Source organism: Oncorhynchus mykiss, chromosome 5 (assembly GCF_057628025.1).
Source record: "Oncorhynchus mykiss isolate SJ-2025 chromosome 5, ASM5762802v1, whole genome shotgun sequence".
Lineage (NCBI taxonomy): Eukaryota > Metazoa > Chordata > Actinopteri > Salmoniformes > Salmonidae > Oncorhynchus > Oncorhynchus mykiss.
In genome coordinates, this window is record NC_143026.1 from 43,102,970 (window position 1) to 43,391,327 (window position 288,358).

General features: G+C 43.2%; 11 protein-coding genes across 24 annotated transcripts; 8 read left to right on the forward strand and 3 right to left on the reverse strand.

The window, feature by feature from the left end:
• Positions 1 to 18,024: 18,024 nt before the first annotated feature.
• ntrk2b (neurotrophic tyrosine kinase, receptor, type 2b) lies at positions 18,025 to 41,426 on the reverse strand. The gene is made up of 18 exons (XM_021602993.3): positions 40,318 to 41,426; positions 38,826 to 38,900; positions 38,645 to 38,716; positions 36,843 to 36,911; positions 36,524 to 36,684; positions 36,134 to 36,270; positions 35,047 to 35,179; positions 34,325 to 34,636; positions 33,899 to 33,919; positions 31,219 to 31,227; positions 27,754 to 27,788; positions 27,546 to 27,645; positions 27,128 to 27,316; positions 26,528 to 26,658; positions 26,033 to 26,205; positions 23,413 to 23,653; positions 19,819 to 19,977; positions 18,025 to 19,157 (listed from the first exon to the last, which is right to left on the reverse strand). The coding sequence occupies exons 1-18, from the start codon at positions 40,521 to 40,523 to the stop codon at positions 18,972 to 18,974; spliced, it is 2,409 nt and encodes an 802-aa protein (XP_021458668.1). The 5' UTR covers positions 40,524 to 41,426; the 3' UTR covers positions 18,025 to 18,971.
• Positions 41,427 to 48,252: 6,826 nt separating this feature from the next.
• hnrpkl (heterogeneous nuclear ribonucleoprotein K, like) lies at positions 48,253 to 59,044 on the forward strand. 14 transcript variants are annotated; one of them, XM_021602995.3, is made up of 16 exons: positions 48,253 to 48,291; positions 50,123 to 50,232; positions 50,539 to 50,636; positions 50,760 to 50,816; positions 53,483 to 53,526; positions 54,608 to 54,680; positions 54,802 to 54,915; positions 55,195 to 55,323; positions 55,577 to 55,887; positions 56,164 to 56,217; positions 56,678 to 56,720; positions 57,247 to 57,262; positions 57,463 to 57,495; positions 57,628 to 57,695; positions 57,923 to 58,169; positions 58,292 to 59,044. In XM_021602995.3, the coding sequence occupies exons 2-15, from the start codon at positions 50,172 to 50,174 to the stop codon at positions 58,124 to 58,126; spliced, it is 1,305 nt and encodes a 434-aa protein (XP_021458670.1). In that variant the 5' UTR covers positions 48,253 to 48,291; positions 50,123 to 50,171; the 3' UTR covers positions 58,127 to 58,169; positions 58,292 to 59,044. The 14 variants fall into 14 exon arrangements, with proteins under 14 accessions (XP_021458670.1, XP_021458671.1, XP_021458672.1 ...); XM_021602996.3 differs by having other exon boundaries at positions 57,923 to 58,092; XM_021602997.3 differs by having other exon boundaries at positions 56,681 to 56,720.
• A 1,435-nt stretch (positions 59,045 to 60,479) lies between these two features.
• Positions 60,480 to 67,693, forward strand: LOC149983288 (guanine nucleotide-binding protein G(q) subunit alpha-like). The gene is made up of 8 exons (XM_090234931.1): positions 60,480 to 60,759; positions 61,127 to 61,243; positions 62,026 to 62,210; positions 63,422 to 63,573; positions 63,913 to 64,041; positions 64,312 to 64,441; positions 65,291 to 65,444; positions 65,984 to 67,693. Exons 3-8 carry the CDS (start codon positions 62,064 to 62,066, stop codon positions 66,172 to 66,174), a joined length of 903 nt encoding a protein of 300 aa, XP_090091057.1. The 5' UTR covers positions 60,480 to 60,759; positions 61,127 to 61,243; positions 62,026 to 62,063; the 3' UTR covers positions 66,175 to 67,693.
• gna11 (guanine nucleotide binding protein (G protein), alpha 11 (Gq class)) lies at positions 60,911 to 61,993 on the forward strand. The gene is given in 2 exon segments (NM_001160579.1): positions 60,911 to 61,245; positions 61,247 to 61,993. Coding segments are annotated over 2 exon segments (144 nt in total). The 5' UTR covers positions 60,911 to 61,107; the 3' UTR covers positions 61,253 to 61,993.
• A 213-nt stretch (positions 67,694 to 67,906) lies between the features above and the next one.
• Positions 67,907 to 82,500, forward strand: LOC110523886 (guanine nucleotide-binding protein subunit alpha-14). The gene is made up of 7 exons (XM_021603002.3): positions 67,907 to 68,725; positions 74,570 to 74,754; positions 74,897 to 75,051; positions 76,164 to 76,292; positions 76,554 to 76,683; positions 76,838 to 76,991; positions 81,766 to 82,500. Exons 1-7 carry the CDS (start codon positions 68,605 to 68,607, stop codon positions 81,954 to 81,956), a joined length of 1,065 nt encoding a protein of 354 aa, XP_021458677.1. The 5' UTR covers positions 67,907 to 68,604; the 3' UTR covers positions 81,957 to 82,500.
• A 4,456-nt stretch (positions 82,501 to 86,956) lies between these two features.
• Positions 86,957 to 97,468, forward strand: LOC110523887 (protein prune homolog 2). The gene is made up of 11 exons (XM_036977599.2): positions 86,957 to 87,202; positions 88,332 to 88,388; positions 88,801 to 89,010; positions 89,594 to 89,758; positions 90,102 to 90,204; positions 93,006 to 93,137; positions 93,358 to 93,444; positions 94,941 to 95,039; positions 95,216 to 95,254; positions 95,740 to 95,791; positions 96,034 to 97,468. Exons 2-10 carry the CDS (start codon positions 88,334 to 88,336, stop codon positions 95,789 to 95,791), a joined length of 942 nt encoding a protein of 313 aa, XP_036833494.1. The 5' UTR covers positions 86,957 to 87,202; positions 88,332 to 88,333; the 3' UTR covers positions 96,034 to 97,468.
• A 423-nt stretch (positions 97,469 to 97,891) lies between these two features.
• On the reverse strand, positions 97,892 to 132,229 carry pcsk5a (proprotein convertase subtilisin/kexin type 5a). Its single transcript, XM_036977596.2, has 37 exons — positions 131,865 to 132,229; positions 130,392 to 130,496; positions 129,904 to 130,077; positions 129,371 to 129,514; positions 128,517 to 128,593; positions 128,107 to 128,195; positions 127,064 to 127,236; positions 126,312 to 126,530; positions 125,843 to 125,943; positions 125,460 to 125,563; positions 124,991 to 125,108; positions 124,534 to 124,722; positions 122,451 to 122,587; positions 122,106 to 122,231; positions 121,696 to 121,798; positions 121,205 to 121,395; positions 119,441 to 119,525; positions 119,054 to 119,157; positions 117,375 to 117,516; positions 116,758 to 116,873; positions 115,142 to 115,244; positions 113,659 to 113,795; positions 113,248 to 113,448; positions 112,960 to 113,028; positions 112,801 to 112,843; positions 112,489 to 112,631; positions 112,074 to 112,274; positions 111,683 to 111,766; positions 111,268 to 111,466; positions 108,901 to 109,115; positions 106,211 to 106,453; positions 105,732 to 105,959; positions 104,871 to 105,048; positions 102,168 to 102,385; positions 99,924 to 100,024; positions 99,122 to 99,320; positions 97,892 to 98,812 (listed from the first exon to the last, which is right to left on the reverse strand). Exons 1-37 carry the CDS (start codon positions 132,045 to 132,047, stop codon positions 98,370 to 98,372), a joined length of 5,685 nt encoding a protein of 1,894 aa, XP_036833491.2. The 5' UTR covers positions 132,048 to 132,229; the 3' UTR covers positions 97,892 to 98,369.
• An 8,180-nt stretch (positions 132,230 to 140,409) lies between these two features.
• Positions 140,410 to 189,380, reverse strand: LOC110523888 (uncharacterized). Its single transcript, XM_021603003.3, has 4 exons — positions 188,463 to 189,380; positions 177,571 to 181,684; positions 171,143 to 171,217; positions 140,410 to 141,478 (listed from the first exon to the last, which is right to left on the reverse strand). Exons 2-4 carry the CDS (start codon positions 180,585 to 180,587, stop codon positions 141,277 to 141,279), a joined length of 3,294 nt encoding a protein of 1,097 aa, XP_021458678.3. The 5' UTR covers positions 180,588 to 181,684; positions 188,463 to 189,380; the 3' UTR covers positions 140,410 to 141,276.
• A 2,537-nt stretch (positions 189,381 to 191,917) lies between these two features.
• Positions 191,918 to 203,387, forward strand: LOC110523889 (BCL2/adenovirus E1B 19 kDa protein-interacting protein 3). The gene is made up of 6 exons (XM_036977600.2): positions 191,918 to 192,790; positions 198,605 to 198,758; positions 198,940 to 199,027; positions 201,345 to 201,424; positions 202,099 to 202,248; positions 202,541 to 203,387. Exons 1-6 carry the CDS (start codon positions 192,754 to 192,756, stop codon positions 202,587 to 202,589), a joined length of 558 nt encoding a protein of 185 aa, XP_036833495.1. The 5' UTR covers positions 191,918 to 192,753; the 3' UTR covers positions 202,590 to 203,387.
• Positions 203,388 to 249,575: 46,188 nt separating this feature from the next.
• Positions 249,576 to 272,367, forward strand: LOC110523890 (thrombospondin-4-B). The gene is made up of 22 exons (XM_036977597.2): positions 249,576 to 249,924; positions 259,543 to 259,740; positions 260,224 to 260,471; positions 261,195 to 261,294; positions 264,625 to 264,707; positions 265,054 to 265,105; positions 265,363 to 265,514; positions 265,795 to 265,932; positions 266,222 to 266,299; positions 266,583 to 266,735; positions 266,943 to 267,047; positions 267,287 to 267,394; positions 267,486 to 267,645; positions 268,331 to 268,449; positions 268,592 to 268,644; positions 269,054 to 269,247; positions 269,769 to 269,947; positions 270,046 to 270,094; positions 270,192 to 270,388; positions 270,497 to 270,669; positions 270,831 to 270,970; positions 271,162 to 272,367. Exons 1-22 carry the CDS (start codon positions 249,849 to 249,851, stop codon positions 271,218 to 271,220), a joined length of 2,814 nt encoding a protein of 937 aa, XP_036833492.1. The 5' UTR covers positions 249,576 to 249,848; the 3' UTR covers positions 271,221 to 272,367.
• A 6,451-nt stretch (positions 272,368 to 278,818) lies between these two features.
• On the forward strand, positions 278,819 to 284,046 carry LOC100136618 (fructose-1,6-bisphosphatase 1). The gene is made up of 7 exons (XM_021603006.3): positions 278,819 to 279,371; positions 280,396 to 280,558; positions 280,669 to 280,761; positions 280,990 to 281,130; positions 281,453 to 281,590; positions 281,880 to 281,999; positions 282,238 to 284,046. The coding sequence occupies exons 1-7, from the start codon at positions 279,202 to 279,204 to the stop codon at positions 282,424 to 282,426; spliced, it is 1,014 nt and encodes a 337-aa protein (XP_021458681.2). The 5' UTR covers positions 278,819 to 279,201; the 3' UTR covers positions 282,427 to 284,046.
• Positions 284,047 to 288,358: the final 4,312 nt, after the last annotated feature.

Below are 288,358 nucleotides of genomic sequence, written 5' to 3' on the forward strand. Positions count from 1 at the left end.
CAAATACATTTATGCTCAGTTTTTCACAATTCCTGACTTTTAATCCTAGTAAAAATTCCCTGTCTTAGGTCAGTTAGGATCACCACTTTATTTAAAAAATGGGAAATGTCAGAATAATAGTGGAGGGGGTTATTTATTTCTGCTTTTATTTCTTTCATCACATTCCCAGTGGGTCAGAAGTTTACATACACTCAATTAGTATTTGGTAGCATTGCCTTTAAATTGTTTAACTTGGGTCAAACGTATCGGGTGGCCTTCCACAAGCTTCCCACAATAAGATGGGTGAATTTTGGCCCTGACAGAGCTGGTGTAACTGAGTCAGGTTTGCAGGCCTCCTTGCTACACACACTTTTTCAGTTCTGCCCACACATTTTCTATAAGAGTGAGGTCAGGGCTTTGTAATGGCCATTCCAATACCTTGACTTTGTTGTCCTTATGCCATTTTGCCACAACTTTGGAAGTATGCTTTGGGTCATTGCCCATTTGTAAGACCCATTTGCGAACAAGCTTTAACTTCCTGACTGATGTTGCTTCAAAACATCTACATAATTTTCCTCCCTCATGAGGCCATCTATTCTGTAAAGTGCTCCAGTCCCTCCTGCAGCAAAACACCCCCACAACATGATGCTGCCACCCCCATGCTTCACGGATGGGATGAAGTTCTTTGGCTTGCAAGCCTCCCACTCTTTCCTCCAAACATAATGATGGTCATTATGGCCAAACAGTTCTATTCAGACAGGAGGACATTTCTCCAAAAAGTACGATCTTTGTCCCCATGTGCAGTGTCAAACCGTAGTCTGGCTTTTTTATGGAGGTGTTGGAGCAGTGGCTTCTTTCTTGCTGAGCGGACTTTCAGGTTATGTCGATAAAGGACTCGTTTTACTGTGGATATAGATACGTTTGTACTTGTTTCCTCCAGCAACTTCACAAGGTCCTTTGCTGTTGTTCTGGGATTGATTTGTGGAGGTCTACAATTTTTTTTCTGGGGTCTAGGCTGATTTATTTTGATTATCCCATGATGTCAGGCAAAGAGGCACAGAGTTTGAAAGTCGGCCTTGAAATACATCCACAGGTACACCTCCAATTGACTCAAATTATGTCAATTAGCCTATCAGAAGCTTCTAAAGCCATGACATCATTTTCTGTAATTTTCCAAGCTGTTTAAAGGCACAGTCAACTTAGTGTATGTAAACTTCTGACCCACTGGAATTGTGATTATAATGAATTTTAAGTGAAATAATCTGTCTGTAAACAGTTGTAAGACAAAGTAGATGTCCTAACCGACTTGCCAAAACTATAGTTTGTTAACAAGAAATTTGTGGAGTGGTTAAAAAACTAGTTTTAATGACTCCAACCTAATTGTATGCAAACTTCCGACTTCAACTGTATGTGTCGCAATGTTCAAGGCTATAATAAGATATTTTATCTAACTGGGTGTATACAAGGCTCAATAAAATACTCTAGTGCAGCACCAACTTCCCTGGACCTAAAGACCACTGGACCCCGGACGCCACTGAACCCTGTGCACTTTTAAGGGATACTTTGGGATTTTGACAACGAGGCCCTTAATATTTTTGTTCAGTGTAGATAAATGCAACAATGTCAGATTTTGAGTTACAGTGAATTGAAATAAATTAGCTACTAATATATGGATATCACGACTGGGAATACAGATATGCATCTGTTGGTCAGAGATAAGGTTGGGGTATGGATCAGAAAACCAGTCTGTGTGACCACCATTTGCCTCATGCAGCGTGACACCTCTCCTTTGCATAGAGTTGATCATGCTGGCCTGTGGAACATTGTCCCACTCCTCTTCAATGGCTGTGCAAAGTTGGAACACGCTGTCGTACACGTTGATCCAGAGCATCCCAAACATGCTCAATGGATGACGTGTCTGAGTACGCAGGCCATGGAAGAACTGGGACATTTTCAGCTTCCAGGAATTGTATACAGACCCTTGTGACATGGGGCTGTGCGTTATCATGCTGAAACATGAGGTGATGGTGGTATGGAACATTTGATCTTTTATTTCAGCTCATGAAACATGGGACCAACACTTTTTACATGTTGTGTTTATATTCTTGTTCAGTGTACCCCCCCCCCCCCCCCCCCCCCCAAAAGACCGATTGCCTTGTGGATACTATTTTTATGTCTCTGTCCAGTATGAAGGAAGTTAGTTTATTTTGCAAGTCTGCACTAGTGTTAGCGTAATGACTGCAGATACCCATAGACTTCCAGTTGTTGCACTAACTAGTTAGCAACTGCGCTAGCGCTAATTTCCTTCAAACCGGACACAGACACGAAAATGGAATCCACGAGTTCATCTGACTCTGGGGAAGTAGATAAAGGGCCTCATTGCCAAACTCTCAAAGTATCCCTTTAAGCTCTCACCTCTATCTATGCACTGCAATGGCTTCCCTTTTTCTACTACCAGTATGACAGCAGTGGGCAACACTGTACTTATTCTATAGCTGGAGGACAGCTGATAACTCCAGGAGTGATAAGTATAATTTTTGTATATCTGTTGTCTAGTACTTTCTTTTTGCGAGCTAGGGCCACCTATTTTATTAAGTGTTGCCTGTCTTCCCAACATTTTGGTGTGTGAACAGCTGACTGCTCATAACTTGCAGATGATTGTTGACACATCAACCAGGTTTGGTAATCAGTGGCTGTACTGGAGGGGGAGTTGTAACCTGCCTAAATGACTACCGACCTGTAGCACTCATGTCTTTAGCTATGAAATGCTTTGAAACTCACATCAACACCATCATCCCAGAAACCCTAGACCCACTCCAATTCGCATACCGCCCCAACAGATCCACAGATGATGTAATCGTTATTGCACTCCACACTGCCCTTTCCCACACGTTCAACACCATAGTGCCCTTCAAGTTCATCTAAGGACCCTGGGACTAAACACCTCCCTCTGCAACTGGATCCTGGATTTCCTGATGGTGGTAAGGGTAGGCAACAACACATCTGCCATGCTGATCCTCAACACGGGGGCCCCTCAGGGTTGCGTGCTTAGTCCCCTCATGTGTTCCCTGTTCGCCCACGACTGCACGGCCAAGCACGACTCCAACACCATTAAGTTTGCCAACAACACAACAGTGGTAGAACTGATCACCGACAACAATGAGGCCACCTATAGCAGAGGTGGGCGATTCCAGACCTCGAGGACCTGATTGATGTCACAGTTTTGCCCCAGCCCCAGTTAACACACCTGACTCCAATAATCACCTAATCATGATCTTCAGTTTAGAATGCAATTAGATTAATTAGCTGTGTTTGCTAGGGATAGTGTGTCACTTTTTCTCCAATCAGGCCCTCAAGGACTGGTGTTTCCCACCCTGGCCATTGGGGAGGAGTTCAGAGACCTGACCATGTGGTGCAAGGACAAAAACCTCTCCCTCAACGTGATCAAGACGAAGGAGATGATTGTGGACTTACAGGAAAAGGAGGACAGAGTACGCCCCCATTCTCATCGACGGGGCCATAGTGGAGCAGGTTGAGAGCTTCAAGTTCCTTGGTGTCCATACCACCAACAAACTAACATGGTCCAAGCACACCAAGACAGTTGTGAAGAGGGCATGACAAAACCTATTCCCTCTCAGGAGACTGAAAAGATTTGGCATGGATCCTCAAAATGTTCTACAGCTGCACCATCGTGCAGTAAGATGTAAGAACTGGTCCTGTATCCATAAACCATCTCAGAATAGAACATTTGTCATAAGTGCTGAGAATAGAGACATTTTACTCCTACTCTTATGAAAAAACAATTCTAGCTATGCATGAAGCCTCTTCAGTCATAAGAGTCACACCTAGTCAACAGATATTTAGGGCATCTCATGAGATGTCTTAACCAGTTAAGAGTTGTCAGCAGGTGTCTTGAGAATAGAAAAAATGCAGTGAGTCAGTGGTTCCATTGCCACATGCAATTGCTTTGGGGTTGTTAAAATGTTTTGATATTTCTAAACTCAGCAAAAAAAGAAATGTCCTTTTTTCAGGACCCTGTCTTTAAAAATAATTAGTAAAAATTTGTCCTTACCAGACATCACCGGCACCATGTCGCCATTGGGCACAAACCCACCGTTGCTGAACCAGACAGGACTGGCAAAAAGTGCTCTTCACTGACGAGTCACGATTTTGTCTCACCAGGGGTGATGGTCGGATTTGCGTTTATCGTCAAAGGAATGAGCGTTAATCCGAGGCCTGTACTCTGGAGCGGGATCAATTTGGTCTGGGGCGGTGGGTCACAGCATCATCGGACTGAGCTTGTTGTCATTGCAGGCAATCTCAATGCTGTGCGTTATAAGGAAGACATCCTCCTCCCTCATGTGGTACTCTTCCTGCAGGCTCATCCTGACATGACCCTCCAGCATGACGATGCCACCAGCCATACTGCTCGTTCTGTGCATGATTTCCTGCAAGACAGGAATGTCAGTGGCTAGCGAAGAGCCCAGATCTCAATCCCATTGAGCACGTCTGGGACCTGTTGGATCGGAGGGTGAGGGCTAGGGCCATTCCCCAGAAATGTCCGGGAACATGCAGGTGCCTTGGTGGAAGAGTGGGGTAACATCTCACAGCAAGAACTGGAAAATCATGTGCAGTCCATGAGGAGGAGATGCACTGCAGTACTAAATGCAGTGTGGAACTTGTTCAGTTTATGTCTCAGTTGTTGAATCTTGTTATGTTCATACAAATATTTACACATGTTAAGTTTACTGAAAAAAACGCAGTTGACAGTGAAATAACTTTTATTTTCTTGCTGAGTTTATATGATCACTCCATAAATAATCTAGACCTACATGCAACAGTATCTCTTGCGTTTGTGACAACGATATCACAAGGCCTATTTCACATGATATGCTTAAATACTTAAAGCCACTAGGCTAATAAATGTGTTTTTCTTGCGATTATTTAATTACCTACAACATGTTATTTCAAGTTATCCATTTGGAGCGCATTCCTAAATTTGGCCAGTGGAAGGCATCTAGGGCCTTTGTTAACTTTAATTGTGTTGATGAAAATGACAGCTAGACCTTTCAAACGTTGTATGCAACATTGTATGGAATATTGTCGGCAGCAGACTTGATGCCTACTATGCAAAAGCAATTAAGAGTTAAACAAGAGTGACGAGTCTGTTGATATAAATTTAATATTGTAAAAATTCTGCTTTTAAACGACCATCAGATTTGGTAAAAAAGGTTATACATGCCAACTATGGAAAGCTGTTTTAACATATGGAAATGTAATTATTAATGTAAATATATATCTTTTTTCAATAAAAAAAGGATTTATCAATGTTAAAAATGTAATTATCAATATCAAAAATGTATTAGCAATATCAAAAATGTATTATCAATATGAAAAATGTGGTCAGGACTGAGACTACGAGACCATTCAGGGACACTCAACACCACTGGTGTGTCTTTGGCATTAGAATTTGTGTAATTGTTCCACTGAAAAATAAAACTATCACTAGGTTAGGTTTTCATGGCGGGTTTTCCTCTTAACTTTTTACCTGTCCTTTGCTATCATATTTATTTTGATCTTAACATATACTTTATGTACAAAGTACACTACATGGCCAAAAGTATGTGGACACTTGCTCATCAAACATCTCATTCTAAAATCATGATAATTAATTTGGAGTTGGCCCCCCCCCTTTGCTTCCATAACAGCCTCCACTCTTCTGGGAAGGCTTTCCACTAGATGTTGGAACATTGCTGCGGGGACTTGCTCCCATTCAGCCACAAGAGCATTAGGGAGGTCGGGCACAGATGTTGGGCGATTAGGCCTGGCTCGCAGTCGGCGTTCCAATTCATCACCAAAGCTGATCCACGGGTTTGAGGTCAGGGCTCTGTGCAGGCCAGTCAAGTCCTTCCACTCCGATCTTGACAAACCATTTCTGAATGGACCTCTCTTTGTGCACTGGGAATTTGTCATGCTGAAACAGGAAAGGGTCTTCCCCAAACTGTTGCCACAAAGTTTTAAGCATAGAATCGTCTACAATGTCATTGTATCATCTTATGATTAGATAAAGGTGCTCAATGGTGTGAGATTTCTGAAACTGCAAACGAAAAGTTCTGTTAGCATTGCTCCAAGTGAAGTCTTTTTCATTTGGGTTCAAAAACCATCAAGTGCCTTATACCAACAACTGGTCACAAATCAAAGACAGTTGTGTAAACATAGTCATGGCCTTTGCAGTACTGTCACTCGCCAGACAGCTAAACAATTGCTATAAAAAAAACTTAGCTAAAGGCAGTAACTTAGCTATCTAACTAGTGAACCTGGCTGGATAGCCAACAGGTGCACAGAGAAAGTTCCTTTTTGGGTCTCAACTAACAGGCAGATCTTCTTGATTTTGGTTCAAAAGACATACTGTTAAATTCCTTTCGTAATGGAGATAGGTTTGCGGTTCAATAAATCAATGGAAATCAATGTGGTACTCGATAACTGTCCCAGAGTTCACATGGATGCTGCTGCCCTTGTCGCCATCTTGCATGGCCCCTGACAGCTGCCATAGCTAGTTTGTTTATCATGCAATATGACTACGTTGTACCTTTCTTGACTGCTTCAAACCTGGAGAAGCTAGTTTAGCTAGCTAGCTAGGCTAGTTGGGGCTGGATGCGCTTTCTCGCCCTACACAGTTACAAATAAATGGCTCTTGGTCATTGTAACCTATCCTTCTCCTTTACCTTATAATTACGTCATTTTAATTCCATCTTCCATTGATTAGATATATCCTTATTATCCCACAACAACAAGCTACACGTGCCACACGCCACTCTCCAAAAGAGCAGCAGCATACAGTAAATTGTACAATTTCTCTTTATTTTTCTCTCCTGCAGCAGTTGGGGTCGGAACTGTACGGGTCCTTCCGGATAAGTCAGTTAAAATGACACAGACCTGAGACCTGTGAAAATCATATCAGATCTGAACCAGACCCATGACCTGATTTAGAATTTTGGATCTGGACCCACTCGGGTCACGGATCGGGTCCAGGTTGATCCGTGAAGACCTCTTCACTCTCACAGTGGTTGTCTGAAGCGTGCTATAGACTAGAGTTCACAGCTGGCGAATGGCAATGACTCACCGTGGTTGGTTATTCCCCATTTGCAACACTGTAAATAAGCATCATGGCGTCGTCACCATCATTCCTTTGCGGTACTGCAAACTGTTGTGATTACCAGCTGAGAAACTTGTATGAGTTGATTTCATTCCTAGCTCAGAGTTTGCCTGAAGATCATTCGAAAACCTACTCTGAGCTGGGATTATTTTGTCTTAAAACAGGTTAACAGGATTCACTTTTCACAGGTTAACAGGATTTTGTTCTGAGATGCTTTGTGGATAGGGCCTTGGCCTAGGGACCACTTCATCCTGCTCAGCAAGCATTACTGGTATTGGTTTGTCTGCGTATCAGGGTCTTTGTTACGGGCCAGCTGCCATTGTCACTTAACTGTGGGTTTATTTTTAGATCCCAAAGTTGCCTTTTGGGATGCCTTTCACAACACTGCAAGGGCTGGTTCTATAAAATAGCCACCAGAAGCAATGGCGGGTTTACATGTCAAGTATCAATGGACATCCCAACACAGTGTTCAGATACTCTGCCTATCAGATGCTGAACAGAAAGCTGGGTTATGTTCATTAGGTACCAAACTTAATAAAACGGACTGAAAATCTGAACTTGGAATACTCAAGGAATACTCATTTTCTGTTGCAAAACGTTTTGGTATGGTGTGCCTGAATTAACGCAACCCTGATGGTGGCACTGGAGCAGTAAATCATTGCGAGTTATAAGGTACGTGGATCAGATGAGTCCATTATCTCGTGGCTACTGGGGTACAATGACAAATGACCTTTGACAGCAATTCTATGAGAGATTGGAAGCGCGGTATTGAATTCTGCTGCAGGTCGGTAGCCTACATGCAATAAATCATGTAAATTGATTCGAAATTAAATCGGCATATACCTGTAGCCGGTATGTGATTTCATATGATTAGCTAACAAATGAACAGCTGCTCAAGGAGGCCCAAATCTCAGATGTAATTCAATCAGCTTGGGGTTCTATGAATAAGATGTACAGAAGATAATGTATGAGATTGGTATTCCAAAGCATAACTCAGTGACATTCTGAAAGGAGACAACGTATTGTAAGACATACCACCTTTATTAAATGCACAGTATTACAAGGAGCATTTCCATTAACTGCAGAGAAGCTACTCTTATGATGCACAAAGCATAGAATTGATTGATAGAATCTACTAATACTTAAACAGTGGGATTGAATCTGTCGGGAGAAAAAAAACACACACACACCGCAGCTCAGGGGTATCACATACAAATGCACACATACACTCAGACTCTCACGCGACATCATTCAGACAGCAGGTAAAACGTCATCTGCACAGGGATGAAAAAAAATCTATTATGCTTTTTCCTATTTACAAAATAAATCATTGACACTCCTCCCATCCCAAAATAGATTACATTCAAAAAGGTCCCATCCCTTCTAGATTACATTCAAAATGATACACTATTCATGATGCAAAGTCACAGTTATTCATCTGAAGGAACACCAAAAATAAGCTACAGTCAGAGATAGAGACGAGTGGTTGGGGGGTTGAAAATATGGCCTCTGTCCCCATTGGGTCACCTGGTTACTGGATTTGGTCCTTTGACGTTCCAGGTTACCAAGAGTCTATGGCCTTCTCAGACAGACAGCATCACTCAGTCATAACTTATATGGTCCTTCCATCCGATAGGAAAGTAGAGTGAGCGGGGATATAGGACTCAGAAGAGTTGAATGAAATCTCTCCAGTTCCAAAGTAAAATAACATACAATAATTATTATTATTATTATATGAAATTATGAACAAACACAAATACTGTTTTTTTGTATTTACATATTGCCAATGGCCCATAACACATATTTCTTTAATGTCACACGTTTTTGATATGGTACCTGTTTATAACAGAATATACTATAGACCATACTATTAATTTAGACAAATATCAGAACTGTACAGAATGGATTGCAGATTATAGGCGAGAGTATTCAAAGCAGACACACATGACTATAATACAGAACGGACTACATTGCATTACGAACATTTTCAGACCGCATCACTTTTTCCACATTTTGTTACGTTACAGCCTTATTCTAAAAGATTAAATGAACAAAACAAATCCTCAATGTACACACAATACCCAGGAAACAGGTTTTTAGAAATGTTTGCAAACTTTTTTTGTTTTTAAATAACAGAAATACCTTATTTACATAAGTATTCAGAGCCTTTGCTGTGATACTCAAAATTGAGCTCAGGTGCATCCTGTTTGCATTGATTATCCTTGGTTCTACAACTTGATAGGAGTTCACTTGTGGTAAATTCAATTGATTAGATATGATTTGGATAGGCACACATCTGTCTATGTATCAAGTCCCACAGTTGACAATGCATGTCAGAGAAAAAAACAAGCCATGAGGTCGAAGGAATTGTCCATAGAGCTCTGAGACAGGATTGTGTCGAGGCACAGATCTGGGGGAGGGTGCCAAAAAATGTCTGCAGCATTGAAGGTCCCCAAGAACACAGTGGCCTCCATTCTTAAATGGAATTAGTTTAGAACCACCCAGCTCTTCCTAGAGCTGGCCAAACTGGGCAATCGGGGAAGAAGGGCCTTGGTCAGGGAGATGACCAAGAACCCGATGGTCACTCTGACGGCGCTCCAGAGTTCCTCTGTGGGAATGGGAGAACATTTCAGAAGGACAACCATCTCTGCTGCACTCCACCAATCAGGTCTTTATGGTAGAGTGACCAAACGAAAGCCACTCCTCAGTAAAAGGCACATACAGTTGAAGTCGGAAGTTTACATACGCTTAGGTTGAAGTCATTAAAATTAGTTTTTCAACCACCCCACACATTTCTTTTTAACAAACTATAGTTTTGGCAAGTTGGTTAGGACATCTACTTTGTGCATGATACAAGTAATTTTTCCAACAATTGTTTACAGACAGATTATTTCACTTATAATTCACTGTATCACAATTCCAGTGGGTCAGAAGTTTGCATACACTAAGTTGACTGTGCCTTTAAACAGTTTGGAAAATTACAGAAAATGATGTCATGGCTTTAGAAGCTTCTAATTGGCTAGTTGACATTATTTGAGTCAATTGGAAGTGTACCTGTGGATGTATTTCAAGGCCTACCTTCAAACGCAGTGCCTCTTTGCTTGACATCATGGGAAAATCAACCAAATCTGCCAAAAATGGTAGAACTCCACAGGTCTGGTTCATCCTTGGGAGCAATTTCCAAATGCCTGAAGGTACCACTTTCATCTGTACAAACAATGGTATGCAAGTATAAACACCATGGGACCACGCAGCCATCATACCGCTCAGGAAGGAGACGCGTTCTGACTCCTAGAGATGAATGTACTTTGGTGCGAAAAGTGCAAATAAATCCCAGAACAACAGCAAAGGACCTTATGAAGATGCTGAAGGAAACAGGTACAAAAGTATATATATCCATAATAAAACGAGTTCTATACCGAAATAACCTGAAAGGCCGCTCAGCAAGAAAGAAGCCACTGCTCCAAAGCAGCCATAAAAAAGCCAGACTACGGTTTGCAACTGTGTATGGGAACAAAAATCGTACTCGAGTCTGATGAAACAAAAATAGAACTGTTTGGCTATAAAGACCATAGTTATGTTTGGAGGAAAAAGGATGAGGCTTGCAAGCCGAAGAACACCATCCCAACCGTGAAGCACGGGGGTGGCAGCATCATGTTATGGAGGTGCTTTGCTGCAGGAGGGCCTGGTGTACTTCACAAAATAGATGGAATCATGAGGGCGGAAAATGATGTGGATATATTGAAGCAACATCTCAAGACATCAGTTAAAGTTAAAGCTTGGTCGCAAATGGGTCTTCCATTTGTGGACAATGACCCCAAGCATACCGCCAAAGTTGTGGCAAAATGGCTTAAGGAAAACAAAGTCAAGGTATTGGAGTGGCCATCACAAAGCCCTGACCTCAGTCCTATATAGAATTTGTGGGCAAAACTGAAAAAGCGTGTGCGAGCAAGGAGGCCTACAGACCTGACTCGGTTACACCAGCTCTGTCAGGAGGAATGGACCAAAATTCACCCAATTTATTGTGGGAAGCTTGTGGAAGGCTATCCGAAAGGTTTGACCCAAGTTAAACAATTTAAAGGCAATGCTACCAAATACTAATTGAGTGTATGTAAACTTCTGACCCACTGGGAATGCGATGAAAGAAATAAATAAAAGCTGAAATAAATCACTCTCTACTATTATTCTGACATTTCATATTCTTAAAATAATGTGGTGATCCTAACTGACCTAAGACAGGGAATTTTTACTAGAATTAAATGTCATGAATTGTGAAAAACTGAGTTTAAATGTATTTGGCTACGGTGTATGTAAACTTCTGACTTCAACTGTAACAGAGTTGCCAAAAGGCACCTAAAGGACTCTCAGATTATGAGAAACAAGATTCTCTGGCCTGATGAAACCAAGATTGAACTCTTTGGCCTGAATGCCAAGAGTCACGTCTGCAGGAAACCAGGCACCTCTCATCACCTGGCCAATTCCATCCCTATGGTGAAGCATGGTGCTGACAGCATCATGCTGTGGGGATGTTTTTCAATGGCAGGGACAGGTAGACTAGTCAGGATCAAGGGAAAGATGAACAGAGCAAAGTACAGAGAGATTCTTGATGAAAACCTGCTCCATAGCGCTCAGGACCTCAGACTGGGGCGGAAGTTCACGTTCCAACAGGACAACGACCCTAAGCACACAGCCAAGACAATGAAAGAGTCTCTGAATGTCGTTGTGGCCCAGCCAGTGCCCGGACTTGAACCCGATTGAACATCTCTGGAGAGACCTGAAAATAGCTGTGCAGCGATGCTACCCATCCAACCTGACAGAGCTTGAGAGGATCTGCATAGAAGAATGGGAAAACTCCCCCAAATACAGGTGTGCCAAGCTTGTAGCGTCATACCCAAGAAGACTTGAGGCTGTAATCGCTACCAAAGGTGCTTCAACAAAGTACTGAGTAAAGGGTCTGAATACTAATGTAAAATTAGCAAAAATAATTTTATATATATAGACACTGATTTTGCTTTGGTATTGTGTGCCAATTGATGAGGGGGGGGGGGGGGGGGGGGGCGACAATTTATTACATTTTAGAATAAGGCTGTAACGTAACAGAATGTGGAAAAAGTCAAGGTGCCTGAATACTTTCTGAAGGCACTGTAAATGCTGGAACTGGTCAAGAAAGAACCAACCATTGACAGACCACTGACAGACCATTATCCCCGAACAAATATGTTAGGATTTTTCAGCGGTATGTTGCAGACAGTCCAACATAGCTGGGGGCAGATTTCTGTTGTGTTCAATAAAGAATGCAATAGTGATAATACAACAGTTGAACTGACTGTGGCTCAAAGCATAGGAGTTTGGGTGTGCATTTCTGAAGTGCACTTAACATGATCTGTTGTCTCAGCAAACATTACGGCACTGAATTATCACCATATCAAAAGCCAAAGGTTATGGCAACTGGGGGCTTAAGTAGTATCACTGATAAACAGTAGTGTAGAGTTCACATTTATGCGTCAAAGGGACTCCAGTAAAGAGAAGATGGAAAGATTGTACATTGATATCACTGCAGAAACAATCTGATTGTACCTTACAGAGACAGACACGTTTAGCAGAGCACTGTGACATTAATGGTCCTTTTCCATATTGACCAGTCATTCTTCCTTGGAGGGAATGCATGATCACCATGATGATTCAATCAAAAGCAGGGGAGATATGGTGGTTGACATTGTTTTGCTAATCATACTTTTTCTTGCAGAGACACCCTTTTTTCCTCAAGAATTTCTGGGGATCCCCACCCCCCAGAAATTCTTGAGAACCCACCCCAAATCTAATGACAACCTTAAAGTGTGTCAATTTTGATTATTGTTTTTACAAAAACAAATAACCTTCAATTAATCACATTTTTATCTCTTATCAAAAGGAAAAGAAACCAATAAATACATTTACGCAATACACTTTTTCAAAAGCGTTTGTAACTGTGTAACTGGAGAGATTAATTTTGACACCCAACAGCAGTCCCCCACCACCACCACTACTAATGGTCCCGACACCGACCTGGTATATTGAAGTGATAATGCCTGTGACGCCGGTGTTTAGAGGATATATTGGCATGGGTGTTACATATATATCCTCCAAACACCGGCTTCAAGGGAATTATCACTTTTATACAACGGGTTACCAACATATAAAAATAATGATTGACATATTTTCATTCAAAACGTTATTTAGATTAATGTATTCATAACATTTCATCCTTCGACACAAAACTAGGGTTGCTAGAGACGCGACCCAGTCATTCAGTCTTTTTGTTCTGTATCTATCTATATAAGCGACCCAGTCGTTCGTTCTAAATGTTCCATTGTCATACTGGCAGATAACGTTCTTATCCCTTGCTTGCTAGCTAGCCAACTACCGCTATTTTACGGTCATGTCAAAAAAGTCCAGCCAGAATAACAGCAAAGTAGCTGCATTTGCATAAACTGTTCTCTGGTGACATTTATTTCGATACATCCATAACAATGAGCTAATGATGCGCGACTTCGCCTGGTATAGAACATGTGCTCTCTCGTCAGGGCACTGTTGTTCAGTTCTCCAACAACACAGCTAAAACAATCACTTCAAACTGAAGCTGGAAAGACTGCAAATTAGCTGCGTTTCGTTTTAGCCTTTTTCAATTGACATTTTCTATATATTTACATTTTGTGTATATATACAAAAAAAAAACATTTTGTATATAAAATGTTTTAAAAAATGTTTTGTCACAGTGCTCTGCTAAACGTGTCTGTCTCATATATATATATATATATATATATATATCTCATATATATATATCTCATATATATATATATATATATATATATATATATATATATATTATGCCAGCTGATTATTGATGGCTTCGACTGGCTGAGAAATGCTGTCTGCCTGTCTGTCTTGTTCCCGACTCGTTCATTACCATGGGACAGCAGATCGAATTTGAATATTGAAACAATGTTGCAAATGTTGGAGAGACAGACAGCAAGGTTTATACAACTATCCTCTGTTGAAAACAATGCAATATTAGTCTAAAAGAAATGTGAGATAACATCTAAGATGCTTTTTAAGGTGGAGATCAAGGTTGTAAATTACCAGGCTGGGCTGTTGAGACAGTGGATTGCGCAGTCAAATGGAACAGAGTATAATAGGCAGTTTGACTTCATAGATTTAGCCGGTGGCAATTTGTTGAATAGACACCGGCTGGAACGCGATTTTAACCAATCAGTACTCAGGATTAGACCAACCCGTTGTATAATGCTATATACCGTGCCATCAGAAAGTATTCACACCCCTTGATTTTTTTCCACATTTTGTTGTGTTACAGCCTGAATTGATTATTGATTAGATTTAAATGTTTTGTACCCGGCCTACACACAATACCCCATAATGTCAGAGTGAAATTTTTGACATTTTTACAAGCCTCACAAAGGGCAGCTGTTGGTAGATGTGTAAACAAAATATATAAACAAATATTTTAAAAAAGCAGACATTGAATATCCATGGTGAAGTTATTAATTACACTTTGGATAGTGTATCAATACACCCAGTCATGACAAAGATGCAGGCTTCCTTTCTAACTCAGTTGCCAGAGAGGAAGGAAACCACTCAGGGATTTCACCATGAGGCCAATGGTGACTTTAAAACAGTTAGTGGCTGTGATAGGAGAAAACTGAGGATGGATCAACAACATTGTAGTTACTCCACAATACTAACCTAATTGATAGAGTGAAAAGGAAGCCTGTACAGAATAAAAATACTACAAAACATGCATCCTGTTTACAACAAGGCAATAAAGTAATACCGCAAAAAAATGTTGCAAAACAATTAACTTTTTGTCCTGAATACAAAGTGTTATGTTTGTTTGTTATGTTACAACACATTACTGAGTACCACTTTTTCAGGATTAAAAAAAAATGGAATCCTAGTGGAAAACCTGGTTCAGTCTGCTTTCCACCAGACACAGAGATTAATTCACCGTTCAGCAGGACAATAACCTAAAACACAAGGCCAAATCTACACTGGAGAAGACAGTGAATGTTCCTGAGTGGCCATTCATTCTACTTGAAAATCTATGGAAGACCTGAAAATGGTTGTCTTGCAACAATCAACAACCAATATGACAGAGCTTGAAGAAGTTTGAAAATAATCAAATGGGAAAATATTGTACAACCCCGGTGTGCAAAGCTAAAAAATAAAATCAAATAAAACGCGTACCTAGAAGGACTCACAGCTGTAATCACTGCCAAAGGTGATTTGACTCAGCGGTGTGAATACTTATAGGAATTAGATTTCTGTATTGAATTTTCAATACACTTGCAAGAATGTCAAAAAAAACATGTTTTCACTTTGTCATTATGGGCTATTGTGTGTAGATGGGTGAGGAAAAAAATATTTGATCCATTTTGAATTCAGACTGTAACAACAAAATATGGAATAAGTCAATGGGTAATACTTTCTGAAGGCACTGTCTTAGGTCCTCTTCCCTGTCACATAATCTGATTAAACTCTGCCAGTTATCAAGTCGTCACATTCCTGATAGAATCTGTTCATGATATGAAAACGTTGACACACCTACTCATTCCAGGCTTGTTCTTTATTTTAAACATAATAGTGAAGACATTAAAACGTATGGAATCAGGTAGTAACCAAAACTGTTCAACAAAATCAAAATCAATTTTTATATTTGAGATTCTTTAAAGTATCCATCATTTGCTTGATGACAGCTTTGCAGTCTTGGTATTCTCTCAAACAGCTTCATGAGGTAGTCACCTGGAATGCATTTCAATTAACAGGTGTGCCTTGTTAAAAGTTCATTTGTGGAATATCTTTCCTTAATGCGTTTGAGCTAATCAGTTGTGTTGTGACAAGGTAGGGGTAGTATACAGAAGATAGCCCTATTTGGTAAAATACCAAGTCCATATTATGGCAAGAACAGCTCATATAAGCAAAGAGAAACGACAGTCCATCATTACCTTAAGACATGAAGGTCAGTCAATTAGTAAAATTTCAAAATAACTTTGAAACTTTCTTCAAGTGCAGTCACAAAAACCATCAAGTGCTGTGATGAAACTGGCTCTCATGAGGACCGCCACAGGAAAGGAAGTCCCAGAGTTACCTCTGCTGCAGAGGATAAGTTCATTAGTTACCAGGCTCAGAAATTACAACCCAAATAAATGCTTCACAGAGCTCCAGTAACAGACACATCAACTGTTCAGAGGAGACTGCATGAATCAGGCCTTTGTGAGACACATAGTAGGTGAACAGATGAGTTTTGCATGTGTGGTTCCCACTGTGAATCATGGAGGAGGTGTGATGATGTGGGGGTGCTTTGCTGGTGACACTGTCAGTGATTTATTTAGAATTCAAAAGGCACACTTAACCAGCATGGCTACCACAGCATTCTGCAGCGATCCCATCTGGTTTGCACTTAGTGGGACAATCATTTGTTTTTCAACAGGACAATGACCCAACACACCTCCAGGTTGTGTAAGGGCTATTTGATCAAGAAGGAGAGTGCTGGAGTACTGCATCAGATGACCTGGCCTCCACAATCACCCGACCTCAACCAAATCTAGATGGTTTGGGATGAGTTGGACCGCAGAGTGAAGGAAAAGCAGCCAACAAGTGCTCAGCATATGTGGGAACTCCTTCAAGACTGTTGGAAAAGCCTTCCAGGTGAAGCTGCTTGAGAGAATGCCAAGAGTTTGCAAAGCTGTCATCAAGGCAAAGGGTGGCTTCTTCGAAGAATCTAAAATGTATTTTGATTTGTTTAACACTATTTTGGTTACTACATGATTCCATAGCTCACGTCTTCACTATTATTCTACAATGTAGAAAATAAAGAAAAACCCTTGAATGAGTAGGTGTGTCAACTTTTGACTGGTACTGTATATCAATCAATATAAGATCACAGAATTTCACACCCTGGTTCCAAATAATATGCTATATAGTACATAATGTAAACAAGTCAATTAGTAATTTAAGTGCATAAATCGCTGAATAGGGGCATTTTACCAGTGATGTTTTCTAACTCTAGGGTGAAAACTAAAACAGTGTCAATGTTGATTCGCCACAAATACAGCTGAAATGAATCAAATATCCTTAAAGGCTAAATCCATCATTTCCTATTAGCTTCAATATACTGAAACATCTTATCAACGTCGACCTCAACAACATCGACAGCATTTATAAAGCTGCCTTCAAAAATGCAAAACAAACAATGTAAGTAGAGTTCTGGGCCTCCAATAGATTTATACGGTAGAGGATAAAATGATGGTCTCTCTAAGCCATTGCTGGTGAATGTGCTCTTCACTAATGACAAAACAAAATGACAGTGTTATTCTATGCTACAGTATGGTCAACTTTCTTACTGCTGTGGTTTGAGTTGAGGCAACTCAAATTCCTCCCTGTTCCAACTTAATGCTGGGACGGTCCTTATTCACTGTGCTTTAGTTATCCAGTCAAGATTGTGACATGTGTAGTGCATACTAACCACATTCAAAAACACAAAAGACCTTCTACATGGAAATGGACAATGTCAGTATCTAGCAAAATAGAATCAGATAGAAAATACCACTGATAATGAACCACAACCTGAAATATTCATTTAAAAAAAGAAAATAATTCTGAAAAAATGAATTATAAATATGGCATAGAGAATGCCCATATGTTTTAAAAGGTAAATCCTTATTTTTATAACATTTAAAAGTGTTTTTGTAATATGCACATATGTATATGTATAACAACACTCAGGGGTTTAACGGTGTTGTGTGGATATGGATGGCTCTTCTTCTCTCTAGACTGAGGGTACCTACATAGACTTTATAACACACGAATACCCATATATGAGCAGTACATAAGCATTTCATGAATGGATGTATTTATTTTTTATTTTTATGGGTTATTAATGTGATATGAAGTCATTATAAGTCCTAAGAGGTACCCTTCAAGTACCATAATAATCAACTCCACAGCTCCGGACTGGTTGGCCATGATGACAGAATTCAGTCACCAATCAAAATGTAAAGTGGCAACATGAAAACAACAGAGTCAAAAAGCACCTGACATCAATAAGAAAGTTCTCACATCATAAAAATAGTCCATGACACTTATATAAGCGGTAAGCCTTACTTCATTGCAATGGGTTTACAAATAAATAAATATTACTTCGACTTTACATGTCGCTCCACATGAGATGTCCCTCGTGTTAGTAGGAACAAGGAAAAGCTCTATTCATGTTGGCACGTGTCCATACATTGTCCATGATCATTTTGACACAGTCATTTTCCCTTTGTTCATCCCCAGCAATTACAGTGTACAAGAAGAGTACAATAACACAGTCAATGATTTGTTTCGCAGACCCAGATTACAATTGAATCAAGATTACTGATCATTTGGTTTCATGGACATGGCCTCAATTATTGTTGGACTATGGTTAAACTTCACTTAAAAAGTTCCCGTCACGGTCCAGCATGATGTAATTCAAGGTTAATTGATGTTCATTAAATCATTTTTAGCTCCTGATGAACTAAATCAGAATTGGGCCTACTCCTGGAATATTTTAATCTGGGTTTGAGAAACTGGTCCTAAGAGTATCATCAAATGGAGAAGGAAAGGAAAAGTTAATCAAATTTAAGGCTTTTCTCTATGTGATGAGGAGGCAGAAGCACAGTCAGCACAGTCGGGCACACACGCAAACACATATGCTCTCTCACTCTCACACACGCAAACACATATGCTCTCTCACTCTCACACACACACACACACACAACTCCCCCTCACCCCCACCCAAACACCAGCCCAGACTCACTCAGCCCAGTATATCCAGGTAGACAGGCGAGGCCTTGGCCAGGCTCTGGAGCAGGCTGTGGATCTCCTTGATGTTCAGTCTCATGTAGGATTCTCTCTGCCAGCATCCCAGCATCAGGTCGTACACCTCCTTTGGACAGGAACGCGGCCGCTGCAGCACGCGCCCCTGGGTGATACACTCGATCACCTGCATAAAGGGTACCCACCACAATGCAATTGAAATTCAGTCCAATTCAACTTGATTTATTCCCTCAGGGGCAATTAAGGAAGCCATCGCTCACATGGTAACAGCATCTAAACAAAGTGAGGTTTACCAAGGTGATATGTTTTTTTTAGACTCAGACATGTTAGCCTTGGTTTCATCTAATAGATTTCCAGGAAATGTATATTCATAACGCATAAAAATCGACACAGAGAATAAAACATTAGGAACACCTTCCTAATGTTGCGTTGCAACCCCTCCCCCTTCTTTAACCCGTCTCCTGCCCTTCATCTACACTGATTGAAGTGGCCTTAACATGTGACATCAATAAGGGATCCTAGCTTTCACCTGGATTCACCTGGTCACGCCGTGTCATGGAAAGAGCAGGTGTTCCTAATGTTTTGTACAGTCAATTTATATGGACAATACAAATGTGATATACTGCAACAAAGATTAGAAAAATGGAGACCACAGAAGACTGATGTATTTGAAGTTGACAATAAATCTCATTGGATCTCAAGTGCTATGATACCAGTGTAGTCAATCTACTGTAGGAAAGGTTTGAGTTTGTGTCTAAAACCTTGTAATCTCGGAACCCAGAACCAAATCTCAACAGTGCTGCTGTCTGTGATAAGAGACTACTGACCTCATTGTTGGAGAGCTGGTACCAGGGCTGCTTCCCATAGGTGAAGATCTCCCAGAGGACCACGCCGAGACTCCAGACATCACTCTCCGTGGTGAACCTCCGGTACATGATGCTCTCTGGAGGCATCCAGCGGATGGGCAGCATGGTGTGACCCCCCACCTGGAAACAGACAACGGTTACATTCATCTGTTTTGTATTGGGCCAGGAAGCAGCAGAGGGCACTGTAGTCTACATAGACCCCAGGCCTGGGGCTGATTGGGACACAGAACAAGTCTGGATCTAAAGGCCAAATCTGAGCGACTGCCTTTAAAAAGCAACAAATCCCTTTGAAAATGGCTTACATGGCATCGATTTGAGTCCGAAACAGTTATTCTAGTGTCAAAATTGACTACAAAGTGTAAATAGGATAATTTTGGTCATAAAGTCAGTCTCGCCTTAAATGGAGTTTGGAACAACCGTGTGTTACTTCAGAAATACTGCACCAAACACCTTAGTTCGATTTTTGCGCAACTAAAACCTCCTCTGCAAAAACATCTAAATTAATTACAGATTTCTTGAGTTATTTTAGATTCATTCTGAGGATTATGAGGAAATTAAATAGACTTCTTCTGCGTCTACGGTGTCTCATGTGGGACAAACATGAAATCTTGAAAATTAAATTGTGTTTTTCTAATGAGCAACAGAAAAACACAATTGACGGATTTTAGTTTATTTTTACTATTTTGTACATTGTAGAATAATAGAAGACATCAAAACTATGAAATAACATATGGAATCATATAGTAACCAAAAAAGTGTTAAATAAATCAAAATATATCTTATCATTTAGATTCTTCAAAGTAGCCACAAAAGCCACAAAAGAATCCCATGCAGGCTCTGGCACTCTCCCTGTGTAATGGCTTTCTTCCGCTAAATCCATAGGGAAACCCTGACGGCTTTGTGCACTCTTGGCATTCTCTCAACCAGATTTCACCTGGAATGCTATTCCAACAGTCTTGAAGGAGTTCCCACATATGCTGAGCACTCGTCGGCTGCTTTTCCTTCACTCTGCGGTCCAACTCATCCTAAACCATTTCAACTGGGTTGAGGTCGGGTGATTGTGGAGGCCAGGTCATCTGATGCAGTACTCCAGCACACTCCTTGATCAAATAGCTCTTACACAACCTGGAGGTGTGTTGGGTCATTGTCCTGTTGAAAAATAATTGATAGTCCCACTAAGTACAAACCAGATGGGATGGCGTATCGCTGCAGAATGCTGTGGTAGCCATGCTGGTTAAGTGTGCCTTGATTTCTAAATAAATCACAGACAGTGTTACCAGCAAAGCATCCCCACATCATCACACCTCCTCCATGCTTCACAGTGGGAACCACACATGCGGAGATCATCTGTTCACTTACTATGAGTCTCAAAGACATGGCAATTGGAACCAAAAATCTCAAATTTGGACTCAGACCAAAGGACATATTTCCTCTGGTCTAACGTCCATTGCTCGTGTTTCTTGGCCCAAGCAAGTCTCTTCTTCTTATTGGTGGCCTTTAGTAGTGGTTTCCTTGCAGCAATTTAACCATGAAGGCTTGATTCACACAGTCTCCTCTGAACAGTTGAGATGTGTCTGTTACTTGAACTCTGAAAGATTTATTTGGGCTGCAATTTCTGAGGCAGGCCAACTCTTATGAACATCCTTTGCAGTCTTCCTTTTCTGTGGTGGTCCTCATGAAAGCCAGTTTCATCATAGTGCTTGATTGGTTTTGTGACTGCACTTGAAGAAACTTTCAAAGTTCTTTGAAATTTTCCACATTGACTGATCTTCATGTCTTAAAGTAATGATGGACTGTCATTTATCTCTGCTTATTTGAGCTGTTCTTGCCATAATATGCACTTGGTATTTTACCAAATAGGGCTATCTTGTCACAACATAACTGATTGACTCAAATGCATTAAGGAAAGAAATTCCACAAATGAACAAGGCACACCTGTTAATTGAAATGCATTCCAAGTGACTACCTCATGAAGCTGGTTGAGAGAATGCCAAGAGTGTGCAAAGCTGTCATCAAGTAAAAGGTGGCTACTTTGAAGAATCTCAAATATATGTTGATTCGTTTAACACTTTTTTGGTTACTACATGATTCCATATGTGTTATTTCATAATTTTGATGTCTTCATTATTATTCTACAAGGTAGAAAAAAGTAAAAATAAAGAAAAACCCTTGAATGAGTAGGTGTGTCCAAACCTTTGACTAGTACTGTATATGATGAAAGTGGCCGTTTTATGCCCTTTTTAGACCTATACATGCCTCCTGTAAGCAACAAATAATTTGTGAAGCGTCTTGTCATTTTACTCCTTATAATGTGTGCTCTAAAACATGGAGTATGTCTATGGTCTGAAATAAAATTCCCATTCATTTATTCAACATAAAAAATATAAAAAGTAGCCTTTTTGATTTAGCTTATATTTAGACATTGTTTGGAACAATATACTATTCAAACATCAACTTCCCAGAGTGGGCTCTCTGGTACTTTTGAAGAAATGATCAATTTTATAAAAAGAAATTGACATTGTATCACAGCCCTCCTGCAGGATTGCACATTCAGCAAATCACCAGCAGAGGGAGTCCCCTTTGAATCCATTTCCCCATTCACTGTGTTGATGGTGCTCATAAAATGAATCATACCTTTGAAAGTAACAGAGAGCCCACTTTAGAAATGTGATGTACTTGTAGAATATATTGTTAAAAACAATATGTCTCAAAATGAGCACAATATTAGGAGGATAATGACACCAAGGTGTTGTCTGTATCATGTACGGTTCACGGACCATTAAGTCTGACAAGGGGCATGTATCGGTCTAAAAAAGGCCTAAAATGGACACTTTCATTATGATTTTCAGAAAAATTGTTTCTTACACAAATGTAAAAAGAATATCAAACATCCGTCATCCCAATTAAGTTTCTATGTGAGAATTGTCAGATCAACCTGAGAAGGCCAAAATATTATTGGGCCCATGCAGACATGAAATCACATTAATGCCTGTGGTGTTGTCTATACTGTTCTAGTAAAAGCTAGACAGTAGCAGATAGCAGTTAGCCGCCAATTTGGATAACAACAACAAAGGAGTTGGGTAAAGCAGAAACAGGTTAGGCTACCAGGCTACCTGCTAAGGTAGACAATGTTCTCCCTCACTCATTTTATAAGAACTAGGTTAGATACTGCATAGAACGGGGGGTGATAAGGAGAAGCGTGTTCATGAATCTAGGTATTTTACGAGCAGTAGCTTGCCTCTGAAAAGGCCTTAAAATAGAGAATTCAAGGCTAAATTTGCATCACGGCATAAATGCAATGTCAAGCATGAAAAAAAAACTGCCAGTGCATTTTGCACTGTTGCCCCCTATTACCATGGAAACAGCAATTCTATGCATATTATAGAATTTGCATTTAAATGGCATTAAAAATAGATTTTAAAAATTGCTGGTTAAAATTATTGCTGTAACAGCATGGCTGTTACAAACCAAAACCAAATTCTAATTACACATGAGTGTATTCCTGTCTTTCTGTTTTACGTGCATGTGTGTGTGTGTGTGTGCCCACAGACTCACTCTGTAGTAGTCGGTACTATACACATCCCTGGACATGCCAAAGTCCCCAATCTTGACCAGCAGGTTCTCTCCCACCAGACAGTTGCGTGTGGCCAGGTCTCTGTGGACAAAGTGCTGGGAGGCTAGGTAGACCATGCCTGCAGCGATCTGCTGGGCGATATGCAGCATCTGGGACTGGGTCAGCTCCACCATCAGGCTGTGCTGCCCATCAGCCATCAGCACTGCATCAGGACCGTGGGACCTACACCAAAACACAGGTGGGTCAAACACAATGCTAACTATAGTTATCTAAAATTGACTACAAAGAGGACTTAATCGGATAAGTGCAAACTCATTCACTTCCATTGCAGTTACCCAGTTTCAATTCAAATAAAGTATCACACTTACATACAGTACTAGTCAAAAGTTTGGACACACCTACTCATTCAAGGGTTTTTCTTTATTTTTACTATTAATGAAATAACACATATGGAATCATTTAGTATCCCAAAAAGTGTTAAAACAAATCAAAATCATTTCATATTTTAGATTCTTCAAAGTAGCCACCCTTCGCACACTCTTGGCATTCTCTCAACCAGCTTCACCTGGAATGCTTTCCAACAGTCTTGAAGGAGTTCCCACATATTCTGAGCACTTGTTGGCTGCTTTTCCTTCACACTGCGATCCAACTCATCCCAAACCATCTTACTTTGAGTTGAGGTCGGGTGATTGTGGAGGCTAGGTCATCTGACCTCCACTCTCCTTGTTAGTCAAATAGCCATTACACAGCCTGGAGGTGTGTTTTGGTTCATTGTCTTGTTGAAAATAAAATGATAGTCCCACTAAGCGCAAACCATATGGGATGGCTTATTGCTGCAGAGGTTAACTGGTTAACTTGTTGGGTGTAGTGGGCAGTTATTTGATGTTTGGATGAAAAACGTACCCAAATGAAACTGCCTATTTCTCAGGCCCAGAATCTAGAATATGCATATAATTGTCAGATTAGGATAGACACTCTAAGGTTTCCAAAACGGTCAAAATATTGTCTGTGAGTATAAGAGAACTGATATTGCAGGCGAAAACCTCAGGAAAATCCAACCAGGAAGTGCTGTTTGTCCTGAAACCTCTCTGTTCCATTGCATGCCTTCCCTCCATTTAAAGGGATATCAACCAGATTCATTTTCCTATGGCTTCCACATGGTCTGAACAGTCTTTAGACATAGTTTCAGGCTTTTATTCTGAAAAATGAGTTAGAAAGATCACATCGCGTCAGTGGGTGGCTGGGTGCCAGCAGAGTTTCGCATGCGCGAGCAGCTTGGAGCAGACATTTTCTCTCCCACTCCTATTGAAAAAACTACAGTCCGGTTGAAATATTATCGATTATATATTGTAAAAACAACCTGAGGATTGATTATAAAAAAAAACGTTTGACATGTTTCTACGGACTTCACGGATACTATTTTCATCTGCCCCGTCGTGACCGCTTGAACCTGTGGATTTCTCAACATAACGCGCCAACCAAATGGAGCTATTTTGGATATAAAAATAATCTTTATGGAACAAAAGGAACATTTATTGTGTAACTGGGAGTCTCGTGAGTGCAAACATCCGAAGATGTTTGTAATGTTTTGTCTGCTGAGAGAGATGTCCTTACATAAACGCTTGGTATGCTTTTGCCGAAAAGCTTTTTTGAAATCTGACACACCAGGTGGATTAACAACAAGCTAAGCTGTGTTTTGCTATAATTCACTTGTGATTTCATGAAAATGTAATATTTTTAGTAATTTAATTTGAATTTGGCGTGCTGCAATTCAGCGGATGTTGACGAAAATGATCCCGCTAACGGGATGGGTGAGTCAAGAAGTTATTAAGTGTGCCTTGAATTCTAAATAAATCAGACAGTGTTACCAGCAATCACACCCACACCATCACACCTCCTCCACCATGTTTCACGGCGGGAACCACACATGCGGAGATCATCCGTTCACCTACTCTGTCTCACAAAGAAACTGCGTTTTTTTTCCAAAGGACAGATTTCCACCGGTCTAATGTCCATTGCTCGTGTTTCTTGGCCCAAGCAAGTCTCTTCTTATTATTGGTGTCCTTTAGTAGGGGTTTCTTGGCAGCAATTCGACCATAAAGGCTTGATTCACTTGGTCTTATATTGAAATGCATTCCAGGTGACTACCTCATGAAGCTAATTGAGAGAATGCAAAGAGTATGCAAAGCTGTCATCAAGGCAAAGGGTGGCTACTTTGAAGAATCTAAAATGTTAAATATATTTTGATTTGTTTAACACTTTTTTGGTTACTACATTATTCCGTAGAAAAAAATATCAAAAATAAAGAAAAACTATTGAATGTGTAGGTGTCCAAACTTTTGACTGGTACTGCATGTATGTGCCAAAATCCCCCATAGCCTTTCATGACTGATTAGATTATACACCATTATTATGCATTAAATTTACACAGAGTGTAAATGTGTCTTTGGCGCTCTGGCTTACAGTAAAAGGATAAAAACAGACACAAAACATACACATTACACACATGGAGTATTTACGTCTGTTAGTACTTTAATACAGTACACGTGGATTGGCAAACGTAAATCACACGCACAAAGACATTGGGACACACGACAATACCTGAGGAACTTGTTGAGGTCGCCGTGCTTCATGTACTCGAACACCATGATGAGCGGGTCACTCTCCACACACACGCCATAGAAGGTAACGATGTGCTCATGCTGCAGGTTGGTCAGTAGCTCCGCCTCCCGGTGGAAGTCGGCTCGGCCGCTCTCGCTGGCCTCTTTCAACGTCTGAGGAGGACAGGGATGCATGTGCACGTGCACACACACACACACACACACGCACGCACGCACACCATCATTTAATCATTGATTGATGGGATTGTTGATGGTTTCAAAGTCTCCTTCCTACAAAATTGGATTAAATCCTAATATACTTGTTTGCCGTGCTATTATCCAAAACAATGTAATTACAATCCTCACATATGGGAAAAGGATAAACAGCTAAATAGTTTATATTTAAAGCTGTTCTTTAAAAAAAAAAAAAATCAAAGCCAGGACTAAAGTGTGTGTTGATTGTTTGAAATGGCATACATAGATGGCCATACTTTACCTTGACAGCCACCAGGATCTTGTCCTGATCTGGGATCAGGTTGTAGCACTCAGCCAGGAACACCTTCCCAAAGGCCCCCTCTCCTAGCTCACGCTTCAGCACAATGTTGTGTCTCTTGATGTGCTGGACAACTGGGATGTAAAGAGACAGATGAAGTAAGGCTATCACAGTTTTTCCTGAACATCGTGTGAACTGACCAGGAAAAACTCCTGGCCCCTAGTTAGAATTAGTCAGGTCAAGTGGCCAGGAAAAACTCCTCCTACACATTACATACACTAAAGTTAACAGCCCTAGTCTACTACTGTATAGAGGAAAAACAGTGAAACTGTGATATTCTGGTCGCTTGTCGGACGAGTATGGACATTTTAGCCATTACAGAACTACATTTCTCACAGGGATACAAGTGAAATAGTCAGATGTGTGTGTCTGTCTAGTGACACCCTCTGTGCCATACAGTCTGATATTACAGCAAGTCATCCGGCAAGAGGTCAACCAAAGTCATCGCCATGAAGTCCATCCAGCCGCAGTGGCCCTGTCATGGATTTATCAGAAAAAGACCGGGTAACAACACCAGCAGACCTCTGCACCACGGTAACTCACACGTGTCCGATTTCAGCATGCTGCCAGATTGGCGGAAATACTGTGGGTTCTCGATGACAGGGATCTTTGTCATTCCAATGATCACCGCATCGTGGCCCATCTCTGAGGACGACGGGGTGTTGTTGCCATTGGAGACGTGATGAAGAGGACTGGCGGAGTCATCGTCGTTACTGATGACCGAGGAGGAGCCTGAGGAGGAAGGGGAGGACCCCAGTGGGAGGAAAATGAGAGGAGTGATTGATTCTGTATGTTATTATGTCGCCGAACATAAGCTGAAATGTGGTGGGGTTAAATGGAATTAAAACTGTAGAAATGTGCACCTAAAACAAGATGTTCCTTTTTATCCAAATGGGAGGCCTGCAAGTCTCAATATTGGTTTGAAAAATGACTATGCTAAGATTAAAAAGAAAAGCTTTACCCTTCATCCCAAACTTTGAGTTTCTTCCGTATTTCAGAATGATCACCATCAGGACACATCCAATTAATGCCACGCCAGCGATCCCCACCACTATGTACACCTGGAAAAACACCATTCAACAATGCAAAATACTTACCAATAACAGTGCACAACATTATAGTATGCACATAACCACGCATGACAAATTATGATGTGTACGTTAACTTACTGCAACACTGTCCTCTATTGGGGGTAGTGGTAAGTCTGAGACAAAAAGAACAAGCACAGGACACATTTAAAACAGAATGAAACAGCATTAAACATACAAACATTAAAGTACATCATCTAATTTCCTCTGATTTCTTCTCTCACATTAAAATGACCTTAGGTTTTTTCAAACGCTAAAAATACTGTCTGGTTGTGATGTAACCAGACAGTATGTGTGTTAGCTACAGTGCCTTCAGAAAGTATTCCCACCCCTTGACTTTTTCCATGTTTGGTTGTGTTATAGCCTGAAATGTCTTGTCAATGAGTATTCAAACCCTTTGTTACGGCAAGCCTAAATAATTTCAGGTGCTTAACAAGTCACATAATAAGTTGCATGGACTCGCCTTGTGCGCAATACTGTTTAACATGATTTTTGAATGACTACCTCATCTCTTTACCCCACATCAGTAAGGTTCCTCAGCAGTGAATTTCAAACACAGATTCAACCACAATGACCAGGGAGGTCTTCCAATGCCTCGCAAAGAAGGGCACCTATTGGTAGATGGGTAAAAAAAAGCAGACATTGAATATGCCTTTGAGTATGGTGAAGTGATTAATTACACTTTGGATGGTGTATCAATACACCCAGTCACTGCAAAGATACAGGTGTCCTTCCTAACTCAGTTGCCAGCGAGGAAGGAAACCACTCAGGGATTTCACCATGAGGCCAATGGTGACTTTAAAACAGTTACAGTGAGGGAAAAAAGTATTTGATCCCCTGCTGATTTTGTACGTTTGCCCACTGACAAATAAATGATCAGTCTATAATGTTAATGGTAGGTTTATTTGAACAGTGAGAGACAGAATAACAACAAAAAAATCCAGAAAAACACCTGTCAAAAATGTTATAAATTGATTTGCAATTTAATGAGGAAAATAAGTATTTGACCCCCTCTCAATCAGAAAGATTTCTGGCTCCCAGGTGTCTTTTATACAGGTAACGAGCTGAGATTAGGAGCACACTCTTAAAGGGAGTCCACAGAAGCAATCAGATTCCAAACTCTCCACCATTACCAAAGAGCTCTCCAAGGATGTCAGGGACAAGATTGTCGACCTACACAAGGCTGGAATGGGCTACAAGACCCTCGCCAAGCAGCTTGGTGAGAAGGTGACAACAGTTGGTGCAATTATTTGCAAATGGAGGGAACACAAAAGAACTGTCAATCTCCCTCGCCCTGGGGCTCCATGCAAGATCTCACCTCGTGGAGTTGCAATGATCATGAGAACGGTGAGGAATCAGCCCAGAACTACAAGGGAGGATCTTGTCAATGATCTCAAGGCAGCTGGGACCATACTCACCAAGAAAACAATTGGTAACACACTACGCCGTGAAGGACTGAAATCCTGCAGCGCCCGCAAGGTCCCCCTGCTCAAGAAAGCACATATACATGCCCGTCTGAAGTTTGCCAATGAACATCTGAATGATTCAGAGGACAACTGGGTGAAAGTGTTGTGGTCAGATGAGACCAAAATGGAGCTCTTTAGCATCAACTCAACTCGCCGTGTTTGGAGGAGGAGGAATGCTGCCTATGACCCCAAGAACACCATCCACACCGTCAAACATGGAGGTGGAAACATTATTAGTGTTTTTAGTGTGTTTTTCTGCTAAGGGGACAGGACAACTTCACCGCATCAAAGGGACGATGGACAGGGCCATGTCCCGTCAAATCTTGGGTGAGAACCTCCTTCCCTCAGCCAGGGCATTGAAAATGAGTCGTGGATAGGTATTCCAGCATGACAATGACCCAAAACACATGGCCAAGGCAATAAAGGAGTGGCTCATGTAGAAGCACATTAAGGTCCTGGAGTGGCCTAGCCAGTCTCCAGACCTTAATCCCATAGATAATCTGTGGAGGGAGCTGAAGGTTCGAGTTGCCAAACGTCAGCCTCAAAACCTTAATGACTTGGAGAAGATCTGCAAAGAGGAGTGGGACCAAATCCCTCCTGAGATGTGTGTAAACCTGGTGGCCAACTACAAGAAACATCTGACCTCTGATTGCCAACAAGGGTTTTGCCACAAAGTACTAAGTCATGTTTTGCAGAGGGGTCAAATACTGAGTTCCCTCATTAAAATGCAAATCAATTTATAACATTTTTGACATGCGTTTTTATGGATTTTTTTGTTGTTATTCTGTCTCTCACTGTTCAAATAAACCTACCATTAAAATTATAGACTGATCATTTCTTTGTCAGTGGGCAAATGTACAAAATCAGCAGGGGATCAAATACCTTTTTCCCTCACTGTACATAGTTTGAGGATGGATCAACAACATTATAGTTACTCCACAATACTAACCTAATTGACAAGAGTGAAAAGAAGGTAGCCTGTACAGAATAAAAATATTCCAAAACATGCATCCCGTTTGCAACAAGGAACTAAAGTAATACTGCAAAACATTGGGCAAAGCAATAAACTTTTGTCCTAAATACATAGTGTTATGTTTGGGGCAAATCTAATACAACACATTATTTAGTACCAGTCTCCATATTCTCAAGCATAGTGGTGGCTTCATCATGTTATGGGTATGCTTGTAATTGTGGTGGCCTGTTTTTTTCTTCTTCAGTAGGACAATAACTTAAACACAAGACCAAATTTACACTGGAGTTGCTTACTAAGAAGACGGTGAATTTTAACTCTACATACATGTACATATTACCTCAATTACCTCAATTGGGGCGGCAGGGTAGCCTAGTGGTTAGAGCATTGGGCTGGTAACCGGAAGGTTGCAAGTTCAAATCCCCGAGCTGACAAGGTACAAATCTGTCGTTCTGCCCCTGAACAGGCAGTTAACCCACTGTTCCTAGGCCGTCATTGAAAATAAGAATTTGTTCTTAACTGACTTGCCTGGTAAAACTAAAAATAAAAATTACCTTGACTAACCGGTGCTCCCGTACATTGACTCTGTACCAATACCCCCTGTATATAGCCTCGCTACTGTTATTTTACTGTTGCTCTTTAGCCATGTTATTTTTTTAACATAAATTACTTCAAGATCTAGATGAACAACCAATTGGACAAATTGAAGATTTTTTTTAAAGAGTAATGGGCAAATGTTGCACAATCCCCAGAAAGACTCACAGCCGTAATCACTGCCAAAAGTGCTTCTACAAAGTATAGACTAAGGGGTGTGAATACTTACGTAAATGAAATCCTTCTGTATTTCAATTTCAATAAACATGTTTTCACTTTGATATCCATTTTGAATTCAGGCTGTAACAACAAAATGTGGAATAAGTCAAGGGGTATGAATACTTTCTGAAGGCACTGTAAATTATGTAATAGACAGGGCCCAGAAACTGCCATTTTGTCCAGTCAAAGGTTTTGCCATAGATTATGCTTGTCTATCCCCTATTAGCTTTTGGGCCACCCTGGATTTTCCCCCAAACCCAATACATTCCCTCAGGATTTCATACTTCAAGCACATACCAGTGGTGTCTGAAATGCAGCAGGGTGATGACATCCCACAGCACAGGAAGAGCAGTGGACAGAGGAAAGGAAAATAACAAGGCAGGATCATCAATCTGTCATTATTCTTAAAGTCTTTAGGGCCCAGTGCAGTCAAAAACAACATTTTCCTGTATTTTATACATACAGGGCATTCGGAAAGTATTCAGACCCCTTCACTTTTTCCAAATTTTGTTACGTTACAGCCTTATTCTAAAATGGATTAAATTGTTTTTCTCATCAATCGACACACAATACCCCATAATGACAAAGCAAAAACAGGTTTAGATATTTTTGCAAATTCACATAAGTATTCAGACCCTTTGTTGAAGCACCTTTGCCAGCGATGACAGCCTCGAGACTTCTTGGGTATGATGCTACAAGCTTGACACACCTGTATTCGGGGAGTCTCTCCCATTCTTCTCTGCAGATCCGCTCAGTCAGGTTGGATGGATGGGGAGCGTCGACGCAAAGTTATTTTCAGGTTTCTCCAGAGATGTTGGATCGGGTTCAAGTCCAGGCTCTGGCTGGGCCACTCAAGGGCATTCAGAGACTTGTCCCGAAGCCACTCCTGTGTTGTCTTGGCTGTGTGCTTAGGGTCGTTGTCCTGTTGGAAGGTGAACCTTTGCCCCAGTCTGAGGTCTTGAGCCCTCTGGAGCAGGTTTACTTTGCTCCATCCCTCAATCCTGACGAGTTCCCCAGTCCCTGCCGCTGAAAAAGATCCCCACAGCATGATGCTGCTACCACCATGCTTCACCGTAGGGATGGTATTGGCCAGGAGATGAGCGGTGCCTGGTTTCCTCCAGACGTGACGGTTGGCATTCAGCCAAAGAGTTCATTCTTGGTTTCATCAGACCGGAGAATTTTGTTTCTCATGGTCAGAGTCCTTTAGGTGCCTTTCCCTTTTGGCAATCTCCAAGCAGGCTGTCATGTGCCTTTTACTGAGGAGTGGCGTCCACCTGGCCACTACCATAAAGGCCTGATTGGTGGAGTGCTGCAGAGATAGCTGTCCATCTGGACGCTTCTCCCATTGCACAGAGGAACTTATGGAGCTCTGTCAGAGTGACCATCGGGTTCTTGGTCTCATCCCTGACCAAGGCCCTTCTCCCCCGATTGCTCAGTTTTGCCGGATGGCCAGCTCCAGGAAGAGTCTTGGTGTTTCTAAACTTATTCCATTTAAGATTGATGGAGGCCACTGTTCTTGGGGACCTTCAATGCTGCAGAAATGTTTTGGTACCCTTCCCCAGATATGTGCCTTGACAGAATCCTGTCTTGGAGCTCAAGGGACAATTTGTTCGACCTCATGGCTTGGTTTTTGCTCTGACATGCACTGTTAACTGTGGGAACTTATATAGACAGGTGTGTGTCATTCCAAATCATGTCCAATCAATTGAATTTACCACAGGTGGACTCTAATCAAGTTGTAAAAGCATCTCAAGGATGATCAATGGAAACAGGATGCACCTGAGCTCTATTTCAAGTCTCATGTCAAAGGGTCTGAATATTTGTGAATAAGGTGTCTGTTTTTTAAATAAATTTGCTAAAATTTCTAAAAACCTGTTTTCACTTTGTCATTATGGGATATTGTGTGTAGATTGATTAATCAAAACATTTCCTCATCATTTTTAGAACAAGGTTGTAATGTAACACAATGTGGAGAAAGTCAAGGGGTCTGAATACTTTCAGAATGCACTGTACACACACACACACACACACACACACACACACACACACACACACACACACACACACACACACAGGAAAAATACTGTACAATTGTGACATTTATGATAATGACCTTTTAGTCTAAGAGCTGTTTGAAAAGACCACCTGAAATTCTTTGACTGTTTTGTGGGATGGAGTGTTGGCCTGACTGGTGACATCGCCAGGTGATAAATTAGTTAATAGACCAATAAGAAACAGTTCCAAACCTCTATCAATAACAGCTAGCTTTCAGTTTTCCCCTCCCCACTCAGACCACTCCCAGACAGTCCCCACAAAATTCTTGCTTGAGAAATAGCTTCTTAGCAAAGAGCAATGTTTGTTTCTTTTTGACAATTTAAATTGAAAACATTCACAGTAAGGTACTTAATTGTATCCCAAAATGATTTAATATTGAGATAAATAAACGGCTGCGTTGGATATTTAAAATTAAAGTAACTCTACAGTGAAAATATCACTTTCAAAAGTTAACATTCTGTTAACTCATACCTAAATAATGTTGTTGACTTGTGCTATACTCATATCGTATGTTGCCAAAGCATAATTTGGAGACCCACCTCAAACAATGTCAAACAGACTGTTTTAAAAAAATTGCAATTTCCTCAGAGGATGATTGCATGAAGGCCAATCGGTGGTCTACTTGCGTGAATATTTTTTATGATTGGTATACGCCCACACCATTCTGTTGTTGAGGTACGCCCACACCATTCCAACACAGAAAAGCTGCTTTTTAACATTCTTAATTGAAAAAAAATTGGAAGGAAATCTATTTCCCTCATCTTGTAATTATTTATAGGTCATAATATCATAGAAATGTGGAAACACTGGACAGTTACTTAACGTCATGTCAAGAGAAAAACACATACACACGTGTCTTCGTAACGGCACGTTTTAGAAGCGTAATTCTTTGCAGAATTGCAATGTCTTAAGAAATACTTACAAGGGTAGGTATATGGCGGTTCTGAAATAAGTGAAAAGGGGGAATGTACATGTTATTCATAAACATCCATTACACATACCATGCTACACAAAAAAATATATATTCTCAGAAAAAAAAGCTGCTATGTTGAACCATTTGTTCAGGAAAGGAAACCTGAAAAAAAGTTACAATTTTCAGGTCATATAGAACCATTTTTGGTTCCACATAGAACCTCTGGTTCCAAATAGAACTCTTGAATTGGTGCCATTTTAACCAAAAAAAAGAGTTTTATTTGACTTGAAATTGTTCTATTTTTAACCTTTTCTATGCTCCTGGAGGGTTCTACATAGCACAGATTTTTTTTCAGAGAGTCTAAAAACAACTTACATATAGATTATAACATCTTATATCAAATTACAGTAACTATAAACTAAACTGCAGTGAGACCTGTATCATAGTCTGGGTCTGGCGGGAGCAGGAAGTGGGCGTCGATTTCTTTACGATCCTCCCCGTACTCGTTCCTGACCACCAGCGTATACTGCCCGTTGTGGATGTGAGTCGGGTTGACAAGCTTCAGGCAGCCGTGGTGAACGCTCCCTGTGCTCTCGTGGATCTCGGTCTTGATGTACTCCTGTTCGTGGAGCTCTTGGTCCTTGTGGTACCACCGTAGCTCGGGCTTGGGGTTTCCGGTCACACTGAAGGGGATACACCAGTGGTGGAGGCGCAATGGCTCCAGCAGCTCCAGGATAGTGGGGCGAACTGACACAGAGACAACAGGAAGAATAGTCACAGGGTACTGGGAGTGGGTGCTAGACATGAGGAAGGAGGACTGGAAGAATGCAGTGGGATACTGGGGTAAGGGGGCTAGACAGGAGGGAGAGGATGGTACGGCATTGAGGGCAACCAGGAGCTAAACAGAAGGAGGAGTACAGTATGGCAAGGTGAGAGGAGACATGTAGAGTCAATCAGATTGTTGAGCAATATTATCATTTCAGTAAGGACACAGAACCACCGGAGGTGGTCTTTCAGAATGTAGGATGCTACAGATCCAGGATAAAACTACACTGTAGAATCAGTGAAAATGGCATTTTACATTTTGCAACCACAGTGGCAGAATAAATTAAACAAAAAATGGTATAGGCACGCAACACAACAGAACACGTCCTTACAGAGGATGTTGAGTTGGAGGTAAGCCTCGGTTTGGCCGACTACGTTCTCAACATTGCAAGTGATCACTCTGCCGTTGTCCGAAGGCGAGAGACCTAACAGTGTCAGATTGCTCTCCAGCTCCAAGGCATTGATCTGTAAATACATTTAGCAATGTTAGCATTGTCATGATGAGCAATAAGCATTATTAGCTTTAGCATTATTAGTAATAGTAACATGTATTACACAGTCAATACATTTAATAACAAATCATTGTGATCATAGTGAAACATCTGGAGCTAAAATATTTACCGCTGTATGTTATAAAACACCTAAAAGTATGGAGTAATATGCTGTTATTATATTAATAAAATTATATTGTTATTTACGTATTGAAATGTAAAAACTTGACAAGTTTCATGTAAAAAAAAAAGAAGAAAAACGAACATAAAATTGATTGCTATGGGGCCTCCCGAGTGGCGCAGCAGTCTAAGGCATTGCAGTGCTAGTGGCGTCAATACAGACCCGGGTTCAATCCTGGACTGTATCGCAACCAGCCGTGATTAGGAGTCCCATAGGGTGGCGCACAATTGGCCCAGCGTCGTTAAGGTTAGGGGAGGGTTTGGCCGGGGGGCAGTTCGCTAGACCCGCAATAACATCTGATAAACACGTGTGTGTGACCAATAAAATTAGATTTTACTTGGCTCATTGCGCTCTAACGACTCCTTGTGGTGGGCCGGGCGCCTGAAGGCTGACCTCGGTCGTCAGTTGAACAGTGTTTCCTCCGACACATTTGTGCGGCTGGCTTCCGGGTTAAGTGGGCGGGTGTTAAGTTACGGGGTTTGGCGGGTCATGTTTCTGAGGACGTGGGACTTGACCTTTGCCTCCTGAGTCTATTGGGGAGTTGCAGCGATGAGACAAGATCGAAATTTGTGGAGAAAAGGGGGGTAATTTTTTTGTGAGTGTTAAGGTGTCAGTTGAGAAAAGTGCATAATATACAAAGCCAAGAGTTTTTCCCTGCCCACATGACCTCATCAGGAACAACTCCTATCCCTAGTAATAGTCAGAGGGTTGTGTCATAATATACCAAAACAAAGATCATCATCTTACCTTAGTGATGGTAAACAAACTGTCAATATTCCACAAGATATCAGGGGCAGGAGACCCTGTTGCACTGCACACTGCTCTGACATCACTTCCCTCCGTCATTTTGATGATAGAGGGACTGACCTCCACTGCGGGAGCCTCTGTAAAACGTAAACAGAACCTTTAACAATGTTGTTTTACGGTACAAGTTGCACCTAAGTGACCTTCACTTGATTTCTACTTCATGCTGTTTACTGACTATTTGAAAAGAAAAGTCAAAGCACTGCACTACACTGGCATTCTAGTATGCTCCTCAATGTTCCACACGTACACAAGCTTTCTCTCTCTCTGCTTTGTCACAACATAGTGTAGTTCCCCATCTGTATGTCTGTCTTTCTCTGGGGTTGACATTACCACAATCAGGGGGAGTGAATCTGGAGATGGCCCTCCTCACTGCTCTGTCATCTATGCATTTCAGCTCTTGACTCTCTGTACTGTCAATGTCCTCTTGCAGCCTCAGTTTGATCCACATGTTCTCACATACACACTTCAGAGGGTTACCAGACAGGAGGGGACTAGAGAAAAAAAAACAGAGCATTAACACACACACACACACACACACACACACACACACACACACACACACACACACACACACACACACACACACACACACTGCACTTTAAAATAAGAATTACATGACATAAAATAGTAAATAGGGATAGGTACTTACAAAGATGTCATGTTTAAGTTTTGGAATGTTTTCCAAGAGAGTGTTGACAAGTTATTGTCTCTCAGATTCCTACGAGTCAAAATAATAAATCATAAATGTCACAATAAACCAACTATTGTAGGTCAGAATGACATAACTAATGTTATCAATGTACAGGTAACTTCAAAAATAAAGGAAACACCAACATAAAGTATCTTTGGGGCGGCAGGTAGCCTACTGGTTAGAGCGTTGGGCCAGTAACCGGAGGGATGCTAGATCGAATCCCTGAGCTGACAAGGTAAAAATCTGTCGTTCTGTCCCTGAACGAGGCAGTTAACCCACTGTCCCTAGGCCGTCATTGTAAATCAGAATTTGTTCTTAACTGACTTGCCTAGTTAAATTAAGGTTAAATAAAAATACAAATATGGCATTGGGCCACCACGAGATGCCAGAACAGCTCCTATGCGCCTTGACATAGATTCTACAAGTGTCTGGAACCAGTGCTTGACTTGGACTGAAATAGGTGCGGGTATTGTTTACAATTCGTTGCAGGAGCTCCATAATACTTTTGAGTTAATATTCTATAAGAGGAACAGGAGCTCAAGCAGTAGAGCATTTGAGGTGCCAGTACTCTGCTCCGGTGGGCTCCTGCCCAAGTCAAGCACTGTCTGGAACTCTACTGGATGGATGTGACACCATTTTCCACGAGAAATTCCATAATTTGGGGTTTTGTTTTGTTTGAATCTCCCATACGTCTGTGTCACCAGGTTGAGATCTGGTGACACACACACACACACAACCATTTAAACCCCCTATGCTCATTTGAGACCCCTCTTTCAAAGTCACAGACCTCCTCTTCTAGCCATGCTAGCCTAAATACTGGGCAACTGGGCACTTATACATGACCCTAAGCATGATGGGATGTCAGTTGCTTAATTAACTTAGGAACCGCAATTGTGTGGAAGCGCCTGCTTTCAATGTACTTTTGTATCCCTCATTTACCCGAGTTTCCTGTCTTTTGGCAGTTACCTGTATGTACTGAACTCAATCCAAAATCAGTGTGTGTGTGTGTGTGTGATTAAACTCAAATGAAAACGTATGTGACATGACGTTGGAACAGAATGCTTGCTCTATTTTCACTTTCACTTGTTTTGCACCTAGCACCTTTTAACTATGCATTAACAAAAACACATGGTCAGACCATTAACTGCTCCTCACTGTTTGCTGAGCGTGTCGTCCCGCTACCCAGCCATGAGGCTAAACTGTATGCACTTGAACCAGCTCCTTTGACTATAGGCGACATTATCATGCCAATCCATGCAGATTTAGATAAGAATTACCACGTTTAGAAGTGTTGACTGCAAGGCTTCACTGTAAGGTTAGTACAGATGTAGAATCGTCATTTGAGACAGTTAGCTACAGCAGGAGAATAATCCTTCAGCGACAGGAAATGTTCATGATTATGTGGATTGTAATTAATGGACATTTTTGTAGGGGTTGATACATTTTTCATTAGGGCAAATCAAGTTTCAAAGTGGGAAACACACCGTTTAGAAGCCTGTTTAAAACTCAAATACGCGACAAATTTGCATTTCCTGCTGTGTAGGAACATTCTCAGCAAAAATATATCTAAATTAAGATCCAAATTAAGATCCTACATCTGTAAGAATCTACATAGTCTATAATATGAATTGGCCTTAATTGTTTGTGATTGGCTTGGGGGCCCTACATTTGCTCTTTGAAAGTACATTAGCTACATCTGTGAGGAGGAAGATAAGAACAACACCAAACAGAAAATGAATCAAAGACTATACAGTACTTACAGATATTGAAGTCTTGTATTGTTGAAAAAGGCCTGTGATGAGATAGAAGTCAATCTGGTATTTGTCACAGTTCTGTTCGGAGTGGGGGAGTGAATGTGTTATTTTTAGTCACAATTACATATCAATATAGTGCAACCATAACATAGTCTGGATCATAACCTCGTGTAATACTAATACTTACAGATTTCTGAGATTAGAGTAGTACTTCAAGCTGTTATCATTGATGTCAAATAGTCTGTTTTGATTTGCAATGTATCTGTAAAAGTTCAATACAAAACAATTACAAACATAATGGAAATATAGTATTTGGCCATCATGTCCATTTTGGGCAGTTTCACAGGTTTCTGAACTGTTTTGAGGGAATCTGTAGCTTCTCTTCATGATAGATTTGATAGCGGTACAAACTGGTGTCTCTTTGGACACTCAGCTAATATCTACTGATTAGAAAAGCTAAGGTGATTGATATCTCTCTACACTAGAGTAAACAACACCTGGATGGGTGATGGTTGTTCATGTAATATTCATATATGTATGTTTAGAATTAATTATTAATGTTAAATATTCTTAATAATTAATGAAAATGCTTTGCATGCCAAAGTAATAGGCCAGTAGACCATCATCAATTAAGGTTTACCTTTGATTAAGCTATGGATGGTATGAGAAGACACAGTTAAGTACAACACCGCCCTGTCTAGATGTAGGCTATGGCCCCTGCATGCTGATGGTGTTAGTTCTCTCACTATCTGCATTTGCCCAGGAGCAATATAGGTTTCAGGCACAATACTATGCACCTTATGGATATATGCAATAGGCCTACTGCACTGAAATATGGTAAATCTAAACATATGCTGCGTTAGCTAATAGGCCTGATGAACCAGAGTAACACTTAACACCAACAACATGCAGTGGTAATACATTTTTTTCTCCGCACATGTATTGTCTGTTTATTGTCTATCAAATAAACTCATCCTGTCCAGCTCTGGCACGTCAACAATTGTAGCCTAAACCTAATAAATGGCTTTAAACCTGTGTTTTATACAGATACCACTGTGACGGTGTGCTAACGTGTTTTGATATTTACAAGAACCACTTCGGGAGGTTCGGGTGATTGCTACGATGGGAATTTTGTGGGGGCGACATAGACCCGAGTCTGTTACGTTGGCTAGCCCATTATAATCGTGATTTGGCTAATTTATCTGACATTGTTTTCCTTCGTGTTTTTTTCTTCCTTCCCCCAGGTCTCTGCTTGTTGGAGCCACATCAGCCATCATGCCATTATCCCCACTAAATATCAATACCACTATCCCTGCCAGGGCCTGGTTTCTAGAGGAAAATAGCCTATTCCAAATATTCCCAACAACTCGTGCCCTCACCACCTGACACGCACGCTCGAAATTATCCTACACTATTTTATGCTGAAGCTATAGCCTACTTATTTTTTTTATTGTTGCTTAGGGTAGGCTGTCTCCATATGAAACTGAAAACATGAGAGATGAACAGCCTAAATAGTATGGCAAAGTAAATACACCTTATTTTGTGATACACCTCAGATGTTTTTGTATTTATTTGTTTGAGCAATCTGCCATTGTTTTGCTTAAAAACAGGAACCGTTCATTGTAGGTTTGCCATGTCTGCAATGGCGTAGCCATTTATTTTAATTAATCGATACTTACATATCGGTGATGTTGATGTCCATTTCTATGTCATCTAACGTAAGGATAGGGAAATCCTCGATCCCTGGTTCAGGATCGATACAAGCAATCCTTGAGATGCTGCAAGTGCAGAACGCAGGGCAAGCAGCGCTAACCCGCCACAGCCCCATCAAAACCATAAAGATTCCCAAGCGAGCCATTCCATATTCCCGTACGTTGGAGTCCATTGCAGGTCCAACGATATCTCACGGTAGGTATTGATCAAATATGGATATGATTAATTTCCCCCGTCCTATAGCCAATTTAATCCGTTCGGCACCACTAACGAGGCTGCCTTTGATCACGAATGCGCAATCCCTCAATGTAATATTAGGATGCCATGGAATGGCCTCTACGTCTCCGCAGAATTGGTATCACACTACTGCATATCGATGCGGTGAAGCAAGGTGTCAAGTGCTCCGTCCTCAGTCTCACCCGTCTCTTTCTCGGAGGCAGAGCGTCTGTCTCTGCGTGGTAAAACGTGGCGCTCCAGATGTTGAGGGAGAAACCCGTTATCCTTGTGATTCTTCTTCATATGCAGTTGTGATGGAGATAGAAATAAGAGACTGCACGGTGGAGTCAGAATGCGTGGTGATGTATCAACAGAGTGCGTATGCGAGGAGGCAGGGTACCTGCATTCGTCTATTGATTACCGCTGTGGAAGAGCGCATCTCCGCCAGTCATCACTGGAATTGCGTTTATACAGAGATATTTGGCTGACAGTTTATCAACATTTATCAGTGTTATGACTATTCAATAGCTATATATTTGCATGCTTATCGTACACATTCTGAAAAATAGATGGGAATAGGCTATTCAAACTATAGCCCTACATTTATTTATTTAACTATGTAAGTCAGTTAAGAACAAATTATTATTTATATTGACGGCCTACCTACACCCTTATCTTATAATAGAAGGCTTAATAGTTGGTTAAAATGGAATTATATTACCTCTATTTGTAATGTTTGATGTGCCAATTTTATTCTGCATACGGACAACCTCGGTCTATAGGCCTACAGAGTGCTTTTTCCAACAATACCACAGCTCCATGGATGGCCATTTCGAGTGTGACGTGCAGTTTGACGCACAAGACGGGCTGCATCTACGAAAAATAATTAAACAATATATTTGTTTGTGTGTGTGCTTCAAATGGGTCTTCCATCCGAGGAAAAACAAGACAGAAATACTGTAGCTTCCATCGAAATTGTCGTAATTTGTCAAAGCTATGTTTAGCATATGTTTTTTTTTTTTTTAAATATGTGGATATGTCAGCTATTTGAAGGCCATAAGATTAAATATGCATCCATTTACGAAAAAAATGCTATTGTAACAGCTAACTTGGATAGATTATTTAAAAAATATGTAATTATGCTCAGTTCAACTTTTTCCTCTAGGATCTTTTCAATTTGAGGACTAGTAAATCTGCTGCAGACAAAGGTCATGGGTCAGAAGAGTCCTGGCACATGACACGGTTATTTTCATACCAGGTGTAAACACACACAGGTGCCGTGATGTTGTGGGAAAATTGTATCTCTGAGGGATAAGTGTAATGATTTTGACAAGGTCCTTTAATGATTCCATAAATATCACAATAAGCAAGTGAAGGAAATGTCAGATATCAATGGCTATTGAAATGAGATCATTTAAAACATTTGTGACCTTTAATAAATTCATGTTCTTGTGACTTTAAAGGTATTTTCATACATATGTTTTACCTTTTAGAAATTAATGCAACTTTATATTTATTCTGTAGTCCCCACATTTGAAGGTGTCAAGTATTTGGACAAATTCATAGTGTATTAAATGTAGTATTTGCCCCCAAGACATGCTAACCTCTCACCATTACCAATAACAGGGCAAGTTAGCATTTTTGCTCCACTAGGAGGAGCAGAGGGCATTATTCTGATTAATGCGGATTTAGCAATGTACCCAATAGCAATAGCAATGGAAATGGAAATGATGGCTGACATGGAAATGAAAACCAATGTAATTTGATGTCTGCACCATTAGCTTGCTACATTTTTGAAAACAGACGTTAGGTTACTTTGTTTTTTTTCTGAATCATTGCCAGTGATAGAAAAAGTACCCAATTTATTTTTTTATTTTTTTTTTAAATTCCAAGAAAAAAGGTCACCCAGTAAAATAAAAGTATTTGTATTTGGTTTTAAAATATACTTAAGTATCAAAAAAGTAAAAGTAATTGCTAAAATATTTATTTTAACTAGGCAAGTCTGTAAAGAACAAATTCTTATTTACAATGACAGCCTACCCGGCCAAACGCTAACGAAGTTGAGCCAATTGTGCGCCGCCCTTTGGGACTCCCAATCACAGCCGGTTGTGATATAGCCTTGAATCGAACTAGGGTCTGTAGTGACTGTAGTGACACCTCTAACACAGATGCAGTGCCTTAGACCGCCTCTCCAAAAGTTGTCAAAAACATTAATAGTAAAGTAAAGATACCCCAAAAATCTAGTAGTACTGACAAGCATTTTTACTTAAGTACTTTACACCACTGATCATTGCAATGATGACCACATGGTGCTGCAGCTCCTGACCAATTCTGCTATTTTGTGTGTTTTTCAAGCGGATTTTAACTTTTTGTATACAGTAGGGCAAACAAGTATTTAGTCAGCCACCAATTGTGCAAGTTCTCCCACTTAAAAAGATGAGAGAGGCCTGTAATTTTCATCATAGGTACACTTCAACTATGACAGACAAAATGAGAGAAAAGAAATCCAGAAAAATCACATTGTAGGATTTTTAATGAATTTATTTGCAAATTATGGTGGAAAATAAGTATTTGGTCAACTACAAACAAGCATGATTTCTGGTACTCACAGACCATCAATCAATCAAATTGATTTTATATAGCCCTTCGTACATCAGCTGATATCTCAAAGTGCTGTACAGAAACCCAGCCTAAAACCCCAAACAGCAAGCAATGCAGGTGAAGAAGCACGGTGGCTAGGAAAAACTCCCTAGAAAGGCCAAAACCTAGGAAGAAACCTAGAGAGGAACCAGGCTATGTGGGGTGGCCAGTCCTCTTCTGGCTGTGCCGGGTGGAGATTATAACAAAACATGGTCAAGATGTTCAAATGTTCATAAATGACCAGCATGGTCGAATAATAATAAGGCAGAATAGTTGAAACTGGAGCAGCAGCACAGTCAGGTGGACTGGGGACAGCAAGGAGTCATCATGTCAGGTATTCCTGGGGCATGGTCCTAGGGCTCAGGTCCTCCGAGAGAGAGAAAGAAAGAGAGAATTAGAGAGAGCATATGTGGGATGGCCAGTCCTCTTCTGGCTGTGCCGGGTGGAGATTATAACAGAACCTGTAAACCTGTAACCTGTAGACCTGTAACTTCTTCTTTAAGAGGCTCCTCTGTCCTCCACTCGTTACCTGTATTAATGGCACCTGTTTGAACTTATCAAACAGTCCCACTCCAAACGCCGCTATGGCCAAGACCAAAGAGCTGTCAAAGGACACCAGAAACAAAATTGTAGACCTGCACCAGGCTGGGAAGACTGAATCTGCAATAGGTAAGCAGCTTGGTTTGAAGAAATCAACTGTGGGAGCAATTATTAGGAAATGGAAGACATACAAGACCACTGATAATCTCCCTCGATCTGGGGCTCCACGCAAGATCTCACCCCGTGGGGTCAAAATTATCACAAGAACAGTGAGCAAAAATCCCAGAACCACTATTGAATGACCTGCAGAGAGCTGGGACCAAAGTAACAAAGCCTACCATCAGTAACACACTACGCCGCCAGGGACTCAAAATCCTGCAGTGCCAGACGTGTCCCCCTGCTTAAGCCAGTACATGTCCAGGCCGGTCTGAAGTTTGCTAGAGAGCATTTGGATGATCCAGAAGAAGATTGGGAGAATGTCATATTGTCATATGGTCAGATGAAACCAAAATATAACTTTTTGGTAAAAACTCAACTCGTCGTGTTTGGAAGACAAAGAATGCTGAGTTGCATCAAAGAACACCATACCTACTGTGAAGCATGGGGGTGGAAACATCATGCTTTGGAGCTGTTTGTCTGCAAAGGGACCAGGACGACTGATCTGTGTAAAGGAAATAATGAATGGGGCCATGTATTGTGAGATTGAGTGAAAACCTCCTTCCATCAGCAAGGGCATTGAAGATGAAACGTGGCTGGGTCTTTCAGCATGACAATGATCCCAAACACACCGCCCGAGCAACGAAGGAGTGGCTTAGTAAGAAGCATTTCAAGGTCCTGGAGTGGCCTAGCCAGTCTCCAGATCTCAACCCCATAGAAAATCTTTGGAGGGAGTTGAAAGTCCGTGTTGCCCAGTAACAGCCCCAAAACAGCACTGCTCTAGAGGAGATCTGCATGGAGGAATGGGCCAAAATACCAGCAACAGTGTGTGAAAACCTTGTGAAGACTTACAGAAAACATTTGATCTCTGTCATTGCCAACAAAGGGTATATAACAAAGTATTGAGATAAACTTTTGGAATTGACCAAATACTTATTTTCCACCATAATTTGCAAATCAATTCATTAAAAAAAATCCTACAATGTGATTTTCTGGATTTTTTTTTCTCATTTTGTCTGTCATAGTTGAAGTGTACCTATGATGAAAATTTACAGGCCTCTCTCATCTTTTTAAGTGGGAGAACTTGCATAATTGGTGGCTGACTATATACTTTTTTGCCCCACTGTATATTGTCGCAACCATAATTTCCTATGACTGAAAACAACTTCTGGACATCAGAACAGTGGTCACCATCATCAATTTGGATGACCATTTCTACTTCAAAGAGTCTACAGGTCTGGACATTCTGCAGACCATACTATTTACCAAGAGTTTAAATCTATACTTTTCATATCCGTCTATTTACCACCACAAACCGATGCTGGTACTAAGACCACACTCAGCAGGCTGTATAGGGCCATAAGCAAACAAGAGCATGCACATCCAGATGCTGCGTTTCTTGTGGCCGGGGATTTTAATGCAGGCAACTGAAATCCGTTTTAACTCATTTTTACCAGCATGTCACCTGTGCAACTAGTGACATTGAGGAGTTTACCACATCAGTCACTGCCTTCATTCATTCATCGTCCCCACAGTGACCGTACATGCCCCAACCAGAAGCCATGGATTACATGCAACATCTGCAATGAGCTAAAAGCTAGAGCTGCCACTTTCAAGGAGCAGGACACTAATCCGGACGCTCATAAGAAATCCTGCTAAGATCTCAGACGAGCCATCAAACAGGCAAAGTGTCAATACAGTACTAAGATCGAAATCTACTACGCCAGCTTTGATGCGCAATGAATATTGCAGGGCTTGCAAACTGTCAAGGATTACAAATGGAAACCCAGTCGCGCAAGCCTACCTGATGAGCTAAATGCCTTCTATGCTCACGTAAAGGCAAACACTGACCCATGCATGAGTGCACCAGCTGTTCCGGACGACTGTGTGATCTCACTCTCCATTGCCGATGTGAGTAACACCTTTAAAACAGGTTAACATCCGCAAAGCCACAGTGGAATACCAAGACGGGTACTCAGAGCATGCGCTGACCAGCTGGCAAGTGTCTTCACTGTCATTTTTAATCTATCCCTGACCCAGTCTGTAATACCAATTGGTTTCAAACAGACCCTGCCTAAATTACCTTTGACCCATAGCACTCACATCTATAGCCATAAAAAGACATACTGGACCCACTGAAATTCACATCCAGTGCCAACAGATGACGCAATCTCTATTGCACTCCACACTGCTCTCACATGACAAAAGGAATGCCCATGTAAGAATGCTGTTAATTGACTATAGCTCAGCATTCAACACCAAAGTCCCTACCAAACTCAGGGCCCTGGGACTGAACACCTCCCTCTGCAACTGGATCCTGGACTTCCTGACGGGCTGCCCCCCAGGCAGTGACCGTAGGCAACACATCCCCCATGCTGACCATTAACACGTGGTCCCTTCAGGGGTGTGTGCTTAGTCTTCTCGTGTACTCCCTGTTCACTCACGACAGTGTAGCCGAGAGCCTCAAGTTCCTGTGTCCACATCATTAAGGAATTAACTTGGTCCTCACATCCACACAGTTGGTCCTCACACACTTGGTCCTCACATCCACACAGTTGTGAAGATGGCACAACAGTGCCTCTTCCCCCTCAGGATTCTGTAAAGATTCAGCATGGGCCCTCAAATAGTTATACAGCTGCACCATTGAGAGCACCTTGACTTGCAAGGCGCTACAGAGGGTGGTGAGTACATCACTGGGGCCGAGCTACCGGCCATCCAGACCCTCTATATCAGGCGGTGTCAGAGGAAGGCTCAAAATATTGTACCAGTGCATCAAGTCTGGAACCAACAGGAGCCTGAACAGCTTCTAACCCCCCATGCCATAAGACTGCTAAATATGGCTGCTAAATAGCTAATCAAATGGCTACCTGGACTAACTGCATTAACCCTTTTTGCTCTTTCACTGACTATGCACACACACACTCTACCCACACACGCTTACACTGACACCAACACATACACTTTTTTGCACTAACTGCGCACACTGGATTCTACCCACACACTCCCCAACATGACACCCCAACTTGGGCTCCCGAGTTGCGCAGCAGTCTAAGGCAGTACCACTCAGTGCTAGAGGCATCACCCTAGTTCAATTCCAGGCTGTATCACACACAACTGGCCGTGATTGGGAGTCCCATAGGGCGGTCGCACAATTGGCTCAGCGTTTTTCGGGTTAGGCAGTCAGTCAGTTAAAAACAATTCCTTATTTACTTGCCTAGTTAAATAAATCTTAATTTATTTTTACATTGAACCTCTATTTAACGAGGCAAGTCAGTTAAGAACAAATTCTTATTTACAGTGACCGCCTACCCTGGCCAAACCCGGACGGCACTGGGCCAATTGTGTGCCGCCCTATGGGATTCCAAATCATGGCCGGATGTGATGCAGCCTAGATTCGAACCAGGTACTGCAGTGATGCCTTTTGCACTGAGATGCAGTGTTTTGGGAAACACACACACTTTACCCCTTCTATGTACATACTATCTCATACCCCTGCACATCGACTCGGTACAGTTACCCTCTGTACGTTTTTTTACCACTTATTATTGTTATTTACTGTGGAGTTATTTCTCGTGTCACCAGTTGCAAAAATCACTAAAGCTGGAGACTTATCTCCCTCACTAGCTTTAAGCACCAGCTGTCAGAGCAGCTCACAGATCCCAGCACCTGTACATAGACCATCTGTAAATTGCCCATCCAACTACCTCATCCACATACTGTATTTATTTATCTTGCTCCTTTGCACCACAATATCTCTACTTGCACATTCATCTTCTGCACATTCTATATTGTAATTACTTCGCCACCATGGCCTATTTATTGCCTTACCTCCATTATCCTACCCCATTTGCACATGTTGTATATAGACTTTTTCTACTGTATTATTGATTGTGTTTGTTTATTCCATATGTAACTCTGTGTTGTTGAATGTGTCGAACTGTTTTGCTTAATCTTGGCCAGGTTGCAGTTGCAAATTAGAACTTGTTCTCAACTAGCCTACCTGGTTAAATAAAATAAAAGCCTATTTTTTTCTGTTTAACTGCATTGTTGGAAAATTACCCCTAAGTAAGCATTTAACTGTTAGTCTACGAAGCATGTGACAAATAAAATTTAATTAGACATAGCCAAGGCTGCTATGACAACGATTGGAACAAAATATCAGAATTAGGCTGCCTGTCTAAACGCAGTCCACATTTCTTTGAAGACTTGTTGATTTTGAAAGACAGCTGATTTATCCAATCTCGGCACAATATTTTGTTATCTCGAATCTGCACTCTCCAATCAGTGAAAGAAGACAGACGCCCTATTTTGCGGCCGACTGTAATGGGAAGATTGTTCAAGCAATTTCAGGACTAAAATTGGCTGTGAAGAACACGGTTTGGCTGCAGGTTTGTTTCATATTAGTTTAGCTAAAAAAATAAATCAAAATAGGTTAGTGGTTCGCGTTCAATTATTTGAGGCTGTTTGTTCGTTATTTATTTCATATTTTAATCTGTCAATGGGGAATTACATCAGTTTTGGGCTCATTTGGGGACACGCCTCGAACTGTATCGCTAATATTAGCTAGCTAGGAGTCGAGCCTAGTTAATTTAGTTACCCAAACGTTTGCGGTTACCTCCGCTGAGAAAAGTGTAGCTAACGTGGTCAGTCATTCCTCAAGCTAACGTTTAGCTATGCAAAAGGGCCTTCGTTTTATACTGTAGTTGGCTAACTAGCGTGAATTAGCTAGCTTGCTAACTCGCCTAGCTACATACAGCGCATGTAACGTTACACATATGGATTTTGCCAATAATCATAACTACCTGGTTAACGTTATCCAGATAACAGGTTCAGACAACGTTAACAGAAACATAACAGCTGACTTCTTGATAACAACAAAAAAAAATGCGCTAGATAACGCGTTACTGTACATGTGTTTGTGCAGAAGTAGCTAGCTAATATAGGCCTTCAGAGCTACCAAGTAATCTAGTTGGGTGGCAAGCTAACGTTACTAGCTAGATTACTTCCAGTGTTGCCACGCATTAGGTCATTGACTGGCTAACGTTAACTAGCTAGATAAATAGCTTGTCCACATCAGTATTAAGCATACGTTAACTTGCTAATGTCATCCCTTTCTTACACTACACCCACACCAGAAGTAACTTATCTAGCTCGTTACAATGAGGTGGCAAACTACCCCCTACAAATTGTCGGGCGACTGTACAGTGTTAATTTTAGACCCGACATTACATTTAGCTATGTCATCAAGCGGCAACCACACGTATTCAGGGCGGTGATTTGATGTTTTACGTTAAATTACAGTATAGTAAGTACACTTGTGTATTCTGTGGCACAGCAATAATGAATTAAAGTAGCCTAAAGACCGGCAGATGGCGATATTAAGTTGTGCCATCTTACCGTCCAAATGCATTGAATGCAGCTGGCAATACATTCATATCCTCTGTGGATAAAATAAAAAACGGGGGGGAAATGTGTACTTTCCTTACCCACCACGCTGCTACTGGAGTGGCTAAAAGCCAATTCCGGATGTTTTCAATCACGTTCAGCCAATCGGGTTTAAACTCAGACCAGGGGGTCAGTTCATTTTAAGCAAGCCTGTTGAGTTGGCAGCATCGCATTAGTGGAAACCAAGACTGTTCTCAAGGCAGTCCTGGATGTAACTAGATATGTTGAGTCCGGGACAATTTTAGCTAACCCTTTTCCTAACCATAATCTAATCGTCCCAACCTGCCACTAATTCTCCTAACCTGCGCCATAAGGGTTTCCTCACCTGCTACAAAAAGTAACTTCTGCTAGTCCAAACCAGCAGACCTGCCCAGAGAGTCTTGGTTTCCACTAATGAGATACAGCACTGCATTAGGTTAGGTAGGTGGGGGGGGTGGGGGGGGGGGGGGGGGGGGAGACTGCTGCAACGTGATACAGAACATTCAGGATTATAATTTAGCTAGGAGGAAATCAAAGCCTATGCTGTCTGAATTGAGAATGTTGTAGGTAAGAAACGGTCCACGAGGGATACGAATGTATTGCCGGATGCATACAATGCATTTGGACGGTAAGATGACACAACTATCGCCATCTGCCAGCCTTTGGGATATCATTTTAGTTGTACGCAGGGGCAAGGCAACAGGTTTGATTAGTGACAGGATTGGTGAAGTCTTGTCTGACAAATCCTCAGTCCTCAAGAGGAATGGTCTTATTTCCATTGTTGCCTCTCCACAGCAGATCCACAGAGAGGAGCCTGTTCACGTTTCACCGCTGGTGCAAGACAATGGAGACAGAAATCGAGCAGCAGGAAGAAGAGACCACGTTCAGCAACACTGACACTAACGGTAAGACATGAAGGCTATTCTGTCAGTGCACTCAGACATATCAACTATTGGAGAAAAGCAGTGTTGTCAGTCTTTACAGAAGGGACTACTGGTATAGCTGCATGCTGGCACCATGACTGCATGTCAGATGGCCATGTTTTTTTTTTGTCCAATTCACTGCTGTTTTGGGAGTAGTTCTGCCCAGTTTTGATCCAGGAAGGGGAGTGGTAGGGGCTGAACACATGCTGGGTGTATGCTGTTGCCTGGCTGGAACATGTATAGGGCACAGTGTAGCATCAGGCTAACGCTCCAGGTTTCTCCCATCAGGTAAACGCCCTGCCGAGGACATGGATGAGGAGCAGGCCTTCAAGCGCTCTCGCAACACAGACGAGATGGTTGAGCTGCGGGTACTGCTGCAGAGCAAAGTAAGCCTGTCAACAGAAATGGGATTTTAGGCCTATTCCTTTTAAAAATCAGAAATTCCTGATAGACACAAAACAATCTGACCCATTATTCTGTCCCTAAGTAAAACCCTTGTTTCCCCTCAGAATGCTGGCGCCGTTATCGGAAAGGGTGGCAAGAATATAAAAGCCTTACGCACAGACGTGAGTATACAGAATTGGCATCAAATATTTTCCTCGACTAGGGGATTTGCTGTAAAGCTATAATTATTAGGACTGAGAATTGCTAGGGACCTCAAGATACGATATCACAATACTTGGGTGCCAATACAATATGTATTGCGATTGTCATGATTGTGGCGATTCTCATGATTGTGAGAATTGTGTATTGGACGTTCCAAATGTATTATTGTTCACCATGTCTGCTGCAGAGACGAGGGGGAGCATAAGGACGAGTTTTGATCAAAAAGTTGCTGGCTTACTATTTAAAAATTGGAGAACAAGCTATAGGATGAAATACCAGAGTTTTGGCACAGCAGACTAGCGTGAGCTAATGCTACCTACAGTAGCAAATAAATATGTATAAATGCATTCGGAAAGTATTCAGACCCCGTGACTTCCATTGTTAGATTACAGCCTTATTCTAAAATGGATTAACCCCCCTAAAATGACAAAGCAAACAGAGTTTTTTAAATGTTTGCAAATGTAAACTGAAATCACATTTATATAAGTATTCAGACCCTTCAGATCACTACTTTGTTGAAGCACCTTTAGCAGCAATTACAGCCTTGAGTCTTCTTGGGTATGACACTACCAGCTTGGCACACCTGTATTTCCTGCGTCGTCTTGGCTGTGTGCTTAAGGTCATTGTCCTGTTGGAAGGTGAACATTCGCCCCAGTCGGAGGTCCTTAGCACTCTGGAGCAGGTTTTCATCAAGGATCTGTCTCCCAGTCCCTGCTGCTGAAAAACATCCCCACAGTATGATGCTGCCACCCCCATGCTCCACCGTAGGGATAGTGCCAGGTTTCTTCCTGATGTGACGCCTATCATTCAGGCCAAAGAGTCTTGTTTCTCATGTTCTGAGAGTCCTTTAGGTGCCTTTTGGCAAACTACAAGCGGGCTGTCATGTGCCTTTTACTGAAGAGTGGCTTCCGTCTGGCCACTCCATCGTAAAGGCCTGATTGGTGGAGTGCTGCAGAGATGGCTGTCCTTCTGGAAGGTTCTCCCATCTCTGGACTGGAGCTCTGTCAGTGACCATCGGGTTTTGGGTCACCAAGAAGAGTCTTTGTGGTTTCAAACTTCTTCCATTTAAGAATGATGGAGGCCACTGTGTTCATGGGGTCCTTTAATGCTGCAGAATTTTTTTGGTAGCCTTCCCCAGATCTGTGCCTCGACACAATCCTGTCTCGGCGTTCTACAGACCATTTTTTCAACCTCATGGCTTGTTTTTTTTCTCTGACATACACTGGCAACTGTGGGACCTTATATAGACAGGTGTGAGCCTTTCCAAATCATGTCCAATCAATTGAATTTACCACAGGTGGACTCCAATCAAGTTGTAGAAACGTCTCAATGATGATCAATGGAAACAGAATGCACCTGAGCTCAATTCTGAGTTTCATAGCAAAGGGTCTGAATAGTTATGTAAATGAGATTTATGTTTTTTATATTTGATACATTTGCAAAAATGTCTAAGCCTGTTTTCGCTTTGTCATTATGGGTATTGTGTGTTGATTGTTACGTTACTGCCTTATTCTAAAATATATCAATGTGGAAAGAGTCGAGGGTTTTGAATACTTTCTGGGTGCACTGTATATATATATATATATATATATATATATATGTATATGTGTATATATATGTGTATATATATATATATGTATATATATATGTGTATATAATATATATATATATATAGATATCATATTGTCCAAAAATATTGAGATATGTAACTTTTTTTTCTTTTCTCCCATCACTAATAATTGACGTTGTATATCTAACATTTTCATAGACATTATGGTATCCAGCAACCCCACTTCTAATGAGAACCCTAATGAGCCCTATTAAACAAATGTGATCCCTGTAATTAAATGGTTTTCCTCTGATAAAAGTAATCTCCCATCTATAGACTGACTGTCATTGTTTGACTTGATTGGTCAAATGGTGCATGTCTGAAACTTGGAGGTACAACTGCAGCTTTATTTTATACAGTAGTCAGATTCTTGCTTTCCCAAATGGCACATCTATAGGTTGGCTCATGTGGACAGACATGGTTTGGCTCGATTGGACCAGATTTGGGGTCGAGGGTCGTTGGGGCATTCTCATGGTTCAGATAAAAGGAAACGATCCTCCCTACTGAACTCTGAATGTGATTTCTAATGCCCCTTACAGCCTTGAAACTATACCGGACTGTGGCGATGTCCCTTCAACTGGTGTCTCAAAGCCTGAGCGGACCTATAGTCTGTTACAACCTCTATGCAGCCCATTTAGCTAACAGTGTGTTTGTTAGAGCTGGCTCAGTCTAGTCGCCGTTGTTCTTTTTTTATTTTTTTAAAGCAGTATAGTGATGGAGTATAGCGTGTATTCAATTAAAATGTATTCCTTCTCCCCCTCTTCCCTCTCCTTTACTTTTTTATTTTTGGCCACCTTCCTCCGTTGCCCATGTACTGGATCGACATGCCCCTCCTGCGTTGCCCACCTTGACGTTGGCCCAACCTCCGCCCCTGAACGCCCGCCCACCTGACACCCCGGTTGGCCCCGCCCCGCCCCGCCGCCCGCCCACAAACGTGCCCCTCCTTAAACGGGCACCTTACTTGACATCATGTGATTGAATGCCCTTGCCCAATGCCAACCTCCACGGCCAATGCAGTACAATGCCAGTGTATCAGTCCCTGACAGCAGTGGCCCAGAGCGGTATGTCCCACCAGTTATTGCCTCACTGCCTGATTAGAACAGAGAAACATGTCTTTGATAACCTGCCTTCTGTTTCATTTTAACATTTTTTTTACATATAGAACCCCTCCCCTTCCCTTTTATCAGGAGACGTGTATTGTTCCATTGAATTTTTCTGTCTTCTCCCCCCACATTTAGGTACTTCCATTTAATTTGGACCTTTTTTTTGTCACTACAAATGAAGTCACTTGTCCCGTACAGAGGGAGATTTCAAAATAATAATCCTCCACTTTCAGTAGTTCTTGTTGAACTGTTGGATGTTTCCTTGCTGTGATATTATTCGTCTTGAACTGTGGAAAGGAAAGCCAATGATATTTCTCGCTCTGTCCTTCTGGCCCACCTTGCTCCCCCCTACCCCCTGCGCCCCTCCCCCACCCCACTGTTCTCAACATCACTGTTCATAATCTGAGCGCTCAAGCTCCGCCCACTCTGTCACTCATCACTGTCGTCTCTTTTTTTCCCCCCTTGTGCTGCATCTCCCTGTTTGGTTTCTCTCAGGCCCCCCCATCGGTCCAGGCTGCCTGCCAAACCTCTCATCCCCCCCCCCCCTCGCTCCTGTCCGCCACCTAGTGGTTACCACTCGCATCCCCCCCACCCCCTGCTTTCTTTATTTGTTTCTGTTCTACCCCCGACCCCCTGTCACTATGAGAAGTTGTGCCGGTGGCACGATTGTGATGGCGAGTTTATTCTATCTTTTTTAAATTGCTGCACATGATGGTTAAAAGAAGGCTTCTCTCTCCCCCCCTGACTGTGGCCAGCCTTGTGCCTCACGTTGTAATCTAATGCCCAGCCAAACCTGCCCCATTCCAATCTTCCTGTCTTTCTTTGTTGAATGTGAGAAGCGAGTGCATGTCAAGTTGCTCGTATTTCAGGGAAAGCCAAAAGATGTACAGTATACAGCAGTCCTCTTCTTCCTTTTTTTTAACTCTTTGTGTGACCTTCACGTGAGTGTTAGTCTTGAAGTAAGTTTTCTTTTACTTCTGTTTTTGCTTTTCTTTCTGTTTTGCCTCATTACCTGTGGCCACATGCCATTCCCTAACAGGATCCTGAGTGTGAGTGCAGATATTGACACTATCGGAGAGATTCTGCTGAAGATCATCCCTACTCTGGAAGAGGTGAGTCCCCCGCGGCCTCCAAAGACATACAGTACATGTGTAGGTTTGTATTTTTCCGGATACTCAGTCGAGAGTTAAAGGCCGTATTTGACCTGACTGATCTGTACCTGTTTTTTCCTAGTACCAGCATTATAACGGGATTGATTTTGACTGCGAGCTGCGTTTGCTGATCCATCAGAGTTTGGCCGGGGGAATCATTGGGGTGAAAGGTGCCAAGATAAAGGAGTTAAGAGAGGTAAGATGGGATCCTGTTGTCTGTCATGTGTACACCACTGGTTTCAAAATGCTGACTTGACTCAGTCCATAGTCATGGTTAAAGATAAGCTGAAATGTAGAGTGCATGTGCTTGATCAGTCCTTAATCGTTGTTGCCAACTTGTCCTTAGATGGCTATGGGGAGTGTATTGGAAGATGTATATTATTTCATGCTCAAAGCTGAAGAAGGGTCAAACCCATTTTGAACATTTGGCATTGTGTGGGTGTATTTCATGCTGAGCTTCCTCTGTCTCCACCAGAACACCCAGACCACCATCAAGCTGTTCCAGGAGTGCTGTCCTCAGTCCACTGACCGTGTGGTTCTGGTTGGAGGGAAGCCAGACCGTGTTGTTGAATGCATCAAAGTTATCCTGGACTTGGTATCTGAGGTGGGTGAGAGTTCAGTTCTGAGCCAGTGACCACAACACACTCACCCATCACCAGTGTGTAAACATGGAAACTCACTGAAAGTCAGTCACTTATACTAGAATTGTACCGATTTTTAACAGCAGACACTTTTTTTGTTTTGTTTTACATATTCCATTTACAACAGTTGTGGACATTGTCGTAATTTCAGAGCTACATTTCTTCACAGGGCTACATACATATAGCATCTCAATAGTATTATCCATCTTTCTGTAGGCTCCTATCAAAGGGCGCGCCCAGCCCTATGACCCCAACTTCTACGACGAGACGTATGACTACGGCGGCTTCACCATGATTTACGAAGAGCGGGGCCGGCGACCCATGGGGGGCTTCCCCATGCGGGGCAGGGGGGGCTTTGAACGCATGCCCCCCGGCCGCGGGGGCCGACCTATGCCCCCCTCCAGACGGGACTATGACGACATGAGCCCTCGTCGGGGACCGCCCCCTCCCCTGCCAGGTAGAGGAGGGCGTGGAGGGAGCCGGGCTCGAAACCTGCCCCTCCCCCCACCACCACCCCCAAGAGGAGGGTAAGGAGCTTAGCTTCCTTTTTGTTCTTTCATTGACTTGTTTGTTTATGGCTACCTCTTTTTTTATCACATTCAGTTACTCAGTAAAAAAAATCTAACCGTGTACTTTCCCTGTGTGTAAGTGTCACAGCTTCCCCACTACTGTTAGTCATATACATAATCTCAGGGAGTTCTCCTATGTTAACGCGATCATATGGACCTAAGTCATACTATTAGACTAGTCCTTAAAGTCATCTCAGTTCCACTGAGTCATGTTGCCGTGTTGTTTGTTTGCAGAGGGGACCGGTTCTCCCACCAGAGTTATCACGGCAACATGGACGACAGACCAAAGTAAGTCATTTGTGTAAAAGGCAGCAACTGCAGAGTGGTTAGGGTGAAACTTTTCCACTTCTCCAAATCAGCATAGTTTTTTGGAGAATGGAGCTCTCGGCTGTGGAGTTGAAAATGTTGGGTTTACTCTTCTGTTGATTTAATGGGCGTCAATATGATTTTAACCATGGCACAGTAGCTATTCTGTCAACATGACCTCTTTTCCTATAAGTGGATGACTATATGAACACCACATCTGCATCGGTGTCCACCAATGAATACTGATTCCAAAACAAGTTGTTGTGGCTCTTCACACTCTCGGGTGGCTAAACGACAAGCCAAGAAGGACTTGTCACACTTGTGTTGTATAGACTTGTCAGCCCGTTGGTTTGGGGGACACTGTCTGTCCACTAAAGGTGGTAAACTGAACCCTCTCCATCTCATGCCATGTTAACCCTGACAACCTCCCATCTTATCGAAGCAGCGACAGGAGAGGAAGACCAGGAGACCGCTACAACAGCATGGTGAGTGACCTCAGCATTTATGTGTTTGGATAAGGGTTTACGCATGGTAGAGCGAGTTAGTCTGTCAATTGCCTGGTGTTATAATAGTAGGCAAGTCGACACAGTTTGGATTGTTGTAGCTACTCTACTTATGGAAATGGATTGGTATTGTTTTCCTGTTCTAGTGAAAGCACTGTGGTTTGGACACTGTGGCGCTGCTCTTCAACGAGCGAGAGCACTGGTTAGGCCTCTTGTTGCCTGGCAACAGTTGTCTCCTTGGTTACCAAGGAGCAGCTGAGTACATAGTCTGGAGCTGCTAAACTAACAAATGAACTTGAGGTGAAACCAAAGCGATTTCCGGGCAGGGTTGGTAGGGTCGTACCAATAATGTACATAGTCGAAAATGAATAGGGCAGCTAAGATTCATAGGCGCAAATTATGGAGCTCAATCTTAAATGTAAACCAGTATTGACTTGATGTAGGTTTCAGTGTTGTAATAAGCTTCTCATTTTGTCTTTCTCTCTTCCCCATGTCCTGCTGAATACAGAGTGGTGGATATGGTGGTGAGTCTCCTCTCTTCCACATTTACTTTTGGTCATGGTAGTCTCTACCCTGTTTGAATGTCTCTTAGGTCGGGGTAAAGACCTTTCTGTCCAGTAAGCACCACCAGCTCTCCCCCTGTCCTTTGTCACCCTGTTGGTCTATTGTAGTCTGTCAGCCACAATGTGACGTATTGTTATTCTTTTCCTCCATCTTTTCAAAGACAACAATTCCTCGTGGGAGCCCTTTCAGTCTGGTGAGTGAAAAAGGATCACATTTGTATCATGTCTCATTTTGTTGCTTCTGTATTTTGTTGTCGTTTTTATAAAGGGAAGACTTTCCCCACAACAGTGGATACATTCTAAATGATATCTCTTGGTCTCTCCAGGTGGCCGAGGGTCATACAGTGACATCGGGGGTCCTGTCATCACAACACAAGTGACCATCCCCAAAGATGTGAGTAAAGGATCAAATAGCAGTCCCAAGCATAATCTTACCACCACACACACACTTCCATAAAATATGTACTGGAGAAAAAAAATATTTGAGATTATTTCCAATTGATCAGGAACTCTTCACATAAGCCTCTATTCATACATTGTTGAAATTTCCCCTATACCTGGTTGTCATTGTGCCAATCACATTGTTGGAGAAAAGTAACCCTGGCTCCTCACTTGTCGTAGCTGGCCGGCTCCATCATCGGGAAGGGCGGCCAGCGGATCAAGCAGATCCGTCACGAGTCGGGAGCGTCCATCAAGATAGACGAGCCACTAGAGGGCTCAGAGGACCGCATCATCACCATCAATGGAACACAGGACCAGATCCAGAACGCCCAGTATCTACTGCAGAACAGGCACGTGCTAGCACCCTTTCCTCTTCTCCGGTGAAAGCAGTATGGTGGAAACCTATTCAACCCGTCACCTATCAGTGGTAATCAAGGAAGAAAAAAAATAGTTGTTCATGACTAATGGAAATGAAATGGAACATTAATGGAGTTTTAGAAATGATTCCTGGGGTTCCTTTATTCACTTTTCCACTGTTTTGTGTTGCAGTGTGAAGCAGTACTCTGGTCGGTTCTTCTAAACAGGAAAGTGGAGTGAAGCCAAACTGCCATGCGCATTCTCTCCCTCAGAGCCAACATTCCCCTGCTTTGGGTAGATGTGCTCTCCCCGGTCATTTAACATACCATCTTTTAATTAGAAGAAGTTTGGAAATTCTCTCAAAGCTGTCGAATGAATCCCTGTTATTTTTTGCGCTGCTTGTTTTTTTTCTGGATTCTTGTGCTGTTCTGTACTTGGAGTAAACTCATGTGTTCTCTCTCCGCCTCCCCTGAGCCACTCCTCCCCCAGTCAGTACAGCATGCAGAATGTAATCTTGTTTTGTAAGGAACATTTTATGATTAAAAAAAATAAATGTAGGTTCTTTTTGCTTTTTTTTTTAACTGAAAGACTAGGTGCTGTATAAAAACTGAAATATACAGTAATCATTTCATAGGATGAATAAGTGCTAAGATTGTTTTATTTTGTTGGTTATCTGATGGGGCCAAAAGGAAAAGTACTGTTGATTTAATTTCAGTGTAAGTTTTCTACCTGATTTCAGATGTTTAACAAGCCACTCATAGGGATTTAGACTTGCTTTCGAGTCAGTTTGTAAGCATTTGTTACATTTTAGATGGGATCTTTGTAGACGCCAGTCAGTTTGCAAGGGAAATGTAGCCTTTCTGTCTATATGAGTGGCATGTTCGCTCTACCCCTGTCTGTAGTATCTGCTGGAAGTCTGAGTAATAAAATCTGTGCCACCTTTTACTGAACGTGTGGTGGGGGGCAGGCGTAAACAATTATGACATGTAGGGCTAACGCATCATAATTACAAATGAACTGTTTACTTGCTAGTCGAAACTTGGACATTTCCGACTTGCTGATTCTCTGAACGCTGCATGTATATAACTACAACCAGTTAGCAAGTCTGACATTTCCTAATTCCGACTAACACTTCAATGCAGCATAAGATTAATGTGCAACAATGTGACATCAAATTTAAATTCTGTATGGTCAACATACAGTAGGCAATAACATGGAGCCTAATGATATTTTTAAGATTGGTCAAATTAGCCCATAGGCCTATTCTTAAATCCAATATATGTAGGTTGTGGACTGCCCACCGTTTTTATTTGCCAGCTAGGTTTCCATCCAATTGGCGACAGATTTTCATGTCAATATTCTAAAATCCGCATAAAAACAATTGTACATTTTCCCCACCTGAGACATTTCAATGATATTGACCTGTTGCAGATTAAAAGGCTGTGCGTGATAACGTAGTTTACATAACTTTTTGCTTATGTACAGAATACAAGTTAAATGGGTTTCTATAGTGTTTACCTCTACTGATGGTTTGCGTTGTAGGCCTATTGCGAATGCGCACTTTGGTCTTGCCACATGCGCTTTAATCAACAGCTAGCAAATACGGTGCGGGTAGGATAGCCTACATGAGAATATTCTATATATTCAAAAGGCAGCCAAGCCTCGATCAAGTCTCCAGAATAAGACGCTCGATATTTATTGGAAAGTAGCATCGATCACCGCGTGCACTTTCACCACCTTGTGAAGTTAATAACAAATCTGTATCTTAATATGTAGCCTAAACTGCATTTTTTTTCAGAGTCGTAGTGGGAGGACCACACAACATATCGTATAACTAAGTTTACGTCGATATTATTCGTATATCAATATTTCCGTATAAAGCCAAGGCGTTTACCATCGCCATTTCTCGCAGTTTACCGAACAATGTGCTGTTATCTGGCCTATCGTGAAATGTTTTCAGACATACTTTACACTCGTAAAATTGTTGGATGGAAACCTGGTTATAGTAACGTGCTGGCGCGACATGCCCTCATGAGCCTTTCCCATCTAAACACACCCTCCTAACGTCACATTGGATCGGGTCTTGAGTGTAGTTGCGTTACGCCAGCACAACACGGCAGCTGCAGCAAGAATGGCTAGAATTGTGTCAAAATAAGAGTCCTCTACTACGAGAGACTGTCCGACCCTCCTTCACTCTCATGGGCCAACACTTTTTTTAAAATTTGGTGAAGATGATTACGATGTAGATTAGCATGATGTGGGAAAATGCAAATAAAGACTAGGATGAGTGATGAAGTTGAAGAAGAATGAAGAGGGTGGATGAAGAAAAATGTTTTACATGTACTTTTCTGTGTGGAGCACTTTTATTTGGAAGGCTCTTGCCTTTTTGCTGCTCGGTTCACATAGGTTACAGAGTAGCCTGTATTCTGTACATCATGAAATTATAAGATTGTTCAAGCAAAGGCGAGAATAGAAAAAATTTAGCAAAGTTAAACAGACTATTTTCAAGACGACAAATTCAAACGCACCATATTGTGGCATGAGATAATTGTTTTGATATTCCCGTGCAATAATGGAATTTAGTTTTTTATACATTTGTGGCGATATGGAGTAAAAGTCCGCCATAGTCACCCACCACGCCCGGAGTTCAACATTTGGAGGTAAAGATGTGCTGGTATTTAATTATTCATTCTCCCACAGATTGACTGCTACCCAATTTGGCTGCTACAGCATTTCTTTGGAGGACCACAGTTTATATAAAAAGAAAACAACGTGGTCTATTTCTGCCAAAGTTTTTTTTTTTTTATCTGGGAATTGCATTTGCGTTATTATTGCGCTTGGCTTTTACTGCCTAGTCTGTACGGCACTGTACTGAACATTCAGGCTGAGCTGAGGGAAGTATTTTTAGAAATATAAATATCTTTTAAAATTATAATTGTTTTCTTTCACTTTGGGAATATAGGTTTACCTCTTCGACCAAAAGTAGCCAAAGTGTTTTCAAGGGAGTCATGACTTTGAACTCCATAGGGGCCTGTTGCCTCAGCGAAGAAGGAAAGGAGGCTCGGCGGATCAACGACGAGATCGAAAGGCAGCTTCGCCGGGACAAGAAAGACTCGAACCGCGAGTTCAAGCTGTTGCTTCTCGGTAAACTAAGTTCTGAATCCCACTCAAAGCACTGATATGACATTGAAACAATGTTTAAAATAATGATACATTGTATGACTATCATTGTTACACGGTTGGCTCTGTTATTTCAATGTACACGCCTATAATAAACTTGGCAATTTTTATTTATATTAAAATTAGATATTGCCAAGAAAACAATGTTTATTGTTGTGCATTGTCTTTAGTACTCTTTGATGTTTATATAACTTGAATATGTTCACACAACCAGCTCAGCTTGCTGGGAGTAAAATAAATGATAACTTAATGAAAGAATGCTGACAGCAAATGGACCAATATAGTTTGTTAGGCAACTAAGGAAGTGTTTACAATTTCTACAATAAACACTAGGTTGTTAAATTGCAGAGGGGACACATTTCTTAGAAATCATCGAATCTTGTCATGGATCACCACCCATTTAAATTAGTAGATCAGAAATCTATTCCAGTGGCATACTGTACATACAATGCACACACAGTAGCCAAACCCTCCGACACTTTTGTATCAACATTTAATGGCCAACACAGTCCCTCTCTTCCGTAGCAGGTGACAGATTGCAATTGCTTTAATCTAAATTTAACTTATTCATGAAATTAACAATATAATGACACTATTATAAGCTTAAAATGTGCCTCACTTTCATCAGCAACCTCCAGCTACTGTGTGGGTTAGTGAGAAGAGAGCCACTGCACACATTAATGGTGTTTAAAAGTAGGGATTTAAAAGTGAAACTGAGTTCATCTCCAAGCTTTTTTTCGCCCCAGGGACTGGTGAGAGTGGGAAGAGCACCTTCATCAAGCAGATGAGGATCATCCATGGGACGGGCTACTCCGAGGACGACAAGCGAGGCTTCACCAAGCTGGTGTACCAGAACATCTTCACTGCCATGCAGACCATGATCCATGCTATGGAGACCCTGCAGATCCTCTACAAGTGTGAAGGCAACCAGGTAACCCTTTTGTTGTTTATTCTATACCGACTTTTCATGTTTATTGTCAACATTTGGTGTTGGTCGCCCACAAGTCTGTTGGTGAGGAGTTTTTGCACCATAATACATTTTATGGACCTGTATTTTTCTAGACCTTGACACCTTGTAATCTCACCTGGAAAAACTATGAGCATTAGTCATAGCCTCTAGTCTAGAGCAGGGATATTCAACCTCGGGTCTGCAGACCACTAGGTGTCTGCGGCGGTACTGCATGAGGTCCCAAAAATAAAAACATAAAAAAGTATATTCCCCCCAAAGTTTTTATGAATATCGCTAGCAATCACATACTAAACACATTTTTAATTACATACCTACAGTATAAAATAGGAGACTATCTTATTTCTAATTATAACTTTAGTTCTCAATTCCTAATATTGAGCGAATTACATTCATTGGAGCTATTTACACTCACTGGAGTACCTGACATAGTCTGTTAAAAAGTACCTGTGAGCACCAATCGCTGCAAAATAATGAATAACTATCTACCATGTCTATTCATTTAAAAATGTTGATTAATTCTCCTTGCCATTATCATTCACCTTATTATAAAACATGAAACATATTTCTAACGTATGATCGGGGTCCCTGGGCCGCTGGTTTGGCTGGATGGGAGTGCCTGGGCAAGATAAGGTTGAAGACCCCTTGTCTAGGGGCTTTCTGGCAGGTCACATTGTCAGAAAAAACTCCCGACCCTAGCTGTAATGGCCAGGCCCATGTTTGTACAGACCTTTTATTCGTTTCTAGAGGCTCTGTGAGGCTTGTAGTAAGGGGTTAGGTGACGCCATTATGATATATGTAACTTTGTTTACTTTCTGCCTAGCTGGTGATGTCATTAGTTACTGAGCAGGATGACAGACAAGGTCTTGTAAAAGGTACACGTGATTGACTGTTGGCCCACACATAAAGTAGGGAATCTCCACGAGAGAGACAAATATACTTTGCTGACCTTTCTATCCCTCAAAACCTCCATATAATAATCATACAAATTCAGTGCTATGTGCTGCCTGCCTCACACTAATACCCATTTCAATTCTAGATAGGTTTGGGGCCAAGCTAACACAATCCCTTGCCTGTCATTTACAAGAATGTGATCACTCAGACAAATGCCTCTCTATGTCTCTCAAGTAATGATCTCTTTCCCCTTCTCTTTGTCTTTCTCTCACCTTTTTCAGGGCCATGCAAATATTGTCATTGAAGTGGACGTGGAGAAGATCACGTTTACAAATCCGTACATTGACGCCATTAAGAGTCTATGGAATGACCCAGGGATCCAGGAATGCTATGATCGGAAGAGGGAATACCAGCTCTCAGACTCTGCCAAATAGTGAGTAAAGCAGTCACCATTACCAGCCTCTAGTCTAGACTGCCAAACAGTGACTAGACACAGAGACCAGTAAATAACTACTCCCTAACTCTTGCCAAATAGTTTCCCCTGTGTCCAATACCAGTTATGTTAAGAAACATCTCATTCTCATACATAACAGGCTGTGCAGATTTAGGTAAGCAATGAAGAGGTCCAATGACCAGATTGCTTCCTATTGTGATGCTCGGGTGAAAGATTATATATCTTATGACCTCTTTTTCTGAGAAGTGATATAATGAGTAACAGAACTGTAAACAGAATAATAATGATACTAACCCCATTCCTCTCATGCCCTTTCAGCTACCTGAATTCACTGGACCGTATAGCTGAGTCATCTTATGTGCCGACCCAGCAGGATGTGCTCAGGGTCCGGGTCCCAACAACAGGCATCATCGAGTACCCCTTTGACCTCCAGAGTGTGGTCTTCAGGTAAACATCCACATAGCCTACTACCGTCTCCCTGTCTGGTGAACACGAGTAATCAAGATTATCCTAGAAGATTAAACTGTTATCAGAGGCATCATTTTGATTTACTCAAATAAAAATTGACATTGTTCCATGCTTTACAGTTCAGTACATAGTAATGGCATTTTAATAACTCATCATAACCCATTAGAAAAAGAGTTTACTCTGTATTCTCTATACCTGCTTGTTGAGCGTTTTCCCCTAAACCTCATCGTGCTGTGCTGCTGTTCTCAGGATGGTGGATGTGGGTGGCCAGAGGTCCGAGAGGCGGAAATGGATCCACTGCTTTGAGAATGTCACCTCCATCATGTTCCTGGTGGCTCTCAGTGAATATGACCAGGTCCTGGTAGAGTCTGACAACGAGGTGAGTTTGGCCATTGCGGTTTTAACAGTCCAAAGCATTATGATGTTCTTAGAGGACATTGTGTCAGTGCACAACAGCCATGTTGGAGCCTCCCGGATAATGCCGACCAATGATAGTCAGCTAAATATTGACCATTTTAAACTGTGCTAACCAACTGTAATGCTTGAACTCGTGAATGGGGTAGATGGACTGCTAAGAGGCAGAAGCATGACATCTTACTAGAAAGTTGGACAAACTCTGCCTCTTGCTATCCCTCTATGACTGGCTCTGTTCTAGTGGAGGAGAGGATCAACCGAGAAAGACAATCAACCAGTCAGTCCTAACACAGAGACACATTGTTCCTGCGCTAATGTTTAATAAGCTACAAACCTGTTATGTGAAGATGACCCAGATCCCCCCCCCCCCAGCTGATCTACATTCATAGGGTTGGAGTTGGACCTTGCCTGCTCCCAGATCTCTACTTTAGCCAACCCCTCTGACTGTTGTTGCACGACAACTCCGATAGTTGTAGGAGTTGGCTAAATGCACATACAGATCTGTGACCAGCCTACGTGTTCTCTTTTTTGGTAACACACCTGCTACTTGAACTGGACTTTGACCAACTCAGGGTTTGCGCTCAGTGTTCACCTGCAGGGGGAGCCCTTCAGTCACTGTAACAAATATTGGAACACACTCGAAGCCTGGCTGTTGCACAGTATTTGCATCATGCACAATCACTGCAAAGTAATTGTCCACACTGACTGTGTAGATCAGTGGGTCCAACACCACCTTGATGGAATAAGAAAAAAAATGAGTTCAAATACCAGTAGTCTCTTTAACATTGTGTGTGTGTTCATTTTCTTTACACAGAATCGAATGGAGGAAAGCAAAGCATTGTTCAGGACAATAATAACCTACCCATGGTTTAAAGATTCCTCAATCATACTATTCTTAAATAAGATTGACTTATTGCAGGAGAAAATCTTGTTCTCACATCTGGTGGATTACTTCCCTGAATATGATGGTAAGAAGTCCTTCTTTTCATGGACCTAATGACAAGAGCTTAATTTCCATGGACCAGCTAAATGTGATCATAAGCTACAAATGCAAAATTGATTAGCATTCAGTGATTGTATTACTGATATAGTGTATAGATAAAAACACTCTAAATAAACCCTATTAATAGCATACTCACCATAAAGTATTGTATATACGATGTAGCCGTCTAACATCATTTACATGACCTTGCCCCTTATGGCCTATAATCGATCCTAGAAGGTGCAATTTGCAAACTCTTTGTCCCCTGTGGCCACAGAAGGACATTCACAAACAATCATGTTTAAACCTCAAACAGCACACACACTGTTCCAGTTAAGGCAATCGGTGGGCCGTACACTTTCAAAGACCATCCTCTTCAGTCCTGTTGGGCCAATACCTTGTTCCATTAACCGGAAATGAAACAATATTTAATATGTATCGCTTTAGACCGATATAATAGTAAAAAAAAAAAAAGCATCTGTCATAATTTCATGCATCATAACTAATCGTATCTCCTCCTCTCAGGACCCCAGCGGGACCCACAGGCAGGAAGAGAATTCATCTTGAAGATGTTTGTGGACCTGAATCCAGATAGCGATAAAATCATCTATTCCCACTTCACCTGTGCCACCGACACGGAGAACATTCGATTCGTCTTTGCCGCTGTCAAGGACTTCATCCTGCAGCTGAATCTCAAGGAGTACAACCTGGTTTAAAGACTCCAGCCGACAGCAGTTACAGACTTTTAATGCAATCTGCTCCAACAGCTGCAGCCAGAGACCAGGGCCCGGAGCCATAGTACAAACTTCTTCAGTATGACTGGTTGTCTTCCACTACGCTGAAACCCTACTACCCACAATGGGAGTTGAAGACTGCATCTACAGAGCATTTTCCATAAATGGCTGGATTATTTCCAATGGATCAACTGCTCACCCCTGCATTTTGTTTTAAACGGGCATCTTTGATTTTGTTCACGAGGTGTGTCATGATGATGAATAATACGGTGCCTTTTTGAGGAAAGATGATTCTGGTGTACATTGAGAGTTATTAGGAACTCTTTGTAAACCATTCAAAACACATTTATAACAGTGTAAACACACTTCAGATGAGAGTTAAAGTGCTTTGATGTGCCACCTGTCTCTCTGAGGACTGTTGACCCATGGCTCTCTTGTCAGAGAATGTCTGGTTGACATTTAGATAACTGCTATGCAGCTCTTCACCTTATATCCTCCAGCGGGTCACAGTCGCAGTCTATACATTGTTTACGTATTTAAATGAGTAGTCATTCTCTGGGTCAGAGGATAGAATAAACAATCATAATCATCACATAGGACGTGTAACCTAGCATACAGGTATTATTTGCACAATTGACACATTTTGTTGTTTTTCTATTGGTGTATACATTGTAAGTGGAGCTTATGTGTTGCCAAAATAGTATTACCTCTATTGACTGAATAGCCTGTACTGAAGTGTGAAATCTGAAGCTGTACCACCACATTTTTAGCTGAAATGTGTTTGACTATCAACACTTTGCAGTTGTAATACTGTACACGTCAACTACCAGTGTTATAACATAACTATATTTGCCCCCGCTAAACAGAGCATCATTATACTGTTCCTCATCCAATAAGGGAATGTTATCCACTTAGACAAGGTCTATCGTTGATCCGTAACATTGCTTTTTGACGGTCCTTTCTATTCTCAGTGGAGATGTACTGTATTGCTTTGGCACAGTTTCAGTTCAGGGACAACTTTGATTAGCATTATTGAGTCACTCTCTGGTTTCAAGATCCTTTGTGAAAAGGGCTGAAAATGATTCCCCATATTGTGTGTCTCTCTCTCGCTCTCTCTCGATATATATATATATATACATATATTGCACTTTGTAAATACAAACTGGTACAGTGACTTCCTGTGTGTTCTCTTGTTTCAAGGTCCTGTAAAATGAAAAGTGTTGTAATTCTTACCTGCTGAATGAGAACGTTGGGTCCAATGACCTGCTTTGAACACATGCGTTCATTTCTTGAATCATATATATAATATGAGAGTACAAATAAATACTAATCAGAAGGTTCTCTGCACTATTTCATTTGTGTCAATCAATCTGTCGTTACGTGCCATTTTTAAAGTCTGTTGAAAATAAAGCATATATATTTAGCTTTTTTGTCAAATTATTTTTGGAGCAATGTACATGTTTTGAAATTGTGATGGAATAAATCATTCCAATTTACGCAACATCTTTCTCTGTGTTTTATTTTTGCACTACGGTGTATATTTGTGTGATGATTGCCACAGAATCTATGGCATAGAGGGAATGCCATAGATGGTGTTGGAGGATTACACTGCCACTCATTGTTTGTCATGGGTTTTAATGTCTGCCTGCCTTCTCTCCCAGCTCATCTGTGAGAGTTAATGCTCTCTAATCCTTTCAGTGATATCCATCTGGTCAAAGACAGCATGGCTGCAGGGAGAAATGTACTGCTACTGATTTAGAGAGCATATTTTCTGTTGTGGATACAATGTGGTTCACATTGACAGGGACATGAGTGTAGGCCTATAGGATGTGTGTGTGTCAGTTACATTTTATTCGCACCAAGGAGACTAGGGTGGCTGCTATCATAGTAACACTTTCCTGTAGACTTCATAGGGCTAGGCTACTCCTTTTATGATGTCCTTGTTTCATTGTTCAACTGGCAGGCACACACACACACCTATAAAGCCAATGTGTTTCAAATAGCAACAGATCAACCCAGCCTGTGTGGCACTGGTGAGAAACCTTCCCTACTTGGCACAGAATACATGTGACAGAGTGGTCAAATTATAAAGAAATACAACATAACTTTTTGTGGGCGGGTTTAATTTACACACTACTCCAGGTTTCGTTTACTAACCCAGACAGTATAGGCCTAATAGAGAATGTAGCTTCGGTAATTTACCTCACCTTAACTCACTGGCTTTACCTGCACGGTAGGAATGCGACCTGGTCAGACCGCTCAGCTCTTCATACAGGTAGAATGACTTCTGAATTTTGAAAGGCCACTTGTTACGAGAGAGAGGACGTTCTCTCTCAGGGAGGTCGGTTGGAATATAAATCATTTATCCATCTACCTCACCTGAAATACGGACAGTTACAACACAGCACCAAGATGGACGAATGCTGTATGTCAGCTGAAGACTCGGAGAGACTAAGGATACACCAGGAGATTGAGAGACAGCTTCGCCGGGAAAAGAATGAATTTCACCGAGAGAAAAAGTTGTTGCTTTTAGGTGAGTCATGGCGTATGCTATCATGGGTAATTGGTCATTCAGCGGGACCTACAACTTTTTGCGCTTGGTGTGCCTATTCAACTAGGCTAATTCATGTTGACCGAGTTATGACATCAAATAATTGTTATAGGAATAGCATAGATAGCGTTTCCAACAATTATTTGGATCTTGCTAATGAAAATGTGTCTTTCCTCCAGTGGTATAGCCTACCATTCTCCTCTGTGCGATGCGCGTTAGTGTAAACCTGGCTATAGATCAGGTATTCCCAAACTGGGGTACGCAATGCCGTCGGGGGTACGCCAAATAAAAATGTGATTCACATTTTTTTTTAAACCCCCCCAAAAGTATCTTTCTTTTTTTCCTTCACATTTTCAAACAGTCCATTTATATTTTCCAACGGGGCTATACACTAAGGCGAGTTTTTTTTGTCGCCTGAGTAGCCTCGCTTCACTGCCAAAAATAAATAAAACTTAAACAGCGAAATAACAATATAAATACAGGTTGCCAAGTCAAATAATTAACATCCAATTACATCAACTGTTACTCTCTCGCGGGAATTCCACTCCCGCTCTTTCAGATTGTTCGAAAATTGATAAATGGTTAAAAAAATTGAGGCCTGCGTCCATAGAGACACATACCAGCTCTACTGGTAGTACTGCTACTACCAGCAGTACTACACCTGCCCCTTTCGACTACACAAATTGTTCTGCTTCCACGAGCACATCCAATGCTAGCATCAGTAATTCTACATTTGTTGTTAGCCCAGCTAGCATGGACACTTTAGGAATCTGATGCAGCCAAAGAGCTACTGCCCCCTTACCCAGGAAAGCACCGGACAACAGACATATGGACTTGGACCATCGAAGAGGCACAAATATGATGAGAACTACATTGATTTGTGGTTCACTTATATTGGGAGCAGTGCCTTTCTTCAGCCACAGTGTGTTGTATGTGCATAAGTACTATCTCACAACTCAATGAAACCTTCACTCTTGCTCCGACATTAGAAACAAAACATGGCAATTTGAAAAATAAGCCGCAGGCGTTTTTTGAGCGAGAATTAGATGACTTTCGAGTAGCAACAGATACCATTAATAAGACATGGCTAGAAGTGTCTTATATGGTGAGCTACCGAGTGGCTAGGACAGGCAAGTGCCATACTATTGTGGAGGATTTAATTCTTCCTGCTGCCGCGGAAATGGCTGGGACAATACTGGAGGAAATGGCCAAATAAACTATACAGACAATGACTTCATCAAACAACACTGTTTCATGACACATCAGTGACATGGCAGGAGATGTTTTGAAACAATTACTGCTTCACATACAAGCCAGTGAATTCTATGCGTTACAGCTGGATGAGTCAACAGACGTGGCGGGCCTGGCTCAGCTCCTGGTGTACGTCCGTCACATTTATTGGGGGTTAATTAAGGAAGACATCCTCTTCTGCAAACCAGGACAATAGGAGAGGATATATTTAAAGTACTGGATAGCTTTGTGACATCAAATGGACTTTGGTGGGCAAGATGTTTTGGTATCTGTACTGATGGAGCAAAAGCCATGACAGGAAGACATTGAAGTGGTAACGGGCGTGCAAGCAGTTGCTCCCGACGCTACTTGGGTACACTGCAGCATCCACCGAGAGGCTCTTGCTGCCAAGGGAATGCCTGACAGCTTGAAAGACGTTTTGGACACTACATTGAAAATGGTTAACTTTGTTAAAGCAAGGCCACTGAACTCTCGTGTATTTTCTGCACTATGCAATGATATGGGCAGCAACCATGTAACAATTTTACAACATACAGAGCGCTGGTTATCAAGGGGCAAAGTATTGACACATTTTTTTGAATTGAGAGATGATCTTAAAGTTTTCTTTACTGACCATAATTTTCACTTGTCTGACAACTTGCATGATGACGAGCCAATCTGGGTGATGTTTTTTCTCGCCTGAATTATCTGAATCTAGGATTACAGGGACTTTCCGTAACTATATTCAATGTGCGGGACAAAATAGAGGCTATGATTAAGAAGTTGTAGCTCTTCTCCTTCTGCATTACCAAGGACAACACACAGGTCTTTCCATCATCGTATGATTTTTTGTGTGTGTGTGCAAATGAACTCAAGCTTACCGACAATGTCAAATGTGATATAGCAAAGCACCTGAGTGAGTTTGGTGCGCAATTAAGCAGGTACTTTCCCGAAACAGATGAGACAAACAACTGGATTCGTTATCCCTTTCATGCCCTGCCTCCAGTCCTCTACCAATATCTGAACAAGTGAGCCTCATCGAAATTGCAAAAAGTGGTTCTGTGAAAATTGAATTTAATCAGAAGCCACTGACAGATTTCTGGATTGGGCTGCGCTCAGAGTATCCTGCCTTGGCAAATCGTGCTGTTAAGACACTCATGCCCTTTGCAACCACGTACCTATGTGAGAGTGGATTCTCGGCCCTCACTAGCATGAAAACTAAATACAGGCACAGACTGTGTGGAAAATGATTTAAGACTGAGGCTCTCTCCAATACAACCCAACATTGCAGAGTTATGTGCATCCTTTCAAGCACACACTTCTCATTAACCTGTGATGAGTTATTCACTATTTTCGATGAACAGATAAAGTTTTATTTGTAAGATAGCTAAATAAAGAGCAAAATTATTGATTATTATTATATTATTATTTGTGCCCTGGTCCTATAAGAGCTTTTTTGTCACTTCGCACGAGCCGGGTTGTGACAAAAACTCACACTCATTCTTATGTTTAATAAATGTATCGTACATTGTGTGTATGGCAGGCTTACAATGATGGCAACAAAATTTTGGGTCCTACATACCATTTAATCGGTCAATAATAGCTAACTTGAAATCATGGATGAACAAAACAATTTCATAGTTTGGTAATCCACCATATTAATGTTTATATTAATTTAACTAGGAAAGTCAGATAAGAACAAATTCTTATGTACAATGACAGCCTAGGAACAGTGGGTTAACTGCCTTGTTCAGGATGACAGATTTTTACCTTGTCAGCTCGGGGATTTGATCTAGCAACCTTTCGGTTACTGGCCCAACGCTCTAACCACTAGGCTACCTGCCGCCCTAACCTGGATAACGCTGAGCCAATTGTGCGCCGCCCTATGGGACTCCCGATCACAGCTTGGGATACAGCTCGGGATCAAACCAGGGTCTGTAGTGACGCCTCTAGCACTGAGATGCAGTGCATTAGACTGCTGCGCCAGTCGGGAGCCCAAAATAATAACCTGGGTGGTTTGAGCCCTGAATGCTGATTGACTGACAACCGTTGTATATCAGACCATATACCAACGGTATGACAAAAATGTTTCTTTACGGGGCCTCCCGGGTGGCGCAGTGGTTAAGGGCGCTGTACTGCAGCGCCAGCTGTGCCATCAGAGTCCCTGGGTTTGCGCCCAGGCTCTGTTGTAACCGGCCGCGACCGGGAGGTCCGTGGGGCGATGCACAATTGGCCTAGCGTCGCCCGGGTTAGGGAGGGCTTGGTCGGTAGGGGTGTCCTTGTCTCATCACGCACCAGTGACTCCTGTGGCGGGCTGGGCGCAGTGTGCGCTAACCAAGGTGGCCAGGTTGCAGTGTTGTTTGATGAAGTCATTGTCTGTATAGTTTATTTGGCCATTTCCTCCAGTATTGTCCCAGCCATTTCCAAGGCTGCTGGCTTCATGGTTGGATGTGTGCTGTGTTAAGAAGCAGTGCGGCTTGGTTGGGTTGTGTATCGGAGGACGCATGACTTTCAACATTCGTCTCTCCCGAGCCCGTACGGGAGTTGTAGCGATGAGACAAGATGAGACAAGATCGTAGCTACTACAACAATTGGATACCATGAAATTGGGGAGAAAAAGGGGTAAAATAAAAATACTTTTTTCTTTTTTTTTTTTTCTTTACTGCTCTAATTACGTTGGTAACCAGTTTATAATAGCAATAAGGCACCTCAGGGTTTTTTGGTATATGGCCATTATACGGCTAAGGGCTGTATCCAGACACTCCGCGTTGCATCGTGCATAAGAACAGGCCTTAGCTGTGGTATATTGGCCACCTTATTGCTTAAATATAGGCCTACTGTAAGGTAGCCTACTCTATATTTGAAAGAAACAACGTAGCCTCTAAATGACCTTCTTTAGAAATGATACATTTCATTCTTTAGAAATGAGTTCAATATCTAGTCAGTGTATCACCTCTATGTTATAGCTACTGCTACCCTGACAGGACACGTTTTATGTCTCTCTGTTTCCATCATAGTTGTTTTCTGTAGAACCCCTAGACAGCTAAATAGGTATGAGTCACTCTAAACCCCATTCTCCACATATTTGACGGAAACCTGTTGAACCAGTGAGCGATTGAGCTGACACTCAGAACAAGGCTACGCCGTTTGCCTTGGTGATTTTCAGCCCGGGAAAAAGATCAGGAATACCATAAGTATTATTGGCAGAGTAATTACAGTCAGGCAGAATAACAGTGGGCTACATTTTATTGATATTACTGTGTATCTCAGAATGATGTAGTTTCAATGTACTGTGCAAAATGTGTGTGAATGTGTCGTCTACTGATTGGTGAGTGGTCCTTATCATTCATCGAACAAGCTACTTGGAGAGTACCTATGACCAAGAAGCACCTATTAAAAGTCTCCCATCCTATCATTACACGTATCTATTAGCTGAGTCACCTGCATCTCGCTTCTATCCGCACTGGGAAAGAACATCTAGCACATTTTCACTCCCTGATCAGCAGATATGGATATGTGTGGTATGTTGACGTGTGGCAGTAGTTGGTCCCGGTTTGCAGTTGAATGCAACAGTCGTGAGGCTAGTTGGTCAACAAGAGTGATTATACTGTCCGAATTTCTCACAGTTAAATAATGACTAACCACACCCTCCGGAATCCAGAGTGGCGCAGTGGTTTAAGACATGAATCTCAATGCAAGAGGTGTCACTGCAGTACCTGGTTTGAATCCAGGTTGCATCACATCCCAACTGTGATTGGGAGTCCCACAGGGTGGCGCATAACTGGCCCGGTGTCGTTAACTTCAATTTAGAAATGTAAAAAATTATTGTAATAGTCAATTTACTACTTAATATCAAAAAATGGATTGTTCTTAGGCTATTTTAGGACGCGTTAAGCATTACATTCTCTCTTTTTTTACCCCATTTTTCTCTCCAATTTCGTGGTATCCAATTATTAGTAGTTACTGTCTTATCTCATCGCTACAACTCCCGTACGGGCTCAGGAGAGATGAAGGTTGCGAGCCATGCGTCCTCCGAAACACAAGCCACACTGCTTCTTAACACAGCGCGCATCCAACCCGGAAGCCAGCTGCACCAATGTGTCGGAGGAAACACCGTACACCTAGCGACCTGGTCAGCGTGCACTGCGCCCGGCCTGCCACAGGAGTCGCTAGTGCGCGATGTGACAAGGATATCCCTACCGGCCAAGCCCTCCCTAACGACGCTAGGCCAATTGTGCGTCGCCCCATGGACCTCCTGGTTGCAGCCGGCTGCGACAGAGCCTGGGCTCGAAACCAAGGTCACTGGTGGCGCAGTGCCTTAGACCACTAAGGGAGGCCCCCTAAGAAAGGTCTAACCGATGATTTCCTGCTCAAAAGATCATGTTAATGGCCAACAAGGCAAAGCAAAGAAATACATGTGGATGAAGTGGTGTTTTTATGTAACATACACCCACATGTTGCACACACATTCTCTCACACACACACACACACACACACACACACACACACACACACACACACACACACACACACACATGTATATATTGTACGTACACAAACACACACATACACAGACGAATGTCTCTCCTTTTCCAGGGACTGGTGAGAGTGGAAAGAGCACCTTCATCAAACAGATGAGGATCATCCATGGGACGGGCTACTCGGATGCAGACAAGCGAGGCTTCACCAGGCTGGTCTACCAGAACATCGTCAATGCTGTTCAGAACATGATCCAAGCCATGAAGACCCTACAGATTGATTTTAAAGATCACCAGAACATTGTAAGCAGCTTGTCAACAGATTCAATGGCAGCTTGTATTATAAATTGGCTTGTTGGTTCACAATATCCATTTCCTGGAACATCTACTCGGTGAATGGGTTTTTATTGCCATGTCTGAAGCTGTCTGTGTGTGTGTGTTCTAGAGCCATGCAGACAGACTGAGCATGGTGAAGGCAGATCTAGTGACCATACTGGAGCCATGGCAGGTGGATGCCATCAGGAGACTGTGGAGCGACCAGGGAATTCAGAAGTGCTATGAGCGCAAGCGAGAGTACCAGCTCTCTGACTCTACCAAATAGTGAGATTTGCCTATAGTCTTCACCAACTTACTCAGACTAAGCTAAGGTAGACATAAATGTACACCTAACAAGTCCCAGCTTCCTGATTTTGCCAAATAGTGAGATTTGTCATGATTTTCTTAGACCAAGCATATATAGATAGATAGATAGCTAGATAGATAGAGATAGATAGACTACTGTTCAAACGTTTGGAGTCACTTAGAAATGTCCTTGTTTTCCTGGCCAATAAAAATAACATATTAAGATGGTCAAAAGAACACAGACACTGGACAGAGGAAGATTGGAAAAAAGTGTTATGGACAGACAAATCTAAGTTTGCGGTGTTGGATCACAAAGAAGAACATTTGTGAGATGCAGAAAAAATGAAAAGATGCTGGAGGAGTGCTTGACACCATCTGTCAAGCATGGTGGAGGCAATGCGATGGTCTGGGTCTGGGATGGTCTGATGGTCTTTGGTGGTCGTAAAGTGAGAGATTTGTACAGGGTAAAAGGGATCTTGAAGAAGGAAGGCTATCACTCCATTTTGCAACACCATACCCTGTGGACGACGCTTCATTGGACCCAATTTCCTCCTACAAAAGGACAACTATTTAGGGAAGAAGCAGTCAGCTGGTATTCTGTCTATAATGGAGATTCTGTCTATAATGGAGTGGCCAGCACAATCACCGGATCTCAACCCTATTGAGCTGTTGTGGGAGCAGCTTGACCGTATGAAGCGCCCATCAAGCCAATCCAACTTGTGCGATGAGTTTAAGGAATCATGGGGTGAAATCTCTTGAGATTACCTCAACAAATTGACAACTAGAATGCCAAAGGTCTGCAAGGCTGTAATTGTTGCAAATTGAGGATTATTTGATGAAAGCAAAGCTTGAAGGACACAATTATTTCAATTAAAAATAATTATTTATAACATTGTCAACATCTTGACTATATTTCCTATTCATTTTGTAACTCATTTCATGTATGTTTTCATGGAAAACAAGGACATTTCTAAGTGACCCCAAACTTTTGAACGGTAGTGTGTGTGTATATATATATATATATATCTAGCTAGGGTGTTTAGCAAAGTATGTGCCATTGCCAATTCATTTTATTGTTATTTTCATGTCAGTTACCTGAGTGATCTGGACAGAATCACTGCCCCCTCATACCTCCCCACCCTGCAGGACATCCTGAGGGTCAGGGTCCCCACCACAGGCATCATAGAGTACCCCTTTGACCTCAAGACTGTCATCTTCAGGTAAATGTCCATTGGAGTAATGGTGTCAGAGCCTTGTAAATTTGGATCTGTGAAAGCTATGTCCTGTAGTTGTCTATGTCCTGTAGAACCCTAGCTTCTACTTATTTAGTCATGTTAGATCAGTGATTACTTCGAGGAAGGGTGGAGGAAATGAGGAATGCAAGTATTCCCATGTCAGCATTTCAAATGACACCCTACAAGTTGTGCCTTATAGGGGGAATAGAGTGTCATTTGACATTTTCCCCATGTTGTCTTGATCAGGCTGGTGGATGTGGGAGGTCAAAGGTCAGAGAGGAGGAAGTGGATCCACTGTTTTGAGAGGGTCACCTCCATCATCTTCCTGGTGGCCCTCAGTGAATACGACCAGGTCCTCTATGAGAGTGCCAACGTGGTGAGGATAAACACTTTGACTCGAAGGGGCCTCTTAAGTCTCACTATTCTACCACTAACAAACAGAAAAGTAGCTGTATCTTCACACAACAGTAGGCGAGTGTCAAAGTTTTGCTCTTTATATGTGATGGAATGTGGATTTCTTTCCCTACCAGAATCGACTAGAGGAGAGCAAAGCCCTGTTTACAACCATCATCACATACCCCTGGTTCCAGGAATCCTCCATCATCCTCTTCCTAAACAAAGCTGATCTTCTAGAGGAAAAGATCTACCACTCCAACCTGGCAGACTACTTCCCAGCGTTCACAGGTTAGTACACTAGACTAGTTAGTACACTGGTTATTTATACATGTATGTGTGTATAAACTATAGGCTACTCCAACCTTATAGACGACTTCCCTAAGTACTATTGTTAGTCATGCCTTGATATGTGTGTGAATATCATCTATCTGTCGCATTCATAGTTGTGGTTAATTCCATCTAAATTCCAGTGAATTGGAGTTCATTCCTATAAAAAAAAAATCCATATTCAAATCAAGCAACAGGAACTGGAATTGACCCCAAATCTAACTGGATTATAGGCTGCATGAAATGATTCCTATGGCTCTAGTTTAACAAACCTAAGATGCTGACCACACCGCTCATGCGCGTGTTGATTTTGTCCACCCACACCAGACGCCATCAGGACACGCAGGTTGAAATTTCAAAACAAACTCTGAACCAACTATATTCATTTGGGGACAGGTCGAAAAGCATAAGCATCGTTTCTAGTAATCTCTCCTCCTTTAGGCTTCTTCTTCTTCTTTGTACTTTATACAGTGGGGCAAAAAAGTATTTAGTCAGACACCAATTGTGCAAGTTCTCTCACTTAAAAAGATGAGAGAGGCCTGTAATTTTCATCATAGGTACACTTCAACTATGACAGACAAAATGGGGGGAAAAAATCCAGAAAATCACATTGTAGGATTTTTTATGAATTTATTTGCAAATTATGGTGGAAAAATAAGCATTTGGTCACCTACAAACAAGCAAGATTTCTGGCTCTCACAGACCTGTAACTTCTTCTTTAAGAGGCTCCTCTGTCCTCCACTCGTTACCTGTATTAATGGCACCTGTTTGAACTTGTTATCAGTATAAAAAACACCTGTGTCCCCCTGCTTAAGCCAGTACATGTCCAGGCCCGTCTGAAGTTTGTTAGAGAGCATTTGGATGATCCAGAAGAAGATTGGGAGAATGTCATATGGTCAGATGAAACCAAAATATAACTTTTTGGTAAAAACTCAACTTGTCTTGTCTCGTGTTTGGAGGACAAAGAATGCTGAGTTGGATCCAAATAACACCATACCTACTGTGAAGCATGGGGGTGGAAACATCATGCTTTGGGGCTGTTTGTCTGCAAAGGGACCAGGAAGACTGATCCGTGTAAAGGAAAGAATGAATGGGACCATGTATCGTGAGATTTTTGAGTGAAAACCTCCTTCCATCAGCAAGGGCATTGAAGATGAAACGTGGCTGGGTCTTTCAGCATGACAATGATCCCAAACACACCGCCCGGGCAACAAAGGAATGGCTTCGTAAGAAGCATTTCAAGGTCCTGGAGTGGCCTAGCCAGTCTCCAGATCTCAACCCCATAGAAAATCTTTGGAGGGAGTTGAAAGTCCGTGTTGCCCAGCAACAGCCCCAAAACATCACTGCTCTAGAGGAGATCTGCATGGAGGAATAGGCCAAAATACCAGCAACAGTGTGTCAAAACCTTGTGAAGACATTTGACCTCCGTCATTGCCAACAAAGGGTATATAACAAAGTATTGAGATAAACTTTTGTTATTGACCAAATACTTATTTTCCACCATAATTTGTAAATAAATTCCATTAAAAATCCTACAATGTGATTTTCTGGATTTTTTTTCTCATTTTGTCTGACATAGTTGAAGTGTACCTATGATGAAAATTACAGGCCTCTCTCATCTTTTTAAGTGGGAGAACTTGCACAATTGGTGGCTGACTAAATACTTTTTTGCCCCACTGTATGTATGGGATCAATATCATGCTAAATGTATTGTGAACACACAGCATGCATTTTGTATTCGTGTATCATGATCTGTACAATTAAGTACCAATCCACAAATGTAAATCACTTTCCACAAATGTAAATCACTATCCACAAATGTAAATCACTATCCACAAACAAACACCTTTTGATTTGTATTTGTAAATCGATATATTGCATTAGATTTTTTTTATAACAGCAGATAGGCAGGCCATTTCCAAGGGCCTTAAGTAAAATGACTACCATAAAGATTTGCACATAGGAGAGATATGCGCAAACATGACAGCTATTGCAAACCTGCAACTCCATATTTGGAAGCGCTTAGGTCACCTGACTTTTCGCAGGGATTTGATGACAAGAGAAATACAAAAAGTTCTCACGCGTAGAAAGCGATTTGTAGTCGTAGAAAAAAGGTTATCACGTGTAGAAAGCGATGCCTCTCCTGGGGAAACGGTTAGAGGCCTCAGGAATACTTGTCTCCTTAATCGTCTGTGCAACATGAGACAGCAGATGGATTATAATCACTTACAATGTATGTCATATATCCTTCACATTTAGTGGTGCTATCACACTGGCCAGCTAATTCAACTATTTGGGCGATGAACGGGTGTACACCGCAATATAGAGTAATCTAGGGCTAGGATTTTGATTATTTACGTTAGACATACTATGGTTACACATGGTTAACATGCTATCATTTCTGCAGCATTGAAAGGCAGGCATCAACATGGCTGAAGGAGAGGCTGCCAGCGATTTATAGAAATCGCTTTCTACAAGTACAAACTTTTTTTCTACCACTAGAATTCACTTTCAACGCGTGAGAACTTGTCTTTTTCTCGTTGTCAAATCCCTGCCAAAAGTCAGGTGACCTAAGGGCTTTCAAATATGGAGCAGGTTTGCAATATCTGTCATGTTTGCGCATATCTCTCCCATCTGTAAATCTTTATGGCAGTCATTTTACTTAAACAACAACAAAAGTACATCGCAAAGATAAAAAAAGACACAGCACATTGCCGTCGAACCAGCCTTCATTATAGTAGGCCTAGGGTTAAAGTAGCCTTGAACATATACATTGGAAAATAAGCAATAGTTAGCAGAAAATTCACTGGTATTCACCAAGGTTCTTATCTCTCATTTCATGATGGGCATGGACACATGTATCCTACATCATGGAGGGAGTTTTACACAAGTCCAAAATGTCAGCTCACTGTTTTGCTCCTCTCGAACTTGATATTTTAATAAAGATTTGGAGATTTGCTATTTGGTATTTTATTAGCAAAAGCAACCGCAACAGCTACTCTTCCTGGGGTCCACATGAAACATGACATAATACAGAACATCAATAGTCAAGAACAAGGACAGAACTACATAAATTAAAAAAGGCACATGTAGCCTACATATCAATGCATACACACAAACTATCTCGGTCAAATAGAGGAGAGGCGTTGTGCCGCGAGGTGTTGCTTTATCTGTTTTTTGAAACCAGGTTTTCTGTTGATTTGAGCAATATGATATGGAAGTAAGTTCCATGCAATAATGGCTCTATATAATACTGTACACTTTCATGAATTTGTTCTGGATTTGGGGACTGTGAAAAGACCCCTGGTGGCATGTCTGGTGGGATACGTATGTGTGTCAAAGCTGTGTGTAAGTTGACTATGGAAACAATTTGGGACTTTCAACACATTAATGTTTCTTATAAAAAGAAGAAGTGATGCAGTCAGTCTCTCCTCAACTCTTAGCCAAGAGAGACTGGCATGCATAGTATTTATATCAGCGCTCTGATTACAATTAAGAGCAAAACGTGTCGCTCTGTTCTGGGCCAGCTGCAGCTTAACTAGGTCTTTCCTTGCAGCACTGGACCACACGACTGGACAATAATCAAGATTAGACAAAACTAGAGCCTGCAGAACTTGCTTTTTGGAATGTGGTGTCAAAAAAGCAGAGCATCTCTTTATTACGGCTAGACCTCTCCCCATCTTTACAACCATTGAATCTATATGTTTTGACCATGACAGTTAACAATCTAAGGTAATGCCAAGTAATTTAGTCTCCTCAACTTGTTCAACAGCCACACCATTCATTACCAGATTCAGCTGAGGTCTAGCACTTAAGGAATGATTTGTACCAAATACAATGCTCTTAGTTTTGGAGATGTTCAAGACCAGTTTATTACTGGCCATCTATTCCAAAACAGACTGCAACTCTTTGTTAAGGGTTTCAGTGACTTCATTAGCGGTGGTTGCTGATGCGTATATGGTTGAATCATCACCATACATGGCTACACATGCTTTGTTTAATGCCAGTAGCAGGTCATTGGTAAAACATAGAAAAGAGTAGAGGGCCTAGAGAGCTGCCCTGTGGTACACCACACTTTACATGTTTGACATTAGAGAAGCTTCCATTAAAGAAAACCCTTTGAGTTCTATTAGATAGATAGCTCTGAATACACATTATATGGCAGAGGTTGAAAAGCCATAGCGATACGTTTTTTCAACAACAGGTTATGGTCAATAATATAAAAGGCTGCACTGAAATCTAACAGTACAGCTCCCACAATCTTCTTATTATCAATTTCTTTCAACCAATCATCAGTCATTTGTGTTAGTGCAGTACATGTTGAATGCCCTTCTCTATAAGCATGCTGAAAGTCTGTTGTTAATTTGTTTACAGAGAAATAGTATTGTATTTGGTCAAACAATTGTTTCCAACAGTTGGTTGGCTTAAATATCCCTACTTGCGCTGCCTGAAATTAGCACTTCGGATCATGTTTTTACGGACACATCTGAAATATTTCCACCCCTCCCATCTGAGTGCAAGCGAGCTGATATAAGACAGGTCAATTATCAATCGTTGCGCAACAGTTTGAAAATAGCAGAGCACTGTCTTTAACCAAGCCAGCCAGCCAGAAACAGGTTGAAATTGCCAACGAACGTGTGTTTGAACACTAGCGGCATCTTAATGCCAGATGAAAATAGAGCCCCTAGTGTATTTTACTTACGTTATTTTTTTCATACATTTCTTCTTTAAAAAGGTCCCCGGAAAGATGCAGAGTCTGCTAAGAAGTTCATCCTGAATATGTACAAAGAGCAACATATGGGGCGTCACAAATCCCTGTACAACCACTTCACCTGTGCAACGGACACAGAAAACATCAGAGTTGTCTTCAAAGCAGTCAAAGACACCATCTTCAGAGAAAACATGACTAAGTACAACCTGGGTTAGGGGTTTAGGACTTGTGTGATTTCAGATCTGTATATGGTGCAATTTCACTTCCGATTTACAGTTTTGGTACAGACATTTAAGTAACTGTGGTCTTGAATTATACGCTTTTTTTACGATAACAAAGCCAGGGATCACTGTCATAGCACCAACAGAAGCACATCAGAATTGTTTTAATATAATAATTTCAAAACGTTAGAATCGTAACAACTCCTGAACATCTTCCATCTTACAAGATGGATGGTATCAGTAGACTATCCCATCTGTATGACATAACTACTGATGAGAGAAATACCCTGAGGAATGTTGTGGACCCTGAATCTCTGCCTGGGGTTCCTGCCATTAAGAGTTCCTTGGTTTATATTTGTGTTGTAATGTCATGTGTGTGTTTCATATATTTGTTTCATGATTCACACTTTCCTTATTTTTAGGTATTTTTAAAACTTTAAATTAATGATTAACTCTAGTCATTCAAAGGATTCTGGAGCGGTCACTAGTTTGTTGTAGTTTGTTAATGTGTGTGTTAGCAATAAATCATTCAAATCTACCTTTTGGAGAGTTCTGTCATACTCATTTCAGACAGGACAGAGATAGAAATAGAGAAATAATGCATGGTTTAATACAGTAATAGTTTATGATAGCCTATGTAATATAATACAGTTGAAGTCGGAAGTTTACATACATTTAGGTTGGAGTCATTAAAACTCGTTTTTCAACCACTCCATACATTTCTTGTTAACAAACTATAATTTTGGCAAGTCGGTTAGGACATCTACTTTGTGCATGACACATTTTTGAGACCTCCACAAGTCTGGTTCATCCTTGGGAGCAATTTCCAAACGCCTGAAGGTACCACGTTCATCTGTACAAACAATAGTACGCAAGTATAAACACCATGGGACCACTCAGCCGTCATAAGTCTCAGGAAGTAGACGCGTTCTGTCTCCTAGAGATGAAGGTCCTTCGGTGCAAAAAGTGCAAATCAATCCCAGAACAACAGCAAAGGACCTTGTGAAGATGCTGGAGGAAACAGGTACAAAAGTGTATTTCCACAGTAAAACGAGTCCTATATCAACATAACCTGAAATGCCGCTCAGCAAGGAAGAAGCTGCTGCTCCAAAACCGCCATAAAAAAGCCAGACCACGGTTTGCAACTGCACATGGGGACAAAGATGGTACTTTTTGGAGAAATGTCCTCTGGTCTGATGAAACAAAAATATAACTGTTTGGCCATAATGACCATTGTTATGTTTGGAGGAAAAATGGGAAGGCTTGCAAGCCGAAGAACACCATCCCAACCGTGAAGCACGAGGGTGGCAGCATAATGTTGTGGGGGTGCTTTGCTGCAGGAGGGACTGGTGCACTTTTCAAAATAGATGGCATAATGAGGCAGGAAAATTATGTGGATATATTGAATCAACATCTCAAGACATCAGTCAGGAAGTTAATGCTTGGTCGCAAATGGGTCTTCCAAATGGACAATGACCCCATGCATACTTCCAAAGTTGTGGCAAAATGGTTACGGACAACAAAGTCAAGGTATTGGAGTGGCCATTACACCAGCTCTGTCAGGAGGAGTGGGCCAAAATTCACCCGACATTGTGGGAAGCTTGTGGAAGGCTACCTGAAGCGTTTGACCCAAGTTAAGCAATTTAAAGGCAATGCTACCAAATGCTTATTGAGTGTATGTAAACTTCTGACACACTGGGAATGTGATGAAAGAAATAAAAGCTGAAATAAATCATTCTCACTACTATTATTCTGACATTTCACAATCTTAAAATAAAGTGGTGATCCTAACTGACCTAAGATGTCAGGAATTGTGAAAAACTGAGTTTAATGTATTTGGCTAAGGTGCATGTAAACTTCCGACTTCAACTGTATATAATGGAAGGGTTATAATATTGAATATTGCCAGTCACCTCATTATTTGCTTTGTGAATAACCCAGATTGTGTGTTAATTAATTACTGTATACAGTACTCCCAGTTCTTTGTCTGACACTCCCTCTTTTGCACACACCCACTTGCGTACACACACACACACACACACAGGTGTGGCGGTGGCAGGACGTTGTGGCAACGAACTTTGTGCCAAACAGGTAAAGCTCCTTTTTCACCCTCTTCCCGTTTAACTGGTGAGACTAAGACCAATAACAGAGGTGAGTGACTAAGCAAACAAAAATGCACCCGTCCAAAGAGGATCTACACAGGGAAAGGTGTTCCAACCATGTAGAAGGAAGGTTTATGGTTTACTACCAGTGTGTGCGACTATTTAATGCACAGAATATTAGATAGTGTTACCTAGTGTTGATTTTTCAGTGTTACATTTCTAGTGTTGATTCAGGTGTTAAATTAACGTTGTATTAAACCAAAACCACGCCCATCAATATCATATTCATATTTCTCAGCATGCTATATTGAAGGCTGATTTTTTTTATTGCTTATGTCAACAACTACGTTTTTGCATGTACATTGATTGATTATGCCTCTGAAATAAACTCAGCAAAAAAAGAAACATCCCTTCTTCAGGACCCTGTCTTTCAAAGGTATTTTGTAAAAATCCAAATAACTTCACTGATTTTCATTGTAAAGGGGTTAAACACGGTTTCCCATGCTTGTTCAATGAACAATAAACAATTAATGAACATGCACCTGTGGAATGGTTGTTAAGACCCTAACAGATGGTAGGCAATTAAGGTCACAGTTATGAAAACTTAGGACACTAAAGAGGCCTTTCTACTGACTGAAGAACACCAGAAGAAAGATGCCCAGGGTCCCTGCTCATCTGCGTGAACGTGCCTTAGGAATGCTGCAAGGAGGCATGAGGACTGCATATGTGGCCAGGGCAATAAATTGCAATGTCCGTACTGCGAGATGCCTTAGACAGAGCTAAAGGAAGACAGGACGGACAGAGGTTCGTCCTCACAGTGGCAGACCACGTGTACCAACACCTGCACAGGATCGGTACATCCGAACATCACACCTGCGGGACAGGTACAGGATGGCAACAACAACTGCCCGAGTTACACCAGGAACTCACAATCCCTCCATCAGTGCTCAGACTATCCACAATAGGCTGAGAGAGGCTGGACTGAGGGCTTGTAGGCCTGTTGTAAAGTAATCTCCTCACCAGACATCGCCAGCAACAACATTGCCTATGGGCACAAACCCAGCCGTCGCTGGACCAGACAGGACTGGCAAAAAGTGCTCTTCACTGACGAGTCGCAGTTTTGTCTCACCAGGGGGGATGGTCAGATTCGCGTTTATCGTCGAAGGAATGAGCATTACACCGAGGCCTGTACTCTGGAGCGGGATCGATTTGGAAGTGGATGGTCCGTCATGGTCTGGGGCGGTGTGTCACAGCATCATTGGAAGCTTGTTGTCATTGCAGGCAATTTCAACGCTGTGCGTTACAGGGAAGACATCCTCCTCCCTCATGTGGTACCCTTCCTGCAGGCTCATCCTGACATGACCCTCCAGCGACCCTCCAGCATGACAATGCCACAAGCCAAACTGCTCGTTCTGTGCGTGATTTCCTGCAAGACAGGAATGTCAATGTTCTGCCATAGCTAGAGAAGAGCCCGGATATCAATCGCATTGAGCACGCCTGAGACCTGTTGGATTGGAGGCTGAGGGCTAGGGCCATTCCCCTCAGAAATGTCCTGGAACTTGCAGGTGCCTTGGTGGAAGAGTGGGGTGACATCTCACAGCAAGAACAGGCAAATCTGGTGCAGTCCATGAGGGGGAGATTCAATGCAGTACTTAATGCAGCTGGTGGCCACACCAGATACTGACTGTTACTTTTGATTTTGACCCCCCCACCCCCCCCCCCTTTTTTCAGGGACACATTATTCCATATCTGTTAGTCACATATCTCTGGAACTTTTTCAGTTTATGTCTCAGTTGTTGTATCAGCATCCTGGAGTCGGCAGCATCCTGGAGTTGCCTCTTCACTGTTGACGTTGAGACTGGTGTTTTGTGGGTACTATTTAATGAAGCTTCCAGTTGAGGACTTGTGAGGCATCTGTTTCTCAAACTAGACACTAATGTACTTGTCCACTTGCTCAGTTGTGCACCGGGGCCTCCTACTTCACTTTCTATTCTGCTTAGAGACCGTTTGCGCTGTTCTGTGAAGGGAGTAGTACACAGCTTTGTACGAGATCTTCAGTTTCTTGCCAATTTCTCACTTGGAATAGCCTTCATTTCTCAGAACAAGAATAGACTGATGAATTTCAGAAGAAAGTCTTTGTTTCTGGCCATTTTGAGCCTGTAATCGAACCCACAAATGCAGATGCTCCAGATACTCAACTAGTCTAAATAATGCCTGTTTTATTGCTTCTTTAAATCAGAACAACAGTTTTCAGCTGTGCTAACATAATTGCAAAAGGGTTTTCTAATGATCAATTAGCCTTTTAAAATTATAAACTTGGATTAGTTAACACAATGATGGTTGCTGATAATGGGCCTCTGAATGCCTATGGAGATATTCCATTAAAAATGTGTCATTTCCAACTACAATAGTTATTTACAACATTAACAATGTCTACACTGTATTTCTGATCAATTTGATGTTATTTTAATAGACAAAAAATTTGATTTTCTTTCAAAAACAAGGACATTTCTAAGTGACCCCAAACTTTTGATACGGTAGCGTATATAAATGTGAAATTCCTTTTTTAAAATGTTTTATACATTTGCTAACATTTCAAAAAAACGATTTTTGCTTTATCATTATGGAGTATTGTGTGTCGATTGATGAGGGGGAAAAAACAATTTAATCAATTTTAGAATAAGGATGTAAAATTCCAGGGGTCTGGATACTTTCCTAATGCACTGTATATTGAATGTCTTGTAAATAGTACTGGCAAGGAATTCATTGTAATTCTACTGTATTCATTAGCTTCCTTTCAACTCATTGTTTCTCTTTTAGCCCTGAGGGATAATAAAACCTCTTTCAGCTGTCCAAATTTTACACATCTCCTCTCAGTTGGCCTCAAATAATAACACTCACACTCACAGCTGCACTGCCAGAGCCAGCTGCTGCACAGAGCTGTAGAAGCAGGTGATTGGCCTTATTTGGAGCTAGCCTGGGTCATGTGACCACAAAATGGTGGAAGCTGTTAGCTTTTTCTAAGCTGAGCATCTCTACCAAGAGCCTGGGAGGAAGAGAGAAAAAGTGTGAGATACAGCTGAAATACATCCATGCTCTAAGACAGAGAAGGACAGAGATTCCTGTGCCCCAGTAGTGGTGAGTAGATGGATTTAATGTGATGAAAAATAATGAAAAAGGAGAAGAGAGACGTATTTATTTTCTAGAGACAGGAAGAGATAATGGAGAGGGAGGTGCTGCTGTCATCAGCACTGTGGTCCTGTTCTGCACTATGTATGAGGTGGCTCAGCATCCTCCCTGGAGTAAAGCAGCTGATGCCGATCTTGTTATACCTATCGTATGCATGCACGCGTATGTGTCTGTGTGTGTGATTCAGCATCAGCAGAAGCTTATGTAATTCATCATTGCTGTTCAGAAATCAGCTATTCTGATCAGCGTTTTTCTTTTTGTCGTATTTGCTAATGCAATCAGATTTGTCTTCTCCCATCTGAAAAATAAACCAGGATCATTTTAATGTGCGTGAGTGCACGTGTCGGTTGGTTTACTTACATCTGTGCCCAATCTGTGCTCGAGTAAGCGTGTGGACATTTGAGTCAGCAGATGAGAGACGGAGGAGAGTGAGAGAGAGAGAGAGAGAGAGAGAGAGAGAGAGAGAGAGAGAGAGAGAGAGAGAGAAGGGGCTGCTGATGCTGTAACAGCCTTACCCTCTTCCCTCCCCATCCATCTCTCTGCCTCCTGCTAGAATAGATGGATTATTCACAGCGGAGAGATCTGATGACCTTTATCCTCAACACTCCTCCCTCTCCCTCTCTCCCCCTCTGCTGTGGTCATTGAAATCATCCCGGCAGCAATGATAGAGACACAGTCCTGACAGTGTGCCTGTAGGAAATGGCTTGCATGTGACTGTGTACTGTACAATACTGCCAACTGAGTTCACTCATTTCTGTGTGTGTGTGTGTGTGTGTGTGTGTGTGTGTGTGTGTATGAACAGACTAACACAAAACACAGTCAGGCTCTCACTGGTACGCTGTATTGAGTCCTAGATTAGGGACTGTTGTGTATGATGATTCTCCACAGCAATGTAGAGGTTGAAGGACCACAGTAGGGGGGATTGTGTCTGTGTAACCTGGCAAAGTTCAAATTCTATTCGTTCCTTGTGGTGCGAACAGCATGCACACACACTTGCCTCTCCTGTGTTTATTGGGTCTGTATTCAGTGTGTCACTGGTCTGCTATGTGTTGTCTTAATGTCCCCCTGGGTGATGAAGGGATGGACCTGGCGTCTCACAGTAAGGCGACCTCCGAGGGGGCCGAGGGCAGACCAGGTGAGCCTCAAACCACCGACAACTCCGTATGGGATGAGGGGTTGTTATGCCGTCATTACTCTGCGGCTGCCAGCAGAACTAAGCTGTCAGTTAATTAGACACACTTTCTCACATTCACATGCAGCACCATGATGAGGTTAGTTACTCACACAGGCATTAACTCATTCATAATACGTACACATAAGCTACTTACAGCTATATCATGTTAAGGTCCAACTGTTTTTCATCTTTAGCACAGGTTGGTAGCTTTTAAGAGGACAACTAGCCAAAATGCCATAACCCTACACTCCATGGAGTATGGAGAGTCAGCAAATGTTAGAAGGCTTCATATATATATATATATATATATATATAGAGAGAGAGAGAGAGCCTTCTAACATTTCCACTGACTCCTCCCCTTCCCTCCCTCTAGCCCCTCCCAATTCGCTGCCCCTGCAGGGTGCTCCAGGTGGCCCGTCCCAGAGGAAGAAGCTCTCCGCCCCATGTATCAGCCTCTCATTGGACCAGAGTGAGGACGACGCCCTAGAGACGCCCGACGACCTTGACATTAACGTGGATGACCTGGACACGCCCGATGACGCAGACTATCTGGACTACACCGACAATGAGCTGGACTGGGAGGGTTAGTCAGTCTAGGACCTCCATACTCAACTGGCAGACCGCGGTCCGGATCTGAACCCAGAATGGGGTCAATACGGACCGCGGGTCCCGACACCCACTTTTTAATTTTTTTACTCGGTTGGGCTTCGACCCTAGTATCACATTAACACACAAAATACATGCAAAATGTGTAGAATTACGGGAAATGAGCTTTAAAATTGCAACATTTTCTCTTCGCCAACAAGAGGGGTCGCATTGGTTGCGAGGTGGAGGTTTGTTATGTTGATAAATGACCAAATCCATCCAGACCTTTGCCACATAGGACATTTGTGTCACCGGACGTTCTCAAATATTACTTGAGTACCCCTGGTCTAGGAGTACGTCCCAAATGGACCTCTATAGTGCACTTATGTAGGGCTATTTCAAACACAGACTAATACACGAAATAAGATATTACGCCCCTTGGAAGCTGGAACTTCAATGAAAATGTTATTCCGTATACTTAATTTCTCTGTAATCATATTTCTGCTGTGCAGATTAGAAATCGATTTATAGTGCATCTGGTTTTTGTAATAGCTGTGTTTCTGCCTTTTGCCCCAAACCAGAACCCCCAACAGGGGAGAAGGAGCCATGCGAGCCGATTCCCACATGTAGCACGGAGGAGGAGCGTCAGGATGGGAAGCTGTGTAGGGCAGTGGTCATCGGAGAGCAGGAACACCGCATTAACATGAAGATCATTGAGCCCTACCAGAGAGTTATCTCCCATGGAGGTACAGGACAGTTCTGGTCGTTGTTCTCCGTTTTATACCTTTATTTGATTTTATAGACCTTCTCTTGCCTCCTTTCTCTTGATGGGGTCTTCCATACAAAATATATTTTAATCTCATAGAACGTAATAGGGCTTAATTGCAGGATAATACATTAAAAGGGCTAATCAGACACACAGTGATATACACTGATGGCAGACGACAGAGAAAAACAAACAAACAGAAAAAGGAAACAGCCAAACACCACACCCCAGCACCAAGCCTCTCGACAGGGCGCTCTTATAAACTGTTGTGGTGTGGGTCATATGTGAATATTTCTTTACAAGTTTTGGGTTTCCTTCATCAGGGTACTATGGAAATGGAGTGAACGCCATCATAGTGTTTGCGGCGTGTTTCCTCCCTGACAGCGACAGTGAGGACTACCATGAAATCATGGAGCATCTCTTCCTGTGAGTTACACCTAGAATCCTCCTCATCCTCAGAGCTCCTGACTTGAATCTATTTCCTGGTCTGAACCCTACAACTTACCCCTGACAAATACACCTTTCATTGAAAAGTTCTTAAAGGATATATTGCATGTATAGTTCTTAAGTCTGTCTGTATTCCCCCCCCCCCCCCCCCCAAAAAAAATCCTTAACCCTGTGAGACCCATCGTTGTATAAATACAACTTTTCCTAAATTGCATCCTGTACCGTTCCTGAACAACAACAAAACTCATGTCAGACACTACATAGTGCATCTTCTTAGACCCAGATGCACAGTACCAGTCAAAAGTTTGGACACACCTACTCATTCAAGTGTTTTTCTTTATTTTTTACTATTTTCTACATTGTATATAATAATAGTGAAGACATCAAAACTATGAAATAACACATATGGAAACATGAAGTGTTAAACAAATCCAAATATATTTTATATTTGAGATTCTTTAAAGTAGCCAACCTTTGCCTTGATGACCGCTTTGCACAATTGGCATTCTCTCAACCAGCTTCACCTGGCCATAAGACTGCTAATTGGTTAATTAATGGTTACCCAGACTATCTGCACTGACTCTATGCACACTCACAACGACTGTATAAACACTACTTATAAACTGGGTGGTTCGAGCCCTGAATGCTGATTGGCTGACAGCCATGGTATATCAGACCATATAGCATGGGTATGACAAAACATGTATTTTTATACTGTTTTTAATTATGTTGGTAACTAATTTATAATAGCAATAAGGAACCTTGGGGGTTTGTGATATATGGCCAATATATCATGGCTAAGGACTGTGTCCTAGCACTCCGTGTTGCTTCGTACATAAGAACAGCCCTTAGGCGTGGTATATTGGCCATATACCACACCCCCATGCTTTATTTCTTAAATACACACTCACACTATACTGACACTCTCACACAAAGCCCACACACATTCACTATATATGCATACGCACACAAGCACACATGCTGCTGCTGATACTCTGTTATTTATTTTACTCTTATTATTATCTATCCTAATGCCTAGTCACTTTACCTTGCCTGTATGTACATATCTACCACAAATACCTCATACCTCTACATATTGATCTGGTAATTGTACTCCCTGTATATAGCTCGATTCTTGTGCATTTTATTCCTCATGGTACTATTTTTCTTTTTATTATAACTTTTAAAAAACTGCTTCAGGATCGATGGGTCCCCCACGGGACAGTTGAGTTAACGTAAGCTAATGCGATAGCATGAGGTTGTAAGTAACAAGACAATTTCCCAGGACATAGACATATCTGATATTGGCAGAAAGCTTAAATTCTTGTTAATCTAACTGCACTGTCCAATTTACAGTAGCTATTACAGTGAAATAATACCATACTATTGCTTGAGTAGAGTGCACAGTTATGAACTTGAAAAGTTATTAATAAACCAATTAGGCACATTTGGGCAGTCTTGATACAACATGTTGAACATAAATGCAATGGTTCATTGGATCAGTCTGAAACTTTGCACATACACTGCAAAGTTTCAGTTTGTTTTCTTTGTATTTTCTTTTACCAGATCTGAATGTGTTATATTCTCCTACATTCATTTCACATTTCCACAAACTTCAAAGTGTTTCCTTTCAAATGGTATTAAGAATATGCATATCCTCACTTCAGGGCCTGAGCTACGGGCAGTTAGATTTGGATATGTCATTTTAGGCGGAAACAAAAAAGGGTCAGATTTATTATTAACTCTGCATCGTTGGGAAGTGCTTGTAAGTAAGCATTTCACGATTAAGTCTACACCCGTTGCATGTGACAAATAACATTAGATTTGATCAGTAGATTCTGAAACATTAGAAAACTGTCCACTCGCCTGAGACCACACTGGTCCCCTACAAAAGCATATGGCGTAAGTCATCCATGCAAGTACATAACTTTTCCCCCTTGATTTCTCTAAGATGTAATGATTATATAGAAAAAAGAAACAAAGATTATGAGCTAGAGGTGGTTTTGTAAGTGTTGCAGAAACACAACATTGGGCTTAAAGGGTTGCCAAACAGACATTGGGCCACATTCTAATATTGATAGACAAGTTGAAAATATTGTTTTCCTTCCAAATTCTGCAAATATGGACAACCAAATACTTCAAGACTAACTTTGATCTCCCCTCTACACATTAAAATAAATACTTTAAAAAATATATATATTATGTATGGTTTATGAGATCAGAATACTGCCATTGATGACCAATCTATTTTATGGTAAAGTAGTAAGATAGGTTACCTCTCGAAATGAAGCCAGAAAGGACAACCAAATATTACTAAAAGTAAGTTAGATCTTCTCCATTCATAGAAAACCCTCAACATAGTTGATCCTTTCAAAAAAGATGTTCTTGACAACAATATAAAATCGGTCGAGTTGTTCAATACATTTTTTATTTTTTTTATGCCATTAGACAGTGTAAATGCTTTTCATCCAACACACATTTTCCCTAACATTGAAGCCCAATGTTGCATTTTTGTAATGTTTCCAGAAAATCAAATAAATATATCATTTTCATAATCAGAGGCCTATTACAAGTATTTCTGAAGGGTAATATGTTGTTCTTCATTTGGATCTATGCCTGGGTCTCACAGGGTTAAACGGCGATAAGGTACTAATCTAACCCATGTAGCACAATCATTCACCATGATGCTTGTCTCTTTACCTTTTAACTTGTACGCGTTCTAAACATACACTCGGTTCATGATTGACGTGTACCTCCCCTACTCTATATCCTGCCTTCAGATATGTGATCAGCACGTTGGAGCTGATGGTGGCGGAAGACTATATGATCATCTACTTGAACGGAGCCACGCCCCACAGGAGGATGCCTGGACTGGGCTGGCTCAAGAAGTGTTACCAGATGATTGACAGGAGGTAATTTGACATATGGTTGATTTATGTATGAGTTGATGGATTTTTTGTTTGTTGTATGGAAAAAGTGTAAGGGCGGGGGGGGATAGTCAGGCCCACAGGGTAATATGTGAAAGGATTTACGTGTACTTATTTCCCATGTGGTCAACTGTAATAACATCGTAGCATGCCACATCTCACAAATGTACTCAATATAAGAATGTTGATGAATGTTTGGTTTCAGGCTTAGGAAGAATTTGAAATCCTTCATCATCGTCCACCCGTCCTGGTTTATACGGACCATACTAGCCCTCACTCGGCCCTTCATCAGGTAAACACACACATGAATGACTCTGTTCTAAGTAAAGAAATCTCGGAGCATATTTCATTACACAGGGATTGAAATGTAGCATGCATGACTGTAATTTATTGTTGATCAGTCTCTCACATCGCTGTGGAGAATTTTTTTGGCCCACTCTTGCATGCAGAACCGCTTTGACTCAGTAACATTTTGGGGTTTTCAAGCATGAACTGCTCGTTTCAAGTCCTGCATCAACATCTCAATTGGGATTAGGTCTGGACTTTGACGAGGCCATTCCAAAACTTCAAATTTGTTGCTTTAAAAAAAAAGAGTTAATGTCGACCTGATTGTGTGTTTTGAATCATCTTGCTGCATGACTTCAGCTTCAGATCAGACTGCATTCCACAGTAAGAACCTTATACCAATGGTCAAGCATGGTGGTGGTAGTGTGATGGTTTGGGGTTGCTTTGCCGTCTCAGGGCCTGGACGACTTGCCTTAACCTTTCTAGTGCAGGCATTCCGCTAGCGGAACCCCTCGACAACATTCCGCTGAAAAGGCAGAGCGTGAAATTCTAAAGTATTTTTTTGAAATATGTAACTTTCACACATTAACAAGTCCAGTCAAAGATAGGAGTCACAAAAAGCTGAAATATAGATAAAATGAATCACTAACCTTTGATGATCTTCATCAGATGACACTCATAGGACACCATGTTACACAATACATGTATGTTTTGTTCAATAATGTGCATATTTATATCCAAAAATCTCAGTTTACATTGGCGCGTTACGTGCAGTAATGTTTTGATTCCAAAACATCCTGGGATTTTGCAGAAATACTCATAATAAATATTGATAAAAGATACAAGTGTTATTCACAGATTTAAAGATAGACTTAATGCAACCGCTGTGTCAGATTTCAAAAACACTTTACAGAAAAAGCATAATAGATTAGAGAATTCTACAGGAGAATGTCAGGCCATCCGTCTGTGAGCTGAAGCTGAATGACAATGACACAAAACACACAATTATGTCTACACGAAACTGCTTTTTTTATTTGTTGGAATGGCCTTGTCAATGTCCAGACCTAATCCCAATTGAGATGTTGTGGCAGGACTTGAAACGAGCAGTTCGTGCTTGAAAATCCACAAACGTCGCTGAGTTAAAGGAGTTCTGCCTGGAAGAGCGGGCCATAAGTCCTCCACAGCGACCTGAGAGACTGATCAACAGCTACAGGAAGTGTGTGGTTGGAGTCATTGCAGCTAAAGGTGGCACACCCAGTCAGTGTAAGGGGGCAATTACTTTTTTCACACAGGGGCATTGGGTGTTCAATAACTTTGTTTATGAAATAAATGAAGTAAGCATGTAATTGTTGTGTTATTTGTTTACTCAGGTTCCCTTCAACAGAATAATAGGTTTTGGTTGACGACCTGATAACATTCAGTATCAAAAATATGCAAAGTAGAGAAAATTAGAAAGGGGGAAAATAGTTATTTCACAGCGATGTATATCTTGTTTTGTCACAGCACCAAGTTCAGCAATAAGATCAAGTATGTGAACAGCCTGGCTGAGCTGCAGGAACTCATCCCCATGGAACACGTCCACATCCCAGAGTGCATCATTAGGTGAGCCCAGTCCACACCAACACCCCCCCCCCCCCCACTCCCTTTCATCCTCCTCTCCCCTCCTCGCCTTCCATTCCCTTCCTCTCCCCCTCTTCCATATCATTCCATTTCCCCTCCTCTCCTGTGACCTGTAACTGACTCTCAATTTATCTTCTGTTGTCAACTCTCATCCCCAGTCTTGACGAGGAGCTGAAGGAAGCGGCGGTGAGCTCAACGTAAGCATAGATTTTGTCCCTCATTACTATATGGCTGCAGAAACAGAAACTATGTATCCCCACTTCTGTTCTCTCTTTGCCAGACTCCCATTTATCAAATGATCCTGTTTAAGATCAGAAATGCTTTTATGTTGGATGAGAGCCTACTCCACTGCTGTGGGTTTTGCTCTGACCACTTTCATAATGCAATTATATGAGAATGTGATAAATGCACCTCGCAGTGCATTTGTCATCCACATCAACAAACCATAGATTACGATCATATGATTAATAATGGTGATATATCGCGGATGGTAAATGAGACAAGTCTGAGAACATGATGTAGAATTCCAATGGGCAACATACTCATTTGACCATATTTGGCTCTGCCTTCCTGACAAAAGACACATACATACCATTGATTCAATATGTGGCCCACGACATATTTACCACTGCACCGTAGATTCCCGTCTGACGTTTATTCTTTCTCTTCCTTTCTTCTGCAGAGTGAGCAGTTTCCTCCAGGGACCCGAGCCGACGCCGGGGAGACTTGAGTGAGTAAGTAAGACCACTAAAGCTACTTGTTTAAGTGCAGTCTGAAGAGAGATGGCCTTGTCTGGCTTGTCTGTCCTTCATATAAACATTCCAACAGTGCATCCCATACGGCACCCTATTCAATATATAGCACACTACCAGGACCTGATCAAAAGTAGGGCACTATAGAGGGGAATAGGGTCCCACGTGGGATGCATACTCTAACATTAATGCCTCTTGTTTCCTTGGCGTCTCTTCCTCTGCAGAGCCGATAAAACCAACGCGAACAACTCCTAGACAAAGTGGCATTCAACGGTGGAACGGTGGAAATGAATGCTTGTCTCGAAATGGAATGTCACGTTGTTTGAAAACTCATGATTGTCTTGTATGCTGGATGCAGTAAAAACAGATGTACTGTAAGGCACACAGTAGGTGTGTGTTTGTGCGACGTGGAGTCGACTATGAAGACACGCCATATTCCCTGTTAGCACTCAGACGTAGATCCTATGAAGACCACTGTTAAAATCCATCTACAACACCTCTGACAGACCAGAGATGAGCATGTGGGGTTTCTTAATGCTGGTCTTTGGGACCCACAGGTTGCACTGTTTTGTTTCTTCCCAGCACTAACGTACCTGGTAGCACACCATGGTCTTTATGATGAGTTGAATAAATCAGGTGTGTTAGTGCTGGGTTGGAACAAAAATGTGCACTCATGCAGGTTGCCCAGGACCAGTATTAATAATCCCCATGATGAGACTACTGGGATACTTGACAGTAAATCCACATTACCATGATCAAATCAAATTAAATTTATTTATATAGCCCTTCGTACATCAGCTGAAATCTCAAAGTGCTGTACAGAAACCCAGCCTAAAACCCCAAACAGCAAGCAATGCAGGTGTAGAAGCACGGTAGTTTGTGAAGGACATAAATATGATGTGGTCACTCACAGTGCAGTACACACGTCCATTCAAAGTTTTAATGTTGTACTTTGGTAATCATGCATGAGAAGCGGTGAAGCACTAATATTGTCCATCTTGGATTTAGACGAGTCATTATGTCACATCAATGACGGTACGTCAAAATCAATCTCACATATCTATGACATGCTAAAAATCTAGTCCCCTTAGGAAACGACCAAGTAACGCGTCTCATCAATCTGAAAATCATTTGGATCTTGATGAGAGTGTTGGACAGATAAATCCCTAGATGTTTTCACTTTGAATCAATCTGACGAACAGAGTAACAAGAGTAACCATGGAAATATAATGAATTATATTTGTGTGTAACTAAGTGAATGTGTGAAAACAAGCTATCATTACATTGTGAGAGCATGCCTTTTCAGATGACTGGTCCTGTGAGAGTCGAGCGTGATGTGTGTGTGTGTGTGTGTGTGTGTGTGCGTGTGTGCGTGTGTCCTGTCAGTGTGTTTCCGTCAGACATCCTACATGTTCACCATCTAGGGCTCTTGTCTCTGCACCAAACAGGATATGACCTCAAGAGGAGGACAGAGAGAGAGAAGCGGGGGTCTCTGTGTAAAGCACAATATCGCGTACTGTGTGTGTTAGTGTGTGTGCGTGTTTCAATGCATGCTTCCTCAGATGCTCGGTGGCTCTTTGACCCAGGGCTCTTCTACATTGTGTGTAAAATGTGTTATATGATGGAACACTATATCAATAAATACAACTTTTACTCCGAGCATTGCTATGGTGCTTTTCCCTCACGTTCCATCTATCCATCTATGCCATTGACCTTTCTACCACAACACCAGGGTCGTATTCATTAGGGCGTGCAATGAAAATGAGCATTTCTTATTGAATAAGTACAGGTTGTCCCGTTTTCTTTCTTTTGGTGCCGTATCAATGCGACACATTTGTGTCTCTATTAGTGTTATCGCAAATCATTTCTTCAAATTCAATTCAACTTTATTTGAATAACAACACAATATTTGCTAATCAAAAGCCAACGGCGGCAAAGTAATTATACAAAAGACAAGTGGCAAAACCATAGCTCTGAAAGTGTTAGGACTCCACTCCATCAGCGTTACAGCTGGGTTTAAATTTAAAGGCAATGTTCCCGAGTTAGCGGAGACTGCATTCAGGGTAAACGCTGCATATGTCGGCTCAATCGGAAATTACCTTAACATTTATTTTGTGCAATCTGTAACGCTTCATCGATTCCAGACTGAATAGAGCCCGAATTAAACTTCAAAACCACCACAATTACAAAGAGGAGTAACACCATTTTGAAACCAATTTTTACGACAAATAGGATATTGTTTTACAGGCGTCATGGTTGAAGCCACACACAAAATAAACCAAAAGACACAACAAAATAAAATATACATTTCCCATAAATGTTAAAAAGAACTGGTCTTTGACTAGAACATACAGTTTTGTGAATGAACAGCATTTGTTTTAAACACCCCTCAGTATGAAATAGCTATTCATTCTTGTTTTAGCTGAATTTCAAAGGAGGACAAATAAAATGGATGCAAGCCCGGAGGGAAAGATCTAGTCAGAGAGAGAGAGAAAATAAAGAGGTAGAGAGAAAAAGGAAGAAAGAGGTAGAACTGTAGAAAAAGTGTAAAAATCACTCATCAGCGAAATGTATAGCTCTCATCATCGTACTCCAGCTCGTCGTCATTATCATTCCCTGGCTGTCCGTACCTGAACTTCCTGTAGACCGTTCCATCCTGACCCATGTACACAATGTCCTCATCTTCGTCCTCATCTTCCTCATCCTTATTCCCGTAGCGCTCAGTGAGATCCACCAACTGGGCCTCGCGGAAATGCCCGCTGGAACTGGCGTGCCCGGCGGATGTGGTATTATGATGCCCGCCACCCAGCTTCTCGTAGCCACGGGGGGCCGTGATGGGGTCGGGGAGGGAGGGGCTCTTGGAGCGGGAGCGTCGGATGAGGAAGACTATGGTACCCAGGCCCAGCAGCAGTAGGATGGAGGTGATGATGAAGAGCGCCATGTTCCCGGCTGACTCCTCTTCGTCATTGCGGAAGGCCAGGTTAGTACTGAGGACGCACTCCCCTGTAGACCGGAGAGAAAGACAACAGACATGTGATCGGGTGGTTGATTACATGAACATGATACCTGTTACTATAAACTCATTCCAGACTTGGGTTTAAATAAAATCGTTCAAATCCTTTTAGTGTTTGCTTTAACCATGGCTGGATTGCCAGATGGGTGAGGTTTGCACTTTTCTATCTGTTCGACAGCACCAGGTAAGTTCAATCAAGCACAGCTAAAGTACTTTGAATGTTATAGTATTTGAACTCTAGTCTGCTTCATTCTAAGGGGTATGCTGGTCTGTATATTGGAACAGAGCCCTGAGCCCACCTCTTGTCTCAGTGCAGTTGCAGCATTCTTGCTGCTGCTGCTGCTGCGCTTCGGAATCTCCCTCTACTAGCATGTCGTTCTGACAGCAGAGCAGACAGCGTCCCCCGGTTGTGAGGATGGCATGGGCAGGACAAATGGTGCAGTTGTATGGACCAGGTCCGCGACAGTCCAGACAGGAACCGTCACAGTCCTCACAATCCTGGCCAGAAGACCACAAGTGGACAGGCTGTCACACAAACAGGGTGAATCTCAAAACTATTTTCCTTGATAACTCGACAAAGAAACAGGGGGTGAGTCTCAATTCTCTATCCCTGTGTCCTCTTCCCTGCCTCCTCCTCAGAATATTTCTCCCCTTGGACCTTCTCCAATGTGTTTTGAGAAGGATTCAAGGAGAGAAGATGTGAGGAATCAGCACACAAGCCCCACCTCTAACTCCTAGCCCCGCTACATGCTATAATGCACATGTGCATATGTGAAAGGACAAGGTAAGTTTAAGTCAAGGATGCAGAGCACCGGTCCTTGAGAGCCACAAACCTGCCTTTTAACTAGGGGCACATTTCTACCCGGTAACGAGGTACCGTTCTCCAGCCAAACAACACTAACAACTATCGATCAAACACGTTTAAGTTAAATTAGTCATTTAACACTGCACTCATTTCTGTATTGACATCAGGACGTATGCAACTTTATTTGTGACTCATAGACATCAGGGAGTGTGTCAAGCCTGACATGTGTGACTAACATGAAGCACATTATACAGTACAGAGATGGTGAGTGGTGAGTAATGGGTATTCGTGGTTACCTGTAGCACGGGGTATTGACCCATGTTGCAGTGGGACTCACACATTCCGTCTGACAGCGTGTAGCCCATGTGACACAAGTCACACGCCTGAGATCCTTTTCCTGGAAATATGGGACAATTACATTGTTGGGCACTTGGACTGTAGCGTAGATGGCATGACATTCCAGTGCATTGTTTTTTTTTCCTGTTGGATTTAGTTAGTCAATTTAAAGACACAACTCAGCTAACAGATAACGTTCTGAGAACCATATGTTTCTGAGAGCTTGGTGAGAGTGTGGTTGTCCTATGGTTATTTTGCATACAACTTTCTGGGAATGATGCAGGATAGATGCTTGGCTTCTCAACACGTTTGACAAAAACGTGACAAAAACAAACATTTTCTTGGTATTTCATTACTTGAACAGATTTTTCTTAAAAGTTCAAACGCGGTTACGTTTCATTTCAATGTTGGTCATGTTCTAAGAACATTCTCCCAATGGTTTGACACTAGGCAATGTTGTCAAATAGTTCAGAGAATGTTCATTCTCCTGAGGGATTTCAATCTTTCTGGATAACGTTTTCTACAGGTTTCCTCATGGTTCTATTTAAAGCCATGTTCTCAGAACATTCAGAGATTATTAAGAAACAACTTTCTTCTGCGGGAATTTCCAGCCAGGCCACACAAATCAGTATTCAACGTCCATCCATCGGGGAATGTCGGGGAATGACGTGGAAACCGGCCACTAGGGGCATTAGTGAACTCTGTTACTTTCAAGTAGATTATGGTTTTGCTAGGGCATTATGGGCGGGGATGGCAGATGGGCGCAAGCATCTGCCTTTGGTTCCAAAGGTTGCACGTTCAAATCCTGCGATAGAAAGTTGTTTTTGAGATTTGTGTTTTAAGCCTATCCCAAACCTTAACCATTCAGAATGAATGCCTAACCTTAAGATTTTGGCGTAAATGCCTAAACTTAACCCTAACCTTAAAACATTTGGAGTTAATGCCTAAGCATCTGTCTCTGGTGCCAAAGATTGCATGTTTGAATCCAGTGATACAAAGTTGTTTTAATTTTTGGTTTTAGCCTATCCCAAACCTTAACCCTTACCTTAACCATTCAGAGTGTCTAAACGTAACCTTAAAAACACTTACAAATTTGAAGTTTGGAACAACTTCAAAATGTGAAGAATGTGAACTCGGAGACTGTGAGAGCTTGTTGGGAATTTCAGTACTTTAGCATAATGTTTTCTGCAGGTTTCCTCGTGGTTCTAGTTAAAGTCATGTTCGCAGAACATTAAGAAAACTTTCCATTTAAAAAAACACAAAAAAACTTTAGTAAGATTCAAACAACACTAAGAATGATATTTAAAATAATATTTGTTCTCAGCATCAACCAAATTCTTAATGAGCGCTTGTTTCCTTTGAAAATGGGGTCAATTTGAATAGGCTAAAATTAACAGCTTTGAATGAGTATAAAAAATAACTACTACTGACTAATTCCATGGATACAGAACAGAAGATCAAAAGTTTGAATTTCACTGACACTGTGCCACAGTGAAAAAAGAAATGTGTTTGCATGATTAATGCCTAAGCAAACACATTTTCATGTGTCCCATCTGTGCTTGGAGGTTAAAACAATTAACCCAAACTAAGCTAACAGTGTTATTGAAACGTTCTCAAAATGTAATTTAATTACCTTAAAATCACCTATAATTTCCATTCTCAGAACATAAAAAAAACGTCTCAGGAAAGGTTTTGGGAACGATAGTGAAACATTCTCAGAACCCCCCAGCAACCTAAAAATGTACGTTCCCAAAACAGGGAAAAATGTTCACTTCCGTTCTCAGAACGTTTTGTTTTACCGGTCAGGAAACTTATGGCTTTGTTCCCAGAGCCAATGGGAAACGAAAAACATACGTTCCCACAACTTCTAAGGAATCAGATGTGCTAACTGGGAGATCTGTCTCGTCGTTCTCTGTTTTAGGAATAGGTCGATATTCAATCACTTGTGAATGCCAAAAACAGATCGATGTACTTTTCCCAGACCAGATTAAGGCTAATTCTGGACTGCATACTCAATGAAAAATCTCCATAGAAAGTACCTTTCAGTCCTGGAATAGGCTTAATCTGGGTCCAGGTCCGGGAAACAGCCCCTTCATGATTATGGTAACAAGTATTGACTGGGTTTTAAAGTATCTTATGATCCAACTGTGAAAAAAAGAGACTAAGACAGACACATACACACGCAGGTCTCTCGTCCTCCCTACCTGAGCAGGTTCTGCAGCTCGAGTGACAGGGCTCACAGGTGTGGTGCTGGCTGTCCTGATAGTGGCCCTGGGGACAGCTGGAGTGACAGTGTCCCTGTTTCCTCAGGTAGAGCAGTCCATCTGCACAGTTCAGACAGCCATCAGCCCTGCCCCCGGAACACTCACCGCAGCTCGGGTCACACCTCTCACACGTCCTCGAGGTCATGTTTCCATAGTGACTGCGAGACAGTGCAAGTCAGACAGGGACACCCATCATTGACGGTGTGTAGGGATGTGTGGATGTTTAGAAGGGGTTTGTGTGTGTGCGTGTGTGTGTGACTGTCTATTTATTGGTGTGTGTGTGTGTATATATATGTGGATGTGTGTCACTGTTTCTAGGTGTCTGTGTGGGAGATGTGTTTTTTTAAGACAATCATGATACCAATATTTGCTTCTAATACGCCAGATGTATGTCCTTGAACCGATTATTTTAAAATCCCACACAGTAGAAGTTACAGGCTAATATAGTTGCTAATGGCAGCCTGCAGTACACTGGTCCGACTTCAATTGGAGTTACTCAATGAGAAGTGGCAGCACTGAGCTAGCCTGCAAGGTTACTTCCTGGAGTAGCTCAAACTGTGCATGTTATGTCTCCATAGGACACCATCTTAACTGACATAAGGAAAGTATTCAGACCCCTTTGTCCACATTTTGTTACGTTACAGCCTTATTCTAAAATGTATTAAATAAATGTTTCCCCTCATCAATCTACACACATTATACCATAATAACAAAGCGAAAACAAGTTTAGATTTTTTCCAAATGTATTAAAATTAAAAACAAATACTTTATTTGAGCTCAGGAGCATCCTGTTTCCATTGATCATCCTTGAGATGTTTCTACAACTTGATTGGAGTCCACCTGTGGTAAATTCAATTGATTGGCACACATCTGTCTATATAAGGTCCGACAGTTGACAGTTCATATCAGAGCAAAAACCTAAGCCATGAGAAACAGGATTGTGTCGAGGCATAGATCTAAGGAAGGGTACCAAAACATTTCTGCAGCATTGAAGGTCCTGAATAACACAGTGGCCTCCATCATTCATAAATGGAAGAAGTTTGGAACCACCAAAACTCTTCCTAGAGCTGGCCACTCGGCCACACTGAGTAATCGAGGGAGAAGGGCCTTGGTCAGGGAGGTGACCAAGAACCCGATGGTCACTCTGACAGAGCTCCAGAGTTCCTCTGTGGAGATGGGAGAACCTTCCAGGACAACCATCTCTGCAGCTTTCCACCAATCAAGCCTTGATGGTAGAGTGGCCAGACAGAAGCCACTCCTCAGTAAAAAAGCAATGACAGCCCGTTTGGACTTTGCCAAAAGGCACCTAAATGACTCAGACCTTGAGAAACAAGATTCTCTGGTCTGATGAAACCAAGATTGAACTCTTTGGCCTGAATGCCAAGCATCACGTCTGGAGAAAACCTGGCATCATCCCTACGTTGAAGCATGGTGGTGGCAGCATCATGCTGTGGGGATGTTTTTCAGCAGCAGGGACTGGGAGACTAGTCAGGATCGAGGGAAAGATGAACGGAACAAAGTACAGAGAGATCCTTGATAAAAATCTGCTCCAGAGTGCTCAGGACCTCAGACTGGGGGCAAAGACCACGACCGTAAGCACACAGCCAAGACAACACAGGAGTGGCTTCGGGACAAGTCTTTGAATGTCCTTGAGTGGCCCAGACAGAGCCCAAACTTGAAACCGATCTAACATTTCTGGAGAGACCTGAAAATAGCTGTGCAGCGAAACTCCCCATCCAACCCGACAGAGCTTGAGACGATCTGCAGAGAAGAATGGGAGAAACTCCCCAAATACAGATTGTAGCGTCACACCCAAGAAGACTCGAGGCTGTAATCGCTGCCAAAGGTGCTTCAACAAAGTACTGAATGAAGGGTCTGAATACTTATGTAAATGTGATATTTCAGTTTTATATTTTCTAAAAACCTGTTTATGCTTTGTCATTATGAGGTATTGTGTGTAAATTGATGAGTGAAATTTTTTTTTTATACATTTTAGAATAAGGCTGTAACGTAACAAAATGTGGAAAAAGTCAAGGGGTCTGATTACTTTGTGAATGCACTGTCAGTCGTGTGTCCCAATGCTTGTAGCTGTGTGTTTGGGAAACATCACAGCAATAAATATGAGTTTTTACCATTTGTGTGCCTTTTGTAGCCTCTTTGAGATATTTAAACTGGGCATCAATTGAACAGCACATTACATGTAACCGTTTCAATCACTCCTGCTCAAATACTATCTGGTCTACTTAGCATTTATCAGGCCATATGAAAGGCCATTTCAATCTCAGTCGTGAGCTCCATTGTTATTCAATGGACTGTACCTGTTGTCTGAGGTCTCAATATATTACACAGCACAGAAGACACGAGTGTGAGTGAAACAACACAATATGATGGATGGTCTGCCCAGACTCCATTGGTCCGACGGAGCATGGTGATACAACACTAAAATGTTGTGTTTGTGAGTTGCTGTACACGAGCCACATATACTGGAGTTAATGTTAACTGTTCATAAATTATAGAACTGTCATAAATAATATAAGTTGTTTTGGGATCAAATAAAAATGGATCAAATAACTAAGCAACCATATCATAACATTATCTTCCAAAGTCAAAAGTGACAACTAAATAACAACACTATAATTAAACCTTGGTTGGCAGGTGTCCACACACTCCTTGCCCTCTCTGAATAGGTGGTCCTTGCAACTGAGACACTCGTGGCTGTGTCTGCCCATGCAGGTGAGACAGGCTGGGTGGCATCCTTCACATCTCTGGCTTGACTCATCTTGGTAGAACCCAGTAGGACAGAAGTCCATACAGGTACCGTCTATATATATACACACACACACACACACACACACACACACACACACACACACACACACACACACACACACACACACACACACACACACTTCAACATGAAATGGTGGCTCTGGAAAAATTAACAATTTCCGATCACGACGGCTGGCATGGAAAAGTGTCTGTTTGTTAAATTTGCTACTGCTACTCATGAATTAAACATCTAAACCAGAGGTGTCAAACACAGGGTCTAATCTGGCCGGCAGGGGTTTGAGCAAAAAATAGGGGGTGGGGGGAACTAACTCAATATACTTTAAAAAGACTAAAACCAAATCGAAACTGTGTAGAAATGATAATGGACCTATATTCAAACAGTTTCTTGACTGTCCAGCATGCTAATAATTACTAGACAGTCGGGGGAGCATTAAAAATTCCAAGAACGATGGATAGAAGACTATTTTCTTGCCAATTTTGACGGCAAGGAAATATAACACATTATCACTGTCGCCCTCCGGACCCCAATGAAAACCGAATAAGGCCACCACGGCAAAATGAGTTTGTCACCCCTGTTCTAAACCAAAAACTACTTTCAGTGACTGTTTTTTCCTCTTCTCTTCTATTCTTAGCATTGCACTTAGCATGGTCTTATCCACAGCTAGTGTAAGACTGTATGATCAAGGGTTGAGGAATGAGAATGACTCCACTCACTCAGTATAAAATGGTTCTGGTTGCAGCTCAGACAGTGGCTCTTGCCCGGCCCGTTGCACTGCTGGCAGTACTTGTGGCATGGGTGGCATTCTCCAGTGTAGTGGCGGGTGGTGCACCTGTTAACCAGGGGGTCACACTGCCCGTGGGCGTCCAGTCTCTGACCCTCTCTGCAGCTGGAGCAGGAGCCAGCGTGGGGCCCCGAGCACGTAAGACAGGAGCCATCACAGTCTGGAAAAAGTTGACACAGAGAAACGAGATATCACACAGAAACCAAATACGTCACAGCACTGGGTTGCATGGAATCTAGATGACCTAGTCAAGAGTCTAGATGACCTATAGTACACTGGAGAAGTGCATACTTTTCCCCTTATGGTTGGCTTTCTTTATTTGGTGGGTCACATTAAACTTTCAAAGGGTTTCAGGGGATCTCAGTCCTAAAATGCTTGGGAACCACTGTGTCAAGATCCAAGCCTCCCCACCTTTGCACTGTCCAGTCCTGCTGTCCCTGTAGGTGTGGGAGGGGCAGTTTGGCAGACAGGCTCCGTTGTGCAGGGTGGCCTCTGGGTCTGCACAAGAGTCACAGTCGTCCCCATCCGGACCGTCACACTGGGCACAGTCAGGGTGACAGCGGACACACACGCCCTGCTCAGAGTCCTGGAAGAACCTCTCGGGACAGTCCGTCACACAGCGGCCCTCGTAGAGGAAGTGGTACTCCTCACAGCCTGGGAGGGAGGCGAGGGAGGGAGGAATGGAGAGAGGGAGAGAGAGAGACATGAGGGAGAGAGAGAAAGGAGACTGATGGATTAAGATAGGGAATTTATTGTTCCCTGTCTGGCTACCTATTGATTTTTTATATTTATTTCTCTCTCTTTGCCCTTTATCTGGATAACGTATGTGACATCAACAGAGAGGTATATTTTCTGGGTGATTTAAATATTGACTGGCTTTCATCAAGCTGCTTCAAACTGTAACTGGTGTCTGCAACCTGGTCCAGGTTATCAGTCAACCTACCAGGGTAGTTACAAACAGCACAGGAATGAAATCATCAACATGTATTGATCACATCTTTACTAATGCTGTAGAAATGTGCTTTAAAGCAGTATCCAAATCCATTGGATGTAGTGATCACAATATAGTAGCCATATCTAGGAAAACCAAAGTTCCAAAAGCTGGATATAGTGTATAAGAGGTCATAGAAGATGTTTTGTAGTGATACCTATGTTGTTGATGGTGTGTAATCCGGAGCAACCAGACGCTGCACTTGACACATTTATGAAATTGCTTATTGAAGTTACTAATAAGCATGCACCCATGAAGAAAATGGCTAAAAACCTTTAAATCCCCTTGGATTGATGAGGAATTGAAAAATGTTATGGTTGAGAGGGATGAAGCAAAAGGAATGGCAAATAAGTCTGGCTGCACAACTGATTGGCAAACGTACTGCAAATTGAGAAGTCCTGTGACTAAACTGAATAAAAAGAAGAAACTATACTATGAAACAAAGATACATGATATAAAGAATGATAGTAAAAAGGTTTGGAGCACCTTAAATTAAATTTGGGGCAAAAAGGCAACGTCAACTCCATTTCATCATTCATTCATCACAAAACCCACTGATAGGCATTTAATTTAATTTTTTTATTTTTTATTGGCAAGATTAGCAAATTTAGGCATGGCATGCCAGCAACAAACGCTGCCACTATAACTGATCAAATTATGACAGACAAGCATTTAAAATTCTGCAAAGTGAGTGTGTAAGAGGTGAAAAAAAATGTCAGCACGCTTATAGGGAAAGACATTTAGAAGCACGGCATTTACACAAATTACTGATGATTGGCTGAGAGAAATTGAAGATAAAAAGATTGTAGGAGCCGTTTCGTTACACTTCAGTGCGGCTTTTGACATTATCGATCATAGTCTGCTGATGGAAAAACGTATTTGTTACGGCTTTACACCCCCTGCTATATTGTGGATAAAGAGTTACCGGTCTAAGAGAACACAGAGGGTGTTCTTGAATGGAAGCCTCTCCAACATAATCCAGGTAGAATCAGGAATTCCCCAGGGCAGCTGTCTAGGCCCCTTACTTTTTTCAATCTTTACTAATGACATGCCACTGGCCTTGAGTAAAGCCAGTGTGTCTACGTATGTGGACGACAACACTATACACATCAGCTACTGCAGTGAGTGAAATCACTGCAACCCTTATCAAAGAGCTGCAGTTAGTTTCAGAATGGGTGGCAAGGAATAAACATTTAAAAAACTAAAAGCATTGTATTTGAGACAAATCATTCACTAAACCCTAAACCTCAACTAAATCTTGTAATAAATAACGTGGAAATTTAGCAATTTGAGGTGACTAAAATGCTTGGAGAAACCCTAGGATTGTAAACTGTCATGGTCAAGTCTGTCCATAATAATGCGCTGCTCTGCCTTTTTAAACACTATCAACAAGGCAGGTCCTACGGGCTCTAATTTTGTCACACCTGGTGTGCTGTTCAGTCGTGTGGTCAGGTGCCACAAAGAGGGACCTCGGGAAATTGGCTCAGAACAGGGCAGCAGGACTGCCCCTTAAATGTACACAGAGAGCTAATATTAACAACATGCATGTAAATATGCATGTAAGTGGAGGAGAGATTGACTTCATCACTACTTGTTTTCTTGTAAGAAGTGTTGACATGCTGAATGCACCGAGTTGTCCGTCTAAACTACTAGCACACAGCTCAGACACCCCATGAGTACCCCACAAAGACATGACACCAGAGGTCTCTTCACAATCCCCAAGTCCAGAACAGATTATGGGAGGCACACATTACTACATAGTGCCATGGCTACATGGAACTCTATCCCACAAGCAGTAGAATCAGATTTTTTTTAAACAGAAATATACACCTTATGGAACGGCGGGAGACTGAAGAGACACACATACACATGATAAGACGCCCTCTACACCCACGTACACATAGACTGTAGATATGTGATAGTAGAGTAGTGGCCTGAGGGAACACACTTTGTATGTTGTGAAAAGTGTCACGAAATGCAATGTCATGTCATATTGAAATGTTACATAACTGCCTTAATGTTGCTGGACACCAGAAAGAGTAGACCTGTAATTGGGATCCTTAATAAATGACAAATATGCCATCACTACTCTCGTCTGGGTGTGTCTCACCTGTGCACTCGCTGTTGGGGCTACACTCCTGGCAGGCTGTGGGACAGTGCTGACACTCCCCGTCTCTGAGCGTGTGTGCAGGGGGGCAGGCCTCCACACACTGGTGTTGGTACAGAAGGAAGGGCTCCACACAGCTCAGACAGTGGGTGGCATTTTTCTCACAGGAGGCACAGCCTGTCGCACAGCCGCGACACACCTGGCCCGCTGCATACCCACTAAAAGTACACAGTGGGAGAGCACAGCAGAGAGGACGTTGAGTTGCACACTGGGGTTCACGGGATCATTCTCTACCCTTCTCCCCAAAGTGTGCACTCGTTCACTCCCTCTCGTGGACTGGTGGTAGAAGTATGGTGTAAATTGCCTAGACCAATCCAAAGCTTCTAAATCCACAAGGGGGAGTGAGCAATTGGAGTCAATCCACGACATTGTGATGGAGAAGAGCATCTCCGGGAAAGCTGTCATGACAACTGAGAGGGTTTGAGTGGGTACAGTAGAGTTCAGCAGGCACTCCAGTTCTGTAAAATGAAAGGTATATACGCCATTTAGATAAAGAGGTGAATACATCACCATGTCATACAATATATCATCATTTTCCACAGCAATGATGTGTGGGGAGAGGAGCAATGAATCATGATCCAAAATGGTGTATGAGCCCTGAGTTGGAACAGAAACCTCTGGGAGTTTCTAGGAGCAGGATTAAAGATGGGGAAAAAAATGTTACATTACTTATTCTAAAATCAATCTACACATAATACCCCATAACGACAACGTGAAAACAGGTTTTTAGAAATGTTTGTCAAATGAAGAAGAAAAAAATAATAAAAAAAGTATTCAGACCCTTTGCTATGAGACTCGAAATTGAGCTCAGGTGTATCCTGTTTCCATTGATCATCCTTGAAATGTTTCTACAACTTGGTTGGAGTAAACCTGTGGTAAATTCAATTGATTGGCACACATCTGTCTATAGGGGTTGAATAAATTGTCTGTAGAGCTCCGAGACAGGATTGTGTCGAGGCACAGATCTGGGGAAGGGTACCAAAACATTTCTGCAGCATTGAAGGTCCCCAAGTAAACAGTGGCCTCCATCATTCTTAAATAGAAGAAGTTTGGAACCACCAAGACTCTACCTACAGCTGGACGCTCGGACAAACTGAGCAATCGGGGGAGAAGGGTCTTGGTCAGGGAAGTGACCAAGAACCTGATGGTCACTGACAGAGCGCCAGAGTTCCTCTGTGGAGAAGGACAACCATCTATTCAGCACTCCACCAATCAGGCCTTTATAGTAGAGTGGCTAGACGGAAGCCACTCCTCAGTAAAAGGCACATGACAGCCCGCTTGGAGTTTGCAAAAAGGCACCTAAAGGACTCTCAGACCATGAGAACCAAGATTGAACTCTTTGGTCAGGTCAGGAGGAAACCTGGCACCATCCCTACGATTTTCATGTTCTTTCTTCAAGACGGGTGTTATAGTGCACCGGGCGACGCAAAATGAACTCGCCCATTGTCAGACTCTGGTTACCGGTCCGTATACACGCTTGGCTGCCTGGAACGGCTGCCTAGTTGAACAGCTAGGTATCCAAGTCGTGCAGTACTTGCATGATCATTGAGAAGCAAAATAGCAGTTAGTAGGGCCTCTGCATGGTTAAGACACAGATAGTTTTTTTTTTGCCCCAAACACAAAACTCAAGCAGGAAGTTGCATGCCGCTGTCTAGACAGCATATCAAACACCAGCAAGACACAGACACGAATTCTAAGCAGCGATATAAATGTTCATTTTTCATCATCATTGCACGCATTGGCTAAGCAGGAGGCAGACAGGCAGTCTAAGTAGTAGTGCTCTTTTTTCAGGAACTCTGTCTGGTGGCTACGATATGGCAGCAACTATAAAGATGACCCTACACCCTCAAACAAAACACGGATTGGTTTTGCACCAATGCAACGTGTAGGGACTGTATGCTGCTTGTGCAACTGCAATACCCGTCACAGCGGACAGGATGAGGTTGTATAGCCTTCATAATATGTATGTTTGGGAACGTTTGTTCATCTCGCCGCAGGGTTTTTGTTTCCGCTGTTCAGAAATACGAGGCAGAGACATAGGCTACGTCATCACGGTTCAGAAGAGTAAAGAGAGAAACCTGAAGGGAGGGGTCGAGTGTGAGCAGTAGTTACATAGTGTGCGTAAAATAACGCAGGCGCAGAAACGTGACCCAGTTTCCCGGAAGGGCGGGAACGAGGGCAAAAGCTCCGTACTAGCAGCCACAGACTACATAAAAATGCTATCCACGAGTTCATCTGACTAAGTAGATCAAGGGCCTCTTTGCCTAAATCCCGAGCTATCACCTTTACCATACTCATATGAACTCTGACCTCTGGCATTGACGAACACACTGTCCGTCTTGCAGGTAGAGCGGGGCCTTGCGTACCACCTGACAGCGGGTGCAGCGATGCTCGTCCACACACTGCACACACCCCCGAGGACACGGCTCACACACACCGCTCAGCTGGCCGGCGAACGAGCTCGCTGGGCACTTCAACACACACACCTGCTCTGCTGACAGGAACCGCCCTGGGAAGAGCACAGGAAGGATACGGTCAGAATACACACAGACGCACACGCGAGCACGCACACTGTCACGGTCTGCAATCAGGACCAGAACTGAACCAGTGGGATGTGCTTATCTTTCTCTTTTTCGCAGGGTTTAAGGCGACCTCACTGGAAACAGACGAGCACACACTACACACATTCTGACAAATTGACAGGCAGAAATATCGCCAGGCAGACCTTTCGCACAGGTTTTACACTGGCTCTTCTCCTCTCCTGAACACGAGTCACAGGAGGCATGGCAGGCCTCACACTCTCCTTCACCTGCAGGGAAGAACACGAGAAAACACCAAACAAGTCAATATCATACAGTACCAGGGGATTTATTCACATAATAATCATAGCCTACAACTAAAGTTGTTGGGATTGAAAAGTTACATTTTCGAAATGGCTTTCCTGCAGCAAGGTGCAATGTTAATGTAACAAACTCCCTCACAGGGTAAAGTGAAGTGCCAAGGTCATTAGCAATCATCTAACAATAACTTGTGTAATGAAATACATTTCTGAAGTACGCCCTAACAGTGTGGCAACATCCATCTATTTTTCGGTAAATTGATCCTTTAAATCTCACCAGTGAGGAAGGTCTTAACAGGGCAGGAATCCTGTTTAGAGACACACTCCCCCTCTTCCCGGCTCTTCCCCTCCTCACACGACACACAGTCGTCACTGTCGGGACCGCTGCATGTCACACAGTCAGAGTGACACTCTTCACACTCCTGGGTGTCTTCGTCTCCGTAGAAACCGTCCGGACACTCCGGCACACACTTCCCCTCTGGGTGGAACAGAGCACACTTTAAAACATAACAAGAACACACACACACGAAAGCACGCACGCGCACACACACAAACCCCCAACACACACACAGTTCCCCTCTGGGTGGAACAGAGCACTCTTTAAAACATAAGAACACACACACGCAAGCACGCACGCACACACACAAACAAGCACACACACACACACACAGTTACACCGACCAAACCCTTACCTGATAAGAAGAGGTCGGTTTCACACCAGTAGCACTCATGTTCGTCACAGCTGACACACTTTTCATCACACGGCACACAGGTCATCTCCTCCTCTACGCTGAACGTCTTCGCTGGGCAGTTCTTGTAGCAGCCATCTTGGAATCTAAACTCAATGCAAGAAGTTGGTTTGTGTCGTCTTCTTCCCCTGTCACCCATTCATTTACATATCACACACGGAGATATTGACAATTGAGGTGATATTCCATAAATTAAAAGGGGGGGGGGGGGTTCATTAAGATTAAAACAAGATTTTTATTCCTTGCTCTACTTACTTGTAAAAGCCGTCAGTGCAGGATAGGCAATGCCTGGGGTTATCTGAGGAATAGAGAAAAACTACACTCAGACATCTTCTCATCCTATTCCTCTCCCCGTGGCCCTCGCCAACCGTGTTCAAACTGTTAGATAGGGTTCACATGGGTAGACTAACTTACACAGTACACACTTCTTACAGCCTTCCTCACAGGCCATACAGTCATCATACTCTGGATCCTCCACCTCACCTGTAGAGGGAGAGAGGGGCAGAGACAGAAAGACAGACAGATAGAGGGGAGCCAGACAAAGAGAGCGAGAGAGAGTGAGTCAGAGAGAGAGATGGGGGGGGGGGGGGGATTACAATTCTCTATGGAGACAGAAATACTTCAAAGACTTTTCTTCTTCATGTTCATACCTGTAGCGGCAGATATTACATAAGAACACAACATTCTGGCTATATCTGTCACCTTCTCCACACTCCAGTCGGGTGCAGACTCCATCAGTGGTGTAGTAGGAGGAGTTACAGCGCAGGCAGTGTGTGGCGGAGGAGCAGAGGTTGCAGTTGTCGGGGCAGGACTCGCAGCTCTTCTCCTGGGTATGGTAATGTCCTTCCGGACAAGCGTCGACACAACCCCCCTTGTACAAGTAGCGGTCCATGTTGAATTTATCTGAGGGAAATGCATATGGATGGATGGCAGGCAGGCAGGCAGATAGACGCACAATCGTTATACACACACACACACAACACACTATTAGTCTATTACCGTAAAATATAGTTTTTTTAGTGGTATAAAGTGCAATGTGTTTGTTGTCCCAGAGCCAGAGCATGTGTCCACTGGACTGTGTCAGTTAGAATGACAGGTGTCCCTTCCCCTCACCGGTGTCACAGCTGGTGCAGTTGGCAGGCCCTCCATCCAGGCACATGGCACAGGTGTGGTCACACAGGTGGCACTGGCCACCTGACTGGTACTTCCCCCGGGCACACTGAGCCACACAGAAACCCTGATCCAGAGACCTGAGACAATGAGACAACAGCACCTAACTATTAAACTACATGTGCTTCCGGTGGAGCATGCTAGCGGTACTTGTACACTTCCAGTCATTGCGCTGACGCCAGTAAGCATTGGCTCGCGAAACTACCTCCAACTTGCTTCAAACTGCACGCAGAGACATAAAAATGGTATCCACGAGTCCATCTGACTCTGAATAAGTAGAAAAACTGCTTAATGGCCAGATTCTCGCACTATCGATTTAAAAAAAAGGTGCAATCTGGAACTTTCATTGCCTGTAAAAAGTGCTGGCTCTTTTTTTTGTTGCCTCTAGGCTAATTCTGTTTTTGAATTGCCTTGTGTTACCAAAAGGGAATGTACAGTTACCAGTATGCACCTTTTATATGTAAAAATAAGTGTCGCAAACAGGATGACACAGGAAGAGAGCATTTTATATCCAAGGCTGAACTGTACAGAAGGTCACCTGAATCAACCTCTTTGTTATGACATCTGCTCCAGTAAATCTATATATTTCTCAGACTATAGACACATCTAGAGGGGCCACAGATGATACCACAGATGATACAATCCTAACAATAGGTTAAAGGGATACTTTGGGATTTGGCAACGAAGCCCTTTATCAACTATGGCCCCTCTAGGTAAGTCTAATGTCAGGACTGTATCAACTATAGGCCTCTAGGTAAGACTATGGTGAGGACTGTCTCAACTATTGCCCCTCTAGGTGAGTCGATACCATTTTTATGTCTGTGTCCAGCATGAAGGAAGTCAAGAGGTAGTTTTGTGAGCCATTGCTAACTAGTGTTAGCGCAATGGCAATGACTGGAAGTCTATGGGTATCTGCTAGCATGATACCTCTAACTTCCTTCATACTGGACACAGTGACATAAAAATGGCATCCACGAGTTAAATCTACTGTAACTCTGGGGATGTATATAAAGTGAGTCATTGCCAAAATCCCAAAGTTTCCCTCTAAAGACATGAAGCGGTAGAGGAGATGCCATTCATTTTCAATGCAGCTAGACGGGGGCGGACTTCTATCCAGGCGGAGCGATCGACGGTGCTCATGCATGTGAAAGCCACTCAGCCAAGGCGGAGAAAATAAGAATCTGCTCCATTTTTGGGAAATCTGCTCCGCCCCATCTCTTCTTGTATGGAAATCTCTTTACCTAGAGGGGTCACAGCTGTTATAGTCCTCACCAGACTTACCTAGAGGGGCCATAGTTGATCCAGTCCTCGCCATGGCCTTACATAGACACCATAGACTTACCTAGAAGGCTCACAGCTGATATAGTCCTCCCCATAGACTTACCTAGAGGGGCCATAGTTGATACAGTCCTCACCATAGACTTACCTAGAGGGGCCACAGCTGATACATTCCTCGGACTTTGGGCCTGTACACTTCAGACACGTGGCGTCACATGCATGGCACTTCCCATGGCTATCCTGGTACTCTCCTGCATGCAAAACACAAAGACAACATTTTACATTTACTTTGCACTAATTCAATGTAATTACCCTGTAATATTTTAATACAGAACGTAAGTATTCAGCTGTACCTAGCAACTGCAGATGAGGCATATACAACTATATTTGATTTGTAATGAAAGGAAACTGATCAGATTACGTTTAATTAGTTATATGTATAGTTACTTTGTAATAATAATAATATAACGTGTGACCTACACTAACACAGTAGCTATACGATACACTATCTGAATAGACCAGGGGTGAAAGTAGAATTCATTCGTCGCTGTAAGTGCTGTTATTGTGAAGTGGAAACGTCTAGGAGCAACAATGGCTCACCCGCGAAGTGGTAGGCCACACAAGCTCACAGAACAAGACTGCGGAGTGCTGAAGTGCGTAGAGTGTAAACATCGTCTGTCCTCGGTTGCAACGCTCACTACCAAGTTCCGAACTGCCTCTGGAAGCAACATCAGCACAAGAACCGTTCGCCGGGAGCTTCATGAAATGGGTTTCCCTGGCTGAGCAGCTGCACACAAGCCTAAGATCACCATGCGCAATGCCAAGCGTCGGCTGGAGTGGGGTAAAGCTCGTCACCATGGGACTCTGGAGCAGTGAATACATTCTGTGGAGTGATGAATCACGCTTCACCATCTGGCAGTCCAACGCCCAAATCAGTTTTTGGCGGACGCCAGGAGAACGCTAGGCCACTTAGTTCCAGTGGAAGGAAATCTTAACGCTATAGCATACAATGACATTCTAGATGATTCTGTGAACTTGACTGGCTTACACAACCCCATCGAACCCCTTTGGTGATGAATTGGAACGCCCGACTGCGAGCCAGGCCTAATTGCCCAACATCAGCGCCCGACCTCACTAATGCTCTTGTGGCTGAATGGAAGCAAGTCCCCGCAGCAATGTTCCAACATCTAGTTGAAAGCCTTCCCAGAAGAGTGGATGCTGTTACTGTATAACAGCAAAGGGGGGACCAACTCCATATTAATGCCCATGATTTTGGAATGAGATGTTTGTCGAGCACGTGTCCACATACTTTTGGTCATGTAGTGTATTTCCAGCCTCCAAACAGTGGTGAATGGAAAGAGACATCTGTTACACAAAACACCACAAAGTGTAATGACATTTGGCGAATGTCATTAGGCCAGAATTTATGCATCCACTGCTGTCCGTGCGAGTCTCGGTGTGGGCCACTCATCTCTGCCTTGGCAAAATGTCTGTGTTCTCATGGAGCCACACGTTTTCATGTCCATTCGCTCATTTTTCCTGCCTCTGACATGCAGTAATTATAAGATGTGGTGTAATAGCCTACAGTTTACTTGAAATTTTGTTTTAATAATTGTGATAGGCTCACGTTTTAAGGTATGGCGTACCCCCACTATTTATTTTGCTAGGATGCCGTACCGGACCGTACCGCCTTACTTTCCCCCCTGGAATAGACACTGGGTTGTACGAGTGAGTTTAAGGAGAGTGATTGATTGATTGACTGACCATCACCACAGACAGAGCTGACCATACACACTTTGTCCATAAGACTGTATCCACCAGCACAGCTGCTGCAGTTCCCCTTCCCCGCTCCCGCACAGGTGAGACAGCTGGAATCACACCTGAGGAGGTACCAGCAGACTGGCTGAGATTACATAAACAGACACATGTGCACAGAAATAGGCAGGCAGACACACACACACACACACACACACACACACACACACACACACACACACACACACACACACACACACACACACACACACACACACACACACACACACACACACACACACACACACACACACACACACAGGTCACTAGTTCGAATCGCCAAGGTGAAAAATCGGTCAATGTGCACATGAGGAAGGCACAACCTTAAATTGCTCTGGGGTCACTTTGGAAAATGGCAGACCCTGGCTGTGACCCCACCTCTCAGAGGGAGTTGGAATATGCAAAAAAGAAACGCACTGACAATTCACACATGTGTATTAACACACGCATGTGTAAAATAGGACAAATAAGCAACCCAGCAAATGATTATTATACACATGTTGGAATGAGGCCAGCCATAATAATAATGAACAATCCACCTACACCAAGACACAGAGCTCACTCACCTCCTGCATATCCTGGGTCCATCACTAGTTTTCTGTGGGCTGCTCTCCGTGGCATAGAAGCCATCACTACAGGAGGAAACACACCTCCACTCCTCCATCAGGTACCCATCAGCACACTGGTTACACGCCTCAATGCCCGCACCTGTGATAACACACATGTGCACACATACAAACAGACGCACACTGTAACCCATCTAAGCACCCGGAGACAACATCTGCACTCTGAACACATAAATTGTCCCTCTCATGACACATTATCGCTTCAGACGGTGACGCTGATGACTAGCTAAATGATTAGTACTGTATTTGTTTTACTTTTTTTGGGGGGGGGGTATAAATTTGTACATATTCACTCCTCAAAAAAATAAAGGGAACACTAAAATAACACATCCTAGATCTGAATGAATGAAATATTTTTATTAAATACTTTTTTCTTTACATAGTTGAATGTGCTGACAACAAAATCACACAAAAATTATCAATGGAAATCAAATTTATCAACCCATGGAGGTCTGGATTTGGAGTCACTCAAAATTAAAGTGGAAAACCACACTACAGGCTGATCCAACTTTGATGTAATGTCCTTAAAACAAGTCAAAATGAGGCTCAGTAGTGTGTGTGGCCTCCACGTGCCTGTTGACCTCCCTACAACGCCTGGGCATGCTCCTGATGAGGTGGCGGATGGTCTCCTGAGGGATCTCCTCCCAGACCTGGACTGAAGCATCCGCCAACTCCTGGACAGTCTGTTGGTGGATGGAGCGAGATATGATGTCCCAGATGTACTCAATTGGATTCAGGTCTGAGGAACAGACGGGCCAGTCCATAGCATCAATACCTTCCTCTTGCAGGAACTGCTGACACAATCCAGCCACATGAGGTCTAGCATTGTCTTGCATTAGGAGGAACCCAGGGCCAACCGCACCAGCATATGGTCTCACAAGGGGTCTGAGGATCTCAACTCGGTACCTAATGGCAGTCAGGCTATCTCTGGCGAGCACATGGAGGGCTGTGCGGCCCCCCAAAGAAATGCCACCCCACACCATGACTGACCCACCGCCAAACCGGTCATGCTGGAGGATGTTGCAGGCAGCAGAACGTTCTCCACGGCGTCTCCAGACTGTCACGTCTGTGACATGTGCTCAGTGTGAACCTGCTTTCATCTGTGAAGAGCACAGGGCGCCAGTGGTGAATTTGCCAATCTTGGTGTTCTCTGGCAAATGCCAAACGTCCTGCACGGTGTTGGGCTGTGAGCACAACCCCCACCTGTGAACGTCGGGCCCTCATACCACCCTCATGGAGTCTGTTTCTGACCGTTTGAGCAGACACATGCACATTTGTGGCCTGCTGGAGGTCATTTTGCAGGGCTCTGGCAGTGCTCCTCCTGCTCCTGCTTGCACAAAGGTGGAGGTAGCGGTCCTGCTGCTGGGTTGTTGCCCTCCTACGGCCTCCTCCACGTCTCCTGATGTACTGGCCTGTACTGTTGTCTATTCCATTTGCACAACAGCATGTGAAATGTATTGTCAATCAGTGTTGCTTCCTAAGTGGACAGTTTGATTTCACAGAAGTGTGATTGACTTGGAGTTACATTGTGTTGTTTAAGTGTTCCCTTTATTTTTTTGAGCAGTGTATATATGGCTTAGGGTCCTGTTTGGTTTGATCCAAGTCATCCCTCCCTTTACCTGCACAGGTGGCACAGGCCTCGTGACAGGGCTCGCAGGTGCTCTCCTGTTCGTTGTGGTAACTTCCTGGTCCACAGCTCCTCTGGCAGCGGTTCCCCAACAGACTGGAGGAGGGGGGGGAATAGATCGATAGTGAGATAGAGAGAGACTCATCATTATCTGGGCTCTGTGTTCCGACCCAGAGCGCACGCACTCATTGAGAAGTTTCATCTGATAACTCTCAACACTGCAAAATACAAAAAATATTATAATAGGAGTTTGCTTTGTTGCAATAGATTTAGAATGTGTGCAAATTAGTATTCTCTGTGGCGGAGATGGAGAATCACTGTGTACAGAGAAGAAATGCATGAGTTGGTAATTCGGGCGTCATCAGAGGGATTGGTTCACCTTGTGCCTGATTTGCATTCTGTGCAGATGTTCGCCGAGGTGCATCTCAAGCAGTTTTCACTGCACTTCCTGCACATATTTGCATCTGTGGGGAAAACAACAATGCAAGCATTTATACCTGCCAAATATAATTCCACTCCAGTTGAAGTAAAAGCATTGTTCATTAAGCACATATTCAGTAGAGACATCGGCTTGGTTTTTACAACAATACAGCATAATATCCTTAAAACCCTTTACACTTGGGGGAATTGGCCTATATGGATGGGGCTAAATTGAAATGTTTCTTACATAAGAAATATGAAAAGCATGTGCATAACAATCTTGGCAATTGAAAAGGGAACCGTTTGGAGATGATGGGAACATTATTAGACCAAAAGGTGAGGACACAACAGATCACCTGACAAGTCTGAAATACTGTTGATTTTATTTCTAGTTTACATTGACGGTACTTTGCCGCATTTGTTGATTAAATCTGAAAATATTCTGCATTCCTACAGTAACACGATAAGAATATTACTGGAGAATTTGGGGAATTGCAACATAAAACAAATAAACGACAAGGGTTTAAAGTGAGAGGTCAAACTGGTTGCCTCCAGGTGGCCACACACATCTCCAAAGTGTGCACAAAGAAGAGTCTTCAACTATAAGGTGTTTTTGGAGCTCTCCTAGCTGTGCCGTTGAGGAACTAGAGCAAGCACACTTGTAGTCGATTTGGTTGGAACACAATCCTCCATCACAGCCATCACACAATCCAAAAATGGTCCATTATAAATCCCAATCTGGCTCAGGTGGGCATCATTTGAAGGCTTGTTCTATTTCCAACATGACTAGCTGATTTAGAGAGTACGATATTACAGTGTTAGGCTTTCAAAATGCAATTCAGGGAAACAGATCATCATTTTGGTGTGCATAGAAAGGAGTGCATTCAGTTGCGTGACGCTGCAAATTTTCATAACAACAGACAAAAATAGTCTCCTTCGGTTCAGAACAACCCAGGGTATAACAACGATATGATATGGAAATGTGAAGTGCACATTTTGATTCATGGGTGTTTAGCTTGCTTCTATGACATCAAAGCAGTATTTATTATAATCCTCAACGTCTCATCTTTCAAAATACATAGAGTCCTCTTAAAATTTACAGAATTTCCCTCACTCAAACAACAAAACATTTGCAAACGCTTTGCCCAAACAGCGGGAGGGATGGGGGCAGCTTCTTGTCATGCGAGGTGGGTGGAGTAATAAAGGCCTAGTTCACACATTTTATGGATTTTTAAATAAAAAAAATATATATATATATATATATATTTGATTTTGATATAGCAGAGGATTCTGCAGCACCCTCAGCACCCTTGCTTACTGCAGCTATGGGAAAATCCGACAAATTTCCCGGTGCACTGCTCTAATTCATTGTTTTCTCCTTCCCCCTGTGAACGTACTGCAGAGTTGGCTAGCAAGTCTAACGATTCGTCACGATATCACCTGACATCTACAATAAAGTGTGTCCCTCTGTGATGAACACAAAGTGGTTTTGTTTCGCATCTTCAAATTGTGTTCAAGTTTTTAAAATGAAATTCGATATAGATCAATGTGTGTTTGTCGTAGAATGATGATGAATGCCTCACAACGTAGGGGGCAAATCCTGAATCGCATCCTATTCCCTAGACAGTGCACTACTTTGGACCAATATTCTATGAGAGTCTAGCCATAAGTAGCGCACTAATTGGGCATTAGGGTGTCATTTGGAACACACACAGGGACATACCATGGTCCAAGAAATAATTGTCACCACAGCTTGCCGTGCAACTATTGGTTCCCTCGGTCAGGTAGTGTCCTGCGCGACATGTAGTACACTGGTCACTGCGGCTGCCCGTGCAGATTTCACAGGAGGAGAAACACTTCTTACAGCGACGCCGGTCGCCCCAGAATCCCACTGGGCACACAGACACACACGTCCTGTAAGAGAGAAAGCACATGCCTTGTTGGTTGTTTAGTGCAACACTAGGATTGTCTCCACATGGGACACATACTAAATGCATGTGTTAACTGTGTGTCCTACAGAGTTCAAAGCTGGAAAGCCGGAGGGCTACTGTGAGAAACATCTGTGACTCGATAACAGCCAATTAAGTGAGGTTCGTAAATATGTAATAATGGGCCGCCGGACTATTGCGGCAACCCATGATTTAAAGCACGAGTGGAAGACCTAGTACAACGTCACTGACTCCAACCTATACATTTAGAGTGAATAGTATTGACCTGCTGTTGTTCTTGAACTTGAGGAAGAGGTGTAGACATGTGACACACTGCTGGGGGCCTGGTCCCTCACAGCCATCCTCACTGCACTCGGGGTCACATCGGCCTGGAAGGAACGAAACAAAACTTACATTTCTCATCATGCATTTTCATCGCCTGGAATAATTAATTTGACAAAGCAAGATAGTCAGAATAGGGAAAGCATCTCTTTCAAACACAAAAGGTGGTGGAAACTTTAAGACTTGGTGAAGCCTGAAGACTTAGCTTTGACGTAGGCTACTAGTTAAACAAATGGAGCTCGATATAGGCCACAATTAGTAGTTAGATTCCGGTGTCTAAGCTATAAAAGGGTGTGATAATTGTGTGTCGTCTTGTTCCAAAGCTGCTCTGTGACAACGGGTAAAGTGACTCACCGTTGTATTCCTCAGTGAGGTCATCACCGTCAGTTGGCAGCTCTGCCGAGCGGGCTTGCTCACGCCGCATGGAGTACGGTTGCTCTGAGGTGCCATAAAGCACTAGAGACCACTCTCTCAATTCCCCTGTAAATCAATGGAGTGAGAGGAAGAAAAAACAACCTGTTATCAGGTTTTTACTAACTACATGACTTGACCAAAATCAACTAGGTCCCCAAGTCTTTCCTAGTCAGGTCACGTGATCAGGGGGAAAAAAAATCAGGACTCCACTCATGTGTAACAGTATTTGATATCTGGTGTAATTCTTGTGGTATTTAATGATGGTAAAAGTATAGCATGTCAAACCTGTTTCACTCTTGTCCCTTTGTTGAGATGGAGTATCCAGGACCTCCAGACTCCACTCTCCGGATGCCTTCTCCCCCCAGCAGTGAGTGGTCATGAACTCCCAGCTCTGGAAGCCCTCGGGGGAGTGGTCAAGAGGCCTGGACCAAAATACAACCACGGTATGATAAACTCAGCAAAAAAACAAACGTCCGCTCACTGTCAACTGCGTTTATTTTCAGCAAACTTAGCAGGTGTAAATATTTGTGTGTCCATAACAAGATTCAACAACAGAGATAAAATGAACCAAGATCCACAGACATGTGGAAATTGAATAATGTGTCCTAGAACAAAGTAACAGTCAATATCTGCAGTGCATCTCCTCCTCAAGGACTGCACTACTCTTCCACCAAGGCACCTGCAAGTTCCTGGACATTTTTGGGGAGAATGGCCCTCACCCTCCAATCCAACAGGTCCCAGAAGTGCTCAATGGGATTGAGATCCGGGCTCTTTGCTGGCCATGGCAGAACACTGACATTCCTGTCTTGCAGGAAATCCCGCACAGAACGAGCAGTATGGCTGGTGGTATTGTCATGTTGGAGGGTCATGTCAGGATGAGCCTGCAGGAAAGGTACCAAATGAGGGAGGAGGATGTCTTCCCTGTAACGCACAGCGTTGAGATTGCCTGCAATGACAACAGGCTCAGTCCAATGAGGCTGTGACACACCGCCCCAGACCATGACGGACCCTCCACCTCCAAATCGATCCCGCCCCAGAGTACAGGCCTCGGTAAAATGCTCATTCCTTCGACGATAAACGTGAATCCGACCACCACTCCTGGTGAGACAAAACCGCGACTCATCAGAGAAGAGCACTTTTTGCCAGTCCTGTCTGGTCCAGCGACAGTGGGTTTGGGCCCATAGTCAACGTTGTTGCTGGTGATGTCTGGTGAGGACCTGCCTTACAACAGGCCTACAAGCCCCCAGTCCAGCCTCTCTCAGCCTATTGCGGACAGTCTGAGCACTGATGGAGAGATTGTGCGTTCCTGGTGTAACTCGTGCAGTTGTTGTTGTCATCCTGTACCTGTCCCACAGGTGTGATGTTCAGATGTACTGATCCTGTGCAGATGTTGTTACATGTGGTCTGCCACTGCGAGGACGATCAGCTGTCTGTCCTGTCTCCCTGTAGCCCTGTCTTAGGCGCCTCACAGTACGGACATAGCAATTTATTGCCCTGGCCATATCTGCAGTCCTCATGCCTCCTTGCAGCATGCCTAAGGCACGTTCACGCAGATGAGCAGGGACCCTGGGCATCTTTCTGTTGGTGTTTTTCAGAGTCAGTAGAAAGGCCTCTTTAGTGTCTTAAGTTTTCATAACTACGACCTTAATTGCCTACCATCTGTAAGCTGTTAGTGTCTTAACGACCGTTCCACAGGTGCATGTTCATGAATGATTCATTGGGAAACAGTGTTTAAACCCTTTACAATAAAGACCTGTGAAGTTATTTGGATTTTTACGAATGACCTATGAAAGACATTGACCACTATGAGCAGGACCACAACACGACCATAGTGTGATATAATGCAAATGTTGACCAGGACCAAAATACAACAGGATAGAGCCATGTTACACTGTCATTTCTGGACTCTCTCCATAACCAAAGTTTATCGATACGTTTTCAGACCCAAAATGTCCTCCAATGTCCACAATAGTCCATGTCCCATGCCCTCTGTTGTGTAGATCCTATGTTTCCGATTCCTTTAGCATTGAGGGATGCAGATGGGATATGGACTTATCTCCACATTAGACCACTTTTTTGGTGAGAAAACTTTGAGGTGAACTATCACTTTAAGTCACTCGGCACATCAGCCAGTTTCTATCATCAAGAAATATTTTGAATGTGTTAAGAGTGGGTGAAGCGACCAATCCCACTTGTATTGAGTACTACAGCACAACACCCTTTTCACACTATCATGCCAACCTGAACCGTACTTTGTTCCTTTTCACATTGTCCTTTCCACAGCTCCAGGAACTATGGTGGATGTGTAACCAGGCCAGCGCAATACAGTTCATCTTGTCTTGGCTCAGAAGTGTGAAAAGGGACTTACCTGTTTGCCAGTAGCTGTGACTTGGTCCCAGCGGGTGACGTGAGTGTGACGGAGAGGTCACCTCTGTGACTGTGGGTGATGGTGACACGGATGACTACATGTTCCAGATAAACAATGTGCTGCAGGGGATGATTGGAGCAGCCGGTGGACTCATACACAGACCTCAGCACAAGGCCTGGAGGAATGGTTCTGTAATGTGACACAGAGAGAGAGAGAGAGAGAGAGAGAGGAGGGGACAGGGGAGCGGAAGAGAGGGAGAGGGGTGAAAGAGAATGTGGGAGAGAGAGTGAGAGAGAAGGACAGAGATACAGAGAAAGAGAGAGAAAGTATGAGCGAAACACAGAGAGATTGTGAGGGAATTCCCATGCCGATGGATTCTCTGTGGAGATGGATAGATGGATAGGCTTCAAAGGGAATAGAGGATTGTGTCCATGGTGGGAAGCAGTCAGTCAAGTACCTGCTCTCTTGGGTAGGAGCCTCCTTACACACATGCTGGGAGGGGACCAGTCTCCATCGCTCAGCCTCCTTCACCATGCTCTCTGCATCCAACAGCCCAAAGCCGTACAGGTGGCTCACTGCCAATTAATAATTGAATGAATTGAATGAATGTACAGAAGGAATAACAAATACACTAACAAACAAACAAATAAATGAATGGATCAATGACTTAAGTAAGCCATCCATGAAGCAATTAGTCGGTCAATCTAGCAATTAGTCGGTCAATCTAGATAGGAATGTCTTAAATGTGGTTGTTTGTCGTTTGATGTGTAGTGGTAGATAAATAATTTTTCCCTTGTATGTGTTTTGTCAATGGAAATTATTATAAATGAAGGAAAGCCCTTTTAGTTTTCTGTAGCCAAGCGTTAAGGAAACACAAACTCATTTGTGGACAGGATATGGGGAACAAATTCAATCAAATCAGATACCCTGGTATCCAGCTCCGTTGGTGTGCCAGTCAGGGGAGGTCAGGTGACTGGCCTGTGACGTTCTGACAATAATGTGCTGCACGTCCCTCCAAGTCAGCAGTGGGCTGGATCAGGGTCCCGCAGACACAAGTTAACAACACTGTATATAGCATATTATCTTAGTAATACTACAAAAACATTATCAATAGCTTATAACTAGGGCCATGAGTTTTTCTTGACCACGTGACCTGACAAGGAAGAATTTGCAGTCCAAGTTTTAGCCTTTAACTAGGGCCCAGAGTTGTTCCTGGTCAGGTCACGTGGTCAAGAAAACCTCCTTGTTACCTATAATATTATCATTAGATTTAGATATCGGTGATGATATCTCTAGGAAAGTAGGTTACTTGGCCTCCAGGGCGAGTGCGATGACCCCTGCTGCCATTGGAGCGGAGACTGAGGTCCCAGAATGCTCCTTGCTACAGCCTTGTTTCAGGTCCAATGTTACCTGCCAGATAGAAAGTATTGTTGTGTGACTACAAAATGGTACAGTAGATGTGCTATTATGCCTTATAAACATCATACGGGGCTTTAAAGATACACTTTGTAACTTTCAGGTCATTTAATTTCCCCTGTGACAACGACAAACACATTCTGTCAAGAAGCAAAATGTTTAAAAACGAATGGATACATTCACCCCATCCTTTCATCTCACAAACAAGCGCTGCAGCTGAAAAGAGCTGAAGTGGCTGCACCTTTGACACGGGTTTAAATCACTGTCATATGCAGCTATTGTATCAAATCAAATAATGAAGTCAAATCTAAATGTACTCATCACGTATAGCCGGGTTGGGGCCGATATACAGCTTGACTCACCATCTTGGCTCCCTGTCTGTCGGTGGAGAAGGAGCTGTAGGTGGAGGCCAGTGTCGAGGGGCATGGCTCCAGGTAGTCGGGTCTGGCTCCGCTATGGGTGGTGCTGCTGATGGAGATGGTGTAGATGCTGTTGGTGTAGCCGTCACAGGAGCAGTGATCCCTGCTCCGCCCACCGTTACCCGACGCCCACACGAAGATAGAGCCACGCCCCTTCCTTCCCTGGGGGGGGGGGGGGGGGGGGTTCATGGGAGTAGTAGTGTTGGTCAAATTACCTTCATCAAGGTTTTATAGGATTTGGATTCTAGACACTGATCTAAGGTTGTTCTTGCGTATTCTCCTCAACTTTGGTTTAGATTAGGGGGGGGGGGGGGGTGCAAACTGATTCTAGATATAAGGGCACCCTTCTACCCTGTGATTAATGCCAAGCGTGAAGAGCCACTAATGATTCATATTTGTATGTCATTTACATATTGATATGAAGATAAAGATCAGCACAAGAAGTAAACATACAGCCTGAGGCCAAAGACAGACAGACAGACAGACAGACAGACAGACAGACAGACAGACAGACAGCTTTATTTTCTTGAAATTTCAATACTTTTTGTGGAGCAAAATTGTTTGACCATTGAAAATCCTATTTTCAAGGTAGAAAAACAAGTATACACACATGTGCACATGCACACACACATAGTGGAGAATACATTTTTGACTGTACTGATGCAGAGAAGTTAGACAGACACACACACACTCACAGTGCGTATGCCGTTGTCTAATGCGAGGCGAGCCAGAGGGCCAGGTCCTTCCACAGTCCTCCCATCATCCTCCGGCCCCCAGCTGGCAGAGTAAATATCAATGTGCTGCTGCCTGAAGCTCAGGGATTGGGCCTCTACTATGTCCGTCACATCTCCGTCCAGCATACGAATGCCTGCAGATACGGGAGTGGGATGGACCTTCATAACCTTAGTATTCACTACATAGGATGGATCACCCATAGGAATAGACCGACTAGAATGAGATTATTGTCCTCTCCTTTTTCCTAGCCACCGTGCTTCTACACCTGCATTGCTTGCTGTTTGGGGTTTTAGGCTGGGTTTCTGTACAGCACTTTGAGATATCAGCTGATGTACGAAGGGCTATATAAATAAATGTGATTTGATTTGATTATATTTCTATGGGACCGCCTGACTTAGAGGAGACCTTCAGCACCATACAGTATGTATGCATCTTCAATTTACAATGTACCTTCTATTTAATATTTGTAAAACTGAACTTGAACTGAATATACAGTATTTGTCCATATTTAAGGAGGATACATTTTTTTTAAATACCTTTTTCTCCCCAATTTCGATCTTGTCTCATCTCTACAACTCCCCAACCGGCTCGGGAGGCGAAGGTCGAGTCATGGGTCCTCCAAAACATGCTCGGTCTAACTGCGCTTCTTAACACCTGCCCGCTTAACCTGGAAGCCAGGCGCACCAATGTGTCGGAGGAAACACTATTCAACTGATGACCGAAGTCAGCATGCAGGCAGCCGGCCTGCCACAAGGAGTCGCTAGAGTGCAATGAGCCAAGTATAGCCCCCCCGGGCCAAACCCTCCCCTAACACGGATGACGCTGGGCCAATTGTGCGCCGCCCTATGAGACTCCCGATCACGGCCGATTGTGATACCGCCCGTGATCGAACCCGGGTCTGTAGTATCGCCTCTAGCACTGCGATGCAGTGCCTTAGACTGCTCGGGAGTCCCCTGCATTTCATGTTTTTATAAACGTGACTAATAAAGAACTCAAAACTCACCACCTATCCGAGCATTGAAGGAGATTCCAACTGTGCACTGAGAGTTATTTGCTGCCGCGGCAACCATCCCAGCACATTTTGTCCCATGGCTTACCCGGGAAAAAAAAGAAAGGGAATGTATACCACATTAGCTTAGTTGCATATGTATGAGGAGACAGGCTATATGTACAACATCAAACTGGCAAAGAATAGACACATTCAAACAAGTTAATATGCATATTCATATAATATGAACATAATATGTGAGTGTAATTGTGGGGGAAAATGTAAGTTGCTTCATAAAATGGGCTAAGATTCTGCAAAAAGCTGCAATAAGTAGGGCCTGGAGTTTTTCCTGACCACATCAACTTACCATGAAAAAACTCACGGCCCCAGCTATGAGCAATATGCATATTGAAAATAAGAATAACCTGTTGTCATTGCTGGAGTCGTATCTGGGCGTGGGGTCATCATCATTCCCATTGAAATCATAGCTGGCAAAGGGGTCCTAAGATACAGTGACACAGAAAAAAACAAAAGTCAGTGGCTAATTGGCCTTTAGTGTCTTCCAGTCTAGTCTGGTCTAGTCTGGTCTGGTCTGGTCTGGTCTAGCCTGGTCTAGCCTGGTCTGGTCTAGCCTGGTCTGGTCTGGTCTGGTCTAGCCTGGTCTGGTCTAGCCTGGTCTGGTCTAGCCTGGTCTAGTCTGGTCTGGTCTAGTCTGGTCTGGTCTAGCCTGGTCTAGTCTAGCCTGGTCTGGTCTAGCCTGGTCTGGTCTAGCCTGGTCTGGTCTGGTCTAGCCTGGTCTGGTCTGGTCTGGTCTAGCCTGGTCTGGTCTAGCCTGGTCTGGTCTAGCCTGGTCTAGTCTGGTCTGGTCTAGCCTGGTCTGGTCTGGTCTAGCCTGGTCTGGTCTAGTCTGGTCTGGTCTGGTCTGGTCTAGCCTGGTCTGGTCTGGTCTGGTCTAGCCTGGTCTGGTCTGGTCTAGCCTGGTCTGGTCTAGCCTGGTCTGGTCTAGCCTGGTCTGGTCTAGCCTGGTCTGGTCAAGCCTATACTCCACCAGTCAGAGCCTATTGACTCACAAATCAACTAGGCGTGTCTGAACACTAAAGCGGACAAGACGTTTAGCCTGTATTTTAATACTCTGCGTTGACCTTTAAAAGCTCCGGGCCAAGAGCTTTGACTGCATATTGTCTCAGCTCTGGACTTTTACATTCGGGACATATGCCAAATTGCTTTTAATAAATGTCCTTGTGAAGTCTTCAGAAGAGACAGTTCCCGAGGCACTTACAAAATTTGGCCTGAGATCAGGATGCTCTCTCTCAATGCCGTCATCCAGGATGGACACCACCACTCCCTTCCCTGTGTGTCCTCTCCTCCAGGCCCCCTCGATGTTCATGTAGGAAGGACAGCCCTGGGAGCCCTCACTGCAGTGCTGTTAATGGGGGAGGGGGGGAATCAGCACATGTCATGTTTACTTGTTTATTTGGATCATTAGCTGTTACTTTAATAATAGTTATAACTAAAAGGTGTCCTCGCAAAGCACAATACAAAACACTGGCGCAAATGTGGGTAATGCACAGACACCTGTAGCATGTTTGTAAATGTATGTTTGACCCTGTTTAAATGTACCTTTTAAACTCATCCTTCCTTCCTTCCTTCCTTGAGGTAATTACTGACCTGTTTCGCTTACATTGCTCTCATCAATCATGTCATGTCATGTCAGATTAGGTAAGAGAAAGGATGCATTTTAAAAGTGTTGGAACGCGGCCATTACTGTATATCTGCGGTGCAGCTGTGCCCTCTCAGCTGAGAGATACTCACAATGTACCACAAGCTGCACCACTGGGGGTCATTGAAAACCAGTGTCTGGGTCTGGTTAGGTTGGATGGGGCCTGGGTGAATGTGTTTAGTCCGAACGTCAATGGAGTAGATGTGACTGGCTCTGGAGTTCCTCTTGGTCCTCCAATGGACCACCTGTTGCTGCACCCACTCCACCTGCAGAGGAATAGAGGTTATAGGACTCCTGGTGTAGGCTACTCACAGTAGTATGGAATGCACACTATAGACAGTACAAGGTGGTGTTTCACGTGTTTGCTGAGTCTGCTGAATCCCGTACAGGTGAAAGGTCAAATGATATTCATACCGATTTTTGTTTTTACATCAATTGAGTATGTCTTTTGTGTGCGCGTGACTGCTTGCTTGTGTGTGTGTGCTCGTTCATGTGTGTGTGTGCGTGCAGCATGTCATGCAGCTAATAAATTATATAGGAGGGTATCAATAACACCTCCAATGGGATCTAGTTACTGTACCTTGGTCTCCTTGGCGACGAGGTCGGTAACGTCTTTGTTGGACAACGTGGACCGCTCCACCGTCCCACTGTGGTGGAAACTATAAAAGTTGTTCAAGTCTCCAATCTGGGCAAAGTAGGAAACCATTTTTAAAAATTTAACTGAGCAAGCCAGTTAATAACAAATTCTTGTTTACAATGATGACCTACCGGGGAACAGTGGGTTAACTGCCGTGTTCAGGGGCAGAACAACAGATTTTTTTTACCTTGTCAGCTCAGGGATTCAATCCAGCAACCTTTTGGTTACTGGCCCAATGCTCTAAACACTAGGCTACCTGCCGTGTATAATCGTGTGTATGTATCCTAACGAGATCTGCCGCTTTTTCAACTGTGTCCCCATGTCTAAATGGCTGATAAATAATGAAGCTGTCATTGACATCAGTCATTGAGAAGGTTACTTTACACCCCTACTAGACTTTCAGGCCAGGGCAACCTGAACCTCAGGTACTGAGCCATGGGCTGGGCTATACCCGGTGGGTACACTCCTTTCTGACACCCAGGTTGATCATAATACCACCATTACGTATGTGTGCCTTCACCTGAACAGAATGGAATTTAGGCTAGCCTACACAAAACAGACCATGTTTCCATCAGGGTGCTAATAGAGGGAAGGACAAAACAGTAAGAGTAGTGCTTTGGCTATTCTATCTAGGACCATACTGCTGTTGTAATCCATGAGTAGAAATGATGACTCCTTGGTCCCATTCAAATGATGACTCCTTGGTCCCATATCATACATCGAACTACTGAGTTGTGAGGTGACTGAACTCAATCTCTCCTTGAACCAGGGTGGCAAATTGTAGCCTGAGCCTTCCTTTCCGCTCTGAAAAGATGTAGGCCTGGGTCATATGAAAATAGGGCTTTTGGCCTGCATCTTCTGATAAGGAAGATAGTCTGATGTGGGTGCTCACTACAAGGTCAATGACTTGGCTAATTTGATATGGGGGCCACATGACTGTTTGAAGTCTCAGAAACGAATCTGATGTCTGCCCCAGCCAAACAACCGTGAATGATTCAGATCCAATCCAGCATTTCATGCAAAAAAGCTTGTCATTCACATGGGATAGAAAACGTCTTTCATCCAAAATAGGCGTACTTTAAAGGAAACAGCTAATAAAAATAGACTTAGGCTATGTATCAAAATGCTGGGTCGATGGACCAATTTGACAAAGGTAATGATGGTGCATAAGTAAAGTTAGATATCATGTTTAGGCCGAAGAATCGCTGACTAAACTAAACGGTGAACTTAATTCTGTCACCAGGAGTTTAGTCCGTTGGCCCACTAAACTTCTCTTTGGCTTTGGCTATAGACCGGTGTAACGTTTTTCCCCATTTGCATTGCAGTCGAATCATGAATGCCAACTTTGTCTCTGCAAAGGAAACATTAGGCTACAGTAGAAAAGTATAATGATCATATGCAACTTTGAGAATTTACCTGGCCCAAATTGTGAAATCCATATTTCTCCGCTATACTGTCTGCAGAGGCGGGTGCCCCATCTATCCTGATCGCCCAGTCATTTGTGTATATTATTGTTTGACAGAGTGGCATAAGACTCCCCATCCAAACAAACGCGAAAATAGCCACCATTCCGGTTGAAAGAGGTAAATTCCGTGTCATCTCGCTCAAAAGTTTTTACAAAAGTTCTCTCGGACTCCTTTCACCGTCTGAAGCGCCTTCACATAGCGAGGAAGTTGTCATTTACTATGATAGACCTATGTTCGTAAAAAAAGAGAATATTATCGGTGAAGGACTGCGTTCAAAACGTGTCCTGCAGAAATGTAATTTCCCTGTTGAAATCTACCAGTGAGGACCAACTTCATTTACAATGCAGACTAGCCTAGATATCAGATTGCCATCTTCAATGACCCCGTAGTATCTCCTTTCAGTCACTCGTTGGTGACACAAATCAAATAGGCCAATTATTGGTCAAACTGTAGGCCTATATTGCACAATGTTTACAAAGTGATTTGATTGACAAAAATGATATCATTTACAAATGCTTGATGCATCACTAGTCTATGAAGGATGTACTGACTGAGACATGTTGACTGTATACTTTCATTTCAATTACTCCCCGAGAAGTGTTAACTTGTATGATTAGGCCTAGGCTATTTTGTGTGGCAGATGAGTAGCCTTCTTAGTGAGGAGTTGACACCACTGTCCTTGGGAGTTTTTTTTAAAACAATATAATTATGTCAGACTCTGAGTTCCTAATTAGATTGACAATCCCTCCTATTCATTTAGGATCACTTCAAGACAGAGGCCTGCAGATGTATTGCAAAGCATTTACTGGGATCTACACATCAGTGGCATATGGACCTTTGGCGTACACTTTTGAGGTATTGACCTGACACCCTTTGAATGAACATTAGATTCACTAGTACAATGAAGTCTCAATCCATTCCTAAAATGTGATGATGTTTGAAATGTTTTTCTGATCGAATATATACAGAACAAAAATATAAACGCAACATGTAAAGTGTTGGTCCCTTGTTTCATGAGCTTAAATAAAAGATCCCAGAAATTTTCCATATATATTAAAAGCTTATTTCTCTCAAATTTTGTGAACAAATTTGTTTACATCCCTGTTAGTGAGCATTTCTCCTTTGCCGAGATAATCCATCCACCTGACAGGTGTGGCATATCAAGAAGCTGGTTAAACAGCACATTCATTACACAGGTTCACCTTGTGCTGGGGACAATAAAAGGTCACTCTAAAGTGTGCAGTTTTGTCACACAATGCCACAGAGGGAGAGTGCAATTAGCATGCCTGACTGAATTTCCACCAGAACTGTTGCCAGATAATTTTATGTTAATTTCTCTACCATAAGCCACCTCGTTTGAGAAAATTTGGCATTATGTCCAACCGGCCTCATAACCGTAGACCACGTGCAACCACGCCAGCCCACATCGGGTTTTCTTCACCTGCACGATCATCTGAGACCAGCCACCTGGACAGATGATGAAACTGTGGGTTTGCACAACTGAATAATTTCTGCACAAACAGTTCCAAATTTTTTTTTAACCTTTATTTAACTTGGCAAGTCAGTTAAGAACAAATTCTTATTTACAATAACATAATTCCCTGGCCAAACCCGGACAACACTGGGCCAATTGTGCACCGCTCTATGGGACTCCCAATCACAGCCGGATGTGATGCAGCCTGGAAACCGTCTCAGGGAAGCTTATCTGCATGCTTGTTGTCCTCACCAGGGTCTTGATCTGACTACAGTTTAGCGTCGTAACCAACTTCAGTGGACAAACGCTCACCTTTGATGGCCACTGGCACGCTGGAGAAGTGTGTTCTTCACGGATTAATCCCAGTTTCAACTGTACTGGGCAGATGGTAGACAGTGTGTCTGCCGTTGTGTTGGCGAGCGGTTTGCTGTTGTCAACATTGTGAACAGAGTGCCCGATGGTGGCGGTGGGGTTATGGTATGGGCAGGCATAAGCTATGGACAACAAACACAATTTCATTTTATCAGTGGCAATTTGTATGGACAGAGATCCTGAGGCCCATTGTCGTGCCATTCATCAGCCGCGATTACCTCATGTTTCAGCATGATAATGCACGGTCCCATGTCGCAAGGATCTGTATACAATTCCTGGAAGCTAAAAATGTCCCAGTTCTTCCATGGCCTGCATACTCACCAGACATGTCACCCATTGAGGATGTTTGGGATGGTCTGGATCGACATGTACGACAGAGTGTTCCAGTTCCCACCAATATCCAGCAACTTTGCACAGCCATTGAAGAGGAGTGGGACAACATTCCACAGGCCACAATCAATAGCCTGATCAAATGGTGGTCACACCAGATACTGACTGGTTTTCTGATCCCCGGTTTTCTGATACTTAAAAAAATATATATAATTTTTTACCCCTTTTTCTCAATTTCATGATATCCAATTGGTAGTTACAGTCTTGTCCCATCGCTGCAACTCCATACGGGGACTCGGGAGAGGCGAAGGGCGAGAGCTATGTGTCCTCCGAAACACGACTCTGCCTAGCTACACTGCTTCTTGACACACTGCTCGCTTAACGTGGAAGCCATCCGCCCCTACATGTCAGAGGAAACACCGTCCAGCTGGCGACCGAAGTCAGCGTGCATGCGCAAGGGCCTAATGAATTTATTTCAATTGACAGATTTTCCTTAAATTACTTAACTCAGTAAACTCTTTGAAATTGTTGCATGTTGCGTTTATATTTTTGTTCAGTGTATATTCTTTCATCATCGAGCCATTGCAAGTTTGTCTAATTATTTATTATTGATATGAATCATTCATTATACTTCTACATCATGTAGGCAGCGTGTTGTAATAGTTGTAATATAATTCCCTTTATTCAGTTAAATGTATTCCTTTTGAATTGCACATTTTAATAAAAGGGTCGGTGATGCACTGTGCACATGGTTTTTATTATCTAGTATTTCACTTTGGAAAGAAAACAAACTGGATGAAAGCTGAAGAAAACAAAGAAAAAGCACCTCTCGGCAAGCAGTCACAGGACTTTGAAGTTATCTAACATGTCCTTGGAGAGACTGACTTTGATGTTTCGAAAAATTAAGCTCAAACAAACTGCAAATTCCCCTGGAAATAATTGTCAAACTGGATTCTTGAGCACCTAGACTACCCCGAGGGTAGCTCAGGCATCAGCCCTCCTACCTATTTATTTGGTGTTAAAATGTTTTTCTTTAATACTAACTCTAATGCACCTCTAGAGTGCAGGTCCCAAGGGGGTAGTTGTTCAATGCAAATGCAAACAAACATCTTGAAGTTCTGACAGTCTGAAAGTCTTTAGTTTTGTTTTCAGCATTTGTTGCTTATTATTCAAACCTTAGAATTGTTCAATTGCTTGAACGCGTTCCACGGGACTTTCTCTGTCTGAGATTGCGTTTTCGGGTCTGCTGTTTTACCAGCAATAACAGCTCTTACTGAAAGAAATTGGGTTAGCCCTCATTTTGAACACATCCCCTTTCCCTTCCCCTTTATGCAGTCTAATAAACAGGCCATAGGCCAGGTTGCTTTACCTCCACAACCCTCTAATTAAACTAACTAGCTACTGTGACAAATGGCTGCAGGTCTAGGCCTATGATTAGGACAGTTATTCATTACACTTCACAGCACAATAAATATCTCAACCTCATTTTCCTCCTGATAATGGAAGCCAGAAAAATCACTCTGTATACCCCCCCCCCCCCCCCCCCCCCCCCCCCGCGCCTCTTTAACTGGGCTTTATTTACATATAGTGATTAATGCCCTGGTCTTTCTTCACTGTGGTGATGTCGGGGGTGGCGGGGGAGAATTTAGCTCATATTTTATTAAACCAATCTGCGCCTGAATTGACTCAAACTTGGCAGGTCCTTAATTCATTATTCACTGTTCCCCTGTGACATAGCCACTGCAGCAGCACTACACATGTAGATGGCACTCCGATAAGTGCGGCGGTTCTGCCTTTGAAATCCCTCAATATGACTTTGTGCCAGCCGAGCTACGAGATGTGCAGAGGCAATGTTTAACTCCCTGCAGGCAAGAAAAGTTTATTTTCCATTTCCACTGTGTTTGTGTTTGTGTGTGTGTGTGTGTGCTCAAATCTTGCATGAAATTCCATTTTCTTCTGCAAACTATTCAATATATAATGTTTTCCCTCTCCATTGTTGGTAATATAGGGTCCTCATCTTTCAGCTTAATGAGAAAAATCTTTGTGCAGAATTACAGGTTAGTGATGTATTTAATCAAAGCACTAGTGAGGAAATAATAAAAGACATCTAGCTTGCTCCTCATCATTTTGTAGACATTTGGCAAACAATACATTGTATAGCTGTCTAAGTGGATCACATTGGCTGTACAGTGGAAGGACCACATTTGTTGTCATCTGATAAGAAAGTGAGACATCAATTCTCTATTCTTTAACAGCTTTGGCTAATGACTCATAATAGCATCCATCTTCAGCACGTACAAGGGCAGACATGGATTTCATGCACTTTTGTTGATGCCTCGGGTAAGAATTTGTCAGTGAAGCCCATTAGCTGCATTGCATTGGATTGCGTTGCGTGGGCCAACTTTGACCCTGGCATCGCTTTGAAGTGTCTCGAAACAGACATCGTGTTCATCCATTTGAACCCATCACTCCTGCTTCTCAGCCACTGTAACGCTACACTCTGACATCTGTCTTTAGACTCACACCGACAAAGCAGAGCCGAATTGATGTGAGAGGGGAGCTGCTTTTGTGAATCACCCTTATCTGTTCTGCAGCACTGACAAAATGTGTTACCTTTACCGTTTCCCAGTCCAACCTGGCTCTGTATTTGTATGTATTCCGAGCCAGTCTTTCTCTCTTTCCCTTTTGTTCCTTCCTCCCAGGCGGACCTTGGATCTTCTTCTCTGTTCTGTAATCCCTGCTCTGTCATCAGGATTACAGCTCACTGCTGTACAGGATTAATGACTGACAACTCTACACTCCTCACACAGAGCCAAGGAAGGGAGATGGGGAAAGGCCTCTTGGATGTGTGGGTGAGAAACAACTGTGTTGCTCTGGGGGGGATCATGTAATATCATCTGGGAGAAGCACTATACATTTGGGGTGTGTATGTTGGAGGGGTTGTGTGTGTGTGTGGGAGGGGGATTGTGCGTGTTTGTGTGTTCATATTTTTTTTTAGGACTGTGATACTTGCACAGCAAAAGCACTTCCACTTATATACCTCATTGGAGCACAACAGGATACAGGGTTCAGTTGGTGAGCCTCGGGCCTCTACTGAACTGAATTAGGCTGTGTGATGCAATGTCCCAGAATGTGTGTGTGTGTGTGTGTGTGTGTGTGTGTGTGTGTGTGTGTGTGTGTGTGTGTGTGTGTGTGTGTGTGTGTGTGTGTGTGTGTGTGTGTGTGTGTGTGTGTGTGTGTGTGTGTGTGTGTGTGTGTGTGTGTGTGTGTGTGTGTGTGTGTGTGTGTGTGTGTGTGCGTGCGTGCGTGCGAGAGAGAGAGACTTTGACACTCTGTGTGTGTGTGAGGATCCATGTCCAGGTGCTCGCCAGCAAGAACTTGGCAGTGCTTTCTCTCCAAATGTTCAACCAAGTGTCCTATCTATCAACACACGAGGGCATGTTGCTTGAAACCTGTTCAGAGTGGCAGCCTGAAACAGTTAGGCTGTTTGGTTGTGTCTGTGAATCCTTGAAAAATCAATTCTGTCTCTGCAACATCTGCCACACTACATCTGTTCCCAAACGAAACACTCCGTTCTCCTTCCTGTCTTGTCTGTATTGGGAAACTGCAAGAAAAAATAAGGCTAGGTAGCCGAGTGGTTAGAGCATTGGGCCAGTAATTGAAAGGTTGCTGGATCAAATCCCTGAGCTGACAAGGTACAAATCTGTCATTCTGCTTCTGAGCAAAGCAGTTAAACCACTGTTTCCTGGGTGCCGAAGATGTGGATGTTGATTAAGGCAGCCCCCCCACCTCTTTGATTCAGAGGGGTTGGGTTAAATGCGGAAGACACATTTCAGTTGAAGGCATTCAGTTGGACAACTGACTATGTATCCCCCTTTCCCAATCAATTGCATATGATTTTGAAGAAAACAAAGTGACTGTTGTTGTCAAACGTTTGTGCAGACTTTTGACACAATATACACTGCTCAAAAAAATAAAGGGAACACTTAAACAACACAATGTAACTCCAAGTCAATCACACTTCTGTGAAATCAAACTATCCACTTAGGAAGCAACACTGATTGACAATAAATGTCACATGCTGTTGTGCAAATGGAATAGACAACAGGTGGAAATTATAGGCAATTAGCAAGACACCCCCAATAAAGGAGTGGTTCTGCAGGTGGGGACTACGGACCACTTCTCAGTTCCTATGCTTCCTGGCTGATGTTTTGGTCACTTTTAAATGCTGGTGGTGCTTTCACTCTAGTGGTAGCATGAGACGGAGTCTACAACCCACACAAGTGGCTCAGGTAGTGCAGCTCATCCAGGATGGCACATCAATGCGAGCTGTGGCAAGAAGGTTTGCTGTGTCTGTCAGCGTGTCTGTCAGTGTCCAGAGCATGGAGGCGCTACCAGGAGACAGGCCAGTACATCAGGAGACGTGGAGGAGGCCGTAGGAGGGCAACAACCCAGCCGCAGGACCGCTACCTCCGCCTCTGTGCAAGGAGCAGCACTGCCAGAGCCCTGTAAAATGACCCCCAGCAGGCCACAAATGTGCATGTGTCTGCTCAAACGGTCAGAAACAGACTCCATGAGGGTGGTATGAGGTTCCGACCACACTACTGAGCCTCATTTTGACTTGTTTTAAGGACATTACATCAAAGTTGGATCAGCCTGTAGTGTGGTTTCCACTTTCATTTTGAGTGTGACTCCAAATCCAGACCTCCATGGGTTGATACATTTGATTTCCATTGATCATTTTTGTGTGATTTTGTTGTCAGCACATTCAACTATGTAATGAAAAAAGTTTTCAATAAGAATATTTCATACATTCAGATCTAGGATGTGTTATTTTAGTGTTCCTTTATTTTTTTGAGCAGTGTATATACAGTGGGGTAAAAAAATATTTAGTCAGCCACCAATTGTTCAAGTTCTCCCACTTAAAAAGATGGGAGAGGCCTGTAATTTTCATCATAGGTACACTTCAACTATGACAGACAAAATGAGGAAAGAAAATCCAGAAAATCACATTGTAGGATTTTTAATGAATTTATTTGCAAATTATGGTGGAAAATAAGTATTTGGTCACCTACAAACAAGCAAGATTTCTGGCTCTCACAGACCTGTAAACTTCTTCTTTAAAAGACTCCTCTGTCCTCCACTCGTTACCCGTATTAATGGCACCTGTTTGAACTTGTTATCAGTATAAAAGACACCTGTCCACAACCTCAAACAGTCACACTCCAAACTCCGCTATGGCCAAGACCAAAGAGCTGTCAAAGGACACCAGAAACAAAATTGTAGACCTGCACCAGGCTGGGAAGACTGAATCTGCAATACGTAAGCAGCTTGGTTTGAAGAAATCAACTGTGGGAGCAATTATTAGGAAATGGAAGACATACAAGACCACTGATAATCTCCCTCGATCTGGGGCTCCACGCAAGATCTCACCCCGTGGGGTCAAAATTATCACAAGCAAAAATCCCAGAACCACAACAGCCCCAAAACATCACTGCTCTAGAGGAGATCTGCATGGAGGAATGGGCCAAAATACCAGCAACAGTGTGTGAAAACCTTGTGAAGACTTACAGAAAACATTTGACCTCTGTCATTGCCAACAAAGGGTATATAACAAAGTATTGAGATAAACTTTTGTTATTGACCAAATACTTATTTTCCACCCTAATTTGCAAATAAATTCATTAAAAATCCTACAATGTGATTTTCTGGATTTTCTTTTCTCATTTTGTCTGTCATAGTTGAAGTGATGATGAAAATTACAGGCCTCTCTCATCTTTTTAAGTGGGAGAACTTGCACAATTGGTGGCTGACTAAATACTTTTTTGCCCCACTGTATATACAATATATATATATATTGTATATGTCACGATGAGAAGACCATCACTAACGAGGAATCTTCTGTGTTTTTGGTCGTTTGCAGTCGTCAAGCAGCTGTGGCTTAATTTTGTGAGACGAGCCCCGGAGCGTACAGGACAAGTGGGTTTGCAAAGCCATCTGGGGGACCATGATGCACTGCTTCTGCATCTTCTTGTGTTGGGTTGCATAATGTTTCGGGTCCTGCATCGCTTGAGGTCAACAGGCGTTTCATCCCAATAGATGTATTGGCATGCAGAACAGTTGTTCGTTGAAACACCATTGTGTCACAACCACAGTCTTACTAAAGTTCAAGTGATTATTCACTCATAATATATGCCACCCAGCGCATACTTTTCCATTGCGACTTGCAATAAAGTAAGTACTAGTGCTATAGGTGCTATATACTTGTGTTCATCCTGTTAAAAGTCAATGAGAGCATAAAGGACATAAAGCAAACAAATTGTGGTAAAATAGTTTATAGACCAGTAATCCGTATCTGAAATATAGCAATTCAAGCAGTAGATCACTCTGTTTTATGTACACTTTAATCTTTTTTTTTACCCTCACTTTTTCTTGTGGTGCATTTCTCAGCCTGACCTTGTGTGTGTAGTTTTTGAATGATCAATTCTATTAAAAGTTTTAAATAAGGGTCATCATAATAATTGATTGGCTGAAACATCTCTGGATATAAAAGCTGGTGTTCTGACCCTCATTTGTCCATTAGTGATGAGGATGGATCCTTCCTCTCTTCTCTCTGTACACTCTTTCTTTTCCTCTCGTTTTGACTCCCTAGCCTTTTATACTTAGTCACTTCCCTATCCTTTCTTTTCTCCTTATCTTTTTCCTTTTCATCTTCTACACTTTCATTTCTATAATTGCCCCTACCAGGTAGGTCAAGTTTTTCAGAAGACTTCAGCACATTTTACAGTGCATCCCTCCCCGCACGAACAACTGATCTCAGGTGCTGAAGAGGCATTTCGGCGCTTACGACAACACATGCATGTTCCACTCTCCACTCTTTACAGTTCAAACACGTCAGGATCCAAACAGATTCCATTCATCACCACACTAGGGGTCTTCCAGGTCCTTTAACTGCCGTCATACGTCTTTAATATCTCTTTTATACCTCACTTTTTTTCATTTTTTTTTCATTTTCCCTCTTGTTTGCTGCATCTTCTAACACTTGTTTTGAGCGTCCGTTTTTATCTTTCTCTCTCCTTCCATATCTGGGCCCCACACTCCACACACTACCACTCAGTCCTCTGCAGTCTTTAGAAGGAGTGTCCTAATTCATGGTGTCCTTCCCTACTCTTCCCCTTTTTAAAATTCACAAGAACCAAAAGCACTTCTTCCGGCTCTTCTTGCCGCTGTGAGGGGGGCGTGCCGGTGTCACCGGCAGGGGTGAGTCCTGGCGGTGTGGCGTGGTGGGCTGGGGGGTCACAGCAGCTAGGGGGGAGCCCTCTGGAGGGTCTCCTACCCGCCACGTGCGGGTTACTGCCCCCTCCTGCAGCCGGAAGTCATGCTCCACACTGCAGAGAAGAGACAGAATGATTAAGTCACAAATACCCGCCTCTCACTATCATGTCAACCTGAACTGTACCATACTGGCTTGGATATTTTCTTTTCACATTGGTTGTGTTCATAAATTCACTCTTGCAATCTACTCCGATATTACTGAGCTCTGGTTTGAGAGTCCCAGAGCTCAGAATAATTGATGCATGTACAAACAACCTACACCTGGTTGTTATGACAGGTTTCAGTAAACATAAAAAAACTCAATTCAATTCTTGCCAGTAAAACAGTTAAAGTCACTGGCCCTCTAGATAACATGAAAACAGTCGAACCAGCTCTGCTAAGGTAAGTCAAATGTTCAGAGTAAAGTCTTCTCTCATTTACTGTATGTCTGGATGTAGCTACCAAGCTAGCCAGCTTTAGCCAGTTAGCGTCGGTGCTTGACTGCCATTGTGAGATCAGAATGCTAGGATCAACCCTACTCTTCACCCAGAGCGTCCAGTGTGTGGTCTGACCGCTCTGAGAGTGAAAAGCTCTGAATTTATGAACAGACAATCTGACAATGCTCTGAGTCTATGAACAGTCCAGAGCGCACTCTGGAGGCAATTTACGAACACATCCATTGTCCTTTCCTGCTTGGTTCCAACAACTATGGTGGATGAGTAAGTAAGTCAGCACAGTACAGCCTGGCTCGGCTTGGTTCAGCTTGGCTCCATAGTGTGAATAAACCAAAAGAGGGGGTAGAAAAATCAAGAGAAAATGGAAGAAAAATAAAAGGCAGCTAAGATGCTGATTCGGTGGTGACTGTATAGCTTTAGGGCCTAGTATGTAGGAGTAGAGTCAGGTTTAAACGCTGATGCACCCCCTCCACAGTCTATAAGCTATTCAGGTGAGGCATTAATAAATAAACACATCATAGATAAAGAAAAGCCTATAAGGATCATATTTACCTGCAGCTACACGTTCAGTGAACTGAATTGTGCCTCCCCCTGCAAGTATATTTAATATTTTTTACTTTGCTGCTTGCTGTTCTTTCTGATTATGCAGTGAGAGTCCTAGTTAGGTGGAGTTTCTCATCACAGCATCACTCCTCCCTCTTTCAGTGGGAGGAGAGAGAGAGAGAGAGCGAATGAGTGGGATAGAGAGATGCAGAGGGCGAGACACAACAGCAGGACCCTGAGCTTCAACAGCAGAACAATGAGATGTATCAGGAGCTTCATATTCTTCTCAATTCATACTAGACATCCGGCTTAGCCTCCCACACACACACACACACACACACACACACACACACATATAGTCGCTCGCTCACCAGCCACTTCAGTTATTCAAACGCACAAGAACACTCAGGAATTTAGGCACTCAGACAGACACAGGCAGGTAGAGTAATGGACAAAAGGCAGGCAACAGTACAGACAGAGTATCTCAAAGAGGATTTCATCCATCCCCACTGTATACTACTGTAGAAGAAGGTATTCTACTGTACAGAAGGTGGGGAAAAGTCACTTCAAAACCAAACCTCTTTTCGCTCTAGAATGTAAAGAGTCTATCCATGGAAGCATAGGGGACTGCTGTGTGACTGACTGCTAAAAGCTTCAGATAAAAACACAGACCAACTCCAGCAGCGCTTAAATAGTGGCGAGACAGCCTCAAACACTAGCTGAGTAGCCTGCCCCATCCCAACACACACACACACACACAAACATGCCCCTCTGTACACGCCACCACTATCCCAAGACAGCACCCCACCAGAGTTCCCCAGTGAGATGTCCTATGTTCCTGCTGTGTAAATGAAAAGCCCCAGTCTGTGGCCCCAGCGTGATCAATGCTCGACAGGCACTGGAGGGAGCTGTCCGCCCTCAACCTTAATTATCTCAGCTAGCATCGAGCATCAAGAAGCCTACTTAGTGACTACTGTGCTGTGGCACCAAACACAACACAACACAACACACACACACACACACACCGTGCATGCAAGCACACACACACACTCCTACCCATTTGCTGTGCTACTGATGTGCTCTCCTAAAATATGTTTTAACCCTCAAGCTACAGACTGGGGTCAATATGAGACAAGAGGCATAATTTTGATCTTAGCCCAAATGTGGTTTATTCAATTCTTAATTTTTTTTCATGACTGTCAATCAACTTGTTCTTAACAAATCTAAATTATTGTTTTGTGTGGACTTAGTTTAGTGAGTCCTTTTTTGGGTCATTTTGACCGCAGCAAAAACACCTATTTCGGCCTATAGTAATTTGATAGATTCCAAAAAATATGATAGTAATTTATGTTTTTTTATGGAAACATAATTACAAGTTATCCATATACAGCCAGAAGGTGGAGGGGGACCAGTATCAGTGATTGTGATCAGATAGACAGCTCATCTGCAGAGATACAGTGCCTTGCAAAAGTATTCATCCCCCTTGGCATTTTGCCTATTGCATTACAACCTGTAATTTAAATGGGTTTTTATTTGGATTTCATGTAATGGGCATACACAAAATAGTCCAAACTGGTGAGGTGAAATGAAAAAAATTACTTGTTTCAAAAAATTCAATAAAATGTAAAAAGGAAAATTGGTGCATGCATATGTATTCACCCCCTTTGCATATGTATTCACCCCCTTTGCATATGTATTCACTCCCTTTGCATATGTATTCACGCCCTTTGCATATGTATTCACGCCCTTTGCATATGTATTCACCCTCTTTGCATATGTATTCACCACCTTTGCATATGTATTCACCACCTTTGCATATGTATTCACTCCCTTTGCATATGTATTCACTCCCTTTGCATATGTATTCACCCCCTTTGCATATGTATTCACCACCTTTGCATATGTATTTACCACCTTTGCATATGTATTCACCACCTTTGCATATGTATTCACCACCTTTGCATATGTATTCACTCCCTTTGCATATGTATTCACGCCCTTTGCATATGTATTCACCCTCTTTGCATATGTATTCACACCCTTTGCATATTTATTCAATTCCTTTGCATATGTATTCACCCTCTTTGCATATGTTTTCAGCCCCTTTGCATATGTATTCACCCCTTTGCATATGTATTCACCCACTTTGCATATGTATTCACCCCCTTTGCTATGAAGCCCCTACATAAGATCTGGTGCAACCATAATCATAATAGTCACATAATTAGTTACATTGCACACAGGTGGACTTTATTTAAGTGTCACATGATCTATCACATGATCTCAGTATACATACACCTGTTCTGAAAGGCCCCAGAGTCTGCAACACAACTAAGCAAGGGGCACCACCAAGCAAGCAGCACCATGAAGACCAAGGAGATCTCCAAACAGGTCAGGGACAAAGTTGTGGAGAAGTACACATCAGGGTTGGATTATTTAAAAAAATCTGAAACTTTGAACATCCCACAGTGCACCATTACATCCATTATTAAAAAATGGAAAGAATATGGCACAAAAACAAACCTGCAAAGAGGGTGTCACCCACCAAAACCCACAGACCAGGCAAGGAGGGCATCAATCAGAGAGGCAAAAAAGAGACCAAAGATGACCCTGAAGGTCCATAGGACCACTTTAAGCCGTACACTCCACAGAACTGGGCTTTATGTAAGAGTTTGTCAGAAAAAATACATTGCTTAAGAAAAAAATGAGCTAACACGTTTGGTGTTCGCCAAAAGGCATGTGGGAGACTCCTCAAACATATGGAAGAAGGTACTCTGGTCAGATGAGACTAAAATTTAGCTTTTTGGCCATCAAGGGAAATGTTATGTCTGGCGCAAACCCAACACCTCTCATCACCCTGAGAAGATCATCCCCACAGTGAAGCATGGTGGTGGCAGCATTATGCTGTGGGGATGTTTTTCATCAGCAGGGACTGGGAAACTGGTCAGAATTGAAGGAATGATGGATATGGCTACATACAGGGAAATTCTTGAGGGAAACCTGTTTCAGTCTTCAAGAGATTTGAGACTGGGAAGGAGGTTCACCTTCCAGCAGGACAATGACCCTAAGCATACTGCTAAAGCAATACTCGAGGCGTTTAAAGGGAAACATTGAAATGTCTTGGAATGGTCTAGTTTAAGCCCAGACCTCAATCCAATTGAGATTCTGGTATGACTTAAAGACTGCTGTACACCAGCGGAACCCATCCAACTTGAAGGAGCTGGAGCAGTTTTGCCTTGAAGAATGGGCAAAAATCCCACTGGCTAGATGTGCCAAGCTTATAGAGACATACCCCAAGAGACGTGCAGCTGTAATTGGGGGGGGGGTGAATAGCTATTAAAGTTTTCATTTTTTTGGTCTACTTTCTTGTTTGTTTCACAATAAAACACATTTTGCATCTCCAAAGTGGTAGGCATGTTGTGTAAATCAAATGATACAACAAATCAATTTTAATTCCAGGTTGTAAGGTAACAAAATAGAAAAAAATGCCAAGGGGGTGAATACTTTCGCAAGCCACTGTATATAGCGCCCCATGTACTCACCTAAGATTGTACTTTGCTATACCACGTACAGTATCTTATGACTTTGTAAAAAAAACTAAATTACCTTATTTCTGTGCACATAAAAATCTACTGATGGTATATAAAGTCTGCCAATTGTAATAAATAATTGATTGACCTGCAATACACTCCGAATCAACACATATTCTCTGAAAAGTATTTCTAAGGCAAATCCAGGTTTCTCTGGTCATAATATTAAAGGGCGACTGCACTTCCTGATTTGGTCTTGTTTTTCATCAATGCTCAGCGGCCATGACTGAAGGCAAACAAGAGTGGTCTTGAATGCCGGTCTTGACTCAGCTCAGCTGTGCTACAACACAATATTCTATAACTGGCTAGTTTTGTCTCATCTCTCCTTATGTCTGCTGTTAGATCTTTCCCGGGGGACAAATCCCAGAACTACTAATATCTCTACAACAGGTGTAGGCTACATGTGGACATTGCACAAATATCGCCTAGCTTGAGTGTAGATACATTTAACAACGACAATCAATGAGTGTGTTGAGATTACAATGACACAAATGTTATGCTGTAAATATCATATTGATGTGCTTATACAGCCTAGACGTAGCTAATAAATAATAATACGTTGTGTGTAGAAGTTTGTAGAGTACAACTTCAGGTGTCTAACCAGAACTAGAATGGCATTTGTCCATTTGGACAAATATAAGGATTTGTCTGTCTAACCACACACTGACATGCACAGCTCTTTGGGTGAGGCTCTGTCTCCAGTGGGTGAGGAAGTCCCTTCCATTTATGTAATGTATTACAGGTTATGGACACGTGCAGGAGGATTGGAGTGCATGACATTCCATCCTGGATATGACAGCCTTTTCCCATAGAGATAGATAGAGGACTCATCTTTGTACCTGTGCCATTAAAGTGCCTGTGATAGCCTCAATGGTTCTGCCCATGCTATCTCCAATAAGACCAATAAGAAGTAATCCGTTTTCTTCTTCACGATTGGCTGATCCCTCCTGATGACCCAGTGGGACATGACTCTAACCGGGTCACCAGGAGGGATCAGCCAATGAATTTGGAAGTCCCATCCAGTTGACTACATTAAAATGGTGGAAGCCCTGTTGAAAAATGTTTCTTAAACGGAAGCAAACGGAACAAAACAGGGATAAACATACCTGAATTTGTCCAATAGAAACTCTTGTTTGCAACTGTTGGACTAAAGATTACACCCTAGATCGGGTAGATGCAGGCAAGAGTGTGCAAGGTGGTATTGAATGTGTCACTGTCTGTCACCTTGATTACTCAAATGTTTCTTTTGACCTAACCTACGTTGTAAACTTTCATTCATAGATTAGGTTGTAGCAACCTCATGATGGGTACAGGGAAAATTAGAGTTTCATGTAGTATCCTAAACCTATCGATGTTACATTGAGCTGGGTGAATGGAATGTGAATGACAGTCATCCAATATGCTGTAATAGCAATAAGGCCATGCTCATAAAATAAAAAAAACGGCATCCCACATTTTAAATGGCACCGACCGCCACTGAGCTATATACAGGGAGTACCAGTTCCCAGTGGGCAGGTTTGGGGAGTAAAGGATGACATGTGATCCGTTTACATGCAATCTGTTACATGTAAATTATTTTAAAAAACGGCCACTTTTATCTGTTACGTTACCAGCAAAAATATTGTAATCAGATTACCGATACTTTTGAAAAACTTCTCATTCGAGAATTACTTTTAAATTCTGAAAGAAGGTTTGCAAAATAAAATCTTTGACACTTTGTTTTCTCAATTACATTCAAATCTGCATTGAAACAAGGTGTAAGTTTAAGTTTGTTCGACCTGAGCGTGTCTGACCAGAAGTCAGAGACCAATATGATGACACACACCAAATGTGTTTGATGGATCGCGGGAAAAGAGCAGGAATAGGCTTTTGTAGGCTACAGTCCAAGCGATGTCTTCCAATTGTGCGACTGCTGTCGGCATCCAAAGATTATCCAATTTAAATAAACGCTTGGAGGTAAGGATGACAGTGGTGTAGTCTACTGCGATACGGATATCACGTATTATTGATATCTACATAGCACATTGATGTGAATCATACAGCTGCTCTCTCATTTAGCTATTTGCGCCTTAAGGGTTGCGTTTGTTGTGGATGGCTGTTCACAAGTCTAAATGTGTATTTGAACCCAATAATGGTTGCATTCAAGAAGTTTAAACTGCCTATCGATCGTTGTTTTTGAAACCAGTGGACAGCCAGTGAAAAATGTGCTCTTGCAACAGTTGCATAGTGCAGATAAAAGCCTATGGAATAAAAGTGAGGACAACAAAGTACGTTCATCTCTAGGAGACAGAACACGTCTCCTTCCTGAGCGGTATAATGGCTGCGTGGTCCCATGGTGTTTATACTTGCGTAATATTGTTTGTACAGATGAACGTGGTATCTTCAGGGGTTTGGAAATTACTCCCAAGGATGAACCAGACTTGTGGTGGTCTTGGCTGATTTCTTTTGATTTTCCCATGATGTCAAGTAAAGAGGCACTGAGTTTGACGGTAGGCCCTGAAATACATCCACAGGTACACCTCCAATTGACACAAATGATGTCAATTAGCCAATCAGAAGCTTCTAAAGCCATTACATTATTTTTTGGAATCATAACTTAGTGTATGTTATCTTCTGACCCACTGGAATTGTGATACAGTGAATTATAAGTGAAATAATCTGTCTGTAAACAATTGTTGGAAAAATTACTTGTATCATGCACAAACTTTCCATAACTATAGTTTGTTAACAAAATTTGTGGAGTGGTTGAAAAAATAGTTTTAATACCTCCAACCTAAGTGTATGTAAACTTCAACTGTATATAAAAATATATATTTTCTAAATAACATTTAGTTCACATTTCTATTTCATCTTTACAATCATTTGAATGATATTTTGATTTCATCTCTTCAGTTTGTGTTGGAAAGAGAAGGGTTAATGTCTAATCATTTTTTCTTCTTCTCTTGTGGTCTCTGGATAGAAAAACCTAGCTAGCTCAGCCATTGGTTAGCCCTCCAGAAGCTGGAAAGAAGGTCTTTACCATTTAATTATATTAAATCAGAATTGTGCAGTGACAGTGGAATGAACCAATCACATTTTGACTTGCAATGGATGGAACCATTCAAAATAAGTCACGTGTGAGAGCACGAGAGCAAATAATCAGTGGTGCAAGCAGTACTTTTCCCACGCTAACGCTTGTAATGTTAGCTAGCTTGTGTTGTAGTAGTGTGACAATGGTGACGGTGGCTTCCGCAGCTGTTATTAACTTCAATGTGGATGTTGTTGATCATTTTTTAATATCACCCTTTTTAAGATTAACTTTCAAACTTCTTTCAAACAAATTATCGCCGTTTGGTGAGTGGCACTGTTTTTTTTGTTGCAGCTTGCTTGCAAAAGCTAATTCTTTCTTTATTTCTTTCTTTTTCACCTTTATTTAACCAGGTAGGCCAGTTGAGAACAAATTCTCATTTACAACTGTGACCTGGTCAAGATAAAGCAAAGCAGTGCGACAAAAACAACAACACAGAGTTACACATAAACAAACATACGGTCAATAATACATTAGAAAAAAATAAAGAAAAATCTATGTACAGTGTGTGCAAATGTAGAAGAGTAGGGAGGTAGGCAATAAATAGCCCATAGAGGCGAAATACTTACAATGGTCTTTGAAAATAATGACTGTGTAACGTTGTTGAATTTAAACTTTAGATCACTGGTTAGTGTGATGAACGTGATAAAATATATTTGCGATCGGAAGTAATTGCTGGTATGTTCATTTCATTTTGGAAATTAAATAGTTGTGTCATGTTTTAGACAAGACCCAAATTCGAGGTACATAATGGCAGGCAGTCTCAGGGTCAGGGCAGGCAGAGGTCAAAAATCCAGTGTGGTGTGACACAGAACGGCAGGCAGGGTCAGGGCAGGCAGAATGGTCAAAACTGGGAAAACTAGAAACAGGAGCAAGCCCCCCTCACCTCTCTGATTCAGAGGGGTTGGGTTAAATGCGGAAGATACAGTTTGGTTGAATGAATTAAATTGTGCAACTGACTTGGCACCCCCTTTCCCCTGGTGTGATAGTGGTGTCAGGCTACCATAGGTTGTGTAAACAGTGTGATTTGTTTTGCTGGTCGCATTATGTTATACATGTGTCCCTGTCGGTTCTGTCTCTGTGTGAGCGGCAACCCGGCAACCAGGCCTGTTTGATTAATTCATGATGTCTTCAAAATGCATTGCTCCTCACTAGAACTACAATGGTCTATCACATCCTCACACGGTCTCACTTATCATTGCAATGCGGATGACGCTCAACTACTTTTCTCCTGCCTGGCAGTTATCTCAGCTTGGATGTCGACAGGAGGTCAGGTCCAGCTCTGCCCAGTCCAAGCTCTTCTCTGTCCTGGCACCCCAATGGTGGAATCAGCTTCCCCCTGAAGCTAGGACAGCAGAGTCCCTGCCCATTGTCTGAAAACATCTGAAACCCTACCTCTTCAAAGAGTATCTTAAATAAATCCACAGCAATCCCCTCGCACCCCCTCCTCACCCCTGTTAGTCCAAGAACTGATGCTCTGGTAACGTTTGCAACACCTGATATAGAGGTCCTGGATGGCAGTGATGTACTGGGCCGTCCGCACCACCCTCTGTAGCGCTTTGCGGTTGAAGATGGTGCATTTGCCATACAAAGTGCTGAAGCAGACAGTCAAGATGCTCTCGATGGCGCAGCTGTAGAACTTTTTGATCTGAGAGCCCATGCCAAATATTTTCAGGCACTGTTGTGCCCTCTTCACCACTGTGTCTATGGACCATGTTAAGTCCTTAGTGATGTGGATGCCAAGGAACTTGAAGCTCTCGACCTGCTCCACTACAGCGCCGTCGATGTGGATGGAGGCGTGTTCTTTCCTCATTCTCCTGTAGTCCACAATCAGCTCCTTGGTCTTACTGACATTGAGGGAGAGATTGTTGACCTTGCACCACACTGCCAAGTCTCTGACCTCCTCCCTATAGGCTGTCTCATCGCTTCAGTGATCAGGCCTACCACCATCATGTCAGCAGCAAACTTGATGATGGTGTTGTAGTCGTGCGTGGCCACACAGTTATGGTGAACAGGGAGTACAGGAGGGGACTAAGCACGCACCCCTTAGGGGCCCCCGTGTTGAGGGTCAGTGTGGAGGAGATGTTGTTGTCTACCGTCACCACCTGGGGTGGCCCTTCAGGAAGTCCAGGATCCAGTTGCAGAGGGAATACCCAAGCTTGGTGATAAGCTTGGAGGGGAGTCTGGTGTTGAACGCTGAACTGACATTTATGAACAGCATTCTCACATAGTTATTTCCCCTCTTGTCTAAGTGGGAGAGGGCAGTGTGAAGTGCAATTGAAATTGCGTCATCTGTGGATCTGTTGGGGCGGAATCGGAATTGTAGTGGGTCCAGGGTGTCTGCGATGATGGTGTTGTGTGTTATGACCAGCCTTTCAAAGCAATTCATAATTATGGCTGTGAGTGCTGCAGGGCGACAATCATTTCGGCAGGTTACCTTGGGAACAGGGAATATGGTGGTCTGCATAAAACATGTAGGTATTACAGACTGGGTCAGGGAGAGGTTGAGAATGTCAGTGAAGACACTTGCCAGCTGGTCAGCGCATGCGCTGAGTACACATCCTAGTAATCCATCTGGCCCTGCGGCCTTGTGAATGCTAACCTGTTTAAAGGTTTTATTGGCTACGGAGAGCGTGATCACACAGTCGTCCGGAACAGCTGGTGCCCTCATGCATAGTTCAGTGTTGCTAGTCTCGAAGCACGCATAGAAGGTATTTAGCTTGTCTGGGCTTGCATCACTGGACAGCTCGCGGCCGGGTTTCCCTTTGTAATCCATGGTAGTTTGCAAGCCCTTGGTAAACTCTGATTTACCAACCCAAAATACTCCCGCACAACCTCTTCTTGTGTCTCCACCAGATGGAGACTACAAGTGTAATGGCTACGCTAAATGCCCTGGCACTTACAAATGTAGATCATTCAAAACACCCCCAAACAAGGAAACAGATCCAAATCAAAGGTGTTATCACATGCTCCACTAAGTCAGTTATTTATCTGATAACCCTTCCTTGGTAAAAATTATGTGGGCAAAACTAAGCGTGAGGAGAGGGTGACCGTGACAATTTATTGTTAAAATGAGAGGCCGCCTGGATTTCTTATTTAAAGACCCTTGCTCCCTTCGGTCTAAACTTAAAGTTTGATCTGAAGCCATTCTTGTGATTGTTGTGTTTTTGCTATCCATTGTAAATAATGTTTCTAGGCCTGTATAGCCAAATTGTGTCTATGATCGTATGTTATCCATTCACGCTTTTTATATGTTCTATTTATTTCTGTAAATCAACCAAGTCACAGCCAGCCCTGATTACAGACATCTTTGTGTGTCCTTTCAAACCATATACACTAGTGACCCGCAGTGCTTGTCAATATACCCTGAAGACGAAAGCTTGGATGTTGAAACGTTGGTTATAAAATTATTGCATCTGAGCTCCTGGAGTGTGCGGCTCTCCTTTTCTTTTCAAGTTTGCAAGCCCTGCCACATCCGACGAGCATCAGAGCCGGTGTAGTAGGATTCGACCTTGGTCCTGTATTGACACTTTACCTGTTTGATGGTTCATAAGCGGGCGTAGCAGTATTTCGTATAAGCGTCTGGATTAGTGTCCCGCTCATTAAGTTGTAGCTCTAGCCTTTAGCTCAGTGCGGATGTTGCCCGAAATCCATGGCTTCTGGTTGGGATATGTACGTACGGTCACCGTGGAGACAATGTCGTCAATGCACTTATTAATGAAGCTGGTGACTGATGTGGTAAACCCCAGAACATATTCCAGTCTGTGCTAGCGAAACAGTCCTGTAGCTTAGCATCCGCTTCATCGGACCATTTCCATATTGAGCGCGTACTTCCTGTTTGAGTATTTGCTTGTAAGCAGGAATTAGGAGGATAGAGTTACATGCTGACCACACTGCTCGCGTCGCTTGTGCAAGCGTTACAAAATAAATGTACACATTCATGTTAGTCAAACATTGCACCCACACTGCTCGTGTGCGTCAGCGAGCATCTGCGTAGACGGGCGCTAAAATAGAACTTGGTTCTATATGTGACGCTCAACGCGCTGCAAGTCCTGCCTCTCAAATCTCCTCATTGTTTTTTTTGAGCATATACTCACGTGCCATCTCCTCATTGGTTTTTAGGAGCATATATTCACTTGGTTGATTGAAAGATGAAGTGAGGTCCACACTCGCTTGTAGTAATGCACCATAAAGTTGGTTGCCAACCGCCATATCAAGTCCAAAGAAGAAAAAGAAGCCTTAAAGAAGGAGGAGAGATGACGAGAAACTAATTTGGTTTACCGTTTTATCTGTGTATTAATTGTCAGAGTAGAGGACCTTGTGCATTTCAGGTAAAATAACAACCCAATGTTTATATCCCAGGACAAATTAGTTAGCAACAGCAAGCTAGTTAGCTAAATTACCATAAATGTTTAATGCTTTTTGACCAGTCCCCAAATTAATATAATTGGTTCTGAGTTTGTTTTGATATATCAACCTGCGTATCCTGATCGCGTCTAGTGTGGGGGGACAAAATCGACATGCGCGCCATGGTGCACGCAGACGCATGCGCATGTGGGGTCTGGTCAGCATGTTATGATCAGATTTACAAAATGGAGGGCATGGGGAGAGCTTTGTATGCATCTCTGTGTGTGGAGTAAAGGTGACAGAGTAGAAATTAAGTAAAAAGGATTTCAGTTTTCCTGCATTAAAGTCGCCGGCCACTAGGAGCGCCGCCTCTGGGAGAGCATTTTCTTGTTTGCTTATGGCCCTATACAGCTCGTTCAGTGTGGTCTTAGTGCCAGCATTGGTTTGTGGTGGTAATTAGACAACTACAAAAAATATAGATGAAAACTCTCTTGGCAAATAGTGTGATCTACAGTTTGTCATCAGGCCAGTAGAACCTTGAGACTTCCTTAATAGTAGAGATTGCGCACCAGTTGTTAACAAAGAGACACACCCCCTCCTCTGAGCTTCCCCGACGCAACCATTTTGTGCTGCCAATGTATAGAAAAAACTGCTAGATTTATATTTACCTTATTCAGCCACGACTTTGAGAAACGTAGGATATTACAGTTCTTCAGATCACATTGATAGGATAGTCTCGAACGGAAGCTCATCCAGTTTATTCTCCAGTGATTGCATAGAAGGGAGGTTAGAGGCAATTTATACACTCTCCGACGTAGTCTTGTCAGGTATCCAGCAAGCCAGCCTCTATAGCACCATCTCCTCCTTCTTCGAGTATTGGGGATTTGGGCATGGTCCGCAATAATCAATATGTCTTTCGCCTCCGACTCATTGAAGTAGAAGTTCTCGTCCTAATGGAGGTTAGTGACTTAATTGTTCTGATGTGGAGAAGCCCTTTTCGGTCGTAGGAAACGATGGCAGAAACATAATGTACAAAAAAGTTACGATCAGCGCCAAAAAAGACACAAAATTGCACAATTGGTCAGGAACCGCAATTCCCTCCGGCGCCATTATAACTGCTCATAAATAGCTATGACCATGTAAAAACATCTAAATGACCTAAGATACACACATAGTTTCAGTCAAAACAGCTCATGAAGGTATGTCAGTAGTATGAATACTTGGTATGAATACTTGGTAGAACTGTAATACAGAAACTAGCTACCCGATGAAGATACAAATTGTTCTAAACATTTTTATTCTACTGGAAATGTTATACAAATACCCAAATTCCTATAATATCCTCTAATATTCTACATGTGCAACTTGTTGTGATATTTTGGGAGCTATACCATTTAGTTTTGAAGTGACATAGAAGATTTTGGCATGCTTTTTGAAGCATGCTCCCATAGCCCCTATACGACTCCCATTATTTCACTAACTAATGCTGGCTGTGGGGTTAATAAAGAAAACAAAGACATATTTTTTGGTCAATGTCTTCCAGGATCACTTTTTAAGTGAATTGAATCACTTTTTTTCAATACAATTTAGTATATTTCAAAAGTTTGTATACTGCCCCTTTAAATGGCAGTTGTTTTTAACCACATAAATATGACAATTAATATTTACTTCAAAATTCTGAAAACTAAATGATACTAATCAAATGATGGTAAATAAGTGTCTTAGTACTAATGTGGATTGTACTTTGGAAGAATGCTGCACATGATATGAAGGAAAAGTGCATATTTTCGTTAAGCAAAAATAAAAGTCTATTTTGGTCATTTTTATATCAGAAAACATTCATTACATGTATAATGATGTTTCGATAAGAAATAAGATGATATTTTGCTATGATTGTTGCTTTTTCCAATAGTTTCTTCTTGGGGTCAAAATGACCCCAGTTGGTAATCTCTGTATGTATAATATGTTGGTAGCTTGAGGGTTACGGAAAAGCTGTGTGGGTACATACAATTCAGTAATAACGGTGGTGTTGCAAATTATACTTCACTGCAGAGTGAGTCTAGATTCTGATAGTGAGATCTTAGAGAAAATTATTGGTATGTGATTCTTTACATGGGATTGTATCACTGATATGCATCTATACAGTGTATGCATTTAATCTTTAATTTGATCTTTTTGAGAATTTCTGAAGATATCATTATGTAAAAAAGTTTTTGAATATACTATAAGATGTTATCATATAGTGTAAGACAATATTTGACGGTTTTCTGAATTTTTCTTGATTCTCTTGAAGGGGGATTTGAGGTGAATACAGCCACAGCCGGAGAGACCTATAGGGACTAGAGATGGGCTCAAAGAGACCCCCCCCCCCCCCCCCCCCCAAATGGGAATGTTCCTCAATAACGAAAAGGTTTTAGCAGCAAACCATTCCATTCCTACTAAGTGGCCTGACCTCGCTTTTGCTTGTTTCCACAGCTGGGTAGTACTGTATTTTGAAACAAAACAACTAAGGTGATGAGTAGTGACCTTGCTCAAGGGCACCACAACAGCGTTTCCCACCAGGGACTTGGATCAGCAACTTTCTGGTCACAAACGCACTAGTTGTCCTAACCCCAAGGTCTTACGGTATACTGTAAACACAAGAACACAACTATATTAAGGGACAACCAAGGTGAATGTCAGATCGTCTGGGATGAAACATGATTTTGTCCTATGAAAATGGGCTCTGGTGGATTGGATAGCAAAATGGCATCAGCATTTCCCCTTTATAATCACAGATAACTATGTTTATTTTGGTGTTTACCTGTATTTTACAGTGCCTTCAGAAAGTATTCATACCCCTTGACTTATTCCAAATTCAAAAAACACAATATCCCATAATGACAAAGTGAAAACATGTTTTTTGAAATATTTGCACATTTATTGAAAAATAAATACAGAAAAATCTAATTTACATAAGTGTTCACACCCCTGAGTCAATACTTTGTAGAAGAACCTTTGGCAGCGATTACAGCTGTGAGTTTTCCTGGGTAAGTCTTGGATTGTGCAACATTTGCCCATTACTCTTTTCAAAATTCTTCAAGCTTTGTCAAATTGTTTGTTGATCATTGCTAGACAACCATTTTCAGGTCTTGCCATAGATTTTCAAGCAGATTTAAGTAAAAACTGTAACTCAGCCATTCAAGAATATTCACTGTTTTCTTGGAAGCAACCCCACTGTAGATTTGGCCTTGTGTTTTAGGTGAACTATCTCCAAGTCTCTGGTGGAAAGCAGACTGAACCAGGTTTTCCTCTAGGATTTTACCTGTGCTTAGCTCCATTCTGTACATTTTTTTTATCCTGAAAAACTATCTAGTCCTTAACGATTACAAGCATACCCATAACATGATGCAACCACCACTGCTTGACAATATGGATAGTAGTACTCAGTAATGTATTGGATTTGCCCCAAACATCACACTTTATAATCAGGACAAAAAGTGAATTGCTTTGCCACATTTTTTGCAGTATTATTTTAGTGCCTTGTTGCAAACAGGATGTATGTTTTGGAATATTTGTATTCCGTACAGGCTTCCTTCTTTTTACTGTCAATTAGGTAAGTTATGTGGTGTAACTACAATGTTGTTGATCCAGACTCTGTTTTCTCCTGTCACAGCCATTAAACTCTGCAACTGTTTTAATGTCCCCATCTGCCTCATGGTGAAAAATCCCTGAGCGGTGTCCTTCCTCTCCGGAAACTGAATTCTTTGCGAGACATTGGAAAACCTCCCTGGTCTTTGTGGTTGAATCTGTGTTTGAAATTCACTGCTCGACTCGGGGAGCTTACTGATAATTGTATGTGTGGGGTACAGAGATGAGGCCGTCATAAAAAAAATAATTTGAACACTATTATTGCACACAGAGTAAGTCCATGAAACTTTTTATGTGACTTGTTAAGCATTTTATTTTGTCCTGAACTTATTTAGGCTTGCCATAACAAAGGGGTTGAATACTTATTGACACAAGACATTTCAGCTTTTCATTTTTGATGATTTTGTAAACATTTTGAAAAAACATAAATCCACTTTGACATTGTATGTAGGTCAGTGTTAAATTTAAAAAATAAAAAAAAATCGAATCAATTTTAAGTTCTGGCTGTAACATAACAAAATATGGAACAAGTCAAGGGGTGTGAAACACTTTCTGAATGTACTGTATATATTGGAGATGAAATTAAAGATGGTAAAATTACAGAGGCCATAAAGTGTTATACTCACCATCTGTGCTTGGTGATAGGGGGCATCGCGTAGGCAATTGTTTGACTCAGGTGGGAGATTCCCCATGTCTCAAGGCATACATTTGATATTATATTCATATTTAGGAGTAGCTAGCAGTTACAGTACAGCAAGGGATGGCCATCTCTTATTGTCTTATTACGGCATTTGCCATACAAGTGAGAGGATAATTTCTTACAGTATCTTGTTGCTGGTAAATGTGTATCTTTGTAGTTCTCTCCAAGGAACCCGAACTTAATATGCTAAAAGAAAATGTAATTTTATTTTAGTGAGAAACTAAACTGAACAGTCAATCTATTCAGAAAACCATTGTGCTAGTGGTTCAGGGCCTTCAACTCTCCCTCTGTCTCTCCCTCTGTCTCTCCCTCTGTACCTCCCTCTGTACCTCCCTCTGTCCCTCTGTTCCCCCCCACCCCCTCTCCAACTCTCCTGGCCTATCTCCTTCTCCTCCTCCATCCCGCGCTCTCTCTTTCTGTCTGTCTTGTTTTGTTGTTTTTCTTTTTTTTTTTACTAAAGGAGACCGCATCCGCAGGGTTGCAATTTTTGTGGGTTGTTATCCTTTTTGTTTAGACTCTCCAACAGTATGTTATCAAGTGCTGCTGGACAACAGTGGCATTAAATATGACCTTTCAAACTGCACATTTAGTAAGTAGAACTAAGACAAGGGGGGGCTGCACTTTCAGTATACAGCTTTAAGTCAGCAGCATCATGGGATTCTCCTAACATACTAAAGCACACACATGCGGTGGAATAGATGCAAGATGCCCTTGTGTATGTCTGAGACTAACTGCTGCGCTGCTGAGCTATTGACTGATAGCTTCTGGAGCGGAAGAGGCTGATGGATGGATGAATGGGTGGATGGATACAGAGGATATTTCAGGGGGAGAGGTGTGACAGACACTTCACTGGTGGTATGGAGGAATGGGTAAGAGAGGTAAATATCACTTAGGATCTCTCCTTCTGTCTCTCCTATTCACTCACACATGAACACACTCTTAGCTACCATGTGGAGCTTCCTTTTTTTTGTTCGTTTTTTTTTTTTTTAGCCTTTTTACATTTTCGGAGTGTGAAGGTTAAGATGATCCCAAGGGAAGGGGCAAACATAGGGTTGAGGAAGGGGGGGGAGGAGGAGTTGAGCGGTGTGCAGAGATGCAGAAAATGGGGAACAGGTTGAGAGGAATGAGCAGGAACACACTTAATGCTCCTCAACATTTGACATCCTCGGGCGACTGACAGCGGACGGCAGTCACCGACGGCTGAGGGGCACATCAATGTGACCACAGTGTTTTTAAAATGGTGCTTTGTCGAAGGGATGGAAGGGAGGAATGAATGTTGAGAACTAGGTAGGCTACAGTCCAAAAGGGGCAATATTGATTTGTAAAAGGAAGAGTGAAATGAAATCACACTTGAATAATTTACCGAAAGCAATCAGACCTATTCTTACTATATTTAGACTTCAGATTCTTTTCAGCACCTAATACCTCTCCCAAATCAAATCAAATCAAATGTATTTATATAGCGCTTTGTACATCAGCTGATATCTCAAAGTGCTGTACAGAAACCTAGCCTAAAATCCCAAACAGCAAGCAATGCAGGTGTAGAAGCACGGTGGCCAGACTCTCACCATCATAAAAATACTTTTAGACGGCTGAAGCAAGCACACAAAATCTATTTTTAGTTATTGAATTGTTCACCGAAAGTCTTGGTAACATTTCCAGACATGTATGTAAATTAGAAGGGAATAAATCTGTATTGAGCTTACATGATTTGTTTGACTTTATTCGACTAGTAGACCCATGCTTCTCATATTGCATCCAAATAGCCTATTCATCCTCTTATATTAAGATATGAGTTATTTCCTATAGAGGCAGCAGATTGGGGATTGTGCTAATGTAAGAGGTTTAGCTAGGCTAAATTAGCTGTGGGTGTAATATGAGTGTGATTTAGTATTTATATGACACAGCCACATTATGCAGTTTATCCCTGTTCTGGACGCCACTCTTGATTTTCCCCTCGCTTCACTGTTTCAAAGACATGATGGCATGCATGACAAGGATGGATACCATCTGGCCTCACTATTGGCATGAGCAGTATCTGTGATTATTGCCAAAGACAGCATAAACAACCCAGCTAGCACACAGCGTTCTGAGAACCATACCTCACTATTGGCATGAGCAGTATCTGTGATTATTGCCAAAGACAGCATAAACAACCCAGCTAGCACACAGCGTTCTGAGAACCATACCTCACTATTGGCATGAGCAGTATCTGTGATTATTGCCAAAGACAGCATAAACAACCCAGCTAACACACAACGTTCTAGGAACAATACCTCACTATTGGCATGAGCAGTATCTGTGATTATTGCCAAAGACAGCATAAACAACCCAGTTAGCACACAACGTTCTGAGAACCATACCTCACTATTGGCATGAGCAGTATCGGTGATTATTGCCAAAAACAACATAAACAACTCAGCTACCACACAATGTTCTGAGAACCATAGGTTTCTTAGAGCTTTGTGAGAGCGTTGTTGTCCTATGGTTATTTTGCATACAACCTTCCCACAATGTTCTGTGAATGGTGCAAGGATACCCAGCTAGCATATAACATTCTCAGAACCATGTGTTTCTTAGGTGGGAATTTCAGTACTTCAGCATAACATTTCCTACAGGTTTCCTAATGGTTCTTTTTAAAGTCATGTTCTCAGAACATTAAGAAAACTGTCCATAAAAACCACAAGAAAACATTAGTAACATTCAAAGAACGTTCTAAGAATGTTATTTAAAAACATATAATTTCCGTTTTCAGCATCAACAAAACTCTCTTCTATCTTGTAGTGTGTTTAAGGGTTTTGGCCACGCCCACTCATTGGCCACACCTGATCTTAATGAGAGCTTGTTTCCTTTGAAATGGGGTCTGTTTGAATAGACAAAAATGAACAGCTTTGTATAAGTAACAAAAAAAATATTTAACCTTTATTTATCCAGGTTTGGATCAAAGCTATTTTTCAAGAGAAACCTGGTCCAACCCAAGACAGCAACAGGGGGAACAATGTTTGAGACAAATATCAGACATACTGTAAGAACTTAGACATAGACACACCAACCTGGTGGACTAATTTCATGGATAGAGAACAGAAGTTTATAGATTTGAATTTCACTGACGCCATGACAGAATTAATGCATGATTAATGCCCAAGCAAATTAATTTCCAGGTGTCCTATCTGTGCTTGGAGTTCAAAAACAGTTAACCCCAGCTAAGCTAGTGGTGTTATTAAAAGTCTTATTGAAACATGTTCCCAGAATGTTTTTTTAAAATTCTGTTTTATCATGGCTTTGTTCCCAGAACCAATGGGGAAACCAAAAACGTACATTCCCACAACTTCCAAAGAACCAAATGTGCTAGCTGGAAAGGGCTCTATATCTCACTCCCTCTCTCTCTCACCCTCAGTGAACAGACTTTCACCACCTACACTCACATACCCACACCCACACAAATAACACACACACACAAAGGAGCATAAGCACTTTCAGAAATAAACGAATGCACTCACATACATACACATACTGTACAACAATGCAATTTTACAATGAAATACACCATTATATTAATGTGATTATGGATCCTTGGTTTAATACAATAACAACATGTGCCATTATAATATGTCACAGTGTGCGTTATTGTATGCCATTAAGTTCAATTGAAGGTGTCTTTAGATGCTGTAACTCAATTATAATGCGTTGCGTATCTCGGTGTGTGAACAGCCAGATCATGCTGGCTGAGCATTATATCCCTGTGTTATTCATCTGAATGGGAAGTGAACCTACAGTGTTTTCTCACCTCTTCCCTGTGAGCTGCCTGTTGCTTCATGGCCTGGATGCCTCCGAAGGAAAGATGGATTACATTAGGAGCACAGCGCACAGCCGACTCTGCCCTTTGCACACACACACACACACACACACACACACACACACACACACACACACACACACACACACACACACACACACACACACACACGGTTGCGCACACACATGCACGCATACATACGCACACCATCTACTCCATTAGCAGCTTCATCCACAGGCTGCTAACTCAGACACGCTGGGTCGGAAATCCCTGACAGGGTAGTTAGCGAAAGGTCAGTGTGAAGAATCTGACAAATCCCTTTTTAGAAAAACCTGATGCCTACACATCTAGTTCTGCAGAATGCCCACCACCAGTCTATCAGTCAGAGCTTTACTCTCTGCCTTTCTGGTCTTGACTTTCTTCCTCTAGCTCTCCCTTTCTCGCACGCATGCGCGTGCGCGCAGACACAAACATTCTCTCTCTCATTTGTTGAAGCCTAATGTGATTTCCTATTCTGCCACGACTTTCACTACCGTTTACCATCATTTCAGGCACCGTCATTGTTGTCAATGTTTAATGAATGACTTTAGGGTTGGCACCGGGTGAGAAGCCTTCCTCCCAGACATGTAATCACACATAAAGTTCATCTTGGTCAGTAAGTGTCTGTGAGGTTGGTTAAATTCATAACCTACGAGACTAGAGGATGAAGAATATAGTGTTTTAGGCTGCTGTATTGTAAAGCAGGTTTTTGATTTGTCAGGGCCTAGGGAAATATTTGATTCTAATTCATTCCGATATCAAGGTGGAAAACAAACCGATAAGTAACCCATCCACACGGTACCCATTCCTCTCACCTCCTGTAGTCTCCCTTCAGCTATCCTCCCTTCCCCTCATCTCTTCTCTACTCCACTCCTCTCCTTTACTCTCGCTTCCTCTCCTCTTCTTCTCCCTCTCTTCCCCTTCCCCTCCCTCTGAGTATGCACCGAGCTTTCCCCCCCATCATCCCTCATCCCTCTTTAGTTGTGAAATGTATATTCCACGGAGCAGAGAAGCGGGAGGCGAAAGTGACACAGCCAACCTAATGAAGGAGGTGGCCATCCCTGATGTCTATGAAAGACCATATTTCTCAGGATCAATCCGCTACAATACCCAGCTGTCACATCCTATGGGCAATCCGCCTTGACAGAGAAGCATTTCATGTGGTTGCCAGGCCCTGCTCCGACTCAGGCTCCGCACAGAGGAAGTGAGGGAGATGCCAACAAAGAGACATGTGAACCCAAAACACGGGAACCATAGTAGCACTCTGGGTCTCTGGTGCTCTGCAGCCAGCCAGAAGCACATTATGGAGGTCATAAGATGAGGGAAAGAGGTCCCTTGCACCACAGCTGATGTCCCTAAAGGCACTCTTGAGTGACAGAAGGAGATGCGGTGCTTTGTTTCTACTAGATTCTACACTTAGCAGTGCTCTCACATGCACGCACACACACACTCACACACTGCATTTTAATTACAGCACAGGAACTGGCAAGGAACCGAGACCTTGATGCTTTGAGTGAGTCGTGTCCTTTTAAAAATTCATTTAATTCAGTAAAAGTCTATCAATTCCTGTCATTCCTCTCAGGTTTTTAAACATGCAGAGAGCGTAGAGCTCTCAGTCACAAGGACAGCTCAGTCCAGCCCTCTGGCTCCGATCCTTCACACACCGACCAGACGGGTCCTGAGGAGAGAGGTTTTTACCTCTATTATTACTTTTTAAAATCTTTTAACGTGTTGATGAATATTTAATGCAGATGAATATTTCACTGCGGCACACGGCAGTCAGGAGTTGAGAAAAGAGATGCAGAGAAAGAGAGCGAGGGGAGTGAGAGAGAGAGAGAGTGAAAGAGACATTGAGATGCAAGGAGAGTCCACCTCTTCTTCCACCAACATGCAGTCTCGCTACTCCTCTCTGCCCCACCCAGCTCTCCTCTCCTCTGGTGCATTATCAGTCAGAGGACAGGACAGTACAGTGTCGGAGAGCCGAGTAATGTCACCCAGGGTTGTATCAGTGGAGTTCTGCTGCGGAAAGCGCTGAGTCATGATGTGTGTTGAGTCATGATGTGTGTGTGTGTGTGCAGTGTAGGAGAGCGATGAGTTGGTAGGCGCTGTCAGGGGATGTTTATCTCAAACCAATGAGATGGATCATTACGAGTCCACCCTCACTCCAGTGATTCTACCCCCGTCCCCCCGTCGCCCCACAGACCCAGCCGAGACTGCTATTCTCTTCCGCAGTCGCAAGACACTCTACACTTCAAGGGTGCGTCGACACGCTTCAAAACTTTGGAAACGTATTCGAGGTCAAAGGTTCACACGGGACTAAAGGAGTCTCAGACAGAGGACGATCTACGAACCTGAATGAAAGCCATTGCTATCACACAGTGTATGAGCTGATAACAGCCAGCAAAGCAAGATGGGGGAAAAAAAACCTCAGCAGCCATTCTATAGCGCTTATCTGCAGTTCACTGAGTACGATATGAAGGATTGTCCTCGCAAACCATAGCTAAGACTCTTAGGAGCTACTCACAGGAAATCGAAACTCACTCCAAAGAGTGGCTTCATTTTTTCTCAACATTAAACAAATGAATCCTAGTCTAGGGCCCCATCGGCTTCCACAAGAAAGGTGCATCAATAAACAATATCTTGTGAGGTGGAGACAGAGGTTTGGTCAGCGATGTGATTAGGCTGATGTCCCCGTAAACCCTGTAGGGATCGAAGCACAAGAGTTCGCTGCTATAACTCAAGCTTTGTTCCATAAATATGCCATTAGCAAAATGCATAATAGGGAGGACTTTTAGATTCCAAACTCTACTCACTAATTAACACTCCTGCACGCCTCTCAATGATATTCACATATTAATATGCAGTTAATGCGCCACGGGTGCTGGATAAATAATATCAGATACAAGCATTCCTGTACTTTTACAGATACCAACTTTAGAGGAAATGCACTGGAAACAAATGTAGCATTTACTTGTTGAGCCGCAATGCAATTTGTAACTATGTTACATTTTTGTTGCAATTGTGTCTACATTTGCATTGCTTAAAGTTTTCAAATAGCATTTTTAAGTAAAGGCTTCTTTTAAATGAAATATTCTGAAGAAACTATAGAACAAAGGTTTATGTCTGTCTATTAAGCTCATTGACCAACATGTCTCACACTGAAGAGTCACTCCCAGTGGCCAAAACTAGTAACAATGTTGTCAGTCTGGCATCTTTTTTTATGACAACACTTTTCCTGATGGGTTGGAGTGCGCAGTATTCACCTGCATATAGGTGACGAGTTTCAGGAAACTAGGCATATGTCGCGCATCACTACTTTACAGTAGAGGTGTTGTTTTTGGCAGAAATGCATTCTGGAACATGTGAACTTTCATGTGCCTTAATAACAAACTTGTATTCCATCTGTAAATACAAATTAAATAGCTAAATTTAGTTGGTTTAGCCACGGAAAAAGACAGGGACTTTCCCGCTAGCCATGATTGGCTGAGATAATGGATGGGCTGGGCATGCCGAGAAATTCGTTTCGATGGGTCTGCCATGTAGCACACTTCTGTCTATAACATGAGCTGGTCAGTATGTGTAGGTCAAATCAAAACAAATGTTATTTGTCACATACCCATGGTTAGCAGATGTTAATGTGAGTGTAGCGAAATTCTTGTGCTTCTAGTTCCGACAATACAGTTAAAACCAACGAGTAATCTAACCTAACAATTCCACAACAACTACCTCATACACACAATGTAACGGAATGAATACGAATATGTACATAAAAATATATGAATGAGTGATGGTACAGAACGGCATAGGCAAGATGCAGTAGATGGTATCGAGTACAGTATATACATATGAGATGAGTAATGTAGGGTATGTAAACATATAAAACTGGCATTGTTTAAAGTGGCTAGTGATACATGTATTACATCAAGATGGCAAGATGCAGTAGATGGTATAGAGTACAGTATATACATATGAGATGAGTAATGTAGGGTATGTAAACATTATATGAAGTGGCATTGTTTAAAGTGGCTAGTGATACATTTTTTACATACATTTTTTCATTATTAAAGTGGCTGGAGTTGAGTCAGTGTGTTGGCAGCAGCCACTCAATGTTAGTGGTGGCTGTTTAACAGTCTGATGGCCTTGAGATAGAAGCTGTTTTTCAGTCTCTCGGTCCCTGCTTTGATGCACCTGTACTGACCTCATCTTCTGGATGATAGCGGGGTGAACAGGCAGTGGCTCGGGTGGTTGTTGTCCTTGATGATCTTTATGGCCTTCCTGTGACATCGGGTGGTGTAGGTGTCCTGGAGGGCAGGTAGTTTGCCCCCGGTGATGCGTTGTGCAGACCTCACTACCCTCTGGAGAGCCTTACGATTGTGGGCGGAGCAGGTGCCGTACCAGGCGGTGATACAGCCCGACAGGATACTCTCGATTGTGCATCTGTAAAAGTTTGTGAGTGCTTTAGGTGACAAGCCAAATTTCTTCATCCTCCTGAGGTTGAAGAGGCGCTGCTGCGCCTTCTTCACCACGCTGTTTGTGTGGGTGGACCAATTCAGTTTGTCCGTGATGTGTACGCCGAGGAACTTAAAACTTACTACCCTCTCCACTACTGTCCCGTCGATGTGGATAGGTGTGTGCTCCCTCTGCTGTTTCCTGAAGTCTACGATCATCTCCTTTGTTTTGTTGACTTTGAGTGTGAGGTTATTTTCCTGACACCACACTCCGAGGGCCCTCACCTCCCTGTAGGCCGTCTCGTCGTTGTTGGTAATCAAGCCTGCCACTGTTGTGTCGTCTGCAAACTTGATGATTGAGTTGGAGGCGTGCATGGCCACGCAGTCGTGGGTGTACAGGGAGTTCAGGAGAGGGCTCAGAACACACCCTTGTGGGGCCCCAGTGTTGAGGATCAGCAGGGTGGAAATGTTGTTACCTACCCTAACCACCTGGGGGTGGTCCGTCATGATGTCCAGTACCCAGTTGCACAGGGCAGGGTTGAGACCCAGGGTCTCGAGCTTGATGATGAGTTTGGAGGGTACTATGGTGTAAAATGCTGAGCTGTAGTCGATGAACAGCATTCTCACATAGATATTCCTCTTGTCCAGATGGACCTATTGGGGCGGTAAGCAAATTGGAGTGGGTCTAGGGTGTCAGGTAGGGTGGAGGTGATATGGTCCTTGACTAGTCCCTCAAAGCACTTCATGATGACGGAAGTGAGTGCTACGGGGCGGTAGCCGTTTAGCTCAGTTACCTTAGCTTTCTTGGGAACAGGAACAATGGTGGCCCTCTTGAAGCATGTGGGAACAGCAGACTGGGATAGGGATTGATTGAATATGTCCGTAAACACACCAGCCAGCTGGTCTGCGCATGCTCTGAGGACGCGGCTGGGGATGCCGTCTGGGCCTGCAGCCTTGCGAGGGTTTAAATGTTTTACTCACGTCGGCTGCAGTGAAGGAGAGTCTGCAGGTTTTGGTAGCGGGCCATGTCAGTGGCACTGTATTGTCCTCAAAGCGAGCAAAGAAGTTGTTTAGTCTGTCTGGGAGCAAGACATCCTGGTCAGCGATGGGGCTGGTTTTCTTTTTGTAATCCGTGATTGACTGTTGACCCTGCCACATACCTCTCGTGTCTTAGCCGTTGAATTGCGGCTCTACTTCGTCTCTATACTGACGATTAGCATGTTTGATTGCCTGGCGGAGGGAATAGTATTCGGACATGTTTCCGGTCACCTTGCCCTGATTAAAAGCAGTGGTTCGCGCTTCAGTTTCGCGTGAATGCTGCCATCAATCCACGGTTTCCGGTTGGGGAATGTTTTAATAAACACTGTGGGTACAACATCACCGACGCACTTGCTAATAAACTCGCTCACCGAATCAGCGTATTCATCAATGTTGTTGTTTGACGCAATGCGGAACATATCCCAGTCCACGTGATCGAAGCAATCTTGAAGCGTGGAATCAGATTAGTCGGACCAGCGTTGAACAGACCTGAGCACGGGAGCTTCCTGTTTAAGTTTCTGTCTATAGGCTGGAAGCAACAAAATGGAGTCGTGGTCAGGGGGGGGGGGGGGGGGGGCTTATATGCGTCGCGGAAGTTAGAATAACAATGATCCAGGGTTTTACCAGCCCTGGTTGCACAATCGATATGCTGATAGAATTTAAGGAGTCTTGTTTTCAGATTAGCCTTGTTAAAATCCCCAGCTACAATGAATGCATATGGGATATGTGGTTTTCGGTTTACATAGAGTCAAATGAAGTTCGTTCAGGGCCATCAATGTGTCTGCTTGGGGGGGGGGGAATATATGCGGCTGTGATAATAATCAAAGAGAATTCTCTTGGTTGATAATGTGGTCGGCATTTGATTGTGAGGAACTCTAAGTCAGGTGAACAGAAGGACTTGAGTTCTGTATGTTGTTATGATCACACCACGTCTTGTTAATCATAAAGCATACCCACCCGCCCTTTTTCTTACCAGAAAGATGCTTGTTTCTGTCGGCGCGATGCCTGAAGAAACCAGCTGGTTGTACCGACTCCGATAACGTGTCACGAGTGAGCCGTTTCCATAAAGCAAAGAATATTACAGTCTCTTATGTCTCTCTGGAATGCTACCCTTGCTCGGATTTCCTCTACCTTGTTGTCAAGAGACTGGACATTGGCGAGTAGTATGTTCGGGAGCGGTGCGCGATGTGCCCGTCTCCAGAACCTGACCAGAAGACCGCTTCGTCTGCCCCCTTTTACGGCGTCGTTGTTTTAAGAGAACACACGGAAGGCTGTTGTATAAAACACCTGTCTCCGGATTACATCTTCAAGGGCAACCATGGAATTCCGTGACAGAGGAAGAAGTGTCCATCCATGTATACGATAGTCTAGCTCGCTCCATTTTCAGATATTATACGTTTCTAAGTTTGTCAGAAAGTTGTTTTAATTTTAAGTTAAAGCACAGTGTTAGCTAGATAGCTACCGTTAGCTGTCTGGCTCGCTAGCTAACATTACGTGTACAATCTAAGTAGTAATATTATTTGTATCTCAGAGCCATTTGCATTGCTAGTTATAGCCTAATGTTAGCTAGTTAACTAAAATTGAACCTAGTTGGTTAACTACCAGCAGATTCATGATGGATAGTAACGTTATGAGTTGGGATTATGGTTCATTGTTTACCGAGCTACATGTCAAAACAAAAGACTCCACTATGTAAGTAACCATTTCACTGTACCTTCTGTATCCTGTGCATGTGACAAATAAACAGACATTTTATTTGATATAGTGTGTGTTTACCAGAGGCGGTAATGTGAAGAACATGACCTGCACCAAAGTCAAATTATGATATAATATTAAGCCAACGAGACAGTATCCATGTTCTAAAGTTCTCTGGTAGAATGCCCTGGTGTATTTTGTCACACTCGCAAACGTAAGCTATTTTCTGTAATTGGCTCGTCATTAACTTGTAAATAATGATCTTATTGTGAGTTTATTATCCTGTAATAATGAAGAAAATTAGCTAAAGTGAAGACGTTGTCAGCTACAGTAGCTTGCGAAATATTCAACCCCCTTGGCATTTTTCCTATTTTGTTGCCTTACAACTGGCAATTAAAAAATATTTTTTGGGGGGGTGGCATCATTTGATTTACACAACATGCTTACCACTTTGAAGATGCAAAATATTGTTATTGTGAAGCAAACAAGAAATAAGACCAAAAAACAGAAAACTTGAGCGTGCATAACTATCCCCCCCCCCCCCCCCCCCAAAGTCAATACTTTGTAGAGCCACCGTTTGCAGCAATTACAACTGCAAGTCTCTTGGGGTATGTCTCTATAAACTTGGCACATCTAGCCAGTGGGATTTTTGCTCATTCTTCAAGGCAAAACTGTTCCAGCTCCTTCAAGTTGGAGGACTTCCACTGGTGTACAGCAATCTTTAAGTATTCTCAGGTCTCTCCAGAGATGTTCAGGTTCAAGTCCGGGCTCTGGCTGGGCCACTCAAGGACATTCAGAGACTTGTCCTGAAGCCAATCCTGCGTTGTCTTGGCTGTGTGCTTAGGGTTGTTGACCTGTTGTAAGGTGAACCTTTGCCCCAGTCTGAGGTCCTGAGCGCTTTGGAGCAGGTTTTCATTCAAAATCAATAAATATCAAACACACACCAACCTATTTCCACGGATCTAAGTTAACTGAAACACTGAGATGAAAGGTAAACAAATATATATTGATATTCAATCAGAATAAGAAGAACAAGAACCTGTGAGTCTTTCGTGTCTTTTATCTCTACCTCCTTTCTCACCTCTCTTTTTTGACACCTCTTTCCATCCACTGCCAGACCATGCTCAACTAAGCTTCAAAGCAAAGGAATTGCCTGCTCACTAAAGCCTGTGAAATCCTCGTCGAGCTCAGCAGAGGCCTTGACAGGACAATATGGTGACAAGTGTTCCTTTGACCAGAAAACAATAGTATTGTGTGTAACGGTAAGTAGTATAGAGACACCAGACCCGCCTGGGTTACCTAGATCACATGGTGAGGATAATATGCCTGTCGAAACTCTCCATGACTTATCTCATATTCTAACTCTCTCTCTACACTCTCTCTTTTTACACTCTCTCTCTCAGAGGCAGACGTTTCTCGCTCACTTAATCTCATCTCACTATACTGCCAGACTCAGGGCTTCCTCTTTTGTGTGCGTCTCTTGCCTTTTCTTTCTCTCTCTTTCTCTCTCTCTCTCTCTGTCTCTCCCACTCTGTCTCTCCCACTCTGTCTCTCCCACTCTGTCTCTCCCACTCTGTCTCTCCCTCCCTCCCTCCCTCCCTCCCTCCCTCCCTCCCTTTTCCTCTCTCACTCCGCTTTGCTTAGATTTCAGTAGGGACCTGACAGGCCAACTTCCAGCATTTTCTCTGTCTCTCTCTCTTTTCTTTTCCTCCTTCTCTCCTCTCTCCCTCCACTGCTCTCCTGTCTTTCGTACTCCCCCTTGATCTCATGATTTTGACATTTACAACTAAGAGACATGGGTTTCCATTTCATAGTAATCCTCCAGTGCTCACCCGCCTGTTATTCATCTTACTGTAAACTGTGAAATCCTGTTTGTTAATTGACTGATTTCAATTCACATTTCCAACAGCCACGGGGTGATTAAGCAGTATTTATGACTTTTCGTGTATGTGTGTGTGTGCGCGCGCCTCTATCTCTTTAAGAGTCTTCTGCATTTTTGTTCATGTGTCAGTGAATGTGTGTGAGTGTGGAATGCCTGCCTTCACCAATCCCCCTCACTGGGCTCAGTGAACAAACCTGCTGCAGCATTATTCACACCTAAGACTTGAAAGCGTCGGATGAATAGCCTATATCCTAAATGTTGCGGCCCGTTGCTCGATAATCTTGCTCTGCACAGAGACTGCCTCATGGATGTCGTAATCCTGCCGAGCCATAAAACTGACTGAATCGCAAATATGGACGAGATTTGAAGTGACAGTGAACCAACCGCATGTTACTGTAGAATAGGATGCCCACAATCTGCTTTTACAGCAATACATAGGCACTCATATGCACACACATGCACACACACACATGCACACACATGCATACACTTTCACCCCCTGCCTTACCTGTATATGATGCAGGCACAGTCTCTGCACGTGCCACAGTTCTCTATGTCCTGACCCGTCCGGTAGGAGTGTCTCCTGGAGGGGAAAACACAGATGACATCATCACCAGGGGACCATTACAGCTGCCACCTTGGCTTGAGTCACAGCGTCAGGAGAGGGGATGTGTGTGTGTGTGTGTGTGTGTGTGTGTGTGTGTGAGAGAGAGAGCGAAAGGGACTGGAAATAAGCAGGATCTCAGTCTTATCATCCCTGGCTAGGTTTCCCACTTCATCTGAGAAGTAGCTAGCTCTATTTTTATCATGATGAAGTGTTGCCTCAGTCCCATGATTCTCCTCCTGCTAACTCCTCATCCAGAAATCCACTCCTGATCATATCTTTTGAATGATTTTACCCCAACCGACTCCCCGACGTCTACGTAAAGCATGACTTTATCTTTAGGGGAAAAATTCTGTTTATGAGGTAAAAGTCAAGTCTGAATTCCTTACATGTAGACCCATCTCAGAACAAGATAATTTATGAGAGATGAATACATGATTATATAGGCTTTAAAGACCATTAGAAACATCTTTGATTTGAAAGATAGGTCAACCCTGTGATATACACCCAGGGGCAAAACTGGTTGCTGTGACGACAGGATGACGTCTTTTACCAGTGTTGTAATCGAGTCACTAAACATTGAGTCTGAGCCGAGTCCCAAGTCTCCTGTGCTCAAGTCGAGTCACGAGTCCCTATGGCTAAAGTCCGAGTCCAGGTCCGAGTCACAAATGGTCAAGTCACGAGTCGGTCTTATGTCATTTTTTTTCTAGTCGCCACCAGATGGCAGTATATTGCCACTCCCTCATAAAAAAAACAAACTAATTTACTATTCATCACTACCTCACAAGTTCTACTCAATTACCTGTGTTTCACTACTTATTTACTTCAGAAATTAATGGTAAGTCAGGCTCTCAGCTACATTTTTGTAATTGCAGACTGATATTTGTGTAGGTTTTTTATTGCAGAGTGAAAACTAAAGAGGACTTGAACCTGGCTATGGGATGCAGGGGGAAAGTCTGAGGGTAGAGTGAGACATATTCAAAGACAAGCTACTTTTCTATACTCAAGCACAGAGAAAGAGAGAGACACATAAGCTAGACTGTAGTTTTACTATTAAACTCAATACTAATATTGTTTTCAATTTTGTGAAGCAGTTTGTGTTTCTTAACCAGGCAAAGCTAAATAGTAGGCTGGTGACTGGTGGTTGAGGGGAAGCAAGAGAGTAGCTTGCACGATTTGTAGCCTGCTACGATCGGAGGCGGAGCCGGAGAGGAGCTTGGCTGCCTGTCTGCTCACAATAATCGCTTGCTCCCCCGCAGCTTAGCAGCTGATGTAGGCTGCGTGTGTCTGGTGTGCATCCTTCCCACTGCTAGAGAACAGAACTTCTCGCTGCTCTGCGCACCCAGTGCTGCTAATACTCTGCTTATCGTAGGAGACTATCCAGTCCGAGTCACCAATGGTCGAGAAAGCGAGTCCGAGTCCAAGTCACCAACGGTCGAGTCCAAGTTGAGTCAAAAGTCATGAACTTGGTCCTGGACTCGAGTACTACAACACTGTCTTTTACTACATCCGTCTGACGTCATGGTCTGGTTGTATACTGTTTGTATAATAAAGAAGATTTATTAACGTCTTTTTAGCAACCAGGAAAATACGTCTTTACCTGATCGTAACCTGGTTACATGACAAGGATGACAATCAAAATATGACTTCCTTCCCCCAACGTTTGATCTTGTTAGGAAAAATACATCTTTACCTGGTTGTAACAGAGACCATCTGGTTATATGACGTATTTTCGACCACTTGTTATATAATGCAACGTTTCCCGGTATATAAATATGGCTCTGAGTACAGTCATACATATGTCATCCCACCCAAGCGTTCATATTAGCAACCACATTACATTGGTGATTACACCGTTCATGATTACAGACTTTCTCTCCATAGACCACATGCATGTCTTCTCCTCTCCTGGAGTTTTCCTAACCTCCTCTGATCTAACATGTTGGTATGATAACGATGGTGGAGGAATCCGTAAGCAGCTTAGAAACGTGGGAAGTAGATTAATTAAAGTGCTGATGGGAATCAAAGGGTTTACACTGAGAGCCTGCGCCGCAGCTAAAACCAACGCCCGCACTCGCATTACCTCATCATCAGCACTGATCGCTATCACTACTCGCCAAATTGAGGAAATTGTGGAGAAATTAGGTGTAACTCATCCCACAAAAAAAAAAAAATGCTACGTATTTATTTATCGTTTTGACGTTTCGGAAATTTGGGTCGGAATATGGAAAGAGTTTTGACTTGTTGTTGACGTGTTGTATTTAATCACAGATTTCATCTCTTTCTCTCTCCCTTCCCATCTTTCTTTCATCTGTCATATCCTCCTCATACCCCCCCCTTCTCCTCTCCTCCTCATTTTTACCAAATGTACATTTCATAATGTCTGCACTGCACAGTCAGGTTGCCAAAGCATTTACAGCATCACAAGGCTGGACTGGCCTACAAATAGATGGGCGGTAGAACAGGAATGCTCAAACAAAACAAATGTCCATCTGTAATACGAAGAACGCAACATGAGTGATATCGGCCAAGGAGTGATATCTACCAACAATAACCCTCAATACGATTCCAGAATGAGAAAGAACATGTTATCGTGCCAATATGATCACATTGTATTGGCTGGGGCCGATTCATTTTCGCAATGGACAAATTCTTTGCACAAACAATTACCTCTTGAAGCAGAGCTATGACAACTTATGTGTGACATTTACTTTCCAGGCCTTCGTGTTCCTGTGCTCCAAGGCATTCCTTTATTCTTATTCCAACTTTCTAACTTTTCTAATGCCAGCAGCCTACCAGCCTGCGTCCCACTGCTGGCTTGCCTCTGAAGCTAAGTAGGGTTGGTCCTGGTTAGTCCCTGAATGGGAGACCAGATGCTGCTGCAAGTGATGTTGGAGGGGCAGTAGACGGCACTCTTTCCTCTGGTCTAAAAAAAAATCTCCCAATCTCCCAGGATGCAGTGATTGGGGACATTGCCCTGTGTAGGGGGATGTCTTTTAGATGGGACGTTTAAACGGGTGTCCTGACTCTCTGTGGTCACTTATCGCAAGAGTAGGGGTGTTAGCCCTGGTGTCCTGGCTAAATTCATGATCTGGCCCTCATACAATCATGGCCACCTAATCATCCCCAGTTTCCAATAGGCTCATTCATCCCCTGTAATTATTCCCCAGGTTGTTGCTGTAAATGAGAATGTGTTTTCATTCAACTTACCTGGTAAAATAAGTGAAATACACTGAACAAAAATCTTTACGCAACATGTAAAGTGTTGGTGCCATGTTTCATGAGCTGAAATAAAAGGTCCCAGAATTGTTCCATACGCACAAAAAGCTTAATTCTCTCAAATGTTGTGCACAAATTTGCCAAGATAATCCATCCACCTGACAGGTGTGGACTATCAAGAAGCTGATTAAACAGCATGATTATTACACAGGTGCACCTTGTGCCGGGGACAATAAAAGGCCACTCTAAAATGTGCAGTTTTGTCACACAATGCCACAGATGTCTCAAGTTTTGAGGGAGTGTGCAGTTGGCATGCTGACTGCAGGAATGTCCACCAGAGCTGTTGCCAGACAATTTAATGTTCATTTCTCTACCATAAGCCGCCACAAACATCATTTTAGAGAATCTGGTGTAACGGATGTGAAACGGCTAGCTTAGTTAGCGGTGTACGCTAAATAGCGTTTCAATCGGTGACGTCACTTGCTCTGAGACCTTGAAGTAGTAGTTCCCCTTGCTCTTCAAGGGCCGCGGCTTTTGTGGAGCGGCTTTTGTGGAGCGATGGGTAACGATGCTTCGTGGGTGACTGTTGTTGATGTGTGCAGAGGGTCCCTGATTCGCACCCGGGTATGGGCGAGGGGACGGTTTAAAGTTATACTGTTACACTGGAAGTACGTCCAACTGGCCTCAACCGCAGACCACGTGTATGGCGTCATGTGGGCGAGTGGTTTGCTGATGTCAATGTTGTAAACAGAGTGCCAATGTTGTAAACAGCTGCGGACAACGAACACAATTGCATTTTATCGAAGGCAATTTATATGCACAGAAATTCTGTGACGAGATCCTGAGGCCCATTGTGAAGCCCATTTTTTTAAGGTATCTGTGACCAATAGATGCATATCTGTATTCCCAGTCATGTGAAATCCTTAGATTAGGGCCTAATTAATTTATTTAAAATGATTGATTTCCTCATATGAACTGTAACTCAGTAACATTTTTAAATTGTTGCATGTTACTTTCAAATGTTTGTTCAGTGTAAATACAATTCAAATAATTCCACTAACCCCCGAGCTGACAAGGTCGTTCTGTCGTTCTGCCCCCGAACAGGCAGTTAACCCACTGTTCCTAGGCCGTCATTGAAAATAAGAATTTGTTCTTAACTGACTTGCCTGGTTAAATAAAAAATAAAAAATATTTGTCTCATTTTTTCCCTCCAACTTTTTTCAAAGTAACCAATTTAATTAAAAATGTATTCTCAAAATTCAAGTAGGCTTATATAATTACAATATTGTCTTATTTTTTATTTACAGTGCATTGCGAAAGTATTCGCCCCCCTTGAACTTTGCGACCTTTTGCCACATTTCAGGCTTCAAACATAAAGATATAAAACTGTATTTTTTTGTGAAGAATCAACAACAAGTGGGACACAATCATGAAGTGGAACGACATTTATTGGATATTTCAAACTTTTGTTAACAAATCAAAAACTGAAAAATTGGGCGTGCAAAATTATTCAGCCCCTTTACTTTCAGTGCAGCAAACTCTCTCAAGAAGTTCAGTGAGGATCTCTGAATGATCCAATGTTGACCTAAATGACTAATGATGATAAATACAATCCACCTGTGTGTAATCAAGTCTCCGTATAAATGCACCTGCACTGTGATAGTCTCAGAGGTCCGTTAAAAGCGCAGAGAGCATCATGAAGAACAAGGAACACACCAGGCAGGTCCGAGATACTGTTGTGAAGAAGTTTAAAGCCGGATTTGGATACAAAAAGATTTCCCAAGCTTTAAACATCCCAAGGAGCACTGTGCAAGCGATAATATTGAAATGGAAGGAGTATCAGACCACTGCAAATCTACCAAGACCTGGCCGTCCCTCTAAACTTTCAGCTCATACAAGGAGAAGACTGATCAGAGATGCAGCCAAGAGGCCCATGATCACTCTGGATGAACTGCAGAGCTCTACAGCTGAGGTGGGAGACTCTGTCCAGTCATATATTGCACAAATCTGGCCTTTATGGAAGAGTGGCAAGAAGAAAGCCATTTCTTAAAGATATCCATAAAAAGTGTCGTTTAAAGTTTACCACAAGCCACCTGGGAGACACACCAAACATGTGGAAGAAGGTGCTCTGGTCAGATGAAACCAAAATTGAACTTTTTGGCAACAATGCAAGACGTTATGTTTGGTGTAAAAGCAACACAGCTCATCACCCTGAACACACCATCCCCACTGTCAAAGATGGTGGTGGCAGCATCATGGTTTGGGCCTGCTTTTCTTCAGCAGGGACAGGGAAGATGGTTAAAATTGATGGGAAGATGGATGGAGCCAAATACAGGACCATTCTGGAAGAAAACCTGATGGAGTCTGCAAAAGACCTGAGACTGGGACGGAGATTTGTCTTCCAACAAGACAATGATCCAAAACATAAAGCAAAATCTACTATGGAATGGTTCAAAAATAAACATATCCAGGTGTTAGAATGGCCAAGTCAAAGTCCAGACCTGAATCCAATCGAGAATCTGTGGAAAGAACTGAAAACTGCTGTTCACAAATGCTCTCCTTCCAACCTCACTGTGCTCGAGCTGTTTTGCAAGGAGGAATGGGAAAATTTTTCAGTCTCTCGATGTGCAAAACTGATAGAGACATACCCCAAGCGACTTACAGCTGTAATCGCAGCAAAAGGTGGCGCTACAAAGTATTAACTTAAGGGGGCTGAATAATTTTGCACGCCCAATTTTTCAGTTTTTGATTTGTTAAAAAAGTTTGAAATATCCAATAAATGTCGTTCCACTTCATGATTGTGTCCCACTTGTTGTTGATTCTTCACAAAAAAATACAGTTTTATATCTTTATGTTTGAAGCCTGAAATGTGGCAAAAGGTCGCAAAGTTCAAGGGGGCCGAATACTTTCGCAATGCACTGTATATATATATATATAAATGTTTTAAATAATGCCAAGCAGGTATTATGAATATGGTCCTGAGTTTTTCATGGTCATCGCCCTTTAATTTATATTTTCAGGAAATATTCAGAGCTGAATGCCGAATCTGCGTTGGCACAACAATGTATTATTGTAGCTGACTGTAATTGAATGGCTCAGTGGGACTCACTCACCCATCTCTCTCTGCCTCCTTCTTCTCCAGGTCCTGTATGACGTCCAGCAGGACCTTGATGGTGTTCTGGCTAGTCTCCAGGACCCCCTCCATGCTGTGCAGCTGGGTCTGCAGGCTCCGGATGTCGTGCAGGGGCCCGTTGGGGCCCATCAGTTTCTCTGCTACCCAGGTCGGATCCAGTTTACTCCTGGCCCCCGACACCAGCCCCCCCAGGATTTCCTGCACCTGCCTCAGGGTGTCAGCCTGGGTGGAGGTCAGGGGCCCAACCGTGGGGCCCCCTCCAGAGCCAGAGCAGCCACGGGCCCCGGACAGGCACTGGCCAGGGGGGAGAGCTTGCTGGCTGTTGGGGGTGTTGGTCCCAGAGCAGAGAATTTTATGGAGGGCCCCAAGCTGAGCCCCTAGCTGAGCCTGAGCCTGGCCCAGGCAGGTGGGTCTGGAGATGGCCTTGGTGGGCGAGGAGCCCTGGTCCGCCTGGTTCCCTTTCAGAGGGACCGCCAAGGGTGTTTGAGCTCTCTGTTTCAGAGAGCTGGCTCGAGGACAGGGCAGGGGTGACCCTGATCTTCCTGATCTCTCCTTCTCACTCGCCCGCCTGAGCAGGGGCGCCTGGCTGGCCGAGCCTGGGGTGCAACTCACCCCCTCTTTGCGTGGGGTGTACGGGGGAGGGGGCGGGGGTGGTGGTGGAAGTATCCTCCTCTCCCCCCTACACTCCCACTCTATCACCCTCTTGTCCTGAGTGCTGCAGTGTTGGGCCTGAGGCGGGGGGGTGTAGGGGGGCGCAGGGCGAAACGTGGAAGCGTAGAGGGGCACAGTTTTCGTTGGAGTTGCACAAGATGGCGCCGTTGGAAGTGTATGGTAGGGTTTTACCATTGGAGGCGGGGAGTTGCAGCTTTTTACAATGGGAGAGGGAGAGGAGCAGTATTTTATTTGAATGTGGGCGGAGTAGGAAGGTACTACTGGAGGTTGGGAGGAGCAGGGTGGTACGGTCTGACATGGGGGGTTCCCAGGTGGTATGGTCTGAATTAAGGAGATGTAGGCAGGGGCAGTTTGGGCTGGGGGGTGGCATGATGTCACAGTTGGAGGTGGAGATATGAGTTGATTTAAGGAAGAGCAGGATAGGGCAGTTTGTGTTAGGATGGTGCAGGGTGCTATATTTGGAGTTGGTGTTGGGGTGGGGCAAGTTGGGGCAGTGGAGGGGGCTAGAACAGGAGTTGGTTTTGGGTCATGGCCATTAGGGGCTGTATAGGGGGCTATCGTTGGAGATGGTGGTGCGGTGGGACAATTTGGATTTGAGGCTGTGGTTGTAGTTCTGGCGGTGCATGTTAGTTTGGGTGGGACCATTTCAGTTTGTGTAGCGAGAGGTGGAGTGGTTTGAGCTTTAGATGGAAGAACAGTTGGAGGAAGCGCTGATTTTTTCGGGGGATATTTACAGATAGACCGGGGTGGGGAGGCGCAAGGCAGAGCCACCAGTGGTGGTGTTTCACAATATGGATGGGTGGAGGTTGGCACAGTTTTAGGTACGGAAGCATAGAGAGGCACAGTCTGAGTTTTGGGGGTGGAGGGTTCCACAGTCGAGGGAGGTGGGGAAGCGCAGTGCTGCACGGTGGGAGGAGGCGGGGAGGCGCAGTGCTGCACGGTGGGAGGAGGCAGGGAGGCGCAGTGCTGCACGGTGGGAGGAAGCGGGGAGGAGCAGTGCTGCACGGTGGGAGGAGGCGGGGTGGCGCAGAGACGGTCAGTTTGTGTTTGGGTGGTGCAGGGCTGCACAGTTGAGGGAGATGGGGAGGTGCAGGGCTGCACAGTCGAGGGAGGTGGGGAGGTGCAGGGCTGCACAGTCGAGGGAGGTGGGGAGGTGCAGGGCTGCACAGTCAAGGGAGGTGGGGAGGTGCAGGGCTGCACAGTCGAGGGAGGTGGGGAGGTGCAGGGCTGCACAGTTGAGGGAGGTGGGGAGTTAGGAGGGGAGACACAGGGACTGTCTGTCTGTGTGGGAGTGGTACAGTAGGACACCTCCCTTCCCGGGTCACTGATACCACGGTTCATGCGCCATCTCCTCCTTACTTGGGACAGAGTTGCACTCCCCTGGCGTTTAGATCCCTCCCTCCCACAGGTCACAGAACCGCAGTAGCAAGGCTCTGCAGTGTGCCGAAGCAAAACTGGGGGAGGGGAAGAAGAAGAGTCATGCCTGGAAGAGTCCACGTGATTCCCAACAGCAGGGGAGCTGGCGTTAGCCTCAGTGTTAGCCTCGCCAGTCCTGAGGCAGTGGGGTTGGTCCACCAATCCCTGTTTAGCCTTAGACCCAAGGCTGTTTCCATCTATAGATGCAGGTTCTGAAATGTGGTTGTGGGTAGTGTAGTACTCATCCTTTTTATCGTCCTGTTCGTCATCCCCATTCACCCCCACCGAGTCCCCCACATTTCGGTTGCGCGTGCTGACAGCCGAGGGCGCCCGTGGCTTGGGCTTCTTGAGGCAGGAGGGGGTCTGGATGGCCATGCTGGCGCACTGCCTCCGGGAGAGAGGTAGTGTGAGGGAGCAAGGCCGTGGGGGCGATGGTGGTGCCCAGCAGCGGCGCGTGGGCCCCGGGGTAAGCGGGTGAGGGGGCGCACGTGCCAAAAATGCTGCCACTACCTCAATAGTGTCTGCCATATCTCCTCGGACAGCCCCAACCACCGAGGCCTGGTTGGAGGAAACCTCGTCCCCCATTGACCTCTCTGTTAGCCATCCCTGGGGGGCCATGGGACTCATGGGGGTGTTCTTCCGCAGCGGGTGGGGGCTGTCACGCTCAGCGGCAGTCCTCTCTGGGCCTTTGGTTCCAGCGCCAGTGGTCCCGCCAACAATGCCATCCTCCAGGTCTTTGAAGCGCACCTGGTGGGTGCGGTTGCGGCGGCGCTTGAGGCGGCTTTCGATGTCCGGCGAGTCGCGGTTGAGCAGCACGGAGCGCACGGTCATGGCGCCAGGCGGTTTGTCGGCGGTCTTGCTGTTGGTGTATTGGCCAATGAGCAAGTGATTCGGCTCTTTGCTCACCATGTCTCCTGTGGCGTCTTGTTTTCCCCCCCGACATCCACAGTCCCTGCAGGCCGTTTGACGTGATAAAGTCCTCTGTCAGAGAGTAGGGAGTAATTATATTCTATCTCAATGCAATTTGTCTGTTGACAATTAGTTTCTTCTCTATGACAATGGGATACATGTAATGTCGCATTTGTTGAGCTGGAGTTCCATCACCAAGCAGATCTGGGGCGACAGCTGTAGCTTGTTGGTTTGAGTGATCATAGAGGTGATTTGAGATAACTGTCACACTGCAGTGCCGTCCGTCCTGCCATCCCCCTTCTGCAGCACTCCATAGGCCTGGTCCTTTCTCAGGTGTGTGTGTGTGTGTGTGTGTTTCTCTAGCTATCTGACTTCCTGAGAAATGTAACCAAAGCCAGAAGGTCTGTGCTTTGCTCAGACTATGGATAGAGAGAACTGTATTCTGAGCTTTAACATCATAAAGTAAGTCTTCAGGGTGAACCGGAGTCTCATAGTCCACAGAACTTCATTTACTTATAATTTTCGTCCACTCAGCTTCCTGATTTCCGTATAAAGAGCAGTTCCATAGAGCCGCAATAAAAGTATAATAACGTCAGCACATTAAACATGGGAGCAAGTGCCAACTTAAAGTATGCCTCGTACAAAATCTACATCTAAAAGAGGGCATGTTATTTCACATTAAATAAGTCAGAAGACCCAGAAGAGAGAGGTGAGCGTGAGAGCTGGGCACACAGTTGTGTTGCATGACTCCTGGATGCACTCAGCGCCAACGTACCTCTAATAACATCCCAGGAGATGGAATCGTGACAGGGACACTGTATCTACCGGCGAATAGGCACAGCTCCTCTGAATACACCTTATCCATCCTTCCCATCCCCCGAATATACAGGCTGGCCCTTCCTGTCCGCTTAGCATTGTCCCAGGGGGCTGGAGGAAGAATGGATTGGTAAGATGTGGGACAGCACTGTGCGACTCCCCATAATGGTCTATCTTCCTCTCTCACATTCTCTCCCCTCTCTCTCTCTCTCTCTTCCAGTACCTCTTCTCAGTGACTCATCTTCCACTCTTTGTGCAGGATAACAGAATAGCCTGGGTTCCTGAGGTGACCAGAGAGAGAGAGAGAGAGAGAGAGAATTAGTCTTCATATTGTTGTCATCACATTTCCCGTGGAAGATAATGAAATGGACCTCATAAGAATGAAGTTCATAATAACCTAGCCAGTTGTTAAACATTCATAAGAGCAGGGTCAACAGAGAAACGCACAAAGTGTGAGTGAAGGGGAGATTAAGTGTCTTTTAAGATAAGTCATGAAAAGGAGAGAAAGACAGAATGAGGGAGCATTGACAGAGAGAGGAAGAGAGTGTGTTTGCTTGTGTGAGAGAGAGAGAAACAGAACAACACAGATAGAGAGAAGAGCAAAAATAATAGACATACAGACAGACATATACTTTTAGTGATTGACAAGTGTCCTGCCGTAACAAGATGCTTTGTGACAAGAGGCAGGCCTGTGGTCTGACAGTCTCTGTGGAGCCAGAGACAATTAGTGTTGCCTCACAGCTCAGAGGTTATTTAGGGAATAGGGACCCCAGGGGCCATCGCTGTTATTTACGTTCCCTTTTTTTTCCCCAGATCTTGTTTCTTTTTATAAAAGAGGAACATCTTTGTCACCGCCGTCAACCTTTTAAAAACACGATTATTAGGATGAATTATAATTGCAGTCACGCTCAATGGGCCCGGGGAGGGGCTGGGGAAGGAACCATGGGCTCCTGCACAGATGTGAATCAGTTAGTGGATGTGGAAACCACAGGATGTCATCCTTGTTTTACATCCATGTTACCGCTGCGGTGTGGATCTGTGTACCGACGACCTGCTTAAATATGACTCACTGAGGAGCGTGTATCAGACTTGCTAATGATGATACCTCTTCATTGCTGCTTTGAAACACAATGTAGTGGGGACACAGTCATTCACTGGAATTAGAATGATTTTGTTGTTATGGTTATCGTGCTAGATGTGAATGAAACGTTATACACGGAACCAGAATATAAACGTAACGTGGAAAGTGTTGGGCCCCGTGTTTCATGAGCTGAAATAAAAAGATACCCGAAATTTTGCAAACGCACAAAAGTTTTATTTCTCTCAAATGCTGTGCACACATTTTGTTGATATACCTGTTAGTGAGCATTTCTCCTTTGCCAAGATAATCCATCCACATAACAGGTGTGGCGTAAGCTGATTAAACCGCATGATTATTACACAGGTGCACCTTATGGTTGGGATAATAAAACACCACTCTAAAATGTGCAGTTTTGTCACACAACACAATGCCACATATGTCTGAAGTTTTGAGGGAGCGTGCAATTGGCATGCTGACTGCAGGAATGTCCACCAGAGCTGTTGCCTGAAAATACCATTTCATTTCTCTACCATAAGCTGCCTCCAACGTCGTTTTTGAGAATTTGGCAGAGCGTCCAACCGGCCTCACAACCGCAGACCAGGACCTCCATATCTGGCTTCTTCACCTGCGGGATCGTCTGAGACCAGCCACCCGGACAGCTTTTGAAACGGTGTGTTTTTGCAGAACTGAAGAATTCCAGCGCAAACTGTCAGAAACCGCCTCAGGGTAGCTCATCTGCGTGTTCGTCATCCTCACCAGGGTCTTGACCTGACTTCAGTTCAACTTTTGATGGCCACTGGCACGCTGGAGAAGTGAGCTCTTCATGGATGAATCCCGGGTTTCAACTGTACCGGGCAGATGGCAGACAGCGTGTATGGCGTCGTGTGGGCGAGCGGTTTGCTGATGTCAACGTTGTTCAATTAAATGCTTTGGCAACAGCTCTGGTGGTCACTCCTGCTGTCAGCATGGCTATTGCAATCAACAGCCTGATCAACTCTATCCGAAGGAGTGTCACACTGCATGAGGCAAATGATGGTCACACCAGATACTGACAGGTTTTCTGAACCACGCCCCAACCTTATTTTTAAGGTATCTGTGACCAACAGATGCATATCTGTATTACCAGTCATGTGAGATCCATAGATTAGGGCCTAATGAATTTATTTAAAATAACTGATTTCCTTATATGAACAGTAAAGCAGTAAAATATTTGAAATATTTGATTTCTATTTTTTGTTCAATGCAAATGATTAACGATCATTGCAGCATTGAAACCATGTAGTGGGAGGGCAGACAGTCATTCATTTGAATTAGAATGATGTTTGTTGTAATAGTTATTGTGCTGTAGCTCAGATAGTCAAGCATGGCACTTGCAAAACCAGGATAGTGGGTTTGATTCCCGGGACCACCCATAAGTTCAAATTAAAATGAAATAAATGCATAAGTCGGTTTGGATAGAAGCGTCTGCTAAATGACATATATTATAGTGCTAGATGTGGACGGGCCTTTATGAATGATACAGGATCAGGAAATACTGTAGTTCAGTGGTGTCTATAATAGAGCTGTATTTTCTTCCTCTTTATGGCCAGGATTTGATCGACACTATTTCTTAAACTTGACGGTCATCCTCCCCGTTTCCTCCTTCTCCACTTCCAAACTAAATTTCTCTCTCTTTCCTCAATCTCCCCTCTGTCCATGAAGAGTGTTTCCCATTCACCCTTCACCCTGACAGATTTCCCAAGTTCCACTCGTTGCAGAACCATTACCCTCCACTCATTCTCCTCCATGTCAACCCAATTCCACCCCTCCCTATCTTTCTTTCATCTACGACTCCTTCCTTTTTTCCCTTTAAAAAAAAAAACATTTTAAACTCCCATCCCGTCTCCAACCCTCTCTTTCTCCCATCATCTTTCTCTCTCATTATCCTCTTCTTCTCTCTCTCTCTCTCTCTCTCTCTCTCTTTCTCTCTCATCCTCACCCTCTCCCTTTCTTTCTCTCTCCCCCTCTCTATCTCTCCCTCCTCTGCACCCTCTGTCTATCCACCCCCTCTCTCTCCCTCCATCTCTCCTTTTCTCTCCTCCCACTCAGTCTGCAAACTGCCCTGAGATCAAGATTTACGCCGACAGTTTAATGAATCCAGTGCCTCTTAATGCTCGGCACACTCTTGTGGCTGAGGCCCAGCCTTTCCTCATGTGACGTTTCCATGTTAAGCTTTATTGGCAGACAACAGATAAATCAGCAGGCAGGAGAAGTGAAGGTGTGCAATGGAATAACGTCATGTTTGATCTCTGTGCTTACTAAGCCATGTTGACATTGAGAGACCAATGTTACATATATACAGGAGACAAATTGGAGCTGGAGGCTAAGTCTTGTGTTATATATGACATATTTGATTTCTCGTGCTGTTACAACTTATGCCAATAAAGCACCTTGTAGTTTTGCACTCTGTGTGTGTGTTTGTGTGTGTGTTTGTTGAGGGGGAGGCAGGCAGAGTGCTGCAGATTGAATTGTTATGTAAAGGCGTGTCAGATTGGATTGTCTGGGCATGGCTAACTTTATCCGACATGACTGTGTACACGCACAGCCACCGACAGGGGAAGGGGGAGAGGGTTGGGTGGAGGTAGGTAGGTAGACATGGATGGATATATTTAGAGAGAGGGAGAGAAAGAGGAGGCAGGAGGTAGGGAAGAACCCCCTCGCAAGGGAGGAGAGAAAATGTCATGGTTAGGGTTCAGTGAAGTGGTAGATCAGGAACATCAGCGTATCAGGGCATTAAAGGACCAGGAGAGGAACTAAGAAAAGGTATATGACCAGTTATTGGTCCTGGGAGCAAGGGGAGAGAGTGAAGAGATACCTGCACAGCCAAGGGGATTGGATTTATAGACCGGTGAGCTGTCTGAACAATATATACAGCAAGGCACAAAGCAATAGTGATGGTTTATCCTGTGGTTATATTTCTGTGGGCAGGCAGAACAGAGGTAATAGCGGGTGTGTTTAATGTTGTGTGAGAGAGAGAAAGGGAGAGAGTCCAATTCAGTACACACCTCCTAGGAGCAGCCTCTAGGTAGGTGCACATTGCATTATGTCTGTTCATGACTGTAATTTATGAAGTAGATTAAGGTTCTCGCTACAGAAGTTTCTCGTGGGAAAATATTTCATTAAGTTTTATAATGACCCAGGAAACACACGTGTACAAACACACACACATCAGCCCATCGAGAATAGATGAAATACAGTCCGTAAATCCTTCGGTAGATGTAGCTGGGACTGTGTGTAACATATAAGCTGTGGTACAGTGAACAAGACTAAAGAAGACTCCAGGCTAGAGCTGAGCCCAACCTTCTAATAAGTAAGCTGACGTGACATGTCCCTATACGCACAAAGCCATTGACAGAACAATATGTTTTCACAAGTGCCAGGTCACATTACAATAGGAATCTACAGCTGGACAGCCATCGGCTACAGCAACATAACAGGTTAAGGATGTATACTTTGAGCCTACAACATGGTATGTTAGATGTTGTGAAAGATTGCTGAGAATTTCATTCTTTTGGATCATAATGTTGTTTTTGTATTATTTATTTTTTTCATGTTTTTTTTCTTTTTGCAATTGCCTGGAAAGAACTTTGAGGATCTAGAGCATATAAATAAAATATGTATTTTATAATTATTAGACCAAATAATAAAGACAATCGCTGTACATTAATGACCAGCCAATTGAATCAGCTGGTTTGCTCGTTAGTGCATTTGTGCTTATATTACTTCGTAGCTAGCTAGGTTACAGCTAATCCTGCAGCTAGCTAGCTAATGTTACCGCTAGCATATTAAACCGAGGTCTTCAGTGCACCACAAAACTATGTTGGATTCCGGAGAAAAGGCCTGGGTATTACCTCTGTGAGGCGGAATGAGTTTTCAGGTTTAAGGCAAGGTTATTCGTAACTCCAGGCTATCTCAATTTTCAACAAATTGAGCCGCTAGCCGGATTACTCACAATTTTTCCAATGAGTGTCCTAAATGATTGTTCCGTCCGTGCTATCTTGACCCAACTCCACTACCAGAGAAGGATGTAAGACAGTGGCTTGCTCTCGTAGGTCAGTGGGAAGTGCCAGTGATACCACATTACCATCTTCAGGAAGCTAATTCAAGGGGATCCACAATATGTGGATTGTGGTTAACAGCCGGCAAACTAGTTGCAATTATTATTACTTTTACGTTGTGGTCAGGTTGTATACTAGTTGGAAAATTTGATTTTGTTAATTGTCTTTTTAGCAACCTGAAAAAGACGTCTTTATCTGGTTGTAATCTGTAATCTTGGTGCTATCTTGAAAAAAAACATTTTTTAATCTGGGAGCAACAGAGACGGTTTAGTTGTAATCTCGTTATTTCACGTCTTCTCAACAAAAAAAAAAAAATGTACAACCAGAATATAACGTCATTTTGGCCTCGTGCCAAATGTCACCCACGGGATCAGTCCGGTTTTCTACTGATAAGTCTCCCAAGAGGGAAAATGAAAGATGTAAAGTCACATTTTGTGACCCATGCCAGGTGGTTGCGGTGGCGTAGTTTGAAAGGCCTGAATAGCATTGGGAACAGGTGATGGGGATACACTGTCTAGGCCATGGCACACTATGTACATACACTCCCTGGGGGGTCCTTCTGTGGGCTGGCAAGCTGTTGTGCTGCAATGTCCCTGTCTGGCCCAATGTCCCAAGACCAAGAGCACATCACTGCATTTCAGTAATAGGAAAGCTCATCCTGATCACATTTAAGACACCTGGACACCAGACCATCACTTTAATCTAACCCTTATTTTACCAAGTAAGTTGATTTAGAACACACCACATCCTAAAAACGAAGGGAGGGGGGGATGTATAACCGGGGAGAAAGAAAGTCTGAGTATGAAAGAGATGGAGAAATGGAGAGAGAGAGAAGGGATAGGGGAAGTGGAAGAAGTGAGATATCTAAACGAAGAAACAGGGAGATAGAGATAGAGAGAGATGGTGATATGGCGGAAACGGCAAGGTCACATTTCTGGCACGGAGCCTAAAGTGGCCCCTAGAAATGCACAGTGATGAGATGAGAGTGAGAGGGGAAAGATAGGGAGCAGAATGACAGACAGCGCTAACAGCACAGTGTTTCTACAAAGAGGAAGCAAGGGGGTAAGCGTGTAGGGACGTGTGTGTATCTGGGTGTGTGCGTGCGCGAACGAGCGTGTTCACGCCTGAGTGAGTGTGATACTGTTAACATGAAGAAGAAAAAAACATCTGTGTAACCTATGAACTCCATTTACCATATGGGCGCAATGAGAACACACGCTGTAACATTTAAAATAAAAAAAGTCACATACAGTACACACACCAAGGCATGCATCGCATGATGCACACAGTGTACACTCGTGCTCTCATCTCATCCATACACTCCAGCCATTACCACAATCCCGTTCTCCCCAATTAAGGTGCCACCAACCTTATGTGACATACCCCCCCCCCCCCCCCTACTCTTACTCGTGGAGAATATGCACTGATAGCATTCTGCTTAAATGTGCAAACCGGCATCTCTGACGACCCAATCTAAGCCCCTTGGCCTTTAAAGGTGCTCATAAAGATGCACATTCTCACACACAACTCCCACACCTGCTGTAAAGCACATTCCAACACGCACGCACACACTCACACATGCATATGCACTCAAACACACACACACACACACAAGCATTAGCACACACATGCAAGCATACGCTCAAACATACACGCACACGCACACGCAAGCATTGTGCACACAACCAGACACACACGCGTGAGCACCTACACACACACACGCGTGAGCACCTACACACACACACACACACACACACACACACACACAGCACAGGTTTCTCCCCCAGTCAATTCTAACCGTGATTGTGACAAGGTTACACACCAAAAAAAAAAGAAAAAGAAAGGAAGAGAAGGATAAACAAGTAGAAACCAATAACTCACCAGTTAATCCACTGCACCAACCAAGAGCATGTATTCCTTATATCAGTATTTTACACTTGCCCTCCGATTATCTGTTTTTCTTTTCCCTCCTCTCCTGGGACTAGTCCTCCTCTCCCTCTGTCGTGGGCTGTTTGGGTAGAAGTAAAGTGATGCTCGGTATATCCTTCAGGACACTGAACAGAGGAGTCACACACACCACCTCTTCTTCTCTTCTCTCACTTTACTGTTTCACTCACATGCTTCTTCTTCTCTTTCCTCCTCGCTGTTTGTTGTTCTTTGGTATTCTTTCATTTTCACATCGCTCCAGTTTTTTCTTTCTTTCTTTCACTCCTCTCTGTCACTGCTGCTTTATGTGCTCCGATCCTCCGTTCCCTAGTATAATCAGTGAGTACTCCATCTGTCCCCCCCCCTCTCTCTCTCCCTCTGCTGTGCCCTCTGTTTCACTCTCTTCTCCCCAAATTCATCTCCTCAACTGTGAGCCTCTTCATCTCCCAGCCTGAGCACTGTGGCTTTGCAGGTGAATGTCAGTGTGTGTGTGTGTGTGTCTGAGAGTGTGTGTGCAGGCACGTGTGTGAGACAGAATGGGAGGGAGAGCAGGAGTAGAGACACAGTGAACAAACAGGCAGTTATCCTTTTAGATGCTCCGTTCAGTTCGCTCCCTCTCTTTCTGTCTCCCTCTCTCTTTCTGTCTCCCTCTCTCTTTCGCTCTCCCTCTCTGACCTCTCTTTCCCTCCCAGTGACGCCGCACAAGTCTTGTACACTTGTCAGCAGAGGGAGGGAGAACGAAAGAGAGAGAGAGAGAGAGTAGGAGGCAGGAGAAGGTGGGGCTTGTGTGTGTCTGTCTAATTAAAAAGCAGAGTATGTACAGCTGCAGAGAGAGGGAACGAGGGAGAGTGGGAGAGAGCCGAGCGAAGGAGTGAAGTGATCTAGGGGGCGGGACCAATGGGCAGAGAGGGAACGGGGAGTCACTAGGGGATGGGGATAGAGGGAGAGTGTGAGTGAGAGAGAGAGAGAAGGGGGGGGGGAGACCCTAGTGTGTGAGGTTGGAAAAGGAAGGAGGTATGACCGGACACCAAGGTCAGCTGTAAAGGGCTGAGAGAAGGGCAGAGGGGGAAGCAGAGAAGAAAAGAGAGAGGATGAGACGGATAAGAACAGACAGGTCGAATTCTGCAGACGTATGTTGCTCGTAATATGAACAGAAGAAGCACAACCAGAGGAATTTTGATGAGGGGAACAATGGAGAGAGTGCATATGGGTAAAGCACCATAGAAATATTCCCCTAAAAACAGATCCCCTAGAATTCTATTTATAGCCATACGCACGGTTAAAATATAAGGTTAAACAGCTGTTCTGTATGGATACAGTATCTACAGTATAAATATGTTTCAAATCACCTTGATGTTAATCCGAAAAAACTACCGTATAAGCAGTTTTATCCCAGTGATGATTCATAGATAAATTTGGCCCTGGCTGCAATTTATGCCGAGGTCTTTCTGTGTGTGTGTGTATGCCTATGTGTGTATTTCTTTGTGTGTGTGTGTGTGTGTGTGTGTGTGTGTGTGTGTGTGTACTCTATGTGTACGTGTGTGACTACACTGCCACACACATTTGCACATTCCTTGCATGTGTGTGTTTATGTGCAAATTAAGCAGTGCCCTGTGATGTCACACCCCAGTGGATACATCTAATATGTTGTTTTATTCAGTCACGCTCAGGTTGTTGCTCTCTCTCTCTCTCTCTCTCTCTCTCTCTCTGTTTTACATGAAAGAGAGTATATTATATAGTCATATAGTCCCTTGACTAGAACCAATTGATTCAGGCAATTTTCTTCTTGTATTGTTGCGACTGTATCATCACTCCTGCAGTACTTATCACCTCAGGCTAGTGTCAACCACCTAGGCTGGCTGGGAGAGGGGATGGAGAGATAAGGTAAATGCCTTGGGGGGGGGGGGGGGGGGGGTGAAGGAGGGTTGACAGATCTCATCCCATTTTATCAACCCTGATTACTTATCTTGTCTTCTCGTCTCTTTCTCTCTCTCTCTCTCTCTGTACCTCCTGTTATTGCCCAGTTGCTCTACATTCAGCCTTAAATGTACATTTGAAACGGCAGAGGAAAAACAGGCTCATTGATTAAAGATCCACCAGGGACTATGAATAATATTATGGGCTATGGTAAATACGTGCATACGTTTCAATGGTGGCAGTTGAGAGAGGATGACAGCCACTAATACTTAATTAATATTAAGTACTCATCCTCGGTGGATTTGAGACAGATATTAAGTTTTACAAAAGGCCGTGGCAGCAGTCATGTCCCTCAATTCATTCAACTAGAAGTGTGAACCAAGCGCTTAAAAGTGCAATAGGCCTCAGTTGTTTGCTTATACAGAACCATGGAGAAGTGTTGATCCGTGATCCCTCTATAAGTCAATAGGCATCCGTCCTCTAGGGGCGAGACCGGGAAGTGTAATTATTATTTATCACGCTAATCCAAACGGGCTCGGCGGGGCAGCCAATCAGATCCTGTTTTCACTGGGTCCACGGGAGCCAACGGAGGAACACAACTAGTTCTGGCGTTCATTAATCAAGCCAGTCACGTCTGGCCGGCTACAAAAGCGACTTTTAAGCAGAAGCCTTTAGTGCCGACTCAGATCAAGTCATCAATCATCTCCTAATGCAGTCTGGTAGAATCGGGAACATTGTCTAATGGGAGGATCTAACCGTAGCCATTACCTGAAAAGGTTGTATTATTTCGCTATCTGCGAACGTAAAACATGATGGATTAGCACCACAGACGGTCATTTGCTGGACTCTTAAGAGCAGGGCATCCCAGAATGCATCTCATCTTCTATGACACAGAGACGTGGTCTAAGACGGAACATTGTCACAGAGATCTTAAATTCCATTGATGAATGGGTAACTTCTGGGTTTCTGTACGATTGTATCTCATAATGACTTTCTCAGGGCAGAACGGGAGGATAGATGAGATGAGAAACAAAGCTAAACCAATAGGGGGGGGGGGGGATAGTTTGTGAAAGCCAGTATCAGAATAGTTTGTGAAAGCCAGTATCATAGGCCTAGTTTTGGCACGGGGTAACTTGTGGATCGTTGGCGCCAGGGTTTTAAGGGCCCGAAGGGTTGGCCAGAGACGGAAAGCAAAACACCATAACTGGAGAAGGACTGATTCTTCATTTACGGCCTTCTGTGACAATGACTGCTGTATTTGAATCAATACAAATTGCATTGTTCATAAAAATGTAATGCTAATGCGGTAGTAAAAAGTGTCTGACTGCACAAAAAATGTTAAACACGAGTACGGTATTCTATAGGCCTGGCGAGTTGTGAAAACTGTAGCCTAATGTAAGGGCCTGCAGTAAAGATACTGTAGTCATCTTTAGGAGCTGTGACAACCAGGTGGCAGTGTTGCCTATAAGGAGCAGGACAACCAGTTGTATAACGGACACAAAGCAACATCAACAACATCAATTGAAGAGGTTCATAATAGCCTACATAATCATCAACATATCTACATATCTACTCTTCTTATAAGAGATGTCTTTCATCTATTGATGTTCATCCCTCCACCCCACTGCAGCGTGCGTGCATTTCTTTGAAGAGGACAATGATGAGAAAGAAAGTGCAAAAACATGGATTCAGAGGAGCTACTGTGCGTCATGGCACCCACGCCCTTGTGCTGTGCTATCTCTGCGGACACAACAACATGCACTTACTTCATAGGCAGAATGAGCCTGAGCCCGCGGAGTGCTGATGTCACTAGTTGCCGGGCTTCCTCTCAATGGAACGAAATAGATGAGTCACTGTCCATCCACCACAAGCTGTCACAACAACTCACAAGCCCCTTCATTTGACGCAACGAATTAAATACGGCAAATGGTTCAAGCGGGGTACACATATCAGTGTGTGGAGTAAACATTTCAAAACATTGCAAAGAACGACACTTTTCCAATGAGTAGGCCATGGAAATTCATGTCAAATGTTAATGGGAGTATCTATTGTATTCTAATCTACCACACAAATGTCGTCAGCTAGTTTACATTGCTGTGTGGCTCTTAATTAAATTGCTGTTGAGCTTCAGTCGGTTTTGTTTACCTCGACATGCCCTGCACATGGGGAGGGAGGGATAACTGCGTGCAGTACGTCACGGTCTACGCGCTAAAGCAACAACAATACACGAGAAAGCGACATACTGTAGGCAGTTTATAACACACCGTTTTCCCCACACTGTGCGTTTTTGACCGTTTCAAAATCTCTCTCCACCCTTTAGCCACTAACCATGTCAGGCTCGTCGACTCCAGAGGACGCGTTGTACGGTAAGGGTTTTGGGGCGATGGATCGTTATTGGGTCAATGCAAAGTCGGGTCAATTGTGATTGATTTGTGCTGTAGTAACTATGAAATGTTTATAAAAAAGCCTTGTAACTGCCCTATGATGACTCTTTCTCTGTGTATACCCTTGGGATAAACTATGTTCAACTGTTTTTCTAGGCTAACATTTAAATAAATAATTCCAAGAGGGGTCCATCAGGAAAATAACATTATTGATGTATAAATTATTATGTTCGTCCTCATTAGGCCTACAATGCTTATTTTTAGTAACAATCAATTAATGATGCATGAACAGTGACCTCTTTCACCAGAATAAGTTTGTTTATCACATTTTAATTTATTAATGGACAACGTTTATTTATAGTCATTGTCCACGACCTAATGCATGGTTAACGTGGACTTGTGAGAAAATGATGTGAGAAAATGGGCATGTTAGGGAGAGAAATGTAAGTATGCCATTTTGAAGTTATCATTGTTGTTGCCACTGACATGGTCATCCTGTAAACAGATTTTATGACTCACCAGTTTGTATATCACTAAACCAATTAAGCCCAGGAGATTTACCTGAAGCTTATAGCTCACTGTACAGTTTGCTTATAGCCTCTACAGCACATGGGGGATGTTGTATAGCTTTCATAATATCACAGCTAGGACATACACAAAGCTTTGGCACAACGACACATCTGTGCTTTGTTTTTCAAGAACTAGGCCTATATTAACACACATAACATACACCTGATATGCACTACAGTACTTCTATGGAAGGATACTGGGCTATTGACAGACATTGGGTGCTGCTGCAGTGCAGCCTGGTCAAGGCCACAGAGAGAGAGAGAGAGAGCACGAGCAGGCTGGCAGCCAGTGGTTATGTCATGACTCTCTCTCTCATTCTGGGAGGAAAACTAGGGCAATGGCACAGTTTGCCCTCTGCCCTCCCTTCCCCTTTCCCCATCTCCACCCCCCTCTCCACTGTTGCTGTCTATATGATCTCTCACTTACCCTAAAGCAAATAATAAATGGGAAGAGACAAAAATAGAGGATGGGAGGATGTGTGGATGAGGAGAGCAGGTGATGATGTTTGCATTCCGCAGAGAGAAAGAGATAGAATGAGAGATAAGGAAATAGACGAGAATGAGACAGGAGAGTAAAGGGTGGCTAATCTCATACAGAAATAAGATCTTACATAATCATCCTGTCAGGCTGTGTCAGTGGTTGTCCCTGTTTGTTTTTGTATTAGTGTGTGTGTGTGTGTGTGTGGTTGTGTTGTCCCTGTTTGTTTTTGTGTTAGTGTGTGTGTTGTGTGTGTGGTTGTCCCTGTTTGTTGTGTGTGTGTTACACTCAAGCTAAACTAAGGACCAGGGGAAACACAACATTCGTTGTTACAAATGCCCTTATGTCAGTAAGTCATTGGGTCTTGTCTAATACTATGTCAGGAATGGGATGTCCTGTCTGCTTAAAAATGTACTCTTGAATAATTTCAGCCATTAGTTTTGAAGGTGATGCTCACCAGCCAAAAGTGGTTCCCGTTTTTTGTGTACTACGTCATCAAATTGCGTATGATATGTTACGTCCTACATATATATCTTTTTTTGCAATTCGTATGGTGAATCCCATGTGTACTATATGTTACCAATTTGTTGTGCTTAAGATCCTGGATTGCAACTTTAAAGGGGACCGAATACCTATGTCATGTCCAACAACAACAGCAACACAGACCTAAGGGTTTTTACTAAAAAAGAAGGATCAATGAGTTAGCCAGCAATGTTTGATAAACCATGAGAAATAACTGTTGATTTTCTGGTTCACTAACAAAGCTAAACGTATATATGTGTTGTTGTCAATTAGACCAGGCCCATTTCAAGCTTATCTCCCCCCCAAAAATAATTTGGAATATTTAGGCAAGTTAGCTGGCTAACTCGTCGATCCTGCTTTGGGGTAGCCCCTCTGCATTGCGTGTCCTAACATTAGGCCATCTACTGTAATGATTGAGCAACAACAGACAATTACAATCTCTTTAGAATCTGTCTGTATATTTTTTTGTCTGTTCCTGCTGTGTCATTCCACCTGCAAGGCTGATAGGCTGATAGGCTGTGTTGGTTTAGCCTTCCTCCTGGTTTAGCCTTCCAGAATTAGGCTTCAGTAAAGTTATTCTGGGAGATTCAATATGATTGAATGAGATTAACTGAAATGTAAACTATGGAATGATCCAGGATTAGCTCTTCTCTCAGTTGCAACATTACTGAGAGGTTGCAAAATGAACAGTAATACATTACACTCACAACAGTTTCAGGGGAATAGAGACAATTCAAATGTCATTATGGGTATGTACAGTGTTAACAATGTGCTTTAACAATGTAATAGTTCAAGTACAAAAGGGAAAATAAATAAACATAAATATGGGTTGCATCTACAATTGTATTTGTTCTTCACTTGTTGCCCTTTTCTTGTGGCAACCGGTCACAAAACTTGCTGCTGTGATGGAACACTGGTATTTCACCCAATAGATATGGGAGTTTATCACAATTTGGTTTGTTTTCAAATTCTTTGTGTTTCTGTGTAATCTGAGGGAAATATGTGTCTCTAATGTAGTCATACATTTGACAGGAGGTTAGGAAGTGCAGCTCAGTTTCCACCTCATTTTGTTGGCAGTGTGCACAGAGCCAGGTCTGCCTATGGTGGCCTTTCTCAACAGCAAGGCTATGCTCACTGAGTCTGTACATAGTTAAAGCTTTCCTTAAGTTTGGGTCAGTCACAGTGGTCATGTATTCTGCGATAGTGTACTCTCTGTTTAGGGCTAAATAGCAGTCTAATTTGCTCAGTTTTTTTGTTAATTCTTTCCAATGTGTCAAGTAATCATCTTTTGTTTTCTCATGATTTGGTTGGGTCTTATTGTGTTGCTATCCCGGGGCTCTGTGGGGTCTGTATGTGTTTGTGAACAGAGCCCCAGGACCTGCTTGCTTAGGGGAATCTTCTCCAGGTTCATTTCTCTGGATTTGATTGCTTTGTAATGGAAGGTTTGGGAATCGCTTCCTTCTAGGTGGTTGTAGAATTTAACGGCTCTTTTCTGGATTTTGATAATAATCGGGTATGGGCCTAATTCTGCTCTGCATGCATTATTTGCATTATGTTTTTGCAGAATTTTTGTCTTACTGAGACTGACTGTCAGGTCCCAGGGCTGACAGGATCTGTGCAGAATATCTAGATGCTGCTGTAGGCCCATCTTGGCTGGGGACAGAAGCACTAGATCATCAGCCAACTGTAGACTTTTGACTTCAGATTCTAGTAGGGTGAGGCCGGGTGCTTCAGACTGTTCTAGTGCCCTCAACAATTCGTTGATACAGTGGGGCAAAAAAGTATTTAGTCAGCCACCAATTGTGCAAGTTCTCCCACGTAAAAAGATGAGAGAGGCCTGTAATTTTCATCATAGGTACACTTCACCTATGACAGACAAAATGAGACAAAAAATCAAGAAAATCACATTGTAGGAATTTTTATGAATTTATTTGCAAATTATGGTGGAAATAAGAATTTGGTCACCTACAAACAAGCAAGATTTCTGGCTCTCACAGACCTGTAACTTCTTCTTTAACAGGCTCCTCTGTCCTCCGCTCGTTACCTGTATTAATGGCACCTGTTTGAACTTGTTATCAGTATAAAAGACACCTGTCCACAACCTCAAACAGTCACACTCCAAACTCCACTATGGCCAATACCAAAGAGCTGTCAAAGGACACCAGAAACAGAATTGTAGACCTGCACCAGGCTGGGAAGACTGAATCTGCAATAAGTAAGCAGCTTGGTTTGAAGAAATCAACTGTGGGAGCAATTATTAGGAAATGGAAGACATACAAGACCACTGATAATCTCCCTCGATCTGGGGCTCCACGCAAGATCTCACCCTGTGGGGTCAAAATGATCACAAGAACGGTGAGCAAAAATCCCAGAACCACACGGGTGGACCCAGTGAATGACCTGCAGAGAGCTGGGACCAAAGTAACAAAGCCTCCCATCAGTAACACACTACGCCGCCAGGGACTCAAATCCTGCAGTGCCAGACGTGTCCCCCTGCTTAAGCCGGTACATGTCCAAGCCCGTCTGAAGTTTGCTAGAGAGCATTTGGATGATCCAGAAGAAGATTGGGAGAATGTCATATGGTCAGATGAAACCAAAATATAACTTTTTGGTAAAAACTCAACTCGTCGTGTTTGGAGGACAAAGAATGCTGAGTTGCATCCAAAGAACACCATACCTACTGTGAAGCATGGGGGTGGAAACATCATGCTTTGGGGCTGTTTTTCTGCAAAGGGACCAGGAAGACTGATCCGTGTAAAGGAAAGAATGAATGGGTCCATGTATCGTGAGATTTTGAGTGAAAACCTCCTTCCACCAGCAAGGGCATTGAAGATGAAATGTGGCTGGGTCTTTCAGCATGACAATGATCCCAAACACACCGCCCGGGCAACGAAGGGGCTTCATGAGAAGCATTTCAAGGTCCTGGAGTGGCCTAGCCAGTCTCCAGATCTCAACCCCATAGAAAATCTTTGGAGGGAGTTGAAAGTCCGTGTTGCCCAGCAACAGCCCCAAAACATCACTGCTCTAGAGGAGATCTACATGGAGGAATGGGCCAAAATACCAGCAACAGTGTGTGAAAACCTTGTGAAGACTTACAGAAAACGTTTGACCTCTGTCATTGCCAACAAAGGGTATATAACAAAGTAATGAGATAAACTTTTGTTATTGACCAAATACTTATTTTCCACCACAATTTGCAAAGAAATTCATAAAAAATCCTACAATGTGATTTTCTGGATTTTTTTTCTCCCTCATTTTGTCTGTCATAGTTGGCCTCTCATCTTTTTAAGTGGGAGAACTTGCACAATTGGTGGCTGACTAAATACTTTTTTGCCTCACTGTATATATGTTGAAGAGGGTGGGGCTCAAGATGCATCCCTGTCTCAACCCACAACCCTGTGGAAAGAAATGTGGGTGTTTTTTGGCAATTTTAACTGCTCACTTGTTGTTTGTGTACATGGATTTTATAATGTCATATGTTTTCCCCCCCAACACCACTTTCCATCAATTTGTATAGCAGACCCTAATGCCAAACTGAGTCAAAATCTTTTCTGAAATCAACAAAGCATGAGACGACTTTGCCTTTGTTTATTTTGTTTGTCAATTAGAGTGTGTAGGGTGAATACATGATCTGTTGTAGTCTGCTGTTAGTGATAATGTAGAGGATTCTCCCAAGGTTGCTGTAGATGCATATCCCATGGTAGTTATTGGGGTCAAATTTGTCTCCACTTTTGTGGATCGGGGTGTGATCAGTCCTTGATTCCAAGTATTGGGGAAGATGCCAGAGCTGAGGATGATGTTAAATAGTTTAAGTATAGCCAATTTGTGGTCTAAATATTTTATCATTTCATTTAGGATACCATGAACACCACAGGCCTTTTGGGTTTGAGGGTTTGTATTTTGACCTGTAGCTCATTCAATGTAATTTGAGAATACAGTGGGTTCTGGATATAAGCTGATTCTAAGATTTGCAATTGATCAAGTATATGTTTTTACTGTTTGTTCTTTGTTATAGAGCCAAAAAGATTGGAGAAGTGGTTTATCCATACATCTCCATTTTGGATAGATAACACTTTGTGTTGTTGTTTGTTTAGTGTGTTCCAATTTCCCAGAAATGGTTTGTTTAGATTCTATGGATTCTTCAATTACATTGAGCTGATTTCTGATGTGCTGTACCTTCTTGTCTCTCTCTCTTGTCCCCCCCCCCCCACACACACACACACACAGGCTCGTGGGTGGAGCTGGAGGAGCTAATATCAGCAGTGAGCAGCAGGGATAGTCTGACAGGGCAACAACAGGACACAGCTTCCTGGGCCCTGCAGGGGGAGCTAGAGAGGATCCTGCTGGAGGCACAGCTTGAGTGTGAGAGGAGTAAAGACAGGTCAGTACCCTACACCAACACAAATCTCTCTCCCCCTCTGTGTGTGTGTGTGTGTGTGTGTGTGTGTGTGTGTGTGTGTGTGTGTGTGTGTGTGTGTGTGTGTGTGTGTGTGTGTGTGTGTGTACATACATGGATGTCTGTTGTTACTGAGAAGTCCCATTGACCTGCTTTCTTTGTTCAGTCCTCCCCTGGTGGTGACTCCTCCGCAGACCACTGCTTCCCCTCCCCACAGTGAAGGCAGCAGCAGTACAGACTGTGTTACCATACAGGTACGAAACACATGCATGCTGGCACATAACACTCAAATGTAGCAGTAGCAATCCTTTGCTATTAGATAGCTCTAACACCACACAAGTCAGTGTTATCAAATCAAATAAATACACCAATTATTCGTCACATGCTTTGCAAACAATAGGTGTAGACTAACAGTGAAATTATTACTTATGGGCCCTTCCCAACAGAGAAAGAAGCTGTTCAGGGTCCTGTTGGCTCCAGACTTGGTGCATTGGTACCACTTGCTGTGTAGTAGCAGAGAGAACAGTCTATGACTTGGGTGGCTGGAGTCTTTGACAATTTTAAGGGCCTTCTTCTGACACCGCCTGGTATAGAGGTCCTGGATGGCAAGGAGCCTGGCCCCATTGATGTACTGGGCTGTATGCACTACCCTCTGTAGCGCATTGTGTCGGATGCCAAGCGGTTGCAGTGATGCAGCCAGTCAAGATGCTCTCAATAGTGCTCTCAATGGTTTTTACTATCTGAGGGCCCAAGCCAAATCTTTTCACCCTGTTGGTGTGTGTGGACCATGATAAATCCTTATTGATGTGGACACAGAGGAACTTGAAGCTCTCCATCCGCCCCACTACAGCCACGTTGATGTGAATGGGGGCATGCTCAGCCCTCCATTTCCTGTAGGTCCTTTGTCTTGCTGACTTTGAGGGAGAGGTTGTTGTTCTTTGCAACTCACTGCCTCTCTGACCTCTAGGCCTACCACCATTGTGTCATCGGCAAACTTAATGATGGTGTTGGAGTCGTGCGTGGCCATGCAGTTGTGGGTGAACAGGGAGTACAGGAGGGGACTAAGCACGCAACCCTTAAGGGCCCCATATTGAGGGTCAGCGTGGCGGATATGTTGTTGCCTTCCCTCACCACCTGTTGGCGGCCCATCAGGAAGTCCAGGATCCAGTTGCAGAGGGAGGTCTTCAGGCCCAGGGTCCTTAGCTTAGTGATGAGCTTGTTGAACGCTGAGCTGTCATCAATGAACAGCATTCTCACAAAGGTGTTCCTTTTGTCTAGGTGGGAAAGGGCTGTGTGGACTACGGGGCGATAGTCATTTAGACAGGTTACCTTCTGGTTCTTGGGCACACAGACGATGGTGGTCTACTTGAAACATGTAGGTATTAAAGACTTTGTCAGGGAGAGGTTGAAAATGTCAGTGAAGACACTTGCCAGCTGGTCAGCGCATGCTCTGAGTATGCGTCCTGGTAATCCGTCTGGCCCTGCAGCCCTGTGAATGTTAACCTGTTTGCAGGTCTTACGCACATTGGCTACGGAGAGCATGATCACACATGCAGAAGAGCTGGCGCTCTCGTCCAGAACAGCTGGCGCTCTCATGCATGGCTCAGTGTTGCTTGCCTCGAAGCGAGCATAGAAGGCATTTAGCTAATCTGGAAGGCTTGCGTCACTGGGTAGCTCGTGGCTGGATTTCTGTGATAGTTAGCAAGCCCCGCCACATCCGATGAGCGTCAGAGCCGGTGTGGTAGGATTTGATCTTAGTCCTGTATTGACGTGAATGCCTGTTTGATGTTTCATCGGAGCGCGTAGTGGGATTTCTTATAAGCGTCCGGATTAGTGTCCCACTTCTTGAGAACAGCAGCTCTAGCCTTTAGCTCAGTGCGGATGTTGCCTGTAATCAATGGCTTCTGGTTGGGATATGTACATACAGTCACTGTGGGGACGACGTCATCGATTGACTTATTAATGATGCTGGTGACTGATGTGGTATACTCATCAATGCAATTGGAGGAATCCCGGAACATATCCTAGCCTGTGCTAGCGAAACAGTCCTGTAGCTTAGCTTCATCTGACCACTTCCGTATTGAAGATAGTCTTGAACGGAGCTCGTCCAGTTTGTTCCCCAGTGATTGTACGTTCTCCAATACAAGGAGGGTTTATGTACTCGCCGACGTAATTTCGTCAGGGTGCCCGCACGTCGGCCTCTCTTACGCCACCTTTCACTTTTTCGAGTTTCGGGGATTAGTGCCTGGTCTGGGGTCAGCAGTATGTCCTGCGCCTCCGCCTCATTGAAGTGGAAATCTTCATCCAAATCAATGTTAGTGTTAGCTGTTCTGATGTCTAGAAGCTATTTTCGGGTCATAGGAAATGATGGCGGAAACATTATTTACAAAAAAAGTTCATATTAGCACAAAAAAAATGAAAATATCAGAATTTGTCAGGAGCCCGGTAAAAAGGCTGCTATACATTGCAGCGCCATTCTTAGTCAAAACATGATGGCAAATGTAATTGATAATTGACATTTAACTTTCCCTCTCTTCTCTACCTCTCTCTTCCTCCTCCTCTCCATCTCAGTCCGAAGAAGAAGGGGAGAGGAGGCTCCTTTCCGAGTGGGTATGGGACTGGTCCAGTCGGCCCGAGAACCTTCCACCAAAGTAAGACCCTACACATAGAATTGGAACGACTACGAATTGATTCTCATTCTAATTTGTTCTAATTCCATTTACCTTCCATTCCATTTCACCCCTAGTTTCATTTTTAGGCCGTCATTGTAATTAAGAATTTGTTCTTAACTGACTTGCCTAGTTAAATAAAGGTTAAATAAAATAAACATTAATTTACACACGTACTTGGCTGCCTATAACAAGTACTGACCCGTGAGGAGCCTGTGGATGTGCAATAGGGAATGTAGTCGTTAGTTTTTATAAATAATGAATGAAATCTTGTACAGTAACATTGAAACATGACAGATATCTCTCTCTGTTACACCTAAACATGACAGATGATAGTCTTGCACATAGTTTCATTTCATTTTTACATTAATGTACATGAATGTATCTTTCTTCTCATGTTATGGCGCTACTGAACAGCTCACAGTCTTTTCTTGAAATATTCTAACTGACAAAATATGAGAACTAGAATTTCTCCTGAGAAATCTCCTTTTATCTTGAGGAACAAAGTGTTTTCTTCCCTCCTTCTCTTTCTCTCTATGTTCGCCTTTCTCCATCTCTTTCTTTCTTCATCTTCCTTGTCTCCCTTTCTCCCTCCATCTCCCTCGCTTTTTTCCTCCCTCTCTCTCGATTCTGCCTTATGCCTCTCTTGCACTCAGGGAGTTTGTGTTCCAGCACCCGAAGCAGCAGTCGGGCTCTCTGAGCGTAAGGAAGAGTGAGGTGATGAAAAGAGGCCTGTTCTCCTCTGACGTCCTCATGATCCTCATCCCCTCACTGCTTGCCTCGCACCTGCTCACACTGGGAGTAGGGTAAGAGACACACACACATTCACACTCACACTCACACACACACACACACACACACACACACAGTCGAAAGCATATACACGCACTATAATAGATAAATACAGGACATATATGCTACCGACACTAAGAGATAATGAGATACAGGTTGTCTTAGTAATGATAATGTACTATATGACCACCAGCACCTGATGCTTTTTTTTATTATAGATCTCTTTCCAAATAGCAGCAATCTGTTTTTATACAACAAGGAGGTAAATGTGCATCCTTCATTATTAGCAGTATATTTCTCTCGCAGGATCTACATTGGGAAGCGATTGGCTGCCTCCACAACTAGCACTCTGTGACGTGCTTCCGGGCAGCGCTCCCATTCGCTGACGGCAGACCAATAGGATCTCAGCCCTCGCCACAGTACACTTGTTGCCCTTTCTCCCTGTCATGCGGCAACTTTCTTTACCAATGTCTCTCTGTATGTCTGTCTGTCTGTCTGTCCACCATCCACCAGAACTTTGTGTGTCTGTCCGTCAGTCACCCAGCATCTCTGAATCTGTGTTTGTCCCAGGGCCAGAGCGTGTCTGTTTGTGTGTTTGTCTCTCTCTCTCTCTCTCTGTGTGTGTCAGGGCAGGACAGTTGATACTCTACGGACATTGTGTCAATGACTCAGACTGAGGTCACTTTTACTCTCCCAGCAGAGTAACACTGATCTCAATTAACTAACAGAGAGAAACGAGTGATAAGATCGAGAGAGAAAAGAGAGAGGAAGAAAGAGAATAACACCCAGATAAATCCCCATTGAAGGTGTTAGCAGATTGTTGAAGAAATGGGGTATATAGCCCAATGCTTTCCCAAATATAAACCAGAATCTAATCCTGGTGAAAGAAAGAGGTCATCAACAGAGCCATATACAGGCAGTATATGCCTATATGACTCTGGTCACCAATATTAAGTGTCAGACATGCCAGAACTGTGATGAGCGCAGGTGATTTGTATTAGGTTGAGGAATGGTTTGTTTAATGTTCTTTGTGGTTTACGACCACAAAAGTGGCGCTCTGGTTTTGCACTTTGTCCTATATAACCATCTGACTGTTTGAACTCTGAACTCTTTGAATGACTATAACCCCATTAAACTTCATTTGTCACCCGTGTCCGTGATCCATTTGTCTGTCTTACTCCATTTTTCCTTTTCCATCCACTTTTATTGTGTTTAGACATTCGTTGTATTTTAGAGCGTATTATTTATTTTATAAATGGTAAAAGTGTGTTTTAGATCGTATTATTTATTTTATAAACGGTATAAGTGCTAGAGAGCTATGACATAATAAGAGATATATCAAAACTAAGACATTTGTATAAGTTAGCCCCGAACCTTATTCAACTATTTGTCTGGATTGTTTGTGTGATGCCATTGTTTAACTGAAATAGATTCTCATTTAGCCATACAAGAGTGGAAAGAAGGACTAACAGGCTGTTTCAGTAATGTGAGTCATTTATCTGGACCGTAAACTACAACATCTGCTTGACATTCTAAGAGCTTTTACATGGGAGATGAATCATTGCATATCAAAGTGTTTACCTAATAAGTTCACCTTGCTAACAGTATTACTTGTGTGTGCTGAGATAGATTCAGCCACAGTTAGCTACCATCCCATGGCACGCGCACGCATCGGGCTGAAGGTTTTACAGGAACGTAGTGACATCATCAACATCCGTCTGTTTTTTCCAACCCCCCTGACATCACTTCAGACCTTAACCCTTTAATTTTTTTTTACAAGCGTGCGCTGACATGTAATCAGTCCTTTAACACTTGCAGCTTTGACAACAAAAAAAAGTGAAACCCGTACACTGCTCTTTATTAAGCTTTACGTATCGGCCTCAAGGCCTTCGTCAGCTTTCCCAAGAAACAAACACCAACCATGTGCAACGCATGTCCCCCTATCCCTGTTGAACATCATACAGTGCCTTGCGAAAGTATTCGGCCCCCTTGAACTTTGCGACCTTTTGCCACATTTCAGGCTTCAAACATAAAGATATAAAACTGTATTTTTTTGTGAAGAATCAACAACAAGTGGGACATAATCATGAAGTGGAACGACATTTATTGGATATTTAAAACTTTTTTAACAAATCAAAAACGGAAAAATTGGGCGTGCAAAATTATTCAGCCCCTTTACTTTCAGTGCAGCAAACTCTCTCCAGAAATTCAGTGAGGATCTCTGAATGATCCAATGTTGACCTAAATGACTAATGATGATAAATACAATCCACCTGTGTGTAATCAAGTCTCCGTATAAATGCACCTGCACTGTGATAGTCTCAGAGGTCCATTAAAAGCGCAGAGAGCATCATGAAGAACAAGGAACACACCAGGCAGGTCCGAGATACTCTTGTGAAGAAGTTTAAAGCCGGATTTGGATACAAAAAGATTTCCCAAGCTTTAAACATCCCAAGGAGCACTGTGCAAGCGATAATATTGAAATGGAAGGAGTATCAGACCACTGCAAATCTACCAAGACCTGGCCGTCCCTCTAAACTTTCAGCTCATACAAGGAGAAGACTGATCAGAGATGCAGCCAAGAGGCCCATGATCACTCTGGATGAACTGCAGAGTTCTACAGCTGAGGTGGGAGACTGTCCATAGGACAACAATCAGTCGTATATTGCACAAATCTGGCCTTTATGGAAGAGTGGCAAGAAGAAAGCCATTTCTTAAAGATATCCATAAAAAGTGTTGTTTAAAGTTTGCCATAAGCCACCTGGGAGACACACCAAACATGTGGAAGAAGGTGCTCTGGTCAGATGAAACCAAAATTGAACTTTTTGGCAACAATGCAAGACGTTATGTTTGGCATAAAAGCAACACAGCTGAACACACCATCCCCACTGTCAGACATGGTGGTGGCAGCATCATGGTTTGGGCATGCTTTTCTTCAGCGGGGACAGGGAAGATGGTTAAAATTGATGGGAAGATGGATGGAGCCAAATACAGGACCATTCTGGAAGAAAACCTGATGGAGTCTGCAAAAGACCTGAGACTGGGACGGAGATTTGTCTTCCAACAAGACAATGATCCAAAACATAAAGCAAAATCTACAATGGAATGGTTCAAAAATAAACATATCCAGGTGTTAGAATGGCCAAGTCAAAGTCCAGACCTGAATCCAATCGAGAATCTGTGGAAAGAACTGAAAACTGCTGTTCACAAATGCTCTCCATCCAACCTCACTGAGCTCGAGCTGTTTTGCAAGGAGGAATGGGAAAAAATGTCAGTCTCTCGATGTGCAAAACTGATAGAGACATACCCCAAGCGACTTACAGCTGTAATCGCAGCAAAAGGTGGCGCTACAAAGTATTAACTTAAGGGGGCTGAATAATTTTGCACGCCCAATTTTTCAGTTTTTGATTTGTTAAAAAAGATTGAAATATCCAATAAATGTCGTTCCACTTCATGATTGTGTCCCACTTGTTGTTGATTCTTCACAAAAAAATACAGTTTTATATCTTTATGTTTGAAGCCTGAAATGTGGCAAAAGGTCGCGAAGTTCAAGGGGGCCGAATACTTTCGTAAGGCACTGTATATAAAGTAACAGGGCTGGGTTCGGCAAAGGGAGCGGAGTGCTATTTTACTGCACTGGGTAAATTGCCCCCATTTGTTAGGAGCCCTGGCCCAAGTAAATGGCTTTTCCATCCACTAGCAGGATGTTTTATGTGAAAGCTCCTGCTGGGCTCACACTGCTAGCCCAAACACACCGAGCTGACTGCGCAACCCCATATGGGTCGCTCCACCAAGTTGGTGCCTTTCGAGAAGTGTTTTTTTTTAAACGACAAGGTTGATTTTACCTCATTTTTTACATTCTGTCATAAAGAGCAGACGTTCAAGTGGTTAACCTCTCTTAAGTCTAAGCCGTTGGGTTCTAAGCTAACATAACAGAATTGTTTTAAGATGGTCATACTATGGATCATTTTGCCATTTGATTTCAAGAAACAACGTTTTGAAGTGTCTGTCTTATATCTAGGGAATTCAAGAAAGCTCAGGAAATATTTGTCGTTTTTTCTCTCTCTCACATATTTAAACCCTTTTCCTGGGCAGGCACAAAACTACCTTCATCCTTCCATACATTTATTAAAACCGGTTACCTTCAGACAAATCCCGTGACACCGGTGAACGTCGTAGAGCAAAACGGAGAACACCGTCGTTTTCGTGACGCGACAGACATTTTTGCGAGAAGACTGATTTTCGGCACGATTCGTGGTCTGACAAACGCCACTCTAGCTCTGCCACCTTTTACCGCAGATGCGGAAGTGCAACATAGGCGGGTGCGGTGGATTGAGACGCATCCAACAGATAGATATGGCTTAAACTGACAGATTTGGATGGGGATTTTTTTATTATGTCACTTAGACTGACACACCAGTGAGTCAATAGACTGTCAAAGCAACAAAATAACTAGGGCTTTACAATGATGGTGAAAACGTGGAGAAAGGATAGGGTTAAGTGTGTTCAAATCTTCCTAGAAATCACAGAGGGTGCACGGAGGGACATGACAAAATTCGGAATTTTTCTTTATTCATATAAAAAAAAATCTGATTTATTGAATTCTCCATGTGGTCTATATTAAAAGGGCATACTTTAATAAAATAGTCTTTTAAAATTCAATATTGGTGCACAATATCTACCTCAACTCAGCAAAAAAAGAAATGCCCTCTCACTGTCAACTGCGTTTATTTTCAGCAAACTTAACATGTGTAAATATTTGAATGAACATAAAGGATTTTAACAACTGAGACATAAACTGAACAAGTTCCACAGACATGTGACCAACAGAAATGGAGTAATGTGCCCCTGAACAAAGGTGGGTGGGTGGGGGGGGGGGTCCAAATCAAAAGTAACAGTCAGTATCTGGTGTGGCCACCAGCTGCATTAAGTACTGCAGTGCATCTCTTCCTCATGGACTGCACCAGATTTGGCAGTTCTTGCTGTGAGATGTTACCCCTCTCTTCCACCAAGGCATTTGCAATTTCCCGTTCATTTCTGGGGGGAATGGCCCTAGCCCTCACCCTCCGATCCAACAAGTCCCAGACGTGCTCAATGGGATTGAGATCAAGGCTCTTTGCTGGCCATGGCAGAACACTGACATTCCTGTCTTGCAGGAAATCATGCACAGAACAAGCAGAATGGCTGGTGGCATTGTCATGCTGGAGGGTCATGTCAGGATGAGCCTGCAGGAAGGGTGCCATATGAGGGAGGAGGCTGTCTTCCCTGTAACGCACAGCGTTGAGATTGCCTGCATTGACAACAAGCTCAGTCCGATGATGCTGTGACACACCACCCCAGACCATGACGGACCCTACACCTCCAAATCGATCCCGCTCCGGAGTTCAGGGATCGGTGTAATGCTCGTTCCTTCGATGTTAAAAGCGAATCCGACCATCAACCCCGGTGAGACAAAACCGCGACGCGTTAGTGAAGAGCACTTTTTGCCTATCAAGTCTGGTCCAGCAACGGTGGGTTTGTGCCCATAGGCGACATTGTTGCCAGTGATGTCTGGTGTGGACCTGCCACACAACAGGCCTACAAGGCCCTCAGTCCAGCCTCTCTCAGCCTATTGCAGACAGTCTGAGCACTGATGGAGGGATTGTGTGTTCCTGGTGTAACTCGGGCAGTTGTTGTTGACATCCTGTACCTGTCCCGCAGGTGTGATGTTCGGATGTACCGATCCTGTGCAGGTGTTGTCACATGTGATCTGCCACTGCAAGGATGATCAGCTGTCCGTCCTGTCTCCCTGTACACTGTCTTAGACATCTCACAGTACGGACGTTGCAATTGTTTGCCTTGGCCACATCTGCAGTCATCATGCCTCCTTGCAGCATGCTTAAGGCACGTCCACGAAGATGAGCAGGGACCCTAGGCATCTTTCTTTGGTGTTTCTCAGAGTCAGTAAAAAGGCCTCTTTAGTGTCCTAAGTTTTCATAACTATGACCTTAATTGCCTACCGTCTGTAATCTGGGAAACGCTGGGAAACAGTGTTTAAACCCTTTACAATGAAGATCTGTGAAGTTATTATTATTATTTTTACGAATGACCTTTGAAAGACAGAGTCCAGAAAAAGACCAGTTCTTTTTTTTCTGAGTTTAAAATATCGGGGATGCAAAGTCACTCTTTTTGTGGAACGACCCATATACTGTACACATAGTGTTGTTGGAAGAGCACAAAAGCACCTGGTTTCCATTCTCAAGCACACACACACACACACACACACACACACACACACACACACACACACACACACACACACACACACACACACACACACACACACACACACACACACACACACACACACACACACACACACACACACACACACACACACACACACACACACACACACACACACACACACACACCTTCTGTTCTGTTCTGTACTGCACCGTTTTTACACACCCTGCATTAAAGAACAAGCGCTGTATGGAGAAAATAAACCTTTCTCAGGAATGCTGTATATTGTTTACAATCCCACTATGTTGATTGTAATTGGTCAATCTGGGTTAGGTCATGTTCTAATTACGGTTTTAGAGGACAGGTGGTTTTGAAGGGTAGAGCTAAGCAGATTCTTCTACAGTGATCCACCCTGTCCCCCTCTCACCCTAAACCAGTTCACACAGCAGATACCTGGCTCTCACAGGGTGTGCAGAGAGACCCAATCTACCATAAACCCTTACCCACCCCACCCCCATCCCTAACACCCACCCGCCCCCATTCCACTACAAATACACAGCCCATTTCAGTAAAGACTGTAGCATTGTCTGTAGCAGGGGGCAGTGTGTGGCCCTCCTACGAGAGTTTGTTCCTAGGTTGCATACATTTCAAATCAAACAATCTAGTCTTAAAAATAAAGTATGAAACTTCTACTTCACACCCAATGCCTCTAGACATAATCGGAGCCTAATAACAAACATTGGTGTATGGTGAGTGTGAAGGAATCTGTCATATTTCAGTCTCTGGATGAGCTTTCTGTGAGGAGAGGAGAAGCTTCACAGAGACCAGGGCCAATATTAAAAAAGCCTCTCAGAGTAGGAGTGCTGATCTAGGAACAGGTTCCCCACTGTCAATATAAACATATTCATTATGCTCTAAAAGGCCAAACTGATCCTAAATCAGCACTCCTACTCAAAGATTTTGTGAATATGGACCCAGAATACCGAGGCCTGAACTGAGAGGAAGGCAGCTACAGTTGGCTGGAAGAAATTTGTTCATTTCCTGCAACTGCACTTCAGAGAGAAACGGTAAAAGGCATTATCTTTCTGCTCCAGTACCGCCAAGCAGGAAATATAGGTTCCAGTTTCAAAAGGCCTGGTCCGAACGAAGGAATGCATTTCAATTGGCATGTCGTCAATGACTTGACATTCAAACAAGGTCACAAGATTACACCAACCCCTTCTAAAGGAAGTGCACTTCCCCACGCGTGTTAAGTCTTCCTCTCCCTGATGTATTTACCTTAAGGAACAATATACCTCAACACACCACCACACACTCCTTCACAAAAGGCCAAAGCACAATTACACACAGTCTGATACGCAACTGCAGTCCCACACTACCTATCAACTTCACATTCGGGTAATGGTGTTTCTGGGATTTTAAGAAATCCGGAGCTTAGCCCAAAGCCATTAAGGCCCCCCCGACAATTGTTTAAATAATGCATTTGGTGCAATTTGAGATGAACATTGAGATATTAGAACATTCATAGATTATATATTTTTCAGGTATATTGCACCTTCCCACTTGCCACAGAAGACACTGCCAGTACTCGGTATTACAGTTGCTGCTGTGGGTCTCTCTAATCTGGAACACTCTCTACTCTTAAACACACACATCTACAGGGTATTGCCAAAAAAACACTCAACAACTTCAAACATAGACTCTGACCTGTCCAATGAGCCAAACTGATCCCACAGTGCCCAAACACCTCCCTCCCTCTCGCTCTCGCTCTCTCTCCTTAAAGAAGAGTAAAGATAAGGCCTCAACATTTTGCTGAATTTCTGTCCCTGTCCATTCGCAAGTGCTGAACGTATAGGCCTAACTCGCCACAGCTTGTTTGCTTTCACTTGCTTATAATTAGAGCTAAGTGTTAATGATATAAGAACAACTATTATGAATGTAATGAACATAAATGTAGTAATGGTTTGTGTGGGGTTCAAAAGTCAAAACTCATGTCAGCATTCATTATTATTGAAGGAGAATTTGGTTCTTATGGAGGTACTCAAATCCACAAGGAGTTAGTAGAAACCATATTTACAGTGCATTTGGAAAGTATTCAGACCCCCCCCCCCCCCCTCTCTCTCTCGATACAGTCTACTGTGTGCTCAACCCACCTCTTTTCTCTCTCCATCTGGCCTCTTCTGTCAATTTCTCCTGTGTTGTTGTCTGTGTCTTGTTTGTTGCAGTCTCAGGTTCTTGTTTGTTGCTGTCTCCTTTGTCAATCTTCTTCTGTTATGGCCTGTTCTGTTCTTTTGGTGTCTCTCTCCATCACCTATGTTCCTGTTGCTGTCTCTGTGTCTTGTCTGGTGTCTCTCTCCATCATTTACCCTGCTGTTGCTGTCTCTGTGTCTTGTCTGGTGTCTCTCTCCATCATTTACCCTTCTGTTGCTGTCTCTGTGTCTTGTCTGGTGTCTCTCTCCATCATTTACCCTTCTGTTGCTGTCTCTGTGTCTTGTCTGGTGTCTCTCTCCATCATTTACCCTGCTGTTGCTGTCTCTGTGTCTTGTCTGGTGTCTCTCTCCATCATTTACCCTGCTGTTGCTGTCTCTGTGTCTGGTGTGTCTCTAGTTTTGCAATCCAAAACGGTCAAGGGGATACCTGGGTAGCCTAACTTGTTTTGGGCCTGTGTCTGGGTCACCTAAATCCTCCTCTTCCCTACCATTTGCCCCTGGCTGCTGCTGTTCTAAGAGCTCCACTGTCCTGCTGTTCTCATCTGTCTTTCTTTTTAGCTCATCTGAAAAGTATCAAGTTAGAGGTGCAATATGTCATTTGTTAGTTGTAAAGGGTGACTGCACTTCCTATTTTGGCCTCATTTTAGATTTGGTTCCTTAAGAAATGCTAGTGGCCATGATTAATTTCAAAAGGGAGTTGGTTTCGGGGTGTGGTTTGATGTGGATGTCTCATGTGTTTTCGCAGGTGGGAAGAGTTAGACAAATTATTTTGCCAATTAGCTTCAGCCGGCTGGTGTGCGACCTGACTTTGGATAGCCTATCTCCGGGGCTAGTTAAGGACAGTCAATAAATTACACAATGTAACTGAGACAATATTTTCACACCTTTTAGTTGTCATTAAATGCTTGTATATGAAAAGTCATTGAAATTTGGAGCTATAGGATTTAACATATGTATGTACATTATGCAATTTACTGATGGTCTCTAACTAGCAACATAGGAATATCCAAAGTCACCTCAAATTTACCACAGGCATTGCGATCGGGTCGCATGCAGCTGCACTCCAAATTGATGATTACTTGTGTGCTGCCAGCTGTGTGCAGGATTGAAACTAACCCAACCTTCATTTAAGTTGTGATGCAGTCATGACCACAAGTCTCACAAAACTTAGTTTGGGATGAAACTGAATTTATGACCAAAATGATCCTATTTACACTTTGTCGTAAATTTTGAAAGTAGAATAAATGGTTCTGACTCATATCTGTAAGGGGTGCGTAACTGGTGGCAGGGAAGTCAGACACAGGAGAGCAGAACTAGGTAATAGCCGGAGCAGTTTAATTCCAAAACCAACGCCATCAAGAAAATAACAACTTGGGTACAAAACCTGACGCGCACCAGTCAACATGTGCACAAGCACTTACAACAAACAATACCACACAAAGACATGGGGGGAAACAGAGGGTTAAATACACAACACGTAATGAGGGAATGAAAACCAGGTGTGTGGGAAAACAAGACGAAACAAATGGAAAAATGAAAAATGGATCGGCGGTGACGAGAAGACCGGTGACGTCGAACACCACCCGAACAAGGAGAGGAACCGACTTCGGAAGAAAGCGTGACAATATCGATGCCACATAGTCTGTTTTCGAAATGAGAAGTTGGTTTATAAGGGCAGTTGCTGTTTAACGTTACTGTATACTAACACGACCAAAGCTACTCAACTTTAACGAACTCCAAACTTGACAGATAAGAAGCTACATAGCCCCTAGGATATATGCATATAAAGAGACATTTGATAAAAGGGCCTGTAGAATGATATAAGTTATAAGACCTTCATGATTCATTCATTTCGTCAGTTCTACCAGCTAATGTGAGATTTCTTTAGATGACATAACATTTGAGGATACATACAGTGCCTTGCGAAAGTATTCAGCCCCCTTGAACTTTGCGACCTTTTGCCACATTTCAGGCTTCAAACATAAAGATATATGTATTTTTTTGTGAAGAATCAACAACAAGTGGGACACAATCATGAAGTGGAACGACATTTATTGGATATTTCAATCTTTTTTAACAAATCAAAAACTGAAAAATTGGGCGTGCAAAATTATTCAGCCCCCTTAAATTAATACTTTGTAGCGCCACCTTTTGCTGCGATTACAGCTGTAAGTCACTTGGGGTATGTCTCTATCAGTTTTGCACATCGAGAGACTGACATTTTTTCCCATTCCTCCTTGCAAAACAGCTCGAGCTCAGTGAGGTTGGATGGAGAGCATTTGTGAACAGCAGTTTTCAGTTCTTTCCACAGATTCTCGATTGGATTCAGGTCTGGACTTTGACTTGGCCATTCTAACACCTGGATATGTTTATTTTTGAACCATTCCATTGTAGATTTTGCTTTATGTTTTGGATCATTGTCTTGTTGGAAGACAAATCTCCGTCCCAGTGTGACGACCCTCCCACTCTGTCTGCCGTATTTTGTCTTTGTTCTTGTTTCCTTATTAGGATGCCGGTGTGCGGAGTTGAGAGGGTCGTCAGCTACATGGGAAACACCTGGGCCCAGGTGTTTCCCAGGATAAATACACCCCTTCCCCATTCATGGAGGAGACTCTCTCCATGCAGACATTTGTAGATTGTGTTGTGGTTCTTGGTGGCCTTTTGTTTGTTTGTTTGCTTTGGCACCTTTCAACACCCTGCATTATCACATTCATGCATGCAAAACACTCACTTACACTACTGATTACTGATTACACACACCATTGTATATTTTCCTTAGTTGCTTTAGTTAATAAATATATATTTTGTTACTCCTTATCTCCACGTTGTCTCCCTTTGTTACGGGCTTTGAGCCGGTTCGTGACAAGTGGGGGCTCATCCGGGATATTTGAACTATTGGTTTGGGAGACCGTGGAAGTACGTGTTTGTTTGTATATTGTGTTTGAGTTTAATAGGCCCAGTATTGGTTGCCTTTGTTGTTTGGGTTGTGTGCTGCGTTGGAGAGAGTATAATGGTTAGTTTCCAGGCCCTGCCTAGCCTGGAAACGTTCGTTCTACTTTCTGTTGGGACATCAGCCTGAGGTGAGTAATCGGCTGTGTACCTCAGTGGGAGATTTGGGTAGGGTAGTGGAACTTGCTACCTGGAGCTATAGCTTTTTTCCCCTGATAGGCTTAGCGACATGTTTCATTTTTTTTTGGAATATGTTGGGCATGGTTAATGTTTGTTATTTTTGTGTGGTGTCTGTGGACTGAGCAGTTGTCTCGGGGGCACATCCGTGGCTTGGTGGAATTTACCAGCATGCTGGGGAGTTTTTCCTTGCCAGCGGGCTACAGTGCGTAAATTCCCACTGCAAATCTGCACAAAGACTAGGGTTGAGTTATTGTAGGTTTTGGGGAAGCGCCGTATCTCATCTCTCTTCTGTGGTGCTCAGGGTGATTGTCAATTCTCGGGTTTGTGGTCTGGTGTGCTCAGCAGAGGGGAAGAGCGAGATTTTTTTGTTTGTTGTAACTATGGCATCTTATATAGATTAATTCATTCGCTTTCCATCTGAGAAATTGTTAGATTTAGGTACTAAAGAACAGCTGTTGAAGGTTGCTGAGGTTTGGGGAGGAGGTTGGCTGGGGAATTTGTAAGTGTGAACACATAACCCCTCACCAATTTGGGACGCAGGAGGCTGTGTCAATTTGGGACTGCAGGGGCTGGTATGTTGTTCCGGGGTCCTTGTTGGTCCCCGGTTTTATGGGGGGGAATGTGACGACCCTCCCACTCTGTCTGCCGTATTTTGTCTTTGTTCTTGTTTCCTTATTAGGATGCCGGTGGGCGGAGTTGAGAGGGTCGTCAGCTACATGGGAAACACCTGGGCCCAGGTGTTTCCCAGGATAAATACACCCCTTCCCCATTCATGGAGGAGACTCTCTCCATGCAGACATTTGTAGATTGTGTTGTGGTTCTTGGTGGCCTTTTGTTTGTTTGTTTGCTTTGGCACCTTTCAACAACCTGCATTATCACATTCATGCATGCAAAACACTCACTTACACTACTGATTACTGATTACACACACCATTGTATATTTTCCTTAGTTGCTTTAGTTAATAAATATATATTTTGTTACTCCGTATCTCCACGTTGTCTCCCTTTGTTACGGGCTTTGAGCCGGTTCGTGACACCAGTCTCAGGTCTTTTGCAGACTCCATCAGGTTTTCTTCCAGAATGGTCCTGTATTTGGCTCCATCCATCTTCCCATCAATTTTAACCATTTTAACCATCTTTTAACCATCTTCCCTGTCCCTGCTGAAGAAAAGCAGGCCCAAACCATGATGCTGCCACCACCATGTTTGACAGTGGGGATGGTGTGTTCAGCTGTGTTGCTTTTACACCAAACATAACGTTTTGCATTGTTGCCAAAAAGTTCAATTTTGGTTTCATCTGACCAGAGCACCTTCTTCCACATGTTTGGTGTGTCTCCCAGGTGGCCTGTGGCAAACTTTAAACGACACTTTTTATGGATATCTTTAAGAAATGGCTTTGATGATGATGATGCTCTCTGCGCTTTTGACGGACCTCTGAGACTATTACAGTGCAGGTGCATTTATACGGAGACTTGATTACACACAGGTGGATTGTATTTATCATCATTAGTCATTTAGGTCAACATTGGATCATTCAGAGATCCTCACTGAACTTCTGGAGAGAGTTTGCTGCACTGAAAGTAAAGGGGCTGAATAATTTTGCACGCCCAATTTTTCCGTTTTTGATTTGTTAAAAAAGTTTGAAATATCCAATAAATGTCGTTCCACTTCATGATTGTGTCCCACTTGTTGTTGATTCTTCACAAAAAAATTCAGTTTTATATCTTTATGTTTGAAGCCTGAAATTAATGAATGTGACTGCTATAGAAACACTGTGCTAACATGCAACATAACATAGACAGCAACCCACGAAATACCCAAAGAAGATGGCTGCCTAAATATGGTTCCCAATCAGAGACAACGATAAACAGCTGCCTCTAATTGAGAACCAATCTAGGCAACCATGGACATACATAAACACCTAGATGGTAAACAACACCATAAACCTATAAAACTCCTAGACAGTACAAAAACACATGCATCATCCATGTCACACCCTGACCTAACCAAAATATATAAAGAAAACAAAGAATACTCAAGTCAGGGCATGATAGTACCCCCCCACAAAGGTGCGGACTCCGGACGCAAAAACCTAATCTAAAGGGGAGGGTCCGGGTGGGCCTCTTTCACGGCGGCTGCGGGACGTGTACCCCGTCTACCTCAGTCTTGGCCCACTTAGGTGGCGCCTCAGGAGCGGGGACCCTCGCAGCGGGCCCCGGACTGAAGATCATCGTAGAGAGCGCCACTGGACGGAAAGGCGCCTCTGGACTGAGAGGCCACTCTGGCAGGTCTGGACAGGAGGGCGACTCCGGCATCGCCGGTGTGACAGGCGGCTCTGGCGGCTTCTGGCTGGCTGACGGCTCTGGCGGGTCCTGGCTGACAGACGGCTCTGGCGGGACCTGGCTGACAGACGGCTCTGGCGGCTCCTGGCTGACAGACGGCTCCGGCGGCTCCTGGCTGGCTGGCGGCTCTGGCGGCTCCTGGCTGGATGGCGGCTCTGGGGGCTCCTGGCTGGCTGGCGGCTCTTGGCGGCTCCTGGCTGACTGGCGGCTCTGGCGGCTCCTGGCTGGCTAGCGGCTCCTGGCTGGCTGGCGGCTCCTGGCTGGCTGGCGGCTCTGGCGGCTCCTGGCTGACTGGCGGCTCTGGCGGCTCAGGACAGACGGGAGGCTCTGGCGGCTCAGGATAGACGGGAGACTCTGGCGGCTCAGGACAGACGGGAGACTCTGGCGGCTCAGGACAGACGGGAGACTCTGGCGGCTCAGGACAGACGGGAAACCTGAGGATGAGTATGGAGAGCTGACCCAGGTGACATCAAATCCCCGACATGCTCCATCGGGCGGATGTCGTGCCTCAGGCACCAACACAGCACCTCCCTCATAACTCTCTCCTCCAATCTCCCCATTAACTCCTTCACTGTCTCTGCTTCGCTCACCTCCAATACCGACTTGACAGCGATAAACAGCTGCCTCTAATTGAGAACCAATCTAGGCAACCATAGACATACATAAACACCTAGATGGTAAACAACACCATAAACCTATAAAACTCCTAGACAGTACAAAAACACATGCATCATCCATGTCACACCCTGACCTAACCAAAATATATAAAGAAAACAAAGAATACTCAAGTCAGGGCATGATAGTACCCCCCCACAAAGGTGCGGACTCCGGACGCAAAAACCTAATCTAAAGGGGAGGGTCCGGGTGGGCCTCTTTCACGGCGGCTGCGGGACGTGTACCCCGTCTACCTCAGTCTTGGCCCACTTAGGTGGCGCCTCAGGAGCGGGGACCCTCGCAGCGGGCCCCGGACTGAAGATCATCGTAGAGAGCGCCACTGGACGGAAAGGCGCCTCTGGACTGAGAGGCCACTCTGGCAGGTCTGGACAGGAGGGCGACTCCGGCATCGCCGGTGTGACAGGCGGCTCTGGCGGCTTCTGGCTGGCTGACGGCTCTGGCGGGTCCTGGCTGACAGACGGCTCTGGCGGGACCTGGCTGACAGACGGCTCTGGCGGCTCCTGGCTGACAGACGGCTCCGGCGGCTCCTGGCTGGCTGTCGGCTCTGGCGGCTCCTGGCTGGATGGCGGCTCTGGGGGCTCCTGGCTGGCTGGCGGCTCTTGGCGGCTCCTGGCTGACTGGCGGCTCTGGCGGCTCCTGGCTGGCTAGCGGCTCCTGGCTGGCTGGCGGCTCCTGGCTGGCTGGCGGCTCTGGCGGCTCCTGGCTGACTGGCGGCTCTGGCGGCTCAGGACAGACGGGAGGCTCTGGCGGCTCAGGACAGACGGGAGACTCTGGCGGCTCAGGATAGACGGGAGACTCTGGCGGCTCAGGACAGACGGGAGACTCTGGCGGCTCAGGACAGACGGGAGACTCTGGCGGCTCAGGACAGACGGGAAACCTGAGGATGAGTATGGAGAGCTGACCCAGGTGACATCAAATCCCCGACATGCTCCATCGGGCGGATGTCGTGCCTCAGGCACCAACACAGCACCTCCCTCATAACTCTCTCCTCCAATCTCCCCATTAACTCCTTCACTGTCTCTGCTTCGCTCACCTCCAATACCGACTTGACAGCGATAAACAGCTGCCTCTAATTGAGAACCAATCTAGGCAACCATAGACATACATAAACACCTAGATGGTAAACAACCCCATAAACCTATAAAACCCCTAGACAGTACAAAAACACATACATCACCCATGTCACACCCTGACCTAACCAAAATATATAAAGAAAACAAAGAATACTCAGGTCAGGGCGTGACAACCACATCAGTCACTGGCTTCATCATTAAGAGCAACAGCGACCATACGTACATACCTCAACCATGGATTACAGGCAACATCCACACTGAACTAAAGGGTAGAGCTGATGCTTTCAAGGAGCGGGACTCTAACCCGGAAGCTATTAAGAAATCCTGCTATGCCCTCCGACGAAACATCAAACAGGCAAAGCATCAATACAGAACTAAGATTGAATCGTATTACATCGTCGGATGTGGCAGGGATGGTAAACTATTACAGACTACAAAGGGAAGTACAGCCAATAGCTGCCCATTAACACGAGCTAACCAGATAAGCTAAATTACTTCTATGCTTGCTTCGAGTCAATTAACACTGAAACATGCATGTGAGCGTTAGCTGTTCCGGACAACTGTGCGATCACGCTCTCCGCATCCAATGTGATTAAGGCCTTTAAACAGGTCAACATTCACAAGGTCACACGGCCAGACGGATTACCAGGATGTGTACACCGAGCATGTGCTGACCAACTGGCAAGTGTCTTCACTGACATTTTCAACCTCTCAATGTCTGTAATACCAGCGTGTTTCAAGCAGACCACCATAGTCCCTGTTACACTAAGGTAACCTGCCTAAATGACTACCGACCCGTAGCACTCACATCTGTAGCCATGAAGTGCTTTGAAAGGCTGGTCATGGTTCACATCAACACCATTATCCCAGAAACCCTAGACCCACTCCAATTTGCATACCACCCCAACAGATCCACAGATGATGCAATCTCTATTGCACTCCAACTGCCCTCTCCCACTTGGACAAAAGGAACACCCATGTGAGAAAGCCATTTATTGACTAGAGCTCAGCGTTCAACATCATAGTGTCCTCAAAGCTCATCACTAAGCTAAGGACCTTGGGACTCAACACCTCCCTCTGCAACTGAATCCTGGACTTCCTAATGGGCCACCCCCAGGTGGTGATTGTAGACATCTGCCATGCTGATCCTCAATACGGTCCCCTCAGCGGTGCATGTTCAATCCCCTCCTGTGCTCCTTGTTAACTCATGACTGCACGTCCAGGCACTACTCCAACACAATCATTAAGTTTGCAGATGACACAACAGACGAAGACAGCCTATAGGGAGGAGATCAGAGACCTGACCGTGTGGTGAGAGGACAACAACCTTTCCCACATCGTGATCAAGACAAAGGAGATGATTGTGGACTACAGGAAAAGGAGGACCAAGCACCCCCCCATTCTCATCGACGGGGCTGTAGTGGAGCAGGTTGAGAGCTTCAATCAATCAATCAATCAATCAATGAAATGTATTTATAAAGTCCTTCTTACATCAGTATGTGTCACAAAGTGCTGTACAGAAACCCAGCCTAAAACTCCAAACAGCAAGCAATGCAGGTGTAGAAGCACGGTGGCTAGGAAAAACTCCATAGAAAGGCCGGAACCTAGGAAGAAACCTAGAGAGGAAACAGGCTATGAGGGGTGGCCAAGTTCTCTTCTGGCTGTACTGGTTGGAGATTATAACAGAACATTGCCAAGATGTTCAAATGTTCATAGATGACCAGCAGGGTCAAATGATAATAATCACAGCGGTTGTAGAGGGTGCAACAGGTCAGCACCTCATGAGGAAATGTCAGTTGGCTTTTCATAGCCGATCATTCAGAGTATCTCTACCGCTTCTGTTGTCTCTAGAGAGTTGAAAACAGCAGGTCTGGGACAGGTAGCACGTTTGGTGAACAGGTCAGGGATCCATAGCCGCAGGCAGAAAATATGAAATTGGAGCAGCAACACAACCAGGTGGACTGGGGACAGCAAGGAATCATCAGGCCAGGTAGTCTTGAGGCATGGTCCTAGGGCTCAGGTCCTCAGAGAGAAAGAAAGAAAGAAAGAAAGAAAAAGAAAGAAAGAAAGAAAGAAAGAAAGAAAGAAAGAAAGAGAGAGAAAAAGAGAAAGAGAGAATTAGAGAGAGCATACTTAAATTCACACAGGACACCGGATAAGACAGGAGAAATACTCCAGATATAACAGACTGACCCTAGCCCACCGACACATAAACTACTGCAGCATAAATACTGGAGGCTGAGACAGGAGGGATCGGGAGACACTGTGGCCCCAGCCGACGATACCCCCGGACAGGGCCAAACAGGCAGTATATAACCCCACTCACTTTGCCAAAGCACAGGCCCCACACCACTAGAGGGATATCTTCAACCACCAACTTGCCATCCTGAGACAAGACTGAGAATAGCCCACAAAGATCTCCCCCACGTCACAAGCCAAAGGGGGAGGGCCAACCCGGCCAGGAAGATCACGTCAGTGACTCAACCCACTTAAGTGACACACACCTCCTAGGGACAGCATGGAAGAGCACCAGTAAGCAAGTGACTCGGCCCCTGTAGTAGGGTTTGAGGCAGAGAATCCCAGTGGAGAGAGGAGAACTGGCCAGGCAGAGACAGTAAGGGCGGTTCGTTGCTCCAGTGCCTTTCCGTTCACCTTCACACTGCTGGGCCAGACTACACTCAATCATAGGACCTACCGAAGAGATGAGTCTTCAATAAAGACTTAAAGGTCAAGACTGAGTCTACGTCTCTCACATGGATAGGCAGACCATTCCATAAAAAATGGAGCTCTATAGGATAAAGCCTTGCCTCCAGCTGTTTGCATAGTAATTCTAGGGACAGTAAGGAGCCCTGCGTCTTCTGACCGTAGCGTATGTGTAGGTATGTACGGCAGAACCAAATCGGAAAGATACCTAGAAGCAAGCCCATGTAATGCTTTGTAGGTTAGCAGTAAAACCTTGAAATCAGCCCACTTGCCTTAACAGGAAGCCAGTGTAGAGAGGCTAGCACTGATGATGATCAAATTCTTTGAGTTCTAGTCAATATGTTAGCAGCCGTGTTTAGCACTAACTGAAGTTTATTTAGTGCTTTATCCGGTAGCCGGAAAGTAGAGCATTGAAGTAGTCTAACCTAGAAGTGACAAAAGCGTGCATACATTTTTCTGCATCCTTTTTGGACAGAAAGTTTCTGATTGTTGCAATGTTACGTAGATGGAAAAAAATCTGTCCTTGAAACAGTCTTGATATGTTTGTCAAAAGAGAGATCAGGGTCCAGAGTAACGCCGAGGTCCTTCAGAGATTTATTTGAGATGACTGTACAACCATTAAGATTATTTGTCAGATTCAACAGAAGATCTCTTTGTTTCTTGGGACCTAGAACTAGCATCTCTGTTTTGTCTGAGTTTAAAAGTAGAACATTTGCCGCCATCCACTTCCTTATGTCTGAAACACAGGCCTCCAGGGAGGGCAATTTTGGGGCTTCACCATGTTTCATCGAAATGTACAGTTGTGTGTCGTATGCATAGCAGTGAAAGTTAACATTATTTTCTCCGAATGACAACACCAAGAGGTAAAATATATTGTGAAAACAATAATGGTCCTAAAACGGAGCCTTGAGGAACACCGACATTTACAGTTGATTTGTCAGAGGACAAGCCATCTACAGAGACAAACTGATATCTTTCCGACAGATAAGATCTAAACCAGGCAAGAACTTGTCCATGTAGACCAATTTGGGTTTCCAATCTCTACAAAAATGTGGTCATCAATGGTATCAAAAGCAGCACTAAGGTCTAGGAGCACGAGGACAGATGCATTTTCTGGGACAAAGTTTGACCTTTTCAAGAGAGGCTTTATTACTGCCACTTTTAGTGAGTTTGGTACACATCCGGTGGATTGTGAGCCGTTTAGTATGTTCAACATAGGAGGGCCAAGCACAGGAAGCAGCTCTTTCAGTAGTTTATTTGGGATAGGGTCCATTATGTAGCTTGACGGTTTAGAGGCCATGATTATTTTCATCAATGTGTCAAGAGAGAGTTTTAAAAAACTTGAGTGTCTCCCTTGATCCTAGGTCCTGGCAGAATTGTACAGGCTCGGGACAGCTGAGCTTTGGAGGAATACGCAGATTTAAAGAGGAGTCCGTAATTTGCTTTCTAATGATCATGATCTTTTTGTCAAAGCAGTTCATGAATGTATCACCGCTGAAGTGAAAGCCATCCTCTCTTGGGGAATACTGCCTTTTAGTTAGCTTTGCGACAGTATCAATAATACATTTTGGATTGTTCTTAATTTCCTCAATTAAGTTGGAAAAATTTGATGATCGAGCAGCAGTGACGGCTCTTCGATACTGCACGGTACTGTCTTTCCAAGCTAGTCAGAAGACTTCCAGTTTGGTGCAGCGCCATTTCCGTTCCAATTTTCTGGAAACTTGCTTCAGAGCTCGGGTATTTTCTGTATACCAGGGAGCTAGTTTCTTATGACAAATGTTTTCGACTGCATTTAGGGTATTACACAAGGTTAAATTGAGTTTGTCAGTTAGGTGGTTAACTGATTTTTGTACTCTGACGTTCTTGGGTAGGTGGAAGGAGTCTGGAAGTGCATCTAGGAATCTTTGGGTTGTCCGAGAATTTATGATCCTTGGTTGGGGTCTGAGAATATTGTTTGTTGTGATTGCAAACATAATAAAATGGTGGTCGAATAGTCCAGGGTTATGAGGAAAAACATTAAGATCAACAACATTTATTCCACGGGACAAAACTAGGTCCAGAGTGTGACTGTAGTAGGTCCGGAGACATGTTGGACAAAACCCACTGAGTCGATGATGGCTCCAAAAGCCTTTTGGAGTGGGTCTGTGGACTTTTCCATGTGAATATTAAAGTCACCAAAAATTTGAAAATGATGTGCCATGACTGCAAGGTCGGATAGGAAATCAGTGAACTCAGTGAGGAAAAAAACATCCCCTTAAAAAAACATCCCCATAAAGAAAATGAGAATTAAAAACAGGTTCAGCCCCTGGTTCGACCGTGATCTCGCAGAGTTACTCCACCTCAAGAATTGCATTGGGCAAAAGGCTCGGCAAACATATACTCAGGCAGACTGGCTCTTGTTCAGGCAATTTAGAAATACAGTAAGTGCACTCGGGCTATCCGGAAGGCCAAAGTTAGTTACTTTAAGGAGCAGTTTTTTCTCTATGGCTCTAACCCCAAGAAGTTCTGGAAAACGGTTAAAGACCTGGAGAATAAACCCTCCTCCTCACTGCTGCCTATGTCCCTTAATGATGATGATATGGTTATTACTGACAAGAGGCACATGGCTGAGCTCTTTAATCACCACTTCATTAAGTCAGGATTCCTATTTGACTCAGCCATGCCTCCTTGCCTGTCCAACATTTCCTCATGTGACTATACCTGATTCTTCTCCCTCTTTTTCCCCTGCTCCGGTACAACGTTTCTCCCTGCAGGCAGTCACTGAGTCAGAGATACTAAAGAAGCTCCTGAAACTTGACCCCAAAAAAACATCTGGGTCAGATGGTTTAGACCCTTTCTTCTTTAATGTTGCTGCCCCTATCATCGCCATGCCTATCTCCAACCTTTTTAACATGTCTCTCCTTTCTGTGGAGGTTCCCATTGCTTGAAAAGCAGCCATGGTTCGTCCTTTATTTAAAGGGGAGATCAAGCTGATCCTAACTGTTATCCTAATATGTCTATTTATTTTTTTGCCTTGTTTATCAAAAGTGTTGGAAAAACTTCTTCTTGATGTCTATTGTATTCTCTCTGGTATGCTATCTGGTTTCCGCTCAGGTTATGGATGTGTCACTGCAACCTTAAAGGTCCTCAATGATGCCACCATTGCCCTTCATTCTAAGCAATGTTGCGCTGCTATTTTTATGGACTTGGCCAAAGCTTTTGATATGGTAGACCATTCCATTCTTGTGGGCTAAGAAATATTGGTGTCTCCGAGGGGCCTTTAGCCTGGTTTGCTAACTACCTCTCTCAAAGAGTGCAACGTATAAAGTCAGAACATACTGTATACTGTCTCAACCACTGCCTGTCACTAAGTGAGTACCCAAAGGCTCGATCCTAGGCCCCACGCTCTTCTCAATTTACATCAACAACATAGCTCAGGCAGTAGGAAGCTCTCTCATCCATTTATATGCAGATGATACAGCTGGCTCCTCCCCGGATTTTGTGTTAAATGCTCTACAACAAAGCTTTCTTAGTGTCCAACAAGCTTTCTCTGAACACCTCCAAAACAAAGGTCATGTGGTTTGGTAAGAACTTGGGAGAATGTCTAGATGGCACACTGTCCTTCTCTCAGCACATATCAAAGCTGCAGGCTAAAGTTAAATCTAGACTTGGTTTTCTCTATTGTAAATCACTCCTCTTTCACCCCAGCTGCCAAACTAACCCTGATTCAGATGACCATCCTACCCATGCTAGATTACAGAGACATAATTTATAGATCGGCAGGTGATCGTCGTCCTCACCAGGGTCTTGACCTAAATGGCAGTTCCGCGTCATAACTGACTTCAGTGGGCAATGTTCACCTTCAATGGCCACTGGCAGGCTGGAGATGTCTGCTCTTCATGGATGAATGATTAATCCTGGTTTCAACTGTACGGAGCAGATGGCAAACGGCGTGTATGCAGTCGTGTGGGCAAGCGGTTTGCTGATGTCAACGTTGTGAACAGAGTGTCCCGTGGTGGCGGTGGGGTTATGGTATGGGCAGGCATAAGCTACGGATAATTAACACAACTGCATTTGATCGATGGCAATTTGAATGCACAGAGATACCGTGACGAGATTCTGAGGCCCACTGTCGTACCATTCATCCGCCGCCATCACCTCACGTTTCAGCATGATAATGCACGGCCCCATGTTGCAAGGATCTGTACACAATTCATGGAAGCTGAACATTTCCCAGTTCTTGCATGGCCTGCATACTCACCAGACATGTTACCCATTGAAAATGTTTGGGATGCCCTGGATCGACGTGTACGACAGCGTGTTCCAGTTCCCGCCAATATCCAGCAACTTCGCACAGGCATTGAAGACGAGTGGGACAACATTCCACAGGCCACAATCAATAGCCTGATCAACTCTATGCAAAATGTGTTGCTCTGCATGAGGCAAATGGTGGTCACACCAGATATTGACTGGTTTTCTGATCCATGCTCCTACCTTTTTTTTAAAGGTATCTGTGACCAACATGTGACCAACATGCATATCTGTATTCTCAGTCATGTGAAATCCATAGATTAGGACTTAATTAATTAATTTAAATTGATTTCCTTATATGATCTGTAACTCTTTGAAATTGTTGCATGTTGGGTTTATATGAGAAGAAAAAGTTAGAAGAACAACAGACTAAGAAAGAGTTATTTTGTAACTTAACAAGTAGTTTATACAAAACGTTATTGCATTTGGTGGTCATCCCCCAAATGTTACTATTTATAGCCTTGAGAGTTGCATCCTTCCTCTGGGAACTGTCTGCTGACATCTGACAACAGTGGCAGGTTTTTTGATGTGCTGCTCTAGAATTACATGGCACAGCAGACTCACCTGGGAATAGGGAGATTAACACATCATTTTTTATAAATGTCTGGGAGACTTTTAGAGCACGCGTCAAACACAACCACAGAGGGCAGTGTCTGCAGGTTTTCGCTCCTTCCTTGTACTTGATTGAGGAATTAAGGTCACTGATTAGTAAGAAATTCCCTCACCTGGTCGTAATTGAAAGGAGAAACCAAAAACCAGCAGACACTAGGCCCACCATGGAATGAGTTTAACACCCCTGGCCTATAGGTTAGCATGCTTCTCTCTATATTCAGCTATTAATAGGCTACATTCAGTTATTATGGTATGTATTGAAAAGCTGTGTAATATAATTTAGCAATGTAAGTCATTACTCTATTCTTCAGAATTGCATTATATTAATTTATTACATTTTTATGTCATTTTTTTCTACATTTCAAAATAGGACGCTGCTTCTTTAAAATGTCAAAGACACACAGAGAAATCTTAATGTCGATACATACATTTTTGTTCCAGCGTTTCACTAACACCTCATTCAAATAATTGTGTTTGAAATTGAACTAAAAAACTTGCACACAGTTCAATCCCCTGGGACAGAAATCACCCACGTCTGTATTATTGAATGAGCTTCCCAAGTTACATGCTTAGCTACAATTCTGCATGATATAGAATATATCGTGGGTTGATTTCTATCTGACCTTGTGAATAAACTCCTTTCTGTCTGAGTGTTAGGGATGTGCTTCAACATGAGGGAAAGGGCAGAGGGGGAAGAAATTAAACTCACTGCTCGAAATTCAGTGCTGGTTTAAGTTGTTGAGAACACAACTACCTTTAATGTGCCATCATTTTGTAAACCGTTCTTACATATCAATAAGCTTGATCAAGTTTTATTCGATTTTTACTTTTAGCTAGCTTGCCCATTTCCAGTGAACTTGAGAGGGGCATTTTTCTTGCCAACTTTTCCAGTCACCGTTTAATCAATATACAGGCAGTGGAACGAAGTAGTTTGACAAAAAGTGTTCAAATGTCAATATCAAGTCTTTGAAATATAGCTAGCAAATACAGCATCGTTCAAAAGTTTGGGGTCATTTAGAAATGTCCTTGTTTTCCATGAAAACCTCCATGAAATGAGTTGCAAAATGAATAGGAAATATAGTCAAGACGTTGACAAGGTTTTAAATAATGATTTTTAATTGAAATAATAATTGTGTCCTTCAAACTTTGCTTTCGTCAAAGAATCCTACATTTGCAGCAATTACAGCCTTGCAGACCTTTGGCATTCTAGTTGTCAATTTGTTGAGGTAATCTGAAGAAATTTCACCCCATGCTTCCTGAAGCACATCGCACAAGTTGGATTGGCTTGATGAGTGCTTCTTACGTACCATACGGTCAAGCTGCACCCACAACAGCTCAATAGGGTTGAGATCTGGTGACTGTGCTGGCCACTCCATTATACAGTCGTGGCCAAAAGTTTTGAGAATGACACAAATATTAATTTCCACAAAGTTTTCTACTTATCTTTAGATATTTTTGTCAGATGTTACTATGGAATACTGAATTATAATTACAAGCATTTCATAAGTGTCAAAGGCTTTTATTGACAATTACATGAAGTTGATGCAAAGAGTCAATATTTGCAGTGTTGACCCTTCTTTTTCAAGACCTCTGCAGTCCGCTCTGGCATTGACGGTAGACAGAACACCAGCTGACTGCTTCTTCCCTAAATAGTTCTTGCATAGTTTGGAGTTGTGCTTTGGGTCACTGTCCTGTTGTAGGTGGAAATTGGCTCCAATTAAGCGCTGTCCACAGGGTATGGCATGGAGTGATAGCCTTCCTTCTTCAAGACCCCTTTTACCCTGTACTTAACTCCCACTTTACCACCACCAAAACACCCCCAGACAATCACATTGCCTCCACCATGCTTGACAGATGGCGTCAAGCACTCCTCCAGAATTTTTTCATTTTTTTTGCATCTCACGAATGTTCTTCTCTGTGATCCGAACACAAACTTAGATTAGTCTGTCCATGACACTTTTTTCTTCCTCTGTCCAGTGTCTGTGTTCTTTTGCCCATCTTAATCTTACATTTTTATTGGCCAGTCTGAGATATGGCTTTTTCTTTGCAATTATGCCTAAAAGGCCAGCATCCTGGAGTCGCCTCTTCAATGTTGATGTTGAGACTGGTGTTTTGCGTCTGTTTCTCAGACGCCTAACATGATGTTTTAAGGCTCCTAACGAATTGCGCTATTTTATGCGTTTTTTTGCATGGTTTGTAACTTATTTTGTACATAATGTTGATGCTACTGTCTCTTATGACCGAAAAGAGCTTCTGAATATCAGCACAGAACTCACCTTGAACTGGATCAGAACTCACCTCGAACTGGATAAAAAAAAGTATTTAATGAGTCGGACGCAAAGGATATAATGTTGCTCCCAGACAAGGCCCAAATCCCCATCATTTGCATGAAGAAAATAAGGAAATACAGGGGTTTCCCCTGGTGAGAATTCATGGGTAACCCGTCTCGACCAGCTGTTCTATTAGCAAACATGCAATCAATGGAAAATAAACTGGATGAACTCCGCTCGAGACTGTCCTACCAACGGGACATTAAAAACTGTAATATCTTATGTTTCACCAAGTCATGGGTGAATGACGATATGGATAATATACAGTTGGCTGGGTTTTCCGTGCATAGGCTATGTCTATTTGTCAATAACAGCTGGTGCGCAATATATGAAGGTAGTCTCGAGGTATTGCTCGCATGAGGTAGAGTACCTCATGATAAGCTGTAGACCACACTATCTACCAAGAGAGCTTTGATCTATATTTTTCGTAGTCATCTATTTACCACCACAAACTGACGCTGGCATTAAGACCGCACTCAACGAGCTGTATAAGGCCATAAGCAAACAACAAAATGCTCATCCAGAAGCGGTGCTCCTAGTGGCTGGGGACTTTAATGCAGGCAAAAGAACTCCACACACAGAGACGCCCTACAAAGCCCACCCTTGCTTTTCATTTGGAAAATCTGACCATAATTCTATCCTCCTGATTCTTGCTAGAGCAAGAAGTACTAGTGACTCGCCCAATACGGAAGTGGTCAGATGACACGGATGCAATGCTACAGGATTGTTTTTCTAACACAGACTGGAATGTTTACTGTATTTTTATTGAACCTTTATATAACCAGGAAAAGCCCATTGAGACCCAGTCTTTTTTTCAAGGGAGACCTGGCCGAGAAGGCAGCAACAATCAATATATTTTATAATCAAACATACAAAAATACAATACAACATGATCCAGCCTAAAATAATACATTTACACTCCTCTGTAACAGTCTCCCATCAATATTTTAAATTAATTCAGTGGCACTAGCATATCTAGATGAAGCATGGATTGTAGACTATTCCATGCCTCTGGTGCCCAAGAAGAAAATGCAGTCTTGCCTAACACTGTGAATGTCTTGGGGACTTTAAGTAGCAACCACCTAGCAGACCGGGTATAGTAATTGCTGGTGGTGAAGGAGACCAGACTACAGAGGTAAAGAGGGAGTTTACCCAAAAGGGCTTTGTAGATGAACACAAACAAACATATCTTTCTGCGCATATAAAGTGAGGTCCAACCTACCATTTGGTACAAGGTGCAATGGTGGGTGAGTGACTTGGCATTTGTAATAAAACACAAGGATGCATGATAAACAGAGTCCAATCTCTGTAAGACAGAAGAGGCTGCATGCACATATGAGTCACCATAATCAATTACAGAGAGAAAAGTGGCCTGAACAAGATTCTTTCTAGTCATAAGCAGGAAGAAAGTCTTATTACGAAAATAAAAACCCAATTTCAGTTCATGCTTTGTTACAAGATTATCCACATGAACTTTAAAGGACAACTTGTCATCCAACCAAATACCTACAGTGCCTTGCGAAACTATTCGGCCCCCTTGAACTTTGCGACCTTTTGCCACATTTCAGGCTTCAAACATAAAGATATAAAACTGTATTTTTTTGTGAAGAATCAACAACAAGTGGGACACAATCATGAAGTGGAAGGACATTTATTGGATATTTCAAACTTTTTTAACAAATCAAAAACTGAAAAATTGGGCTTTCAAGGGGCGACGCTTATAAGAAATCCCGCTATGCCCTCAGACAAACCATCAAACAGGCAAAGTGTCAATACAGGACTAAGATTAAATCCTACTCTACCGACTCTGACACTTGTCGGATGTGGCAGGGCTTACAAACTATTACAGACTACAAAGGGAAACCCACCCGCAAGCTGCCCAGTGACACGATACTACCAGATGGACTAAATGCCTTTCATGCTCGCTTCGAGGTAAGCAACACTGAAGCATGCATGAGAGAACCAGCTGTTCCGGACAACTGTGTGATCACGCACTCCATAGCCGATGTGAGCAAGAACTTTAAACAGGTCAACATTCATAAGGCCACAGGGCCAGACAGATGACCAGGACGTGTACTCAGAGCATGCGTGAACCAACTTGCAAGTGTCTTCACTGACATTTTCAATTTCTCCCTGACCGATTCTGTAGTACCTACATGTTTCAAGCAGACCCCCATAGTCCCTGTGCCCAAGAAAGTGAAGGTAAACTGCCTAAATGACTACCGCCCCGTAGCACTCACGTCAATAGCCCTGAAGTGCTTTGATAGGCTGGTCATGGCTCACATCAACACCATTATCCAGGAAACTCTAGATCCACTCCAATTCACATACCACCCCAACAGATCCACAGATGATGTAATCTCAATTGCACTCCAACTGCCCTTTCCCACCTGGACAGAAGGAACACCTATGTGAGAATGCTGTTCATTGACTAGAGCTCAGTGTTCAACACCATATTGCCCACAAAGCTCACCACTAAGCTAAAGACCCTGGGACTAAACACCTCCCTTTGCAACTGGATCCTGGACTTCCTGATGGGCCGCCCCAGGGGGTAAGGGTAGGCAAAAACACATATGCCACGCTGATCCTCAACATAGGGGCCACTCAGGGGTGAATGCTTTGTCCACTCCTGTAGTATCCCCTCCCTCAACGTGAGCAAGAGAAAGGAGATGATTGTGGACTTCACAAAACAGCAGAGGGAGCATGCCCGTATCCACATTGATGGGACTGCAGTGGAAAACTTACATTTTCTTGGCGTACACAACACTGACTAACTGAAATGGTCCACCCTCACAGACAGTGTGGTGAAGAAGTTGCAACAGTGCCTCTTCAATCTCAGGAGGTTGAAAAAATGTGTCTTGGCCCCTAAAACCCTCCCAAACTTTTACCAATGCTCAATTGAGAGCATCCTGGCGGGCTCTCTTACTGCCTGGTATGGCAACTGGACCACCCACAACCGCAGGGCTCTCCAGAGGGTGGTGCGGTCTGCCCAATGCATCACCGGGGGCAAACTACCGGCCCTCCAGGACACCTACAGCACCCGATGTCCCATGAAGGCCAAAAAGATCATCAAGGACATTAACCACCCGAGCCACGGCCTGTTCAGCCGTTTATCATCCAGACGACGAGGTCAGTACAGGTGCATCAAAGCTGGGACAGAGAGACTGAAAACAGCTTCTATCTCAAGGCCATCAGACTGTTAAGTAGTCATCACTAGCCGGCTTCCACCCAGTTATGCAACCCTGCACCTTAGAGATTGCTGGCCTATATACATACACTTGAATATTGGAACACTATGTAATAATGTTTAGATAATGCTTTACTCATCTACTATATACAGTTGATGTTGGAAGTTTACATACACTTTAGCCAAATACATTCCTGACATTTAATCCTAGTAAAGATTCTTAGGTCAGTTAGGATCACCACTCTATTTTAAGAATGTGAAATGTCAGAATAATAGAGATAATTATTTATTTAATATTTTTTTTATTTAATCAAATTCCCAGTGGGTCAGAAGTTTACATACACTCAATTAGTATTTGGTAGCATTGCCTTTAAATTGTTTAATTTGGGTCTAACATTTTGGGTAGCCTTCCACAAGCTTCCCACAATAAGTTGGGTGAATTTTGGCCCATTCCTCCTGACAGAGCTGGTGTAACTGAGTCCGGTTGTAAGACCTCCTTGCTTGCACACGCTTTTCCAGTTCTGCCCACAAATCTTCTATAGGATTGAAGTCAGGGCTTTGTGATGGTCACTACAATAACTTGACTTCGTTGTCCTTAAGCAATTTTGCCACAACTTAGGAAGTATGCGTGGGGTCTTTGCCTATTTGGAAGACCCATTTGCGACCAAGCTTTAAGCTTTAACTTACTGACTGATGTCTTGAGATGTTGCTTCAATATATCCACATAATTTTCCTACCTCATGATGCCATCTATTTTGTGAAGGGCACCAGTACCTACTGATGGTCATTATGGCCAAACAGTTCTATTTTTGTTTCATCAGACCAGAGGACATTTCTCCAAAAAGTACGATCTTTGTCCCCATGTGCAGTTGCAAACCGTAGTCTGGCTTTTTATGGCGGTTTTGGAGCAGTGGCTTCTTCCTTGCTGAGCGGACTTTCAGGTTATGTCGATATAGGACTTGTTTTACTGTGGATATAGATACTTTTGTACCTATTTCCTCCAGCATCTTCACAAGGTCCTTTGCTGTTGTTCTGGGATTGATTTGCACCGTTCGTACCTAGCTCTAGGAGACAGAACGCATCTCCTTCCTGAGGGGTATGACGGCTGAGTGGTCCCATGGTGTTTATACGTGCATACTATTGTTTGTACAGATGAACGTGGTACATTCAGGCATTTGGAAATTGCTCCCAAGGATGAACCAGACTTGTGAAGGTCTACAATGTTTATTTTCTGAGGTCTTGGCTGATTTCTTTTGATTTTCCCATGTTGTCAAGCAAAGAAGCACTGAGTTTGAAGGTAGGCCTTGAAATGCACCCACAGGTACACCTCCAATTGACTCAAATGATGTCAATTATCATATCAGAAGCTTCTAAAGCCATGTCATAATTTTCTGGAATTTTCCAAGCTGTTTAAATGCACAGTCAACTTAGTGTATGTAAACTTCTGACCCACGGGAATTGTGATACAGTGAATTATAAGTGATATAATCTGTCTGCAGCAATTTTTGGAAAAATGACTTGCGTCGTGCACAAAGTAGATGTCCTAACAGACTTGCAAAACTATAGTTTGTTGACAAGAAATTTGTGGAGTGGTTGAAAAACGAGTTTTAATGACTCCAACCTAAGTGTATGTAAACTTCCGACTTCAACTGTATATACTGTATTATGCTACTATATTTTCTAATATTCTACTATATTTTAGTCAATACCACTCCGATATTTCTTGATCAAATATTTTTATATTTCTTAATTCCATTATTTTACTTTAAGATATGTGTGTATTGTTAGATACTACTGCACTGTTGGAGCTAAGAACACAAGCATTTTTGCTACACCCGCAATAACATCTACTAAATATGTGTATGTGACCAATACAATTAGATGTGATTTGATTTGATATATGTGACCGATGGTTCTCCTCAATTTCTTCCTTTAGATCTGTTTCCCATTTATTCCTTATAGGTTCCAAACCATCAGGTAGAGTTTCAATCAAGCGTCAATATAACTTGGCAATCAACTTCCTTGGCGTAGCAGCTTCAGTATTTTTTCTATGCTAGATGCCTTAGGTTCATCCAGATTCTGTTGAAGCGATTGAATAAGATTTCTGTGTTGTAAGAACTTAACTCTTAAGGATCCACCCCCTTTTTTCAGTTTTTGCCTGAAATGACAAACCCAAATCTAACTGCCTGTAGCTCAGGCCCTGAAGCAAGGATATGCATATTCTTGGTACCATTTGAAAGGAAACACTGTGAAGTTTGTGGAAATGTGAAAGGAATGTAGGATAATATAACACAATACATCTGGTAAAAGATAATACCAACCATTCTTTTGTATTTTTTTGTACCATCATCTTTGAAATGCAAGAGAAAGGCCATAATATACTATTCCAGCCCAGGTGCAATTTATTGTTTGATCACTAGATGGCAGCAACGTTTTAGACTGATCCAATGAACCATTGCATTTATGTTACTTTTTTTGTATCAAGACTGCCCAAATGTGCCTAATTTGTTTCAGAATAAATGTTCATGTTCAAAATTGTGCCCTCTCCTCAAGCAATAGCGTGGTATTATTTCACTGTAATCGCTACTGTATATTGGACAGTGCAGTTAGATTAACAAGAATTTAAGCTCTCTGCCAATATCAGATAAGTCTATGTCCTGGGAATTTTTTTTGTTACTTACAACCTCATGCTAATTGCATTAGCCCACGTTAGCTCAACCGTCCCGTGGTAGGAACACCAATCCCGAAGAAGTTTTAAAGAAATCGGCCTTGGCTAATCCAAATCTTTTTTTGGAATTGATTGAATGACAGTAGAGCTCCATCATGTTCAAAATTAATGATTCAGTGATCACTAAGGTCAGTTCAGAAAACACCAGACTGATACCTATCAGGATTATTTGTGAGGATAACATTGAGGAGAGTAGCCTTTTCTGGGTGTTTGGAGTCATACATTGTGGGATTGGTAATAATCTGAGGAAGATTTAGGGAGTCCATTGCTTTATGACTTGGTCAGCTGGTTTAAGAATGTCCCAGTTTAGGTCACCTAGCAAGACAAATTCAGACTTAGTGTAAGGGAGAGGGCAGGTAGAGTACAGGCTGGTGCTGATGTAGGACGATAGCACCCAGCAACAGTCATCAAAGGACTATTTGAACGTTTAATGCGTAAAACCAGCAAATCGAATTGTTTGTGGACAGACTTGGTGGAGACAACCGAGTACTGAAGGTGATCCTTGGTAAAGATTGCCACTCCCCCACCTTTGGAAGATCTGTCTTCCCGAAAAAGGTTATAATCAGAAAGGTTAACTTCAATATTTGTGAGGATCGATGCTGGAGACGAGAAGCAGAACATTTAAGAGAACATTTAAGGAACAACGGACATGAAACAGGAACAGCGTCTGGACAGGGGAAAAATAACGACATCAATGCTGACACAGGGAACAAACTGGGGAGCAGACAGATAAAGATGGGGTAATCAACAAAGTTAGGGAGTCCAGGTGAATCCAATATTGTGCAGCTGCACATAATGATGGTGACAGTTGTGTGTAATGAAGGGCAAAACTGGCGTCAGAGAGGGAGATTGAGAGCAGGCGTGACAGTACCCCCCCCCTCTCTAGGGGCGCCAGCCGGCGTCCCACCCGGGCGATCCTGACAGGCCGGCCGAGGCATGAGCGCTGGACAAGCTGGCTGAGGCGTAGAAGTCCGACGAGCCAGTAGAGGTGTGGGAGCCGAGTGAGCTGGCCTAGGCGTGGGAGTCTGGCGATCCGGCTGAGGCGTGAAAGCCTGACGATCCCACTGAGGCGTGGGAGCCTGGCGAACCGGCTGAAGCATGACGCGGGGTGGGCGCCTACCGAGGCAAGAAGACCTCTCGAGCCAGCTAAGGCATGGAAGTACGACGAGCTAGCTGAGGAATCCCTGGTTCCATCGGCGATGGCACGGACCCGACGTCACCAACCAAAACAAAAACCCAAAATGGGAGTGTGGTGGGGGTACCTGTACCAGACAGGGAGAGACAGGCCAGTGCAGATGGTGAACAGATCGCCAGGTGGAATCCAAGCAGCAGTGTAGCAGGCAACGGGAGTAGGTGTCACACCCACTTGGGAGAAGCTTTTATTTCTGGAGGCAGAATTCTTGTAGAAAATGCCAGTAGATGGTCTTTGAACTGTGGGAGGTGGCTTCAAACGGGGCTTCAAAGTCTCCTGCCACTTGTTGGGCCCAAAGGCCTCGACACCTCTCACTTTACACCTCAGTGCTAATTGAAGAATAATAGTGACAACATCAAAACTATGAAATAACACATATGGAATCATGTAGTAACCAAAAAAGTGTAAAGAAATTCTCAAATGGCATATTGTTTTTATGAAACTTTTTGACTATTCAAATTCAAATCTGCCGCCAATTGGATGGAAACCTAGCTATAGACACCATAAAGACTCTGGCAAGTGCACTAGTACAGTGTGACTTTGATTCTTCCTGCACATCATGGCTCACCAGCAGCCTCAAATATCTAAAGAATAAGCTACCAGCCAAACAAGCTTGTAAGAATTGTACTTAAACACCCCCCTAATTATCAGGTATCAAGGTAAGACCCAGATGCAGACCGTGTCGAAGTAACAATGTTGATTACAGCAACAGTGGCAAAGGTACAGGAAATCAGGCGTTTGAGCATTTCTCCGTCTCTATCTCTGTAATGTATTTGTATCTTTGAAATTGTATATGTATTTATGTAAAAAAAATAGGGACCAGAATGGAAATAAGTCCCTGACATTATTGTGCAATCCCGTTCACTTTAAAACATCTTTGCGTATATATGTATTTTTTGACTGACAAATAAAATCAATCAATCCAAACTGTGCAGTGGATAATTGATGAATGGAAAGAGACATCTGCTACAAAAAGCCCCAAATGTTTAATGACAATCGGAGGTTGTCAAGCCAAAGCCTTTGATACTGGGTAAGCCTACAAGGTAGGGAGGGATGTATTTTCTGTTTGTCAAGATTGGCATCTATTAATTGTGGTGTTTAAAACCCAAACCATGATATTGAAGTGCCCGAAGTCGGTATGCTCTGTTTATTTGTTGTACTGTATGGTGCATTGGCACCGAAACCTGTTGGTGGAAAATCTGTTGCATATTTTATATAATTATAAATATGGCATCAAAATGTTGAAAATCTGATTTCCCCCTAGCTGATCATTGTCTGCAGCTGGCTCTGATTGTAGTGCAATGAAACAGGCAGGGAGAGGGAGCTCATCTGTGGTGGTCGGCAAACCCTCAACCTTCTGGCCCGTAGCCCTGTGTGGCATCGACTGTGCAACAAAAGCATGCTGAAGTGACAAAGTCGATATCCACGTTTATAAACACAGGGTCTCTACAGTTATTGTTATTTGTAGTTGTAAACATTATTTTGAGTTAATTCTATGGAGGGGGGAGGGTGTTCAATTTATTTTACAGTACAAGGGGAGGTCATGTGAAACTATGTTTTACTTTGGGGAGGGGGGCACGTTTTTTTTAATGACACCTTAATTTGGACCATCCTCTTCACCTCAGTACATGTTGATCTGTAACCCAATAAAGTTGTCTGTGAAATCACTCAAAGTGTTCTCCGCTGTTGACAACCATACTTTAGGCTTTTCCTGGAAGCATACGATAATTATTACACAGGATTGATGATAGAGGGGTACCTACCAAGGTATTCTCAGAACAACTATATGTGAGGGGAAACGTATCAGTTAAAAAACAACATGGCCTTTCAGTGGCCCACTGAAATGCTCAGTAGAGATTGTCCAAGACTAGTGGTAGGAGGACCCAGTTAATGCTCTTACCAGATGGACTTATCCCAGTCAGTCCAAACACTAGCCAGAAACTGTTCCTGTTCCACTAACAGACAGAGGTGTAAAGTAACTCATTACAACTACTCTCGTTACTGTAATTGAGTAGCTTTTCCGAGTATTTTTCAGTCAGTCATTTTACTTCTACTTGAGTAAAATGTAACTTAAGTAACAACACTTTTACTTCAGTACTCTTTCCACCACTGGTGAGTGAGCGAAAGAGGGAGTGTGTAACGGTTTTCCGTATGAGAAGGAGAGTCGGACCAAAATGCAGCGTGTAGATTGCGATCCATGTTTTAATGAACAAACGTTAAACACGAATCAGTACAAAAACAATAAACGTAACGAAAACCTAAACAGCCTATCTGGTGAAAACACATAGACAGGAACAATCACCCACAAACACACAGTGAAACCCAGGCTACCTAAATATGGTTCCCAATCAGAGACAATGACGAACACCTGCCTCTGACTGAGAACCATATCAGGCTGAACATAGAAATAGACAAACAAGACATGAAACATAGAATACCCACTCAGATCACACCCTGACCAATCAAAACATAGAAAATACAAAGTAAACTATGGTCAGAGCGTGACAGTACCCCCCCCCAAGGTGCGGACTCCGGCCGCAAAACCTGAACCTATAGGGGAGGGTCTGGGTGGGCATCTGTCCGCGGTGGCGGCTCTGGCACTGGACGTGGACCCCACTCCATGACAGTTTTAATCCCCCTCCTAAACGTCCCTAAATAGGTTACCCACCACAATGATAACATGGGACAGAGGGACAGCTCGGGACAGAGGTAACTCGGGACAGATGGGTAGCTCAGCACTGAGAGGAAGCTCAGCACTGAGAAGAAGCTCAGCACTGAGAAGAAGCTCAGCACTGAGAAGAAGCCCAGGCAGGTAGTAGAAACTACCAGAACATGGCTGGCTGGCGGTTTCAGCAGATCCTGGTCGACTAGCAGATCTGGAAGAATCTGGTCGACTGGCGGATCTGGGAGAATCTGGTCGACTGGCGGATCTGGAAGAATCTGGTCGACTGGCGGATCTGGAAGAATCTGGTCGACTGGCGGATCTGGAAGAATCTGGTCGACTGGCGGATCTGGGAGAATCTGGTCGACTGGCGGATCTGGGAGAATCTGGTCGACTGGCGGATCTGGGAGAATCTGGTCGACTGGCGGATCTGGGAGAATCTGGTCGACTGGCAGATCTGGAAGAATCTGGTCGACTGGCGGATCTGGGAGAATCTGGTCGACTGGCGGATCTGGGAGAATCTGGTCGACTGGCGGATCTGGGAGAATCTGGTCGACTGGCGGATCTGGGAGAATCTGGTCGACTGGCGGATCTGGGAGAATCTGGTCGACTGGCGGATCTGGGAGAATCTGGTCGACTGGCGGATCTGGGAGAATCTGGTCGACTGGCGGATCTGGGAGAATCTGGTCGACTGGCGGATCTGGGAGAATCTGGTCGACTGGCGGATCTGAGAGAGTCTGGACGACTGGCGGATCTGGAAGAGTCTGGACGACTGGCGGATCTGGAAGAGTCTGGTCGACTGGCAGATCTGGAAGAGTCTGGACGACGGGCAGATCTGGGAGAGTCTGGACGACGGGCAGATCTGGAAGAGTCTGGACGACGGGCAGATCTGGAAGAGTCTGGACGACGGGCAGATCTGGAAGAGTCTGGTCGACTGGCAGCTCTGGAAGAGTCTGGTCGACTGGCAGCTCTGGAAGAGTCTGGTCGACCGGCAGATCTGGGAGAGTCTGGTCGACCGGCAGATCTGGGAGAGTCTGGTCGACCGGCAGATCTGGGAGAGTCTGGTCGACCGGCAGATCTGGGAGAGTCTGGTCGACCGGCAGATCTGGCTGCTCCATGCTGACTGGCTGCTCAATACTGACTGGCAGCTCTGGCTGCTCCATGCTGACTGGCAGTTCCATGCCGACTGGCAGCTCTGGCTGCTCCATGCTGACTGGCTGCTCCATACTGACTGGCAGCTCCATGCCGACTGGCAGCTCCAGCTGCTCCATGCTGACTGGCTGCTCAATGCTGACTGGCGGCCCTGGCTGCTCCATGCTAACTGGCAGCTCTGGCGGCTCCTTGCAGACTGGCAGCTCTTTGCAGACTGGCAGCTCCTTGCAGACTGGCAGCTCCTTGCAGACTGGCAGCTCTGGCTGCTTCATGTAGACTGACAGCTCTGGCTGCTCCTTGCAAACTGACAGCTCGGGCTGCTTCATGCAGACGGACAGCTCAGGCTGCTCCATGCAGACTGACAGCTCAGGCTGCTCCATGCAGACTGACAGCTCCTTGCAGGCTGGCAGCTCCTTGCAGACTGGCAGCTCCTTGCAGACTGGCAGCTCCTTGCAGGCTGGCAGCTCCTTGCAGGCTGGCAGCTCCTTGCAGGCTGGCAGCTTTAGCGGCATCCTGCAGACAGGCAGCTCTGGCGGCTCCTTGCAGACTGGCAGCTCCTTGCAGGCTGGCAGCTCCTTGCAGGCTGGCAGCTCCTTGCAGACTGGCAGCTCCTTGCAGACTGGCAGCTCCTTGCAGACTGGCAGCTCTGGCTGCTTCATGTAGACTGACAGTTCTGGCTGCTCCTTGCAAACTGACAGCTCAGGCTGCTCCATGCAGACGGACAGCTCAGGCTGCTCCATGCAGACTGACAGCTCAGGCTGCTCCATGCAGACTGACAGCTCCTTGCAGACTGGCAGCTCCTTGCAGACTGGCAGCTCATTGCAGACTGGCAGCTCGGGCTGCTTCATGCAGACTGGCAGTTCTGGCTGCGCTGAACAGGCGGGAGACTCCGACAGCGCAGGAGAGGAGAGAGGCTCCGGCTGCGCTGAACAGGCGGGAGATTCCGGCAGCGCAGGAGAGCAGAAAGGCTCTGGCTGCGCTGAACAGGCGGGAGACTCCGGCAGCGCAGGAGAGTAGAAAGGCTCTGGCTGCGCTGAACAGTCGGGAGACTCCGATAGCGCAGTAGAGAAGAGAGGCTCTGGCTGCGCTGAACAGGCGGGAGACTCCGGCAGCGCAGGAGAGGAGAGAGGCTCTAGCTGCGCTGAACAGGCGGAAGACTCCGGCAGCGCAGGAGAGGAGAGAGGCTCTAGCTGCGCTGAACAGGCGGAAGACTCCGATAGCGCATGAGATGAGAGAGGCTCTGGCTGCGCTGAACAGGCGAGGCGCACTGTAGGCCTGATGCATAGTGCTGGCACAGGACGTGCAAGGCTAGGGATGGGCACAGGAGGCCTGATGCGTGAGACTGGAACCAACTTCACCAGCCGACTAAAACGGACCTCAGGACGAGTATGGAGCGCTAACCCAGGTGCCATCAAATCCCTGACACGTTCCGTCAGGCGAATTCTATGCAAAATGCACCAACACAGCAACTCCCTCATTTCTCTCTCCTCCAATTTCCCCATTAACTCCTTCACAGTCTCTGTTTCACTCACCTCCAACACCGGCTCTGGTTCTGCTCTCCTTGGCTCCTCACGATAAACAGGGAGAGTTGGCTCAGGTCTGGCTCCTGACTCTGCCACACTCTCCCTGAGCCCCCCCCCAAGAAATTTTTTGGGCTGACTATGGGGCCTCCGTCCGCGCCGCCTTGCTTGCTTCGCAAACTCCATTCTCCTATATCCTTCCGCGCACTGCTCCATCGAATCCCAGGCGGGCTCCGGCACTCTCCCTGGGTCGGCCGCCCACCTGTCGATCTCCTCCCAAGTCGTATACTCCATACTGCACTCCTCTTTGGGCTGCTCCTGTTGTTTCTTCTCCCGCTGCACCTTTGGGCGGCTACACTCCCCTGGTTTAGCCCAGGGTCCTCTCCCGTCGAGGATTTCCTCCCATGTCCAGAAATCCTTATTGCGCATCTCCTCGCGCTGCTCCTGCCTGTTGACACGCTGCTTGGTCCTTTTGTGGTGGGTGATTCTGTAACGGTTTTCCGTATGAGAAGGAGAGTCGGACCAAAATGCAGCGTGTAGATTGCGATCCATGTTTTAATGAACAAACGTTAAACACGAATCAGTACAAAAACAATAAACGTAACGAAAACCTAAACAGCCTATCTGGTGAAAACACATAGACAGGAACAATCACCCACAAACACACAGTGAAACCCAGGCTACCTAAATATGGTTCCCAATCAGAGACAATGACGAACACCTGCCTCTGACTGAGAACCATATCAGGCTGAACATAGAAATAGACAAACAAGACATGAAACATAGAATACCCACTCAGATCACACCCTGACCAATCAGAACATAGAAAATACAAAGTAAACTATGGTCAGAGCGTGACAGAGTGGGTGAGTGAGTGAATGAATATCAGCTGGTCCCATGGACGAGTAACAAGTAACAGAGGGGTGCATGAGGGATTGAGTGGGTGAAAGAATTAGACATGTTGAATACACCAAGCTGTCTGTTTGAACTACTGGCACACAGCTCGGACACCCATGCATACCCCACAACACATGCCACCATGAGGTCTCTTCACAGTCCCCAAGTCCAGAACGGACTATGGGAGGCGCACAGTACTATATAGAGTCATGACTTCATGGAACTCCACATCAAGTTTCTCATGCAAGAAGTACAATTTGGTTTAAAAAACAGATACAAATTACACCGTATGGAACAACACAAACATAGGCACAGACACATGCATAGAAACACACACGTACACATGGATTTTGTGTTGTAGATATGTGGTAGTAGAGGAGGAGACTGAGGGCACACACTTAATATGCTGTGAAATCGGTTGTGAATGTATTGTAATGTTTTAAAAAATGTAGAACTGCCTTAATTTTGCTGGAACCCAGGAAGAGTAGCTGCTGCATTGGCTAATGGGGATCCATAATAAATACAAATACAAAATGATCAATGCATTTTAATTTAATTTAATTCATTTATTTTCAAATGTTAATAGTACATTTTTGGCAAACCCTTAGCTACATTTTAACATAAAGTTGTGCCTTGTTGCAACTCATAACATAAATGAACTTAGTTCCTACAGTACACTCCTTTCCTCTCTTCTCTTCCTTTTTTCCTTTAGCTAAGTTGTGCTGGACTATGGTAGATGAAGAATCAATCGATCTATTTAGAATGTTAGAGTATTTATCTGGTCAAAATCTTAGTGTATTATGTCTGTTTGAAATAGTGTGTTATATGTGAAAATGAGATTGTATTATAAATTGTATTTTAATGTTTTAGGACTCTTGGAAGATTAGTGCAAATGAGGACTAAAAGAAATCCAAATAAAATTAAATCAGGCCTTTATGGTAGATGGAAGCCACTCCTCAGCACAGGCCTTTATGGTAGAGTGGCCATATGGAAGCCACTCCTCAGCCACTCCACATACTCGCTTGGAGTTTGCCAAAAGGCACATAAACACTCTCAGACCATGAGAAACAAGATTCTCTGGTCTGACAAAACCAAGATTGAACTCTTTGGCCTGAATGCCAAGCGTCACGTTTGGAGGAAGCCTGGAACCATCCCTACGGTGAAGCATGGTGGTAGCAGCATCATGCTGAGGGGGTGTTTTTCAGTGGGAGACTGGGAGACTAGTCAGGATCAAAGGAAAGATGAACAGAGCAATGTACAGAGAGATCCTTGATGAAAACCTGCTCCAGAGCACTCAGGACCTCAGACTGGGGCGAATGTTCACCTTCCAACAGAACAATGACCCTAAACACACAGCCAAGACAACGCAGAAGTGGCTTCGGGACAAGTCTCTGAATGTCCTTGAGTGGCCCATCCAGAGCCCGGACTTGAACCCGATCTAACATCTCTGGAGAGACCTGAAAATAGCTGTGCAGCAACGCTCCCCATCCAACCTGACAAAGATTGAAATGATGTGCTGAAAAGAATGGGAAAAACTCCCCAGATACAGGTGTGCGTCACTTGTAGCGTCATATCCAAGAACACTCTAAGCTGTAATCGCTGCCAAAGGTGCTTCAACAACGTAGTGAGTAAAGGATCTGAATACATATGTAAATGTGATATTTCTGGGTTTTTTTCAAGAGCTAAAATGTCTAAAACCTGTTTTTGCTTGGTCATTATGGGGTATTTTGTGTAGATAGATGAGGGAAAAAACCTATTTAATCAATTTTAGAATAAAGCTGTAACATGACGATATGTGAAAAAAATCAAGGTGTCTGAATACTTCCGAAGGCTAGATAAACCCTAGAAGACTAGATTAACCCTAGAAAACTAGATAAACCCTAGAAGACTAGATTAACCCTAGAAGACTAGATTAACCCTAGAAGACTAGATTAACCCTAGAAGACTAGATAAACCCTAGAAGACTAGATTAACCCTAGAAGACTAGATTAACCCTAGAAGACTAGATAAACCCTAGAAAACTAGATAAATCCTAGAAGACTAGATAAACCCTAGAAGACTAGATAAACCCTAGAAAACTAGATAAACCCTAGAAGACTAAATAAACCCTGGAAGACTAGATTAACCCTTGCTCACCAGAATCTAGTTGACAGCGGTAAAGTTCTCTCTGTCATCGCTCCTTCTTTTGCGGAGAAAATACTCATACGGATCAGGGAGAAAATGAATAAATAATAATGATAAAAAATTGAATGATTGTTGTGCAAAATATCCAGATGACTTCAGTTTGATAAGGAAATAGAAACCTGTGAAAAACGACCCAACATGTTCCTGATAAGATTTATGTTCGGCTTGGATGCATATTTTATGTGGTTGAAATACTATCAGCTTTTATTATGCTGATAAAATTATCACCTCTATCTTTATAGGTATCTATCTTTCAGGTATCTAACTGCCCATTCACATTCTTTCAAGATGCTTAAGGAAAGAAATCGTATTTCAAAATGTAGCCTACATTTGGTGTATAATTTTACTGCAAGAAATGCTTGACGTACCACAGGCCTATTTGAAGTCCCCATCTTGTGACTGTCGAATTTGTATAGCGCTTCACATTCATCAAACATAACAACAGCCATGTCACCCATGATACAAGTCAGTATTTGACTTGGCATGGAAACCGGCCACTAGGGGCAAGAGTTAGCGCTGTTACCTTCAAGTAGGTTTTGGTTTTGCAAGTGTCGTGGATGGGAATGGCGGATGGGTGTAAGCATCTGCCTCTGGTTGCAAGTTCAAATCCAGCAATAGAAAGTTGTTTTTCATATTTGAGTTTTAAGCCTATCCCAAACCCTTACCTTAACCATGAGGAATTAATGCCTAACCTTAAGAATTTGGAGTTAACGCCTGCATTTAACCCTAACCTTAAAAATTCAGAGTTAATGCCTAAACTTAACTTTAAACACTTCGACGTTTGGCATTTGATAAACACACGGATGAATGTCTGTTTCTGACGTGAGACTGTTAGAGGTGGCAGCAGCATAACACAGCCAGCACTGCTGTCATCCTCTTTTACCACTTCTACAAATCCGAAACATTACTTCTCTGACCCTCCTTTCTCTTTATTTTCAACTCTCTATTCCACAGCTTTTCTCTTATTGATTTAAACTCCGACAATCGTCTTTTTGACACCGTGGATGGATGCTAACTTTTTCTGCCCATTTCCGAGAGCAATTGATGTGTAGCCTATTTGGCGTCCGAACAGATAGACTCTAAAGCTTAGTCTTACTCACTAATGCCAGATAGCCTAACAATAATGAAAGAAAAAGCTCAATGTAGCCTATAAATATAAATTGCACAAGAACAGTAGATTTGTGGATTTTTTTTAAAGGTACTGTTTCTCTTTATTTAACCTGCCCACCACACACCCGCCCGCCCCATGGATATAACCACAGGGACTGCGGCTTATGAGTCAACCCGTGCATCACTAACAGTGAGTAGCACACTGGGGGACTTGTTCCACAGGGCATATGACTGGCTACTTCTGGAAAGAGAGCGGAATTAGGAGGAGAAAGGAGACGGCACATGGAAACTATCATGAGGTTGGTTAGTCGGTTCCACAATCTGGCCCTGAAACACACACAGACGCAGACACACACACACACACCTTTATTACGCTGGTTAGTTGGTCTACAATCTGTCGTGGGGGAAACACACCAAAACAAACCAGTAGCAACACGAAGGAATCTCTTTCATCCTTATGTTCATCTGACTGGGCGCAGACGCTGCTGTGATCAAAAGAAAGCTAGAAAAAGGTGTGGGGAAAGGCTGTTATTGATGTGAGTCTGAGAAGCACAATGTGTTGTGTTGTCAGGGCATCCACCAGTGTGCTGAATGCTGACATCAGTTAGGATGTTGGTTGTCTGCCTGAGTAGACCATATTCTGTTTGATTTCTGATTCAGGATTCAGGACAGTGTTTCATAGTGTGTGTAGTAGTGCTTTCATTGTGTGTTGGGTTGGAATTAGGGTGGAAGTGTGGGACACACATGCTGTTGTCCCCAAAGAGAGCTCCTAGCTGACTTCTAGGACTTCACTACAATCTAGGAGTTCCCAGAAGTACTTTTCCCCCCAATTCCACCCCTGGCGTTACCCAGTGGCGGCATTAGGCCTGGGCTTCCGGGGCTATAGCCCTGGATATTTTGGTACAACCCTAACCTTTTGATGGTAAAAAAAACACATTTTAGTCTGATATGAGTTTCCACACTTCACTTGCGCTATGCAGTATTTAATAAAATAATAGATTTACTGACACAAATCAACAATACAATATTATGCGTTAGGCAGTACCATGCATTGCAAGAAGGCCCTGGAGTGATGTGGTGCCTGCTGTGATTGGTCATAGCACAAGAGTCTGCAGCATAGCACAGAGCACATATGGAGGGAAAAAAAGCATGCAGGTTAAGCAGGATGCGGCAGCAGTGAATGAGGTGGAGAGGAGAGCAGAACAGCCGGAAAGTCAAAGCGACCACATTTAAAATACCTAAATGTAGAACAAAGGGACGATTTTGCGTGAACATTCACAGGACAGTGTAGCCTACATGAGTAATATTTTTTGGGCAGCACCCCCTCCCTCCCCCTCACAAAACCCCCCTTCCCGCTGCACCAAACGAGCTAACTGAAGTGTGCCTTTAGGCTACTACTCCTTTGCCTCGTGCAAAATTTGGCCATGTGAAAATGAGAGACTAAATATGTGGCTGTTTTATGAAAATCTGTAAATACTTAGCCACCTTGCATCCCACTGCTGGCTTGCCTCTGAAGCTATGCAGGGTTGGTCCTGGTCGGTTCTTGGATGGGAGACCAGATGCTGCTGGAAGTGGTGTTGGAGGGCCAGTAGGAGGCACTCTTTCCTCTGGTCTAAAAAACGATTTCAATGCCCCAGGGCAGTGGTTGGGGGCATTGCCCTGTGTAAGGTGCCGTCTTTCGTATGGAACGTTAAACGGGTGTCCTGACTAAAGGTCACTAAAGATCCCATGGCACTTATTTTAAGAGTATGGGTGTTAACCCCAGTGTCCTTGCTAAATTCCCCATCTGGCCCTCATACCATAATGGCCAGCTAATCATCTCCAGCTTTCAATTGTCTCATTCATCCCCCTCCTCTCCCCTATAACTTATTCCCCAGGTTGTGTCTGTAAATGAGAATGTGTTCTCAGTCAACTTAACTTAAGGGTTAAATAATCAAATAAAAAAAATCTATGACACATTTCTAAAACAGTTAGGACGGGAGACTTCTAAAACGGGATTGAGTGAAGTAGAAACAAATATGTTGAACGAGCATTGCGAGCCTCACAAGTTAGACGAAATCCCCTTATATCTTTTCAGTCGAATCACCTTATATATTTTCAGTCTAATACGGCTATCTACTTAATTTTTGTAGATCTTCATCAAAGCCTGCTTTTTGTAGTAGTTAAATGTTCTCTCCAAATGTAGCTGGAATTTAGACTGAAAGTATTTGACAAATGTGATTGGTTGAAGATATTACATTGGCCTACGTCGCGCTGTGCAGTTTAATTAACAGATGTCAACAACAATTGGAGAAGTGTTTAACATTACCAGTACCACATCCTTTTGATATGTGACTGCAAACAGAGATCTGTATATGATGAGATGCTAATGTCGCCGCCCTAAATACAGAGTAGACTTACCATTGGAACACAGGAGTGATGGTTGCTGATAATGGGCCTCTGTACACCTATGTAGATATCCCATAAAAAATCTGCCATTTCCAGCTACAATAGTAATTTACAACATTAACAATGTCTACACTGTATTTCTGATCAATTTGATGTAATTTTAAATGGACAATTCTTTATTTTATTTTTTTAAACAAGGACATTTGGAAGTGACCCCAAACTTTTGAACGGTAGTGTATCTATAAGAAGTCTTTGGTTGTATTGCTGCTGAGTTGTACCAGGCAGCTAGATGTTTTGGTTAGGAGTGCATTCTTCATTGATTCAGTCTAACTGAAGTCTACACAAGATGGCTGCAGTGCAAATCTGCTCCTTAAATGGACAAACAGGATCTAGCTAGAGCTACATCAACAAAAAGTGTTGAGAGAGGGAGTCCTAGTGTCTGTACCCAGACACCACAGGTGTTCTGAGTGGTCTCTTTTGTTATGACTTGTGGGCTTCATGACCACGTCATTGTAAAAATTAAATAATGATGAGACGGGAGACAGGAATTAAGTTAAACTATTTATATGAATGTGATCATCTCCAACACATAGGAGGACCATGATGCTCTGCGACTCAACCCCAATACATCACTGTTTGGATGTCTTTTCGGTATTTTGGTGTTTTCTGGTGTGAACTCAGTCCAAGTAGTTAACAGAGATACTGTAGGGCACCCACAGACCAAACTCTCCTTTGATTGGTTGAGTTATCACAAAGACCTTCCACAGAAGTGAGGTTCTGGATCAGTGAAAAACGCTGTGATTGGCTTAGCATATCATTAATACTTGGACAACCCACATCAGTTTGCTTGAGACCCTCGACTGAGTCACGTCATACTGTGGTCGGTGAGCTCAGACTGAACCCTGTAACTGGGTTTGTATTAGCCCCAACCCCCAGCCCCCAAAACAGACTCTGGCTGTTATTCTTGGACTGGAGACAGATGTGTAATTGTGCAGCTCAGGTTTTCTTATCCCTATACCCCTTTTTATCAAGAGGTAGCCTATACACACACCCATGTGAGCACACACACACACACACACACACACACACACACACACACACACACACACACACACACACACACACACACACACACACACTGTTATTACCCTGTGCTGTGGTGTGATGGGGATGTGCTCAAGTGAATGAAGTTGCACAACTCTACTTAGTAGCAGTGGGGAGGGTTTAGTCAACTTCTAATTAGACCAAGTCATTTATCAGAGCTCAGGCTGTTCCAGTGGCAGGAAGGGAACTCCAAACCCCAAATTACAGCCTCCACATTGGGCATCTCTTTGTCATTGGACTCAACGGTAAAGCCATGGGCTTAATAATCACCCACACTGCCTGTGGGACTGTATTTGTCTGCAAACATATGAGCCAATTTGGTAAGATGCGATGGATACAGTGAGACTTCCAGAGACTTTACATTTTTGTCATTTATCAGATGCTCTTATCTAGACCGACTTACAAGAGTGAGTGCATACATTTTCATACTCCCCCCCCTCCCCTTTTCCCCCCTCATGTTTCTAGAATGATCTTCTAGGGCAGTCCTGGTGAGAATAGAAATGAACTTACTTGAGTTAAGCCCGAAGGTGCTGTACAGGGCAGAGAATGTCATCCATCTTCTATGCCAGTAGCTAGCTGCTCACTGAGGTAGTCTGGAATAGCTAAATATTTTGAAACCACAAATGCCTTGAGATCTCCAAATAGAGCAAGCCTCCATGCTCTTAAAGGGCACAAAAACGAATAAAAGAACGAAAAACAAACATTATTAAGCCTCCTGTTTGTTCATCTCTACCAAATGTGACGAGTAGTTTGGTGCCAGACATGTTGGCGACCTCCGGCCGTGTGTTCTGGCTTGTCTAACGCTGTGTTGACCCCGGTGACTGTGCTGGGCTTATTAATTACAGTCTGGGATCTGGGCATCGATTCAATGGTCATTTCAATGAATGTATACATTGATTCTTAAATAAAAAACATTTTAATGCTTCATGAGCTCAGTAAAACCGCCTTTTCCTATCACATCCCACAATATATGGTAGTTTCACTCCATTGTTTGTAACAATGTCTTTGTAAAAGAACAATGTATAGCTTCCAAATATGCTTCTAAAACTACCATATTTATCTCCTGGATCGTTAGTCCTTGTATCAATATAGCTCATTACATTTCTCCAGCCCCATCCCTCAGCTTTATAGCGCAACCAAGTGGTGGGGCATCCGTTGTCCTGAAAAAACGAATTACGGATTGTGGCTTGAATTTGGTTTTCCAGATCGCTCATTTCCTGTCCAAAGCTTGGGGATGAAGGGGAAAACAGGATGCAGGGGAAATGTGTTGCATCTGAATCCATGAAAAACTTAAGGAATACCTGACAGTGTTTGGGAAGAGGGGGTGTGTGGCGAAAGAAATGCCTCTTGACTGTCAGGAGTCAGACTGTTGATCTGGAAAGTGGCATAGATCAAAAAAGTTAAGCATTTTTTTTTGCCTGGCTTGCTATGAGTAAGGCATGTTCACGGGCCCAAGGAGTTCCTGAACCATGGAGGAAGCCCTTCATGCATACATGTGTACGTGCACACAATCACACACACAAAACACACACCACCAACACATCCCACACACACCTTATCCTAACACACACACACACACACACACACACACACACACACACACATCCACCCATGGCAGCCAATACGGGGGAGAATGTCTTGGTCACTCCTTCTCTGCATGTGGCCGTCTAAGGAAAGCTTAAATCATCTCCAGCCCTGTTCCTCCCCTTAGTCAGCCTCCCGTCCTCCCCAGGCTGCCACACACACAGCAGCTGTTCCCTGCCTCACTATGACAGCCTAGCCTCACCTCTGTCTCTACAAACACACACACATACCAGGCAACAGCACAGGAGGAGCACCACTCTGTCCGATAGGGATCAGTCATTCCAGAGAAACAGGTCTGAGAACAGTGAGAGGAAAAGAATGGGGCTGTGGACGATGCTGATCGTGGCTTCGCAGCTGATCTTAAACCTGTGCTCAGACGGAGCCCAGGGATCAGGTGAGTGTAGCTGAGATTTGTTTCTTTATTATTACTGAATGTGATGCCAATGTGATCTTGATGTGGCCAGTAAAGTCTATTGAAACAATGCAATTGCACAACAAAGTACTTTGAAGTTATTGATTTTATATTTACATTGCAGTCATTTAGCAGACGCTCTTATCCAGAACGACTTAGAAGTGCTTCCATCTTAAGATAGCTAGGTGAGACAATCGCATATCACAGTCATAGCAAGTACATTTTTCCTCAATAAAGTAGCTATCAGCAAAGTAAAGCAAGACAAGTGTGAGTGTTAGTGCAAAGAAAGGCAAGAGTGATATTTCATTTTTGTCTTTGGGAAGGGGGGGGGGGTGCTGTTGGATTAAAAAGGTAATTGAAGAGGCAATTACAGGATACTACAGCTAAAAGTTTTGATTTGACAATTTGATGGTAGTCAGAGACAGACAGTTTAATTTGACATACAGAGAGACTGTGATGTCATCTTCAAATGACTCTATCAGTGTAATAAAGCTCTCAGCACTCTACCCCACAGGATTCCAATAGAGCTCTGAGGTAATGATTGATCAAACAGACACTGTGATTGAGAATAGAACGTTCATTCCTTCTCCATCCAATATACACAAAGGGCTACACATGGCATTTGATACTCTGTTGTGATCAATATTCCTCTATAGCATTTGTGGTGAGAAGATTGAAAATACATCGGTCAGAAGGGTGCTGTGTACTGATGACTGAGGTGTGACTGTGTGTGTGTGTGTGTGTGTGTGTGGGGGGGGGGGGGGTCTGCAGTCTGGCTCTGATTTAAACAAAGTCCCAACTTAATCACACACATGGGAGTAATCACTAATGGTCTGTATGCAATACTGGAGTCTGAGCATGCACACACACACACACACACACACAAAGGGTTTTGAGATGCCATATACACTGAGGTACAACTGTTGACAACTTTGAGAGATATTCTTTTAAAATACTTTTACAGCACAGTTGTCTCAGTTGATATGTAGTGAAACTTTTAGTCATTGGTCATTTATACAAATAGCAATTATTGGTAATGACTGCATGGGATTTCACTTAATAATATCCTCTTAGATGTCAAGTCCCCTGTTTTGGGGACCTGTGTAGTTCTGGTACCCATTCCGACCAACATTTTTGCTTATATATTGATATGTGGCCAACATAGACCTACATGGCTTGCATTGCGTGATAGCCCTGATTCTCACTGACACAGGAGTATGTCTCTTCTGCCTGTGTGAAGCAGGATGGGAAATCTGACACCAATTGAAGCTGGGATGTCCCTATCTACCATTTCATTCGCTCTTCCGACTGTCCATCAACTCCTGGCTGAACCCTACGTCACAGTCACTAACATATGCCTAGAATTCTTACATCGTAAAGAATTGTTTGTTGTTGCTGTAGCACATTCAGTGATTGATTTATAGCCAGTAATGTAAACTAACTAATTAATAGATTTTTAACAAAACCCACTTTCTGTTTGTCATAGATGGACAATATTAATATGAGATGGAAGGCACGTTCCTAACAAGTTCAGGAAGCTACAGCTATGTGAGACGTTCACAGCGATGGGGGCAGATGTTTTGATCAATAGAGACATTTAGAAAATATATACATTATCTCTAAGACTAAATATACAAATATGTACACTACATGACCAAAAATATGTAGACAAATGCTTGTCGGACATCTCATTCCAAAATCATGGGCATTAATATGGAATTTGTACCCCCTTTGCTGCTATAACAACCTCCACTATTCTAGGAAGGCTTTCCACTAGACGTTGGAACATTGCTGCGGGACTTGCTTCCATTCAGCCACAAGAGCATTAGTGAGGTCGAGCACTGATGTTGGGCGATTAGGCCTGACTCGCAATCGGCGTTCCAATTAATCCCAAAGGTGTTCAATGGGGTTGAGGTCAGGGCTCTGTGCAGGCCAGTCAAGTTCTTCTACACCAATCTCAACAAACCACTTCTGTATGGACCTGTTTTGTGCTAGGCCTTCCCCAAACTGTTGCCACAAAATTGGAAGCACATAATCATCTATAATGTCATTGTATGCTGTAGCGTTAAGATTTCCCTTCACTGGAACTAAGAGGCCTAGCCCGAACCATGATAAACAGTCCCAGACATTACTCCTCCCCCACCAAACTTTACAGTTAGCACTATGCATTCGGGGAGGTAGCATTCTACTGACATCTGCCAAACGCAGATTAGTCCGTCGGAATACAAGATGGTGAAGCGTGATTCAACACCCCAGAGAACGCATTTCCACTGCTCTAGAGTCGATGGCATGGCATTAGGCTTAGGCTTGTGTGCGGCTGCTCGGCCATGGAAACCCATTTCATGAAGCTCCTAACGAAGTTATTGTGCTGATGTTGCTTCCAGAGCCAGTTTGAAACTCGGTAGTGAGTGTTGCAACCGAGGACAGATTATTTTTCTGCACTACTTGCATCAGCATTCGGCTGTCATGTTCTGTGAGCTTGTGTGGCCTACCACTTAGAGGCTGAGACGTTGTTGCTCCTAGACGTGTGACAAACTATGTGGTAGTGATACTTTATGTGTGGGCTGCCGGTGGTTTATTTTATGGTTAAGATGTGGATTTAGGTGGATTTGAAGGACATGGTTTTGTGTAGCTTGATGGATCTTGAGAGGACAAGTGGTGGCTGTGTGGATGAAAGCTGATCCTTTCTCATGGAGATCCTGACCCACACATGGCCCTGAGTCTAAAACACAGATGGGAGCAAGTGTGTGTGCATAGTGCGTCTAAACAGATGGATGAGAATAGAATAAGAGTGGGTTTGTTCAAATTGTTTTGTTGGTGCACCCCCAGTCCCAGTTTGCAGGCCAAGTCACGTTGAGGCCAAGTCACGATGTTTGCCTAACCTCCCTCCACAGGCGAGGGGGACAATAGCGAAGCTGAAGCCTTTCACAAACCAGGTCTGTCTGTGCTTATAAAGGTGAAATTGAGCGCAGGAAATGGCATGAAAAGGAAGCCTGTTATCGTGGCTCGAGTTACGTTTAACCACACGCCTTTAAAAGCCCCGTGCTGCTCCCCGATGAACTGGAACAGACTGAGACCAGGCAGTTGGAACCGGAGTAAAGACTGGGGGCAAGAGAAAAGAACAAAGATGTCTGAAGCTGAATACACACACACAATATCTTGTCTGAGGATCACACTCTGCAATCTTGGCTGAGAATAGGGGGGGGGGGGGGGGGGGGGGGGATATGAGGGCAATTTTCTGGAAACATTTGGGAGCAATTTGTTGCCCTCACGATAGTGTGCCTTAAAGACAGCTGCTAGGGCACTTGTGTATTCATGTAGTGTCTCAGACTGGTGGGGAGGGATTCAAGGCACATGCTCCTGAGGCCTGCTGTGACCCAGGGTGACTTTATTCAACTAGAATTGTAACCGTGGGCTTACCTCTTCACTGGCTTCTACATTCCACTCCATGTGCATTGAGTACAGTAAAGTTTACCCATATTTATCTAACTTAGCCTGGGCTTGATCTTCCAGCCAATTCTAGTCTATGTAAAGTATCCCTTCTGTACATCAAAACCACTAGTTCAAGAATAACCAAAATACCATACATTCTGATAAAAGTACAAATGTTTTACCCAAAACTCAACCAACCTACTCTCTCTTGACCACCAGTATCTTCTCAGCCAGGGGCGGACTGGCCATTTCGCATTTCAGGCAAATGTCAAATCGTCAGGTTCATTTTTAACTTGGATTTTTGTGCAAAATGATTATCATCTGGCAAAAAAATGGGGTGCAGATGGGAAAAAATGGGCAGGTGTGGAGGCCTCAAGTAAAAAACTTGGCCAGTGTGTTGAAAATGCCAGGGTTGATTCCTGGTCCCAGTCTGCCCTTGTTCTCAGCAATCATCAGCATCATTTTCTGCCACATCTGACTCATCAACTAGCCTACAGATGTAGGATCTGAATTTGAGCCAGTTTGCTACAGCAGGAAAATGAAGCACCTGGGTGGCCCAAGAGGCAAAATAAACAAAGGAAATATATCAAGTATACAGTATATTATATATACAGTATATATTGTATATGTATTATACAGTTGAAGTCGGAAGTTTACATAAACCTTAGCCAACTACATTTAAACTCAGTTTTTCACAATTCCTGACATTTAATCCTAGTTAAAATTCCCTGTTTTAGGTCAGTTAGAATCACCACTTTATTTTAAGAATGTGAAATGTCAGAAGAGTAGTAGAGAGAATTATTTATTTCAGCTTTTATTTCTTTCACCACATTCCCAGTGGGTCAGAATTTCAGATACAATCAATTAGTATTTTGTAGCATTACTTTTAAATTGTTTAACTTGGGTCAAATGTCTTGGGTAGCCTTCCACAAGCTTCCCATTGATTTGGGTGAATTTGGGCCCATTCCTCCTGACAGAGCTGGTGTAACTGAGTCAGGTTTGTAGGCCTCCTTGCTCGCACACGCTTTTTCAGTTCTGCCCACACATTTTCTATAGGATTGTGGTCAGGGCTTTGTGATGGCCACTCCAATACCTTGACTTTGTTTTCCTTAAGCCAATTTGGCACAACTTTGGAAGTATGCTTGGAGTCAATGTCCATTTGGAAGACCCATTTGCGACCAAGCTTTAACTTCCTGACTGATGTCTTGAGATGTTCCTTCAATATATCCTTATAATTGTCCTGCCTCATGATGCCATCTATTTTGTGAAGTGCACCAGTGCCTTCTGCAGCAATGCACCCCGACAACATGATGCTGCCACCCCCGTGCTTCACGGTTGGGATGGTGTTCTTCGGCTTGCAAGCCTCCCCCTTTTTCCTCCAAACATAACGATGGTCATTATGTCCAAACAGTTCTGTTTTTTTGTTTCATCATACCAGAGGACATTTCTCCAAAAAGTATGATCTTTGTCCCCATGTGTCACGCTCTGGTCTTAGTATTTTGTGTTTTCTTTATTATTTTGGTCAGGCCAGGGTGTGACATGGGTTAATTATGTGGTGTGTTTTGTCTTGTTTTTTTTTGTAGGTATTGGGATTGTGGTATAGTGGGGTTATCTAGAAAAGTCTATGGTTGCCTGAAGTGGTTCTCAATCAGAGGCAGGTGTTTATCGTTGTCTCTGATTGGGAACCATATTTAGGCAGCCATATTCTTTGAGTGTTTCATGGGTGATTGTTCCGGTCTCTGTGTGCACCAGATAGGGCTGTTTTGGGTTTTCACGTTTCTTGTTTTGTTAGTTTGTTCATGTGTAGTTTCTTTATTAAAGACCATGAATAATGACCAGGCTGCATTTTGGTCCGCCTCTCCTTCGACGGAAGAATACCGTAACAGAATCACCCACCACAACAGGACCAAGCGGCGTGGTGACAGGCAGCGGCAGCAACGAAATCCAGATTTCTGGACATGGGAGGAGATATTGGATGGTAAAGGACCCTGGGCTCAGCCTGGAGAATATCGCTGCCCCAAAGAAGAACTGGAGGCGGCGAAAGCGGAGAGGCGCTGGTATGAGGAGGCAGCACGGTGACGCGGATGGAAGCCCGAGAGTCAGCCCCAAAAATGGCTTGGGGGGGAGGCACACAGGGAGTATGGCGACGTCAGGTAGGAGACCTGCGCCAACTTCCTGTGCTTACCGGGGGGCTAGAGAGACCGGGCAGGCACCGTGTTATGCTGTGGTGCGCACGGTGTCTCCAGTGCGGGTGCATAGCCCGGTGCGGTACATACCAGCTCCGCGTATCGGCCGGGCTAGAGTAAGCATCGAGCTAAGTGTCGCCAGAGCCGCCAGTCTGCATGGAGCAGCCAGAGCCGCCAGTCTGCATGGAGCAGCCAGAGCCGCCAGTCAGCATGGAGCAGCCAGAGCCGCCAGTCAGCATGGAGCAGCCAGAGCCGCCAGCTTGTTCAGCGCTGCCGGATTCTCCCGCCTGTCCAGTGCTGCCGGAGCCTTCCTCTACAGCGCTGCCGGAGTCTCCCGCTTGTTCAGCGCTGTCGGAGTCTCCCGACTGTTTTTTTTTTTTTTTGTAGGTATTGGGATTGTGGTATAGTGGGGTTATCTAGAAAAGTCTATGGTTGCCTGAAGTGGTTCTCAATCAGAGGCAGGTATTTATCGTTGTCTCTGATTGGGAACCATATTTAGGCAGCCATATTCTTTGAGTGTTTCGTGGGTGATTGTTCCTGTCTCTGTGTGCACCAGATAGGGCTGTTTTGGGGTTTCACGTTTCTTGTTTTGTTAGTTTGTTCATGTCTAGTTTCTTTATTAAAGACCATGAATAATGACCACGCTGCATTTTGGTCCGCCTCTCCTTCGACGGAAGAATCCCGTAACACCATGTGCAGTTGCAAACCGTAGTCTGGCTTTTTTATGATGGTTTTGGAACAGTGGCTTCTTCCTTGCTGAGCTGCCTTTCAGGTTATGTCGATATAGGACTCGTTTTACTGTAGATATACTTTTGTACCTGTTTCCTCCAGCATCTTCACATGGTCCTTTGCTGTTGTTTTGGGATTGATTTGCACGTTTTGCATCACAGTACGTTCATCTCTAGGAGACAGAATGCATCTCCTTCCTGAGTGGTGTGACGGCTGCCTGGTCCCATGGTGTTTATATGAACCAGACTTGTGGAGGTCTACCATTTTGTTCTGAGCTCTTGGCTGATTTATTTTTGAATTTCCATGATGTCAAGCAAAGGTCCACCTCCAATTGACTAAAATGATGTCAAATAGCCTATCAGAAGCTTCTAAAGCCATGACATCATTTTCTGGAATTTTCCAAGGTGTTTAAATACAGTCATTTTAGTGTATGTAAACTTTTGACAAACTGGAATTGTGATAGTGAAATAATCTGTCTGTAAACAATTGTTGGAAGAATTACTTGAGTCATGCACGAAGTAGATGTCCTAACTGACTTGCCAAATCTATAGTTTGTTAACAATACATTTGTGGAGTGGTTAAACAAGTTTTAATGCCTCCAATCTAAGTGTATGTAAACTTCTGACTTCAACGGTATATTTTATTTTTTACTGCAACCGACAACCACAGGAGGACTCTGCTAATAATCAGATGGGTGGAGGAGAGGAGGTATGGGGCCCACGTAGGTAACTGCGGGGCCCTGTCTTGGTTGGGTAACTGATGGCAGAGAGGAAAAACACTTACAGTGGGGCAAAAAAGTATTTAGTCAGCCACCAATTGTGAAAGTTCTCCCACTTAAAAAGATGAGAGAGGCCTGTAATTTATCATAGGTACACTTCAACTATGACAGACAAAATTAAAAAAGAAATCCAGAAAATCACATTGTAGGATTTTTAATGAATTTATTTGCAAATTATGGTGGAAAATAAGTATTTGGTCAATAAAAAAAGATTATCTCAATACTTTGTTATATACCATTTGTTGGCAATGACAGAGGACAAATGTTTTCTGTAAGTCTTCACAAGGTTTTCACACACTGTTGCTGGTATTTTGGCCCATTCCTCCATGCAGATCTCCTCTAGAGCAGTGATGTTTTGGGGCTGTTGCTGGGCAACACGGACTTTCAACTCCCTCCAAAGATTTTCTATGAGGTTGAGATCTGGAGACTGGCTAGGCCACTCCAGGACCTTGAAATGCTTCTTACGAAGCCACTCCTTCGATGCCCGGGCGGTGTGTTTGGGATCATTGTCATGCTGAAAGACCCAGCCACGTTTCATCTTCAATGCCCTTGCTGATGGAAGGAGGTTTTCACTCAAAATCTCACGATACATGGCCCCATTCATTCTTTCCTTTACACGGATCAGTCGTCCTGGTCCCTTTGCAGAAAAACAGCCCCAAAGCATGATGTTTCCACCCCCATGCTTCACAGTAGGTATGGTGTTCTTTGGATGCAACTCAGCATTCTTTGTCCTCCAAACACGACAAGTTGAGTTTTTACCAAAAAGTTATATTTTGGTTTCATCTGACCATATGACATTCTCCCAATCTTCTTCTGGATCATCCAAATGCTCTCTAGCAAACTTCAGACGGGCTTGGACATGTACTAGCTTAAGCAGGGGGACACGTCCGGCACTGCAGGATTTGAGTCCCTGGCGGCGTAGTGTGTTACTGATGGTAGGCTTTGTTACTTTGGTCCCAGCTCTCTGCAGGTCATTCACTAGGTCTGATGTGTGGTTCTGGGATTTTTGCTCACCGTTCATTTTGACCCCACGGGGTGAGATCTTGCGTGGAGCCCCAGATCGAGGGAGATTATCAGTGGTCTTGTATATCTTCCATTTCCTAATAATTGCTCCCACAGTTGATTTCTTCAAACCAAGCTGCTTACCTATTGCAGATTCAGTCTTCCCAGCCTGGTGCAGGTCTACAATTTTGTTTCTGGTGTCCTTTGACAGCTCTTTGGTCTTGGCCATAGTGGAGTTTGGAGTGTGACTGTTTGAAGTTGTGGACAGGTGTCTTTTATACTGACAAGTTCAAACAGGTGCCATTAATACAGGTAACGAGTGGAGGACAGAGGAGCCTGTTAAAGAAGAAGTTACAGGTCTGTGAGAGCCAGAAATCTTGCTTGTTTGTAGGGGACCAAATACTTATTTTCCACCATAATTTGCTAATAAATTCATAAAAAATCCTACAATGTGATTTTCTGGATTGTATTTCTCATTTTGTCTGTCATAGTTGAAGTGTACCTATGATGAAAATTACAGGCCTCTCTCATCTTCTTAAGTGGGAGAACTTGCACAATTGGTGGCTGACTAAATACTTTTTTGCCCCACTGTATATGGCAGGGAGAAAGTACATTTCCTGCAATTCTACACATTTTGTCATGGGGCGTAGAGAAAATGTTGCAATTTTAAAGCAAGTTACCTACAATTCTACATATTTTGTCATGATGCTAAGTTAATGATATCTGAGTGGGATTCAGGACTCCTGGAGGTTAGGGCCCCTGGGCACTTGCCCTGTGTGCCCATTTGGTATTTGGCCATGTTTGACTAATTTACCAATCTAAAAATTGTTAGCTGACATGGCTAATTGAGTGACTGTCAGTGACTGACATAACCACAGGAAGTTGAGACCCCTACTGAGTTCTTAAAGAAATATATTATAATGATATGTTAATCCGGCCCTGTATGTGGATTATAATGAATGGACATTTTTTTTGTAGGGGTTGATAAATTATTCGTTAGGGCAAATGAAGTATGACATTTTCAAGTGGAAATTACATACTTTAGTTACATTTTTAAACATTGAATACACTACAAATTTGCATTTCCTGGTGTGCATCAAATTACTATCCTACATCTGTACTCTCTCTTGACCACCAGTTTCTTCACAGCACATCAAAACCTCTAGCTCAGAAATCATCAGCGTTCAGGAAAAAGTGAAGAAATGGATTCTGCTGCTGAGAAGGCAATTTAACATTTCCCACCAGCTACCCAAACTCACTGTGATGTTCCAGCCTAGTCTAGTCTATAAAGTATTGACGTGGACATTCCCCACGGTACATCCAAAACACCTTGCTCAATAACCATCCCATCCATCTATTTAGGTTTGTTTATTCTCGCTCTACTGAGCCACAGACAGTGTGAATAATTTGAATAATGAATATTCATAATTTCCTACCATGTGTGTAACTTTACTTTATTTTTTACCTCCGCAGTCTATGATCTCCTAAACTCCCCGGACTGTCTGCCAGACCTGCTGCAGGGCGGCCTGGTGGAGCAGGGGGTGAATGAGGCGTTCATCCTCACCACCTTTAAACTGCAGCCCAAGACTGGCACCACCGTGTTTGGTCTGTACAACCCCCGGGACAACAGCAAGTACTTTGAGTTCACCGTGCTGGGGAAACTCAACAGAGGTAATGGCTAGGAAGGAGAGGCTAGGGACTTAATGCCCAACTGAGGGGGTTTATCTACTTGTACACTGAAGATATAGAAGATAATGTTTTATTACACAACAGATATTATTGTTTTATTATACAACAGCTATTGTTGTATTTTACGCATTATTAATTCAAAGATATCGAATTTGGCCATCAGTGCAGCTTCAAAGAATTAGGTGCACAACGGCTCAGAGGACAAGGGATGCATGATATACTGCACTTTTCTGTAAAATGTGGTATTGAAAAGTTCTCTCTCTCTTTCCATTTCATTTGTGTTTAAAAATCATTACTTTCGCCTTTCTTTTTCTGCATTATTCATGTGTTCGATTCATTGACGCATTTGCTGTGATTCACTCTCCATCTCATGCAATTTTACACTCTATGGCCTTTTTCTTCTTGTCCCTTTCCCTCTCTAACCTCACCCCCTCTCCCCTCACTCCCTCACTCCCTCACTCCCAGCTGTGCTGCGTTACCTGAGGAGTGATCGGAGGATGAGCTCTGTGACCTTCAACAACATCCAACTGGCGGACGGTCAGCGCCACCGCCTCCTCTTCCACCTGAAGGGGATGCAGCAGGGCCCAGGGGCGGTGGAGCTGCACCTGGACTGCAGACTGGTGGAGACGGTCAGGGATCTCCCCTCCGTGTTTCAGGGCCTGCCTGCAGGCTACGGCGTGGTGGAGCTGAAGAGCATGCAGGGCAAAGCAGAGGTGATGTTATGGTATTTGTCTCAAATGGCAACCTATTGTACTCATCTCAATTAACATTATATAGTGCACTACGTTGGACCATTGTCAGGTTGGATGTTATTCAAATTAAGCACGTCATATACGATGCAATCATTATTGTGCCCCACCAATGAAATCGGGAGGGGGACTATAGATCTGTCTCTGTCTGTTCACACACAATATCTCAGACCTCACTGACCCATTTTAACATTTTGCCATAGAGATCCAGCATTTACATAATTAGACTGATTGGCACGATTTTGAGGAAACTTGGGTGAATTATGTATCTTGCCATAGAGATCTGGAATTGACTAAATTACACTGATTGGCCGAATGGGGGCGATCAATAATTTTCCCTTTGGGAACAACATGTTTACTGTTGTCTTGTTTACTCATAGAACCATAGATGTTTCTGTTACCCATCCCAAACCATTACCTTTGTGGCCGTTGTACTCAGGGACGTCATTTATTTACTCATATATCTTCCTTCCAAATTCAAATGACCCTAACCCTAGCCTGGATGCAGGATGTTGCCAAATCCTTGTCTATCAAAAATGTAGCATTTGTCAAGCAATTTAGAGTTGGCTAAAGCAGGAACAAATCTGGCAACCAGAAAACAAACCTGGCAGCCTGTCCTTATCAAGCCCATCCATCAGCACGGACTCCAACTGATGGATCCCTGTTGTTGGACTTCTTCACAAACAGGAGGAGCTGGAGGAATTGAAACTGGTGGTGGGAGACACGTTCGAGAACGTAGCCTCTCTACAAAACTGCCACCAACAAGGAGACTCGGTGCAGACTCTGGGTAAGAGTTTATGACAAATAAACAAATCAGCTCATTTTCCTGTGTTTTCCCTAAACTGTTAATTTAGTCTCTACTGTCTAGTTTAGAAAGACACATTTTTTTGAGGAAAGGCCTTTTCTTGTACGTCACCCAACCACTTTTCATGAAAGCAGCTAAATGGTGATAGAATGCTCATATGTACACTACCGGTCAAACATTTTCGAAACATCTACTTATTCAAGGGTATTTCTTTATTTTTACTATTTTCTACATTGAAGAATAAAAGTGAAGACATCAAAACTATGAAATAACACATATGGAATCATGTAGTAACCAAAAAAGTGTTAAACAAATCTAAATATATTTTCTATTAGAGATTCTTCAAAGTAGCCACCCTTTGCCTTGATGACAGCTTTGCACAATCTTGGAATTCTCTCAACCAGCTTCATGAGGAATGCTTTTCCAACAGTCTTGAAGGAGTTCCCACGTATGCTGAGCACTTGCTGGCTACTTTTCCTTCACTCTGTGGTCCAACTCATCCCAAACCATCTCAATTGGGTTGAGGTTGGGTTATTGTGGAGGCCAGATCATCTGATGCAGCACTCCATCACTCTCCTTGGTCAAATAGCCCTTACACAGCCTGGAGCTGTGTTTTGAGTCATGATAGTTCCACTAAGCGCAAACCAGAATGGATGGCGTATTGCTGCAGAATGCTGTGGTAGCTATGCTGGTTAAGTGTGCATGGATTTCTAAATAAATCACTGACAGTGTAACCAGCAATGCACCCCTACACCTTCACACCTCCTCCTCCATGCTTCACGGTGGGAACCACTCATACGGAAATCCTCCATTCACCTACTCTGCGTCTCACAAAGACACAGCGGTTGTAACCAAAAATCTCAAATTTGGATTCATCAGACCAAAGGACAGATTTCTAACGGTCTAATATCCATTGCTCGTGTTTCTTGGCCCAAGCAAGTCTCTTCTTCTTATTGGTGTCCTTTAGTAGTGGTTTCTTTGCAGCAATTCAACCATGAAGGCCTGATTCACAAAGTCCTCTGAACAGTTGATGTTGAGATGTGTCTGTTCCTTGAACTCTGTTAAGCATTTATTTGGGATGCAATCTGTTAACTCTAATGAACTTATCCTCTGAGGCAGAGGTAACTCTGGGTCTTCCTTTCCTGTGGCGGTCCTCATGAGAGACAGTTTCATTATAGCGCTTGATGGTTTTTGCAACTGTACTTGAAACTTTAAAAGTTCTTGACCTTGAATCCCACTAACGGGATCGATATAACAACAGCCAGTTAAAGTGCAGGCCGCCAAATTCAAAACAACAGAAATCTCATAATTAAAATTCCTCAAACATAGAAGTATTTTACACCATTTTAAAGATAAACTTGTTGTTAGTCCCACCAGTGTCCGATTTCAAAAAGGCTTTACGACGAAAGCACACCAAACGATTATGTTAGGTCTGTACCTAGTCATGGAAAAACACAGCCATTTTTTCCAGCCAAAGAAAGGAGTCACAAAAAGCAGAAATAGAGATAAAATGAATCACTAACCTTTGATGATCTTCATCAGATGACACTCATAGCACTTCATGTTACACAATACATGCATGTTTTGTTCGATAAAGTTCATATACAAAAATATGAGTTTACATTGGCGCGTTATGGAATAGTAGTTCCAAAACATCCAGTGATTTTGCAGAGAGCAACATCAATTTACAGAAATACTCATAATAAACATTGATAAAAGATACAACTATTATGCATGGATTTATAGATACACTTCTCCTTAATGCAGCCGCTGTGTCAGATTTCAAAATAACTTTACCGAAAAAGCACACCATGCAATAATCTGAGTACAGCGCTCAGACAATAAATCAAGCCATACAGATATCTGCCATGTTGTGGAGTCAACAGAAGTCAGAAATAACATTATAAATATTCACTTACCTTTGATGATCTTTATTAGAATGCGCTCCCAGGAATCCCAGTTCCACAATAAATGTTTGATTTGTTCGATAAAGTCCATCATTTATGTCCAAATACATCCTTTTTGTTTGCGCGTTTAGCTCAGTAATCCAAATTCATGACGTGCAGGCCAGACGAAAAGTCAAAAAGTTCCGTAGAAACATGTCAAATTAAGTATAGAATCAATCTTTAGGATGTTTATAACATAAATCTTCAATAATGTTCCAACCGGAGAATTCCTTTGTCTTCAGAAATGCAATGTAACGAGAGCTAACTCTCACGTGAACGCGCGTGACCAGCTCATGCCACTCTGCCATTCCCCCCTCCTTCACAGTAGAAGCATCCAACAAGGTTATATAGACTGTTGACATCTAGTGGAAGCCTTAGGAAGTGCAATTTGACCCCATAGACACTGTATATGCGATAGGCAAAGAGTTGAAAAACTACAAACCTCAGATTTCCCACTTCCTGGTTGGATTTTTTCTCAGGTTTTTGCCTGCCATATGAGTTCTGTTATACTCATAGACATCATTCAAACAGTTTTAGAAACTGTTTTCTATCCAAATCTAATAATAATATGCACATATTAGCAACTGGGCCTGAGTAGCAGGCAGTTTACTCTGGGCACCTTATTCATTATTATACTCAATACTATATATTATTATACTCAATACTGCCCCCAGCCATAAGAAGTTAAAGTTATGTTGGACTGTCATTTCTCTTTGCTTATTTGAGATGTTCTTACGATAATATGGACTTGGTCTTTTACCAAATAGGGCTATCTTCTGTATACCAACTGATTGGCTCAAACGCATTAAGAAGGAAAGAAATTCCACAAAATAACTTTTAACAACCAGACCTGTTAATTGAAATGAATTCCAGGTGACTACCTCGTGAAGCTGGTTGAGAGAATGCCAAGAGGTCATCAAAGCAAAGGGTGGCTACTTTGAAGAATCTCAAATATATTTTGATTTGTTTAACACATTATTGGTTACTACATGATTCCATGTGTGTTATTTCATAGTTTTGCTGTCTTCACTATTATTCTACAATGTAGAAAATAGTCAAAATAAAGAAAAACCGTTGAATGAGTAGGTGTCCAAACTTTTGACTGGTACTACATACATAGACATACTGTCTAATTCACCCTGTTACTGTACGTTGAGGGTAGCTCAAACAAGAACCCCAACTCAAGTGTTTTGGTATGACCCATGTTCTTCCCCCATTCTCCCTTTCTAGGGAGTTTTTCTAGCCATCGTGCTTCTACACCTGCTTTGCTTGCTGTTTGAGGTTTTAGGCTGGGTTTCTGTGCAGTACTTTGAGATATCAGCTGATGTACGAAGGGCTATATAACTACATTTGATTTGATTTGCAGGGGTCAACACAAAGCAACTCTCCAATCAAATGCTTGAGCTCACCCAGGTGATAAATGAGCTGAAAGATGTCCTTATTCAGCAGGTAACTATAATGGTCAAGCTCCTCTTGGAACTCTTAAACTGCACCTCCTGACCCACTGAGTCCATTTACAAACATGCTACCTGGGGCGGCAGGTAGCCTAGTGGTTAGAGCTTTGGACTAGTAACCGAAAGGTTGCAAGATTGAATCCCCGAGCTGACAAGGTACAAGTCTGTCGTTCTACCCCTGAACAAGGCAGTTAACCCAATGTTCCTAGGGCGTCATTGAAAATAAGAATTTGTTCTTAACTGTTCATTGCCTGTTACCCTGTATTATCCCTGTAGGGTTTGTACGTCTGTGGGGGCTGTAAATCAAGATATAAGAAAAATGTTTCTGCTGCTTTCTAAAGGTCAAAGAGACATCTTTTCTCAGAAACACCATCTCTGAGTGCCAGGCTTGTGGTGAGAACATCCAATACCACCATTATATTACAAATGATTTATTCTGTATTATGTGTTCTGCATTCATGTCATATGTTGTTTATGGATTTGGCCAAGATTTTTTTCCTGACCATGAGACCTAACAAGGAAAATCCCTAGACCCCAGTTTTACTTGAAGCATGTTCGCTTATGCCACATTCATAACTAATACATGAGAAGCCACTGATATTGTGAAAATTAGTGTCATAAAAATATATTTCCTCTCTGTGTCTTTGAAGGACTGGGTGGAAGCGAGGTCATTGAGCCAAAGTGTGCCCCTGGTGTTTGTTTCCGTGACGACATGTGTATGGAGACGGAGGAGGGTGTTGAGTGTGGACCCTGTCCTGATGGATACACAGGGGATGGCTTCAGCTGTGATGATGTGGATGAGGTAGGGTGTGTGTCTGTGTGTTAACGGTGTGTATTTATGTGGTTGTAATCATTCTAAAATACTAACCAAGCGTCTTCTCTCTCTCTCTCTCTCTCTCTCTCTCTCTCTCTCTCTCTCTCTCTCTCTCTCTCTCTCTCTCTCTCTCTCTCTCTCTCTCTCTCTCTCTCTCTCTCTCTCTCTCTCTCTCTCTCTCTCTCTCTCTCTCTCTCTCTCTCTCTCTCTCTCTCTCTCTCTCTCTCTCTCTCTCTCTCTCTCTCTCTCTCTCTCTCTCTCTCTCTAGTGTCAGTTTAACCCTTGCTTCGCCGGGGTAAAGTGTGTGAACACAGCTCCAGGGTTTCGCTGTGACACATGTCCTCTGGGCTACACTGGTCTGGCTGTGGAGGGGGTGGGAGTGGTCTACGCACAGACAAACAAACAGGTCAGTCTACATCACCAAATGGAGTCAAGGTCTAATGAAAAAAATGAAAAGGAAAAGCTACACACTCTAGTAGCTCTAATAAAATCCTTTACTCACCAACGTTTCGACAGCAAGCTGCCGTCCTCCATTTCACCTTGGTCAATTCAAGAAGATGAATTTAAATGAAATCGACCCCCCACCCGGTGACACTGTTACTAGGATAACTCATCTTGTAACATCTTTTCAAGCTATATATCATAATTTGTACTTTTATGCTCATCTTCGTTTTTTTTAACTGGATATCTCTTAGGTCTGTGACGACATTGATGAGTGCAAAGGACCCAACAACGGAGGGTGCACTGCTGACTCTCTCTGTCACAACTCTGCGGTAAGGACTGAGTGTCTGTCTGATAGCCCGGTGGTCGCCACATCTTTTTGCTTCGGCCAACTCCTGACTTTCGCTATCACACAACAGAAACTACTTGAAGCACAAGCAGATCTGGGGACCGGGCTAGTATCTGGAATCCAAATAGAATATCGCTCCATTTTAAACAATAGGACAAGGGAACCACGTGTGTTAAAGGGATTCCAAGCTAAATATCTGACCCAAGTACAAGTACTACATGTATGATATATTGTTCATTGCCTGTTACCCTGTATTATCCCTGTAGGGTTCATACGTCTGTGGGGGCTGTAAAACAGGCTACATAGGGGGCCAGGTGAAGGGCTGTAAGCCAGAGAGGAGCTGTGGTAACAGTCGGACCAACCCCTGTGATGTCAACGCCCAGTGTATCCAAGAAAGAGACGGCTCCATCACCTGTCAGGTGGGGTCCTATAGATCACAAACTAGCCTCCGTTGACAGAACTCGCTCTCACTCACACACGCATGCACGCACACACACATAGAGACGCAGAATAACACACACACACATACACACTCGTCACTCTGTAAAACTAGGCCAACATTTTACTGACTGCCTTACGCACACGCACACACTGCCTCAAGTGTTTTCTCTTATTTTCCCTGTCAGTGTGGGATTGGCTGGGCTGGTAATGGCTACCTATGTGGGAAGGACACAGACATTGATGGATACCCTGATGAGAAACTCAAGTGCAAGGATATGGTCTGTAAAAAGGTAACCATGACAACTGAACAAATACAACTATCCTGGAATAAACAGCACATGTGATCTCTCTTTCCGTGCCTCCCCATCTCTCTCGCTTTTAACTCTCTCTCTCTCTTTCGCTCTTCCTGTATCACCATCTCTCCATCTTTCTCACTCCCTCGTTCCCCCTCTCTCCCCCCCCATCTTATTTTGACGTTGTGTCTGTTAAAGGGTTAACAGGGTGTCGAAATCAATCTGTTGGTTGTCAGGATAACTGCATGCGTGTTCCCAACTCTGGCCAAGAAGATGCTGACGAGGACGGACAAGGGGACGCTTGTGACGCTGACGCTGATGGAGACGGTATTCTGAATGAACAGGTAGACACACACACACACACACACACACGCACACACACTACAGCTCCCTCCCTCAAACTCTCTGCTCCCCCTGTGCCCCTCTCCCATGCAGGATAACTGCTGGCTGAAGCCTAACGTGGATCAGAGGAATAGTGACAAGGACAACCACGGTGATGCCTGTGACAACTGTCGTACGGTGGAGAACCCCGATCAGAGGGACACTGACGGTGACAGGAAAGGAGACGCCTGCGATGATGACATGGATGGAGACGGTGCGTACAGCGACACATCCCTACCACATAACTAGCGTCACGGTAGTCTGATACAACAGCCGTTTGACTAGAAAACACCAAACCTACCCTGATCCCATTACTAAACACACACAAACACACAGTATGCCTTTGTCCTCCTCACGCTTTGATACAGTACATGACTGTCTGGGTTCCTTTTTACAGACTCTGTCTACAGACCACTTGACCTTTATGCAATGATCACAGTACTGTTGCTTCCCTGAGATAAATGAGAAATGACACACCTAGGGCCTTCTGCACAAACACTTTACTCAGATGACAAATGCAACAGTGCCTGCCTGTGGCACAACTAGTGAACTATTAGAAACAGAATATCAACGTAAAGAGCATCAACCCCGTGCAGTTTGCTTTTAAATAATAATGCATTGATTCAACATCAGTGAGTAAGCCTTCAAATCACATAAATCACGCTTTATGATTCTTCTCATGGGCCATACTTACACTTTTTTTTGACACTTTCGCAGATGTTCTTGAAATATCTAGAACAGCTATCCCTGGTGTGCCTACATCACAAAGCAGTAATCCTGAAAGAGACTACTTTACTTAAGCACTGTCATGTATTTCCCTAACACGTCTGCAGAGTGGTGGGATACTATTGGTCAGATAACTTTACAATCTCAAACTCTGTAATTTAATTGGTCTCCAGGCTTGAAGAACTTCCTGGATAACTGCCAGATGGTGGTGAACCGGGACCAGTTGGACCGGGATGGAGACGGAGTGGGAGACGCCTGTGACAGCTGCCCCGATATTCCTAATCCTAACCAGGTCAGACTGCCTCCAAAGGCCTCCATTGAAGGTTCTGAGACCTGTTCAGTTTACAGATATATACTGGAATATGGAGCGACTGAGATGTCGTCTCCTGTGTGAGGTCAAAAAGTGTTTTAACAAATCTGTGCTCTGATTTCAGTCCGACATCGATGATGACCTGGTTGGGGATTCTTGTGACACAAACCAAGACAGGTAAAAGAAAACATATTTTAAAGTATCTGACGTTAGAAAAAGTATTCTCTTAAAATATCCACTTCATGATTTAATTGATTTAGTCAATGCATGATTCCAGTAGTCAATTCATCCCTTTATTTTTATGAATATTCAACTACAGTATATATACTGAACAAAAATACTGTGTTGTGTGACAAAACTGCACATTTTAGAGTGGCCTTTTATTGTCCCCAGCACAAGGTGCACCTGTGTAGTGATCATGTTGTTTAATCAGCTTCTTGATATGCCACACCTGTCAGGTGTATTGATTATCTTGGCAAAGGAGAAATGTTCACTAACAGGGATGCCCAAAAATGGTTTACAAAATTTGTGAGAAGACCTATCTTTTCTGTCCCTTCTCCTTATGTGTTACCTGCCTGGTCTGTAGTGATGGTGACGGTCACCAGGACACCAAGGACAACTGTCCCAACGTGATCAACAGCTCCCAGCTGGACACAGACAAAGACGGCCTGGGGGATGAGTGTGACGATGACGATGACAACGACAGCATCCCTGACTTCCTGCCACCAGGACCCGACAACTGCAGACTGGTGCCCAACCCCGACCAGCTGGATGAGAACAGTCAGTAGTAATCTGTCTTTCACACTTTTTAAATTTACATTTAAAATTTGTGACCAAATTGCCCAGCAATGGGAAATAACACTTTACTAAATCCGAATCTGAATTATTGAGTTATCACCTAAAAGCTATAGCCTAGTGTTTCAGTCTGTTTGGGCTTCGACCAACCCTTTTCAGTGTAAGTTTGTGTCCTGCCAAATGTGCTGTAAATGGTGTGACAACAATAGGAGACTTGACTACACACACTTTACACGTATACACATTTTGTAACTGAAGGTAAAACTTGAGGAAGTGAAGTGCCTATGGACTGACAAGGTTTTCCATCACATTCAGCTTTGACACCTGCAAAAGAACTGTAGCTTCACTGATCTAATACTGTACTTCAAACAACGTATACTCAGTCACCATTGATCTTCAACCAATCAACCAACAAACCTTAAACTCTCTGCTTTACCAGTGTATTGCCTATGCTTAGAACCTTATTGGCCATCATTTCTAAGCTTTTGTGTATTCTCTCCTCCCAGATGACGGTGTTGGGGATGTGTGTGAGTCAGACTTTGACCAGGACAAGGTGATTGACAGAATAGACAACTGTCCAGAGAACGCTGAGGTCACTCTGACAGACTTCAGAGCCTATCAGACGGTGGTGCTGGACCCCGAGGGTGACGCCCAGATTGACCCCAACTGGGTTGTCCTCAATCAGGTGTGATGGTCATTTACAGGACTACCGGAAATAATAAGCTAAATATGTTCAAATGCTTTGAATTTGACAACAGGACTGACATTTTATCTCTCAAACAGGGAATGGAGATTGTGCAGACCATGAACAGTGACCCTGGACTGGCTGTGGGTAAGAAAGACTTCCAAATCATTATCAAGTATCATATATATCGTATTGTATCAACTCGTATTCTATTTCGTCGTACCCTCTTTGTTTTGTTCCCTAGGTTACACTGCGTTCAGTGGGGTGGACTTTGAGGGGACATTCCATGTAAACACAGTGACGGACGATGACTACGCAGGCTTCATCTTTGGCTACCAGGACTCCTCCTCCTTCTATGTGGTCATGTGGAAACAGACTGAGCAGACCTACTGGCAGGCCACACCCTTCAGAGCAGTGGCCGAGCCTGGCATCCAGCTCAAGGTGTGTGTGTGTGTGTGTATGTGTGTATGTGCCTTGAATCGTACAATGAAATCTGTCTTTTTATTTTTGTATTTACTACTTCTTACCTTCTCCCTCGCTATCTCCCAGGCTGTGAAGTCTAAGTCGGGTCCAGGTGAGCACCTGAGGAACTCCCTTTGGCACACAGGGGACACCAACGACCAGGTGCGTCTGTTGTGGAAGGACCCCAGGAACGTGGGCTGGAAGGACAAGGTTTCCTACCGCTGGTACCTGCAGCACCGGCCCCAGGTTGGATACATCAGGTGAGACAGCTGATATGATGCACACAGGATGGCTTCTGAGAGTGAGTGAGTGAGTGAGTGAGTGAGTGAGTGAGTGAGTGAGTGAGTGAGTCAGATGTGATCTCTCCATCTAATACTCTGATTTTCTAACAAGAATGACTGTCTGTTGGGTTTTTGGACAGGGCCCGTTTCTATGAAGGTACAGAACTGGTGGCTGACTCTGGTGTGACCATTGACACCACCATGAGAGGAGGGCGACTGGGCGTTTTCTGTTTCTCTCAGGAAAACATCATCTGGTCCAACCTAAAGTACCGCTGCAATGGTAAGTAAGAGGCTCGTTGAAACTGGCCATTTGAGATGCTCTTTTTTCTTTACTGAGATTATTTGTACATTTATGACAATATTCAAGCTGTTTGTTTTTATCTCAAATTTGTCACATTGCCATCCTTGATTTAACTGACCCTCAGTAGAAATTGACCATGACCCTTAACCTCTGACCTCTGACCTCTAAAGACACCATCCCTGAGGACTTCCAGTTCAGCACGCAGCACGGCGTCAACGACAGTCTCTAATCCTACAGAGTCTGAAAGAAAGACCGTTTCTCCACGTGTTTGTGGTGTGTGTGTGTACACAGTGGCAATACTGTATGTACTGTATGTTTTCTGTTTATGTCTATGCCACCTCCCCTCATTTTTCTTTTTATCAACTTGTCTTCCTGAGTATTAAAATCAGTGTCCTCTGTGCTCTGAATGAGGACTACTAGAGTAAAATAAATGATATTTATCATTACATTTCGTGCATATTACAATTCAAACTCTAGATGTTCTTTATTCTTTGAGCTCATTTTGCGTTATCATCCACATACACAATCATCAGCCATTGATATAAGCTTCCTTCTCTGTCAGAGCAGCATTTATTCCCAGTGTGATATACCAGCCCCACACTCTGCACAATGTATTCACACGACATGGACATGAAAGGGAACACAAGAGAGGAGTCAGACCATGGTGACTTGGCCATGCCTGAGCATAGTCAATTTTCTTGTACCCTGGTCCCAGATCTGTTTGTGCTATCTTGCAATTTTGGAAAGACAACACAAACAGATCTGGGACCAGGCTAACTGTCTTGTAACTCTGACCCTCAACCCTCACCCGAGGCCTAGTCTTAACCAAGAGTTTGGTTATCATTGCTTATCACGGCTCCTTGACGCAACTCTCTGGAGACCAATGGAAAGCGATGCTTTATATATTTAAATGATTCTCAAATCAAATCTACTCCTTTGTCTGGTTTCAATCTTAGACATAGGTGTTTATATGTTTGAAATTCATGTTGATTATTTTCTAAATTATAAGGTTATCGACAAGAGAATTCCACATTAAAAAAAAATTAAGACACATTGCATCATTTTTTGTCTTGCCTTATTGTAAGAACAGATTCCATTTGTTTCTCAAGAATTTCATCAGCCAATCTCACAGTTCATGTGGTCAAATTGTACATTTACAGAAGTGAGGAAACAAGACTATTGACCTGTTAACCTATTATTATTGGGGGTGTTGTTATGATACTGTATTTTGGGTGCTATACCATTGGTTTGAAGTGATTTAGAGGATAAGGGCATGATTTTTGAAGCAGCCTGCCATAGGCTCTATACTCCAATTGTTTCACTAGCAGCAATGATAACGCTGTCTCTGGGATAAGTAAATAAAGGAAATTAATCCATATTTTGGTCAATGTCTCTCAGGATCACTTGGCATTCATCTTTACCCCATAAATATGACAAAATGTGTATAGTGCTTTCGGAAAATATTCAGACCCTGTCACTTTTCCATGTTAAACAACCTTACTCTAAAATGGATTAAAAAAAAATATTATTATCAATTTTCACACAATACCCCATAATGATGGAGCAAAAACAGATTTTTTGACATTTTGCAAATGTATTCAAAATAAAAAACTGAAATATCACATTTACATTCAAACCCTTCACTATGAGACTCGAAATTGAGCTCAGGCGCATCTTGTATCCATTGATCACCCTTGATGTTTTTTCAAAAGACCTGTTTTCACTTTGTCATTATGTGATATTGTGTGTAGATTGATGAGGGAAAAAAATGTGTTTAAGTCATTTTAGAATGAGGCTGTAACGTAACAAAATGTGGAAAAAATGAGTGGGTCTGAATATTTTCCGAATGCACTGTATTTACATCAGAATTCTGAAAATGAAATGATACTTGAATCAAATTATGGTCATTTAGCTTTTTAGTACTAATGTGGATTGTACTTTGGAAAAAAGCTGCAGTATGTTTGCTAAAATAACTGTTTTGGAGAAAAAAATTGTTTCAGATAACTGTAACTACAAGTATAATCATGTTTTGATAAAGAAATAAGGCGATTTTTTGCTAAAATTGTTGTTTTTCCCCAATAGTTTCTGGTAATTGATGTATGTAAAATATGTTGGTAGCTTGAGGGTTAATCAGTAAAACCATAATACTATTACGATTTTCGTGGTAAGTCATGCCAATGAGTAAGTCAAGGTTTTTGTTTAATAAATTACAGTACCTGAGAAGAAAGAAGAAACCTGCACACTGCTCTTGCTAGTATCACTGCTTTTATATTAAGCTTTAGGTATCGGTCTCAAGGCCTTCGTCAGAGCTTTTGGGAGTGTTCACAATTTGCTCCACTATGTAGACATTTCTCCAACCACATCCGTTCAATGCATCGAATGGAGTTTGGAGTCGAGGGAAAGTAAGCAAGTGTTACCAAATATAACAATGTGCCTTTCTATCAAGTAAGTTTTCGTCAATCATTGGGTATAGTGCAAGAAAAAAAACGTCATTGTAATGTGAAGTGTTGGCGTTAATTCAATATTCACATTTACAACATAACATGCATGGGCATTTCGTCATTAAGACCTTTTGGGAATCATGTCTGGAGGGCGAAAAGGAAAATGGTTCCACATGATTAAATGTTCATGTGGGCTGTGTTACGTAGTCAAAACCTCTCGTTCTCTCAAACAGAGAATGAGTGAACAGAAAGGTTCAATCAGGTGAAACGACAGGGATTATCCAGTCGCAGCACATTTTAATGACCTAAAACATGACATTTCTACCTTTTTTAGATTGTGTGGCATAGAGAAAGTTAAGATATCAGACAGGGGAGGTGAAATAATACTCTGAGTAAAAGATTTTTTTTGGGGATTTTCACCGTCCAGACACTATTCCCAAAAAAGGTCTTAATGACGAAATACCCATGCATTTTATTTTGTAAATGTGAACATGAATTAATGCCACGACTCCAACCCCATTCGATGCATTGAACAGATGTGGATGGAGCAATGTCTAAATAGGGGTGCAAATTGTAAATGCTCACAAAAGCTCTGACGAAGGCCTTGAGGCCGATACCTAAAGCTTAATAAAGGGAAGTGATACTATCAAGAGCAGTGTACGTGTTTCTTTTCTCATTTTAGGGGCAGAATGACAGATTTTTACCTTGTCAGCTCGGGGATTCAATCTTGCAACCTTACAGTTAACTAGTCCAACGCTCTAACCACCTGATTACATTGCACTCCACGAGGAGCCTGCCTGTTACGTGAATGCAGTAAGCCAAGGTAAGTTGCTAGCTAGCATTAAACTTATCTTATAAAAAACAATCAATCATAATCACTAGTTAACTACACATACTAGTTATCTAGCGTGTCCTGCGTTGCATATAATCGATGCTGTGCGTATTCGCGAAAAAGGACTGTCATTGCTCCAATGTGTACTTAACCATAAACATCAATGCCTTTCTTAAAATCAATACACACAATTATATATTTTTAAACCTGCATATTTAGCTAAAAGAAATCCAGGTTAGCAGGCAATATTAACCAGGTGAAATTGTGTCACTTCTCTTGCGTTCATTGCACGCAGAGTCAGTGTATAAGCAACAGTTTGGGCCGCCTAATTTGCCAGAATTTTACGTAATTATGACATAACATTGAAGGTTGTGCAACGTAACAGGAATATTTAGACTTATGGATGCCACCCGTTAGATAAAATACAGAACGGTTCCGTATTTCACTGAAAGAATAAACGTCTTGTTTTCGAGATGATAGTTTCCAGATTCGACCATAATAATGACCTACGGCTTGTATTTCTGTATTTTATTATGTTATAATTAAGTCTATGATTTGATAGAGCAGTCTGACTGAGCGGTGGTAGGCACCAGCAAGCTCGTTAGCATTCATTCAAACAGCACTTTGGTGCGTTTGACAGCAGCTCTTCGCAATGCTTCAAGCATTGAGCTGTTTATGACTTCATGTCTAGCAACTCCAGAGATTAGGCTGGTGTAACCGATGTGAAATGGCTAGCAAGTTAGCGGGGTGCGCGCTAATAGCGTTTCAAACGTCACTCGCTCTGAGACTTGGAGTGGTTGTTTCCCTTGCTCTGCATGGGTAACGCTGCTTTGAGGGTGGCTGTTGTCAATGTGTTCCTTGTTCGAGCCCAGGTAGGAGCGAGGAGAGGGACGGAAGCTATACTGTGACACTGGCAATATTAAAGTGCCTATAAGAACATCCAAAGGTCAAAGGTTAATGAAATACAAATGGTATAGAGAGAAATAGTCCCATAATTCCTATAATAACTACAACCTAAAACTTCTTACCTGGGAATATTGAAGACTCATGTTAAAAGGAACCACCAGCTTTCATATGTTCTCATGTTCTGAGCAAGGAACTTAAACGTTAGCTTTCTTACATGGCACATATGGCATTTTTACTTTCTTATCCAACACTTTGTTTTTGCATTATTTAAACCAAATTGAACATGTTTCAGTATTTATTTGAGGCTAAATTGATTGTATTTATGTATTATATTAAGTTAAAATAAGTGTTCATTCAGTATTGTTGTAATTGTCATTTTTACAAATAACATTTTAAAATCGACAGATTAATCGGCATCGGCTTTTTTTGGTCCTCTAATAACCGGTATTGAAAAATCATAAATCGGTCGACCTCTAGTATAAATACACAGGGGACAATGGGGAAGATGGGCAACACCTGGAGGGGGGTGGAGACAAGCACAATGACAGGTGAAACAGATCAGGGTGTGACACTCACTGTAATTTGGTTAAACACTTTGGGCCCAATTCAGACTTAGGAAATTGACACCTTTCCTACACACTTCTCAGTAGTTCGTATTCAGACTTACCTTACACAGGTGCGTAACAGGTTTTGCAGGCATGGTTCCTTTGCGTGCGCTGAATAAATGTAATTAAACCGCCGACAACCCTCCCACTGTGCCACTCGGGGGCTCCCGAGTGGCGCAGCGGTCTAAGGCACTGCATCTCAGTGGTTCGATTCCAGGCTGTTTCACATCCAGCTGTGATTGGGAGTCCCATAGGGCTGTGCAATCTGCCCAGCATCATCCAGGTTTGGCCGGGGTAGGCCGTCATTGTAAATAAGAATTTGTTCTTAAACACCATGGGACCACGCAGCCGTCATACCGCTCAGGAAGGAGACGTGTTCTGTCTCCTAGAGATGAACGTACTTTGGTGCGAAAAGTGCAAATCAATCCCAGAACAACAGCAAAGGACCTTGTGAAGATGCTGGAGGAAACAGGTACAAAAGTATCTATAGCCACAGTAAAATTAGTCCTATAATTGACATAACCTGAAAGGCCGCTCAGCAAGGAAGAAGCCACTGCTCTAAATCCGCCATAAAAAAGCCAGACTACGGTTTGGAACTGCACATGGGGACAAATATCATACTTTTTGGAGAAATGTCCTCTGGTATGATGAAATAAAAATGGAACTGTTTGGCCATAATGACCATCATCATGTTTGGAGGAAAAAGGGGGAGGCTTGCAAGCCGAAGAACACCATCCCAACCGCGAAGCACAGGGGTGGCAGCATCATGTTGTGGGGGTGTTTTGCTGCAGGAGGGAGTGGTGCACTTCACAAAATAGATGGCATCATGAGGTAGGAAAGTTATGTGGAAATATTGAAGCAACATCTCAAGACATCAGTCAAGAAGTTAAAGCTTGGTCGCAAACAGTTCTTCCAAATGGACAATTACCCCAAGCATACTTCCAAAGTTGAGGCAAAATGGCTTAAGGACAACAAATTCAAGGTATCGGAGTGGCCATCACAAAGCCCTGACCTAAATCCCATAGAAAATGTGTGGACAGAACTGAAAAAGCGTGTGCGAGCAAGTAGGCCTACAAACCTGACTCAGTTACACCAGCTCTGTCAGGAGGAATGGGCCAAAATTCACCCAACTTATTGTGGGAAGATTGTGGAAGGCTACACAAAATGCTTGACACATGTTAAACGATTTAAAGGCAACGTTACCAAATACTAATTTAGTATGTAAACTTCTGACCTACTGGGAAAGTGATGAAAGAAATTAAACCTGAAATAAATAATTCTCTCTACTATTATTCTGAAGTTTCACATTTTTTAAATAAAGTGGTGATCCTAACTGACCTAAGACAGGGTTTTTTACTAGGATTAAATGTCAGGAATTGTGAACAACTGAGTTTACATGTACTTGGCTGAGGTGTATGTAAACTTCCGACTTCAACTGTAGGTATTGGTCTTAAGCCGAAAAAGGAAATTCACATGAGCACCACAATGCCTACTCCACCTATGCTCTTCCAAGGTTTTCCAGCACTAAAAAAAAATCATAACATATTGTTCGGTCAGTAGGTGCCCAACATAACAAGTAGGAGCCCAACATTCTGACCTTAAAAAACTACTCTAACTATTCAGTAAAGTGAGAATAATAGATGAACTTTATATAATTTACATTTTTTCTCATTCCATCACTGCTGCTCTTACAATCTTACTCTTGCTGTAGCCTTATAAGCCTTTTAGATAAGACTCAAAACCACATAAGAATATATATTTCTTACATTTTAGTAGACACTCTTATCCAGAGCAACTAGGGTTAAGTGCTTTGCTCAAGGGCACATGAACAGATTTTTCACCTAGTCAGCTTGGGGAATTGAACGAGCAACCTTTTGGTTAGTGGCCCAACATGCTTACCCACTAGGCTACTTGCCACTCTTTTAATTATTCTGAAGGCTCTATCAACAAACTGAAGAAGCAACCCAAAGCAAGTTTGAAAACAGTTCAGATATGCCCCTAGAATCTGGCCTTTGATTCTTGCAAACCATTGGCTCTCAGTGGTCACCTGTGGCTCCATTTCAAAGTTCAAAGTTTAAATCAGCATCTTGTTGTGAAACCCCCGTCAGACATTTTGTCCAAAGTTGCGTAACAAAATCATGTAAACCCGGCCCAATGAACTCATCTTACCTAACTGTGTTCGTCATTAGCTTTTGTCATTGTTTTTGCACACAATGTTTGCATAAAATGGCATCCTATTTCCTATATAGTCCACTACTTTTGACCAGGCCCATAGGGATCTGGTCAAAAGTAATGCACTATGTAGGGATTAGGGTGTCATTTCAGACACACAGAAAAGCCATCTTTAAAGTAGAGCAACAAACAGAACCCAATGGATTGAACTATGAACTGCACTTTAGACTCAGCTATTCTCAGGAACATGTACATAAAGCATGCTTACCTTAAAGGGCTGATAGTCAGAAGCTCATAAAAGAGTTAAAAGAACAAGCATTTATTAGTATTCATGATAATCTAGGCTGTTAAACCAATGTGCTGACCACTATGTAATTTGACCACAACAGATTTCACAAATTGATTTATTTTTAAAAATAAGTGTAGCCTACCATGCATTGAAAAAACATGTTGTAGTGGTCTTTATGGGAGATGCTATCACCTTTCCATTTTTTGGCTACATGATTTAGCAACTCGTTTCTCTCTGGTATCTTTCATTCCTTGTCAGACTGATTTCCCGACACTAAAGGACATATAAGAGACCACCAGAGATTCTAAATATCTAAAACCAGCTGCAGAATCGTTTCTCTCATAACTCATCATTCTTGTTTCACTCCAAATGTCACAATTATTTGTGTTACTTCAATGGCCTACAGACTAGTACATGTTCACACATTATTACATTTCATGGTTTGCACTAAATGTAGTTCTCTCATTCAAAATGAATAGTGATCTAACTGCACACTATCTGCATTCTCCATGTAATCTATTTATTGATAAGGCACCCAATAGATGTCCTACATATCATGTGGAGAGCAGACGTTTTGGGGACAGTGCTTTTCAAAACTAGTTTAGGGCCTGGTTCTATTTCAGCCAGCACCATTTACCAGTCCTTTCAGATCTGTGAAATCACAGAAACGGGTAAGAGTGAGGGGGGTAAAGTAACTGGTTGGAACCGGGCCAACATCACTGGAGCATTTGTGAGAACCTGTTTATTATCTGTGAACTTTGCCCTCACTAACCTGCACAGCAACATGTGTTCTCAACCTCGTCCCTCCCTTTGAACGGCCAACTGTGATTGGTTCAAACAACTGCACACCCCAGCCTCTCCCGCACTCGCGGCTCTTTAGTTATATTTTAACTTTAGGGTGATACATTGAGGAACTCACCTGTCCTGGTCCCCTCTCAAGAACCTCTACAGCCTTCTAAATCGCCATGTCTGACCGGGGCTCATTCGACACTAATGTCGTTACCCTCACGAGATTCGTGCTGGAGGAGGGAAGGAAGGCGAAGGGAACGGGAGAACTGACAACCCTCCTCAACTCCATCTGCACAGCTGTCAAAGCCATCTCCACCGCCGTCAGGAAAGCTGGGATTGCCAACCTGTAAGTGTTGCTGCATGCAACAAGTGATAGTGTCAGTGGTTGTGTTCGTTCGTAGTCTAAATGCCACATTTATCAACTGAGCGGAGGACGATAAGTAAGCATTTCACTGTTAGTCCACACCTGTTGTTTACGAAGCATGTGACGAATAAAATTGAATTTGAAGTATTTCATAACTGATCAACAGTGATTTTGCTGTATTTGTGAGTTACTACAACAGACCATGCACCGGGCCAGAGAGACTAAAATAAAATATTTACATTGTCCATCTAATCTGTTGGCCCTAATACCGTTGTCAACCTCGACTCAGGTCAATGTCCACACGAAATGTTGTTATTTTCATGCAAGCCAAGGCTATTGGAATAAGGTAGGCTACTCACAATTCATGCATGATTTTCCTCGTGAGACATGCCTATTGTCTTCATTAGGAGGAAGTAGAGACCATATAGAGACTGCATTCCACACTGACACAAAGCAGTGGCCACTTCAATGCCACCTGGAGGGGATGGCAGACGTTTTTATGGGTTTCTAACCAACTGTGCTATTTTGCGGGTTTTGTCCCTCATTGTTTGTAACTTATTTTGTACATAATGTTGTTGCTGCCATCTCTTATGACCGAAAAGAGTTACACCTACAAGTTACCTCGACTAACCTGCCTCTACCCCCTTCTATATAACCTCTTTATTGTTATTTAATTGTTACTTTTTTAAAAAAAATTTTGTAACTTTATTTGGTAAATCTCTTAACTCTATCTCTTGAACTGCATTGTTGGTTAAGATCTTGTAAGTAAGCATTTTACGGTAAGGTCTACTACACCTGTTGTATTTGGGGGCAATGTGATTTGATTATATAAATACACTACGCCCTGTCCTTGCCCCTCCCTTCCTCCCCTCAACTGTATGACAGAGATGGGCCTAGTGATGTTACTGCTCTCACACGTCTGCCCCCTGTTCCTCTCTCACTGCCCTCACCCTCTCTCTCCTTCTCTCCCTCACCTGTCCATCTCTCCCTCTGTTCCTCCCTCCAGCTATGGCATTGCTGGGAGCACCAACGTGACAGGTGACCAGGTAAAGAAGCTAGATGTTCTGTCCAACGACCTGGTCATCAACATGATTAAGTCCTCCTTCACCTCCTGTGTCCTGGTGTCAGAGGAGGACGAGAGGGCCCTCATCGTGGAACCAGAGAAACAGGTGCGTGTGGAGGGACGGGGGAGTGTGTGTGTGTGTGTGTGTGGCCCAGATTGAAGTTGGGATCTTCTTGTGACGTCAATGTGACAATGTCCTTTTTATTTCTCTCGCAGGGAAAATATATTGTGTGCTTCGACCCACTTGATGGCTCATCAAACATTGACTGTCTTGTATCAATTGGAACAATTTTTGCCATCTACAGAAAGGTTGGTGTTTGTTTTGTTTCTGGTGGTTTTTCTATGAGTCCTCTATGGCCCAAACATACATTCTGTTTTAGCCTCAGACATTTTCTAACATTCCCAGACATTCTGTTTCATTCTCAGACACGTTGTTTGTCTCAGTCACACCATAGTGCCAATTTCCACTGTAGTTAGGCTGTTTTCACTGTTCTTCTGTTATTTTTGGTAATAACTATCCTCATGTTTGTCTCCCAGACGACAGACGATGAGCCCAATGAGAAGGACGCACTGCAGTCTGGACGTCACATTGTTGCCGCCGGTTACGCCCTCTACGGCAGTGCCACCATGATGGTACTCTCTACAGGACAAGGGGTCAACTGCTTCATGCTGGACCCTGTAAGTTCCAAATCCAAATTAAAGGACAAGTTTACCCAAAATCCAGAAACTCCCAAATGATTCCATACATTGAAACTAGTTCAATGGAGTTTGCCCTCTCCCCCTCTCTGTCCCAGGAATGCTGAACTGAGACGACTTCACTGAACGAGTTTCAATGTATGGAATCACTTGGGAGTTTCTGGATTTTGGGTCAACTTTAATGTTTAAAAGTGCATTTTAAAATAGCAACACACTACAGTAAAACAGCACTAAAAGAACATGAAAACACATGTCCCTGAAGTTGCTCAGTCATTGCTGCTCAGTCCTTGCTCCGTCTGTTTAGTCCATCGGGGAGTTCATCCTAACAGACAAGGACGTGAAGATCAAGAAGAGAGGAAAGATCTACAGTCTAAACGAAGGCTATGCTCAGCACTTCTACCCAGACGTCACAGAGTACCTGAAGAAAAAGAAATACCCAGAGGTAATTCATTAACTATAAACCTGAAAGGGCAGAGGGCATAAGTTTTACACTGTAATTCTGAACCATTAACTCTTTGGGTACTATTAAGTGACCAATAAAATGACTGAAATATGCCTGATATGTGGTTGTCTTACCTACTTTTTAAATGCCCCTGTTGTAAGTCGCACTAAAAAAAAGAGCCTTGGCTAAATAAAGAAAATATAAAATGACAGAATATCTGTGACTAAAACTGAAGTGTTTACATCAGTTATTTAATGATCTCTAACTCTATATTGCTTTTTGTTTCCAGGATGGCAGTGCCCCCTATGGTGGGCGTTATGTTGGCTCCATGGTGGCTGATGTGCACAGGACTCTGGTGTACGGAGGCATCTTCTTATACCCTGCCAATGTCAAGAGCCCCAAGGGCAAGGTGAATCAGGCAGAGCGCTCCAGTTCATATAAATGAATATCTACTCTAAAAAAATATATACTAAACTTTATTATTATTTTTTTTTTACATACAAGTGACCAAAAGAGGGAGAGAGGGAGAGAGATGGGCAATGTAACGATCAATGAGACAAGTTTATTCAAGTGTAGGATGAACGAGGCCTTTTCTCAGTACATTGACGTGACTAACCATTGTCTCTCTTCCACCCCACCCTATGTAGCTGAGGCTGCTGTACGAGTGCAACCCCATGTCATTTATCATCGAGCAGGCTGGAGGCATGGCCACCACGGGGGAGATTAACGTTCTGGACATCCAGCCAGAGAACATCCACCAGCGGGTTCCTGTGGTCCTGGGCTCCCCTGAAGATGTCCAGGAATACATCGCCATCTACAAGAAGACACGCATGTGAGACAGCGCTGGAACCTTCTCTGGATCCATCATGACCTGCTTGTCCACGAGGGTCGACCTTTGACCCTGACCATAAGCTAGTAATCTTTGCATCATATGGATGGAGCTGTGGATATACTGTAGAAGTCAAACGTTTGGACACCTACTCATTCAAGTGTTTATCTAGATGTTTTTCTTCTATTTTCTACATTGTAGAATAATAGTGAAGATGTCAAAACTATGAAATAACAAATATGGAATCATGTAGTAACCAAAAAAGAGAAACCAATCAAAATATTTTTTTGATTCTTCAAAGTAGCCACCCTTTGCCTTGATGACAGCTTTGCACACTCTTGGCATTCTCTCAACCAGCTTCATGAGGAATGCTTTACCAACAATCTTGAAGGAGTTCCCACATATGCTGAGCACTTGTTGGACTGCAGAATGAAGGAAAAGCGGCCAACTCATCCCAAACCATCTCAGTTGGGTTGAGGTTGGGTGATTGTGGAGGCCAGATAATCTGATGCAGCACTCCATCACTCTCCTTGGTCAAATAGCCCTTACACAGCCTGGAGGTGTGTTTTGGGTCATTGTCCTGTTGAAAGCAAATGATAGTCCCACTAAGCACAATCCAGATGGGATGGTGTATCACTCTCGAATGCTGTGGTAGCCAAGTTGGTTAAGTGTACCTTGAATTCTAAATAAATCACTGACAGTGTCACCAGCAAAGCACCATCACACCTCCTCCCCCATGCTTCACGGTGGAAACTACACATGTGGAGATAATTCATTCAACTACTCTGCGTCTCACAAAGACAAGGCGGTTGAAACCAAAAATTAGGACTCATCAGAACAAAGGACAGATTCCCACCTGTCTAATGTCCATTTAATGTTTTTTTTTGTTGGTCCAAGCAAATCTCAAATCTCTTCTCCTTATTGGTGTCCTTTAGTAGTGGTTTCTTTGCAGCAAATAGACCATGAAGGCCTGATTCACACTGTACTCTGAACCATTGATGTTGAGATGTGTCTGTTCCTTGAACTCTGTGAAGCATTTATTTGGGCTGCAGTCTGAGGTGCAGTTAACTCTAATGAACTTATACTCTGCAGCAGAGGTAACTCTGGGTCTTCCTTTCCTGTGGCGGTCCTCATGAGAGCCAGTTTCATCATAGTGCTTGATGACTTTTTGTGACTGCACTTGAAGAAACTTTAAAAGTTCTTGAAATGTTCCTGATTGACTGACCTTCATGTCTTAAAGTAATGCTGGACTGTTGTTTCTCTTTGCTTATTTGAGATGTTCTTGCCATAATATGGACTTGGTCTTTTATCAAATAGGGCTACCTTCTGTATACCTTGTCACAACACAACCGATTGGCTCAAATGCATTAAGAAGGAAATAAATTCCAAAAATTAACTTTTTACAAGGCAGACCTGTTAATTGAAATGCATTCCAGGTGACTATCTCATGATGCTGGTTGAGAGAATGCCAAGAGTGTGCAAAGTTGTCATCATACTATATAAAATATATTTTGATTAGTTTAGTACTTTCTTGTTTGTTATTTCATAGTTTTGATGACTTCACTATTCTACAATGTAGAAAATAGTAAAAATAAAGTTGAACCCTAGAATGAGTAGGGTGTGTCAACCTTTGACTGGTACTGTATTTATTTAACGGAATATATCATACCCAGTTGTTTAGAAGTTGAGGTAATTTGTTGATTAGATAATCAGTGCAGTGCTTTCCTCCAGCTGATCCTTGTGAACAAGCAGAGTAGTATTTTATCTCCACAAATCTGACCCTCTGACCAACCAGGTCTGGGACCAAAGACACTGGAGGGGGAAAGAGTATAGGGGGAGTCAGTCAGTCAGATCCTAGGGTTCATCTCAGTAGTCTGAAGTGGCTTTCGCTTCTCTTTTCCTCTCCTTCTACTTTCATCTGACAAGGTCGGAGATGGGTGAGAGAGGGGAGGAAGCCTGTTTAAATTATTATGATGCATCCCACGTGTCTTACAGTGAAGCAAGATTCATTTGGATCACTAAACTGAGGGACCAACCACCTCATAGACCAAATATAACCTCAGCCTCCAACTCCTAATGGAGGGTTGTTGTGTGATTTGCACTGGTTGACCTGAAGGATGTTTTGAATAAAACCCTCCGCTTGTTGTCCATGTCGTGTTTCTAACTCACCAGCAGGGGGAGGTGTTACTCCTTCAGTGGCCTAGCTCAATACAGTGTGTCAAACCATGAGAAACGTTTATTAGTGTTATTTAGATGGAAGAGGTGAGCTAAATGCGCTATAGCTTTCACTTACCGGTTCACTTCCATTCTCACGGTCTGCTGGCTGTTTGAGATGCTTAGAAGCCAAATTGATCGTAGGGAGAGCATCCAATTTTAGAAGCAACTTCTTGCTGATGCCCTCTTTCCATTGTTGATAGCCGTGGAATTTTTCAGGGTTGAAATGTGCCCCGCAGATTGACGAGTAGATGCCCAATTTTCCCGCCTCATTCTTACAAATGTATCCCACTTTTTACAACGTTTTTCATTCATCGTGTGACTCTGACTGCGGGGCGTTGTGGAACTGTTTCCAAAGTTTTAGAACGGCATTATAACAGTTGATTTAAGAGTTAGTAATTTGGGTATGTTTTCTAAATTACTAATATACTGTATGTGTTTCTGGCATTGAGAAATATAGGGGCATTGAGAAATATAGGTTCTACACTGCTATTAAGCCTCCTGCTTTGGGCTGGATGTGTCAATGTGTAGATCATACATGCATAATCTATGATCAGAATTACTGTTTTACCTCAATTAGCCACAAAGCCCCTAGTTTGAAAGCAACTGTTTTTCTGGAAGCAGTGCTGCACCATTTCCCCTGCATGTTCCCCCCACATGGGACAGCCACCTAGCAATTTGAGTGACAGCTAGCAAGATTTTTTATTTTATTTATTTACTTTTATTTCACCTTTATTTAACCAGGTAGGCTAGTTGAGAACAAGTTCTCATTTGCAACTGCGACCTGGCCAAGATAAAGCATAGCAATTTGACACATACAACAACACACATGGAATAAACAAAACATACAGTCAATAATACAGTAGAAAAAAAATAAAACAAAAAGTCTATATACAGTGAGTGCAAATGAGGTAAGATAAGGGAGTTAAGGCAATAAATAGGCCATGGTGGTGAAGTAATTACAATATAGCAATTAAACACTGGAATGGTAGATGTGCAGAAGATGAATGTGCAAGTAGATACTGGGGTGCAACGGAGCAAGATAAATAAATAAATACAGTATGGGGATGAGGTAGATAGATGGGCTGTTTACAGATGGGCTATGTACAGGTGCAGTGATCTGTGAGCTGCTCTGACAGCTGGTGCTTTAAGCTAATGAGGGAGATATGAGTCTCCAGCTTCAGTGATTTCTGAAGTTGGTTCCAGTCATTGGCAGCAGAGAACTGGAAGGAACGGCGACCAAAGGATGAATTGGCTTTGGGGGTGACCAGTGAGATATACCTGCTGGAGTGTGTGCTACAAGTGGGTGCTGCTATGGTGACCAGTGAGCTGAGATAAGGCGGGGCTTTACCTAGCAGAGACTTGTAGATAACTTGTAGCCAGTGGGTTTTGGTGACGAGTATGAAGCGAGGGCCAAACAACGAGAGCGTACAGGTCACAGTGGTGGGTAGTGTATGGGGCATTGGTGGCTAAATGGATGGCACTGTGATAGACTGCATCCAATTTGTTGAGTAGAGTGTTGGAGGCTATTTTATAGATGACATCGCCGAAGTCGAGGATCGGTAGGGTGGTCAGTACGAGGGTATGTTTCGCAGCATGAGTGAAGGATGCTTTGTTGAGATATAGGAAGCCGATTCTTGATTGAATTTTGGATTGGAGATGCTTAATGTGAGTCTGGAAGGAGAGTTTACTGTCTATCCAGAAATCTAGGTATTTGTAGTTGTCCACCTATTCTAAATCAGAGCCGTCCAGAGTAGTGATGCTAGATGGGCGGGCAGGTGCGGGCAGTGATCGATTGAATGGCATGCATTTAGTTTTACTTGCATTTAAGAGCAGTTGGAGGCCATGGAAGGAGAGTTGTATGGCATTGAAGCTCATCTGGAGGTTAGTTAACACAGTGTCCAAAGAGGGGCCAGAAGTATACAGAATGGTGTTGTCTGCGTAGAGGTGGATCAGAGAATCACCAGCAGCAAGAGCGACATCATTGATGTATACAGAGAAGAGAGTCGGCCTGAGAATTGAACCCTGTGGCACCCCATAGAGACTGCCAGAGGTCCAGACAACAGTCTCTCTGATTTGACACACTGAACTCTATCAGAGAAGTAGTTAGTAAACCAGACGAGGCAGTCATTTGAGAAATCAAGGCTGTCGAGTCTGCCAATAAGAATGTGGTGATTGACAGAGTCGAAAGCCTTGGCCAGGTCGATGAATAGGGCTGCACAGTACTGTCTCTTATTGATGGCGGTTATGATATCGTTTAGGACCTTGAGCGTGGCTGAGGTGCACCCTTGACCAGCTCAGAAACCAGATTGCATAGCGGAGAAGGTACGGTGGGATTCGAAATGGTCAGTAATCTGTTTGTTAACTTCGCTTTCGAAGACCTCAGAAAGACAGGGTAGGATAGATATAGGTCTGTAGCAATTTGGGTCTAGAGTGTCGCCCCCTTTGAAGAGGGGAATGACCACGGCAGCTTTCCAATCTTTGGGAATCTCAGATGATTTGAAAGAGAGGTTGAACAGGCTAGTAATAGGGGTTGCAACAATTTTGGCAGATAATTTTGGAAAGAGAGGGTCGAGATTGTCTAGCCCGGCTGATTTGTAGGGGTCCAGATTTTGCAGCTCTTTCAGAACATCAACTGTCTGGATTTCGGTGAAGGAGAAATTGTGGGGGCTTGGGCGGGTTGCTGTGGAGGGTACCAGGCAGTTGACCGGGGTAGGGGTAGCCAGGTGGAAAGCATGGCCAGCCGTAGAGAAATGCTTATTGAAATTCTCAATTATAGTGGATTTATCGGTGGTAACAATGGCCTCAGAGCAGTAGGCAGCTGGGAGGAGGTGCTCTTATTCTCCATGGACTTTACAGTGTCCCAGAACGTTTTTGAGTTTGTACTACAGGATGCACATTTCTGTTTGAAAGATCTAGCCTTAGCTTTCCTAACTGCCTGTGTATATTTGTTCCTAACTTCCCTGAAAATGTGCATATCACTGGGGCTATTCGATGCTAATGCAGAATGCCACAGGATGTTTTTGTGCTGGTCAAGGGCAGACAGGTCAGGAGTGAACCAAGGACCATATCTATTCCTGGTTCTACATTTTTTTGAATGGAGCATGCCTGTTTAAGATGGTGAGGAAGGCACTTTTTAAAGAATAACCAGGCATCGTCTACTGACGAGATGAGGTCAATGTCATTCCAGGATACCCTGGCCAGGTCGATTAGAAAGGCCTGCTCGCAAAAGGGTTTTAGGGAGCGTTTGACAGTGATGAGGGGTGGTCGTTTGATCGCAGACTCATTACGGATGCAGGCAGTGAATGCTAAGATCTTGATTGAAAACAGCAGAGGTCTATTAGTTAGTTAGAATGATATCTATGAGGGTGCCTGTGTTTACGGATTTGGGGTTGTACCTGGTTCATTGATAATTTATGTGAGATTGAGGGCATCAAGCTTAGATTGTAGGATAGCCGGGGTGTTAAGCATGTCCCAGTTTAGGTCACCTAGTAGGACGAGCTCAGAAGATAGATGCGGGCAATCAATTCACATATGGTGTCGAGGGCACAGCTGGGGGCAGAGGGTGGTCTATAGCAAGCGGCAACGGTGAGAGACTTGTTTCTGGAAAGGTGCATTTTTAGAAGTAAAAGCTTGAATTGTTTAAGTACAGACCTGTATAGTAAGACAGAACTCTGTAAGCTATCTTTGCAGTAGATTGCAACACTGCCCCCTTTGGCAGTTCT

Excerpts from the sequence above, each read along its gene's own strand:
- ntrk2b (XM_021602993.3), bottom strand. The coding sequence starts at position 40,523 with ATGGACTCCAACGTACGGGAATATGGAATGGCTCGCTTGGGAATCTTT. Across the intron at positions 34,637-35,046 it reads CCTCCAACTCAACATCCTCT|TTCGCCCCACTATCCTGGAG; the intron begins GTAAGGACGTGT and ends TCTCTGTGTCAG. Across the intron at positions 26,206-26,527 it reads AGATCCTGGTGGCTGTCAAG|ACGTTGAAAGAGGCCAGCGA; the intron begins GTAAAGTATGGC and ends TGTCCTCCTCAG.
- hnrpkl (XM_021602995.3), top strand. The coding sequence starts at position 50,172 with ATGGAGACAGAAATCGAGCAGCAGGAAGAAGAGACCACGTTCAGCAAC. Across the intron at positions 50,817-53,482 it reads TAAAAGCCTTACGCACAGAC|TACAATGCCAGTGTATCAGT; the intron begins GTGAGTATACAG and ends CGGCCAATGCAG. Across the intron at positions 53,527-54,607 it reads GACAGCAGTGGCCCAGAGCG|GATCCTGAGTGTGAGTGCAG; the intron begins GTATGTCCCACC and ends ATTCCCTAACAG.
- LOC149983288 (XM_090234931.1), top strand. The coding sequence starts at position 62,064 with ATGAGGATCATCCATGGGACGGGCTACTCCGAGGACGACAAGCGAGGC. Across the intron at positions 62,211-63,421 it reads ACAAGTGTGAAGGCAACCAG|GGCCATGCAAATATTGTCAT; the intron begins GTAACCCTTTTG and ends CACCTTTTTCAG. Across the intron at positions 64,442-65,290 it reads TGGTAGAGTCTGACAACGAG|AATCGAATGGAGGAAAGCAA; the intron begins GTGAGTTTGGCC and ends TTCTTTACACAG.
- LOC110523886 (XM_021603002.3), top strand. The coding sequence starts at position 68,605 with ATGGACGAATGCTGTATGTCAGCTGAAGACTCGGAGAGACTAAGGATA. Across the intron at positions 75,052-76,163 it reads CTCTCTGACTCTACCAAATA|TTACCTGAGTGATCTGGACA; the intron begins GTGAGATTTGCC and ends TTTTCATGTCAG. Across the intron at positions 76,992-81,765 it reads CTACTTCCCAGCGTTCACAG|GTCCCCGGAAAGATGCAGAG; the intron begins GTTAGTACACTA and ends TTCTTTAAAAAG.
- LOC110523887 (XM_036977599.2), top strand. The coding sequence starts at position 88,334 with ATGGACCTGGCGTCTCACAGTAAGGCGACCTCCGAGGGGGCCGAGGGC. Across the intron at positions 89,759-90,101 it reads GAGAGTTATCTCCCATGGAG|GGTACTATGGAAATGGAGTG; the intron begins GTACAGGACAGT and ends TTCCTTCATCAG. Across the intron at positions 95,040-95,215 it reads ATCCCAGAGTGCATCATTAG|TCTTGACGAGGAGCTGAAGG; the intron begins GTGAGCCCAGTC and ends TCTCATCCCCAG.
- pcsk5a (XM_036977596.2), bottom strand. The coding sequence starts at position 132,047 with ATGACACGGAATTTACCTCTTTCAACCGGAATGGTGGCTATTTTCGCG. Across the intron at positions 115,245-116,757 it reads CAGCTCTGTCTGTGGTGATG|GAGAGTACCAGGATAGCCAT; the intron begins GTCAGTCAATCA and ends TTTTGCATGCAG. Across the intron at positions 105,049-105,731 it reads CCAGAACCATTTTATACTGA|ACGGTACCTGTATGGACTTC; the intron begins GTGAGTGGAGTC and ends GTATATATATAG.
- LOC110523888 (XM_021603003.3), bottom strand. The coding sequence starts at position 180,587 with ATGGTGAGCAAAGAGCCGAATCACTTGCTCATTGGCCAATACACCAAC. Across the intron at positions 171,218-177,570 it reads AAGGAGGCAGAGAGAGATGG|GAGACACTCCTACCGGACGG; the intron begins GTGAGTGAGTCC and ends TTTCCCCTCCAG. Across the intron at positions 141,479-171,142 it reads TGTGCCTGCATCATATACAG|TGTGGAGCATGACTTCCGGC; the intron begins GTAAGGCAGGGG and ends TCTTCTCTGCAG.
- LOC110523889 (XM_036977600.2), top strand. The coding sequence starts at position 192,754 with ATGTCAGGCTCGTCGACTCCAGAGGACGCGTTGTACG. Across the intron at positions 199,028-201,344 it reads CAGACTGTGTTACCATACAG|TCCGAAGAAGAAGGGGAGAG; the intron begins GTACGAAACACA and ends TCTCCATCTCAG. Across the intron at positions 201,425-202,098 it reads CCCGAGAACCTTCCACCAAA|GGAGTTTGTGTTCCAGCACC; the intron begins GTAAGACCCTAC and ends TCTTGCACTCAG.
- LOC110523890 (XM_036977597.2), top strand. The coding sequence starts at position 249,849 with ATGGGGCTGTGGACGATGCTGATCGTGGCTTCGCAGCTGATCTTAAAC. Across the intron at positions 261,295-264,624 it reads AGACTCGGTGCAGACTCTGG|GGGTCAACACAAAGCAACTC; the intron begins GTAAGAGTTTAT and ends TTTGATTTGCAG. Across the intron at positions 269,948-270,045 it reads ACTGGGTTGTCCTCAATCAG|GGAATGGAGATTGTGCAGAC; the intron begins GTGTGATGGTCA and ends TCTCTCAAACAG.
- LOC100136618 (XM_021603006.3), top strand. The coding sequence starts at position 279,202 with ATGTCTGACCGGGGCTCATTCGACACTAATGTCGTTACCCTCACGAGA. Across the intron at positions 280,559-280,668 it reads TCGTGGAACCAGAGAAACAG|GGAAAATATATTGTGTGCTT; the intron begins GTGCGTGTGGAG and ends TTTCTCTCGCAG. Across the intron at positions 282,000-282,237 it reads TCAAGAGCCCCAAGGGCAAG|CTGAGGCTGCTGTACGAGTG; the intron begins GTGAATCAGGCA and ends CACCCTATGTAG.